The sequence below is a fragment of the Erythrolamprus reginae genome, chromosome 2 (assembly GCF_031021105.1).
Source record: "Erythrolamprus reginae isolate rEryReg1 chromosome 2, rEryReg1.hap1, whole genome shotgun sequence".
Classification (NCBI taxonomy): Eukaryota; Metazoa; Chordata; class Lepidosauria; order Squamata; family Dipsadidae; genus Erythrolamprus; species Erythrolamprus reginae.
In genome coordinates, this window is record NC_091951.1 from 136,127,043 (window position 1) to 136,415,400 (window position 288,358).

General features: G+C 39.6%; 12 protein-coding genes, 2 long non-coding RNA genes and 1 other non-coding gene across 42 annotated transcripts in view; 8 read left to right on the forward strand and 7 right to left on the reverse strand.

Moving 5' to 3' along the window:
• The first annotated feature begins 13,782 nt into the window (after positions 1 to 13,782).
• Positions 13,783 to 52,045, forward strand: HOOK2 (hook microtubule tethering protein 2). Of its 4 annotated transcripts, none has more exons than XM_070739498.1 (23): positions 13,911 to 14,043; positions 21,823 to 21,908; positions 24,540 to 24,612; positions 27,943 to 27,993; positions 29,695 to 29,827; positions 30,767 to 30,834; positions 31,112 to 31,174; positions 31,356 to 31,436; positions 34,192 to 34,349; positions 34,458 to 34,598; positions 35,995 to 36,196; positions 37,256 to 37,366; positions 37,860 to 37,947; positions 39,118 to 39,187; positions 40,310 to 40,447; positions 41,993 to 42,080; positions 43,646 to 43,680; positions 43,897 to 43,979; positions 44,357 to 44,469; positions 45,715 to 45,822; positions 49,615 to 49,674; positions 49,901 to 49,972; positions 50,787 to 52,045. In XM_070739498.1, exons 1-23 carry the CDS (start codon positions 13,996 to 13,998, stop codon positions 50,922 to 50,924), a joined length of 2,208 nt encoding a protein of 735 aa, XP_070595599.1. In that variant the 5' UTR covers positions 13,911 to 13,995; the 3' UTR covers positions 50,925 to 52,045. The 4 variants fall into 4 exon arrangements, with proteins under 4 accessions (XP_070595601.1, XP_070595603.1, XP_070595599.1 ...); XM_070739499.1 differs by having other exon boundaries at positions 44,357 to 44,460; XM_070739500.1 differs by lacking the exon at positions 49,615 to 49,674 and having other exon boundaries at positions 13,783 to 14,043.
• A 1,930-nt stretch (positions 52,046 to 53,975) lies between these two features.
• Positions 53,976 to 77,301, reverse strand: BEST2 (bestrophin 2). Of its 11 annotated transcripts, XM_070739505.1 has the most exons (11): positions 73,652 to 73,848; positions 73,261 to 73,310; positions 71,081 to 71,258; positions 68,803 to 68,897; positions 67,727 to 67,960; positions 66,241 to 66,395; positions 64,376 to 64,453; positions 59,115 to 59,267; positions 56,532 to 56,612; positions 56,161 to 56,315; positions 53,976 to 55,023 (listed from the first exon to the last, which is right to left on the reverse strand). In XM_070739505.1, exons 3-11 carry the CDS (start codon positions 71,230 to 71,232, stop codon positions 54,432 to 54,434), a joined length of 1,695 nt encoding a protein of 564 aa, XP_070595606.1. In that variant the 5' UTR covers positions 71,233 to 71,258; positions 73,261 to 73,310; positions 73,652 to 73,848; the 3' UTR covers positions 53,976 to 54,431. The 11 variants fall into 11 exon arrangements, with proteins under 11 accessions (XP_070595606.1, XP_070595610.1, XP_070595608.1 ...); XM_070739509.1 differs by lacking the exons at positions 73,261 to 73,310; positions 73,652 to 73,848 and adding an exon at positions 77,134 to 77,301; XM_070739507.1 differs by lacking the exons at positions 73,261 to 73,310; positions 73,652 to 73,848 and adding an exon at positions 76,020 to 76,207.
• LOC139160985 (uncharacterized) lies at positions 73,630 to 76,793 on the forward strand. Of its 3 annotated transcripts, XR_011558051.1 has the most exons (4): positions 73,630 to 73,800; positions 73,993 to 74,067; positions 76,053 to 76,154; positions 76,257 to 76,793. It is a non-coding gene; the product is annotated as an uncharacterized lncRNA (long non-coding RNA). The 3 variants fall into 3 exon arrangements; XR_011558050.1 differs by having other exon boundaries at positions 76,053 to 76,793; XR_011558052.1 differs by lacking the exon at positions 76,053 to 76,154.
• Positions 77,302 to 99,954: 22,653 nt separating the features above from the next.
• On the reverse strand, positions 99,955 to 111,483 carry GET3 (guided entry of tail-anchored proteins factor 3, ATPase). 4 transcript variants are annotated; one of them, XM_070739517.1, is made up of 8 exons: positions 110,927 to 111,351; positions 110,676 to 110,836; positions 109,409 to 109,556; positions 107,617 to 107,765; positions 106,514 to 106,664; positions 106,072 to 106,179; positions 103,484 to 103,681; positions 99,955 to 102,143 (listed from the first exon to the last, which is right to left on the reverse strand). In XM_070739517.1, exons 2-8 carry the CDS (start codon positions 110,834 to 110,836, stop codon positions 102,012 to 102,014), a joined length of 1,047 nt encoding a protein of 348 aa, XP_070595618.1. In that variant the 5' UTR covers positions 110,927 to 111,351; the 3' UTR covers positions 99,955 to 102,011. The 4 variants fall into 4 exon arrangements, with proteins under 4 accessions (XP_070595618.1, XP_070595616.1, XP_070595617.1 ...); XM_070739515.1 differs by having other exon boundaries at positions 110,676 to 110,926; positions 111,113 to 111,317; XM_070739516.1 differs by having other exon boundaries at positions 110,676 to 110,926; positions 111,054 to 111,317.
• TRIR (telomerase RNA component interacting RNase) lies at positions 111,255 to 116,828 on the forward strand. The gene is made up of 3 exons (XM_070739519.1): positions 111,255 to 111,712; positions 114,504 to 114,581; positions 115,050 to 116,828. Exons 1-3 carry the CDS (start codon positions 111,455 to 111,457, stop codon positions 115,155 to 115,157), a joined length of 444 nt encoding a protein of 147 aa, XP_070595620.1. The 5' UTR covers positions 111,255 to 111,454; the 3' UTR covers positions 115,158 to 116,828.
• Positions 116,829 to 119,291: 2,463 nt separating this feature from the next.
• On the reverse strand, positions 119,292 to 131,520 carry LOC139160987 (RING finger protein 11-like). The gene is made up of 3 exons (XM_070739518.1): positions 131,312 to 131,520; positions 123,193 to 123,362; positions 119,292 to 121,000 (listed from the first exon to the last, which is right to left on the reverse strand). Exons 1-3 carry the CDS (start codon positions 131,435 to 131,437, stop codon positions 120,829 to 120,831), a joined length of 468 nt encoding a protein of 155 aa, XP_070595619.1. The 5' UTR covers positions 131,438 to 131,520; the 3' UTR covers positions 119,292 to 120,828.
• A 3,766-nt stretch (positions 131,521 to 135,286) lies between these two features.
• TNPO2 (transportin 2) lies at positions 135,287 to 169,153 on the forward strand. 2 transcript variants are annotated; one of them, XM_070739540.1, is made up of 25 exons: positions 135,287 to 135,498; positions 138,263 to 138,378; positions 139,271 to 139,346; positions 140,926 to 141,075; positions 141,935 to 142,041; positions 143,681 to 143,814; positions 145,509 to 145,590; positions 147,071 to 147,193; positions 148,960 to 149,078; positions 150,494 to 150,554; positions 151,547 to 151,715; positions 152,184 to 152,336; positions 152,487 to 152,712; positions 153,614 to 153,785; positions 156,335 to 156,421; positions 156,719 to 156,826; positions 157,377 to 157,535; positions 158,245 to 158,332; positions 159,377 to 159,475; positions 160,737 to 160,832; positions 163,690 to 163,765; positions 164,934 to 165,033; positions 165,657 to 165,731; positions 166,025 to 166,155; positions 166,589 to 169,153. In XM_070739540.1, the coding sequence occupies exons 2-24, from the start codon at positions 138,280 to 138,282 to the stop codon at positions 166,130 to 166,132; spliced, it is 2,667 nt and encodes an 888-aa protein (XP_070595641.1). In that variant the 5' UTR covers positions 135,287 to 135,498; positions 138,263 to 138,279; the 3' UTR covers positions 166,133 to 166,155; positions 166,589 to 169,153. The 2 variants fall into 2 exon arrangements, with proteins under 2 accessions (XP_070595641.1, XP_070595642.1); XM_070739541.1 differs by lacking the exon at positions 135,287 to 135,498 and adding an exon at positions 136,266 to 136,354.
• LOC139163283 (small nucleolar RNA SNORD41) lies at positions 153,372 to 153,444 on the forward strand. Its single transcript, XR_011558448.1, has one exon. It is a non-coding gene; the product is annotated as a small nucleolar RNA SNORD41 (small nucleolar RNA).
• Positions 166,688 to 172,055, reverse strand: LOC139161007 (uncharacterized). The gene is made up of 2 exons (XR_011558055.1): positions 171,431 to 172,055; positions 166,688 to 170,826 (listed from the first exon to the last, which is right to left on the reverse strand). It is a non-coding gene; the product is annotated as an uncharacterized lncRNA (long non-coding RNA).
• On the forward strand, positions 170,219 to 182,400 carry FBXW9 (F-box and WD repeat domain containing 9). Of its 3 annotated transcripts, none has more exons than XM_070739545.1 (11): positions 170,219 to 170,713; positions 171,462 to 171,890; positions 172,159 to 172,298; positions 173,733 to 173,861; positions 174,617 to 174,729; positions 176,566 to 176,657; positions 178,563 to 178,711; positions 179,780 to 179,893; positions 180,010 to 180,192; positions 181,379 to 181,444; positions 181,623 to 182,400. In XM_070739545.1, exons 2-11 carry the CDS (start codon positions 171,464 to 171,466, stop codon positions 181,695 to 181,697), a joined length of 1,488 nt encoding a protein of 495 aa, XP_070595646.1. In that variant the 5' UTR covers positions 170,219 to 170,713; positions 171,462 to 171,463; the 3' UTR covers positions 181,698 to 182,400. The 3 variants fall into 3 exon arrangements, with proteins under 3 accessions (XP_070595646.1, XP_070595647.1, XP_070595648.1); XM_070739546.1 differs by having other exon boundaries at positions 170,228 to 170,713; positions 180,010 to 180,099; XM_070739547.1 differs by having other exon boundaries at positions 170,375 to 170,958; positions 180,010 to 180,099.
• Positions 182,401 to 189,971: 7,571 nt separating this feature from the next.
• On the reverse strand, positions 189,972 to 200,441 carry WDR83 (WD repeat domain 83). Its single transcript, XM_070739548.1, has 10 exons — positions 199,928 to 200,441; positions 196,930 to 197,184; positions 196,482 to 196,602; positions 195,801 to 195,906; positions 194,043 to 194,091; positions 193,833 to 193,959; positions 193,382 to 193,449; positions 192,834 to 192,942; positions 192,197 to 192,311; positions 189,972 to 191,511 (listed from the first exon to the last, which is right to left on the reverse strand). Exons 2-10 carry the CDS (start codon positions 197,030 to 197,032, stop codon positions 191,359 to 191,361), a joined length of 951 nt encoding a protein of 316 aa, XP_070595649.1. The 5' UTR covers positions 197,033 to 197,184; positions 199,928 to 200,441; the 3' UTR covers positions 189,972 to 191,358.
• Positions 200,084 to 210,690, forward strand: WDR83OS (WD repeat domain 83 opposite strand). The gene is made up of 4 exons (XM_070739560.1): positions 200,084 to 200,318; positions 204,532 to 204,637; positions 206,735 to 206,832; positions 210,290 to 210,690. The coding sequence occupies exons 1-4, from the start codon at positions 200,269 to 200,271 to the stop codon at positions 210,354 to 210,356; spliced, it is 321 nt and encodes a 106-aa protein (XP_070595661.1). The 5' UTR covers positions 200,084 to 200,268; the 3' UTR covers positions 210,357 to 210,690.
• Positions 210,691 to 230,123: 19,433 nt separating this feature from the next.
• Positions 230,124 to 232,997, reverse strand: IER2 (immediate early response 2). Its single transcript, XM_070739520.1, has one exon. It carries the CDS (start codon positions 232,632 to 232,634, stop codon positions 231,894 to 231,896), a length of 741 nt encoding a protein of 246 aa, XP_070595621.1. The 5' UTR covers positions 232,635 to 232,997; the 3' UTR covers positions 230,124 to 231,893.
• A 3,640-nt stretch (positions 232,998 to 236,637) lies between these two features.
• On the forward strand, positions 236,638 to 255,972 carry STX10 (syntaxin 10). Of its 2 annotated transcripts, XM_070739521.1 has the most exons (8): positions 236,638 to 237,505; positions 242,654 to 242,823; positions 245,365 to 245,459; positions 246,835 to 246,897; positions 249,030 to 249,125; positions 250,090 to 250,196; positions 251,345 to 251,439; positions 254,217 to 255,972. In XM_070739521.1, the coding sequence occupies exons 1-8, from the start codon at positions 237,471 to 237,473 to the stop codon at positions 254,306 to 254,308; spliced, it is 753 nt and encodes a 250-aa protein (XP_070595622.1). In that variant the 5' UTR covers positions 236,638 to 237,470; the 3' UTR covers positions 254,309 to 255,972. The 2 variants fall into 2 exon arrangements, with proteins under 2 accessions (XP_070595622.1, XP_070595624.1); XM_070739523.1 differs by lacking the exon at positions 254,217 to 255,972 and having other exon boundaries at positions 237,274 to 237,505; positions 251,093 to 251,439.
• Positions 255,973 to 257,346: 1,374 nt separating this feature from the next.
• NACC1 (nucleus accumbens associated 1) overlaps positions 257,347 to 288,358 on the reverse strand; it is a 63,882-nt gene continuing 32,870 nt past the window's right edge. For 3 of the 6 annotated variants that reach the window (XM_070739524.1, XM_070739527.1, XM_070739528.1), the window contains exons 2-7: positions 273,122 to 273,212; positions 271,832 to 272,837; positions 268,603 to 268,776; positions 267,102 to 267,207; positions 266,487 to 266,584; positions 257,347 to 265,325 (exon numbers count right to left, since the gene is read on the reverse strand). In XM_070739524.1, the coding sequence (XP_070595625.1) occupies positions 265,066 to 265,325; positions 266,487 to 266,584; positions 267,102 to 267,207; positions 268,603 to 268,776; positions 271,832 to 272,837; positions 273,122 to 273,212 (1,735 nt within the window). In that variant the 3' untranslated portion in view covers positions 257,347 to 265,065. The remainder of the gene's footprint in view (positions 265,326 to 266,486; positions 266,585 to 267,101; positions 267,208 to 268,602; positions 268,777 to 271,831; positions 272,838 to 273,121; positions 273,213 to 288,358) is intronic. The other 3 variants (XM_070739529.1, XM_070739526.1, XM_070739525.1) reach the window with 2 other exon arrangements.

Genomic DNA, 288,358 nt, shown 5'->3' on the forward strand with positions numbered 1-288,358 from the left:
GAAGAGGAGAAGATACAAGAAGCAGCTTCGCTTGAACCTACTCTTACTCAACATTACCTCCAAATTCACAGCACTTCCTAGCACTGGAATGGCAGGATGGAAGAAGTTATGATGTTAAACGGAGTACCCTTACAGCACCTTACCCTTTCCTTAGGGCTGTCACTTCCACATTTTCCCCTGATCTGACCTTGCTTAACTTGCAAAATCTACATGGCTTCAAGCTGGAGGCTACACAGCTGCAAAGGGTGGAGGAAGGGCCCCGGCAGGGAAGGACATGCTGAGCCAGATAGGGCGTATGAGGCTGGATCAACTCAGTGGGAATTCCTCCCCTCCTCCCCTCCATAATCCGTCTGGAAAATCTGCATTCATGCTCAGAAATACTTTCTACGAGGACCGTTTTGCATCTTACATGTGCCTACATGACGGTGTTTGAGATGAATAAGAAAAACAATATTTGCATGTAATAGCATTGGCTTAGGTTTTCCAATATGGTACGATGTAGTGGTTACCATGAATAGGCTAATATATAATAAACAAATACAGAAAAAAATGTTTAGAATTCAGCTAATGTTGTCAGCCTAATCACATTTTCTCCAAAATTGTGGCCTTTAATCCAGGGATCCTGATTCACTGTTTGAAAACCCCCGGCTTATAGAAATGAATATTTAATTGTTTTACCCCGGGAATATATCTGTACAAATCACCCAGTATACAGCAAAATATATACCTGTACTTCACATCACATACTCTCTGATCCATTTTTGTAGTCTGGTCACAGTTTGCAATGAAAGGAAAGGAAAGGAGGAAGGAGAGAGAAAAAGAAAGAGAGAGAGAAAGAAAGAAAGAAAGAAAGAAAGAAAGAAGGAAAGTTCCGCTGCCAGAATTCTGCTAAGGAATCAATATATTTTGTACCTTCCTCGCCTGGAACTGGTTTTCATCCCATTCTATTTTAACCGTTTCCCCCCCCCCCCCCAAATTCTTTCCTTTTTTTCACAACTGCAACATCTATTATTATTTTTATTTATTTGTTTGTTTATTTATTTATTTATTTGTTGTTGGTTTTTTTGTTTATTTATTTACTTACTTACTTACTTACTTACTTACTTACTTACTTACTTACTTACTTACTTACTTACTTACTTACTTACTTATTTATTTGTCCAATACACAATACATATAGTAGAGAATAGACATGGGGTAATATATATAAAGAAAAATATAAAAATAGAGGAAAAGATATATGAAAGGACGAAAATATATTAGTTTAGTTTAGTTTAGTTTTATTGGATTTATATGCCGCCCCTCTCTGAAAACTCGGGGCGGCTAACAACAATCATAAACAATGTACAATAAAATCCATGAGATAAAGGAGAGAGAATTGGACAGGGGACAAAAGGCACACTAGTGCACTTATGTACACCCCTTACTGACCTCCTAGGAACCTGGAGAGGTCAATCGTGGATAGTCTAAGGGAGAAATGTTGGGGGTTAGGGGTTGACACTATTGAGTCTGGTAATGAGTTCCATGCTTAGACAACTCGATTGTTATTACATCTATTCCTTATTACATGCTAAGTACAAGGTCATGAACTGAACCAGTAATAGTTCAGGAGCACTTTCACATAAATATTTTTTAAAAAGTGGTGTATCGTTTCTTGATACTCTGGAACCATGATGCCAACCCACAGGTGACACGTGGAGCCATATCCCAATTCCTGGGATTGATGACAAAGTTAGTACCTGGTTAGTGCGGATTACAGCCTCGAACTCTCTAGGTGGGTGGGTGGGAGAGGGTGTTTTTGCCCTCCTCAGAATGTAAGCAAGCCTCTGAAACCTGGGGAGGGCAAAAACCGGGCCTACCGGAAGTTCGGAAATGGGCCATTTCCAGCCTCCAGAGGTCCTCGGAAGTTGGAAAATGGGGGAGTGGGGGTGTCATGTTTGGGGGCAACGTGGGGGGGGGTCATGTATGCATGTGCAAGGGGGTGGGCCTCATAGGGGGCACTGAATGATGGGTGTAGGTACACATGTGCCTGCTTTCGCCACCTGAGGTAAAAAGGTTCACCATCACTGCTCTAGAAGTTTGGAAGATACAGACTAAATTGCTCATTGAGCAACTGCCACCTAATTTATACAACGCCTGATAAGGGAGAATATGGGATGTGTGAACTTTTCTCCACTTTGAGGGCACATGTGCCATAGGGTTCCAATAATAAATTCGGTTTCACTGTTGCAAATGGCTTGTCTTTGATCCAGTCTCCTCGTCTGTCTTGCCCCCCACCCCAAATTTTCCTGATTTATACAGTGAAGGCATTCAGCTGGGTCCCTGATAGGTAGGAGAGTGTCTCTATCCTGTATGAATCACTATAATTTCCCCACAGCGCTGGAAGGGTGCGCTGCCTCCTCCAAAGATTGGCACATCCTGTACAGTTGCCCAGGGAAGGGTTAATTTAATTTGGGCGGCACTCCAAAGCCTGGGAGCTGCTCCCCACACCCCATCCCTGCGTCAGCTTTACTCCACTCCTTTTCCCAGCAGCTGCACTAGACCAAGCCCAGAAAAAGGGAGGGAAGCTGGGGGTGTTCTCAGATATCAAGCCCGGAGCTGGCATCCAGCCTGCCTCCTGCAGTGAAATGATTTGTAAGGCAGAAGGGATCTGGCTGGATCTAAGGAGCTATCTGGACCAGTGGAGAATCCTAGGCTACATTTATTAGATTGGAAATCGGGTGAGGTTATGGTGTGTGTATGTTATAAAGAGAAGAGCATTAGCCCAATGGTTATGTTAGGTTGGGTGGATGTCGTGCTGCTTTGGTCTGACATGTGATCTAGATCAGTGTTTCCCAACCTTGGCCACTTGAAGATATTTGGACTTCAAATCCCAGAATTCCCCAGCCAGTGAATGCTGGCTGGGGACTTCTGGGAGTTGAAGTCTAGATATCTTTAAGTGGCCAAGGTTGGGAAACACTGATTTAGAGGACTGGTGAACCCAATGCCCTGCAAAGTAGGAAAGTCTCAGGTCCCATGCCCCAGCAGTGAGTTCTGCCTACTCTTTTTCCAACCCCAGCTAGGATGTGCTTTCCCTTCTCTGACAGGAAGTTCATTGTTGAGGCCTTGGGATCTGCCAGACGATACAGGAAGCAGCTGCTACCATGGTAATGACGTGGGACAGAGGCAAACCTTGCACCATAATGGGGTGTGGGGATATGTCCCAATTCACAAGTCTTCTTGCTGTCATGGGAACTGGGAATATGTGCTACCACTACCAGGCTGTTTTTCCTTGATCTCCTCCCACTGCAAGTCTTGACTGCTTCCCTTTGTACTCCCCACAGCCGAGGGTGAAGTAAACAAGGTCACCAAGTTCACCACTTGCCTTTACCCATAGTTAAGGTGCACACTCCTTGGGCTGCACGACAGCCACAGGCATACACGCACACAAACCACTTCCCAATGGACACAAGGCACAGACTATGTGTGACATAGTGCCCTACAATAAATATAATAAATATATAAAATAAGTTCCTCATGGGAAAAACAGATAGCCAAAGATGATGCAGCCAAAGCATGTATAGTATCTCTCTATCTATCTATCTATCTATCTATCTATCTATCTATCTCTCTATCTCTCTATCTATCTATCTATCTATCTATCTATCTATCTATCTCTATCTATCTCTTTCTATCTCTATCTAATAATAATAATAATAATAATAATAATAATTATTATTATTATTATTATTATTATTATTATTATTATTATTTAGATTTGTATGCCGCCCCTCTCCGTAGACTCTACCTCTCTCTCTCTATCTCTGTCTGTCTGTCTGTCTGTCTGTCTGTCTGTCTGTCTATCTCTATCTCTCTATCTCTCTTATTTATTAGATTTGTATGCCGCCCATCTCCATAGACTCTCTCTCTCTCTAATTATTATTATTATTATTATTATTATTATTATTATTATTATTATTAATTCAATTTGTATGCCGCTCCTCTCCGTAGATGCTATCTCTATCTCTCTATCTCTGTCTGTCTGTCTGTCTGTCTGTCTGTCTATCTCTATCTCTATCTCTCTTATTTATTACATTTGTATGACACCCATCTCCGTAGACTCTCTCTCTCTCTCTCTCTCTCTCTCTCTCTCTCTCTCTCTCTCTCTCTCTCTATCTATCTATCTATCTATCTATCTATCTATCTATCTATCTATCTATCTATCCTAACCAGGGAGAACTCAACTACTAGTAATCACACTACAGGGGAATTAATGTTGAAATAATACACAATATATTAGACTTTTGCCTTTCTAATCTTTCTGCCTGTGAGATTATGGAGGTTGTAGGCCAAAACCATCTGGACAGCATCATCCTGGGGAAGATTAGTTTTCATCATTCCCACATTCTGTAACAAGCATGCATTTATCACCACATTCCCTATACAAATAGCACAAACTTATAGACCTTGATTAAAAAATGTATCCATGTTGATGAAAAACTCACTTCTGGCACTCCATGTATATTCCATGACAAATTTTCCTAATATAAAGATAAATGTATTTACTTTTGCATGTGTGTGTGAGAGAGAGGGGGGGGGAAGGGGGAGAGAGCTCGCTCGCATTGCTGTGTTGCATTTCCCTCCTTACTGTTATCTGGGCTTGAGTCTTGTGGTGGCTGCGGTCACGAAAGGAGGGGGTTGCCTCGCCCAGTGTAATGAGTCATAGAGAGCAGACTTCCCTTCCCAGCAGGGCCAAGGGCTCAGCCACTTGCCTGCCGGGAAAAGCTCACTCTGCTCACTCGGGTCAAAGCCATGGCTGCTCTGAAGTGGCCACTGGCGAGGGTAGGGAAGAAGTCTCTAGAGAAAACTGCTGTTTGCATAGAAGGGAAGGAGACCATGTGCAAATCAATCTTCCAGTTTATTTTCCAGAGTCTGAAAGCATAATAGGCTTTCTTTCCCTATATCTATATTCACCAGTAAGCTCCTCCAGCTGATGGGGGCTAAATATCAGAATTTTTGGCTCAGAGGGAGTAGCAAATTAGCTAGCCATCATTGCCACCCAATACAATTCACCAGAGCTTACAATACTTTCACCAGATCCATCCTCGAATACAGCTCTGTTTGGAACCCATATCGCATCTCAGACATTAATACCCTTGAAAATGTCCAAAGATACTTCACCAGAAGAGCCCTTCACTCCTCCACTCGAAACAGAATACCCTACGAAAGTAGACTAACAATCCTGGGTCTAGAAAGCTTAGGACTACGATTCCTAAAACAGGATCATTAGTATTGCCCACAAGATCATATACTGCAACGTCCTACCTGTCAATGACTACTTCAGCTTCAACCGCAACAACACAAGAGCACGCAACAGATTCAAACTTAATATTAACCGCTCCAAACTTGACTGTAAAAAATATGATGTTAGTAATCGAGTTGTTGAAGCGTGGAACTCATTACCGGACTTAGTAGTGTCAACCCCTAACCACCAACATTTTCCCCTTAGACTATCCATGATTGACCTCTGCAGGTTCCTAAGAGGTCAGTAAGGGGCGTGCATAAGTGCACTAGTGTGCCTTTCGTCTCCTGTCCAATTGTCTCTCCTTTATCTCATATATCTTTTTTTCCCTTCATATATCTTCTCCTCTATTTTTATATCTTTTCTTCTATCCTTTTCTTTATATATATTACTACATGTCTATTCTCTTCAATGTGTATTGTGTATTGGACAAAATAAATAAATAAAATAAAATAAATAATAAAATAAAATAAAATAAAATAAAATAATAAAATAAAATAATAAAATAAAATAAAATAAAATAATAAAATAAAATAAAATAAAATAAAATAAAATAAAATAAAATAAAATAAAATAAAATAATAAAATAAAATAAAATAAAATAAATCCTGTCATGGGCTCCTCTCCTCACATGGAGGATGCCATACGGGTAATGGAAATGGCCCAGGAACAGCATGACTGACAAATTTCTTGCAAAAATCACTGGGTTTTTTGTTTCTGCGCATACGCGAAAGCAAAAATACGGGCAAAAATAGCCAAAATCTTGCTTGCGTTCATGAGATTTTGTCAATTTTTTGATGTTTTTTGTTTTTGCGCATGCACGGAAACAAAAAGATCAGCAAAAACAGCCGAAATCTCGTGATATTTGGCTTGCTGTGAATGAGCAGAAGCCAAATCTCACGTGGGGTGCTCACGTACACATGTCAGCCCACACCAGTAAGTGGCTGACCACCACTGCATGCATCCCACAAACATGGCCCTGGAAGTCATCCTAGATCAGGTGTGTCAAACTGGCGGCCCGCGGGCCAGATGCATTATGCGCAGGCCACGCCCATCTCAGTGCCGCAAGGGCAAAAAACATTGTGATACGTCACGTGACGTGATCGAGTTTGACACCTGTGTCCTAGATTATACATGATTGGTTGAAAGGATCTTAACTGTTCAAGGGAAAGACCCTTTTCAGGGTGTGCGTCATTCTTAACCTACCCCAGGGATATCAAATGGATCAGACATGCAAAATGCATATTAAAGGAGTATTTCTGTAATTATCCATCCTGATGTTTTGGGGCAGTCCCACAGACCTTGCCTGTCCCTTATTGTCAGTTGGGAAATTCCAATAAGGGACAGAAGCAGAAGTCTATATTCATTCAATTGGCCATATCAAAGCAGGTCTTTTTACTGTTCATGTCCATCCTTCTTAACTGCTACTTGCTGTGCTGCCCATAAATATAATTTGGAGTTGTGTGATCTTCTGGACACCAGCACCTGCCTGGTTCCTCCCTAGCCCAAGCTGTAATTACCAGTTATTAAAGGTCATTAACAAACTGGGAGTTAATGACTAGGTAGAAACAATTTGGCCACAGCATTTGGGGCGTTGGCTTCTTTACCTGCCTGTTTACATCTTTGACAAATAGTAGAATACCATCAAAAAGCCAAGATGGATGGCCAGTGCTTCCATTAAGGTGGATGCAAGCAGAACAGGCCCCCCTCCCTTTCCTTAGATTCTATTAGGATTATGTAGACCAGTGGTTCCCAACTTTTTCAGTCCACTGTCCCCTTGGTGCTGCAAACGCATCCTCACTGCCCCCAGCCTCAGGGGGGCGTGGCTTGATTGTCAGGTGACTGGGTGGGCGTGACCAACTAGTAAAATGTGGTGAAACTCACTTAACAATGCTCTTACTTAGCAACCAAAATGTTAGGCTCAACTGTGGTCATAAGTCTTTCTTTCCTTCTTTCTTTTTCTCTCCCTTCTTTCTCTTTCTTTTTGTCTTCCTTCCTTCCTACCATCTTTCTCTTTCTTTTTTTCTTTCTTTCTTTCTTTCCTTTCCTTTGCTTTGCTTTTCCTTTCCTTCTTCCTTCCTTTTTCTGTCTGTCTTCCCTCCTTTCTACCATCCATCCATCCACCCACCCACCTCTCTTTCTCTTTCCTTTTTTATTCCTTCTTTCTCCGTTCTTTTTCTGTCTGTCTTCTTCCTACCATCTTTCTGTCTGTCTTTCTTCTTTCCTAAGAACCCTCACCCTACTCTGCTCCACCTCACCCAATCTGTCACCTCCAAACTGTGTCCCACCACGAGATGGGCTTCTTAATGGAGTTTAACAGCTGTTTATGTCTGTCAGCTGGTCTTTTTAAGGGAAAAAAGTTTGCAAAATACAGAAACTCTTCTCACTGTGAGAAGTTGTTAATTGACCTGCTGAGAAGAGTTTTCTGTATTCTGTATAAGGAAAGAAAAAGAAAAGAAAGAGAAAGAAAGAAAGAAAGAAAGAAAGGAAAGAAAGAAAGAAAGAAAAAGATGGAAGGAAGGAAGACAGACAAAAAAGAAGGAAAGAAAAAGGAAAGAAAGAGAAAGGAAGAAAGAAAGATGGTAGAAAGGAAGGAAGACAGACAGCAAAAGAAAGGAGGGAGGGAAGAAGGAAAGAAAAAGGAAGGAAAGAGAAAGAAAGAAGTTAGGAATGAAGACAGACAGCAAAAGAAAGGAGGGAGGGAATAAGGAAAGAAAAAGGAAGGAAAGAGAAAGAAAGAAAGGAAAGAAAGAAAGAAAGAAAAAGATGGAAGGAAAGAAGACAGACAAAAAAGAAGGAAAGAAAAAGGAAAGAAAGAGAAAGGAAGAAAGAAAGATGGTAGGAAGGAAGGAAGGAAGACAGAAAAAGAAAGAAGGAAGGGAAGAAAGAGAGAGAGAAAGAAAGAAAGAAAGAAAGAAATAAAGAAGATGGTAGGAAGGAAGACAGACCGAAAAAGAAAGGAGGGAGGGAAGAAAGAAAGAAATATACATATCCTCAGATTACTAAAACAATGTTTGGCTGTTTCAGCAAATTCAGTAAAATCCTGGCAGACTAATGATGGTTTAGAAATTGATCAAAATTACTGAACTTTAGCATCATTTACCTCCATTGTGTGATTTACAGTAATGAAAGTTTGGGAACCCATGAGAACCAATTGTAATTCTGCAACACTGTGATCCAAGTATTAATACATACATTTGTTTAAACAAATGGTATCCCGTTCACTACAAACAATTCACTACATAATATCTTCGATCTTGTGTCCAGCTGTCTTGGACACAACCCTAGGGAACATGACGGAGCTACAAGTGTCAGGTAAGATGCCCATCTCGCGGCCCTTCCAACCCCCGCTCTGCTCCTCCCCAACCTGACCTATCACCCCCAATCTGCGCCCCACCATGAGACACGCATCCTACCTGACACTTGTAGCTCCATCACGTTCCTCGGGGTTGTGTCCAGGGCAGCCCATTCTAAAAGAAAATGTCTTGCAAGTTTAAGAAGTTTGACTGAACTCACGAGACGTTTTCTTTTATAATGGGCTTCTCTGGACACAACCCTGTGGAACGTGAGGGAGCTACAAGTGTTAGGTAGGATGCCCATTTCTCGGCCTGCCCAGCCCCCCACTACACTATGCTCCGCCCCACCCGACCGACCACCCCCAAACTGCATCCCAACGTGAGATGGGCATCTTACCAACCAATCTTTAAAAAGGCTGTGTATTTTGCAAGCCTAAAGAGACCAGCCGACAGAAACACGGAGTTATTAAATTCCAGTAAGATGCCCATCTTGCAGCCCACTAAGCCCCCAACAGGAAAAGATAATGGGAAAAGCAGCGAGCAGACGACTGGGTGGACATGGGTGGCGGCGTGGGGACAGGGTTGGTGAACTACCTGCCAAGCCCCTGGCCCATCTTAGTGCCCCCTTGCCACCACCTTTGCCTCTTAGCACCCCCCTAAGGCATCCCACCCTCACTCCCCCGGGAGAACCACTGATGCGGACCATGGGGAATGGTAGATATTTACTATGAATGAGAACCCATCTCAACTTCCTTGTTTAGTGTATACAAATATGGACTCATGTTTTTCCTAATCTTATAACCTTAGAATCACCTCCCATCTCCGGAGTATTAAATGTGTTTGATAGAAGCTCAAGAGCAAACCAGAGAATTCTGATCCAATGCCAACTTACTGTTTGCCTGGTCACTAAAATTCCCAGGTTGTTCTTCCTGGAATTAATCATGTCCTGCTTCAGACCTGGGTGTTATCCCCAAACTGTTTGACTGGGTAGTACACTTTATTCTAGACACTGCGGGTAATATATTGTGTAACTAAATATGCCTAGTTCCTAATTTCTAGTCTTACTGTCATCCTATTCTATATTTTTACCTCAAAACAGAGAAAATCAGCAACAAAATATTCCTTTCTTGACCTCTCCTTCCCATTCCTAAATATCCTTCCCTTGCCTCCTCTGTTTGCTTTTCTGTGAAATCATCTGTTTTTAACTGTGGGCGGCTTCTCCAACCAGGACGTGCCTAGAGCAGAACAGCTGCCCAACAACCGCACGCCAGAGACAGGGTGTGTACGTGTAACAAGAGGCTGGATATATGTGTGAGAGAGTTTGTGATAGGATACATTGTGCAGAGAGTAAATGGGTGTGGGCAGGGATATAGAGGATCATATAAGGCGGAGGATGAAGAGTCCAAATGAGGTATTTGTTGGGTTGAATCAAATGTTGTATGATTTGTTTACATTGTACTAATTTGTGGAGAACAGAAGCATAGATCAAACAAGTGATGTAGAAAGCATTTTAACTAGACAACATATATGGAAAAGTGTGTAAGGATACATTTTTCCATATATGCTGTCCAACTAAAATACGTTCATACTCTGTAAGAGTAGGATATAAAACCCAGCGTACTGGAAACTATTACAAAGCATAAGATGCTTTAGATAAAAAGTATAGATACAATTTTGTCTCAGCATATGCATGTTTGAGGAGCGAACAGTAACACAGTACTATTTCATGCCAATGTGTAAATTCCCATTCACCAAGTTGATTGCAATAAGAATAACGTATAAGAATCCAGTATGTAGTATTTATTGAAATTATTTTTTTATATGCCACACATCAAGTGACAAATGGGATCATAACACAAACCTGATAGAATAATATTATTCTAGTATCATTTGCAAGGCTGAATAGATTGCCTTACAATAGAAATGCCCTTCAGTTTCACTCCTCTGTATGTAGGAAGATATTGCCAGAAAATTCCATTTTAAACACTCTTCACTTTGTTTCAATCAAGACAACTTTCCTTATCAACAAAAAGTCCTAAAGCTAAAAGAGGGGTCTTAATAATAATATATTCAGCATGGTTAGACAAAAGAAATTAGGTCCCCACCTTTAAAAGATGCCATATTAGAATGGCCAGCTTTTAAAGGCTGATTCTTAAAAACCATATTGGTCAGATAACAATCCTACTGAGAATTAAGGTTATCATCAAAGCTGATGGGATATCCAGGAAGAGAAGTCAAAAACTGAATCAAAGCTACTATGAAAAGATACATATCCAATAATTTATGGTACTTTTCTTGATTATTAAACGTGCTTCATATATACATTATGTGTCACAGATGGAAGGCTAAAAGAACATTAACTAGTAAGGCTACCTAATGTTAACGGCTGAAGTGGAAATTCAATTAGGAAATCCTTTATGCTGTATTTCTAGGTTCCCTTCCAGATGAATTGGTGTTGCAATTCCCAGAATTCTCAATCTATCCAAAGACCACTCACTATGCTATTTAGGAATTATAGGATTTCTAATCCCAACATATCAGGTGGTTAATCAGATCAGTCACATTTGATCTGGAGTACCTGGAAAAATTAAAAAGTATAGTAACCGTTCAGCATAATCTGCAGAACAGAGATGGAATAATATTGGTGATAGTGATAGCAGTGACAGAAAATGACCCCCTAACCAGTAAAAGCACAAAAAGAACATACTTTTTAATGTACACATCATTTGGAACAAATTTGAAAAACTAATATATGGGTTAATACTAGACAGTCCTAGGAAGGGAAGCTGGGAGCAGACAGTGTCTGAGTTGCTCCTGAGTCACAGAGGCCAATAACATGTTTCCACCTAAGGTAGCCAAAATAACCCAGCTGGGAACTTTCCCACATGGAGTTTGTTTTCCATCTCAGTGGTTACAAGCAGCAGAGGACATGAGAAAATAAAACATATTGCTCTCTGGCGGGATATATATTTGCCAAAGGCTTCTAAGTAGTTAGTGTAGAATTGGTTGGACTTAAAGGCAAAAAATATAGATTCTAATAGCTATTCTGAAATATGATGGGCCATCATGGAAAAGTTACTACCATGAGTTTCATCTATGTAACAGAATCTTTGAGACTAAAGATATTTTTGCATATCTCGAAATCTTTTTCTAACTGGGTGTTAATAAAATGTTTTGGGACCACAACCCTCAGAATTCCCAGAGATACCAGAAATATCTGGTTGAAATCTTGTTAGGAATAAAAGGAAAAATTCTACCTACATGTCATAAATATATAACTCAAAACTATGGGCTTCTCTGGTCTAAGAATATTCTTTTAAAAGCATCAAATTTAACAGCAACCTAATAAGATTGAAGTTGATATCTGGCATGCTTGTTTTTACTTGCATTATAAGATTTTTAAGTGTCTAGACATGTCAGTTCTGTATGACTTTGAGAGCCAGTTCGGTGTAGTGGTTAAGGTACCGGCCTAGAAATCAGGAGATTCTGAATTGGTGCCTCCCTTAGGCATGAAAGCTGGTTGGGTTGGGTGAGGTTAGGCCAGTCATTTTCAACCCAACCCACCTTAGACGATTGTTGTCGTGAGGAAAAATAGAAGCAAAGAGTATTAGATACTGTATGTTCACCGCATTAAATTATACATAAAAAGATGGGATGAAAATATAATAACGATGTCAACATAGATTTAGTTATGTCCAAAAGATATTTTTCTAAGTAAATATCTACCATTGCAGCCCTAAATATTCCACTTCTGAAGTTTGGAGCTAAAAAGTACGAGAAAGAACTTCTACAACAGAGTGAAATTGTTGGAAAGGTGTGACTTTGGAAACCTAAAACAAACCTGACTAAAAATCACGGGACTGGATGGGGGCTAAGGAACAGAGTGAGATGAAGGTAGGGGTTCACATATTGTGCTAAGCCATAGTTTAGCTATTTCATGTGTGGTTGGGTTCACATGATTTACAAAAAGATGGTTTGCAAGCCACAATAACTGTGGTCACATAGCCTCTTTAAGGTACTTTGTTCTTCGTTGCTGCCCTGACTTCCCACTACTACAGTAATTTGTAACAGTTCCTAGTTGTTTACAGCTGTTGAGGCTGTCTTTAATGGTTTCAGCATAAGAGATAAAATATTAAGATAGTATCAGTGTAGCTAACTTCTCACTTAAGGCTCTTTTTTGTGAAGGGGGGTGGGTTGAAATATGTGAGCTATAGAGAAAATTGATATACACGGTACCTGATTGTGGCCTTAGGTAAAAATTCATCTAAAACCAAACAAATAACATAGCATAGCAACTGGTCTTTGGGGTTGTTTTTTTCCTTTAGCTTCTCATCCAAGAAGCTTCTTCAGTTCCCAAAAAGCACTTTTGGGACAACCATGACCTGGAGAGCTGATAATCTCCATAGACAACATAACATAGCATGCTCCATTAAGTGTGCAATAAAATGTGACAGGCCACATTTTGGTGTTATTTTTTTCTTTCTTCCAGGTTGTTAATAGTTGAAGTTCAGCAAGTATTTATTTAGACTGTAGAATAAGCAGATTTTATTTATTTGCCTGTATCAAATGAAACGCCAACTGGGACACTGAGATCATTCCTTAGACTCGCAGAGGCAACTTTTAAGACTTGTGGACTTCAATTCCCAGAATTCCTCACCCAGTTTTGCTGGCTGAGGGATTCTGGGAGTTGAAGTCCACAAGTCTTAAAAGTTGCCAAGGTTGGAGACCTCTCCCTTAAGAGACTCATCGCTCAGGTCAAAATCAAATTCTCTCTTAGAGTAACCCAAAAGCGAGGCATGCTGCTACCCCCTAGTGGGGACTCTCCTGCCTGAATCTATCCAACTCCCGCTTCTCCTTTCCACCAGACTTCATTCCTCGACATTTTAACGTATCCCGTAGCGAACCGATTTATTGCTAACCCGTTACTGGCGCAGAGCCCCTGGGGGAATCTATTGGAGGGTTTTGATTGAGAAGGCTGGGCAGCCAAGACATCCACAACAACCAAGCAGCCAAAACATCAACAACAACCAAGACATCCCCAGCAGCCAAGCATCCACAACAACCCTTCCCAATGGTTTTCCGTACTACGGGAACACACGTGACACAAAACATGCCTCTGAGCATGTACAGAGTGCATTTCTTAGTACACCGCCCACCCGCAGACCTGCTTCTCCCATATGACGTCTCCAGCGCCCGGCCCTCCTTACGATTAAAAAGGAGAGCGAGCCAAACCCCGCCTCCCTCCTTAGCCGAATGGAATAATAACTTCCTAGAGCGTCTCCAGAGGCATTTATTTCCCCCCCCCTTCAGTTCCCCCCTCCGCCTTAATTGCACGCCGGTGACGTCAGGACGGGGCGCGAGAGCCGCTCTAGGAGGCGTGGCTCTTGGAAGACTGCTCCCTGCGAGAGCGGCGGAGCCATGGGCGAGATGGGCCCCGGCGAGCGATGCGGGGCGCTTCTCACTTGGGTAAGCCGCCGATATGGGGGCACGGGAGGAGGTGGACTCCCAAGGCAGGGCGCTGCTTTGGCCGCGTCCCTCGCTCACGCGACCTTTCCCACCCAGCCCCAGAGCCGCCCGCCGCCTTTGCAAGTGGTTTCAACAGGTGCCGTTTCCCTGGGTCTGCCCCGCACTGAAACTGCCCCGGGAGGGGAGGAGGTAGCGGCGGCCCTTCCTAACTGTTCCATTCGGGGAGGCACCTGCTAGTAGCACCTTTGCAGTTTCCTGCGCCCACTTGGCCACCCCTGGCCTGCTTCGGTTGTAAATTCGGAGAGGGAAATAATAATCCGTGACGGGCAGGGCGGGGCTTCCTAAAATCCACCTGTTTTGGAGATGGCAAAACGAGCCTTGCGTAAGGAAGGAGCAATGCTGGCTCGGGCGTGCAGATGCTTGCATGGACCCCGTGTCGCAGAAGTCTCAACCTTCCTCTTGATTCCTCACCAGCAAAACACCTCTTGGAGGTCTCTCGTTGCCGCTAAGCATCGATCGCGCTTTTTTTTTTTTTTGGTAGCCTCTGTTTGGCTCAGCATGACATTTTATAGTCACTTTCCCTGGTTAGTTGGCTTTTCTCTTTGCCCGCCTTTTAAACTGAGTTTTTGGCCTTTTTGGGAATTCTTAGTTTTTCCTTTCACTCACTCACTCACTCACTCAGATAGACAGACAGACACACACACAAACACACACACAGACACCCCTCCCTATCTGTCCCATCTGCTTTTCTGTGAGGACAATGGATAGTAACCATCCCTTAAAAGTCAACAGTAATATATGTGCGGCTAAAACTGTGCATCGCTCTGTATAACGCAAAAGACATCTACTTATTACCTGCTTCAATATTCAGGGTCAGATCTATTGGAATTGAAATCCTGGTAAGACACACCTGTGTGTGTGTGTGTGGGGGGGTTTCCTTAGCTATATTGTAGGGAAGTGCTTTGCCATTGCTTCCTTTTCAGGATGTATTTTTAACTAGCCTGTAGCATTCCTTAGTGATGAGTCTAGAAAAGATTGGCCAGATACTGCCACCTACTGAGGTTTGCATAATAAAGGCTTAAATAACACGTCATGGGGTCGGGTTACCAGGTGAATCCATGTTCTGTTAAACAGCTGATATCTCGAGATTACTGGAGGAAGGCTTGTTGGCTGTACTGTGACCTGCAGACAGTCACCTGGTGACAAGCTTTCTGGACAGGCTTGGTTTGTAATGATTCCCAGGTGCTTCAGTGTCCCCATGTTTTCAGACAAGGTCCAACTATGATGTGTTTTGTATTCCTATTAAATTTGTATTAGTTAATCAGAATAATGGGAAAGGGAGGAGAGAAAGGAAAGAGGACAATGTCTAGGTCCAGTAAAACAAAAGCATTGACTTCCAACCCTTTTTTGGTACACTATACAACATACAACCTCAAATTTTTCTGTTATACAATATATAATAGAATACTGTATTATAGAATATATGATAATATATTCTAGCCATTTCTATAACAGCAAACCTATCTATCAGCAAAACCCAAACTGAAAGTTTCATTTCCCCCCACTTCAAGCACAAAGTCCAGAAGCGGTTTCCAAATAGAGTATTCCTATTCTGTCCTTTCCCCAGGCTTGCTTTGGTCTGATGTTATAGAGTATTCCAATTATTTTTGTTCTAAACAATCTCTTAAATTTTATAATTTGTTGCATTGGTTCTGATTTGCTATGTTATGTAATTTAATGCTTCATTTTGTTTTTAATTGTGCACTGGTTCAAACATTTTTGTTATAGCAAGTAGAATATGTTAATGAAATACATACAGAACTGCCATCTACCAAGAAAACAGACTGCATCATTGCTCAAAAGCAAATTAAGCTTTAAGAACACTTAAAAAAAAAAATCTTATAACACTTTGGCCAGCAGCTAAGAGGACAATTTTATATGATTAAAAATATTTTTATAACTTTAATAGTTTGTGAGGGGAAATTTTGTTTTTGATTCTTTAATTTTGTAGACTAGACAAGCAAAAGTTATAATGAATATAGAAATATGTAAGGACAAAACCTCAATGAGTACCAATCTGTTTCAAGATATCTGGTGGTGAGATAAATTACAAATCATTATACAGTGTATTTTAAATTGAAAGTTTATACTTCTTAAAAAACATTTTTATTTTGTATATTGTCTACCTCGTGTTCTCCAGATATGCATTTGATAGCAGGATTGTTCTCCACATTCTTCATTTTATTCTCTATCACTTCACCTATAGTTAATCAGTTTTTGTCACCCATTGAGGTAATTACTTCTCATTTGCTATGTTTTATGGCATCTGAATAACCAAAAACCAGGCATGTTGTGATTGCTGGAAATGTAGCCTTTGTCAATATAAAGGCTAACCAAGTCAGTATAAGATGCTAAACTCTTAGGGATTGAGGACACGCAAATAAATTATCCTAAGTGTCGAGATAACACACTAATAACCCTTCCTTAACTCCTGTAAAGGGCAGAGGAAATGCCTTTGAGGGACAGAAGGAACAGCCACTACTATGGCAATGGTCAAATAAAAGGGCCTGAGATCTGACCAAGAAATTAACATGAATAGCACTTAGACTTATATACTGCTTCATAGTTTTAGAGCCCTCTCTAAGCAGTTTACAGAGAGTCAGCATATTGCCCCCAACAATCTGGGTCCTCATTTTACCTACTTCAGAAGGATGGAAGACTGAGCCAACCTTGAGCCGGTGAGATTTGAACTACAGCTAGCAATTGGCTGAAGTATCCTGCAGTACTGCACTCTTAACCACTGCACCACCTTGGCTCTGTGTGAATAAAGATCTCCGACCAAGTACCTTCCTAGTTAACAAGAAAATAAAGGGAGGAATCCATTCAGATTGCAAGTTCTGTTACTACAATTTTATGATATAAATAGTACTGACCTACCTGGTTTTGGTTTTCTATCCTGATCTTTCTTGAAGTGCTGACATTCCTTAATTTTACTGGGTATAATATTGTACAGCCAAATTTTGTTTGAGCACTCTCACATGCTCATTGGAATCCTTTCAAGCAACTAATCAAGAAGCTTTTGGACTCGTCTGATTTCAAATTGGGTCACGTCATTCTTTCCGCATCCAAACCAGATTCCTTAGACTGCTTTGTTCTTTGTTTGGTTTGTGTACAGCACTGGGTTTTTTTCCTATCAGGTCTTGTCAAGCGTAGCTCTGTTGTAATATTATGTACTCTTTAACTCCAGTAATTGTCCAATGCATTATCTGTCTAGCAGTGCAGGACAATATTATTCTTATATGTGGAAGTGCTGTTGTTATTGGAGCTAATGAAACCAAAATCCCTTCTATAAATATATATACCTGGAGTTTTCAAAATATATATTTGGGGGAGGGGATTCTTTGGCATTCATGGCTACTGGAAGCCATGGTAAAGAGAATTTTGGCCCATCTTAAGACTGTTGTGCCAATTGTATTCCTTTCTAGTGACAGTGATTTGTGCCATTTATCACCACATGTTTGGTTTGCTGTAATCTAATGTATGTCTTGCCACCTTTGAAGGCAATCCAGAATTAAAATTGTACCTAATATATATCAGCCAGGTTATTAGGTAAACAAATGTTGCTTATTTTGGCTACTACTCTTCCTTCCGTCCCCTGTCCTATTGCTCTCCAATATCTCCTATACCTTTCTTCTATTCCTATATCTCGACTTCTATTCTTTCATTGATATGTTCTATTACTTTATCTTCTTTTCTATTATTACTTAGATATATTTTACTATGAGTATCTCCTCTATAACCTTCATCATGTATTTTACTATGTGTATATAGATATATACCCACTAAAACCTTCATTGTGTATTCGACAAAATAAACAAACAAACAAACAAACAAAATAAATAAATAAATAAATAAATAAATAACTCTTTCTGAGACCAATTAAATGTGCTTCTTTAGCCTATAAAATCCTACATGGTGCAGCACTAAAGTATCTTAGGAGCTGTCTTCTAAAATGTTCCCATCTCCAGGATATTGCAAAGGACAGGGGTCCTCAAACTTGGCAACTTTAAAACTTGTGGATTTCAACTCTCAGAATTCTCCACCCAGTTATGCATAGCTGGCTGGAGAATTCTGAGAGTTGAAATCTACAAGTCTTAAAATTGCCAAGTTTGAAGACCTCTCCTTAAGTGGAAAATCTATTCAATTAAATTAGAAACCAAAGCAATTAGAGATAGATGCAACAAATTATTTTTTTATTAGAATCCATTATGAGGATCCCTTGTCTTGCTGGCAGGCAGCAAACGAAAGATCCCCCTTGGTGAGGTGAGGCCATTATGATTCCAAAGGTGTTTCCTATTCGCCTCCTCCACATCACATGCCTTGAAGTTCATCCGGCCATCTTATTATCTGTCTTATGTAAAATGATCGTTTAGTTCAGGCAGGATTTAATCTGTGATTATTATTTGTGATTTTCCTCAGTATGGATTTTAATAATGACACTGAGCACATCATTTTCTGCTTCAATTGGTTTTTATCAATTTTTTTTTTTTTAAAAAAATCAATTTTAATTTTATGGTGTTCATCCTTATAAATCACCCAGAGACTTGAAAAGAATCTTGAAATGGAGCGATACATAAATGAGTGCATAAATTTAAAAAATACTCATTTAAGAAGTTGAGATGGATTTCTGGCCCTTAAGAATAATATGAAATAGTCATTTATTAAATTGGATTACTCAGTCTTCTACCCTGTGGTTTTACGAAGGTCGCCCAGAAAGTAATGCACCACATTTTTTTTCAACAATTATTTTTTGAACACAATGAAACTTACATACAAAAAAGAATGATGTTTCTTCTACACTCCCTCTTTTTCACATAATCTCTGTCCCACTCTATGGCCTTCCTCCAGCGAGACACAAGGGCGTACGTGCCCTGTTAGTACCACTCCTTGTTCTAATGGCCTCACCCTCTTGCACAGCAACTAACCGTACTTATGTTGACTGCAGCCACCCCGAGTTTTCGGAGAGGGGCGGCATACAAATCTAATAGATTATTATAAATTATTTTCCATAAACTGTACACAAACATTTGTGAACGTTCCCAACAGTTTCTTTCTCCGCAGTGAGAAATTCAATGACGACACGGTGCTTGTATCGTACATCACTTACAGACACCATTTCAAAACACTGCTACAGCTACGCTGTCTGTCTGAAGAAACATAAAATTTACACATGCACTCATGACAATTCAAATAATGTATATCTAAAGTTTCACATTTATACCATTACTGTAGGCTGAGAAAAAAAATGTGGTGCATCCTTGAAACCCCACCTCCAGACCTCTGTGTTTTTGCGATGCTGCGATTTCACTGAGGCTCCCCTCTCTGGGAAACCCCACCTCCAGACTTCCGTTGCCAGCAAAGTGCCCATTTTTGCACTGCTGGGATTCCCCTGCAGCATCACAAAAACACAGAAGTCCGGAGGTGGGGTTTCCCATTGAAGGGAGCCTCAGGGGAATCCCAGCAGCGCAAAAACGGGCACTTCGCTGGCAACGGAAGTCCGGAGGCGGGGCATCCCAGCAGTGGAAGTGGGTTTGTAAGGTGAAAACAGTTTGTAAGAAGAGGCAAAAAAAATCTTAAACCCCGGGTTTGTATCTCGAAAAGTTTGTATGACGAGGCGTTTGTAAGACGAGGTATCACTGTATATTGTGTGCATAAAATTTCAATATGCAATTTTGCTGGTTGAGCAATCCCTAAATTGGTGTTTTTAGAATGGCTGCCCAACATGATTGCCTTGTTATCTTTTTTATCTTTAATAAGCAGTACGTAGTTGCAAACCTTGGTCATCTTGTGAAGATACCAGTTCATTTAGCTTGTTATAGGCATCGTTTCTAAAATGCCAGCTGTTAGGTTTATCCCAGAAAAGAAAATATTACAGTTATTTGTTGCTAGATTTGGATTGAAATCTGTGTGATAAGGAAGGGGAGCTTTTTTTCCCCACTGCAACAATGAGAAACAAGAGGCTGCATTTGCCAAAGATCTTATTTTTGAGTCTGAGTTGAGGTTTGATGTTAATGCCTTATTTTACTGCAACAGAGGGAGTCTGAAGTCAACACTTTTTTTCCTCCTTCACCTCCTCACTGTTCTTTCCCCCTTCTCCTCCCCACTGTGTCCTGCTATTTGCTTTTGAATTTTTGTATTTTATTCTATAATGTAATAAAATGTTTTAAACACAAAGTAGTCTTGGAGCAAAGTAATCTTGGAGTAGTCCATAACTTTTAAAAGTAGGAAGGAACCCTGAAAGCAAAACATGTAAGAAACACCAATACAGTCTAAATAAGATAAAATATTTAGACAGTGAGGATATACATATAAAAATCGCATGCTGGGATGTAGGAATACAGTGGTACCTCCACTTAAGGACTTTTCTAGATAAGAACCGGGTTCAAGATTTTTTGCCTCTTCTTAAGAACCATTTTCTACTTAAGAGCCCGAGCCCGGAAAAACTTCCCAGGAAATTTGAGAGTGGCACCAAGGCCCGGCCAGTTTCCTGCCATTCCCCCTTTAATCCCGGCCGTCTCGGGCTTTTCTGGGCTGCCAGAGGAGCCTTTCGGTGGCTCTTAAGGAGGCTTTGATAGTCAAGAGTGAACAAAGCATTTTTCTTTCTCTGGACGCTTGGAGAGGGAATAAACCACTTCACTGTGGTGACTCCCTTGCACCGCCTCCCATACACCTGCCGTGAGGTTGCCACCCAGAGCGTCTGGACGCGGAAAGGCAAAATGGGGTGCTTCATCCTGGCCAGATCAACTCCAGCCAAACTGAGGAGTCACCACAGTGAAGGAAAGGCACCAGCGACAAAGAAATCGAGGGGAGAGGGGAGCCCTTCAGCATGGGAAGGAAGAGAAGCAGGTAGCAGTAGCAGCAGCAGCAGCAGCCTTTCAGTCAAAGGAGTGGGAGGTTCCCCTCTCTCACCCGCCTGGGTTTCTCTCTCTGGCGCAGTGCATGGGAGGCAGCCTCGCACCGGGTGTATGGGAGGCGCGTGCTCCTCCTCGCCATCTCAGAGTCCCTTTTTTTTTGTTAAAGCCTTAAAGTTTTGGATTTTTTTTATTCCCCTCCCTTCCCCTTCTTTCTTCGGCAGCGACTGTCCTCCTCCTCTTCTTCCTCCTCCTCCACCCACCCAAATTTCAAGCTTTTATTCCTTTCCTCATAGGTTTGCATGCATTATTTGTTTTACATTGATTCCTATGGGAAAAATTGCTTCTACTTACAAACTTTTCTACTTGAGAACCTGGTCACAGAATGAATTAAGTTCTTAAGTAGAGGTACCACTGTACTTGCATTTTCCTCATTGCATATGGGATGATGTTGTTTTACTACCCATTGATCTATAGGGATAGATTTTAAGATCTGTAAAGAGATTTGAGAAAATGTAAATATTTTATATTAGTCTCAAGCAGATCGTTGGTCTTAAGTACTGTACATTTATTTCTCCATAGGAGTTTTCTCTGACCAGAATATTTTTGTACCAGTATTTTTTATCAGTTCTCATAATTTTCATCAGCAGTCCTGGGCTGATGAAAATTATCTCCTTATAAAATGAAAATCATAAGAAGATGATGAAATATTTTCTACACTCACCTTATCTAATAGAAGCATGTTGGGTCACTTCATGATGATGCATAATCCAAGGGACCGGTTTTAGTTTCAGAATAGACTATGCCTTTTCTAATTAAAGGAAATTGCCTTTTGTCAGAACTTAACAAGTGATTTTATTTTTTCCAGATGCAAACTTTCCATGTTCCAGCACCATGTAGCAAGATGGAAGATTTGACCAGCGGGGTCGCAATTGCCCAGGTGCTAAACAAGATGTGAGTTTCATGAAGAACCTAGCGAAATAGGGAAGTGTCTTAAAAGTGATTCTCACAAAACCAGTAATGGGGAAGTCTAACAGAAAATCTTCAGCTAGCCCCTCAATCTCTATTCTCTGTTCCTACGTCTAGCAAGCTGCCAACCTGAAAGCCCTCAACGAGAGCTGTGAATGCCAATACCCAATTACTTTACAATATTTTGACTATAAACATCAATAGGCAAAGGTTTCCCAGTCTAGTCATGACTGACTCTAGGGGGCAGTGTTCATCTCCATTTTTTAACCAAGGGATCCAGCATTGTCTGAAAACACTGCTGTGATTATGTGACCAACATGACTACGCACTGAAGTACACGGTATATATAATATAGAAATAAAATATGATAAAAGATAAATCAAAATGAAATAAAAATATAAACTGAACATGGCTGTTAAGGTATAACTTTCTTAATAAAGAGAAATCACTTTAAACCCTGATATTAACTCATTTCAGTGAAAAAAAAACCCTTTGTAGATATAGCTAGAAATAGATAAATCAGATTAAGAAAGTATTTATTAAATGTGTAAACAATAACAAATTTGTTATTAAATGTAGAGCAGGTAAAACTGTTCATAGTCATATCTTGTTAAACTTTTATGATTTAAGAATACATCTCTGTGATTAAGTAAAAGATAATTGTGATTAATATGAGGCAGTATTACCTAGCTCCATGTGGCACGCAGAGCCCTCTCGGTGGGCACACCAGCTGATGCCCCAGCCTAGCTACACCACGCATACATGCACGCTTCCTGCTGGCCAACTGGTCTTAAGGTCTCTGCTGCACACGCGCAGCGTGCACATTGGGGGCACTCGCATTTTGCACTGTGCTCCATTTTGGCCTGGAGGGCCTCCTGCACCAATCTAGAACCAAAACAAGGTGTGGGGCACTGCAAGCACCCCCCTTGTGCCCCATTTTAAGTCTGGAACGCCTCTTGTGCCAGCCTGCAAGCCAGAACGTGGAGTGAGGGCACCACCACGCGCATGCCCCCGCACTCTGTTTGAGCTTGGAAAGCCTGTACCAACCTGGAAGCCAAAAATGGGTGAGAGGACATGCGTGGGGGACATGCACGCCAGCATAGAGGTGAGGCACATGCATTTTGGGGGTTTGTGCACATTTTAGGCATTAGCCATCACCGACCTGGGTATTGAGCTAATGATGGTGTGATAAATGATTTATCTGTCTTAGAATTGATAGTAAAAAAAAGCCTCTGGATTATTGTATTAAAGTGTAAAAGTTGTTTGTTATCTGTAATGTTTTGGAATCTCCCTTTGAGAACCAGAGTTTACCTTTATTATAGCACAAGAGTGTCATAGTTCTTTGGAATATTGCTACGATTATCAGATGCAAATATGGTAAATTATGATTTATAATCTTGTTGCTGGGGTGTATGGGGTGCTCAGGGATGGGTAGCATCTCTGGTATAGGAGCATGTTGTGTCCTTTTACGGCAGCTCATTTAGGGCAGCTCCTTCATCTTTGGTCCCCACTGGTCACTCGGCTCTCCACCTGTGGCTCCTAGTAGCTGTAACATGCACAGCGGCCATGCGCTGGGCAACAGCTTCAACAGCTGACCGAACCAGGGTGAGAGTAGCTGATGGGTCATTGACCTTTGGCGAGATAGGGACTTGTCTATCCCAAGCATGTGAAGGCAGATTCTAGCAGATTGAGCAGATGAAATCAATTAGAATAGGTCAACAGCCATGAAGGCGGTCTCTGCAAGTGATGTGGTACGCTAAGAGCACGGCAAGACACAAAAGATACCCTGGTCAGAAGAAGGGAAAATTCTCACTATCTTGTGGCTATATCCATCATTGGAAAAGGCTTCAGAAAAGGCTTGAGGTAAAATCCAGAGTCAAAGTCCTGGAAGCATTTTTTGACTCTTACAACCACATTCTGATAACTCCTGTGATGTAGCTGGAACCAATTGTATTGGCTTTGCCATTCCATTGGATTATTTCAGAGACGTGGAGATGGGGGATCTGCTGCTAGAGTAACAGTCTATCCTCCATACTAACCTACCCAGGCTTCTTGCTCTGGGGAGTCCAGAGCATGATACCATGGGTTTTCGAGACTGAAGGATGCCAATGAAAATCTGGTTGCTACATATCAAATTCAGTATTTGTTTTCTGAGGTTTTTCCCAGTGGGACATACCCAATTATTATTTTTACATGAGAAAATGTCATAATAATGCAGCTTGTGTTTCAACCCATTTTTCCATATTGAGATAAAGGAGTCAACTAAAATACTTGTGACTAAGTCTTCCAAAAAATTAAATCCTCTCAATACATATTTCCTTTTGCACAGTGTATATAGGTAGACCTTTTACTGCTATGTTAGATCAGATCAGACATAAAGCCAACAGCTTTGAAAACAAAAGTTCTAATGGTAATTATTTTCTTTGTCATGATGGGATACTGAGAAGAGTGTTCTGTTTTTTGGGTGAATGGCAGGCAGGCCATATGTCTAACTACTATAAAACCTGTCATCTGGATTTTCTGTTGCTTCTGGATTACTGAATACTTGCAATCTGCCGTAGGTTACTTTGTATCCCACATAAAGGCAAACAAAAACTTTGCATTTTTCTTTCCCAGAGATCCATCTTGGTTCAATGAAACATGGCTCCTACGGATTAAAGACGACACTGGTGACAACTGGAGACTGAAGGTATGTATTGTGATTCAGTGAATTGATGACCAAAAGCATCTTGTCCCAGATATTCTTTTTAAAAAAAAATTCTTTATTGAGTTTTCACATATAGTTCAAATCACACATTATTCTGTTTTACAGATTATAAACCATCTCTATTAAAATTCTTATAGTAGATTTTTACCTGTTACATTCCATTATATACATTATATTTCATACTTTTATATTCTAATATTTGTTATATTCAATAACTGGTAAATAAAACTTTTTACAAGGTAGCTGTAGATTGTTTCCATTGTACTGTTACTTCTTATTATATTGTTTCTATATTCTCTTTTGAACCCATTCATGCCATTTTTGCCATGTTCGTTTTCATTCCGTGATTTTGTTTCCCTTGATTGAGTTAGTGAGTTCGTCTATCTCCACGCATTTATATATCTTATCTATAATTAATTCTGTCCCAGATATTTTTACCTCTCTGCTTTGACTATTATGCAGTTATTTCTAACTGTTTGGAGAGACTATTTCTCAGTGTTCTGCAGTTCTTGAACGGGACCAATACAGAGGTTTAAATATATAACAGAAAAATTATCCATTACTTTACTCAATCCTGGGTTCATCTTGCTGTGGTATAGGTAAAGCAAATTTCAAGTCGGCATTGTTAAACCAAAAAGAGAGAGACAGGTGCATACAATTTGGATTGAAAATGCATGAAGTCCAATGTCCTTAAATGCTCATAGAGAAAAGTGAAAAGGGGTGGGGGAGTAGAAAATAAAACATTTATTTGAAGATCATCACGTGGCAATGAGGTTTTCATAAATGAGTTGATAGCATGTATGATTATGCAACACATCTTCATCCTTATAGAAAGTAGAGACAAGGAAGAAATGCACTGAGGTCAGAAGAGTGGAAAGTATTGTAGAAAGATCATAATCCAGTTTATTTTTTAGGCCTAGTCTGCATTTAAAAGAAAGGAACAGTGATTAACTAGTTGGGAGGCCTTAAACTCAGAAACAGAAATGAGCACTTAAGAAGAAAATTTAACAACAGGCAGCTATAAATTTAGAGGTTTCAGTGTTCTAAACCAAGTTATATATTGGCTTTGTAAAGCATTTGAGATATAAAAGAGGAGTTCAAGATACCAGGTTGCAAGTATATATTGGATTGTGTCATTTACTTTTCTATACTCAATACTGCCGGTTCAAGACATGTCCCTTGAATCTGATCCTAACAAAAAGAAGTTTGAGTTTATAATCTTTTAGTAAAGTCTACATCTGCTGAATAGCAAATATGACTGCCCCCTTATTTGTGTCAATAGAGATTGACATCTTAGCAAAAAAATGTCAGCTTGATCATCTTGACTCATCACTTTAGCTTGGCAAAGTTCTGAGGTGCTTTTTAAAGTGGACAGCTGAACTTGCTCTCAGTATCAGCTGTTTGGATTGAAAATGAAGGTGGCATTTAGTAGTGAACCATCTTCAGTAAGCAGTGGCCATTAACCTGCCTTGTATTGTGCTCTGTTGTCCACTAAATTGTCGCAATTCTTCTTCCTATCATGGTAGTGTTGAAGCTTGAAAAGTACCGTATTTTCCGGCATATAAGATGACTTTTTAACCCCTGAAAATCTTTCCCAAAGTGGGGGGTCGTCTTATACGCTGGATACTGATTCCACAGCACCGTTCCCCATAGGCTGCACCCGCGCAGACCAAAATACCGCCCCGCGCGCAGTCCCCATCCCCCTGCCAGCCCATGGGGGGGCGGGGGCGGGTAGGCGCCGACAGTAGAAGGCGCTGCCCCCGCCCGATCCGCTCCCTCGCCTCCTCTTCCACCAAAAGAAACACGCCGAAGCTGCCTGCTTAAGCCTCGCATTGCTCCACCCTGCTTCGTCCTGCCTGTAATCCTCCGTTGTGTTTTCGGGGGGAGGGGACGGCGGGAAAACCCTGTGCTGGCCAGGAAAGCCAGGTTTGCTTTCCGTGAAAGCAGCGTGCCTTTTAAACACGCTGCTTTCCTGGACCTCTTTCCTGGGGGGGGAGGGGAGTGGCCTCCTCCCCCACCCACTCAGGAAAATGTTGCAAGAAAGCAGCGTGTTTAAAAGGCGCGCTGCTTTCACGGAAAGCAAACCCGGCTTTCCTGGCCAGCACAGGGCTTTCCCGCCGCTTCCCCCCGAAAACACAACGGAGGTCCAGGATGACAGGCAAAGCGGGGTGGAGCAACGCGAGGCTCAAGCTGGTACCGGAAGACCTCCGTTGTGTTTTCTGCTGGGGGTGGGGGGCAGGAGGACCTTCATGGCTTTTCCGGACAGCTGGCTTGAGCCTTGTGCATGTCAGCAAAGCCGGAGACGTGGAGAGAAAGGAAAGAGAGGGAGGGATAGAGGAGAGGAAAGAAGGAGGGAGGGAGGGAAGGGAGAGAAAAATGAATGAGAGGGAGAGAGAAAGGGAGGAAGAGAGGAAGGAATGAAGAGATAAATATAAAGGGAGAGAGGGAGGGGAAGGAAGGAAAAGAGAAAGAGAAAAAAGTGGAAGGAAGAGAGAAGGAAAGAAAGGGAGAGAGAAAGAGAGAAGACAGGAAGGAAGAGAGAGTGAGAGAGGGAAAGAAAGAAAGAGAGAGAGGAGAGAGGAAGGAAGAGAGAGAGTGAGAGAGAGGAAGAAAGCAAGAGAGAGAAAGGAGTGGAAGGAAGAGAGAGGGAGAGAGAAATGATAGAAAAAAGGGGGAAGAGAAATGAGAAAATGATTGAGGCAGAGAATGACAGGAAAGAGAGAGAAATAGAGAGAGAAGTGACTCTTGATTTAAAGCATATGGTAAAAGCACTTAAATAATAACAGAGAAAAAAAACCCCAGCCCTCACCTGTTTTTATTAATACTTATGTTTTTGGATTTGCTGGTTGTTTTAGTTTTAATAGTAATAGAGTTTTGTTTTGTTTTATTATTAATTTATTTTAATAAAAAAGTAGAGATTTTATTTATTTATTTATTTATCTATTTATTTATTTATTTATTTATTTATTTATACTTCTATGCCGCCCAGTCCCAAGGGGACTGCCGCTCAGACACTATACTTTTCCGCCGCTTCTTTCTTCTCCGCCTCGCCTCCGCTACTCCCGCTGCCACCTTTGCTCTCCCTGCCGGGGGTAGTCTTATACGGCGAGTATATCTCAAATTCTATATTTTAACTGGAAAAGTTAGGGGGTCGTCTTATACACCCAGTCGTCTTATACGCCGGAAAATACGGTAGCATGATTACCTATCTTATTACTAGGAATATTAGTTTTCGATTTAGTGGCTTCTTGAAGATGAAAACAGGAATACCTGAGCAAATCTACACATATATCTTTGCCCATTTTTCCCCAGGTGAGCAACCTGAAGAAGGTCCTGCAAAGTGTGGTTGAGTACTCCCAGGATGTGAGTATATCCTGTAGGCTGGGTTTGCTGGTAGAGTGACAATATACAGTGATACCTCGTTTTACAAACGCCTCGTCATACAAACTTTTCGAGATACAAACCCAGGGTTTAAGATTTTTTTGCCTCTTCTTACAAACTATTTTCACCTTAAAAAACCACCGCCGCCGCTGGAATGCCCCGTCTCCAGACTTCCATTGCCAGCGAAGCAACTGTTTTTGCGCTGCTGGTATTCCCCTGAGGCTCCCCTCCATGGGAAACCCCACCTCCGGACTTCTGTGTTTTTGTGATGCTGCAGGGGAATCCCAGCAGCACAAAAATGGGCACTTCGCTGGCAACGGAAGTCTGGAGGTGGGGTTTCCCAGCGAGGGGAGCCTCAGTGAAATCGCAGCATCGCAAAAACACAGAGGTCCAGAGGTGGGGTTTCGAGGACTTTGGTGTTTTTGTGATGCTGCGATTTCACTGATGCTCCCTTCGCTGGGAAACCCCACCTCTGGACTTCGTTGCCAGCGAAGCGCTCGTTTTTGCGATGCTGGGATTCCCCTGCAGCATCGCAAAAACACAGAAGTCCGGAGGTGGGGTTTCCCATGGAGGGGAGCCTCAGGGGAATACCAGCAGCGCAAAAACGGGCGCTTCGGCTGGCAAAGGGGGTGAATTTTGGGCTTGCACGCATTAATCGCTTTTCCATTGATTCCTATGGGAAACATTGTTTCGTCTTACAAACTTTTCACATTAACAACCTCGTCCTGGAACCAATTAAGTTTGTAAGACAAGGTATCACTGTAATTGTTAATATTGCTGAGACATTAAATAAGCAAGCATATACTTTCAGGTTATCCGTTTCAGTCACATTAAAGTCAGTGTTAAAAAGTAATGGTTTCTAGCTTCAGTCTGCATCCCCTGTTTTGTATGTCTAGATATGATATTTCATTTTCTACAGATATACACGTTTGTTTGTTTTCCATTTCCTATTCTGTTGAGACTCAGGATGGGCTTAAGTAGAGACCTTGGTTCAGATTCTTCTTTAGCATGATGATTTAGGGTCATTTGATGTAGAGCAGGGGTATCAAATTTGTGGTCCATATGCCAGATACATCACGCACTGGCCACACACACCCCTTGGCTTAGTGAAGAGGTGAAAAGTCATGATACATCATATGATGACAATGTGACGTTAATATATTGTTATTAAGTATTTATTGTGATTAGAGGTTTTTTCCTTTATTTGTTGTTTTTTCTTTGTTTTTCTTTGTTATGCTTTAATTATATATGTATATTTGTGTATTATATTTGTGTATTGTATGGGTTTTTTTCTATTGTACGTTATATGTTTTTTAATGAAGAAATTTAATAAAAATTATTTTAAATCAAGAATGTGACGCCACAGGTTTGACACCCCTGATGTAGAGAGTTTATACAGGAATGAAAGCAGGAAGGGGGTAGGGAACAGATCACATATGTCAATCTGAGTTGTCGTTGCTGGCAATACTTATTGGGCAAGTGGCTTTTAAAAAAAAAAAACAATCTTCTTAAAATGTATTTTTCCAACTTCTGCATACAGTACATTGCCCTGCCTTCAGTTCTGTCTGATAGTAATTGCGCTTTCATCAGGTAAATTAACTTAAATACATAGTGATAGCTGGAATGCTAGAATGCCCATGGGTGGCTAGTAAGTATTTTTACTGCTATCTACATTTCCCTTAGGTGCTGGGCCACCAAGTCCCAGAGCAGCTGTTGCCTGATGTAGCCTTGGTTGGAGAGCTCTCTGATCCAGCCGAGCTTGGGAAATTACTACAACTGGTACTAGGCTGTGCCATTAGCTGTGAGAAGAAACAAGGTATGTGAGTGCAATTTGATAGTACCAGGGAGGGGATAATAAGGTTGCATAGACATTTATGCTAGGAAAGCAACTTAGCTGTTACTTTAAATGCTGGTATGGAGAGGCTAGCAAGCAGCTGTCCAAAATGTGGTGTTGCTTTCCTATTTACAGTAAATTCTTAACTTGCTTGGAATTTCATTAGCACTAAGTTTAGAAGTAAGAGAATCTGCTGATCCCTCTTCTCTCATCTTCTTTTAGCTTTCTTTTTCCCTTTCCCCTGTTTCCATAGGGAAGCTTAGAATTGAGGCAAACTCCTAATGCTAAGATCTAACCTTCTGCCCTCACCCACTAGCCTTTTTAGACCTGCTCTCTAATGTAGTGCTGTTCAACTATTGTAGCATCATGATTCAAATAAAATGGTGGTCTGGGGAGTTGAATAAAGGAACTAACAAAAAGAGTGCAGAGAAGAGCAGCAAAGATGATTAGGGGACTAGAGGCTAAAACATGAAGAACGGCTGCAGGAACTGGGTATGTCTGGTTTAATGAAAAGATGGACTAGGAGAGACATGATAGCAGTGTTTCAATATCTGAGGGGTTGCCACAAAGGAGAGGGAGCCAAACTATTCTCCAAAGCACCTGAGGGTAGGACAAGAAGCAATGGGTAGAAACTAATCAACCCAGACGCAACGTAAAACTAAGGAGACGCAACGTAAAACTAAGGAGAAATTTCCTGACAGTTAGAACAATCAGTGGAAAAGCTTGCCTCCAGAAGTTATGAATGCTCCAACACTGGAAGTTTTTAAGAAGATGTTGGATAACCATCTATCTGAAGTGGTGTAGGATTTCCTGCCTAAGCAGGGGGTTGGACTAGAAGACCTCCAAGGTCCCTTCAAACTCTGTTATCTATTCTATTCTAAATTAGATCTTATTTTGAGCCCTGACTTAATCTATTTGTAGATTACATCCAGCAAATCATGACCTTGGAAGAATCTGTTCAGCATGTTGTTATGGCAGCTATTCAAGAGGTAAGTATGGGTTAGGACACTGCCATCTGGCATGAAAATTACTCAGTCAAACTGGAAGCTTTCTTTTGACTGCCCTTCATTGTCAAATCACAATCACGCTACTTCCCAACCAGTGATTTCACTATAGTTTTAATTAAAATGACTAGTGCCCAGATGCCTGAATAGTTTTGGTCTATTCCAGGATGACCTTACAAAGTCTCTTAGTTTTAATGATGTCAGTTTAAAAATAATGTGTATGTGTAAGTAGATTCTACACTGATGCTCTTTTCTCTTGCAGCTATTGACCAAAGATTCATCGGACACATTAAGTTCGGAGACATACGGGAACTTCGACAGTCAGGTATCCCATTAAGTTGTATAACTGGGCAGATTAATGCATATTATTCAGACAGGAATGGAGAGCTCTGCCTTTTTCCGCATGGTGAGGAAGAGGAGGCAAAGCATGCATTGGACTGAGATACTTGAGTGTGTTTATGATCATGCAGTTCTTCCCTGATTCATTCCTCCGCCTTGATTTGCAGTCCCGAAAGTATTACTTCCTCAGTGATGACCTAGAGGAGACAGATGACATGCGCCAACATTGCCATGACTTGGAGCATCAGGTGGGTTCCTTTTGGAGGACTTATTAGATAAAACTTACGGTTCTATTTTTGCATTCCAGATATAATTCCAAAATGTGCATCAAGTGCTTAATAGTGAGGTGCCATTGATCTTCTGTAAGTTGAGTAGTTCTCAGTCTGACGGAAAATCTTGATACAGGGTATGCTAATTTAGCAGACTTGTCCATACTTGGTGCATTGTGGGAATGATTACTGATGGCTTGGGAGAATTTTGATTAATATAACCCTAAACATGAGTTTTGGCATCTCCCCTGCTCTGGGGATTGGTTTTGCCTTGGAGAAAGTAAAATGTCTCTTCCCTCCCAGACACACCAAGCCCCAGTTACGATCCTACACCTTGGGTTGAGATGCAAATGTTTTGTTAATCGTGTGGCTTGCTAAGCTGCATGGAACAACTTGGTGTGGCTGCAGTGCGGTGGTGTATCCCTCCTCCTTCCCTTCCCTCTTAGTGCTCAGCTGTTCTCTTTCTCCACTCTTTGTATAGAGAGCAAATCCAGAATGGAAGCTTTGAGGCAACCCTGAGTCTGGTAACTTTGTCAGGTGACCTGTAACCCAGGTTTGTTGCTATGTAACCGAATTCATACATCACCATTAAACCATAATTCGTTCAACAAGCGCTCGTGACCCGGTGCATTCAAAGTGTCAATCCATAGACAGTGGTAAGAGCCGTGGTAGCGCAGTGGTTAAAGCACAGCCCGACAGCCAGGAAGTTCAATCCTGATCGGCTCAAGGTTGACTCAGCCTTCCATCCTTCCAAGGTTGGTAAAATTAGGAAGCATCTTCTTGAGGGCAATATGCTGACTCTGTAAATCACCCGGAGGGTGCTGCAAAGCACTATGTGTATGCTAGAGGTAGGCAAAGTTGGCTCTTGTATGACATGTGGACTTCAACTCCCAGAATTCCTCAGCTAGCATGATGGCTCAGGAATTCTAGGAGTTGAAGTCCACAAGTCATAGAAGGGCCATCTTTGCCTACCCCTGGTCTACACAATCCAGAATGATTGAGTTTATAAAAACAAACTACGTTTTTTTTTAAATGTTTTTTTTTAAAAAATTAAATAAAAAACAAGCAAACTAACTACGTTATGGCCCAGCGCACTCTGTGACCAGAGACAGTACCTCTTGCACTACTCCAGTAGCAGAAATAAGTTCACCTTCCATAGAGTTATATTGTAACCCCTGCTGTAACTGAGAAGTTATTTGAATTATGCAGTCACGGAGTATAGTAATGGGTGGTGAGGGGTCTGAAAAAAGGGGTAGGTTGATCTCTCTCCCTTAAACCCCCTCCCACTTTACTCCTCCAAGGTGCTAAAGTGCCCCTGGGGATGCAGTCCCTTTCCAGAAGGTAAGTGCCCTCCCTTTCCCCAAGCTCTTGCTTATGGTAATTGAAATGCTTACCCAACAGCAAAGCCCCATGCCTGGTGGGCCTGCCTAACCTCCTTGCATGAGCATGTACAATGCTGACCAGTTAACAGCTGCTTGGGATTGGCTTGGGAGGCAGACAGAATCTTGGGTGTGTGACAGAGTAGATGTTTCTGACCTCATAACAATTTCATTTTGACCACATAATTATTTCTTTAAGCTTCAGACTTGCCTCCATAAAGATTCTTGACGTACTTCAGTTGAGGGGCAGTAACGATCGCAGCTTCTTCAGTCCGCAGTATTTCACCTTTGTAAAATCCAAAAAGAGTTGTCATAGGTGAATGGCTAGCTATTGTACCACTGTTGCTTAAGGCGAAGGAAACGGACCTTTTTAGCAAGGTTTCCCTAGATTTTCTGAAGGGGGAAATGGCCCTTCTTGCTCACCTTGTACTGTTGCTTACAATCTAGAACTGTGATGGTGAGCCTGTGGCACACCTGCCTGAAGTGGCATGCAGAGCCATGCTACTTGGTGTGCGCAGTGTCTCCCGTTCCTCTTCTGGGTTTCTGACAACGCATGCACACACGATGATCAGCTGGCCTTTGTGTGTGCGGCAGTGCCGGAAACCGGAAGAGCTGCTCTTCCATTTTCCAATGTGACCATGCGTGACGGCCAGCCAATCAGTGTGTGCGCCTGCGTGGCAGTAATTGGAAGACTTCCTGGCTGGTGAGCATGAGTGTGTCGGAAACCAGAAATTAATTGTCTGGTGTGCGCATGCTCCCTGGGTAGCTCCTCTTGCTGGTTGAAGCCCAGGCGAGTGTGTGCATGCGCTCGAAGTGCGCGAGTGTGCCTAAAGTGCTCCCTTTTTGGCACTTGAGGCCGCGTGGACACACACGAGCTCCCTTTTCGGCGCTTGATGCTGAAAAGGTTCTCCATCACTGCCCTAAAAGTTCTAGCGTGAATAATAGAAGTCTACCCAGAAAGTGGTGCAAGAGGAAATGTGTTCTTTTGGGGCATGGAGAGCTTGTGCATAGCACAGTTGTCTTTTGATCCTGTTTTATTACCAGCTGCGGACTTTCCCCAGTGCGCACAATCCAAGAATGCAGAAGCAAGTGGCTATCTATAGCTTCATGTATGGGTGTGACTAAGGAGAAGTTTGGCTTTTCCATTTTTGAGCCTGGGCAGAGAGGTAATAGCAAACCTCGCCTGCCTCTTTGTTGTCTGGTGCCCTTATAGGAAGAGCTTAAACGGCTCAGACTTTGAGGGCTTCAAGTCCCCCTTGGAGTTGAGCTGGAAACTTGGATGGCCACGCAGTATTAGACCTTTGAGGCCTCGTTGTTCCAAGTTGGTTGACCCTTGCTCTCTTCCCCACCTTTAGATCTCCATTTTAATGGAGGAGAAAAACCTACTGGCGCTGGAGAACAAGACCCTGCGGGAGCAGAAATGTTCCCTAGAGTCAGATGCTGCCGGACTCACTGGCAAGAAGTTGCTTTTGCTTCAGTCACAGATAGAACAGCTGCAAGAGGAGAACTTCCGGTAGGGCAGGTACTTGTGGGGAGGGATGAGAGGGGGGAGTTGGTACTCCCTGCTAAACCACTAGGGCCCAGGAAATTAGGTTGGTTTAACTAGGTGTCTTTGGGCCAGGCTGGAAAATGGTAGAGATGATTTTCGAGTTCGCTGCGAAGATCTGGAGAAGGAGGTGCAGGAGCTGCAACACCGTAACGAGGAGCTGACCAGCCTGGCTGAGGAAGCGCAATCCCTCAAAGATGAAATGGATGTACTTCGGTGAGTCTATTGATACCTCGGCTCTAAGGCAGCAAAGTAATTTCTGTATAGCTGTATTTGTGGTTCTGGGAAACTGGAGCAGGTTGTAAGTCAAGCCTGCACATGCATATCGGGTGCTATGTATTTCTAGAATTTTTCTGATTTTGAAAAATTTAAAAAAAAAAGCTTGCTGATTTAAAAGGCGTTTTGTCATTCTGTAAGAAATATATTGCAAACAAATATCCAGATGCTTTGTGACCTATATGTGCCCACAAAGTGACAGTGGCACTTGAAGCCTCTGGAATATACAGTAGCAGTTTGGATGGGCTGTAACTTGAATTTTAAGGAATTTCATATGTGAATGTGGAATAAGCTTCTTATATAGAATCCAGATTGGGCTGACCTGTTAATGTATTTCGGTCAGCATTTATTGTGGCTGTATACTTTTCTAGGCTCCCTTCTCCCATATTTCAATTTTATCTCGGCACAAAGTACACCATAAAATACTTGTTGCAAATCTTGTGTTCCAAATTCTAGAAGCCAAGTTTGTTTTTTAAGCTAGGTTTTCAGATGATCTCATGTAAAATAATAATAATGGGGCCTTCCTTTAATTTTTAAAATACAGCATAGAAATTGTTTTTTTCAGAGATTGTATATGAAATACATTTTTATTAAAAAATATGTATATGAAATACATTTTGATAGAAACATAGAAACATAGAAGACTGACGGCAGAAAAAGACCTCATGGTCCATCTAGTCTGCCCTTATAAATATTTCCTGTATTTTATCTTAGGATGGATATATGTTTATCCCAGGCATGTTTAAATTCAGTTACTGTGGATTTACCAACCACGTCTGGTGGAAGTTTGTTCCAAGGATCTACTACTCTTTCAGTAAAATAATATTTTCTCATGTTGCTTTTGATCTTTCCCCCAATTACCTTCAGACTGTGTCCCCTTGTTCTTGTGTTCACTTTCCTATTGAAAACGCTTCTCTCCTGAACCTTATTTAAACCTTTGACATATTTAAATGTTTTGATCATGTCCCCCCTTTTCCTTCTGTCCTCCAGACTGTACAGATTGAGTTCATTCAGACTTTGATTCCTAAGCCTTTAAATGCATTGTCTGGGTGCCTTTTCAACCTAAAAGCCAAATTGGGAGCCAGAACATAGAAACATTTATTAGGAATAATATGAATGAGACTATTGTTCCCTATTGTTATTGTTTCAGTCTGTGGTACCTACCGACCTTCTGCAACAATATCATTGCTTTACACTCATGCTGCCAATGGCCAAGAGAGTTACTTTTCTGGATGAGAAGCAGGCAGTTAGATGAGAACTGAAACTGGTTTGATATTGAAATACGTCAAAAGTTTTACACTGCCTTTCTCTCTCCCCCCCCCCCCCCCTCTTTCAGCCATTCATCAGACAGGGTGGGGCGGCTGGAGGCCATGGTAGATTCTTACAAAAAGAAACTGGAAGACCTGGGAGACTTGCGACGGCAGGTCCGCCTGCTAGAAGAGCGAAACACCGTTTATATGCAGCGCACCTGTGAGCTGGAGGAAGAGCTGCGCCGGGCCAATGCCGTGCGTGCCCAACTAGAAGCCCATAAAAGACAGGTATGCTAGAAGGAGTTTTAATCAGTGGGAAGCCTTGCCTTGGTAAGGCCAGCAAGCTGCTATGGTGGGACTGCTGAGCTTGGAGTTTTGTTTTGCAGAGAAGTCATTTAGAAACATAGAAACATAGAAGTCTGACGGCAGAAAAAGACCTCATGGTCCATCTAGTCTGCCCTTATACTATTTTCTGTATTTTATCTTAGGATGGATATATGTTTATCCCAGGCATGTTTATATTCAGTTACTGTGGATTTATCTACCACGTCTGCTGGAAGTTTGTTCCAAGGATCTATTACTCTTTCAGTAAAATAATATTTTCTCACGTTGCTTTTGATCTTTCCCCCAACTAACTTCAGATTGTGTCCCCTTGTTCTTGTGTTCACTTTCCTATTAAAAACACTTCCCTCCTGGACCTTATTTAATTCTTTAATATATTTAAATGTTTCGATCATGTCCCCCCTTTTTCTTCTGTCCTCCAGACTATACAGATTGATTTCATTAAGTCTTTCCTGATACGTTTTATGCTTAAGACCTTCCACCATTTTTGTAGCCCGTCTTTGGACCCGTTCAATTTTGTCAATATCTTTTTGTAGGTGAGGTCTCCAGAATTGAACACAGTATTCCAAATGTGGTCTCACCAGCATTCTATATAGCGGGATCGTAATCTCCCTCTTGCTGCTTGTTTGACTAGAACTAAACCAGGGATCACCAAACTTGGCAACTTTAAGACTTGTGGACTTCAACTCCCAGCTCTGCTGGCTGGAGAATTCTGGGCGTTGAAGTCCACAAGTCTTAAAGTTGCCAAGTTTGAAAGCCTCTGAACTAAACAATTATCTGTACTGGGCCTTTAACTGTATCTCTGCTACTGCTTTGGGGGCAGAACAGTTGTCACAATTGCAGCTTTTATGATCAGGATGGTTTTCAGCACATAAAAAGCATTTAAGGCAGACATAATCACGATTGGGGAAAACGGGCTGACCTCCTCTGCAAAACGGAAAAGAAAGAGGATAAAACGGAAGAGACCTCCCTCCACAAGCAGATCTCCCTTCTTCTCCTACTCAGGTGCAAGAGCTCCACAGCAAACATGGGGAGGAAGCCTTGAAGGCAGAGAAATGGCAATTTGAGTATAAAAATCTGAAGGAGAAATTCGAAGCGCTGGTAAAAGAAAAGGAGGTAATGCAGAATTGCTACTCAGGCTGGGTATTCCTCCCCTTGGCGGGGTGGCAAGGATAGAGAAATCTGGAGGGAAGGGGTGCCTTGTCAGGCTGGGTCTGTTGTATCTTCAGGAAGTAATTAAGGGGCTGATGTTTTAAATAATTTTTAAGGGAGTGTGACAGGATGGGTCCCTACCAGTGCGATCTGATTCACATGCTCCTGTAGTGGCCCATGGATGATGCAATTTTGGTGCGATGGATCTGGTGCAGTCTTTGCCAATCTGTGCACGCCACCATCTATTTTGGGGGGGGGGGGTGTTGCAATTTTTTGCCATTCTGAGCCTGTGTGGAAGTAAAATCGTCCCTCTAAGCATGCGCAGAAGTAAAATCGCGCAAGGGGACACGTGAGCATAGCAAGCAAACGTGCGTGAAACGTCGTGATGCGCCACCAGTAGGAAAAGTTGAGAGGAGCCCGCCCCTGGAGTGTGATGTTAAAAGAGTATTTCCCACAGAGGCTGATTGAAGAGCGGGAGGCCCTGCGGGAAGCCAATGAGGAGCTGCGATGTGCTCAGGTGCAGCAGAAATTCCTAAACCGAGCTGGTGAGTTGGGAGAAAAGCTTCCTCTCCGAGGTTCTCCATATTACTCCGGAAGGGAAGCAGACTCTTGAACAGTTCCAAATCACCGTGAAGGGAGGGAATCTGCCCTCATGTTGGCTTGATGTGCAGGATCAATAACTCATAAAATGGCTTGTTCAGTTTCAGCTTTGTTTTAGGGATCAGCAATTGTGGCCTATAAACTATATAATTAATGTTTTAGCATGCATGATTCAACCAGTAATGGTTTATTCAGTAAATTTAGTAAAGTGTAATCTATTTACTACATCACTCAAGTATTCGAAGAGAGAATCCTGTTGTATCTGCAGTGAACAAGGTGGGATATTTACATTAGGAGGTGTCTTGAGAGTGAGATTAGCATTTAGGGGCATTTAGGGAAGTGTGGACAAGTATTACTGAATTAAGCCATTTTTTTCTGGATACGTTTAACATTATAGCGTCAATTAAGAGCCGAGGTGGAGCAGTGATTAGAATGCAGTACTGCAGGCTAACTCACTGCTGACACCTGGAGTTCAATCCAGACTGGCTCAAAGTTGACTTAGCAGCCTTTCATCCTTCCGAGATTGGTAAAATGAGGAGCCAGATTGTTGGGGGCAATATGCTGACTCTGTAAACCGCTTAAGAGAGGCTGTAAAGCGCTGTGGAGTCTAAGCTTAATAGCTAATGTGATTGCTATAAATTAATCAAACCAAAGGATAAATTCACTAAACCAGTGTTTCCCAACCTTGGCACCTTGAAGATATTTGGACTTCAACTCCCAGAATTCCCCAGCCAGCATTTGCTGGCTGGGGAATTCTGGGAGTTGAAGTCCAAATATCTTCAAGGTGCCAAGGTTGGGAAACACTGCACTAAACAACAAGAACAAGGTAGCTAACCAAGTTTTGCTAACATGCGGATGTGGCAATTTAGTTCTTTGCATGTTGTATTAGATGACCAACTTAAATGAACTTTGTATTTCCTCCTCCTTGCCCATTCTGAGAAACCTACATTAAAGCAGTCTTGGCATTGCTACACTATGTAACCTCACAGATATCGATGTACTGTAGTGTATGTTGGTCAAGTGTATAAGGTTGAACTTTTAACGGTAATTGACAATACCCCTCCCCAATGCTTATTAAAAAGCAACATCTAATATTTCTTCCCTTTCTATTGCAGATGCTATATTGGAAGACATTTCTTCACCAATGGATAATTTAGCGGCTGAAATCATGCCAGCAGAATTAAAGTAAAATGCTGGGTTTTTTGTTATATAAAGTGTGTGTGTGTGTGTGTGTGTGTTTGTGTGTGTGTGAATGATTGTTTAATCCATCCTGGTATCTTTTGATGGTCATGGTTTTAATGATGATTATTAACAAGGATAATATTAAAATAAACTTTACCAAATTGGGGACTTTTTGTTTGAAATAAGAGCAAATGCCTCCAGATCGTAGTGAGGTTTAGAGGTTTAACATTATTAATTCATTAGAATTGGCTTTTCCCATCAGCCAAAGAAGTACATTAGCGGCACTAGAAGGATTCACAGTGGGATGTAGTTCAGATGAATTGAATGTATTCTTCCTGGTGCAGTGAATGAGGAGCAGATGTTTTCTGACTTGCTTTCCAACCTAGGGCAGGTGGTCCTTGTTTAGAGACCACAACTGAAACCAACAACTTTGTTGTTAAGTGAAGTAGTCACTAAATGATCCCACTTCGTCTTTACTTTACAGACCTGCCAAGGTTGTAAATGCAAGTATTGGTGGTAAAATTACTTTTTCACCACAGCTGTAAATGGCCCCTAAACAAAGCAGTCAGTAAGTGAAGATTATAGTACCTGTTGATCCCAAGGATGTCTGTCATTAATTCCTTGGTCATCGTGGCCCTCTGTCACAGTATGAATTTTTGCTAGTTAGAAACATAGAAACATAGAAGTCTGACGGCAGAAAAAGACCTCATGGTCCATCTAGTCTGCCCTTATACTATTTTCTGTATTTTATCTTAGGATGGATATATGTTTATCCCAGGCATGTTTAAATTCAGTTACTGTGGATTTATCTACCACGTCTGCTGGAAGTTTGTTCCAAGGATCTACTACTCTTTCAGTAAAATAATATTTTCTCATGTTGCTTTTGATGAGAATGCATTCAAATGCATTTTAGAAAGCAATATAATAATATACTGTATTTTGCTTTCTGCTGTCATCAGGTCATGAGGAATTGAAAGCAGGTGGATCCTTGAAAGCAATAACCTGGAATAAGAGGGTTCAATAAGGATTGTTCAATTTTTCTCCCTTGGGCCAGAATTCTAGATCAATCTGGTCTTGTTTCTTCAGTCATCCTGATATTGGGGTTTGTTTGTTTTTTATTCCCAGGGAGACCATTGTACGGCTGCAGCACGAGAATAAGATGTTATGTGCTCAGGAGGTATCCTACCGACAGCAACAGGCTGAATTGCAAGGACTCCTGGAAGAATCAAACCGCAGTAAAAACCAGTTAGAAGCACAGCAAAGGTATTATTATTATTATTATTATTATTATTATTATTATTATTATTATTATTATTTATTAGATTTGTATGCCGCCCCTCTCTGTATGAAGGAGAGGTGGAAAGTTTCTCATTCCCTGCAAGGAAATCTTAATTTTGCTTATTTAATCCTGGATAGAGATTGAAGAAATTTTCATTCTTTATTATTTGTAGGGAAGCCATCATACCATATAGGGCAAGGGTGTCAAACTTGTGGCATCATGTCAGTGTCACTTGACGTATTGTGACTTTTCTCCCCTTCGCTAAACCTGGCCTGGGTGTGGCATCCTGCCCGCGGGCCCCAAGTATGACAGCCCTGATATAGGGGGTTTCCATTACGTATGTTAAGCTTTCTCAAATTGGCAGTCGGTTTTAACATAGTGTTTGATGTTACTTTGTCCTGGTTAGTGAAGCTCATTGATGTTGGGCTATTATTTTAATCCTGCCGAACAACGTTTTAGTGTTTATATATAAATAAGGGTTGGGTGGTCTTGAGCTCAAGCATCCTGTGCCTGATGCAGTATGAACATACTGTTAGTGAATTACCTTATACTACTTACATTTTTTTAAATAGCAATTGACGATTTTCTCTGCATGGGAGTCATTAAGAAATGGTAAACAGCCTTGGCTATTTTGTTTCTTTCATTCACCCTGCTCTCATCCATACACCACAAACTCAAAAAAAAATGCAGCTGGGAATTACATAGAATTATAACAATAGAATAGAATAGAATGGAATAGAATAGAATAGAATTATTTATTGACCAACTGTGATTGGACACATAAGGAATTTGTCATTGGTGCATGTGCTCCATGAATTATAATGCCTTTGCATATAATGCCTTATAATTCAAGATCTCAAAAGATTTCTAAGCAATGCAGCAGTGCTTTTGTAACTTAAGAATATGAATGTTTATAATTGCAGACTAGATAGAGGAACTAAAGTCCTGAGTTGCACAGGGCTGCTTTGGTAGTTTTCTGCAGCTGGGAGAAGGCTTGATAAAAGATCTTAGCAGTTTCAGAAACCACCATGAATCATGGAAGTTTGAAAGCTCCACTATTTCATGATAGTAAATTCTTCTTGGATGAAAGAAGAATTTACTATCATAAAATAGTGGAGCATTCAAACTTTACTTGGGCAATCTTCTGGTTGCACAAAACTGAGGATTGGGAATTGAATTGAGTTTTTTTCAGGTCTGACATTTAACCAGTTATAGGATCATTTGAGGTTCAGTCATCTTCCCATGATTGGTTTAGTTTTGGCCTAAATATGATGTACAAAATTATTTGTTCAATATGGTATGGTTAAGTGAGCCATGCTTTTGCCATAATATGTGAAGATTTCGTCTGAATTTGATAAAAGTTACCTTGCTATTGGAAATGCAGTCAGAGAGGCTTAATATATGCAAGAAGGCTTCTTTCTGGAAAGTGGGCACAGAACCAAAAACTTAAAATGCAAAAGAAGAAGATGGTTTTGATGCTTTTACATTACTGGGCTTTCTCAGCATGATATCTTGATTTTTCTGTCTAGGCTGAGCCAGCAACAGATCTTTGATCTTAAGGCTCAAGTGGACGAGCTGCAGCGTACACTCCAAGAACAAGGAAGCAAAGCAGAAGATGTGAGTTTCTCTGAAAATTGGGCTTAGAACATCTTAAGTGGGCCTTGCAGAAGGCTGTTCAAGAAAAAATTCATAGACGTTGATATTCCATCCATTCCCTGCATCAGTGCTGAATTCCCTACAGAATTAGTAGTAATGAGATTGGCATCATCCATATACCATCTATTTTTTTAAAGTGTGTCCCATAATCCATCAACTGATTCTGGGTTGAATTTTGAAATATAGGTTTGGGGCAACTGTATATTTCCTGTTTATCTCTGCCAGGTGCCTCAGAACAAATGGAAATCTAAATCTTAAAATTGTGGATACTTTCCATGGTTTTTTTTAAAATAGATGACATAGGGGTTTTTTTTCTTCTCCTGATTACATATGGCCGCGATCCGTGACATATAGAAGGCTGGCTTATACAATTTTAAAGTTATTTAAACTGTAGTTTCAAGTGGCCCCATTGGACAAAGAGTGCTATTTAGCTAGGATTATACCTGCCTGGATATTGTGTTGATATCCTTGCTGTCCTTTTCCCCTATCTTGTCTTGGAATCCAGCATGATCCCTTTGGCAGATCTGTTTTTTGCCTGGGTCCCCAGATACCCAAACAACTTTACTAATAGCCCTCTCTTTCTCCCCTCTGACTTGCTGGCTGTCCTGCCTAGGCCATTGTAAGTACTTGCATATTCCATATTTGCTCCCATAATCTGTACTTTGTTCTTAAAATGAACTGTTGTTTTTGTTCTGCCAGAGGTTATTTGTGTGTGTGTGTGTGTCTTAACAAGGGGTAGTTATTTGGGTCCATACTAAGCACTTATATGGTCTGCTTAAAGTTATTAGGAACTTAATGTTTGAAATGGGATTAGAAAGATATTTGGCTTGTTTGCTCCTTACACATCTTTGAACTCAGCCTAGACTTATTATACAATCATGGCTTTATGAAGTTAAAAGGAGACTCCAATAAGTGTTAACTTGGGCTTCCAAGAGAGAGACAAAATCTGAATGTCCTGAACAATAAATGTAAATTAGTTGTTCCAGTTTACACACTGATAATCTAAAAGGTACCAATATATTACTATATGTATGATAAAATATCTTTGAGGAGTTGCAGCTTCCCTTACCCAGTTAGTAACTATTTCAGGTACTTACAGGAATTCTGTGTTGAACAACAGAATATATTCATTCACATTGCAAATTCTGTCTGTTGGCTTTTGTACTGCCGCTTAAAGGATCTGATGTCTGTGGAACTGAATGGAACTCTTCAGCTTTGTCTTCAATAACATAATTGAATTTTGGAGCATCCCATCCTTTTTTTTTTTTTTTTGTTTGGCTCATAAATCTGTACTTACACCTAGTCTTGCCAACATCCAATCAAGGTAAATCTTTCAAAGCCAGTGAATATATACAACACGTTTCCTGAACACTATGGAAGTACATAGATTTTAACCTCTGATGCCATATATGCTGAGGGTGGCACTACTCCTTCTAATGAGCAACGAGAAAATGGTAAATTGTTCCAGTCTGGCTTTCTCAGCATGAACACAAATCTGAGCACTCGTTCTCTTTTTTTCTCTTTAGTCTTCCCTATTGCAGAAGAAACTGGAAGAGCACCTGTAAGTGATTCTATTCTGTGTTTTAAAGTGGGGTTGGAAAAAGAATTCTCTATAAAGCTTAAGTACATAGTAGGATTGTAGTAAAGCCTCTAGCAGTACTGTTTGAGTCATTACTGATTGAAATACATTTCCAAAGCAGAGTCTCTTGACTTGCTGGCTGTCATTCTCAAAACCAAGTTGTGTAACAAATTCCCATTTGTTTCATCCTCTAACCAGAGAGAAATTGCACGAGGCCCATGCAGAGCTTCAGAAGAAGAAGGAATGCATTGATGAGCTGGAGCCCAAAGTAGACAGCAGCAGTAAGTGATTGAAAGTTGGTCCCACTGTTTTAAATGCAGAAAAGATTGGCTTAATCTTTCTGGACTGTAGCATGAAAAGAGGTGCTCTATAACTGGGATGAAATTCTCAGTTGAGATACCTGAAAGTCCTGACATCTGGAACACAAATGTCTCTCTTTCCTATCTCACCACAAACTTCCAAGCAGGAAACTATAGATAATCGCATCTCTTCTCCATAGAGGCTGGAGCTAGCATCTAGGCATGGGTTGTCGTTTTCCGTTCATCCAATAGGACAGAGTCTTTTTTTACTCATTATTCCCATGCCTAGATGCTATCTTGTCTTTCGTACGAGAAGAGGCGTATCAGGTAAAACCAACGCACCTTCTCTTTTTCAACAGCTGCCAGGAAAATTGATGAACTTCAGCAGACATTGAAGAAAAAGGATGAAGATATGAGAGTAATGGAGGAGCGGTATAAGCGCTACATGGATAAAGCCTGCACAGTAAGCAAGGTCTTTGTACATGCCCTGTTACATTTGAAGATAATAAACACTGTACAGTGACACCTCGTCTTACAAACGCCTCGTCATACAAACTTTTCGAGATACAAACCCGAGGTTTAAGATTTTTTTGCCTCTTCTTACAAACTATTTTCACCTTACAAACCCACTGCCGCCGCTGGGATGGCCCACCTCCGGACTTCCGTTGCCAGCGAAGCACCCGTTTTTGTGCTGCTGGGATTCCCCTGAGGCTCCCCTCCATGGGAAACACCACCTCCGGACTTCCATTGCCAGTGAAGTGCTCATTTTTGCGATACTGAGATTCCCCTGCTGGGATTCCCCTGCAGCATCGCAAAAACACAGAAGTCCAGAGGTGGGGTTTCCTATGGAGGGGAGCCTCAGGGGAATCCCAGCAGCACAAAAACGGGCGCTTCGGCTGGCAAAAGGGGTGAATTTTGGGCTTGCACGCATTAATCGCTTTTCCATTGATTCCTGTGGGAAACACTGTTTTGTCTTACAAACTTTTCACCTTACGAACCTCATCCCGGAACCAATTAAGTTTGTAAGACAAGGTATCACTGTATTTATTAAATCTCGGGGACTTGCTGGCTTCATCTCTATTACCAAAGCAAGATATATTTCAGTTAAGATTTGTTAACGTCATAAGAGGCTGTCTTTTAGTTAAGCAAAGTAGTTCTGAATTGCCTGACTAATTCTTGGTTTGTTTATCTCCTGTTTCTTTTGTCATTATCTTAGTGTGGTATCCCCAATGTCCTAAGAGCAGTAAAGGACCATTTACTCTGTAGGGTGTTTTTTTTAAGGCACTTGAGAGTTTTTATCTTTCTTACCTGTGTGCATTTTTCTGAGGGGGAAAGGAGATTTCTCAATTTGTCTTGTACTTATTAAAGAGTTAGGGAGAATTATATGATTGCTAGGGATGGGGAAAAAGAGTAAGAAAAGGCAGTAGGGTGCTCTATTTTCAGGTTGCTTTGATCTTGCAGGTCCATGAGTTTTTAAAAAAAAACTTAGACAAGTAATAGTATATGTGTGTCAGGATTCTAAGTCAAACAACAACAAAAAACCCCACCTACTAATCATGAGTTAGCACATATATGAACCAGGCCAATAACTTTGTGAATATGCTGTTTGGTAATGATGGCGATTCAGATCAGGAATATTGTTTCTGAGCTTTTCTAGTATCTCCTCCACGTTCTCAGAGATTTAATAATGATGGCAGAGGTTTCACTTCTTCCACAGGTCATCAAGAAGCTAGACCCCAAGCAACAGCCTCACGTAGTTCCTTTGGAGATTCAGGCATTGAAAAACCAGCTGCAAGAAAAAGATAAGAAAATAAGCCACCTAGAGGTGAGGCTCTCTTCCTTTGTTAAGGACAGGGTAAGCAACTTTTCCTTGGCTGGGATCCCATTTAAATATTTTTGGATGGGTGGTGTGATGGGTGATATATGATCAGTGGGACCAGGACTTATGGGATTGTTTCCTAGATTTGATAAAAAGTTAGCGAGAAACCTTTAATTGTTTCAAGATACATCATACTTACTGATATGTAATTCAGTGGTGTGAAATAGTTCACACTACTTTTTATTAATTTTTATTCAGGTTAGCTATATAACTAGTTTTCTGGAAGTGGGGTAAATGGTGTCCTCAGCTATCACAAAGGAAGGACTTGAGGGCTTGTGTCTTCTGGACTCGGATGGCCAACCCTGATTAAGGATCATAATTGCAGCCTTCCGTATACATTGACTACATTCATATTCTGCACTAAATGTTAATATTTTTTTCAGTCTTGGCTTAGTATGGGTGTCGGTAACCCATGACTCTCGAGCTGCCTGTGGCTCTTTGACCCCTCCCCTGTGGCTCCCTGCCGACCTGGTCAAGCAACCCCTCTGGCCCAAGACACTGACCAAACTGTCTGTGGCCAAAACCAACCTCACTGACACAGGGTCTAACAGGGTGGGAATGGGATCCGGGAGGAGGGTAAGATGGAAAGGGGACAGGTCTGCAGCTGACGAGTGAGAACAAGCTGCTGTGGCGGCTTCACCAAAGACAACCTTCCTCCTCCTCCTCACACAACCCCTGGCTTGCTGTTACAGGGCCAGGAAGACGCACACGAGCTGGAGATACCCTCAAGCGAGTGGCTGGGCTCGGCCAAAGTGCAGTGAAGCCCCGTGGAGTGGGTGGGTTGACTGGCTGACAGACGAGCCTCTTTGGTGAGCGTGCTCTGGCTTTCTCCAAGGCTGATCCCCGGGATTGGCATACGAGGTTTGGTGGGGCCAATCCCCTTTTCACACTGCCCTGAACTTCTTTATTTCTCCAGTGGAGTCGATTGATAAGCATCCTCTGGGTGGTGAAAGTCCCCTGTGCAAGATTTTAAAGTCATCTGGAGGACACTTTTCAATCAACACCGCCACCAGCTCTGGTCACTTGAGGTTATCCTTACTCATGCACACCCTCCTGGCCCCACCACAGCCAGCCAAGGCATCGTGCGAGCAGAAGGAGGAAGAGAAAGGTTGTCTTCAGCAAAGCCACCACTGCAGCTCATACTCGCTTCTCAGCCAGCCCAGATCCCTAAAAAGTTGCTAAGAAGAAGGAAAAGGAGTAGCAAAGAGCCCCAAGGAGAGCTCGCCAGGTCAGCCTAGCCTCAGCTTTCCGAGAGAGAGAGAGAAAGAGAAAGAAGAGACACAGAGAGAAGGGTGGGGGGGAGAGAGAGAAATGAATGATGGAGGGAGAGGAAAAAGAGTAATAATTGAGAGAGAAGGGGGAAAGGACTGGAGGGAGAGAATGAGGGAGGGAAAAGAGGGAAACTAAAGGGAGAGAAGGAAGAGAGAAAGGAATAAAGGAAACAGGAAGAGAAGGAGAGGAAAAACAAATGAGAGGGAGGGAGGGAGAGAGAGAGAGAGAGAGAGATCCATTTCCCACAGAAGACATGGGGAGCCACAAAATCTGTGTAGATATGGCTGGGGGCTCATGTGACTGGGTGGGAGTGACTTTGAGTTAGCCACGCCCACCCAGGTTTTGTGTCTTCTGTGGGAAACTGTTCCAAATGGCTCTTTTAATGTTTAAGGTTGCAGACTCCTGGCTTAGTATGACATGCGAATAAATAAACCATGATTTGCTGAGTACACCAATCTCATATTGCATAGAAAGAGTGTTTTGTTCAGAGAACTGCATCAGGTTGCATACTTAAATTACCTAAACATTTTAGAAATTGCATAGCTTTTTCTTCCTGGCCTCCTGTGGTAATTTACAGTAATAATTTTATATGGAAAGATCAAACATTATACTATCCACAACTACAACGTGGTAGTTATGGATAGTATTGAGAATGGATTTATTAAATAGAATAGAATAGAATTTTTATTGGCAAAGTGTGATTGGACACACAAGGAATTTGTCTTGGTGCATATGCTCTCAGCGTACATAAAATAAAATATACATTTGTCAAGAATCATGTGGTACGACACTTAATGATTGTCATAGGGGTCAAATAAGCAATGAAGAAGCAATATTAATAAAAATCTTAGGATATAAGCAACAAGTTATACAGTCAACATGGGAGGAAATGGGTGATAGGAATGATAAGAAAAACTAGTAGAATAGAAGTGCAGATTTAGTAGAAAGTCTGACAGTGTTGAGGGAATTATTTGTTTAGTAGAGTGATGGCGTTCAGAAAAAATCTGTTCTTTTGTCTAGTTGTCTTGGTGTGCAGTGCTCTGTAGCGACATTTTGAGGGTAGGAGTTGAAACAGTTTGTGTCCAGGATGTGAAGGGTCAGTAAATATTTTCCCCGCCCTCTTTTTGACTTGTGCAGTATACAGGTCCTCAATGGAAGGCAGGTTGGCAGCAATTGCTTTTTCTGCAGTTCTGGATTGTCCTCTGAAGTCTGTGTCGGTCCTGTTGGGTTGCAGCACCAATGTTTTAGTCATGGATAGTATAATGTTTGAACTTTCCATAGAGAAAGTTGTTTTGTCCATCTCACTTGACTCCCTCTGGGCATGTGTATAGCACACAGTGACTCCTTTCTGCCCTGTGAACTTCCCAGTCTCACTTCCCTGAAGCAATGAGCCTGATGTGACTATGAAAGTAACAGAGGTCTATTGCAGATGTCTTACCAGACTGTTAATTCTTTTAAATCTGTGTGACTTGTCTCGCTGTCTTCTTTATAGTTCATGAAACTGCTTTTTCTAGTAAGCTTCTTCTTTTTTAATTGGCAGAGTAGGAATCTGCTGCAAAATTGAAGAAATGTGCTTTCCATCACACCCATTTGTTTAAGCTGGTCTTAAAATGCCTTAGTATAGCAACAGATTAATATATGCACTGTATATGACTATGTACTAAGGACCTCTTCATTAGAAACTAGTTGAACCAAGCCAAATAGCACTGTCTGGAATGATGAAGACTTTTAAAAATGCAGACCAGGATCTGACGAAAACTCTGCTAACATTCTGTTGGTCAATCAGGGATTTGGTTTAGTTTGGCTTTTTTACTGTGACTATTCACTTTCTCAAATTTAATTGTGCTCAGGAATAAATTTAAGTTGATCAGAGTTTTTGATCGATGGGATCCTGAACAGCCCACATTCTTTGAGGCAATCACAAATGTTGGGACTGCCTCCCCCCACTCCACATACAAACACACACACACACACGTGATCAGGGCATGTGAAGCGTATAATCCCTTCTCAGTCTGCTTTGCTGGTTCTTTTGTTTTTTCTCTGTTTCTCATGGGTTGTTTTTTTCCCCCCTTCGCCCTATCCTGCTGTTTTCAGAGGCCCACTTTGTATTAGAGTCATTCTTCTGTTGCTTTGGATATAGTCTTTCCCAATCATCTTCAGCGTTTTTATGACATCGGGGGATCATTTTTTTCTTCCCTTTTCTCCCCTTCCTGAATTGAGCTTGGTAGAATATTGTGAGAGAAAGTACTGCAACTACTTAAATTGAAGGCCAAAGGGGTGCTTTAAAGCAGTATTTTTCAAAACTGTCTTCCTTTGGAACCCTGAGCTTCTGCATAAATCTGAGGATTCCTTGAGAGACTAAGGGCAAAAAGAAATTCGTTTGGGATGCATTCAATTTTCTGACATTTTTGTTTTGATCAGGCATTTTGGGGGAATTATTTTTTAACTGAAAAGCTTGCTTTGAAGGGAGCCGTCTTAAAAGATCTGATGGACTTGAATCCCCCTGCAGTTGCTGAAAGAAGAGAGGTATGTATAGGTGCCCTTCATCCTGTGAGTCTCACTTAGTTATACCAGGGAGTTAAAAAGAGTTTCCATCTGTTTAGGGCACACCATTTGGGAAAGTGTTTTATAACATTTGAAGGGTTTGTTTTATTTAAGCTTATCTATAATGTTCCCAGCTGCCCTGACATTCTTTGGTGTGGAAGGGATTGTATTCTATTCTATTCTCTTTCTGTTTCTCTCATTTGATTAGTCTGATTTTGAGAAGACAAAATCTCAGCAGGAGCAAGAAGAAAAACTCATCATCACTGCCTGGTATAATATGGTGAGTTTGACCTGGGTTTGAGAAACAGCAAGAGCCTGAATGATATCTAGTAGCAGCAGCAATAGACTCAAAACACTCACTGCATAGAAGCAGTTTATCCTCATGTTTTCATTGACACTCAGATTACTATCCCAGAATTTTTAGTGATCTCCTAGCTAGCCAATCCAGAGTTTGCTCGACGAAAAATGTAAAGGAAAGTTACATTATTTTGACGTTATGGGGGTATGTAGGATATTATTAACTTGAAAGAGAACATTACATTTAATAAGATCAAGAGTTCTCCTAACCTCTTGTCATTTCTAAAGTGTAAATTCTATCATACATGTATAGCAATTAGGGAGGGATTTAAAAAATAATGACTTAGTTTGCAAGCAACAGGCAATTCTGAGAGACAAATCTTAAAATCAAAGGGAACTTGTATGATTTTCCATTTTTGGGAGATTTGAGCTCATGTGAAAATAAATTTGTTTTTCTTGATGTAAAATGAGGACTCCGATTGTTGGAGGCAATCTGCTGACTCTGTAAACTGCTTAGAGAGAGCTATGAAGCACTGTGAAGCAGTATCTAAGTGCTATCACTATAACTATTTAACTTAGATGCCAGTTGAACAGTTAACATTTAATTGGCCCTTCCGCAGTGTAAGGAGCTTATACATTGTTACATGCTGATTCCGGTCTAGCTTTCAGCAGCACTGAATATTATTAAACACCTGGGCTGTGCGATGTATTTAACATTTTCTTCAATTCAAAAGAATGTTAGAGAATTGTTATCCAAGTGCATGACAGTGCAAGTCAATTCTTTTCCCCTGTTATAGGGCCTAACGCTGCACCAACGAGCTACAGAAAAGCGATCATCCAATCCTCCAACGGTCCAATCCTTCTTGGCGCAGCAACGATTGGCCACCAATACTCGTCGGGGTCACCTGAGCCGAACCCAGCCCTTGTTGCTTTGATACAGAAGAGTGGTCTTACAGATTGTGATCTGGAAAAACTGTTTAGTGCATGTGTGCTTTGAGTTTAGCCAAAAGGGAGGGTTCCGTTTGAGCTCTTATTCTCTGTGCAGTGGTGTCTGTTTGGGAATTCCAGCCTCCGTCCATATTTCTGAAAGTAATTTCCTGCTGCTCAAGAGTCCTCCTTCACTGAGCTTTTTGCCTCTAAAGCCAGATGAATGTGGCACGGGTCAGCCAAAGATGGACTTTTCTCAGTAAATCTAAACTTACCTGACTTTTCTTTCACTACACACTGCTGGGGGCTGTTGTAAAACAAGTCTCCTGGAGAAGTGCTCTTCACCACTACTTGGTCACCACTCCTCTTGCATTTTACACGACGCGTGGCATTTGTGTAGCCTTGTAAATGTGCCATGTTAAAAGCTTATTTCATGCTGCAGGGAGGATGTTTTAAATTTCTGGTAGATTGGATATCTTTTGCTTACAATGAGGATGCAGGCCCATCTTGAGAATTGAATGAGGTAATAGCTCTGAATGTGGACTTTTGGTTAAGGCTTGAGTCCTATGACAGCTAGTAACAGCTTCCCCTTCCATTGTGGCCGCACCTAAAGCTCATCAGATATAGCTTTGCTTAATGGTTACCTTCCAAGAAGGGATTAGTGCAGAAAAAACACAAGTTGAATCTCTATAAATACTACCTAGGTACAGACTTAAAGAAAGGGAAAGCTTGCAGTCCTGCCCATGAACCATTTCAGTGTATTCCTATAACTATACTGTTTAAATAGCAATATTTAGAGTCTGGTGCTTTTTCTTAACAAAAAAAATATCTTGTTTTATTCCGTTAGTATGCCTTGTCTAATTTTAGGTCATCCTTCCATCCTGGGAGTTGTAAGAAGCTGTTTCCTTTTAAAGTTTGTTCTTTAAACTTTGTTTTTATTTTATTAGTCAATATAGGTTTATTGCTGTAAATTATACATTTTGTAAAGCGATTGGTTCATCTAGGCAGACCTCTGCCTTTTTATTTTTCTATTGGACAGAAATCTGGCATGCAGTGATGCAGGGGTTCGGGTGGGGGAGAGTATATGTCTGTAGAATCTTTTCATTACAAATAAAAGCTCTAAAATGTTCTTTGTCGTATTATTGCTCTAGTAGTGCTGATGTTCCAAAGGCTAACTTCTTATATAGGTGGCACAGTGGTTAGAATACAGTACTGCAGGCTACTTCTGCTGACTACAATTTGGCAGATCAAATCTCACCAGGCTCAGGGTTGACTCAGTCTTCCATCCTTCCAAGTTGAATAAAATGGGGACTCAGATTGTTGGGGGCAATAGGCTAACTCTAAAACTGCTATAGCCGACTTGGATATAAATGACCTACTCCAGTATGAGGATATAGTTTTAAAACTCAAGGGTTCTTAAAATCAGGTTTTATTTTATTTGCTATTCCAGAGTTTAAACACAATCAAACTATATGTATTTAATTCATTAATTTCTCTCTTCAAGAAACAATGCTAAATATGTGAAAATAGGAAAAGCACCTAAGCCTGATGGGTATTCTTATAGAGTATGAGCACTCCTACTCTCGTAGTCTTGGGGCAATACAACTGTATTGCCCCAAGACTACAAGAGTAGGAGTCCTCAACCCCTGGATTATGGACTACATGAATGATGGCGAACCTTTTTTTCCCTCGGGTGCCGAAAGCGCATGCGTGCACACTATCGTGTCTGCATGAGTGTCCACACCAAGGGGTGGGCAGCAGGCAGGACAGGGTGGAATGCAGTTCTACCAGTGGAAATTTATTTATTTATTTATTGGATTTGTATGCCATCCCTTTCCGAGGACTCGGGCCAGCTCACAACATAAATGAAAGCTGTGTGCCCAGCTCCAGCTGACCATCCCATTCTCCCATCCTCCTCCTCCTTGGAAAGCGGCAGGGAGACCAGCACCGGCAGGAGTTGCAAGGGGCCCATTTCCTCCCCCGTCTTTTCCCAACAGCTGATTGGTACCCGTTCACCTAGCTACTCAGCCTGAGGCAGGGAGTGACCCAGGAAGGAGAGCGCAGGAAATGCGAGGCAAATTGTCACACCAGTGAGCAACACTGGTGAGGTTGTAAGTTGAGGACTAAACAGTTCACTTGAACGATGATGATCGTTCAAGCCACTCCCACCTGGTCACATGGCCGGCAAGCTACTCCTACCCAGTCACATGGCCATCAAGCCACACCCACAAAATAAGCCACACCCACAGTGTGGCAGTAAACATTTTGGCTGCCCATTACTGCCCACACCCAAAATGCCTGGGGAGTGCAAAAATTGCCTCCCCTGTCCCACCGGAGCTCCTCTGGAGGCCAGAAACAGTCCATTTCCCAACTTCTGGTAGGCCCAGGAGGCCTGTTTTTCACTCTCCTCAGGCCCAGAGGCTTCCCTGGAACCTGGGGAGGGCAAAAACGTCCTCCCTCATCCTCCTGGAGGCCCTCCGGAAGCAGAAAATGCCCTCCCAGAGCCTCCATGTGAGCCGAAAATCAGCTGACTGGTATGCACATGCATGGTGGAACTGAGCTAGGGCAATGGCTCACATGCCGGCAGATGTGGCTCTGCATGCCACCTGTGGCACCCGTGCCATAGGTTTGCCATCACTGGACTACATCATGCCAGAAACTGGGCCGCACAAACATACAAAACCACACACCCCTTCAGTCCACGGAAAAATTTCTCTACAGAACCATCACTAGTCCCTGAGCCACTGTACTAGAGGTTTATATTAAGACTCTTTAAAGTCTAGTTTTCCCTGCCTCCTTTGGTAAGTTTTGTGTAAACCTCTTAAAGGCTGATAAAGATCCTGCTATTGTAATTATGCAGGTTATTACCTGATGGCAATGTAATGAAAGTGCCTCTGGCGTGAACACCACCACATCCCCATCAATCTTCCTGTCCTTTCCAGAGGCCACAATAACATTTGAAAATGACAAAACTTTGGGCAGAATGAAGTTACTCGCTACTTAAAGGTTAAAGCTGCAAGGAAGATCCGTAAGATTTAAAGTATTTAAAAGTCTCAATGTTTTACAAACACACATTTAATAAAACATAAAAGCATAAACTTTAAATCAATTGACTCTATATAGGGTGGTGAAAGAAAAAGCTACCATGCAGTTCATTTACACGTCTTGGCTTTTTCCTTAGTTCATCTTGACAAAAATAAGAAACATTTCACCAACACTGCAAAGCAATATGAGTGTATCTACTCTATGTTCGTATGTAGCCTATTAAGTTAAAAGCAAGGTTTAAAACTAGCAATGTTCTTTGGTGGGAACAGAGTATTTGCTAATGAAATTAGAGTCTGCACAACATCTCGTAAAATCCCCCCCAAGTCCCTGTTTATAAAAGGTGGTTTTTATTTAAAAAATGTACTCAGTTCTTCTGGTCCCTCCTTTCAGGACCTCCTTTCCATAAAATCACCATAACAAGATGTCCCAGGGAGTAACTTCATCTCACCCATGGATACCCAATAACTGGCTCATGCTATATTTTCTTCCTCAATGGGGCTCTGCAGCCATGGGGGATAGCTGACCCCCTTGCTAGGCACCTCCTTTGGGTTGTGAAGGAAGGGAGTGTTTGAAGAGTCATGTTCCAGGAGAGGCCGGGACAAAATATGGACTGTTGTATCCACAAGGGGCTCTGGGTCATGGGGGTCAGCTGTACCGTTCTCCTGGCCCAAAGCGCTCTGAGGAAGTTCACCCAGCTCAACAATGTGAGACTCGGGAAGAAGGCCGTACGCTTCCTTTCCTGGGCTGCTGGTTTCATGGTCAGAGTCTCCTTCCCCTTCAGGGATGAAAGGAATGCTGTGGCTGCGCATCTGCTGATTGGCAGGTGGGGTACACGTGCAGTCAACGGCCTGCATGTCCTGACATAGGCAGCTGTAAGTGGTTGAGGGTTCTGAAACACAGCTGTTCTTGCGCTTCAGCAGAGAGAGGCGGCGCCCAAATCCACCTGAGGTAGGAGCTGTAGAGAGCAGTTTGTTCAAAAGGTGGGCAGGCACATGGCGGTTCTGTTCAAAGCCCTCCGCAATCTCCTCCAGACGCTGGAACTGCATATCCTCTTTGGCCAGTCTGGAAAAGGAGGACAGGCAGTTGGAGGAATTTGTGCCACCATTTTGCATTTACAGTAGTAAGAATGCCTCTACTTACAAACTTTTCTATATAAGAACGGTGTTCAAGATTTTTTTACCTCTTCTCAAGAACCATTTTCCACTTTCAAACCCGAGCCTCCGAAACTGTAACTGGAAAAGGCAGGGAGAAGCCTCCGTGGGGCCTCTCTAGGAATCTCCTAGGAGGAAACAGGGCCGGAAAAGGTGAGGAGGAGCCTCTATGGGGCCTCTCTAGGAATCTCCTGGGAAGGAAACAGGGCCTCTACCCTCCTGTGGCTTCCCCAATCGCATGCATTATTTGCTTTTACATTGATTCCTATGGGGAAAATTGCTGTCCCCTGGGAGGAAACAGGGCCGGAAAAGGGGAGGAGCCACTGCGGGGCCTCTCTAGGAATCTCCTGGGAGGAAACAGGGCCGGAAAAGGTGAGGAGGAGCCTCTATGGGGCCTCTCTAGGAATCTCCTGGGAAGGAAACAGGGCCTCTACTCTCCTGTGGTTTCCCCAATGGCATGCATTATTTGCTTTTACATTGATTCCTATGGGAAAAATTGCTGTCCCCTGGGAGGAAACAGGGCCGGAAAAGGCGGGGAGAAGCCACTGCAGGGCCTCTCTAGGAATCTCCTGGGAGGAAACAGGGCCGGAAAAGATGAGGAGGAGCCTCTATTTGGCCTCTCTAGGAATCTCCTGGGAAGGAAACAGGGCCTCTACTCTCCTGTGGTTTCCCCAATCGTATGCATTATTTGCTTTTACATTGATTCCTATAGGGAAAATTGCTTCTTACAAATATTTCTACTTAAGAATCCTGATCTCAGAATGAATTGAGTTTGTAAGTAGAAGTACCACTGTACTTCCATTACTAGAAAGGAATAGGGCTTCCCTCAAGTGAGAAATGCACAGTCATGATGCTTTTATAATTACAATCTCCCCAATAGGGAGCTTCACGCACACTGGGAAAAGATTGTTGATCTCTCCCAAATTAGGAAAAACCCATAGGTTCATTCCCTTGTGACCCCCCTTGTTCCTTTACCAGTTAATCTATTATTAATGTTAATATTATTACTAATTTTTGTGTGCTGCACAAAGAATAAAGAAATCCTTACGTGACATCAAAAGTGGAGCCTTGGAACGAGGGCTGTTGCAGCAGAAAGACTGTAGCTGCCGTATAGGGGGCTCGTGGGTTGGAGGCATCCCAATATCTATCCTTCTCCAGGAGAGGCAGATCCCCATACATTTCATCCACAGCCATCATGGAGACCTTCAGAAGAAAACCCAATGTTGAAGAATCCCTTTTGTAGTCAGTACTGGTGTTTGCCTGCCTGTTTGTCAATAAACAGGTAGAATATCTATATATTGGGGTGGGAAAGGATGAGAACCTCAGCTCTAGGGCAGGGGACATGTTTACAACTATTGGATCATGGACCTTTAGTGAACACTGCCAATCCTTAGCAGAAGAGGAGAAGTTGGGGGTTACCTGAAAATTCCTGTCGATCAATAAATTGGTTTCAAAGTCATCGTCGTCCTCTCCAAAAGGGTTAATGAGTTGCTCAGCCACCTGCCAAGATCCACAATGAGGAAATATTTATTTATTTTTATTTTATTTGTTTTGTTTTGTCAAGTGAAGATATTATAATATTAAGATACTAGTAAAAGTTTAAAAAAAATTAAAAAGAGTATTAGAAATAATAATACTGTATTTAAATACATGCAGCTAGTAAAAATAAAGAACATTAAGGACAGGGGACGGAAGGCACGCTGGTGCACTTATACACGCTCCTAACAGACCTCTTAGGAATTGGGAGAGGTCAACAGTGGATAGCATAAGGGTAAAGTTTTGCAGGAGATAATACTACAGAGTCTGGTAGTGAGTTCCATGCATCACTTATTCGGTTACTAAAGTCATATTTCCTGCAGTTGAGTTTGGAGTGGTTTACATTAAGTTTGTATCTGTTGTGTGCTCGTGCGTTGTTGTGATTGAAGCTGAAGTAGTTGTTGAAGCATATGATTTTATGGACTATGCTTAGATTGTGTTTGCCCTTCTGACTGTCTCTGTTTCTAACCTTTTACAGAGCCTCTCAGTCTTCTGCCAAATATACAAATAGATGGAGGAAGGAAGCTAAATCTTTTTTTCCTCTGCCCCAAATCAGATTCCCTGCCCTAGCCATGAGCAATTCTGAGCAATTGGAAAGCTAAGGGATGCCAGTCATAGGGTCGGGGCCACAACAGAGAAGGTTCTTCCCTGAGGTCCCGCCAACCCTATGATTACCATTACTCACATTGGCTCTCAATACAGTAATTAATAGGGAAAGGACTATTTGGGAACCCCCGTAGTTGGAGATAACTTTTGTCCCAGAGGAACTTTTTTCCAAAAGGTACCTGGACTTTCTTATTTTTTTCCCCTTTCACTTCTCACATCCAAGAAGCATCCAAGAATTGAAGAAGCTTCTTGGATGAGAAACAAAATGTTTTCCAAGGAAGTCCAATTGCCTTTTGGAAGAAAGCACCTTTGGGACAACCATGGCCTGGATGATTTAGAATCTCCTTAGACAAGAACTTCTGTTAGACACATCAGGGCAAGATCTGCTAGAGGAAAGTTTGTTTTGTTTGTTTGTTTAGGATAGTAGTAGTTTGTATAAACATAATATTAGTAAAAAAAAATAACTATAAAGGAGGCAATAGGACAGTAGGACAGGGATGGTATGCACAATTGTGTCCTTATGCACGTCCCTTACAAACCTCTTAGAAATGGGGACAGTTCCTTTTCTAAGGTCCCTGACTGCAAAGTCATGGAATCAATCATAAACCAATCCATTACACTCCACTTAGAAACTAAGAACCTACTCTCCAACAAACAATTTGGTTTCAGGAAAAAAATTATCTTGTAATCTTCAACTCTTACACTATAAAAACATATGGATCACTCAACTTGATCAGGATAAAACAACAGACACAATTTACATAGACTTTTGTAAAGCCTTGGATTCAGTAGTAAACGACAAATTACTTCTGAAACTAAAATCCTATGGCATCTCTGGACCTGTATATGATTGGATAATCACGTTCCTGTCTAACAGACAACAAGTAGTCAAAATATGATGTGTCATATCAAATCCTGCTCCTGTCAACTGTGGTGTCCCTCAAGGCAGTGTTCTAGGACCAACACTCTTCATACTCTACATAAATGATCTTTGTGATCATATTATAAGAAGCTGTGTTATTTTTGCTGATGATGTTAAACTATTTAACACTACAGACAATGCTTAAGGTCAAAAGGACCTTGATCATGTAGCAGAATGGTCAAACAACTGGCAACTTCAAATCTCAACCACAAATGCTCTGTCTTACACATTGACAAAAAAATCAGAATACAAAATACATACTTGGAGGAAATAAACTTGTAGATGACCCACACTCTGTCAAAGACCTTGGAGTATTCATATTCAATTATCTAAGTGCTAGGGCCCACTGTAACAATATTGCCAAAAAAGCACTAAGAGTTGTTAATCTAATCTTACGTAGCTTCTTCTCTGACAATATTACACTGCCAACCAGAGCATACAAAACATTTGTTAGACCAATTCTGGAATACAGCACACCTGTCTGGAACCTGCACCACATATCAGACATTAATACAATCGAGAGGCCAGAAATATTTTCCAAGAAGAGTCCTTCACTCCTCCGCTCGCAACAAAATACCTTATTCTACCAGACTTGAAATACTGGAATTAGACAATTTACAAGAACATTGCCTCTGATTTGATCTAAATGTAATTCATAAAACTATATACCAAAATGTCCTTCCTGTTAATGACTACTTCACCTTCAACTGCAGCAATACATGAGCATGTAATAGATTAAAACTAAATGTAAACCGCTCCCAACTTGACTGCAGGAAATACGACTTCAGCAATAGAGTGATCAATGCATGTAATGCACTACCTGACTCTGTGGTTTCTTCCCCAAACCCCAAAAACATTAATCTTAGACTGTCTACAATCTAAGTGATGTAGGAAATGCTCCAACAACCACTGCAAATTACCCAGTTCCTCTGCCCTACCTTGAGCCATCCAAAGTAGAAGAAAAACTGAAGCAGGGTGAAAACAGGAATCCACAAGTCTAGGTCGTGTCCTTCATAACCTTGGGCTGGATCAAGGAACTGCCTTCCAATTAGACAAGAAAAGAAGAAGCTGTATACAGCTATGGTAACCACCTATCAGAACAAAGAGAAAAGGAAATGGAAAAAGTGGATGGAATGATTTTTTTTGTTACAATAATTACTTATGATGCAATTTGGATCCTTGCTTAATCATCTTTCATTCAGAGAATTAGGACTGCTAAAAAATAGAACATGTTTTCAGTCTCTTTTTAGGTCAATGTTAATAGAAGAAATTGTGATGATTCTAATTTTCAGATTATACATTTAATTCCATGATACCGACCGCTTTGGTCGCGTTGATGGATGATCTCTGGCGGGCCCGGGACAGGGGTTTATCCTCTGTCCTGGTGCTCCTCGACCTCTCAGCGGCTTTCGATACCATCGACCATGGTATCCTTCTGCACCGGCTGGAGGGGTTGGGAGTGGGAGGCACTGTCCTTCAGTGGTTCTCTTCCTACCTCTCTGGCCGGTCGCAGTCGGTGTTAGTGGGGGGCCAGAGGTCGACTCCTAGGTTTCTCCCTTGTGGGGTACCTCAGGGGTCGGTCCTCTCCCCCCTGCTATTCAACATCTACATGAAACCGCTGGGCGAGATCATCCAAGGACATGGGGTGAGGTATCATCAATATGCGGATGATACCCAGCTTTACATCTCCACCCCATGCCCAGTCAACGAAGCGGTGGAAGTGATGTGCCGGTGCCTGGAGGCTGTTGGGGCCTGGATGGGTGTCAACAGACTCAAGCTCAACCCGGATAAGACGGAGTGGCTGTGGGTTCTGCCTCCCAAGGACAATCCCATCTGTCCGTCCATCACCCTGGGGGGGGAATTATTGACCCCCTCGGAGAGGGTCCGCAACTTGGGCGTCCTCCTCGATCCACAGCTCACATTAGAACAACATCTTTCAGCTGTGGCGAGGGGGGCGTTTGCCCAGGTTCGCCTGGTGCACCAGTTGCGGCCCTATCTGGACCGGGACTCATTGCTCACAGTCACTCATGCCCTCATCACCTCGAGGTTCGACTACTGTAATGCTCTCTACATGGGGCTACCTTTGAAAAGTGTTCGGAAACTTCAGATCGTGCAAAATGCAGCTGCGAGAGCAGTCATGGGCCTACCTAGGTATGCCCATGTTTCACCATCACTCCGCAGTCTGCATTGGTTGCCGATCAATTTCCGGTCACAATTCAAAGTGTTGGTTATGACCTTTAAAGCCCTTCATGGCATCGGACCAGAATATCTCCGAGACCGCCTCCTGCCGCACGAATCCCAGCGACCGATTAGGTCCCACAGAGTGGGCCTTCTCCGGGTCCCGTCAACTAAACAATGTCGGTTGGCGGGCCCCAGGGGAAGAGCCTTCTCTGTGGCGGCCCCGGCCCTCTGGAACCAACTCCCCCCGGAGATTAGGACTGCCCCTACTCTTCCTGCCTTCCGTAAACTCCTTAAAACCCACCTTTGCCGTCAGGCATGGGGGAACTGAAACATCTCCCCCTGGGCACGTTTAATTTATGCATGGTATGTCTGTGTGTGTGACTGTTAGCATATGGGGTTTTTTAAATATTTAAATATTTTAAATTTATCTGATTGCTTATGATTTGTTTTTTACATGTTGTGAGCCGCCCCGAGTCTTCGGAGAGGGGCGGCATACAAATCTAAGTAATAATAATAATAATAATAATAATTTAAAAACCCTAAAATAATTTACCATTCCCTATTAAGTTATCAGAGGAAATTAGGTCTGTATCTCACGTAACACTGAAAAATAGAACAGAAATAGTTTTTCCCTGCTTGTTATTCATCAATAATATATGCAGAAAAGTATTGATAACTAATTTAAGCATTATTAATTGCTTTCATATCATCCTGACAACATTTTGTAAGGCAGCGATTGCAAGTAAACAGTTAAAGTATGCCTATTCTAGAGTAAGATAAATATCCCAGATTACTACATTATAAAGGACATAATTGTAACTGTAGTTAAGATGTTAGGTTGCTGAGTATATTTAACCAGTAGGCAGACCACAATTAAGTCTCCTGATAAACATACCGGAAAGAGAATTATCAGCCCTAAGGGAATTTATGCTCTGGTATTGTGCACCCAAATACTCTGATAGAGAGTATATATTATCCATAGTATTCAGTGTGGAAGTTTTTAAGTATTCTAAATGTACCAACTCTGCTCCATGGCCAATTTTAGCTGTGGCTTTAGTGGATTGCTGGTTTTCGACTTTGTACACTTTCAAGGCAAAAGCTTAGTAAGGCAGTTACATCAAGTAAAATAAAATAAAAATATACTACATTTCATATGCAATCATTGTGTCAATAATCCACAATTCAAAATTGACTGAACTTAAAGTGTTCAATATTTAAAATAACAGCAACATACTAATTACGCTTGAAATAATGGTAATGATTTTGGCTACCCAAGAATAAGCTATTTAAAGTCAAGGCCAGAATTGAAAATTTGTCAAAATGATTCAAAGTGCAGATTGTACAAAGAAGAAAGAAACAGTGGATCACATATTCAGCTCATAGAAGATTATAAATACAAATTGATTATAAAGACAACCTAACATATTTATTAAAATTATTCATGGAGCTTCTATAAAAATTACTATGTACCAATAACAGAGTTGAAAATGTAGTAAAAATGGTCAGGTTAAAATGTTGTGAGATTTCCAAATTCAGATTCTTGGCTCATAACACATCAGATATATTTATGAATGAAAAGAAAAGAATGTGTGGACAACTCTTGAGGCAATACCCAGGGAAAGTAGAATAGAAAATAAAGAAACAAGATCTGAAGATTAAAATTGAAACCGACTTTGATGATCCCAGTGATTATCAGTACACAACCGTCCTATTGGTTATCAGCATACCAAAAAATCTTGGACAGCATTTAGAGAACAACATTTCCATTAGTCCACTGAAAAAGACATACTGCTTGGATCCACATATGTGTTGTGTAGTATGCTACAAGAGCCTATATTTTTATGGAAGCCAACACAACTAAAGAACCAGTAGCTGTGATTTGATATTGATGCGGACATAGAATAATAATATATTAAACAATATTATCAGCATAGGATGCATACATAAAAAGGCCCTTGCAGGTCATTCATTCATCCTTCTGTTGCAACCAAGAAATTTTCCCCCAGGCATTCTCCCTATTCATTAATTCCTCTATTTCAACAAGGATTCCCCCAATTCTCCTTTCTCAAGCTCCCATTGAGGTTCTCTTTTACAAGCTCTAGCTCCAATAACTGCTGTTCATGGGACTTGCTTTCTAGACACGTTATCATCCAGGTAACTTTCCTCTAAATAGCTCCAGCTTATCCATATCCCTTTTAAAATATCAGCTCTTAACACAGAACTCCAAATGCAATCTAAACAGCACAGGGTACCAGGGAACTGTTATTTCCTATGATTTGGGCATTGTTTTTTTTACTGCTAAATAAAAGTTACCTGGTCATGTTCAAACATTGGGGTACTCTTATAGCTAAATTCTTCTTTTGTGCACTGCTGTCAACTTGAGTTTCCCCAGTCTTATATCCATGCCATAGTTTTCATTAACCTAGTTAACACCACTTTACATCCCCCTGTTGAGATCAGATTTGTGATCAGATTTGAAACAGATGTCCAAGTGCCACCTATATACTGGTTGAGGCAGGTAGGATTCCCTTGGGTATCATTTGTTGGGGGTCAATGGAAAGGGAGGGTTTTGCCTTCTCTTTCTGCTCAAGATCCCCATGGACAATTGGTGTGCCACTGTGTGACACAGAATGCTGGACTCGATGGGTTTTGACCTGATTCAGCATGGCTCTTCTTATGTTCTTATGTGATTTTGTACTCGTAAAATATTAGTCAATTGTTTTGGCTTGGTGTCATTTGCAAAATTTACAAGCATCCTTTTCATCCTATTATTCAAATCACATTTTTAAATAGAATTGAGCTTATGATAGAGTTCTGGGGATGCCAATACTTCACTTCAGAATGATACAGAATCATTCACAAATGCTATTTGGTATAGCTGTCAGTCAGCTAAACCTCAATGCTATGTACAATATATATCTGTGTGGAACAGAATTCTATAGAGATTTCATGTCTGTTGTTCATTAATCTAATACAGTAGTAAACTTTGATAGTATACATTGACGAAGAGAATCTGGTGTTATTTTCCCAGATATAGACTACAATTCCCAGAATTCCAATCAATGACCATATTGGGATTTCTTAACATTCTGGTCCCAATATATGAGAGCACTAGAAAGAGGGAGTAGATTATAAGATTTTAATTTTTTTTTGCCATCTACTGATTTTCTCGTAAAAATGTAATCCCTTGCATTTATAAGAATGTTCTTTCCAATGTTTTCTAAAACCTGGAGAAATAACTGGCTGCATAGGGTACAGATGTGTGATTGTCTAGAGCAGGGGTAGGCAAAGTTGGCTCTTCTATGACTTGTGGACTTCAACTCCCAGAATTCCTTTAGCCAATCATGCTAGCTCAGAAATTCTGGGACTTGAAGTCCACATGTCACAGAAGAGCCAACTTTGCCTACACCTGGTCTAGAGAGCCGCAAAACAGAATTGTTAGATGTAAGACTTAATGAACTCAATCTGTATAGTCTGGAGGACAGAAGGAAAGGGGGGGACATGATCGAAACATTTAAATATATTAAAGGGTTAAATAAGGTCCAGGAGGGAAGTGTTTTTAATAGGAAAGTGAACACAAGAACAAGGGGACACAATCTGAAGTTAGTTGGGGGAAAGATCAAAAGCAACATGAGAAAATATTATTTTACTGAAAGAGTAGTAGATCCTTGGAACAAACTTCCAGCAGACGTGGTAGATAAATCCACAGTAACTGAATTTAAACATGCCTGGGATAAACATATATCCATTGTAAGATAAAATACAGAAAATAGTATAAGGGCAGACTAGATGGACCAGGAGGTCTTTTTCTGCCATCAGACTTCTATGTTTCTATGTTTCTAAGAGATTATGAAACTTCTCATCATCACTTTTCTCTTTAATCTGGTCATAATCCTTTTAATCTGTTCCAAGCAAGAGGAAAAAGAAACACAAAGCAGAATAGCCAACAATAGGATAGGATATGCTTAAACATTCACCAGCGAAATGACATTTGTATACTCAGAGACTGACAGCTTACCTGAGTGTATACTAATGGTACACTGATCCAGTCATAATGGTAAAGCATGCTGCAGTTGCCACGAAAATGATTCAGTTCCTGGAGGGAGAATTCAATCATCACTGCTTGTGTGAGGCGTGAGAACATTCTACAACTATGTATAGCTTTCTACAATGCCTTCAGGTATGTGAATAGATTTACTCAAATAAATAAGTGACTTTTTCTGGATTGAGGCAGAGAAATGTGATTCTGCTGATTCTCCTGGACTTCTTAGTGGCTTCTGATAAAAATTGGCCATACATAGTACCTTCCAACTTGGACATTTGATGCTTCAGTAGTTGCATCACCTAACTCTGGAAAGTACCTGACTCCGTGGTTCCTTCCCGAAACCCCAAAAACTTTAACTTTAGACTGTCTACTATCAACCTCACCCCATTCCTAAGAGGTCTGTAAGGGGCGTGCATAAGCGCACCAGCGTGTCTACCATCCCTGTCCTACTGCCCTCATTTATCTGTATTTACTTTTTTAATGTTTATGTTTATACTAACACCTGCTATCTTATATATGTTCTGACAAAATAAATAAAATAGAAATAAATTAGTGTTAAGGTACTTTTCAATAGTCTCATGGTAGTTACATTTATTTATTTATTTGATTTTTATGCCGCCCTTCTCCTTAGACTCAGGACGGCTTACAACATGTTAGCAATACATTGTAGATGTTGGGAAATTGCCAGCTAGGCTGGAAAGAGGGGTCAAGAGAGGGCGTAGCTTTGAGTCCTTAGTCAAATGCTTTTTTTAAAAAAAATGTTTATTGGATATATACATTAAAAACAGGGTACAGGAAAGTAAAGGGAATATATATAACGTACATTCTAGCAATTATAGTTTACGTATATAGCATGCGTGAGTGGGGAAGGAGAAAGGAAGAAAGGGAAAGGGATTTAGAAAGAAGGGAAAGAAATACAAGAGGAGGAAGGATCTATCTATCTATCTATCTACCTACCTACCTACCTATCTATCTATCTATCTATCTATCTATCTACCTACCTATCTATCTATCTATCTATCTATCTATTTATCTATCTATCTATCTATTTATCTATCTATCTATCTATCTATCTACCTACCTATTTATCTATCTATCTATCTATCTTTAGTCAAATACTTATTTAGATACTTATATAGATATAAATGAATTATATCCATAACACTATCACAATCCAATAGGGAAGATGTAATAAGATTAAATCTTACTGGAGTAATTTCAATACATCCATAATTTCTGCTGATTAGCACATTGCATTCAAGGTTCTTATATAGTTACCTTTTTATAATCTACTCTATAGTTGTCCCAAGTACTAAGATTATATAGCTTTGGAATTTACAGTATATAGCCTTCCCTGCTTTTGGTACATTTAAAAACCTAATTGGAACCTGGATACAAAATTGAATATTTGTTCCACATGTACCTTTATATTTTACTTTGGATATCACTCTTTCCATCTGAGACAAAACAAATGATGACTAGGATGAGAGGTGATGATGATGGCTCAATGATTGGTATTAATGCATCTCAAATAAAAGCTCTCCTCCTGTTTTGCAATACTAATTCTATAGAACAGAAGCAATCATCCTGGTGCTCTATAGATGTTTTTGGACTAAAATTCCAACAATTTCTTGCTGCTGGCTATTTTGAAGGCAACTGATGTGATCCTTCTAAAACGCCATGTCTCTACTGTTATAGAATAATTTTAAGCTGGGATGGATGGCTAAGAAAGTGTTCAGAAATGTTGGAACACCAGAAACTAGAATTTTCTGGGAAGTGAACATCACTATTAAACTAGTTTAAATTTATAATTCAAATGCTAGGATTTCCAACTTTACCTCCATGAGCAACTTGAGAGCACAGTTGTCACGTATGCGGCCTTCTTTATGGGCCTGTGCAGCCAAGTTGGTAAACCAAACGCAGGGGATCCAGTATCGATTGTAGGAGGTGTTGAGATTTTCAAATTTCTTGCGTTCCTCACGAGTCATGAATCCTTGAAGCAGATGCAAAGAAGCAGGTGTTTATATACAATGCCACTCATGCAATTGGTGGAATTCATTAGGAGATGCAATAACATATTCTCATGCAGACTTTCATAGCCTAAACTATTCAGGATGTGTTGGTCTATAATATTATTGTCTCCATTGGCTCTACCGATTATGGTTACTGGCCATGTAGCTCAATATATCTGGATTGTACCAGACTGGATAAAGCTGAAAACAGTGCATTACAGTGGCATTTACAAGCAGCACCTTCCAAATGACAGGATGTCCTAAACAGTGTTCACTTTGACTTTCTACATTTATTAGAATATACATTTGTTGTTTGTATCCTGTTCTGCCGGGCTCTCTGGTAGGAGCCTCCCAAAAATTCAAGGGCACAAATTTCAGACACACACACACACGTTTGAAAATTCAAAACAATGTTCTTTATCCCAAAAGTCAAAATAAACTAAGCACTCTTTTTGTATTGTAAAGAGCACTCATCCCAAAACAACCAGGTAGTCTGTACAATTAACCTTAAGCAGCCATTAAGTACTTAGCTAGCAGCTGTGAAGAAACTTCACACCCCTTCTTCTTCCAAGGAAGTGAGAAACACAACACACACACATTGCTATGCTTTTTTTTCAAAGGCGTGAAAAATCAACAAGCAAAGTCCAGAAACCAGCAACCCAGGATTCCTGATGAACTGCGAACGGCCAAACCCACACGCTGCTATTTATAGCAGCAGCCCTAATTATTGGAGCCCCAACCAAACACAGGTGGCCTCATTTTTTCTTGTAATAATCCTTTAGTTGTTGTCTCCTATGCATCACTGTATGTATGCGTGGATGTGTCATTAATTGTTGTTCAGAATCCAAAGATGTTACAGATGATTGATCTCCTCCTGGGCTGTCTGCCAAACTTCCCTCTTCCCTGTCACTCATGCTGCCTTGGTCAGAGAAGGCTTCATCGGCAGATTCCATCGGAAGCAAAACAGGCCTGCGGCATGTGGATGTCTCCCCCACATCCACCTGCACATTCCTTGGGGCAGGAGTTGGGCCAGAGCTAACCACAGCATATCCTAATATTTTTATTAATATTGATTGTTTCTTCATTGCTTATTTGACCCCTATGACAATCATTAAGTGTTGTACCACATGATTCTTGACAAATCTATATTTTCTTTTATGTACACTGAGAGCATATGCACCAAAGACAAATTCCTTGTGTATCCAATCACACTTGGCCAATAAAATTCTATTCTGTTCTATTCTATTCTAGAATGTTCCCGTGTAATCATTCAAAAGTCAACAAGAAGATAGGCCTCTAGTGCTACACTTACCTGCTTCTACCACATGGTCCATGGTGGGAAAGCGTTTGAACACAGCAATGCTAACTGAACGCAAGATCAAGACTGCTGACAGACTGCAATAGCGCATGAGTGTCCGTCGATAAAGCCGTCCCTTCTCATCTACACCATGGACATTTCCGGATATGGCACACATCAAGCGATCTGGCTTTGGCATGCAGGTGTACTGGTTCCACCAGCGGTTTACTACCAGCGTTACATAGAAGCCTGAGTGAATCCAAGAGAGAGAAAGCTATTAATGTATTATTCTAAATTCTGTATTAACTATATTCTGTCTTTCTTCCCAAATTACATTAGAAAATGACTTCCACAAACCAAATCTCATTGTGGGCAGGATTATTTTATTATAAAACCCAAAACAGGTCCTGAAAGCCAAAGCTCAAACATGCGAACAACAAATTATAACAAATTTGTTCTAACAAAATGTCTGAAGTGTCTTTTATTCAGTTTTTTTAATCTACTGCATTTTATTTGTATTCAACATTGCTTATTTCTCTTTTCAAATAGTCCGTTCAGCATTTCATATCCCCATACCATTCTCGGCTTTTACTTCTAGATTCCATTCATTTACAAGTTTTTATTTGTAATTTTTTTTACTCCTTTTTAGTCATTAGGAATGCAATTCTTATAATTGCAGAAGAATAACTCTTATGCAATAAAAGTCATTGCTAATGTACAATTCTCTAATGCTCTGTGTTTTTCTCTAAATATAGAGCAAAGACCAGGATTTTGGAATTAAGAATACTGTATTCCAATATCTTGGCTTTGAGGTTTTATGTTTTTGCTTTTAGAAACAATTGACAATTTGCAATTTGCTTAATAGCCACCATCCTTTATTGTGCCATTCCCTAGGCAGAATGGGGAAATGAAGGAGGGAGGTTCATATTAAAGCTGAAAACAAGAGAGTTGGGGAGATTCATATGTAAAACAAAAACAAAAACCACTGCATTTTCCCCATTATCCTTGAGGACAGATGAGGAGTAGGGAAAGAGTTGGAAACTTGGAATGGAAATAGCAAGAGAGGGAGGTTTGGAAATGAAGCATCTCACCCAAAACAAAGGAGATAGGGATGAGATCGGCATACTTGTTGCAATAAATGACCACCTTTTCAAAAATCCGTTTCTGATCTTCTTTTAAGACAAAGCTAGAAATAGAAAGAAGATTAAATAAATAAAATTATTATTTGGCAGTGGCTGGCTTCCATGGGCTTGGATGGAAGAAACCACACATCCACCATAAAACATCGTGAGAGATTGCTTTCTCACGTTTCTTAATTATCTACATTTGGCTTATTCACATTTCAACCTCAATACAGCCCAGCACGGAAGAGAAAGACAGACATATTCACCTAGTGCCCCAAAGAGGAGAAAGCGAAATCCCATTTGTTTAAATAGGCTAATACTGACACAAGTAATTTCATGAACCAGATTAATTACACTGTTGTTGAAAAGGGGCAACACCTTATTTACATTTGGCTCATCGCTTTTTTTACAACTGGGACAATGAACTGAGCCAAGGATATACTGTATAGCAAAGTTAGAATTATTTTTACAGTATAGGCCTGTGTGCCAAAATACACTTTCCACAATGAACAATGTCCTTGGAAATTTAGTATGGTATGATTTATAGGTGGTCCTCAACTTACAACATTTAGTGACTGCTCAAAGTTGCAACAGCACTTTGGACCATTTTTAATACAGTGGTACCTCTACCTAAGAACGCCTCTACTTAAGAACTTTTCTAGATAAGAACCGGGTGTTCAAGATTATTTTGCCTCTTCTTAAGAACCTTTTTCTACTTAAGAACCTGAGCCCAGAAAAATTTCCCAGGAAATTTGAGAGCAGCAGGAAGACCCAGCTAGTTTCCTGCCATTCCCCCTTTAATCCCAACCATCTCGGGCTTTTCTGGGCTGCCAGAGGAGCCTTTCGGTGGTGCTTAAGGAGGCTTTGGCAGTTCAGAGTGAACAAAGCATTTTCCTTTCTCTGGGCGCTTGGAGAGGGAATAATCTACTTCACTGTAGTGACTCCCTCGCACTGCTTCCCATACACCCAGCGCAAGATTGCCTCCCAGAGCATCTGGGCTCGAAAAGACAAAAGTGGGCACTTTGCCCCAGCTGAATCAACTCAGCTTCAGCCAAATCGAGGAGTCACCAGAGTGAAGGAACGGCACCGGCTACAAAGCAAGCGAGTGAGAGAAGAGGGGAACCCTTCAACATGGGAAGGAAGAGAAAGCAGGTAGCAGCAGCCGCCGCCTTTCAGCCAAAGGAGCAGGAGGTTCCCCCCTCTCGCCCACCTTGGTTTCTCTCTCTAGCATAATGTATGGGAGGCAGCCTTGCACCGGGTGTATGGGAGGTGCATGCTCCTCCTCGCCGCCTCAGAGTCCCTCTTTTTTTTTCAGCCTTAAAGTTTTAGACTTTTTTGATTCCCTTCACCTCACCTTCTTCCTTCGGTGGCAACTGTCCTCCTCCTCTTCTTCCTCCTCTTCCTCCCACCCAAATTTTGAGCTTTTATTTCTTTCCTAATGGTTTTGCATGCATTATTTGTTTGTACATTGATTTCTATGGGAAAAATTGCTTCTTTCCTAATTAAGAACCTGGTCACGGAATGAATTAAATTCTTAAGTAGAGGTACCACTGTATTTACAATCATTGCACCATCCCTATGATTCATGTGATCAATATTTGGATGCTTGGTAATTGTTGCAGTGTCCTGGGGTCCCATAATCCCCTTTTGTGATCTTCTAACAACCAAACTCAATGGGGAAGCCAGATTCACTTAACTACCGAATTATTAACTTAACAACTATGGCAAGAAAAGACATAAAATGGGACAAAGCTCACTTAACAAATATAAATTTTGACAACATAAATTTTGGACTCAATTATAATCGTAAGTTGAGGACCACCTGTAATAATTCCCCAAATTAAAAAAAGGAATTTCATAAAACCTGAGCATGCAGGTGGAATATTAATGACAGCCTAAAGTTCTTGGGATGTTCTGAGAAAACCCAAGGGAAATGATGCCAACCAGAAGTGGGTTCCTGCCACTTTGGACCTGTTCTATAGAACTGGTAGCGGGAATTTCCCCCTGCTTGCTGAGCCGGTAGCAATGGCCAGCTGGACATGCCATCGAACCTCTCTCGGTAGCACCATAGGCACCGCCATCTTGTTTTTCACTTCTGTGCATGCGCAGAAGCTGTTTTTGCTTCTCTGCATGTGCAGAAGTTGGGTGTTTAGCACTGCGCATGTGTGCGTGTGCCCACACAGTGCAAACCAGCAGAGAAATAAGTCAGAAGCCACCCCTGATGCCTACTGATCCCCTGATTTACCGATACGTAAGGCTTAGTCCCAAATAGGAAACCGAGAAGACCAGGAACTCCTTGTACAGCAGCTTATAGATGCTCCCACGCCATAGGCTCAGCAGCTTGTAGAAGCCCCCAAAGCGGGCATTGGCCACCCGAGCTGTGTATGTAACAGTCATGCTAGGCAGAAAGAGCCTCAGCACACCTGCAATTGAAAGAGACACAGAAGCAGATCATGGTTAGTAGATGCAAACTTCTCATGCAGATCACCTAGTCAGTCTCTCAGAACAGGACTTGAAGCTAAGAAGAAAATGTTAGGCTCTTTCGGAGCCTTTTATTCCTTTTGGACGGAGCAGCAGCCTCACCCTTCAGAACTTAAGTTGCCTTCCGGAGCCTGATGCCCTCCAGGTGGGTTGCTTTTGCCTCAGCACTTTCCCACAGCAAGGAGAAAACCCTGTGGGGAATTCCTTGCAAGTCCTACTGAAAAACTCTGAGGATAGTGAGACACCTCCCTTGGCTTTCAAGTGGATGTGTTTGTAAAAGAGCTTTTCTTGCCTCAGCCCCTGTCAAAAGTCTTTTTCCTTTGGAAGAAGTGATAGTTATGAACAGAGAGTAGCATCACCAAGGAGGAGTTATTACAACATCTAATTGTATTTGTAATTGTATTACAAACTGCTAATTGTCATGGAAGGAAAAAAATATGTTTTACAATGAGGAGATTTTTTTTTAAAAAATCTCCCTTTTAGAAAACTGCTGATTTTAACTGGGTCAGAGAGTCAGGCCCTCAAGCCATTTTTCCATGGCCATTCAGCTATCAGCTAAAAGGAATGGCCTTGATCTGCATCTTCCTTTCTTCTTTTATGTTCTCTACAATGGCCCAGAAAAATCAGTTTCCCCACCTTGCAACCAAGGGTATACAATACCTAGCAAATCAAAAGGCAAAGAAGCATTCTATTTTTTTGTTTGTTTGTTTTCTTTTAAAATAACATTAAAAATGGCAGGAAAAAACAAGATTGCAAGTGGAAGATAACATTATCTAAACACCAAAACAATAACATAAAGTTGTACCAGCATTTGCAGAAGATTGTACAATACCAGGTACATAGAACACCTTAGGCTAAGATGTAGTTGGCTACTTTATGCTTCAGGGTTAATTTAGCAAACTGCAGTTTAGAATAGCCCCTTATATGAGCACATGCTAGAAAATGTCCTCTGGAACCACTGCTATTTGTTATAACAGACAGACAAAACCAGGAAAGCCTTTTTAAATAATATATATTTAAAAATTTATATTCAAAAAGCTATTGCTGATCCAATTTTGCTGTGGGTAAAGTTGGAGTTAATGAGGTTAATAAGGTTATATGTTCAGGTGGGCATCACTTAACAAGTAAAATTGGGACAGGCAACTCCATATTCACATGAACATCTTCAGGGTAGGAAAAAGTTTTAAATAAAATTGAAGGTAGAATTTTGAGAGAAAGAAAGCAGTGCTTCCTTTGCCAACTTAAATTGCTTTAAAGTGATTACTTTCTGCACTGCCTTGTGTTAGAATAGGTTGTCTTATTTCATTTTAAACCTTCCTTTACCTACAGTGATTGCTGTTTTATCCTCTTTTCTTCCTAACCATCCTACAAAGAAGGCAAGTTAGGCTGATTAACATTTGATCTTAGCTAAAAGGCCGAGAAGCGAGAAACAATGACTGACCCAATCACATCTTCAATTTAGTTCCACATCTCGACAATGCTAAGCTTGCCCTCCACAACCAAACAGCATTATCTCTCTACAGGCATTGTCAGGCTAGCATTTCCTATTGACATCCTTCTTGTGTACAAGAGAAAGGAGGGCTGCCATCCCCCCCCCCCAAAAAAATAGGATAATGGACAAATGTGACAGTAAGTTACAGCATTGAAATACAGTCATTTTAATAAGTATTATAATCAAATCACAGTCTAATAAAGGTCCCATGATGGAAAAGAATTTGCAGTTTTCTCATGATTAATACATAAGTATTCAAAAGAATAAAAAGCAGTTCTTTGCAAGTTATAGGCTATATACAATAGCAAAGAGAGAAGTAAAACAAAACCTGCAAGAATTCCCACAACACTCCTTTGTTGGACTGGGATAACCTTGCCCCAATACTTCAGCTTTTTATGTTTAAGCGGTTTGACTTACAGATGCTAGATCAAAGTATCATCAAAGATACCTACTAGGCAACTTTGCACCAATCAGTCCTTCCAAGCCCAACCAAACACCAAAGCTGTTATAGGAGGAAAAACAGGATATAGAATTGCAGGATATGCCACTTTATGCTCAAGGAAATGCAGGCTACAAATCTAGAAAAAAATATCTTCAATCATAGTACAGCAATTCAGCTGGATCACTGAAATTGTTACTGGTAGTTCTGCATTTGGCAAAATACATAGCATTCATTAGAACTCTTAGAAAACTTTTGGGCACAGCTGTAGCCCTTTCCCTTTTTATCTTGAGTTAAATTAGTTACTCCTACAAACCAATAGAACAAACCCTTGACCTCTAAAAGAGACCTCTAACTATATTTTGAAGTAGGTCTGATTTAACCTCTCTCACACACACCCTTACCTTGTCCAGATCTAGCAATGATATTCTCCTCTAGTACATTCTTTTCAACTATTTCCCCTCCCCACTTGCTATTCCAAGAAGAATTGAGAAATCAGATGCTTTCCCCCTAGGGGGACAACAATCAAACCTTCTTGGATTAACAGTGGAAGGTAAAACCTTTGAAGGAGGGCGACTTCCCAGACTATCTAAATAAGTTCTTCCTTAATGAGTTAATGCTGAGCCAATTTTTTCCCCTTAGCTAAACTCTGGCTGTGGTACAACTGACCACTAACTGAGATTCAACCCATAAACAAATACCAAAGGACCCTGAATGTTCTTCCTTCCTTCTTTCCTTTCCCCAGAAGCAGTTGGGAGACGGAAGAAAAGAAAACATGAATGAGAGAAGACTAATCTTCAAACCAAAACATTGCTCTTCGGTAAGATGAGTCTTAATATCTTGCAAATGGAGATACTGTGATAAACATCATTGGTTACCACGTTTAGGATGCATGTAGCTATGCTGGAGCCTGTACTGTAATTGCAGGAAGTTCTTTCTCTGACTCAAAGTCTAGATCAGGGGATCCTGACCTTTTTTTTTTTGGCCATTCCCCATCTGAGCATCTCTAAAATCCTGATCCCCCCCCCCATATAATTCTTACTTTACTCAAAAACTGAACTCTATTCACCTGAAGGAAGCCTAAAAGCCCATTACAGTAGTCCCTCGCTGTACTGCGCTTCCCCTACTGCGGTTTCACTTCATCGCGGGTTTCTGAGGAAGTCGATCGGCAGATTTAAACAGCCCACCGAACTCGATCGGCAGGTTTTTCAACAAAAAAAATATATCTAAAATTGTAAATACTGTATTTAAAGACTGTACCTAAAATAAATACTGTGTGGGAAGGGTTTATAAACACTTAAAACAATGAAAACTTACCAAACAATTACAATATAAATACTTAAATAAGTACTATCAGTCGATAAATTCCCCATCGCGGATTTCACCTATCGCGGCCAGGTCTGGAACGTAACACCAGCGATCGGTGAGGGACTACTGTAACCTGGTTTAAGTAAGGTTCAAATTGCCCCCATTAAAAATCAAATTGCCCTATGTTGGGGAACCACTGATCTAGATGATCCTAATGTCTGGAATCAAACTGAGCACATCAAGTTTCCCACATGCTACATCAATTAATGGAGAACTCAGCAAACAGAAGCAATTCATTCCTTTAAGATTTATATTGTCTAAGTCCCAACATAAAATCACCAAGATTCTCATGGTAGCTGATAGACCAAAGGATTTATCATAATCTTTACTGAATTTGCTATAATGTTGTTCTCCCTTGGAAAATGGCCACAAGAGAAACATTCAACACAGTTTCTACCCATTCCTGTAAAGACTTCAGGGAATAAGTACTGTCACTAGCTTATCATTGCAAATGCAGCATCAGACTCTGAAGGTGACACTAAAAGACTGCAAAAATAATTTTAGAATGAGCTTAAGTATGTTGTCATGATATATATGTATAGATAAGGCTACAAATAGTCTGATTTCATTAATACCTATTGTTCACCAATTAAATACACAGCATATAATACAGTTCATTGCTTAAAGCATACATTATTTTTAGAATGGGAATCACTATTCAATACATTTCCTATAATAGTCAAACTTTTAGGATCTCAGATGGCTAAAGCAGTGTTTCTCTTTCTTGGCAAGCATGATGCCTGGGGGATAGTGGGAACTGATTTCTATATGACTATAACTTGTTGCTTGTATCCTTACGATTTATATTAGTATTGTTTCCTGATTGCTTATTTGTACCCTAAGAAAATTATTAAGCGTTTTACCTTATGATTCTTGACCAATGTATCTTTTCTTTTATGTACACTGAATTTGACCAATGGCAAATTCCTCATGTGTCCAATCACACTTGGCCAATAAAGAATTTTATTTCTATTCCTCTTCAAGTTGCTAAGGTTGAAAAACATTGAACTAGAGAAATGAAACACCTCCAAGCTAATTGACAATAAAGAAGAAACAGGATTTTCCTCCATATTTCAGTATACTGGAATACTGAATTCAATACTGGCATAAATATAAATGCCTCCAAAGAAAAGTCTTTCTAAGTTTATCACTCTGATCCTATACTAATGAAGGAGGAGAAAGCAAGCAATTAAACTTTACTGCCTACAATCCCAAACCCCATGCAGGCAAATTAGAAACACCTGTAAGTAAATTTTATTAATTATCTCAGCATCCAATTGCTTTTAAAGGAGCCCTAAGGTTGTAACAACATTCACAGGATTCAAAATTTTACAAAGCAAGGGAAAAAACCCAGCTCCTTGCAGGAACAGGAAAACAATTTAAACAAACCATTTTAACACTAACCTGTGCAAAATATTTTTTTTTGCTGTCTTGCAGTTGCTTTCAGCCAGGATACTTGTAGGAGAAGACTGGTTTCTGCAAAGTTCTTTGACAATGCTTTTCTGATTCAAACTTCCCTAAGGATGCCTTAGAGATAAGGTGCCAAAAAAGAGAACAGCTCCAGCAGCCCCTACAGGTTTTTAAATACTTACATATCTTAGCCTTTGAAATCTGAACTAACCTTTTATAACCCACCCACAGGTAAACTCTTTGATTGCTGGCCATTGAATCTGGATTGAGGGGGGAGCAATAAGCAATTGAACTGAAAACCTTCAAGAATTGTTGCAGGCACAAGACAGGTTATTTTTGAGTCAATTTTAACAGGAACTGCAAAATGACCGAAGCTTTTGGACAAGAGAAAAGAGATAGTTCTTAGGAAACTATATGGGTACTGTAATATGTAACATGAAATATATTTGATGCATTTAAAAATAAAGACCTTAACAGCAATAAAAAAATAATTCAGGGTGGTAGAGTATACCAAGCAGTATATAGCAAAATCAAGCAATTGATAAATAAAATTTATTTCAGTCAAAATCTCAATACGACACAAATAAAAATAACACATACAAACAATTCAAATGTGAAATCCAAGTCCCAAGAAAGGGAATTCCAGAACATGCACTGCTATTTAAGAAGTTATCAACTGCAACTTTAAAGGCAGCTACAGGATGAGTAAATTTATAAGATGAAAGACCAATTCTTAAATATCCTGAATCCATCCCCAGTATATGCAATTTCTCACACTCTGCTCAGAAATAAATGTTATGGTGGTCTGAAAATTAACCAGGAAAAAAAGTTTAGCTAAAGGAAGAAAAACTTGACATGACCTTGTATCCTTTCTAACCTCATAAATTACAATATTTTAAATAAATCAATTTTCTGCATTGATGATTTAATTTGGGAATGATCCGTATATGGAAGTTGGATCTTTATATTCAATCTCAGGCTGTTCTGAAACCAGCCAATAACAGGCTTGTGAAAGAATTTATAATCCTTTGTTTTCCCTGCTTGAAACCTGATGGAATAATTCTCCCCTTTGGGCCTTTTTCTCCTTCAATGTTTAACAAGTCAATACCTTCAGGCTTTGGTTTGTAGAACAAAGATGAAGCAAGCAAACAGCTATATTGCCCTGGAAACTATGACAGAAAAATAAAGAGGAGAGGCAAAAAAATTACTTTCTCACAAGCACATTTAAGTGCTTGCATTTACATGTAGAAAGATGTAACACTCCCATCTCTTTTGCATTTTTCCATCTTTAGGGATAGGACTTAAATATTGAGTAGATGGAAACTATCATTCCTCTGTTCTCTCAAAACATTTCTAGTTATATAGCTGTAAGCCAGTTGTAATTATTCTGCTGATGTGTTATCTCTCTTGATGATTGAAACTGCTATATGAATCATATTTTTTAATATCTGTGTGGCTGGCTTTGCACTTTCTACCTGATACTAGTAAATAACTCATTAGAGGTTGATGAGTATTTACTAGATTCATACCAAGCTTTCCTTCCAGGAAAAACACTGATAGTAGAATCTTCCTTAATTTCGTCATCACAACATATCTATGAAATGAGCTAGGCTGAAAGTCAATGATGAATCAAAGTCAGCAAGTCAATTTTCATGGGTCAGGGAAGACTTGAGACTGGTTCTTCCAAGTCCTAGTCTTACCATAATCACCAAAGCATACTGGTTCCTTTAGGTAATGCTTTGGAGAAGCAGATTGCCATAGACATACAGTTTATGACTCTGATACAAGAATGCAAACACCACAAAACCAATGTGACCTAACTTTGTTTCTTGGAAGGGCATGCCAATGAGAGATTCACTCTTGAAAAAAGCTCATTAGAGTTTAGAATGAGACTGTTCTCAGTATTTTATAGCAAAATAGATGGCATTTTAGTCAACCAAGAACCATTACTCATAGAATTTGCATAATATAGTAGGCTAAACTACAATGTAGTACGTCACTCAATATACTGTATTGTGCAAGCCCAACCAGTAAGGCTTAATGGTTCAGTATATTGTGAAAATCAGGCAGTTAGGTTAATTCGAAAAGACATGTTTCTCTTAAATTTAAGTTAGAAGCTATAAGATTGCTTATTTTTTAATTAGCTGAACTGCTAATCCAACTGCATTTTCTTTTTTTTTTAAATAATATTTATTGAGTATTTACAAGATATAAAACAATACACTGACATAACAGAATGTTCAAGAAGTGTGAGTACAATAATGGTTTTTAGTTACATCAAACATACACCCATCTGCATTTTCTTGGCTTGTTACAGATACTTTTTTTATCATCTCTAAATTCAGGGTTTTAATGTACTGTAAATTAGTAATGAACACAACGGTAGAAGTACTTTAAGCTCTATGTAGGGAGTAAAAAGGAAATTCATATACTCAAATACATAGCAGACGTGGTTGATAAATAAAGGAAATTCATATACTCAAATACATAGCAAACGTGGTTGATAAATCCACAGTAACTGAATTTAAACATGCCTGGGATAAACATATATCCATCCTAAGATAAAATATAGAAAATAGTATAAGGGCAGACTAGATGGATCATGAGGTCTTTTTCTGCCATCAGTCTTCTATGTTTCTATAGTTAAAATGTAAAGTAAAGGTTTCTCTTATCCAGTTGTGTCTGACTCTAGGGGCAAACAGGCAATTAAAATAGTAATCTCCCAACCCTTTGCCTTAAATCACAATTCATTCCATGTTATAAATGTAGAACTGAGTTTTCAAATAAATCATTTCTAAACTCTGTCACCGAGGTAGAAGTTGTGTTATATATCCCAAATAAAGCCTTTTTGGTCAAGTATCAATACCATGCTTCTCCCCACCCCCCTTAGAAATGACACAAAGCCTCTTCTAACAACTACCGGTACACCCTAGAAGGCTTTTCCCCCAGTGATGCTTCTAGGTACTTCAGACATATGGGTTATACTGCCTAAGGGTTAGAGAAGTCTCTAACCAACACAGCTAAATAAATCAATGGATAGGAAAAAAAATAGCATTCTCTACCCAGAAACAGCAAGGAGAAGCAAGCCCTGCTTTGTCAGCCATTCCCACTCTACCGTTTAATTCTTGCCCAACGCCCATTACCAACCTTACAGAAATTTCCAGAGACGCATCATCTGCATTCAACAGCTCCTGTATTCAATGTGGTATGGGAAACTTAGCTGGTTGTAAAATTAACTGGGCAGGTACCTGCTAAAGCCCAACCCTAGCAATTGAATGGATGCAATCTCCAGATAAATACTCTTAAGTGATCAAACGAATTCAGCAACCTCTTATTTCAAAGTGATACATTAGGATATGAGGCACATAAGGTAGGAATGTGCAATATGTTCTATGGCTATGATAGTCCATCACATCATTTATTGCAAAGAAAGAGTTCTTTCTTATAGCAAGACAGAATTTTGATCAAAGCCGCCTATTAAAAAAATAGTAGTTGAATATAGAAGTTGGGAAAGAATAAGATGAGTAACATCCAATTATGTAATCCAGACAACCTATTTTCCTTATCTAGTGTATCACTGATATTATCTAGAATATAAGTCATTTACCTTTTTAAAGGGAAATTAGACTGCACAGCTTAGCTTTTTACCTAGGGCATACAGGCCTTACCAGTAATACAACAGCACTTTTCATCAGGATTGTGCCAGGATTGGACCACAGGTGAAACCCAGCAGGTTTTAACAGGTTCTGGAGAACTGATAGCAGACAGTTTGAGTAGTTCGGAGAACCAGAAACCACCACCCTCTGGCTGGTCTCAGGGTATGTGGGGTGGGGGATGGAGATTTTGCAATAACCTTCCCCCAGGAGTGGGGAGGGAATAGGGATTTTGCAGTATGCTTCCCCTAGAGTGGGATGGGAATGTATCTTTCCCCTGCCATGCCCACCAAGCTATGCCCACAGAACCGGTAGTAAAAAAAAAATAGATTTCACCACTGCTTTGGACCGGAGCAATCTCTAAATGTCTGTTAGTAGGGCTGAATCAAATTATTTGATTCATTGGAATTTTAGCAAAGCTACTATTTTATTTGGACACACTGCGATTTTGCAGACCTGATCATAATCCGTTTTTACATTGGCAGGTCCATTTGCTTCATTCATCCTTCCACATACCAGACTCTTTCTCCAAACACAAATTTTGCCTGTGTGTATTGTTGTTAACTTCTCTTTTTCTTCCCAACCGCTGCAGTGATACGCAAACATGGCCACAGCGATTAAGAAAAGTACCAGATTACAAATTGCCAAATGTGTGAATTATTGCATTCAGAGACTTACAAATGCAACAGAGAAAATCTTTGGGAAACTCTGCATGTATTTTATACTCCACTTGGTCTCCTCTATAGTTGTAGATTGCTATCACAGCAACTTAAATGAATGCTTTTTGTGAAATATTTGACAAACATTAATGTAGAGATAGTCCTCAATTTACGACCAGAGTTGAGCTCAGAATTTTGTAAATGTCTCTAAGTGAGACATTTGTTAAGTGTCTTTTGCTCCATTTTACTATCTGTCTTACCACAGTTGTTAAGCGAATCACTGCCATTGCTAAGTTAGTAAGATGGTTGTTATGTGAATCTGGATTTCCCATTGTCTTTGCTTGTCAAAGGGTCGCAAAAGGGGATCGCATCACCCTGGGACATTGTGACAGTCATAAATGTGAGTTAGTTGCCAAGCGTCTGAATTTGGTTCACATGACCATGGAGAGGCTGCATCGGTCGTAAGTGTGAAAAATAAGTCACTTTTTTCAGTGTCGAACAGCCACTAAATGAACTTTGGAGGAGGATCTGGCTTAGAAGTGGAGCTATTATTATTATTAGTAGTAGTAGCAGTAGTAGCAGTAGTAGTAGTAGTAGTATTAATATTAGTATTTATTAGATATGTATTCTGCCCCTCTCCGGAGACTCTTACCTCATAATCAGGAATTTTTGAATTCTATCCTAGGTTGAGGTAGATGTAGGGGTTGCGCAGGGGGTTGGACTAGATGACCTGCAAGGTCCCTTCCAACACTGTTAATCTGTTAAAAAGTCAAAGACGACCTGTACTAAAAAATGTGGAAGAAACAGCATGGTATTTCAAGTGACAGGAAACAGATTGTGCAATATTTGTTGACAGTCTTGGCATATTCGGGTTTCTTCCCGTGTAGTATTTGAAAATTTCTGGCGACGTTTCGACGAGGTCCCACTCGTCATCTTCAGGCTGGTGCTTCTGTCCTTGTTCTATTATTATTATTATTATTATTATTATTATTATTATTATTAATAATATTTGTATGCCGCCCCTCTCTGTCCAGAACAAGGACAGAAACACCAGCCTGAAGATGACAAGTGGGAAATATCGCCCGAAATTTCCAAATCCTACACGGGAAGAAACCCGAATATACCAAGACCGTCATACTTGTACCCGTGAAAATCTACGAAAACATATATATAGATATAGATATAGATATAGATATATATGTACTGTATGTGTATGTGTGTGTGTATATATACACACACACACACACACACATACATACACAGGCGCACATGCATGCACACACAAATATATATATAAAGACATTGAGCTTTAAATGTGTGTTTGTGAAATCAGTGGTGAGGAAAATCCCTATGTTATGCAATTACGGATATGACTACACCTTCAGCAATTATTCAAAGTTACTGTGGTGTTGAACAAGTGAGACTTCTGACTAGTCCTTGAGGTTCGAGCTATCCCGGTACCCTCTTCCAGCCATGTCATCATGATCTGGATGCTTGGCAACTGGATTGCACTTACAACTGCTGCAGACTCCTATGGTCATTAGATTGCCATTTGCAACCTTCCTTGCCAGCTTCCCAAAAGCAAAGACAATGGGAAAGCCACAGGAGATTGCAAATTACTTCCAAGGTTGTTGGGCTTTTTTTTACACCTGCCACTCTGCAGATCGTGGCATCTGTCCGTGGTGCCTGCCTGCCCACCTGCTTGTCTGAGACTCTCGCCTCTTCCTATATCACTGTCACGTGAGGTCCTTGCTAAACCAGTCATGCAGTCCTGGGATTACAATGAAAACTGGGAGCGCTGGGACTGCCTGTTGGTAAGCAATGCAGGCATATGACATCACATTTTGCAGCAAGCCTTTGAAGAGTGTTCGGAAACTTCCGATCGTGCAGAATGCAGCTGCGAGAGCAATCATGGGTTTTCCCAAATATGCCCATGTTACTCCAACACTCCGCAGTCTGCATTGGTTGCCGATCAGTTTCCGGTCACAATTCAAAGTGTTGGTCATCACCTATAAAGCCCTTCATGGCACCGGACCAGGGTACCTACGAGACCGCCTTCTGCCGCATAAATCCCAGCAACCGGTTAGGTCCCACAGAGTTGGTCTCCTTTGGGTCCCGTCAATTAAACAATGTTGTTTGGCGGGACCTAGGGGAAGAGCCTTCTCTGTGGCGGCTCCGACCCTCTGGAATCAGTTCCCTCCAGAGATTAGAACTGCCCCCACCCTCCTTGCCTTTTGTAAACTCCTTAAAACCCACCTCTGTCGTCAAGCGGGGGGAACTGAAACATCTCCCCCTGCCTATATAGTTTTTTGTGTGTGATATGACTGTATGTATGTTTTTATATATTGGGGTTTCTTGTTTTTTAGACTTTTTAAATGTATTATTGTTATTTTAGATTCCAACTACAGTATTAGATTTGTCATTATATATTGTTTTTATCATTGCTGTAAGCCGCCCCGAGTCTATGGAGAGGGGCGGCATACAAATCTAATAAATAATAATAATAATAATAATAATAATAATAATAATTATTATTATTATTATTATTATTATTATTATTATTATTATTATTATTATTATTAGCCATAATGTGGCTTATTTGCTATTGGGTTAACGTCGGGTGAAAATAGTTTATACTCATCACATTAAATTATACTTACTGTTAACAAATTATTCTAAAACGTTAGATATTAAGACTGACACACTCTTCAAATTTTATAAAATTCTGGCTTATAAATTCTGGCTGTGCTATAGTAGTGGTTCGAGCTTTCTTCCTCCGGTAGGTGCTTTCTAGATATTTTGGACGGATAGGAATTCTGGAGCTCGTAGTCCTTTTGGATTGGGGAAGGTTGGTTACCAACTCTAATCCATCCTTAATATTGGTTTTCCTACAAGGTCTGCCTCTGAGCCCAACAGCCTTGGCCTCTGCTTATGTAAGCTTTTCTACCCACTGTTCTGCAGCAAACATTATTGGCTTCTGTGCCAGGACTTTCTGTTTCACAATATGATGCTATAATCTGTCATTATTAGCTCCACTGGAATCTTTTTGTGATTTGTACTTTGACTCAACACTAGGCAACGTCACAAAATATCAACAATGAATATTTGTTTCTAGTTATGACTGAGGATATGTGGAAATGTCCATGGGTGTGTATGTTTTTAAGGAGTGCTATTGTTGAATACAAAATATCCAGAACAGTAAAAAGCAGAGACAGATGATTGAATTAAAAGAACCTTTGATAAAATCAACTTCTCATGCCTAGTAATTTTCCCATGTCAGTAACTGTTTCAGAATCTTAGATAAAGCTAAAAGAAAAAATATTAAGATTTTATATTAATAGAACAATTATATTTACAGAATATTAATTTGATGCTATAATTTTTACTTATTTTTGGAATGAATGTTGCTAGTTTTTATACTTCTGTTAAAATCATGTTTACATGCATAAATGCAGTGCATATACTCTGACCTTTGTTGTAATTGCTTCTTGCTTTGTATGTTATACTGAAACTTCCATTCCATCCTGTACATGGGTTCTTATCTGTTATATTTTAGGTACCTGGACAGAATAATGGGAGAGAATAATGGGAGAATGAATGAATGCAAGAATGAATGGATAGGGTTTGGGTTTGTTTGTATTTGAGATTACTTGTCTCCAATGGATTCAGCTGTTGAATTTGTCTGAACCTGTGAGAGTCCAGAGGCTCAGACTACTTCAGCTTCAACCACAACAACACAAGAGCACATAACAGATTTAAACTTAATATTAAACGCTCCAAACTTGACTGTAAAAAATATGACTTCAGTAACCGAGTTGTCGAAGCATGGAACTCAATACCGGACTCCATAGTGTCATCCCCAAACCCCCAACACTTTACCCTTATATTATCTACCGTTGACCTATCCAGATTCCTAAGAGGTCAGTAAGGGGCGAGTACAAGTGCACTAGAGTGCCTTCCGTCCCCTGTCCTATTGCTCTCCTATATCTCCTATTCCTATATCTCTTCTTCTATTCTTTCATTGATATGTTCTATTACTATAACTTCTCTTCTATTCTTTCTTAGATATATTTTACTATGAGTATCTCTTCTATAACCATCACCATGTATTTTACTATGTGTATATAGATATATACCCACTAAAACCCTCATTGTGTATTGGACAAAATGAATGAATGAATGAATGATAAATAAATAAATAAATAAAATAAACTGCTTTCAGCCCTCATGTTGAAATGCTCAGGCATCCCACTCTCTACCAGCAAACATCAAAGTAGTATGTATAATGCACACTGCACATTGCTGTCAATCCAAATCTACCTAATCAAAACAAAAACTATGCCTCTAATATGTTCTAGGAATGTTACCAAGCATGTTTCAAGTTCTAAAGTTTTTTTAAGCTCATAAGCTGATGTGTGTTTTGTACAGCACAGGCACATTTTTAGTAGCAAACATATATGGAATTTATAAGCAATTGACTGTAAACCTTCAGGAAGAATGTTTCGAAGAAACAGGATTACAATGGTCATTCCTCAAGCAGTGACCTCAGATTGGTGGCAGAGGGGCATTCCAGAATTAACCCTAAATGCCTCTCTGGAATGCATGGAAATGGCAACTAAGATTTGTATCTTTTACCCCTTTTCACTTTCCTTCAGATGCAAATCTTCTGAATCTGTATTTTAAAAACAATATCTCTAAGCAATGTTAAACACTCAGTGGTGATTCTATAAGTCAACAGAGGACTTATAATTGAATGACTCAGGAAGCCCAGCACCATACAAGAGGCATTAGGTACAGTTGCATATTTACATATATCCCAAAGGTGCTTTTTCAAGAGGCAACTGGACTTTCTGCTTTTTCTTTGAAGACTTTTCGCTTCTCATCCAAGAAGCTTCTTCAGCTCTCAATATATCACTTACATATGACATATTCTTTTTTTTGTATTTTTTTAAAATTGTTTTCTCCACAATTTCCATTTTTATGTCAACACATATATCTTAAAATGGCAATAACATCATATGTATACATTTTTATTCAATCAAAAATCAATATGCTATTTCGCACCTATTTTTTTCCTGTTCATCAGTCTGTTTTTCTTCATTCTGTTAAACTCTCTCCTTCTATCTCCATCTCCTCCTACCTTCGTACTTCTTCTCCAACCCTCCACTCCTTCATCCCTCTCTTCATTTTTTACTTCCTCTTTTTCCCTCTTTACCTCTCCCTGAGTACTTATCTCAGTTCATCTCATATTTAACAGATTGATGACATATGCTGTACTTTTTAGACTAACAGTACCTCTCCTATAATCATTATGTTTATAACTTTTCTGTATATATACCATAATTCTTTACTCTACGTATATATTACTCATCTAATGCTGCCTCGCCCCAAACTTGTTTTGATTCCTTGGTAAACCACCAATTAATTTTAATTTTATTCCCAAATAAACCACTATATCTTACCTTCAAAAATATTTATTATCCCTCATGCCTCTTAATTCTAAGCCATATTGCTCCCTCCCCTCACTTAATATATTTATTCATCATTCACACACACCCCAGTTCTGACATTTCTAAATGCCCTAAATTTCTAATTTCTCTCTCTTATATCTCCCCTTTCTCTATATTTAACCAATAATATTTGCCTTTACTCTTCCATCTATTGGTTGAAAACCAAATTCTCCATAATAAAAAAATCCAACACATCAGCTGCTTAATGTCAAATAAAAAACTTACAGTAATACTAATTATTTGTTATTAAAATCTTTCATCATCCTAACAGTTTCCATAGTCATCTAAATCCTATCAGTCTTGTATGAACTTCATAAATTATCCAAATCTTATGTTTAAACAAGTCTTATAAGTAAAAATAATAATTATTCATATTATATATTTTTCTAACACTTAATCCACCCTCATTCTTTCTCTGTCAGTACAGAGATTTAATTACATTAAATTAAAAATTTAATCTAACCCCACCAACTCTTTATCAATATAATATAAAGTTATTGATCTATAAAAAAACCTTTTAACTCGATTATACTGATTATTTATACCAAATTTTAAACAATTGATATTCTTATCACAATTAGATATAATATAATAATTCTAAATAAAGAAATATTTCTATAACATTCCAATACCAATCATCCATTTTCCTTTAATTTTTCCACTCTCCCCTTATATTTTCTCCGCCCCCATTTTCCTAGTTTTTTTCTTTATTCTACTTTTCTACCAACATTTTATTTTTCCCCAAGTTCCTTCTCCCCCTTTTAAGTGTATTATTTGTGTAGGTGTACCTTCAATTCCTCTTACTCTTTTCTCCCTACTTCCACCTCTTGTTTCTTTTTTATCACTGTAAATCCCAGGGTAATCATACATCTCAACATAATAATCAACTTGTCCTTCATTTTCAATGTCTTTTTTCCTTTTGTCACTGCAATTTGCTCTAATCATCCCTTTGTTCTTCCTTTTCAGATCTGTTCTCCTCTTTACTCTTTTATTTTTCTTCATCCTCATTGTTTCCATTTCTTGATGACATAATTTGTAAATGTTCATTGTATTCCAACTGTTTTTCTATTTCCTTTCCTTCTCCAATCTGCATAAAATTCCATTTTAGATCTTCACCTGTCTTTTAGAAGTCCAATCAGTTCCACATGATCACACACTTCTATCTCATCAAAATCACACTTCACAAAATCATAAATTTGAAATCAAGCTCCAGCTGTTAGCATTGACCTGCTTCCACAGCTTTTTATAGTATATTTTAAGTAACAAATGATATTATCAGTTAGTCAGTTAGTAATATGTTTCTTTTCTTTTTAACAAATACAGTATGTCTCTGTTTAGGTCCAACTTTGAAAATTGTTTTCTTCAAGTTGTTGTTGTTGTTGTTGTTGTTGTTGTTGTTGTTGTTATTATTATTATTATTATTTAGATTTGTATGCCGCCCCGCTCCGTAGACTTTGTTATATTTCTTATATTTCTATCTCATCCTCTCATAAGGTTTGTAGTCTTTTATAGTTCTTCATTTATATTCTTTTAAAATAATCTAATCCAGTTCACCAAGTTTCACAAATACAGCCTAAGCCAGTCCAAATCATAATATTGTTTTTGAGTTTCTTTTCAGCTCCAAGATAACTTTTTCTGTCCAAGGAGAGTCTCAGCTGTCCACATGAATATATTCCCAGTCTGATGCAATTAATCTTCCAACCAGTAGGTGGCACCATCCACTCCAAGCAGCACAGCTCCATTTTTCCTTTACAGAATACAGTACAGTGTTCCCTCAATTTTCGCTGGGGATGCCTTCCGAGACCGCCCGCGAAAGTTGAATTTCCGCAAAGTAGAGATGCGGAAGTAAATACACTATTTTTGGCTATGAACAGTAACACAAGCCTTCCCTTAACACTTTAAACCCCTAAATTGCAATTTCCCATTCCCTTAGCAACCATTTAGATTATTACTCACCATGTTTCTTTATTAAAATTTATTTAAAAAAATATTTATTAAAGGTGGACGAAAGTTTGGTGATGATATATGACATCATCGGGCAGGAAAAACCGTGGTATAGGGGGGGAAACCAAAAAGTATTTTTTAATTAATATTTTTGAAAAACCGTGGTATAGACTTTTCGCGAAGTTCGAACCCGCAAAAATCGAGGGAACACTGTATATTAAAATTCCCTTAGTGTTAGAATATTCACTTCCAAATTTTATTTTTCAGTCACTTTCAGTCCTTTTAGTTTCATCCAGTCTTTTAAAATAAAATGTCCTCAAAATTGGGCTTTAAATCAAGTTCCTTTTGTTTTCTCTATGGTTTTTCAACTTGCTAGATAGCCATTCTCTCCATTTTAAAGCAGTTTCCTTTCCTGTTGATTTTTTACTCCTGTTCTAACACTTTAGATCAGCGAACTCTCACCAGATTTTCTCTTTTCTTTCCATCACATGCTTCAATCCTGTTCCCCAGATGACTCACAATCTCTTAAGCAATCCTTCCATTTGTAGCTGCCACAGCTGGGATGACAGCAGGTCACATTCTGCAGCTGCCAGCTGAGAGGCTGGTGTAGGTTTCCTGGGGGTGGGTTGCAATCACACCGAGTCCATTCACTAATGCCTCTCTTTCCCCCTCCCCTCCAGAGAGGCTCTGACTTGGTATCAAGCCATATTGGATCTCCAAGTGGCTAGAATTCAGGATTCCCTGCACAGCGTGGAGAACTCCATGCCACTCCGGTGTTGGCCATGCCCCTGTCTACATATGACATATTCTAACATGTGTTCTAAACTTTTTCCATTCATTTTGGGACAGTGATGGCGGACCTATGGCATGGATGGTATGCAGAGCCATATCTGCAGGCACGTGAACCATTGCTCCAGCTCAGCTCCATTGTGCACATGGGTATAAGCCAGCTGATTTTTGGCTTCCAGAGAGCCTCCAGGATGATGGGGGAGGGTGTTTTTATCCTCCCCTGGCTCCTGGGAAGCCTTTGGAGCCTGGGGAGGGCAAAATAGGAGCCTACTGAGACCACCAGAAGTTAGGAAACAGGCCATTTCCTGCCTCCAGAGGGACTCCAGGAGGCGAGGAAAGTTGTTTTTGCCCTCCCCAGGCATTGAATTATGGGTGTGGGCACTCAGACATGTGTAATAGCATGCTCTTCTGGCACCCGAGGAAAAAAAGGTTCGCCATCACTGGTTTAAGATGACTTCCATTTTAGAGTGAATGATTGTAGAAGGCTGACTTGAATTAGTTTTCCCATAGCAGTGCAACTGCCTTCATAGCTAAGGAATTATCTATGCTAACATTTCCACTATCTGAGTCTAATATAATTGAGCTCAGCACAAGCAGGGACTCTGAAGGTGTCTTTACTTTAAGGGCCAGAGAAACAGTTCTACCTTTTGGCAATTTTGAAAGTCCAGAAATCTACCCATATTATTCTACAAGGTTTTTCAACCTCTACTATATATAGGTAGTCCTTGACTTACGCCAGTTCGCTTAGTGACCGTTCAAAGTTACAATCGCACTGAAAAACAGTAACTTATGACCATTTTCACACTTATGACCATTGCAGCACCCCACGTTCATGCGAGATACATTCAGATGCTTGACCCTGATGGTTGCAGTGTCCATGTCCGTGTGTGGGTCATGTGATCACCTTTAGCAACCTTCTGACAAGCCAAGTCAATAGGGAAACCAGATTCACTTAACAGCCATGTTATTAACTTAACAACCGCGATAATTCACTGAACAAAGAAAAAGTTGTAAAATGGGGCAAAACTCACTTAACGAATTTCTCAGCAACACGTTGGGGCTCAATCGTGGTCATAAGTCGAGGACTAACTGTGTTTTAAAAAAATGTTCCTCTCAGCAAAGCAGTATTTATAGTTACGCTATTACCAGTTCAGTGGAAGCTTCCATATAATCAGCCCATTGCATGAGAACATTTTGGAAGAGACAGCTGCAGGATTAGGAGGACATGTTTGGACCGCAGAAGCAAAAAAACTTTCTCACACAAAAACACACCCACACCCAACTTTGTTCTTATTAAACCTCTGGAGATGCTGTAGCGTGCAGCTGCAGTCATGCCGGACTGGTTTCAGATGCTTGGCTGAGCGGCTGCTAATGAGTTCACCAGCCTCTGGTTGAGGCAGACTGTTCCAGACGTCGCCTGAGCCCACTTACATAACAGCGCAGCTGCTGCTGCTGTTGCTGCCGCCACCACCCCAGGCACCTGTCTGAGCCAAACAACAGACAAGCAGCCACAACACCCACAACAGGATGCTCTTTCATAACCGTGTGGCTTAGAAACATAGAAGATTGATGGCAGAAAAAGACCTCATGGTCCATCTAGTCTGCCCTTATACTGTACTATTTCCTGTATTTTATCTTAGGATGGATAGATGTTTGTCCCAGGCATGTTTAAATTCAGTTGCTGTGGATTTACCAACCACGTCTGCTGGAAGTTTGTTCCAAGCATCTACTACTCTTTCAGTAAAATAATATTTTCTCATCTTGCTTCTGATCTTTCCCCCAACTAACCTCAGATTGTGCCCCCTTGTTCTTGTGTTCACTTTCCTATTAAAAACACTTCCCTCCTGGACCTTATTTAACCCCTTAACATATTTAAATGTTTCGATCATGTCCCCCCTTTTCCTTCTGTCCTCCAGACTATACAGATTGAGTTCATTCAGTCTTTCCTGATACGTTTTATGCTTAAGACCTTCCACCATTTTTGTAGCCTGTCTTATTCAATTTTATCAATATCTTTTTGTAGGCGAGGTCTCCAGAACTGAACACAGTATTCCAAATGTGGTCTCACCAGCGCTCTATACAACGGGATCACAATCTCCCTCTTCCTGCTTGTTATACCTCTAGCTATGCAGCCAAGCATTCTACTTTATTTCCCTACCGCCTGACTGCACTCTTCACTCATTTGTAGACTGTCAGAAATCACTACCCCTAAATCCTTCTCTTCTGAAGATTTTTGGCTTCTATGCTGGTGATAGTTTTGGGAGGAAAAGGCCTAAGATGGCCTTCCGCACAGAAGGGTAACCAGAAATGGAGTGGTAGCCTGACACTTAAACTACCGGTGAGGGAAGGGAAGTTTCCCTCTTGACAGGAAGCCTGAAAAACAACCCTTAAAACCCATTCACCAAGCAAGAATAAAAAATAAGCAGGGTTGGTTTAACGAATGGGAGGGGATAGTAAATAAAAGCACTAGCCAAGGAATCCAATTTTCATTAGACACCTTTCTCTTCCTAATTATCTGCTTTTAAGATTCCCCTCTGTGACTAGCGACATTTATCAGCATTAAGGCGGGGTGGGGGTGGGGGGGGATCTCCCTCTGTAGACTTTCAAAATTTGCTGGATGCCATTTAGCAGATTGGAAAAGAATCCATCAGAATGGTACATAGGTCCAGTTTTAAGCTCTCATGGACCAAAGATACATACTGCTCAAAAACATAAAGGGAACACTCAAATAACATATCCTAGATCTGAATGAATGAAATATTCTCACTGAATATTTTGTTCTGTACAAACTGGAATTTGCACAACAGCATGTGAAATTGATTGTCAATCAGTGTTGCTTCTTAAGTGGACAGTTTGGTTTCACAGAAGTTTACTTGGAGTTATATTGTGTTGTTTAAGTGTTCCCTTTATTTTTTTGAGCAGTGTATTTCATGATCTTATATTAAGGCATTATGTGCTTGAGGTAGAAGAGGTTTTTTCCCCCCAGTCCAAAAATGTCCCCACGAAACATAAAGTGAAATTTTAGCACTGTTTGGAATTGTAATGCAAATACTGTATGTAGCACTTCTCTTACTATGGAAAACCAATGTCATTTTCTAGCATTTTGGTCTGTATTTTTAAGGATGTGTTTTGAAATTTACAAAATAAGTTGGAAGACCTGAGGCTTTTCAGCCATTTCTCTAATCAGATCCTAAAAGCAGAGCATTCAAGTAAAAGAAGAACAACACTGAACTTTCAAGCAAACTCCATCTGTAAAGTTCAAAAAGACCAACCCTATTTTAGAAGCAACTCACAGTCTGATGTTCTCAGTCAATATTCTTCACTCCCATTCAATATTTTAATCTCTCCTAAAAAGCTAGAAAGTTGTGGGTCAAACTTTTTGGATCATTTTGAACAAGTATTAGTTAATCAGGATTGTTAGTTCTCATTCACAATACTGTGATGAAAAAAGGAGGTGTCCATTCACAAAAAGGCTATAGTGCTAGTGTGGTCTTTCCAGAAAGCAAATGTCAAAACTAAGAAAAAGATGACTTAAAATGTCACAATAATACAAACAATATGGATCTAATCCCCCAATATCATGCTAAATCACATTTGGCCCTTGAACCATAATATTATGGTCATGGAAATTCAGTGGGTAATGATGCTCAGAACAATAAAGGATAAATAAATGACAGTACCAAAGCACATCCCACATGTTGGTTCGGAATTGGCGAAGCAAGACGTATCCCACAGAGGGGTTTAATTTAAAAATCAAGATGATGTTGGCAACCATATGAGACTCACACAATTTAGGAATGAGCTTCAGCTGCATGGAAGTACTGAAAGATCCACTATCAGATATCTGATATTAGCTTCTTCCTCCTGCTGCTATTTCAACAGGAAAATAGACTCAACTACTAATATTGTGTGGAGATATTATCTTGACAGGTGCTCTAAAATTCCCATAGATTCAAAAGCAGCAACAAAATACATAATAAAGAAGTTGTGTTACTTTAGATCAGCATCATTTTTCTGAGCCATTAATTACATTTGAGCTTTAAGTGGGAAGTTGGACTTTACATTTCAAGACACATTAAAGGAAATAACTGAAATGAGATTTTGGTGGTAGATTTCATGATTTCTGATTGCCATCACATTAAAAATTACAGGATTATTCATCCTGACACAAGATAGCTTTTGTTTAAAGCCCCAAACAGAAATTCAGCCAGGAATAACTAGTCACAGCAACAACAAAATTTATAAGCAGGTTATAGGCAAGGCATTCCAATTTTTTTACTTAATAGTATGTTGAAACTCAAACTAAGAATTTGGTTGTGGTTCTAAACAATCTAAACTGCAAATAAACAAGCTGGTTGGCCTTTTCTATATGTTTCAAATGTCTTCACTATAAATTAGATCCTATTTTTTTCTTTCTTGGTCTGAATGCAGAGAATGGGAACCAAACAATAACCATTTCATAGCATTCTTAATGATTACTTAGGGATAAGCAAATCAAAGTAATTCTGTCAGAATACTCCATAATGAAAATCAATTGAATTAGCTTCACATCCTAATATTTTTTGTTGCTAAAACATTAAAAAAAACACCTTGTTTTCTGATATTAGTGAATTTGTACTGTTTAAATACCCTGCTATAAGAAGTCCCAGCTGCAATAATGTATTTTGTCATTAAGATATATTACTTTGTTAAATAAGGAAAAATACCATAGAAGTTTACCATGGAGTCTTCAGAGAGGGGCGGCATACAAATCTAATAAATTCAATTCAAAATTCAATTCAATTACCTAAGTATCGGTGGTGAGAGAAAACTTACGAATCATTTAGATCCATTCATGATCCTACATACTAGGATTTACATTATGATCAGAGATTCATACAGAGATTTTTCTTAAACAATCATCATACAAAACCTTTTATTGTTTCATATCTTTATTAATTGAATTTAGATTGTGCAGTAATCTGCTGAGATAGCTAGTGGCTAACAAAATAACACACTCAATATCAAATTATTCACAGTAACCATAGTTTAAATTAGAAAAAAAGTAACAACAACCTTAAATAACAACCAACTGTTGTGGTTAGCTCTGGCCCAGCTCCTGCCCCAAGAAATATTTGAAAGAAGTAATGAAACCATTGAGCACTGCTTACAATCTCCAACCCTTGCATAGTCCAGAATATCACGAGCGTGTGCATGCCCACACCCATAATTCAATGTCCATCCTGTGTGCATGAACCCCCCGTGCTTCCCTGCCCCCTGGACCTTTGGGAGGTTGAAAACGGCCTCCCACATCCACTGGAAACCTCCAGAGACAAGAAACGCCCTCCCAAGTTTCTGCAAGAGATGAAAAACAGTTGGCCGGCACACACATGCATGCTGCAGCTGAGCTAGGGCAACAGCTCGTTTGATGGCAGATATGGTTCCTTGTACCATTTGTGGCACGCATGCCATAGGTTCGCCATCATGGCACAAGAGTAACCAGTTGTCACCTCTATCCCAAGCTCAGGTCTGAACTCTGATGAAAATGGGTTCAGATAATCTGCTTCTTCATAGAAATGATGCAGTTGTGTTCTGATAATTACGTCAGAATAACCTTGTTCCAGAAGGGAAACAATATTATTATCCAAAACAACTGGGTTCATGGTGGGCTTCTTTATCCACAGGGGAGGGCCACCAGAACTTCTTTCAAGGCTCATACTCTCTCAAAGTGTGGTGCTGATTAATTCCCAGAATGCACTCAGCATGCCCACTTAGTGATGGGCTCCTACGTGTACGGCGGGTACACAGAACAGGTAGAAAAAATTTGGTCAGATATGCAGAACCCATAGAAAAATTTTGATCCCCCCCCCCTTTTTTCCCCCCTTCTGGGTTCTGGGTATGTTTTTCCTATTGCAGTAAATTAGGTTGAATGTATATAATTTTAGAAGAGCTGTGCATGCGTGCACACACAGTTTATATAGCAGATAATGTATATTTTTGTGTACCTGTGTGTAATATGTATGTACACATGTGGCATATTTACATAGAATTAACTAGTATATTTTGGATGTTCAGTAATAGTAAATAGATAGGGAAATTGTATCTCTTTGAGGAGAGGAAATGCCAGGCACCCTAACCCAAACCCTTGACGTGAGTGACGTCAAGTTGGCCACCTTAAAGCCAGTCACATGATCTTTAAGCCACCTCCCCCAGTCACATGATCGTCAATCCACTCCCATCTAGTCATATGGCTGGCAAGCCTCACCCACAAAATAAGCCACGCCCACAGTGTGGTAGTAAATTTTTTTGCAGTCCTTCACTGCCCCCACTACCTCTGCTAAAAGTATTCGGAAAGGTATGGATGAAGCCTCTGAAGAACAGAGCTCATTCTAGAGAGAGCCCTATTCACTGAGATTCACTGATCAAAATACATCTCTGGATGATATATGCAGACATTACCATAATCACATCACTCTGCCCATAAAGTCATCTCTGGAAAATCTCAGTGATATGATCAACAAAATCCTGGGCAAAGTGGTCACCATGGCCAAGCAGATCTACATGTTATTCCTTTGCTAAAATGGAATTTCCCATTCTTATTGAGAAAACTGGAAAATATCCTGCTCATTCAATGAAAAAGAATCGAAGAAACTTTGACCCCTTTATTCCCACAGTGTAGGCCCATATTTGGCTTGTACTTCTGCCTAGTCAAATTCATTTCATACCAGTGCTCCAGGAATTTTTACTGCCACTTTCTCCTAGAGCCACTAACTAAAGGTGTCCTCTAAGATCAGCTAATAGAAAGACTGGTTGAGAGCAATTAAAGGAAACGTCTTACCGCTAGTGGCCAAACAGGCAAGATAAAATTGCTTAGCAGATGACTGTGCAAGCATCTGCTAAAAAACATTTGGATCAACTAGAGCAGAGGTCCCCAACCTTTTTTGCACCAGGGACCGGCTTTCAGCTAGACCAGTTTTCCATGGCCCGGTGGGGGGGGGGAGCTAGCTGTCAGCGGCGCCGTAAAAGGGGCGATCAAGAGAGGAATGGGTGAATGAATGGACGGAGGGTGGGAAGGAAGGAAGGAAAGAGGGAAGGGACAGGAACAGAAGAAGGGTGCAAAGAAGCAAAGAAAGGTGTGAAAGGGGAGAGTAAGAGAGGAAGGAGTGAAAGAAGGGAATGAGGGAGGAAAGAAGGGAGGAAGGAAAAGGAAAGCAAGAAATGGAGGGAGGAAAGGAAGGGAGGAAAGGAAGGAAGGAAGGAAGGAAGAAGGAAAGAGGGAAGGTACAGGAACAGAGGAAGGAAGCAAGGAAACTTATGAAAGGGGAGAGTAAGAGAGGAAGGACTGGAGGGAGGGAGGGAAGAAGGTAGGAAGGAGAAAGAAAAGAAATAGAGGAAGGAAAGGTAAAAGAGAGAAAGAAAAAGAGCAAGAAAGAAAGAAAGAGAAAGAAAGAAAGAAAGAAAGAAAGGCAACTTCAAAGAAAGGCTCACTGAGCATCTCTCACTCTCTCTCTCTTTCTATCCCTCTTTCTTTCTTTCTCTTCCTTTCTCTCTCTCCTCTTCCTTTATCTCCTCTTTCTCTCCCCCCTCTCTCCCCCTTTCCCTCTCTCTTTCTCTCTCCCTCTCTTGCTATCTCTCCCCCCTTTCCCTCTCTTTCTCCCTCTCTTTCTCTCTCTCCCCCCTCTCTCTTTCTCTCTCTCTCCCCCTCTTTCTCTCTCTTCTTCTCACTTTCTCTCTCTTGTTTTCTTTCTGTCTCTTTTGCTTTCTCTCTCTCTCACTCTTTCTCTCTTGTTTTGTTTCTCACGCTCTTTCTCTCTCTTGTTCTCTCTCTCTTGCTATCTCTTTCTCTCCCCCCCTTCTCTCACTATCTCTTTCTCACTTTCTCTCTATCTTGCTGTCTGTTGCTTTCACTCACTCTCGTTCTCTCTCCGTTCTTCTCAGCGGTGACGCGCGCACGCCCTGCCTGCCTCACATTTGCCGAGAGGACTTTCGCCCCGGGCTCTCAGCAAGGGGGTTTGCATGAGAGGCGGGGCCGGCGGAAGGTGATATTCAATGTCGGGGGCGCACGGGCGGTTTTGCGCGCGCTCCCTATCTCCCTGCTAGCCCACTCGGAATACGTATTCAAAATAAGAAAAGCCTTTGCCGGCGAAGGCTTTTCTTATTTTGAATACAGTATTCCGAGTGGGCTAGTAGGGAGATAGGGAGCGCGCGCAAAACCGCCCGTGCGCCCCCGACATTGAATATCACCTTCCGCCGGCCCCGCCTCTCATGCAGCCCCCTTGCTGAGAGCCCGGGGCGAAAGTCCTCTCAGCAAATGTGAGGCGGGCAGGGCGTGCGTTCCGGGTGCGGGAGGAGCTGCGGTGAAAGGCAGGAGGTGGCAGAGGAGCAGAGGGGGCAAATCGGGCGGGCGGTGGGCAGCGCGGAAAGGCCGAGGGGGCCCTGGCGCCGCGGACCGGCTGAAAACCCCCAACGGCCCGGTCCCGGTCCGCGGACCGGCGGTTGGAGACCCCTGAACTAGAGTATACAATTCAGAGAGTATCTGAATGGGATCTTTTAAAGAGTCAGGTTGCAATCAATTGGCCCCGGAAGTAATATTTATTGATTGATTGATTGGATTTCTATGCCACCCCTCTCCGACTATGGAACGGGCTGATACCCTCCATATGCCTTTCATGAAACTGTATTCCAAGGGAAATATGGAGTCTGACTTGTGCATTCCTGCGTGTGACAAACCTGAGACTGATCTTTATGGAAGTCATGAATTCCTGAGCTTTCTTAGCCAACAGTGCATGTAGACTGAAACTTCTCAGCACAACAGGTGAGCAAAACCCAACATCAACTCAAACCCCAAGCCCAGAAAGGCAGATAGAAACTTTTTGAGGCAGGATGGCTACAATAGTAAGTTTCCTGCCTTGTGCTTATGCTCCAAGCATTCATACTACAGCATTTTAGAAGCAATGTTCCTAGCCAAGCTGAGGTGCATCTTGATTTTTACTTTGAGCCTTTGAAACTAAAAAGGGTGAATCTGACAATATTTCTACCTCTGCCCATCCAGGATTTGCCATTGGGCATCATCTCTGCCTATTTGTCCATGAAACGCTCAGAAAATGACCAAAATCTACAGCAAATTGGATGTTTGCGACCAGCAATTTGAGACCGAGTTCACTAGATTGAAAATGAGATCCTCAATGAAATGGTTTCCTTTTTTTAAGGGGCATGCATAAGCACACCAGCATGCCTACCATTCGTGTCCTACTGTCTTCATTTATCTGTACTTGATTTATGTTTGTTTGTACTAATATCTGCTATCTTTTATATGTTCTGACAAAATAAATAAAATAAAATATTGTGAAATAGACTGTAGGACGCTCCTCTCAACTCAATCTCAAACAAACAAGAACTATAGCTATATTCCTATAGCTCCTTTCCATCATTAACCCATCATGACTTTCTCACCAACCAGCCAAAAGGTCAGCTAGCAGCACCACTCAAGATAACTAACAGCACCCTTTATTACAATTAACATCCCTCCTATACAACCTGTAAGACTTTCATAGCAATGGGCAATCTCCTTATTGCCCTAAAACCAGCCCTCATCCACAACTTTCTCACTGAAAATGGCCCTCCTACTTTGTCTGACCCTCAAAGTGGTTGATCACAAATAGCCCTACAGCTGGAATCTCTTTCGGACTTACCAACCCCATTGAGATGTAACATCACTGGGGCCTCTCAGTTTAATCTATGACAGGATAGGTTGCAATTGGCTGGCTTTATACCTCAGCTGCTGGGTATAAAAAGGAATAGGTTGCAAAAAGAAATGGGTTGAGCTATCGCCAAGCAGATATGCAGGACTGGTCAAGAGGAACCAGAAACATTATTTGAAGTTACTAATAGTAAATGAGATGCCATAGATTATTATATCTAATGCTTCACTTACCATCCCCAATAAAAAAGTGAATTGTCCAAAAAAGCATGACACATGACAGAGATTTATGTATCATTTTACCAGAACCTCTTTATCATCTACTAATAGAGATTAGATGAAGCTCAAATCACCTATAGGCCACAATACTGCAGGATTAGGGATACAGTACAGTGTTCCCTCGATTTTCGCGGGTTCAAACTTCGCGAATAGCCTATACCACGGTTTTTCAAAAAATATTGATTAAAAAATACTTTGCGGTTTTTTTCCTATACCACGGTTTTTCCCACCCGATGACGTCATATGTCATCGTCAAACTAATAATTTTTGCAAATAAATAACAAAAAAAATAATTATTGTTAATAAATAATTATGTTTATAAATATCAGGATCACTAAGTGTCTTATTCAATGGTGAGTATCAGTAATAATGGTGAGTAAATGGTTGCTAAGGGAATGGGAAATTGCAATTTAGGGGTTTAAAGTGTTAAGGGAAGGCTTGTGATACTGTCCAGAGCCAAAAATGGTGTATTTACTTCCGCATCTCTACTTCGCGGAAATTTGATTTTCGCGGGCGGTCTCGGAACGCATCCCCCGCGGAAATTGAGGGAACACTGTACTTCAAAGGTTTCACAAAACGTTTTGACAGATTCACAAACTTTCACCACTGTATTCTGCCATTAATTGGGGAAACATAGAACCTTGAAATATCAAAACCAAGTAGTACAAGTATGGCAGCTTAAATAGCTTCACTGGAATTCCTGGCAAGCTGCCATCTATGGCTCCCATCAATAAGATTCATGTAGCTATTTCAGACTATAGAACTGAGCAGAGTTTACTCCACATCCAGCAATGTGTGTAGCGTTTAACATTAGACTTATTTGAAGTTTAGATACAATTTCAAGAGGATCAGCCTCACTTTTTGATAAACTGTACTTGCACAATGTTTAGTATCTATATTGGCAAAATTATGAAAACTGATTTGAAAAAAAAAATTGTGGGAACTTATATCCATTAATTTCCAAATATCTGTATAATTTATAAATAACTTATATCCATTAATTTCTATCTAAATGTATGTAGATGAAAAAAAAGGACCTAATAATGAGCCTTAGCCCAAGCCAGACTTTCAGCTCATTGGAATGAAAACTATCTACTTCCATTTGACAAGGTCTCAAGAGGTCTTTCATTCACCATCTACTTAATTCTTCTAAGTAGGAATGCTGGGGAGAGAATTTTGGAACTTCAAAGCTTTGGTCCACCCCCAAAAGAAAATCTCTGAATTTTGGTCCATGAAAAAGCAATTATTTCCTCCCATCACAAAAATGTTTATACACAACAAATTGCAGTTGACACACTTCTGGCAATGCTTTTCACAGCTGCATAAACTCTAAAAAACCTTTCTGATGCAGATTTGAGCACACACATTGCTCAAGTGTCATTTTTTTTTCATAATAACATTATAAAACAGTTAAAGGAGAGAGAAAAGAAAGATTTATTAGGAAGGCTTTCAAAATTACAGTAGTTTGATCTGTCTCTTTCTATGAACTGAAGTTAGTAATGTTATTCTACAGATATCTTCGTCTGAAGTATTACTTATTTATCCATCTGTTGTACCATGTTTTATATACATTTAAAGTCTGCAACTTAAAAATAAAACTACCATCACATTTGTTTCTGCCACAGAAAAAGGGGATCCAGTCTTTTTCAGTAAGAAAATTCAGACTTTGCCACACAAATTTTCACATTAATTCTTTAAAAAGCCAGAAAGATTCCACAATTCCTTACTTTCAAAAGGTGAAGGCTATTAACAAAGAAAATACCACATACTTAAAAGATCTGATCCAAGTTTGTAAATTTCATCTCTTTTGAAAATCAGAGCAAACACATATGCTCCTTTGTCTACAAATGATCGAAATCTTCAAAAGAGCCTACTTCATTTTACAAGAGGAAATTTCCGAGGGATTCAGAGTTGCAAAGTTCCGGTAGTCCTCGACTCATGACTACAATTAAGCCCGGAATGTTGCTAATTCAGAGAGGCTTTTTGCCCGATTTTATTATTTTTCTTGCCATATTTGGTAGGTGAAGCACTGCAGTTGTTAAATTAGAAACACACGTTGGTTAAGTAAATCTTGCTTCCCCACTGACTTTGTCAGAGTCACACAACGTAATCACATGACCCTGGGACAATGCAATGGCCATAAACAGGAACCAATTGTCAAGTATCCACATGTAAATCAGGTGACCATGGGGATGCTACAACAGTCATAAGTGTGAGAAAACATGTCAACGTATCTGTGCCATTGTAACTTTGGTTACTAAACACACTGTTGTACGTTGAGGACTATGTATATTGGCAACTCATTGTCAACAGTCACCAAGACCACATCCCTAATGTCCAAGTGAAAGGATGAGTTTTCAAAGTATTAAAATAGCCGATAAAAGCCAGGAACTATTACTATCTAGCCCTCCCTCATCCCAGTTTTACACTGTACCCAGTGAAAGATTCAAAAGTGACATGGTAACTTCCCTTCTAATTTTCTTAGAATTAAATTACTCCATAAATACAATATTAGAACACTTCTGAACTCTGGAAGAGCTCAATTATAACTAATAGCAATAAACCCAGCTCTACCATGAACTGCTTTGTTCCAATTTATATTCTCTTTCCTTTTATATTCCAGCAAACAAACACATATAAATAGTGCATACATTGACATTTTAATACCAAGTTTTCTTTGAGTGAGGGAACTGGGGAGTAGAAAATGACCTGTACATATACCCAAATATTTTAAACACCTATAATTTGTTAAACATCTCTATTCCCTCCAAACCTCCCTATTCCCCATTTTTAAACCATTTTCCACACTTATGATTTCCAGTATCAGAAAACCAATAAAACCACCTCATCATTAATACTTTTGTTAACCTTAAGGAAACAAATAATTTAAGCTCAGTGGCTGTGTACTCCCCTAAAATAAACCCTCCTCAAATAACTTCCATGTTTTGCCTCTAGTTCTTCTGACACTACCCAATGAAAGTCACAGTTTGTGTGACCAAAACCACTGAAATTATTTCCCTTACAATTTATTTACAAACTTCCCATCAGCACTGGTGACCCTGATGTTGTAAATAAACTGACAGTTTCTGTATCATCATCATAGCACCTGATTGGCACCTCAATCTGAATATCATTAATCAAAGGAGACATGATCCAAAGAGAAACCAGGGGACAGAGAAATAAATAAAAAAACTGACACACATTTAACTTAAGTGGTTGGTCCAGGAAGGGAATGGATTCAATGTAGTTGGCATTGAGGTGTCCCAAGGAGTTACATAATCAGTGTATTAGAACAGAAATTATGTGAGAGTGCCAATTCTGCTTCTTCTAGCTTCACCACAATAACTGTCAGTTGTACAATTTCAACAAATGAGAAGTCAATGGAAAAGATGGAATTCCATCAGGAAAATAAGAGGGAAGAGCAGGCATGGAATGGTAGAGGGGGCAATTAGGAGGAGCCAGTCCATAGGGGATCACTGTGCACTGGGTGGTTTATAGGGCTCCAGTAGAAGACTTGAAAAGGTATTGACTTTATCAGCTCCTCGCACTTCATGGGGTAAAAGTGGCAACTTTATAATATGAAAGTCTTCATAAAGGTCTTCCATCTGGATAAAAGAAAAAAAAGGGAAGAGTCAAACAATCCTAAAATTATGGCATTTTCTATTTCAATTTATCCCGTTAAGATTAGAAAGTGTTACTGTGTTTATTCTTTATCATTCTTCTTGTGCCATCTTAATTCAATGATAGGTTTAAATTCTAAATATAATTTGCATTTCAATACATTAAGCATGCTAAATTTAAAGTCTGCTACGTTTTTATACCATGTCAAGAAAAATTTGTGCAAGTTATTCTAGGGAACTAAAGTTGTATATTAGTGCAATTTCACTTAAATGACAAATGATTCTTTGTATTATTACTACAGTATCTGTTCACAACAATGTGAAGTCAGTTGCTACTTGTTTCGTTGGTTAGGTCTTCATACACACCGAGTTCTTCCCAAGAACCTAGGATATCATAATTATCAGTGTAATGTATAAGTGGATCTAAATACTGTGGCTTTTTGGAATTGACTGATGGAAATTCTGCCATTGCACAACTTTCCTAAGTGCTGTTCAATATATTTTGGTATATCATCCACTGGCCATACCACAGGGGCTACTATAGCCATTTTATGCCATAATCTTTAAATTTTGATTGGCAGATGTTGAAACTTTGTGATTTTTTCCAATTCCTTGTGTTCTATTCTGCTAACCCCAGGCATTGTCAAATCAAGTATTAGGCCCGCCTGAAGTTTCAATGATTTTTATTATACCCTCCAGAGTAACAATTTGCTTTAAATGTTGGGTTCAAGGAAATTCTATCTGAGGTCAGTCATCCTCAGAGCAAGATTTAGTGAAATAAGAGTCATGTGACTCTTATTTCACTAAAAATGGGGAAGGTGGAAATTAAGAGAGAAAATATTACATTAGAGAAATGCTTGAAAAGAAAGTGGCGTAGGACTAAAATAGAGATACAAAACATTCCTTGAAAGCTATGAAGAAATTAAAGAATAAAAGGAGAAAATTACAAAATTCTGATGCTAAGTTTAGAAAGAAAGACAGAAAGGTCGAGAACTTTAAAAGAAAAAACAAAAGTGAAGGCAAGGAAAATATTTCCTGATATACAGATCAGGCCTGTGCAACTTGTAGTGGGAAAGGTCTACACTGACATAATAAAAATCACTACAGCCTGCACAGATATACTTTGAGTTTCACAGCTGGCCAAACAGCAGCAGCAACAGCACTAGAACTGGTGCTGGCCTAGGAAAACTGAGATGCTTGGCAGTGTCTTTTGGCACAGACAGTAAATTTATTATCACATAAGGCTGCTTGAAAGACTATGCAGGCCTAATATGGATCAATATGTTCCCAGTTTCTCAGGGAATTTGCAGTGCTTCTAATCATACCTGGTCAAGGTATTTAGACTGGATTTTATGCCGAGCCTCACACATCTTGCAAGGCTTGTCAGGATCAGGAAAGACCAATTGATTGACTATGATATTGTGGGTGTCAATTTTACATTTGGCCAACTCCTGGATAAGCCGTTCGGTTTCATACAGTGATAGGAACTCCGCAATGCAAACACAAATGAAAGTGGTTTGTTCCTGTAACACAAACAGGATATAATTAGTGCAATGATGTGAACAGAAGTGCATAGTATAGTTTTGTTTCATTCGCTCTCTCCAGAATCCATCATAAATGCAGCTACCTCTTTCTCCATTCCCTTATATCATGTTTTAGAAAAAAAGAGTTAGAGCCAGAAATCAAATCTGAACAACAGAAACAGAACAGAAATAACTTTCCCTAATCACCTTAAAGTTTTATTGAACTTTTAATAAACATAGGAAAAACTAATGCAAAATAAACGAAAAAAGAAAAGTTTAGAAGATACAGAAAAAACCAAAATTACAAATAAGATAAGAATTTTAAAAATGTCTCCATAACCTAATTGCCATCTTTTTAGTATTGTTTCAGCAAAAGGTCCATTAGGAGTTGTGAGAAATATTAAACAAGTAATTTATCTCTGATCAAATCGTACAACTTTATAGTTCTTTTTTTGCTCTTCACAATCTTAATGTTTTATGTCATTCCAGTGGCACTGTAGGATTTGACCTTTCATCAATCTCCTGATAGTCAAAGAAGAATCTTTAAATCTTTCATCAGCTTTATTCAACTTTATAAATCCTAAAAAGAGACATTATCCAGAATCTGTCACAACTATTCCATGTCTGGTTCCTTTTTTTGATTTATCGTCTGTATTCTCATGTTGGTTATCTTGATATTGTCTTTCATGCCTTCAAAGTCTACTCTAAACTCTTCAAGATTAGATTATACCTTGCTTAGCCACTTAACTCTTTTCTACCTGATCATTTACTTCCCTCTAGTGTCCACTTGCAACCTTCAAGCCTGTTCATATGAGTTCAGTTCTATTTTAGTCATTCTTCACCAGCGTGTTATTTAATTATATACATGTTTTAAATCTTATAGCAAAATCAACCAATATGTCAAATATCTTTAGTCTTCCCTTCCAGATAAACACTATTAGTACAGTAAGCATGAAGCCAAGCCACAAAATTTGTACAATGTACAATCTCAGAAAATGTCTGGAAAAGACAACTTGTGGAATAATTCTTTTGTTAGTCATCTATCTTTAATAATCCATTTTTTTTAAAAAAAAATTCTGCTTGAGGATTCGTTGGCAACACATCCAATTGATATTTTAATTGGAATATTCTGTTTTCAAGCTTGTTCATCTACAACTGGAAAGATCAAATAAATTATTCAAATAACGATACATATAAAAAACAGATTACTGTAACTGCATTTACTTGTAACTGGCTCATTAATGTTTCTTCCCATTATAGAAGGATGGGGAGTGAGCATCTATGACTTTTTTTTTTGAAAAGCGGAGTGGGACTGTAACTACATAAGCTAGGCTTGATGGCCAAACACCAATGTTTTTGCTCAGTTTACATGTTGTACAACCTGAATGCATTCTATGCATGACTTTTAACAACTTTTATAGTGTGTTTATACAAAGACAAATACAGAAATATAGAGAGAAATGGTGCAGAAAATTTAAAAAATATTAAAGAAGTCGTTTCTACTCTTCACAGAATTACAAACTCATTACAACAATCCCCTCAAATCCAGAGATCACTATTTCCTTTTTTCTATCTTCAGCAAAAAGTCTATAAGCTTTCCAATCTTTAAATTCTCTATATGAATAAACTTAAATCCAGTCCTATATACATTAATGACACCAGTTATAACTGTTGCCCTGTAATTTTACCTAATTATTTACATGGAACTGTGCCTGAAAACTACTCAAAAACCTCAAGTAGTAGGAGATTGTTCCCGGGAAGAGCATTTATTTTTAAATGTATTTTAGGATGCTGGCTATTACTCTTAAAGTCCTGAGTGGATTAAAACTTGGCATTTTTCCTTGCATGTCAGATGACATGTCCCTCCTGCATGAATTCAACAACATGGTAACAACATATGACAGTAGTGGCACTATCCATGTGTGGAATTAAAAAAAGATTGGACAGTCATTTGTCTGGAATGGTATAGAGCAGGGGTGTCAAACTTGCAGCCCATGGGCCAGATGCGTCACATGCTGGCCACCCCAACCCTCAGTTTAGCAAAGAGGGAAAAAGTCACAATATGTGACATAATGCTGCAAACTTTACATCCCTGGTACAAGTCTCCTGCTTGAGCAGGTGGGTTGTACTAGGCCTCCAAGGTCTCTTATGACTCTGATATTCTGCATTCTCTATTTAACCTAGTGAAACATTTGTGAATAAAATAGTTCTAGTTTAAATAACAGTTATTCTTTGAGAATCCAGATGCAGGAAGAATCATCCACCTTCCCTCACTACCACTAAAATGAATATGTTTCTCCAATTTCCAGGAAGAAGTGAATCTCTTTCAGATCTGCTTATGCCTAGAGATTATATCCTCACTAATTCCTCTACTTTTGCTATATACTTACTGGATCTTTGAACTGTTCACTGACAGAGCGGATGACAGGAAGTGTTTCTTCCAATTTGGAAGCCAGCTGGTCAGCATTCATGTCTCCTAGGCCAAGCATGTTACACATCTAATGAAAAACAAAAAGTTGCAATATCCAAGAGGGCAAATCATAATTGTAATGTAAGGAAAGTAAAAGAGAAACTGAAATAGGCTAACCAACTGAGGGCAGAATAATCACGCTCAGCAATATACTTTAGTGCTACTGCTAATAAACAATATTTTGACCTCTGCTCCATCTTAGAAGCCATAATTATACACTGTTCCCTAAGGCCGTATTGGAAGAATAATCCTAGAGTTCAGGCAGGAACAAAGAACAGGTAGAATTAAAGTTAGATTCTAAAATAATATTTTAAACAATAGAATCTTATACTTTTATGTTGCTGATGATTCTCCTCATTTACCTGGGATATGAAGGGACTGATTTGATTCTTTATTTGCATCAGTCTACCTAGCCCTCGCTCCACGATTGTGGGGAAATTGAGCAGCCGTAATGTGTGTCCTGTGGGTGCTGTGTCAAACACCACCACGGAAAAATTCATTCCTTTCACCAACCTGTTCAGGCCAGAGAGAGAATACTATTAGCAGAACAGTATTATTCCCAGATTGCTCATTTCTATTATTGTAGCATCAATTAAAATATACTACAAATCTTTTTCCCCACAAATCAAATGAAATCCATAAATATGAATTTAGGTTTTTCATCCCATCAATGGAAATGTAAAATGCAGCATCTCGGAAATTTGAGTTCTGGTCACTAGACGAACACAAGATACCTACAAGAATCTTATGAGATAATTGTATATTCACAGCAGGTCATGAGCCTACAAGAGTGATGGAGAACCTTTTTTTCCTCGGGTGCTGAAAGAGCATGGACGTGTGGTATCATGCATGCGCGAGTGCCCACACGCCTGAGGAAGGTGAAAACAGCTTCCCCCGCCTCCTGGAAGCCCTCTGGAGGTAGGAAACGGCCTATTTGCCAACTTCTGGTGGGCCTAGTAGGCTTGTGTTTCGCCCTCTCCAGGCTTCAAAGGCTTCCTTGGAGCCAGGGGAGAATAAAAACACCCTCCCTCATCCCCTGGAGGCTTTCTGGAACCCCAAAACAGAGCCTCTGTGTGAGCCAAAAATCAGCTGGCTGGCACACACATGCACATTGGAGTTGAGCTAGATCAATGGCTCGTATGACAGCAGATATGGCTCCACATGCCACCTGTGGCACCCGTGCCATAGGTTCATCATCACTGCTCTAGTGCCATGATGGCAAATATATGGCATGTATGCCACAGGCTGTGCCATAGGTTCACCATCACTGGTCTATAACATAAATGAAATCAGCATCACAAATAAGAAATCCATATCCAAATCACATTGGTCTTACTGCTAAAGAAAAGTGTATTCCCATAGATGTTACATTGATGAATGCAGACAAAAAAGTTCAGCCCTTGCTTCCAAAGTGAAGTTTTAAATGTATAGCAAGGTAAACAATACTTCAGTTCACAAATCTCACCTCATCACTTCAGCGTAACTCATTGCTTCATCGATTCCAGGAAAAGCACTCATTGCCTCTTGCATCATCTTCTTGCCCATGCTTAACATATTATCTTCCTCAAAAAATTCATCAGGAAGTTCAGCCACACCCAAGCTAGGATCAATCTCCTAATAATAAATTATGGACAGAATAATTCAACACCACCATAGAAGCTGCATCATTAAGCCACTCAATATGAATGCTTTGAGTGAAACAACAAAATTCATGACATGAAAATAACCTAAAGGTAGTCCTCAACTTTGTTAAATTTTGCCCCATTTATGACCTTACTTGCCACAGTTGTTTTAGTGAATCACTGAAATTGTTACATTATTAGCTTAGTTGTTAGGTAAATCTGGCTTCCTTGATGACTTTGCTTGTCAGAAGTTCAAAAATGTGATCACATGACCCAGGGACACTGCAATCATTATGAATATATGTGTCAATCACTCTCTGGTACAATGAAGACTTCACACTGGATTTGATGAGTCAAACTATGATGCAGCAAACCAATCTCAAACCCTAACATTTCCACCACCATGCGTTAAAGTTGATAGGTTACTCAGTTTGAAATGCTGTCTTTGTTTTTTGCCAAATATGTCCCTTGATATTATGGACAAATAACTATCTTTGCCCTTTTTGTTCAGAACACAATGTCACAGAAGACTTGGTGTTTGTCCATAGTATCTGAAGTAAAATTTAGCGTTGCCTCAATATTTTTTCTTAGAAAGCAAAGGTTTCCTATTGGCACACGTCATAAAGATCTAATTTCTGCAGTTTCTTCCTAATGATACTAACACACTTTCACATATGCTGTGGCAAAAATCTACCAGTAGATCATGTGACAAACTTTGGGGTATTTAAGAGACTTTTTTCAGCAACCTGCATTCTACTCTCAGGGAGAATTTGTAGGCCTGAAGAAGCTGGCAATTATTTGAAATCTTCGTCAAGGAAATTATCTTATTGAACAGATGATTGACAGTTTAACCATTTGCAGTGGATTCTCATTTTAGGTATTGAGGTGGCAATAAATTAAGATAAGCACTTACTTTTTCCACATGAAAAATTTGCATATTTATTTAAATCACATAATGGACAAAATGTAAACAGTCCATAACATGTGTTAGACTTCCTTTATCAATATTATTGAAAGATAAATATATGCTGAAATATATTGCAAAAGTCAAACAATTCAATGGAGTTCACTTACAGTTTCATATGACTGAATAGAAGTCATAACCCTATGACAATCATTTAAGTGTTCTACCTCATGATTCTTGATAAATGTGTCTTTTCTTTTGTGTACACTGAGAAAGACAAATTCCTTGTGTGTCCAATCACACTTGGCCAATAAAGAATCCAATCCTATCCTATCCTTTGCACTGCTAAGGTTGGAGGTACTTATTCTCTCACTGAGATTTGCATATATTTGTTTTAATATTTATTTTTAACATATTTATATTTTAAATGCATTTCACTTATTGTACACTGTCTAGAGTAATGTTTTGTGATTAATAAAATAATTGCAGTAAGGCAGTCAATTTTTAAAAATAATGCCCAAATATTTACAAAATCTTTAGGAGGAAAAACCTTTACTGATAAGGAGACAAATTAACTGGAATAGCATTTTCTTCAAATAATTTCTAGGCATTACTGTACCATTAAAGATAAAATTAAAATAAGTTTGGTTCATATTTTTTCTCTCTACACAACATACACACAATTTTAACCCCTGAAAATATGTTAGTTATCTTATCAGAAGTACACTCACCATGGCAAAAAGATTATCATAACCCTTCACTTTGGTGGGAACCTTGGAAAATTTCTGGTCAAACGCATCTGAGATGTTATGAGCAGGATCAGTAGAGATGATGAGGACACTCTCACGAACCTTGGAGAGCTGTACAGCTAAACTACAGCTGGGCCACAAAAGACAAGCAGGAAGCAGTTATTAATGCAAGCACATAAACTACAAATAGGACAAGCTCCTAAAATTCAGATCTGCCTGTACTGAACTATATGCAGAACTTTTAAGATTTATCCAAACTATTTAATAAATACAAATATAAACTAACAAATTGCAGGTGATTATTGCATGCTTTTTTTTAAAATGAAGAAACTAATCTGAAGGAAAAAGATAATACTGTGATAGATATTATGCTTGTGAATTATTGTAAATAGGACTAAAACAGTTGAGATTTTGAACGAGACACACTGTAAAAATAGGATTATATATTAGAAAAAAAAATCTGAGACATTTTACAATGCTTCATATAAGTTTGTATTTAAGCTTTTTTTTCCTGCTACAAAAAATAGCTGTGGGTCTTTCTATATACTATAATTCAGAACATAAATACTAAATGATAGTTTGAAAACTTTTATATACATGTCAGAAAATATTTCCAACCCTATCAGGAGCCGTGAAACATTCAAGGACATTGAGGAAGGAAACTCAGAGCTACAGAGACCTAAACAAGAACAGTTTAAATATTAAAGCTTGACTTTAAAAATAAATTTTCATCCCTAATTTTATTTCAGATTTCAAATGCAGCCTGTGATCCTTTGGGAGGAAATGGCACCAGTCCTGAGACCTGGCATACATTAGCACAGTGTTTCCCAACTTGGCAACTTGAAGATATCTGGACTTCAACTCCCAGAATTCCCCAGCCAGCATTCGCTGGCTGGGGAATTCTGGGAGTTGAAGTCCAAATATCTTCAAGTTGCCATGGTTGGGAAACACTGCATTAGCAAGCCCCTTGTTTCCTTATCCCTGCCGGTTTCTTTAACAATAATTTTCATTTATTGCCAAGGTCCCACCATTTACCGCCGTCCGTCTTCCTCCGATAGCCAAATACGATGCAGCAATTCCAGAGGCGGGGGGTGTCACCAACAAGGAGCGCAGCAGCACTCCCCCCCGTCCTCACGTTGACCCTTCAACAAACTCACGAAAGCAGAAAATAGCCGCCACCCTCCCGGTTAAAAAAAAGAGAAAAGCGGTGCCCGCCATCACACTCCTCCTTTGACGCCGTCCGACTCACCTGCAAGTGGTTTTGCCCACACCGCCCTTCCCGCCCACGAAAATCCACTTTAGGCTCCGTTGCTCGATAATGTTGCTCAGCGTCGGCTCCAGCGGCTCTACATCAGGCGCGTCCTCGAACTCCTCCGCTTCAGCCGACAGCCCAGACGCCACCGCTGCCATCTTGGAACGAAATCACGTGACAAGATGCTCGGCTAAACCATTTTAAGTGAGGGGGCTCTAATGTTAAACGACCAGCGCGTCCACATTTACCTGGAAGAGAAAACGGCACGTCGTCCTGCACTTGTGGCCTCCTCTTCGGCTTAAATCCTTAGAGTCATCATGTCAAATCACCGCGTCACAAACAGAGATGATGTCAGAACAAAGTGACACCCCTTACCTCTGACTGGCTGGTATATTCCTGTCTAAAAATTTTAACTGGATTGGTCACTTAGGTACCTTTTTTTCGCGATTGGTCTCGGCATTAGCGGAAAAAGACTCAAAGATCTGCCCCTCCTTTTCTCCGATTGGCAAAAAAAAAAAATCGGTTCAATCTTCAGCGGTGATTTCACGTCTTTTGATTGGCCGGGAGAACTGTCGATTCTCGGGCCAGCGGAACGCCGTGCGCCGCAAAGTCCCCCCTCCACACACACAATTTTTCACTTTCGACGTGCGCGTGGCCTTACGACCTTAACGACAGAGGCTTTCCCGGGATGCTTTGCGGCAGGCAGGCTTCGTAATCCCTTCCCGTCATCCTCCGGGCGCGCACAGAGACTGGGCCAGAGAAGGGCTCGGAGAGAGATGGCCGGAGCGCCAGGCGGCGAAGGCCCGGCTTCCGAGGCGGCGGCGGGGGGATCGGGCGGCGTCAACGTCTTCGCCAACGACGGTTCTTTTCTCGAACTGTTCAAGCGGCGCATGGAGGAAGCCTCGGCGTCGGGAGGGAAGAGTGGGCGAGAAACGGCCGGAGCCGAGAAGCGGAAAGAGACCGAACCGCGGCCAGAGCCGCCCGGGGACCAAGAGCCACCGGGGAAGAAGCGGAGCGGGAGCGCCCTCAGCTTCGTAAGGGATCTGGGCACTGACCTTTTCTTCTCTTCTTCCCCTTGTTCTCCCCACCCGCCATCTCTCTTTCTCCCCCACCCCTTGGCCTCCTTCCCCCAAAGGACCGAGGCGCAGAACCCTTTGGTCAATTTGCTTTCTCTCTCAAAAAAAGATGACTTTGATAAATACAGGCAGTAATTCACCGGGTGCCGCCTCTCTTTAGACTATTCGTTTCCCCCGACACCCCCCTCTAGTATTTGCACCCCTGGAAAAGAGGTGACTTTTTAAAATTAAAGCAATATGATGTTAGCAGGAGCAATGTTACATTTCCTTCTTCCTTCTCAACTCTTCCCCTCCCACCCCATCTGTTTTGGAAAGGCATATTGGACCCATCTTTTCAAGCATTTCTTGGGGTACTTGAGACTAGTACATTTCCCTTCACTTTCTCTTTTTCCCCTCCTAAAAAAAGTTTTTTTAATTTTTTTATCCAACTCCCCATACTTAAATCCGTATCAAATGTTAGCAGTATTACTGTAAATACATACATTTTGAGCAATCAGATTCTTGATATACTGCTCAAAAATAATAATAAAGGGAACACTCAAATAACACATCCTATACCTGAATGAATGAAATATTCTCATTGAATACTTTGTTCTGTACAAAGTTGAATGTGCACAACAGCATGTGAGATTGATTGTCAACCAGTGTTGCTTCCTAAGTGGACAGTTTGATTTCACAGAAGTTTGATTTACTTGGAGTTATATTGTATTCTTTAAGTGTTTTAAGTATTTATTTTTTGAGCAGTGTATATAAAACAATTTATTCCAGGTATTTTTTTTGCAGTACTTATACTGCTTCTAAAAAAAGGAAAAATATAAATCTAATTTTGTAGTCTGGGATATCCACCAATTAATTAAACCCCACCCCACCCCGCAAATTAACCAGTTACCTTAATTTACCAAAATAATTATTCTTTCTCTTGCCATTTAATAATTATGCCATATTTGCTTCCTCACATTTTTAAATCTTATTTATCATTCTTTTTTTCCCCCTCCTGTTTTATCATAACCAAATGCCCCACGGGGAAACCCTACACATAATTTTCTTAAACTATTGTTATGCTTCTACTTCTCTTCACTTTCTCTGTATTAGTCCCCCCCCTCAAAAAAAGTAGAAAATGAATTGATCCACAATTGTTCGCAGGACTGCGATGCTCCACGCTGACACCATTCATTTCCGGGCAGGTTTATATGGGCTTCATAATTGCTGGGCTTTTATAATATTGGCTGAATAATTTACTCTATGCCATAACCCTAACCTTGATTTGATAGAGTCTGTGATGATAGATGTCCCCAACTTCGGGTTTACCTTTTATGAATGTGAAGCTGCCATTCTTGACATACACATAATGTAGATTTTTTTTTTAAAGGAAGCAATAGAGATGGTAACACTTTTATCTGTTAGTATGTAATGCAAGGTGGTTTGCTTTTAGTTGTCTTTTGGAAAACATTTTAGGCTGATTCAGCCTTTATTAAGGCACAAGTAAATATAGTGGAATGCATTAAGTGTCTTATCAAAATGTTTTTGAAATGGAATTTCTTCCCTCTTCTTACACATTTGTTGCTAATGATTAGTAACAAAATGTTTCTTAGCACATTGGGTTTTTTGTATTCAGAGTTTTAAAGTCATCAGTATGTCTCTTGAGATCCAAATGAAATCTTTCGGTTCATGTTAATGTGATACACTAAGTCTGAAATATACTGAACCATTTTTATTTGCACTGGCTAGGGAAAATTGGAAGTATGACTTTATTCATCCCACATCAAGCATTAATTATAACTTTGAACAAGAGGAATAAAGTCTGTTCTACATTACAATGAAATATACTCCTGGCCATATTTATTGACTTATACTTCCAATTGGGTCCAGTGGAATTTACTCCTAGGTATCTGTAGGCATTGTAGCCTAAACATTACAAATAAAGATGTTTTATTTCCAGTCTTTAAAATGTTGGGTGGAAGTTTTTAATTATAAACTGTTTTCCAACATGTATGTTTCAATTACCATATATAAAACAATTTGTACTTGCAATCCATGTGGCATTGCTCCAGAAATGGATTGGGGAGGGAGTGCTGTACTATCTAAAAGTGATAATTGGAATCCCTGTTTTGTTTATTGCTAATTGAAATTGACATTTTCTATTTTAAACTATCTTCTTCAACTGAAGATTGAAAATTCTGTTTTTCAACATAAAAACTGAATCACATAACATGCTTACATGGTATTGTAAATACCATTTTAAAATGTATGCAGGCCTTTGCATTTGTATCTAAAATTATATTAGCATACACCAGACTTCCCAAGACCATCAAAAAAGACAATTATTTTGAATTAATGTTGTATTGATTCTGCTAACTTTATTGCTTTCATGATTTTGAGCAAATAAAAGTACTTCACATAATGTATTCCAGATTGTTATATTGTAGGGAAATAAAAGTAAAAATAGAATGGTGTTCCTATTTCCCACCAGGCAGCAAACCTGAACAGAAATTGGAATACTTCCATTTCTTGTTTCTTGTTAATGTCTTTTAATGTTTGGGCTTAACTGTACAGATGTATTGGTGAACACTGCTAAGGTACCCTTTTACCCTCCTAGCCCAGCGGTGTAGGTCTGTACAGACTGACAGGTGTGATGGCGAGCTAAGATGATCTAATTGAAGGACTCCCTATACCGTTATATAGTGGGCAACATTCCCCTTGCAGCTCCCTGGCTCGTATAACGGTTGCAGTCTTCTATCCCTTCACCCAGGTGGGCAAGCGGAGAGGGGGCAGCAAGATAGCCCTGAAGACAGGAGTGGTAGCCAAGAAACAAAAGACAGAGGAGGAGGTAAGCTGGGACACATCAGAAATAATAAATTGAAATGGGAGTTTAAAATTCTAGTTTAAAATTGACAGCTGGGTTTGTGCTTATGGGATTGTGACTTGTTTCTTGTTTATTTGTAATAAGAACATTTTTATTCATTTCCTAAATCTGTTTTAAGTGAGATTTTGTGTCCATTTTTGATGTATAAAATGAATTTAGCTCCAAAAAGATGAGAACAGCAATCTCTATCCTGTTGTCCTAACTGCACCTTATGCAGCAGATTAGAATGAGACAGGGTATTCATTAGTCAGAGCTGTAAGTATTGTGGCTTACTTCTCCAATAAAATTACAATATCTCAGTTTCTATTGAATGGCTTCCCTAGATTTATATGTAGGATGATGTTCATGAGAACTGGTACCCTAAGAATGTTTTTAAAGTTCAATTGTTTAAATGTGTATTCCTTAACTGGACCCCTTTTTTTCCTGTTGTAGGTTTTGACAAATAAAGGAGATGCATGGGCGAAATATATGGCTGAAGTGAAAAAGTACAAAGCCCACCAGTGCAGTGATGATGATAAAACCCGGCCTTTAGTGAAATAATTTATCTCCAGCCTGGACTGTCTGTGATGTACATACTTATTTAAAATATCAAAGGAGTAGTGCTACCCCACAAGACTGAATGCTGCCATGGCAGCAGAAGACTTGCCATACTTTTATATTTGAAAATTTAGAACCTCCTTCATTGATTCATTTATTGTTTTCCCCTACTTCTGAGAGCTAAGAACTTTGACTTAGTTGCCAGATTTTTAATTTGTAACCTCTCTCCAAATAGTGAAGTTGGTCTGACATTTCTTTCCCAAAATCATCAGGCAACATAACTTTGTTGATAAACCTTCAGCATTGATCCTTTGCTTAACATTTTCTGTACCCCTGAACTTTCTACTATAAGACATGCTAAGAATCTCTTACCGCTGAAGATAAATTTAAGATATACTGTAGTTGCAAATAGTCAGTACTGCAGACTATAATAATTCCAGAGCTTGAAGTAATCTTCACTATGAAAGGCAAATGAATCTGGATCTCTTGATAAGTTTAATGTCTGACTGTTCTGTAGTTGCATTTATTCCTGTGTTGTTCTTTCCCTACTCCAATCCAATCCACTGCATATTGCAGTGAATTATGGAGTCCTGTATTTTAATTCCAGCTGCTGCTTAAGCTTTTTCCTATGCATGCTCCAATCTAATACTGGGGGATATCCTGTGCCTGTCTACTAAGAAGCAAAACACTTGGTCTGTTTTTGTACCAAGTATTACATGTTTGAGAAAATCATTAAAATTACCTTAGGTGCTCTCTGCACTGAATTCTAGAGATTACAGTTTTAACCTTTGACAGCTCCTATGCCCACTCCTAGGTGTTATGAGCAGAGGTCCTTGGCCCTGAAAGCAGGAACTCAGGTCTATAGCCATTGTATTGATAATGGGTTTTTGCATGCATGGGACCTATGCTCTTTCATCACTTGTTTACATATACTGAGTTTGGTTTCTTATACTTTCCATAAAATACTGTTGAAATGGAGAGCACCTAACAGGCATTTGGACACCGAAACTGGGCATGACAGTTTCATATAAGGGCTTCTGGTACAATCCCAGCAATTGATTTCAAGTCACTAATGAGATCTTCTGTTTTCTGGCTGGAATAGAGAAGCTATTTTTTGTTGTGCTGGAATTGGGTTTCACTTCTAAATGTTATCCAGTTTGTGCCATTTTCACTTAATAGATCAGGATGATTTTTGAGCTGCACTATTAATGCGATATTCACAAAGATGGATTTGTACTCTGGAGAAAACTAAACTGAGGTTTGACGTCACTGTTTGGGTCTATTTCCCCCCCCCCCCCCTTCAATCATCACTGTTCATCACTGCACCAGAACTATTAAATAAATTTCTGCCATGAAAAGGCCATTGGTTTCCATATTCAGTATATTTTGGGCCTTTGTGTAATGCATTTGAAGAACAATGCTGGCTTTATATCGGGATTCTTTAAGCATTTTTTTCTGGAATTTCACCTAAAACATCTGAGTGTTCTTTAGTGTAACTAAGAACTCTCATTACATAACAGGTTTTACATGCACAATAAGCATGTAGGAACTATTTCTGAATATGGTAAGGGAGTGGTTATGACAAAACAAAATTTCAGTTTTTGCCTCTCATAATATCATGAGAGATTGCTGTTAAAACACCAGAAAAAATAAAAATAAAGGTTTGGTATTTTATTTCCAGCTTCCGGTAAAGTGATGCCAATTTTCTTCTTTGTTATACACTCGATCAGGCTTGCGACTTGCTTTTGACCTCCACAGCCTAGATAAGAGTACTAATCATCCTTAATACAGTAATATTTTTAAATAATAGAATTTTGTTGTGGATTTTTGTTGGTACAGTATATGTTATCCATATACTGTATATTTCTTCTAGATGGCATTATTTAAATATGCAAAGCCATTGAAACTGTTTACTGGATACCATAGGATCCAGATTTCCCATTGCTTATGTGGTAATAACTCTTTAAATACAAGTGATACTGATCATTAATTATCAGAAAGTTGAAAACTAAATGAAGAGTTGTTCTGAACTTAAAATTATTAGAATTGTTTTCCATAAATATGCATTGTAAAGTTAGAGAAAATGGACTGATTTTCTTATTGTAATAGTGCAGCTAAGAAGTTTATTTTAAACTCTCATGGTTTGCACATGCATAGACACTACTAGGTTTATGCATTGTGTTAAGCCCAAATGAGACAACTCATGTTAAAGCCTACCATATTGCATAAACATAGCTATAATTACATAATGGAAAAAAGGCACTCGTGTATAAATTAGTGAAATGTTGTATTTTGGTTTCAGTTATAAAGACAAAAACAAGATGCATTTGCCCTTTTCTGAGTTTCTATTTACCATTTTAAAAAAGCATTAATGGAATAGATAAAAACCATAGTAAGTGGAGCATGAAAATAGTTCCTTTCACATTACACAAGCTATTGCTCATATTTTCCAGAAGTTCTTTGACTATTGCATGTACTTTGTATTTTGAAATATATTTTTTACTATATGATGGTCACTGCTATTCATAAATAACTTCATTTCCACTGCCCAAGCTATTTTCACATCAAAGTTACAATTTTGGGTTATATTACTAGGCTTAATCAGTCATATTAGCCACATGGAATTGGTCATCTGTTCTGTGGATTTTATTTTTATTTTTTTATGAGTTAAATAGAGCAATAACCTTACCAAGTGATTCTTTGAGATAGAAAAAAGTTGTAATTGGTACCACTTCTTAAGTGTTAGTCCCTTTTAGTAGACCCCCCCCCATGTTCCTGTAAAGGGGGGGAAACTTTCTTCTATAAAGAAAAAACCCTTCTCTCCTCCCCCCCCCCATTTTATATTTTCCAAACTAATGAGGATAGGGGCTTTAAATATCCTTACATGCAACATTGGAGATAGCAATCTCATGTCTTGCAAGGAGCTATGCCACTTTTTAAGTTATTTATACATTGCCTGCTTCAATGTTCTGTTAAGAGAATTCATAGATGAAGTGGAATGTTTGGCAGAATATTGTATCCTCTTGGACGAGTCTCCAACCATGGCAACTTTAAGATTTGTGGACTTCCAACTCCAATAATTCTTAAAGTTACCAAGATTGGAGACCCCTGCTCTAGATGTAGATCATGCTTGGTCTGAAAGATATATGCTATTTTATTTTCCTCAGTATTATGATTTACTAAATACAGATTTTGAAGGTCTGTGAGAAGCAATCCTAATATTTCCCATATGTCTAAATAGCAATGAGATGCTAATACGCAACAGAGCATGCTGGCTAGAATATACTAGTAACTTAAATAGTGAGTTCCATCTTTACTTCTGCCACTTTTTTTGTGGTGAACTTCAAAATGAAGATACAAGCAATACCAAGGGAGGAGATAACATGGGACAAGAACTTTCAAGGAAATGGGTCACCAACCCTTAGTCAGCAGATCGCTACAAATTTGTGGCTTATTGTCAATTGGACTATGGAAGCAGCAAGCAAGTGCGTGCAAAACCATTGCCCCACCCACCGCTGGTTCACGGAACTGGAAAGGTTGGGGACCTTCACTGTTTGCTTGGGCAGATGTCATGGCTGTGTGAATGAGAAAACAGAATAAAAGGGAAGGATAAGATATTGACAAGAAGCTCCTTAGTACCGTCAGCCAAAGGAATTAATAATTTTTACATTAAAGTGATTTCTAGACTTGCTCTTATTTGTTTCTTAAATTTTTTGTATTGTTTTCTCATGGCCAAATCATTGTTTGACACATTGAGCTGCTTCTTCCCTGTCAGTTTTGGAATTGCAAGTAAAAGATTTGTAGTATGGCTTAGAAAACAGGTGTGATTTCATTCCCAAACCCAATGCGACTTTCTTGTTGCCAAATTGCAATTTCCAAGATTTCTTACAATACCGTAGGTCTGTATTCATCGTGAGTTCCATTCATAGGGCTGTACAATTGCAAGATCAGATCCTATTACTGTATAGAATCATGCTTGATTGCAACAATGGAAATTAAATTCTGAATTAAAGGTAAAAGAGAAAACAATCAATTATAAATTAATTCGGAGTATCTCATTCTCTGGTTCTACTCACTTTCACGAATAGAAAAGTTTTCTACAGTCACATTGGCCAATGTACGTACTTTAGAAGGCACTGCTGACAATCTATTTATTTTCCATTTCAACGCAATGTACATCCTTTTTAAAAAATCTTTCAAGTACTGATCTTTGTTATGGACAATACATAATCAGAAAAGCACTTTCACATTTCTGTACTTGCAAGGCAATAAACAATATGATTTAGGAAAGCCTTTTCACATGTTGGCTTTGCTGCATCATTGTAACAGCCTGCTTTAACAGGTTCTTATGGGACAAAATCTTTTAGTAAGATAAATAGTAGATTGCCTACAAATAAACATTTCTTCACTTTTCAGAATAAATGGATGCTTTAACTCACAACCAGCATCTAAAAGGATCTTACCAAACCGAATCGTAAACTTTCCATAAAAATATTTCTCACTTTAAACAAGCTATATATATATATATCTAAATGTCAACACTCTTCATATAGTAGAAAGGCAGAAATTTCACATTATGACAAATAATCTGCACTTAGCTGATCCCTGCTTCTTCCAGTGAACTTCACCCAAATGAAGATTGAGTGAAACAAACTATTGCTTTCAAAATCTGTTACATCCATGTGACTTTCTCCTAGTCTGGTGAATAGATATTAGGTGAAGAATCTGCTTACCCTATAGAGCAGTGTTTCCCAACCTTGGCAACTTGAAGATATTTGGACTTCAACTCCCAGTATTCCCCAGCCAGAATTTGCTGGCTGGGGAATTCTGGGAGTTGAAGTCCAAATGTCTTCAAGTTGCCAAGGTTGGGAATCACTGCTATAGAAGTTTGAGAAGAGGCACCATACACTTCTTCGAAATAGATAAAATCTTATTTGATGAAGGAAAAAGAGCAAGGAAATGGTACCCCTTTTCCTTAACTAAAACAAAAATATTTCAAAAGATGCACTTCCAAAAGCAACAAGAACAGGTTTAGTCTCTTCCCTAATATTACAGCTTCTAAGGCTTGTTTTTTGCATTGTGTATTTGTGCTGATATATGAATTTTCAATAGTGGTCCAAACATAACATGCCTGGAGTTTTTTCTACATTAAATTCTTTTCCCCCCATGAATTGATAATAGCTGGTATAATAGCCTTAGAACTTCTCATGAATTGACCAGAATTTCTCTCAATTTGTAAAATCTTAAGAGATCTTCAGGATCAGCTTTAAACAGCTTTCTCTTTCATTAACAAGCTACAATTCCACTAGGTTTCCCACAACTGTACTCAGTAACTTAACAGGGACTTACAAAGGTAGTTATTTGAGGGTAGATAATTGGGTCAAAGAAGAATCTTGATATACTTCAAAACTAAATTGTGGGTTGAGTGGAAGGAAAGGTTTAGTTGTGCCATTTTCTGTTTCCTTCCCACCACCACCCCTTCCCCGTACACTGAATGCATCACTCAAATATGGCACAAATCCTTTAGTACAGCCAGGATGGCTGCATGTGTCCGTAGGGGCTGGGACCAGTTTCTTTGGTGTACCCCAGAATTGTGCAAATAATGTCCCACATCCCAGGCCTCCAATATATCCACAGCCTGGAAGCATGAATGAGAGCAAGGCTCAAAGCCACCTCAGTTAGTCTCATAGGAGGAGAGCAGAGCAGCATCAACTGGCTCCATGCAAGAAGGACATGTGAACGATCGCATCAGCCAATCATCAATGCAGTTTACATGGTAGATGTGTAGACAAGGCAGGAATCGTATGGGATCTCCATATACAAAATCCAGCATACAGATTACACACCTGGAGAAGTAAAAAGAGAAACTGAATGATAATACAAAGGTTGCAAGATCGTTACCAAGCCAACTTGTTTCTATTTCCTGCCCAATTTCCGGCTTGGTAAATTTCAATTCAACTGCAAAAGACTAGTTGCTATATTGTTTTGCTATACACTCAACTTTTAAAAGTATAATATCAGCCTCCTCCACTGAACTTAATTTATTATATTTGAAAGTTTTCCCATGTTTTTCCCAAGCGCAAACTTGCAAGAATTGCTTTCTTCCCTGTTCTAAACTCAAAAAAAAAATTGCACACAAAGAATGAAGATTTCTAACATGTTTTTAGGGTTCCTGATCTCTAGTTTATTCTGTTAGTCAGGAGATCAGAATATCCCTGTTTTAAATCATTCCCATCCCTTTCTCAATATCAATATCACAAAGTATATTGTGTCAAAATAATCACGATCACAAATATCCTATTTGAAACAGCGATTAACACTTGATGCAGGTATCGCCCAACAGGTTGTGCTATGATGCCAGAATGGACTGATTTTTTGCTGGCTATAAATGCCAAAGCAATGTATTCTAGCTTACTGGATGATGGACTATTTAACTTGACTCTCCAGAATTCCTACTTTATAGGAAGCCAATTGGTTATTGATCTATATTATTAAAGTAAGTTTGAGTTATATTTTTAGTATCCTTCCCTGCACACAGCTACTTTATTGTCTGAATTTGGTTGTTTACTTGCAAATATTTCACTATCCAACTACTGGTAGATAACATCATCAGTGCTAGCGAGTGTAGGGTTTTCCTTATTTATATGCAATAACTTGTTCTGCTAGTGTTGCTGGGGGATATGGTTTTCTCCTTGGTAGTTCTTCAATTTGGATATTATTTTGTGCTTGTTTGTCTGGCATTATTCTCTGCTTATATAGGTACTGGTTGCTGGAGAGGATGTTTTCTAGTCTTTTTGTTTCCTTATCTTTTTAATGCATCTTTTGATTGCTATGTAAAAGTGGTTTATCTCTATATGTCTACTAATGGCTGATTTGTCTGAATATCAAGCTTCCAGGAATTCCTTAGTGTTTTTGATCTAGGATGCTCTATTTCTCAATTGAAGCTATGGTTGAGTTTGGTAATATGTTGTGAGATTAAGGCACTTTCATTGTGTCTTCTGACTGCTAGTTGGTGTTCAGGGATGTGCTCTGTTAGGGATGTGCTCTTTTCCTGTCTGTTCTACCTACCATTTAACCCTTCCCAATATTGGCAGGGCAAGCTGTGGTAAATGTATTTTCTTCTGTTGAAATTTTGTGATGGTTAGTTTGTTAGGAATGGAAAGATCTGGGCAAAAAAAATGGGGTAGGTTTTTTTTGTGCCTGGAAATTTGGAACTGACTTTAGGCATGAAACATGAACCCAGTCTTACAACAACTTGAATTAACAGCCACCTTTGTATGAATTTCAATAGTTCTGGGATTTGTTCTATTAATACAACCCTTTTCTGCCACTGGTTTAATGCATACCAAATAAGTTGACAAATTTAGTCATAAATTTCTTGAAACAAAATTGTAGCCAATCTGTGACTAGGTAATCAACTTCACATGCTCGTAGTGTTAATAGAAAATATGGAAGTAAAACTGAAGTTGTAGTCATGTGATGTCTTGCTTAACGACTGGGGTGATTTGTTTAATGACCAAATAAAAATAATGTTAAGTCCATCATAGTCACATGATGGAGTTGCCGCTCCTAATTGTAGATACGAAGCAGAACTACTTGTAATTATTTTATTTAAAAGTTTAGCATAAGAACCTATAATAAAGCCCTGCTGTATTGATGACTTTGGGAATAGATTTGAGAGTACAATTTCTGCAAAGATGCACATTTCATCATATCCTATGTTGTCTAGCTCTAGCAGAATCCCTATATCATGTGCAGTTTTTCTTTAGGGCAACAGTAATCTTTTTTTTTCTTTTTTTTTAAACTAAGCAAGTAAAGGTGTAAGCTTCCTGAAGTCACTTCTGGTGAGATGATCAGCTATACAAATATTATAAATAAATAAAACAAAGCATATTCCTGTTGCATTTTGGAGGGCCATTTCTGCATACCGCCAATAATTTCTAAAATATATTTTTGTAGTTATTAGCAATTAATCGCTATACCAGTACTTTCAATATTGGTTCTGACTTTACAAAATACATTTTGCACGGAAACATACTCTTTGCTTTTCTTTTCTGATGGCTCTGTGCCGGGATCAAATATTCCTTTAGGAAGGTGCTGAATTAGTCCAATCCTTTGAGCTATCCGGATTTGCTCTTCTTCTGTTAGTTGTGTGGCAAGACGTGCTTGGCTAGGCGTTGGGTGATACACCGGAATTGGAGTGTGATCCTAAAAAGTCAGACAACACTTTGACTGAACATTTACTAGTCTAACAAATAGCTTGTTGCACGTTCATAATTTCACATCATAAAACAAGCAACAATTCCCTTTTCTCTCAGACTGATAGAGAATTTAAAATACTCACCCTTTTAACATGCCACCATTGTAACAAATGAAAATAATCCAGAGAAATCCTACACCGACACATATAACTATTTATTATTTTGACACACAGTGGGTTGATCTGGAAGATAATATTGTGGTGTGGCAGATGGACTAAAATAAGTTTTCTAATGAATGTCTGAAGCTTTCTACAGGATCACATGTCAGAAAAGCCCCTTTTTTTCTATACATACATCTGTTATGAACCATGCAGGCCATTAATTCACCACTAATGAGTGGATTCTCCTACTTGTTTTCTAACTAATCGCACATTTAGAGCAAACAGTTTGATTTGAAATATGTTAGCATACAAAGATAATTTATTTTATTTATTTATTTATTTTATTTATTCAATTTTTATGCCGCCCTTCTCCTTAGACTCAGGGCGGCTTACAACATGTTAGCAATAGCACTTTTTTAACAGATTTCTCAATTTCTTTCACGTATTAATAAGTGCATTTCTCCTGAATCATTTTATTTAAAATTAAAGACGCAAATTAGGTAACAAATATGTAGAAAAGTTTCTATGTTGTACACATAAATGCTAACAAGCACTGCTCCATTCAGAATTTCAGGAGGACACAAGAATTACAATGCTGTTTGAGGTCAACGTTCAGCTTAATTTTGTAGTTTTCCCAATGATCATTAACTAAAATTTACACACTAAGAATATCAGAAACAATATACGAGGGTCACTCTGAAAGCAATGCACCACATTTTTTTTCTCAGCCTACAGTAATGGTACAAATGTGAAACTTCAGATATACATTATTTGAATTGTCAGAAGTGCATGTGTAAATTTTGTGTTTCTTCAGACATAGCGTAGCTGCAGCAGTGTTTCAAAATGTTGTCTGTAAGTGATGTACGTTACAAGCAGCGTGTCATCATTGAATTTCTCACTGCAGAGAAATTCACAAACTTTTATGTACAGTTTATAGAGACTCTTCAGTCGACAGAAGTATGGTTAGTCGCAGAAGAAATTTTGAGGATGACGAAGAGGTGATTCACACAGTGCAGAAATGGCTTTGTGACCAGAAGTGGTACTGAGGGCATGCACGCCCTTGTGTCTTGCTGGAGGAAGACCATAGAATGGAACGGAGATTACCGTACATGGAAAAATAGGGAGTGTAGAAGAAACATCATTCTTTCTTGTGTGTAAGTTTCATTGTGCTCAATAAATAATTGTTGAAGAAAAAAAATGTGGTACATTACTTTCTGAGTGACCCCCATACACTAGCAATCAACATCTGGTACAGACCCTTTTCCAATTTGATGCCTACTTGACATATTGGAACACAGCTTCCAGAAATATTATCCAGCATGACATGAAAAATAATGGGAGACACAACCTAATAATTATGGAAGGTAACCAACTGAAACAATTGACATACACAACCCCTGTATTTGACCGCTTGGGATTATAAAATGCTTCTTTTTAAAAAATAATAATGCTGCACAATTATGCAGTAATGAATTCCATAGAGCTGGCTTGGTTTTTGTCTTTTTAAACATCAGTCTTTATTCATCTCTTCCTATTCATTTCAGGTGAACGTTTACTTATACGTACAGTGTCTTTTCAAACATTCACCATGAACAATATAAAGGCAATTATTGCTTTATTCCATTCCCTGCTATTTACTGCACAAATTGTTCATGCCTAGTTTAAAGTAGATGGTTAGTTTCTGGCATTGGATGTTATATGACCATAGCCCATAATTAAATGCATGGTTCAGTGTACTGTATGAATCCAGGCAAACAGACAGACTCAGATAACCATGAATTCACGTATCCTGAAACTCAATGGTTCTCATGCTGTGCTCCACAGACCCCTGGGGGAGCCACAATGTCCTCACAGAGGAGGTCCACAAAATGTTCACCTCCTTGAAAAAAATGTTGATTTAAATCTTGAGTTACATCTTGGTGGTCTATGGCCACAAAAGGTATTTAACGTGGCATCTGTGGTGAAGAAAAGTTGAAGAACCATTGCTATAACCAATTTCTGTAAGGCCTGTAGTAACATATAAAACTATTATCTATTTCTCAGTCTTCGCTGTCTCTTCTTCCTCTATAGAACAGCAACTTCACTTTGGGAAAAAAGTAGCCTGCATGCCTGACAAGTTGTGAGAAATAAAAATATAATTCCTCTCAAATCTCTTGTGCTCTCAGATACATATAATAGAAATCAGAGGCAGCTGAGACAACTATTCAAAGAAAAACACCAAACTATGCATACTAAGTAATTTATCTCTGGAAAGAGATAGTGGCACGTGAAATCAAAAGGATTTGCTTCAGATCTTTATTTGCTTTAGCTAATGATTGATAGCATTTTTGTAGCATGAGTTAAATTCCAGTTTTCCTCTATCCAATTTCACTTGCAATTCAAACTTGATAGAGATCCTCATCAAAGCTCTTGGGTAAATTAAAGAGCCTTAAAGACCTGGCTCTGCCGGCAGTCCTGGGGCTGCTGACCAATGGCACATCTTCAAATCCTGCCCCCAAAAGATATGTATGATTGTTAGGGGGTCTTAACTGTTTTAAATTGCCCTTTACAATGTTTTTCTCTTGTTGGAAATCACCCAGAGTCCTTGATTTGGGTGGCATAGATAGATAGATAGATAGATAGATAGATAGATAGATAGATAGATAGATAGATAGATAGATAGACAGACAGACAGACAGACAGACAGACAGACAGACAGACAGACAGACAGACAGACAGACAGACAGACAGACAGACAGACAGACTAACAGTGAGGATAATTAATCAGTGGAACAGCTTGTTTTCAGAAATTGTAGGGGCTTCAACACCGGAGATTCTTAAGAAAAAACTAGACTGAAAAGCCTGGCAGAAATGGTGGGATCTCCTGCTTGAGCAGTGGTTTGGACTAGAAAACCCCCCAGGGTCCCTATTCTGACATTGAAAAAAACAGAAATAAAAAAGTAGGTCCATCAAGGGCCTGGTAGTTTTAAACTTATCCTAAATTATCATTTCTTAAGGGGATAGGAAATGATACGGTATTCAGTGCAGTAAAAACCAAAAGGGATTATGAAAAAATCCAGAAGATTCTTTTTAAACTGAGTGGATGGGGAGCAAAATGACCAATGTGCTGTATTTTTTGGACTATAAGACACACCGATGTATAAGACACACCAAGATTTCAAAGAGGTAACTAAGGAAAAAAAGTTTTGTCCTCCCCTGCCCACAGGCGTATTCTGAAAGCCTCCCAAACCCTCTGTGTTCCCCTGTTATTTGCAAAAATTGGTGGTTTACACCTGTTTTTGCAAAAAATGAGGCATGTAGAGGGTTTGGGATGCCTGCAGGGTGCTCCTGGGGCATGGGAGAAGGCAAAGACGCCCCATTTTTTGCCTTCACCTAGCCCTCAGGAGCACTCTGCAGGCCTCCCAAATCCTCTGCACACCCCATTTTTGCAAAAAAGTGCCCATTTTTTGCGGGAGCGGGGCTTTGAGAGGCCAAAAATGGCTGCATTTGGTGTATAAGGCGCACCAACATTTCCACCTTCTTTCTATACTCAGAAAAATACAGTATTTCAAAATTTATATAAGTGTAAATTAATGAAGATTAGGGCAAAAATATCTAGCTTTACATATGAGGGTCACCTAGAAAATAATGCATCATATTTTTTTCTCAGCCTACAGTAATGGTACAAATGCAAAACTTTAGATATACATTATTTGAATTGTCAGGAGTGCATGTGTAAATTTTGTGTTTCTTCAGACAGATAGCGTAACTGCAGCAGTGTTTCAAAATAGAGTCTGTGAGTGATATACATTACAAGCAGCATATCATCACTGAATTTCTCACTGTGGAGAAAGAAACTGTTGGGAACATTCACAAACATTTGTGTACAGTTTATGGAGAATCTAGTCGACAGAAGTACGATTAGTCGCTGGGCATAGAGGGTGAGGCCATTAGAAGACATTTCGGCAGAACTCCAGGTTTTGCAGCGTTCAGGGCGGCCAGCCATAGCTGTCACACCTGACAAGATGCAGCTTGCTATTGTGCTCATTTGTGAGGACTGACGCATAACAACTCGGCAGTTGGCGTTGAAGCTGTCAATCAGCAAAGGAAGTGTGGAAGAGGTGATTCGCACAGTGCAGAAATGGCTTCCTGAACAAGGAGTGGTACCACCAGGGCATACACACCCATGTGTCTTGCTGGAGGAAGGCTATAGGATGGGACGTAGATTATGTGGAAAAATAGGGAGTGTAGAAGAAACATAATTCTTTCTTGTGTGTAAGTTTCAGCGTGTTCAATAATTGTTGAAGAAAAAAAATGTGGTACATTACTTTCTGGGCAGGTTTCGTAACGTACATCACTAACAGACGCCATTTTGAAACACTGCTGCAGCTACGCTATCTGTCTGAAGAAACGCAAAATTTACACATCCACTCGACAATTCAAATAATATATATCTAAAGTTTCGCCTTCGTACCATTTCTGTAGGCTGAGAAAAAAAATGTGCATTACTTTCTGGGCGATCCTCGTATATGCTGATGAGGGTTGTGTTATCTGTAATTGATCAAAAAGAAGTACTGTAGATAATTGTTGACTAGTGTTGATTCAGGATTTGAATCTATGAAGAAGGTAGGGATCATTATGAAATGAACTGAAAATAAAACTGCCAACATTGTAATACCTTTATACAAATCTACTTCTGGTACCTCATGAACAGATCTTCTCTGATATTTTGAGGTGTGGACATAATAAAACTTAAAAGATATATACCCAGTAGAGGTAGTGTTCTACCTACAACTACAATAGAGACCAGGCACAATTCATTTATGTAGTAAGTTGAGGCATCCTCATAACCTAGATTTGATTTTACAATATTTTGTGTGGTGGCTGTTAAGTGAACATAGTGGCAGTATGTGCAAACCCATTCTTCCAAATGAGTGTGTTTTTCAATCAGAAATCTGCAAAAGCTGTGAGAAGCCAGGAATAATAATTGCAAATCAGACATATGACCATGGGATGCTGCAAGTGATTGTAATGGCAAGCCAACTGCCAAGCACCTGAAATGCGGTCATGTGACCATGGGATTCTGGTGGGATGGCACATTTTACAATAGGCAGAACTGCTTCATGGACTACAAGGCCCATCATAATTTCAAATGGCTGTTAAACAACCTGTTATAAGTTCAGTACTACCTGTAGTCAGAAACCTAAGTTTACTGGGTGACATTGGAAGAGTCATTCTCAACTCAACAATCAACTCACAGGATTATGTGGTTGTATAGAATAATAGATTGTATGCTGCCTATATGAAAAGCAATGTAGCAATGAAATTAATTTTTAAAAACGAGGATAGCCTCTGACATCTTCCTTGGGGGGGTGGGGAAGGCTAGAACTTTAGGGAATAGAAAAAGAAGCAACTGAAGACATGACTGAAGCAAATGAAAGCACAAGTGGTAAACAGAAAAACTGATAGAGATTTTTCTGTTTTTCAAGGTAGCACGGTTAGGAATCATTCAATGCTGTTGACGTGAAAGAGATTTAGACAAAAAAAAATCCCAAATATTTCATACAATATATAATTTTAGAAGGTGACACAACGACTAATTGGGTACTTTTTAAGGGGGATTGGCTAAATTCATGGAGGACGGTTTTTATGAAAACTCAACATTACATCTAAGTCAGGGGCATTATGTCTGCAAATACCACATATAAGGGAATAATGGTAAGAGAAAGCGGTATCTTAATTTGAATGAAATGCAGGACTAAAATGAACTTTGACCTAATCTAGCAGAGTTATTATATTCTCATTCTTTTTCATACCCTGGACGCCTACATTTCTATATATAATTTTAAGTGAAAAGCTGTCCCTCCATAGATGAAAACAATTAAATATGTTTACTCAACAAGACAGAATTAATGTAACTGCTCCTTTACTTCCCTACTTCGTCCCAAGCAGTTTTTATTGTGTTTTGTACTTCCAGACTATCCCTTTTAGCCCATAACCAGCTAGTATGTTGAGTATGTTATGCTGACTATAAGTTATTTCAGTGCAGACCATGTGATATGTTAACCTAGGTTGCTAGCAATGTAGGTTAATGCAGTTGCAGTCAAGCCTGATTTTTTGATAAGTGTATGTGCATTTAATTTTTGGTTTTCTCCTACAGAATGTTCCTAAAGGCACATTTGTTGTCTTTCTTCTTATCTCATTCATGGTGTTACAGGAAATCCTTTAAGGTGCTTTTTTAAAAGGCAACAAAATGGACTTTGTTTTTCGTTGAAGACACTTAGCTTCTCTCCAAAGCTCAAAAGAACTGAAGCAGCTTCTTGAATGAGAAGGGAAATATCTTCAAGGAAAAACGAAGTCCAGTTGTTGCCTTTTGAAAAAGCAACTTTGGATTTTCTGTTTTATACTACCTTTTTTCCTACTACATACAATATATTAAAAAATAAAAGTCAGAATGTTTGCACAATTTCTTTGCTTCTTAGTACTAGGTCTTTGTCTGGAAGCCCCCACTCCAAAAATCAATTGCATTCTCTAATAAATTACACCAACAGCCTTCCATTTCCCATGTCTAGTAATATACTAATGTTTTTCCATAGCTGAATGACAGTTCGTAGTTCTTTAACAGTGGTTCTCAATCTGGGAGTCGGGACCCCTTTGGGGATCAAATGACCGTTTCACAAGTGTCACCTAAGACCATGCGAAAATACAAATTTCCTATCATGTTAGCAACTACAGCTTCTATTCTGGCGCCTTGGAGCATATTTTTACAATCCAATAAATTAGGCGTTTACAGCCAATCAGCTTAAAGCTCTGTTGAGAGAATTGGCGCTAGACTTATGGTTGGGGTCACCACAATCTAATCAATCAGGCATTTACAGTGGGGGTGTCCCGCTGATCTTCCTGCCAATCATCTTAAAGCTCTGTTGGGAGAATTGGCGCTAGACTTTTGGTTGGGGTCACCATAACATGAGGAACTGTATTAAAAAATTGTGTCATTAGAAAGGTTAGAAACTCTATTAAAGGATCGTGTCATTAGAAAGGTTGAGACTGAACTGAACTGAACCATGACTTAGCTTAATTTCACTAATTTAGTCTCACAGGATTTCTTTTTCTGATTCAGAAGAGTAATTACAGTAGTCCAAATGTAGACTATGCCTACACTCACAGCAGCCCAAGTGGTCTTCTCTTCAGCCAACGGGAGTTTCCAGACTGATGGTTAATAGCACAAAAACAACATTGTGCAGCTGCTATTTCATTTTTTTTTCTCCTTAAAAGGTCTTCGGTAATAAGGAGGAAAAACAGGAAGTGATGAGAAAACACAGGAAGGTTACAACAAGCAAAATATGATTTTCTGGGAGTCCAAATTTTCACAAACGAGTTAGAACAACAACTGCAGTAATAAAAAGCCTCCTCTAAACCCACCCACCTCCCAAGTTCAAAAACATGGTCAATAACTGTGCAACTGAGCCGGTGGCCACTAAACGAATTCATCCTTATAGGAATCTGCGGAAGTATGTGTTGGGGGGTGTCGACACTGCAGCAGCATCTGCCCTGATCTCCTAGGGTTCACGTGTGCACCCAATCAAGTTCTCCATCATGGCTCCGGCCACCCCCACTCCCCAGTCCCTCTCGCGTTACTTGACCCCGAGTCGCGACATTCCCCCAATGCCACCCGAATTCCTCCCTCTTGTCTGCACGCTAGCCCCTTGCGGGCTACTCAGACCTGACCCCAACTGGCGAAAGCCTGGGAGTATCATCATCATCATCCTCATCACCCCCAGGGCTTCGGGGCTCCCTTTCCCACCGCACGCTGTACCTGGTAGAGGGGCGGCGGGGCAGGGAGGGGAAGTGGGTCTCCAGGCCCAAGACTCGCCCCATCACCGGTAGAATCGTTGAGTAGCGACAGGTCATCAGCTGCCTGCGAGGACAGGCAGCCCCCCATGCCCGCCCGCTCCGGGCCGCTGCCGGGACCGGCCCGGCCAACCTCCGTCTACCAGCTCTAGAGGGAGGGGGGAGTGGTGGCTGGGAAAGGGGGCCTCGCCTAGCATGACGGGAATTGTAGTTCTCAGCTCCGGGAGCCTTGCGCTTGCGCAATAAAGAATTCGTTCTCTTGAAGGATGGGTTTGGTAGACGGGTTTGGTAAAGCATTGTTTTGTATCTGGCTTTCAGCCTTCTTTCCTTTCAAGCTGATGCTGAATAAGAGACACTAGATGCCACCACCACCCAGAGTAAACAATCTGCTTTAAAACAATTGTGTAATTTTATGAGTAGTTGTGATAAGGCTACTAAAACAGCCCCCATGCCCTCCTGATATTTGAGATGTTTTACAATACCAAATCAACAGTGTTATGGCGATTACTTGCATTACAAATTTTTGCTAGAAGCATTTTCATTCCTGAAATTTAAATAATGCTTCTAATGGGTAACTTTTGATCCAGTGGCTAACTTTATACATTTTTTTCATGAAACCATCAACTCAGGCAAATGTCTTGCATGCATTATTTTCCTATAACTCTTCTCTCATCCAACAGACAACTACCTTGGGATCTTGGTATTGACTGAGTTTTGTTTTCTTGTTGTGAACGGTTATCTTGTAACATAGTCAATGCTTTGACACAAGGTATTTGTTGGTATTTTGTGAGGAGAAGCTTCTTCTACCTGTTTAAATAAATATATTTTGTAGGTTTTAATGTTAAGATTCTTTAAAAAGGAAGGATATATCCCACATTGTACTTTTTCCCCCTGTGAATTTTGAGTTTTTCTCTTAGATTGGGCAAGGCTTCTGCCTTCTTAAAGAATTGTTATGCATTTGATGTTATTTCATATATATATATATATACCACAGAAAGAGGGGGAACAGTATACATTTTACCTGGTTTGTTTAATATGACTTTGAAGAATTCTGCAGACATTTCCAATGATTTTTGGACCAAACCTTTCTGGCCCAATTTTGTTTCCTTATCTTAATGTTCTCATTTTATAGAGATTTGAAAATAAAAAATGATTTTAACTTTTATGAACAAGTTTATTTCCTAAGAAAGCAAGACCAAATAATCATAATCACTAGGCACAATTAAAATGTTAACTGCTAAGACATCCTATGTACTTTTGCTTTATAATTTTTAAAGTTCCATATGTTAATCACGGCAAAGGCAATACTCCTAATGTAATAGGATGTAATCTAGGACAGGTTATATATGACTATTCTCCAAATTTTAAAATTTCAGATATTTGTCTCCTAGTCCTTGAGGAAGACATTAATATCACTATTTGTGCATTTCCTGAATTTGGGCAACAGGTTAGATTAAAATTAGGTTGCTTTGAATGTGTTGTGTTAACCCATGCAACTAAATTAATTCACCATACTGTGATTACAGTGATAATTATTTATAAAGCTTTTTAACCCTGAGTCATTAACAGAATAAAAATATGTAAATATGAATCACTATCTGTTGACATAGTTTAAAACTGCAACATGAGAAAATATTATTTTACTGAAAGAGTAGTAGATCCTTGGAATAAACTTCCAGCAGACGTGGTTGGTAAATGCACAATAACTGAATTTAAACATGCCTGGGATAAACATACTGTATATTCATTCTAAGATAAAATACAGGAAATAGTATAAGGGCAGACTAGATGGACCATGAGGTCTTTTTCTGCTGTCAATCTTCTATGTTTCTATGTTTGCAATATTGTCACAATACAGTATTTGGTTAGAATAGAGTAGAATAGAACAGAATAGAATTCTCAGTGCTCTCAGTGTACATAAAAGAAAATATAGATTCGTCAAGAAACATGTGGTACAACACTTAATGATTGTCATAGGGGTCAAATAAGCAACGAAGAAACAGTCAATAATTAATAAAAATCTTAGGATACAAGCAACAAGTTACAGTCATACAGTCCTAAGTGGGAGGAAAAGGATGATAGGAATGATGAAAAAAACTAGTAGAAATAGAAGTGCAGACGTAGTAAAAAGTTTGACAGTGTTGAGGGAATTATTTGTTTAATAGAGCGATGGTGTTCGGGGGGGGGGACAAGAAGTCGTAGCAATTAAAATGCTGAACAAAATAATTTTCTTTGTAAAAGTTCTATTACATGCTCAGAAAATAGTTGTTGGATACTCACACCAAACTATTTCAAATGTGAAATCATTGTTGTCAATGCACATAGGTGACAGATAGAGATGAGGATAACATACTTGCAAATATAAAATGAGAGGTCAGCTAGATAATAATGTAGGCATTCTATCAACCAGAGACATTAATTATGTCTCTCCAGACTATTCCCATTTTGTTTGTTTTTTGTTCCCAATTTTTTAACCTTTTGATTATCAATATTGTCGATGTTCCATAATATACATTAAAAGCTTCCTCACCTCATAGAAATACATGCTGTTAAATCAATACAAAATCAAAAATATAAAAATAAGCTGCTTTACTTTATAGAAGACTGTCTCATTCATCTGGTTTTTCCTATGGGACTGCAGATGTAAACGCTACAATATATAATAGTATTAACAGGAAGTACTTGGGTACAATCTTCCACAGCTTTGCAACCTTTCTTATGATGAGATTCTGAAATTCTTGTTACAACTTGCTATCAAGCATACAGCATTTTGTGATGAAATGGCGCTCATGGCATGCTGAATCAAAAACTAAATACAGTACTAACAAACAGATTAAATCATTCTAGATCAGAGGTCTCCAACCTTTACAGCTTGGTGGCCCAGCGAGGGAAGAGAGGGGAAGTGGGCAGTGGCATTTGGAACCAAGCCGCATGAGTGTCAGGCTGTGAACACATAGCTCAACTAGCACAAGCAATGGGCCAGCGCACTTATTTGCAGCTCAAATAGCGCAAATTGTTGGTTGTTGAGCTGCTTGTGTGCACACCAGTTGATCTGTGCAAATGCGCCAGCCTGCCACTCACACGGATTGGTTCCAAACAGGCCATGGACCAGTAGGTGGCCGCAGCCTGGGGGTTGGGGACCCCCGGTTTTTTGCCATATATTTGTCAGGGAGAATTCCTTCTGCTATGAGGAGTCCTGACAAGCATAGCATTAGTGCTTGTCTGAAAGGGATTGAATAAACAGCACACAGATGGCACACTGAACCTAGTTTGCAACTCAGTGGTTGCATCTCCCAGACATTTCATAACCAATTCAATTGTTGCCTCGCTTTACCTTAACGATAAAATAACAAGCGCACGAATATGCGCTGCAAAGTATTTGAATCCATTTTTATTGGCTACTTGTGGATTAACATGCTGTGCAGATTTATTTATTGTTTGTCAAGTACATATTGGTGGTATATAAATATATTACAAATATATAACATTGTTTATATACATGATGCTAGTAAAATAGAAACATTAGGACGGGTACAGAAGGCACAGCAGTGCACATGCACCCACCCACCCTTTAATGGTGCAGAAAAGTGCAGGAAATTGGATAAATGAATCCTGGTTTAGCATTCCACGTGAAGACAGACCATCATCAACTGTACAAGGGAAACGGACTGCTTGCTCGTTTTTAAACTAAATATTTTAGGAAGCCATATCTATTTTCATGTCAAATCGTATTTTCTTTTATGTACACTTATAGTATATGCACCAAGACAAATTCCTTATGTGTCCAATCACACTTGGCCAATTACAAAAAAAAAATCAATTCAATTCGAAAGCATTCACCCCAGCTCGAGACCATTTCCCCGCAATGTAAGGCTGTACCGCGTGCCCGCCAGTACCCAGACTCTACAGGGGGGGCGTGGCTACCGCCCTTTCTTGAGCAGCTACATGATGCACTTTCTTCCCCCGACGTGCGTAAGCGGTTCGGCTTCCTCTCGCGTTTTGCGCCGGGACACGTGACAGGCAGAGACGGCGGCCGGCCCGGCTCAGAGTCCGCGTGTAGCGTTCGCTTCTGACTTGCCGCCCCCTTCCTTCCTTTCTCTCCTTTCGGAGCTGACGCCGCGGCCTCAGCCTGGGCACGCGGGGAGCGGACAGGTAACCTCTCTGGGGGGGGTCGGGGGGGGGTCGGCGGAGGGGTCAGGAGCGCCGGTTACGAGGGCGGATGGCGCGAGTTTAGGCCTAGGCCAGGAGGAGTTGGGCGAAGGGAGGAGAAGCCTCCAGGAGTTCGGCCAAAAGCTGGCCCGAAGAAGGTGCTGCGGTCGGATGGCGTGAGGAGGGGGCCGGCGGCGGAGCGGAGCCTCTTGATTGTCTGAGGAGAACGCCAGCCATGCTTGAACGGGGTGGGTCGATGGGCGCGACGCCGCCGCCGCCGGCTGAGCTCCTCGGCGTGGCTGGCCTGGGGAACGACCCCGAAGCTTCCGTTGCGGCTGGCTGGGCCCTCCGGTCTCAGGAGGAGACGAGTGGGCTTTTCGGGGAAGGGGGACGGGCTCAAGGTGCCCCGTAGTGGCGGCTGCTGCTGCTGACCGTGGTGCGCGCCTCTTGTGTAGGAGGTGATGCTGCGGAACCCGGGCGGGCGGGCGGAGACAGAAAAGCGAGCGCGTTGTGGGGACTGCGCGGAAATGTGCTCCCCCCCCCCCCCAAAAAAAAAGCAAGACAAAAGCCTCGGTTGGAACTGATCGAGAGCGCCCGCGGGTTCACTCAGCCCGGTCTCTTGCTTTTACCCCGAACAACTTAGCCCAGGTGCTTTCGGGGGGGGGGGGGGATGGCTCAGAAAGGGCAAAGAAAGTGCTGCTTTTCTTTTTCTTTTCCTTTCGACGCGATTGTCTGCTGGGCCCTCCCCTCCTTCCCGGTACTTGGAAATGATCATCTATAAAACATGGAGGCCACGTTTTGAATGGTGGCTTGGATGGTTGCCTGCTTGGCGGGATCGTGGAATCCTGGGATCTATCCGGTGGGCAATAGATTTTTCAGTGGATTTTTCCCGTCTCCCTCCCTCTCACTCCATCAAAATAGTTGCTACAGAATGGTAGAATTAGCTTTATTTTATTTTTTCTGTTTATGGTCTCCCTTCAAGCATTACAAGAAATTATTTTTATTATTTATTTATTTATTTTATTAGATTTATAAGCCACCCAACTCCAAACGGAGTCTGTTAACTATTTAAAAATCATTGGGATTTTTTTTTCAATTGACGAGTACAAATGTGTGCTATTGGCAACTCTTGATTCTTCTACATATTCTTTACAATTGAGGGTTCCATATACTGTTCCCCCCCTAGCAATACTTGCCTTGCATTTGCTGTTCGTAGGGCTTTATAAATAGCTTATCCTTGAGTGCCTGTTTCCAATAATACATTGGGTTTTATTGTAATTTTTAAGCCCTCTTTTGGAACAATATATGGTGTTATTCACTCCAAAAGTAATAAAAAGTTTCCTTGCATTAGGTCATGGTAATAGGATCTTTTTTAAAAAATTTGTGTTTTGGAACACATGACATAAAAGTTATAAAACAATAGAGGGGGGGATGGCTTTTAAAGGAGGAAGAACAGGTCCCATGGATTAATTTTTATAATAAAAGCATTCAGTCTTGATTGAAATTAAAGAGAAATACAAACAAATCTAGATGTTACAGTTTTGTGTGGTCCTTTATCATAGAATATTGGATATACATCTAGAAATCCCACAAATGCATGTAGCTAAACATCATGAAAGGTGGTTTTCTGATACAAAATATCACAGCTTGAAAATAATTGGATCACTTTATGAGAGATAACTGGATTGCCATCAACAAATGAGCATTTGACACGTATGGGTTCATGTGCTTAAACAGACTGAAAGATTTGAAAAATCTGTTGCATTTCATGACAAAGCTGGTCATATAAACTATACAAATTACATACAAGTCCAATAAATAAATAATAAATAAATATTGGGATGTGGAATCAGTTCTACCAAGAGTTTTAACTAAAGTTGTGAAAGTGAAACTGGAGGAGAGGGAGAAGTCAAATAAGTTGCTGAGTTTGAAGAATTTACAGCTTTTTAGTCTATAATTTACCATTTTTGATAGATAGTAAATTAAGGCATCTGGCTTCTTCTCTTTATCATCTGTATTAATTTCCTTTGCTAACTTTGTATAATTTATTTTTCAATTTATTTCAATATAAATCCTCCTTCCCTACCACCTCTCTCTATATGGAAAACCTGCAATCAAATACAGTAGTTACCTATCCCCTGTGCCCCACCAAGACTAAATGTGGTGGGCTGAGTCATAATTAGAGCTTGTCAGGGGTGGCTCATATTTTTCAAGTAGCCTCTAATTGTTTTTCCTTTTAAAAAAGTATTATGTTAGATATTGTAGATAAAGGTTCCTACTAGATTTCACTTATTCTGTCTTGTATATTCTTCTGTTTTCATAGAAAATCATAGTAGTTTTTTTTAATAAAGTTCACGTAGAGTATTATATTACATAAAAGTACTTTGTTGGTGAAATATGAAATCATTCCATCTAAGAAACTCTTTGGCTGATGTTAACATATCCTACACCACAGAAATATGGAATTAAATAATCACTTTCTTTATTAATACAATACTGTATACTTTTAAGCTCTCATAAGCAAAATCTTGGATTTACATTTCATCCTTTCTTTCCTGAATATAAGATAGGCTGGAATGAAGTAAAGTTTATGTGTGTGGATTTTTAAAGTCTGGTTTATAAAGCAATGATATCAAATGTGTGTAGCCATATAATTTTGCATGTAAATTAATTTCCAGGTTGCATTCTTAAAGAATTTTGCTGTTAGCTTTGCTTGTATTTGTATCACTACTGTTGATTTATGTTTTGATAATTTTTGTAACTACAGATAGGCAGCTTTCCATCATGGACTGGCAGCCAGATGAACAGGGCCTCCAACAAGTTCTTCAGTTGCTCAAAGATTCCCAGTCTCCAAACACAGCAACACAGCGTATTGTGCAAGATGTATCCTTGAAATAATTAGCATTGCATGAGATTTAAAAAGAGAACAAAATGCAGTTCTCATTTGCAGTAAACCTAAAGAATAGAGGGAGAAAAATGATATGTCACATTGGGGAATACAGGTAATCCTCTACTTATCACCATTTCTTTAGTGACTGTTCAAAGTTACAGTGGCAACTGAAAAAAGTGATCTATGACCGTTTTACACACAACTATTATAGTAACCCCATGATCATGTGATCAAAATTTGGGCATTTGACAACTGACATGTATTTATGCAGGATCATGTGATCACCATTTGCAATCTTCCCAGTTGGCTTCTGACAAGCAAACTTACCTGCATGATTCACTTAACTGCAGTGATTTGCTTAACAATTGTGGCAACAAATAATAATAAAATGGTGCAAAACTCACATAATAACTGTCTTGATTAGCAATGGAAATTTTGGGCTCAGTTGTGGTTGTAAGTTGAGGACTACCTATAATTACTAATTTTATTAGTAATTAACAACAGTTTATTAACAAATTTCCCAATATGCTATTTTTCCAGACACTTGGGGCTGCAATTCCCATAGTTCTGGACCAGCGTTAATATTGATTGGATTTATAATCTAGGTCACTGGAGGATATCACAAACTTCTACTTTATAACAGTGCTAGCCGAAAACAAACCTGAAAGCAATTCTTCTGGCAAAAATTGCTTTTTTATTCTTGTAGCGTTTTGAAATGGGCTGGCTGGGGGATTATGGATCTTGCATTCCAGCATATCTGGCAAACACCAGCTAGCAAAAAGCTGCTGTCATAGGGTAATATGGTCTTATTGTGGCTGGAAAGAAAGGCTTTTGGAGACTTTTAGTTAGAACATATTAAAAACGAATACTTAACTAATGCTACAGAAACTGAAACAGCTCAACCAGTTCCCTGATTTCAATAACTATTTGATATTTGTTCTGACACGACTGAAATCTGAGGGTATGTCTATTAAATCTATTACAACACAATTTTTTAAAAAGTTATATGTTATCTGTATAGTATTGGGACACAACATCTAATTTATATTGTCTGCTTAAATTAATTGGCCATTAGAATATTGGGAAAATTAGATTTTGATTTAAGTGACACAACATATTTAGCTTCTAAGTAATGTTGGAAAACTGCCTGATTTAACAGCTTAAAGGAGATTTCCCATTTGATATGTGACTGATAATTTGGTTTTCTATGTCGCTTAAAAAGCAAAGAAGATTTCAGGAATTAAAGACTAGCTTCCTTTGTTTTGTTTAATGCTGCTCCATTGGAGCTATGCTTCCCCTTCAAAATGGTAGAGCAAGGGTTAATAGGCTGAGCTTTTGGAAGAGCTCCAAAGAAAGAATCACAAATAAGGTAAGAAGACAAGCCCATTGTAAACACATAAATTAACTTGCAAGACATCCTATAGATAGAGGTGTTCTGTGACTGATGACCAAAGGTCTATAGTGTCCTGGTTTTTAAGTATCAAAAGGATTGAAGTTGTTTAAATATTCACAATAATTTATAATAAGGCAATGTTTGTACTAGAAACTAGTGAGATTCCTGAGTGAAATAACTGTAATAATTATCTTTACCTTTTTCTCTTCCTTAAAGCTTTTGGCAGTTTTGTTGGATGACTTAGGAACAAAAAATCATTTCTACACACAAAATTTATTGGTATATTAAAATGCTCTCATTTATTTTGTGAAAGTTAGGAATCATATAGCCCTTATGGTCACCCAACCTCATGACCCATTTTAACAAACTTTAAACTACTAAAAGGCTAATATTATTAACTCTTTTAAGTTTACATTTTTGGTATCAAGGTAATAGTGTTTACCCCATCTGTTATAATACTTTGGTTCATTGAAGCAAAGAAAAATACTGTTAAATAATCCATGTATTTTGATTTTTTAAAAGTTTTAATTGAAATACTATGATCTTTAGCACTGCTCTGAATTATAAGCTAGTAAATATAGCATGAAAAACATGAATAGAAATTGATATAATCTAGCTCAGTACTTTTACAATGATAACTGTCAAATTTTTTAAAATGTGGAAGTGTATATATCACATAAGACTAAAGGAAAAACATGAATGCTGAGTTGAGTTTTTGGGCCAAAATACAACTATGCTGCTAAATTTGTTGGCTGAGTGAGAGATCAGACTGTGGTCTTTTTCAACACAGCTTAGTTTATCAACTTTCTTCAGTTATAGCAAGATGAGATGTTAGAGTCCAAACATAGTTTTGCAGTCCAAAGTATATGAGAAAATTATAGGTGTGCAATCTTTTGGATGTCTTTAAGATATTCGCAAGGAAGGTAATAAAATGCTTATGCATACATAGGCTGCATTACTTTTTTTGGTATACATAACGTTGTTGCATGGCAATCAGCCAATTGTTGAATCCAGTTTTTTCAGTGTCCTTATTCACATCACTTTTATTTCTTTTTCTTTTTTTTGGTATGTTATATAAAATGTTTCCATAATTTTATGTAACATCTCATAAAACTTAGTTCTAATCCAACTGATCTCTTTAAAACAGATGAACCTACCCGTTCTCTGAGTGGCTTGATCCTGAAGAACAATGTGAAAGCTCACTACCAAAGTTTTCCCCAGCCTGTTGCGGAATTTATTAAGCAAGAGTGTCTTAATAACATAGGGGATGCTTCTTCTCTTATAAGAGCTACAATTGGTGAGTAGTGGTAAGACGTTGAGGATGAATTACTAACTACAATCAATCATTGTAGTGTTTTCGATCTGAAATGAGCTTTGAAGCATATTGGAATGTGAAAATAGTATATACAGCAGCAGTGGGGTTTTTTCCAGGATTGTATTGAAACTGCAAATAGCAGCTATGCATACCAATACTGTACTGGTTAGAGACATATAGGTACTTTGAAGATAGATGCTACTTTCTGTCTCCTTTTTTTAAAACATTATTTCTGAAGATCTGCTCTTTGTTATTAGGAAGGAAGGGTTATACTATGTCTTTTTCTAAATTTGTGCTGTGAAAGTGTTTCAATTAGAAGCAGAATTATTTAATAAGGTGCTGCTTTAACTTGTAATTGTCAGCTAACAGCAAATTGGAAATTGTTTACCTCCCTCTGTGTATAGAAAGACTTGTAAAAAGTAGGTGGCAGGGCTTATCAGACATGAAGCAAGTGGACTGTGTAAACTGGACTTGTTGGTGTAGACTTTAGTTATAGTATAGAGTATCTCTAAGGGCAAAAAAATAATAATTTACACTGTAAAGGTTTCATTTACTCCAATTGTGGCTCTTCAAAAATTAACATGGAACATAAAGGATTTGCACACTTTCTTTTTAGTTGCCTATAAATAATAGTTCCTCCTAGCATGTTAGTATGTCTTAGTATGTTTTCTGTTAGATTAGTTGGGAAACCAACTACTCTTGACTCCAGTGTACAATAGGTAACAAGCATGTTGAGTCTTAAGTAGCAAAAGATTTTATAGCAAAAATTATAAAATCAAAGTTATTATAATGAGAAATTGGCTTGTGAGGTGATCTTATAGTTTGTTGTTTCTTTTGGCAGGTATTCTTATAACAACAATTGCTTCCAAAGGAGAATTGCAGATGTGGCCAGAGCTTCTGCCCCAACTCTGCAATTTACTTAATTCTGAAGATTACAACACATGTGAAGTGAGTCTGGCAACTGCATAGAATTAATTGATGGCTTGAGCCAGCAAGATGGTCTTAACTGCGGCTATAGAGTGTATAGATTTGGCATTGAAATTTTCCTAAGAAAGCTAGTGTAAGTGATGCCAGAGGCCATATTTTATTTAGTGTATTAAGGATTTTTCATTATTTCTAGGTATAGTATATTAATATATTGAACTTCTCATTTATTAGTCACTTACTATTCATTGGAATCCTATGTGTTCTCAGTAATAAGCCATTGTGAGTTTACTCTTTCTGATCAGTAAACATCAGAGTTCCTCTGCAAGGAAGATGACAGTTTTAAAATTAGACAGACAGACAGAAAAAGTTTCCCCTCCCAGTAGTGTCCGACTCTAAGGAGCGGTACTCATCTGATTCACAGCCGAAGAGCCACTGGTGTCCAAAGACATTTCTATGGTCATGTGGCCAGCATAACCATATGCTCAAGGTGCATACATCCTTGTTACTTTCTCACTAAAATGGTAACTATTTATCTACTTGCATTTGCATGCTTCCAAACCGTTGGGTTAGTAGGAACTGGGGCCAGTAACAGAAACTCATTCTGTTACATAGTACTTGCGTCCACAAGTCCAGTGTCTTAACTGCTGCCCACCTTACTGCCCACAAGCCCAGTGTCTTAACTGCTTTGTGCTTGTGCCCCTTTAAGATAGGTATCATAGGATAAGATAAAATATTGGTGTTTTCAGGATGTATGAAATTAATTGAATATTTTAAAAAGCCAAGCTGGTATTATATGATGTTCACAATTTTTTGAAGATGTAATGTCATATTTCAGAAATGTGTTCTTGGTGTACATAATGTGATGCAGGTAGTACAAGTAGTCCTTGACTTATAACCAGTTGTTCAACAATCATCCAACCCAGCTACCTCACCTCCTCCCCCACATCATGTGATTGCATTTTGGGAGCTTGGCAACTGACCTGCATTTACATGTGGTTGCAGCAGCCTGTAGTCACACAACTGCACTTTTTTTGCTCTTTCTAGCATTCATTGTCATTGGTTTAATGACAAGACAATTCACTTTATGACCATCCTAAAAAGAATAGTAACCTTGGTTTACTGTCTGAATGATCTATGATTGAAATTCAGTACTCCACTGCGACTACCTGTACTCTTGTGTTACTGTGCAATTTTTCATCATTGTAAAACTTCATAGTTAAAATGGGAGGTGTATAAAAAAGAGTTGGGCAGTATCATGTCCAACTGGTACTCTAAAAAAAATTTAGGTTAAACATTTGCATCTTGCAATATGGGTATTCTAAGAATATATCCAAGTGCTCCCAATTTTTACTGCTAAAAAAAGGTTTTTTAAAAAACAACAATCTAATTGATACTCCTCCCTGCAATCTCTTTAGCTATTTAGCCACTAGAATGGCACATAACCAGGCTGTTGCGTAGGAGGTCTGGCTCTGGATAACAGGACAACACGTTCCTTCAAATTGGCAGCTTGTCTCTTTTCTCTGGCACAGAGTGAATACCACTCATGTTCGAAAAGCAATTTGAGAAGCAGAGCCAAGCTGCAGGCATTCAAATTTTAGATGCTGGTTTGCCTGTTTTTCATCTCCATATATTTGTTACTAAATGTTACAATGCTCTATAGGGGGCATTTGGTGCCTTACAGAAGATATGTGAAGATTCTGCTGAGCTCTTGGACAGCGATGCTCTCAACCGGCCTCTTAATGTCATGATCCCAAAGTTCCTTCAGTTCTTCAAGCATTGCAGCCCCAAAATTAGGCATGTATCTGTTCTAATATCAATGAAACATTTAGTAGAATTTGCTATTTTAGATTACAATTAAAGTAATTAAAGCTTTTTGTAATATATTTACTGTTTTTTTATTGAATAAACCAAAATCTTATTGCTATCTAATTTCAAATATTTTTTTTGTCACAAAATTAGTAGTAGGTCTGGCAAGTAGCTCAGGTATCTAAACTAGTGTTACTGTTCTTTGGAGTTTCTGATTGGGGTGATTTCCAATTCTCAGTTTTGTTAGCAATTTGGAGAGTGCTGACAGCTAAGGTCCACCCATTATAATAATTAACCACAGTACTCCTGGGTAATTTGACCACAATTGTCTTAAGTTCATCCATTAACAATGATTTTGCAAAGTACCAAGTCATATTAAAAAGAAAAGACAAAATATCTGATGATTTAGTGTAATATGTGAATCTAGATAGACGGTTCATAAACTTATAGAACTAAGACAAAAGTCCTGGTTGAAGTGATTAAATGAGTGGTATAAATGGAAGCAGTCCCCTCCTTTGTGACGAGATTTTTCTTTTTTTACAAGTAATGGAACTAACTTGAAACCACCGTTAACTGTATGTGTCTAGTTTACACATAACAGGCGATAGATTAAATTATTACTAAACAATAATAGATATGTGACTATATTACCATTGGGTTTTACATCCTGAATTGCTTGGAATACAGTATTCAATTTAAGAAAATGTTCGTAATGGCAGTTTTCAAATTAGGCCCCTTGATTACATGAACAGAAAAGCAAAGTTGGTAGAAAGTGTTGCTTGTCATATCCAGGCTTCCATAAGCAAAATTCTTTTCTGAATGTTCCATACACAGTGCCAAGTGTGGAGAACATTTATTGTTATGTAGTGACATATTTTAATCTTTGGAACTATCCTTGTAACATTATTGCCATTTTAGTAATGTAAAAACATATTTTCTATCGTGTTAGGCTTTAATAGAATAGATCAAATTACTGCTTTGCCAATCAGTTTTACTGTTAATTGTTTTAATAGTATATTAAATTTACTATTATTAAAATAGTACATTTGATGTATATTAAAATAGTGTATTAATAAAATAATAATGAAATTAAAATACAATTACAAACTGATAGTAATTGCATTACAAATGTGCATTGCATCTAAAATACTATAGTTCCCTTCCACCACCTTGTTTTTTGTTTTTGTTTTTTCACGGCGTTGACAAGCATGGTTCCTTCCTCTGAAGATGACTGCTGGGAAATAAGCATCCATTGTTGTAAAATTATATGATTATAGCAACTGACTCATTTATGATGGTTTCAGAGTCCCAAGTTAACATAATCACTTTCTGCAAACTTCCGACAAGCAAAGTCAATGGGGAAGCCATATTCACTTAACAACTGCTTTATCTAACTGCAGGGATTCACTTAAAATGATTCTCACAAGAAAGATTGTACAATTGGGCAAAAGTAACTTAGCAAATGTCTCATTTAGTGATGGAAAAGTTGGGCTCAATTTTGGCCATAAGTTGAGTCCTACCTGTATAAATAAAGAAAATTGTTTCGTTAAGTCTGATCAATTTTTAGAACAAATTATTGGTTGACCAGAATTTGAGATTATACCATGTTGTTAGTAAATTACTGAAGTCAATAGCAAAGGCTAAACTAAATATTTTTTAAGCTGTTGTTTTCTGTTCCTTAGGTCGCATGCTATTGCTTGTGTCAACCAGTTTATCATGGAGAGGGCCCAGGCCTTGATGGATAACATAGATACATTTATTGAGGTGAGATGAATTAGCCTAGGCCAACGGTTATTTTGAAGGTTGAGATTTTATAGTCCACTTATATATTAGGTGTTCTATGGACTCATTACCATTATAATTTTGAAGTATAGTTGTTTCATTCCCAAATCCATTTTTTCCAACATGCAGCACTTCCTGCTTTGGTGACTATAATAAAATGATAACTTTCTGATAGACTTTATAGACTTCTAAAAATTAAAAATTGATCCTTAAAATTAAGGCAAAGGTCTCCTTGTAATATCATTATAACATAACACTTTATAGATGAGAGAGGAAACTTGCAGCTCCTGACTTTGTGAGCTTTCTCACATCCAGGTAAATTTTCTTCTTTAATTAAGGAGAAATCATTTCATCTTAAATAAAAAGAAGTCTGTGAACATTTTCCAGAAGTTTTCTTTCTGATTATTATAGCTTTTGAATCAAGTATCTGATACTGGAAAATTACCAAATGTTTTCTATATCTGAACAATGGTGGGGAGAAGCTGTGAAATTATTTTTTGGAAATTTATTTACTGACTTATGTGTAAATGAGGAGGCCTCAGAATTTTAAGAAATGCTAAATTTCTTCAGAGCAAAGTTTGTCATTGAAGTAACAGTTCTTTAACCTCGCAAATATGATCAGATTTTCCTCTGTGATAGTTATATTTGCCTACTACTATAACTATAGGGAGTATCAGGTCTTTTTTTTTTTGTCTAGTGCTTAATGTGATTTTTTTTAATACATTTTTTTTATTTTTCACACATATACACAAATTTACAATCTCTTAACCATTAATAATTATTTACCTTATTTTTTTAACATTAATTTATTCCTCATCCTAAAATTAAGACATATAGTCGTGGTTGCTCTTCTGCTATTACATATCCCCTCCTTATTCCACAATGCTAAATATGATTTCTTAAAGGAAGATAAGGAATTCAACATTTGCATCCTTAGCTTTCTACGTTTTAGTAATTTTTTTACTGCAGTTAGATATCCATGGCCAGATTCAGAAAATACAGTATCCAGCACAGAGAGAAAGATATTTGGTTCTTAATACTAACATATTCCTTTCCCTAAATGTAGATAAATATAATATGGCCTCAGCTATGTGTATTGAGGTCACTGTTTTTCTGTATTGTGTTACCACTGTACTTAAAAATATGTAGACAGTGAAAAACTTGAATATTTATAAAGTGTACAACCAACAATAAGCTTGAAGTTTTTGTTTTTTCTCTGTATACACTTATTTTTGCTTTACTAACTTCATTGTCACCATGTGTTCATTTGTTAGAATGATTTAAGTTGCATGCAAAATAAATGCATTTCTGTATTATTGACAAAGAACACAGATTGTAATGTTTTTCTGGATAGGACGGAAGGTTTCTTTCTCTAGGCTCAACAGTTCTTGAAGATTTTGTCTAGTTTTTGGAGATGGCATTGGATTCATGACTTAAAATAATTTCCCCCCATTCTTGGCAGCACTTATTTGCCTTGGCAGTAGATGAAGATCCTGAGGTTCGAAAGAATGTTTGCAGAGCATTAGTAATGCTGCTAGAAGTGCGAATTGACCGACTGATACCTCACATGCATAGTATCATCCAAGTAAGTATCTTGCTTTGAAAAGTTGGTCCCTCTAAACCAGTGGTCCTCAACCTGGGGTTGGGACCCCTTTGGGGGTCAAATGACTGTTTCACAGGGGTCACCTAAGACCATGAGAAAAGACAAATTTCCCATTGTGTTAGAAACTAAAGCTTCTATTCTGACCCTTGGAACATATTTCTACAATCCAACCAATCAGGCGATTACAGTGGGGGTGTCCCTCTGACCTTCCTGCCAATCAGCTTAAAGCTCTGTTGGGAGAATTGGCGCTAAGCTTATGGCTGGGGGTCACCACAACATGAGGAACTGTATTAAGGGGTCGCGGCATTAGAAAGGTTGAGAACCACTGCTCTAAACCAATGACAGAAAATCTACCACATGCATGTCAGAGGTGACATGCTACAACAGTTTGAGTGTCATGCAGCATTTATTGCTACCTGACAACTATTCACTCTGTTGATGTTTATTATTTATAAAGTTTATGATGATTACCAAAGAAACTGGACAAACAAAAATACAAAAAACACGTGACCCTGAACCATCCAGTCTAAAATCTTGTCTACATTGTGCAACATTCTGGAAGTTTATATTTGTTCACTAGTTTTTTGGGGAACAAAGATGTAAAAGGGATAATGTGTAATAGCCACTTGTATAGCTCCACTGAAAGGTTCATTCTCACTTATGCTACTTATGTGACAATCACAAGCAAATACGTATCAGGTCACTACCAAATACAGATAGTTCTCAACTTACAACCATAATTGAGCCCAAAAGTTCTACTGCTAAGTAAGCCATTTGTTAAGTGAGTTTCCCCCCATTTTCGACCTTTCTTGCCACAGTTAAGTGAACCCCTGCAGCTGTTAAGTTAGTACATGGTTGTTAAGTGAATTTGGTTTCCCCATTGACTTTGCTTGTCGGAAAGTTGCAAAGGGGATCACGTGACCCCAGAACACGCATAAATATAAGTTAGCTGCCAAGCATCTGAATTTTGATCACATGACCATGGAGATGCTGCAACAGTTGTAAGTATGAAAAACAGTCATAAGGCACTTTTTTAAAATGCGGTTTTAACTTTAAACCGAGTCTGTGGAGAGGGGCGGCATAAAAATCCAATAAATAATAATAATAATAATAATAATAAACAGTCACTAAATGAAATTTATTCATTCATTCATTCATTCATTCATTCATTCATTCAATTTTTATGCCACCCTTCTCCTTAGACTTGGGGCGGCTTACAACAGGTTAGCAATAGCACTTCTTAACAGAATTAGCATATTTCCCCCAACAATCTAGGTCCTCATTTTACCCACCTCGGAAGGATGGAAGGCTGAGTCAACCTTGAGCCGGTGATGAAATTTGAACCGCTGACCTACAGATCTATAGTCAGCTTCAGTGGCCTGCAATACAGCACAGTACCTGCCACGCCACCCCGGCTCATATGCTGCAAATGAAAATTATTTACTTCCAACCTTTGTTTTCTTTCCCCCCTTAGAAAGCCTTCAAAATTAAAAGCCACAAACTAATATTCCTTCAAGTACAACTCTTAATTCTACAACAGGAGAAGTTAATTGATTTTACAAGTCTTTGCATAATACTAGTATAATCATAATGAATGTTGGATGGATTTTTTAAAAATATTAAAGAATGGTCACTAAATGAAGTGTTGTATTTCAAGGAGTATGTGTACTGCTTTTTGCAGCGGAAACAAAGCAAAAAATGGTTTCTTGAATCAAAACTTTTATGTCTTGTGGTTTTGTCTGTGACAGTATATGCTTGAGAGGACTCAGGACAGTGATGAAAATGTGGCATTGGAAGCATGTGAATTCTGGCTGACATTGGCTGAGCAACCCATTTGCAAAGAGGTCCTGTCTTCCCCTCTAGTACAGTGAGTAATTTAATAGCAGCAGTAGTGCCAGTCTACTTTTAATCCATGGACTTTTTTTTCATGTAGTAAGTGGTTAATATTTACATTGTGAAAGTTAGCAGATGATTCCGCTATTGTATCCTTTCTTAACAAAAGCTTTATGCAAGAAAGATGGCAAAAAAGGAAGTGGAATAAGACTTAGCTGCCACTAAACTAATTTTGTTTATCTTGAGATTCAACTACGGTAGGCTGAATAGTTTATATTAAAATTATATATTAAACATATATAGCTTTATGGATGTGTTTGTGAGCTTTCTTTTAGAGAAACTAATACAATAAAATAACAATATAGAAATGAAAATAGCTAATATATATTCTTTTGGTCATGACAAATAAATAGTCCACAACTATTTTATTCCAGATGGATAGTGTTCTGACTTAGGCTTCCTGATAAATCATGAAACATAACCATACCCCCCCTCAAAATAATCTTTTTTTAATTTCAAACGCAGTGAATTATGTTCATTCCCAGCCCTAATCAGTCCCAAACAATGTTAATTAGTGCAAAAGAAGCCTGCCACAGTTTTTCAGAAGAAGGCTGATAATCACCAACCTTTATCTCTTGACATGCTGCCAAAGATCTGTATTTTTCAGAGTATAAGATGCACCTCCCCCCCCCCCAAAAAAAGAGGCTTAAAATGTGGATGCATCTTATACTTAGTAGCTTTTACTAAGCTTTTTTTTCAGTCCTAATGAGATGCTAATGTGATCTCCCCTTTGCCTGCTTTTCTGATTGTTTCTCTCTCTAAAAAGAGAGATGTTTTAGAAACTTTTTTTTATCCACAACCAGGGAATAAAAAGCAAACATCTGTGCTCAAAACTAACAAACTAATGTGCTTAAGATGACCATACTAAGGACTAGCCGGATGAAAACTAGTAGGCAGATTATTTTTTCCCTATTTTCCTACCCCAAAACTAATGTGCGTTTTATATTCCCAAAACTGGTAATTGAAAAGGAGCTTTGCAAGGCCAAACAGAACAGAGTCAGAACGGAGCTACTGAGTTATAACTATCAGAATTGGACCAAGTTGCCCCCTGCAACGAGCACATCACTTTGCTCCACTTTTATATCCTATAGGAGGATATAAAAGAAATGGTTGAGAACCAGTGCCCCAGAATATCTAACACTTTTTAAAAATCAGAACCCAAGTCTGAATGAACTTTATAATTTACTATTACATACTGCAGTTGCTCGCCTAACAACAAAGGCCATGATATCTTGCCTTTAAAAATAGTTCAAATGTTTTTTAATTTTCAAATGCTATTGAAATGCAAGTCATAAATTTTCATTCCTTTATGTCAAAGCTGCTGTTATCCACATTGTCCTGGGTCAGATTTTCACCTGATAATATAATCTATCTTTTTTCTTTTAACAGATTGATTCCTATTTTGGTGAAGGGCATGAAGTATTCAGAAATTGACATCATATTGTTGAAGGTATTACTTTAACCATCCAAAGTGTTTAGGAATACTATATTGATTAGTTTTTTGATACTTTTTATTTTCTGACTTTTTACCACCTCTCATAGTTCTTTACTAAGCCAAGTTAATTAAAATGATATTATTCTGTGTTGTATAGTAGCTTCAATTCTGCTTCATTATTTTTTATGCCATTGTTACTGCTGAACATACATCCTGGCGTAGTGGAAAAGGTAGTAGACATTTCTGTGAAACTGAAAATGTACATTGACTGTTGCAAAAAAATGTAACACACATACACACACACACACACACTATACACATACTGGCCCCTTTGCGTCAGTTTTGACCCCTGGATTAGTCCTTGTAGCTTTCTTGGCAAGATTTTTCCAGAAGTGATTTGCCATTGCCTCCTTCCAAGGGCTGAAAAAGAGTACACCCTAGCTGGCTTTTTATCTAAGGAAAGATTATACCTGTTTTCTAGCCTTGTGCCTTAACTACTACATTAAACAGGTATTCATTGTTTATATTTCAAGTAACAAACAAAAAAGTTATCAGAAATAAGTCAGAAGGTATGGATTTTTGCCTTTTAAAGAAAGTTATAACATATTTGTAAATACAAGGAAAAGATTGAGCAAATGCATTTATGGAAATGATGCATGACCTTCAACCTGACAGCAGTGATGGGTTGTTATATTCGTACTGTCTGATCCATAGAAGCATTGTCTGAAGCCTCTTGAGAAACTTGTAGTTCACTTTATTCTATCAAATGTTTAAATCAGCATTTTAAAATATTTTCATAAATTGATTTTTCACTAGTCCAATATAGATGGCTCCATGGTCTTTATTGATTTCTTATCTGAATCTGTTCTATACAGAGAGTAACTTAGTTTCAGAGAATAATTCATTTAATTGAAGAACTAGTGGGATATTATACAATGTTTTGCTTTTCTAGCAAGAGGGGTTCCCTATCAAATTGGATTCCATAGGCTCTTTCCTTTCACTTACAGGGTGATGTGGAGGAGGATGAAGCTATCCCAGATAGTGAACAAGATATCAAACCTCGCTTTCATAAATCACGCACAGTTACTCTGCAGCACGAAGAGGAGCGGTTGCAGAATGTGGAAGATGGAGAGGATGAGGACGATGACGATGACACACTGTCTGACTGGAATCTGAGTGCGTAGGGGAATTAGTATTAAACATTGCTCTAGGGATTGCGAGGAGCAAAATGCCAGGGATGTGGATTCTGGGAAATGGTGTATGTGGATCAGATAGATAGAGTGCTATACTATGACCATTTTTGATCTTGAAACTGTAGCCTTGTGTAGGTGGAATTGTTAATGCATTTTCCACTTTGCTGTTATATGGAATTGGATGATTCTTAGATGTAGAAAACAAGTTTTGTAGGGAACCAGTGGTTACTCTTCTTTGTGATCGCCCCTTTTTAATGTTTTAAAAGATAATTTTACATCATCCTGAGAAAAGAGCATGTACTTAATTTTCCAATACATACTGTTGAACTTATAAATGAGTTTCTGATATAACAGGGTTTAGCGCAGAAGCTCTTTGTACTTATTGATGTGATGAGTTTTTTTCCTTTCAGAATTTATGTCATTTTTGTCACGTGGCCTATTTTTTTTGCAGGGAAGTGTTCGGCTGCTGCCCTAGATGTGTTGGCTAATGTCTTTCGAGATGAGCTCCTCCCGCATCTGCTCCCACTACTCAAGGGGCTGCTTTTCCATCCTGAATGGGTCATCAAGGAGTCTGGAATCCTTGTCCTAGGGGCGATTGCTGAAGGTGAATCTTAAAGTTATTAACTTAAACCAGAATTTATTTCTACTGAGGGACATCAGTTATCAATTTTTTAAAAGCATGGAATTGACAGTTTTAATAAGTTTACCTGAGTACGTCTCAATCCTGTACTAAAAACATCTTTTGCATTTCTAGGCTGCATGCAGGGCATGGTTCCTTATCTTCCTGAGCTGATTCCCCACTTGATCCAGTGTCTGTCTGACAAGAAGGCCCTGGTGCGTTCCATCGCCTGCTGGACCCTGAGCCGCTATGCACATTGGGTTGTAAGCCAACCCCCAGACATGTATCTCAAGCCTCTGATGACAGAGTTGCTCAAAAGGATTCTTGATAGTAATAAAAGAGTGCAGGAGGCTGCTTGCAGGTAATCTGCTCCTGGAATGTGTGAGTTATCTGTGAAGGAGGGCATTGGAGAACTAAGTTGTTTTTTTCTTTATCAGCACAAATATGCTTTCTTATTTATTTACTTATTCATCTATTTCCTGTATTTCTTCTAATCTGTAATCAAAGTGGCTAATAATTAAAATACCACTCATAATTCCCTCTGCTTAAATGTAGAAATGTCTTTGTATAGTCCCAGATGATTATTTTTATTATCTCATAGGATTGAATAGGGAGCTTAAAAATGCTTAAGAAAGGTATCTGGAAACCTTGAGCTTCCATCTGTAGCCTTGAATAAAACTAGGATCTGTAGCATGAATGGATTTTTGGGAAACAAAAATACTGCATAGGGTATTACATATTCTAATACCATTTATTTCTGGAAGTTTGGCTTGAGATCATGATTTCTGTTTGCCATTGTGCAAGTAAGCAGTTTGACACTGGGTTCTTGCAAGAGCATAGCCTAATTTTGCCTGCTTATTTCATTCCTGAGAGAGAAACACTGGGAGAACAATAATTATTACATTGCCAGCGTGAATCCAGAATATATGGTTTATGTGGGGTGGCCACCCATATTCTGACGCATGTCTTGGCTACATAACTCTCCTTTTAAGGCTTTCTAGTGTTAGCTTGAGACTTTCTTTGGATATGAAGAAGAATTTGATGATTGAGCTCTATCACATGATGAGTCATATATTCGTACTGTCTGATCCAGAGAAATTCCCTTAAATTTCAAATCAAAAATAGTAATTAGGCTAGCACAATAAAATTAACTATTTATTATCCAAACTGAAATAGGAGTTTGGTTGATTTTTCATTTCTATCTGTCGGTTTCCTGTGCTGTTATCCTATGGGTTTATATTCACTTCTTGTCATTTTTTTAGTGCTTTTGCCACCCTTGAGGAAGAAGCTTGCACAGAATTGGTCCCATATCTCAGTTTCATTCTGGATACTTTGGTTTTTGCTTTTGGAAAATACCAGCACAAGAATTTGCTGATCCTGTATGATGCAATTGGCACTCTGGCTGATTCTGTTGGACACCACCTCAACCAGCCAGTTAGTACATTTTTTTCTCTATTGGCAGCAGTGTCAGCAGAAATTGCTAGCATTCAATGACTGATTAGTTGAACTGTCTCACCATTTCTTCTCACTTGATTAAAATACTATTAGTGCCAATATTTTTGAATATAGGCAAATCCAGGTTGTGAATTTTTTGTTTTCTACTCAATAGGATAACATTAGGGGGACAGGAATCTGATACTTATTCTGTTTTCTTTAAAACAAAAATCCTTAAATTAAATGCTCTTCCGTAATAAGATGTGATGATACTATAGATGGGGATCTGACTCCAGCTAAAGAGTGTAAATCATAGTGGAGTGCCTCTTTTAATAGTTGTTGGGTTTCTACCAAACCTGTTTCCTTAATGCCAATGTCCTGCAGATGGGATTTCTGGAAAAGAAAAGCAGATAAATATTCAGCTCATGACCGTTGATGCTCTTGACACTAGATTTCCCAGTGACTGGAAGAACTTGATGAAAGGGTTAACTCAATGGAAGAACTCTTTCCCTGTGTGCAAAAAATCCCACATCCTGTCTTTAGCATCTTCAGATAAAGAATCTCAATGTAGTCCAGGTTCTGAGGTAGAATAGTCCAGGATTATGCAGATTCTGAGGTAACAGATAATTATTTAGAAGAAAAAATATCCCCCCCTTGAATTGAAGACTCTTGGGGCACCAGGATAGAATGAATTTCAGAGTTCTTCCACATCAAAACAAAAACAGAAAACAACAAAAGAGCCGGGGTGGCGTGGCAGGTAGAGTGTTGTACTGCAGGCCACTGAAGCTGACTGTAGATCTGTAGGTCAGCAGTTCAAATCTCATCACCGACTCAAGGTTGACTCAGCCTTCCATCCTTCCGAGGTGGGTAAAATGAGGACCCGGATTGTGGGGGCAATATGCTGGCTCTGTTAAAAAGTGCTATTGCTAACATGTTGTAAGCTGCCCTAAGGAGAAAGGCGGCATAGAAATTGAATAAATAAATAAACCTCTCCTAATAATTAATATTATATTCTTTATAGTTATGGTGAGTTTAGAGCAAGAAAAGAGCAAGCTTATTGTCACTACTAAAAAGTGGAAGTTACTGTCTATTGCAAATTATTCAGATATCAACATTTACCTTTAGCCCATCCTGAAAAACAAGTAACCCTCAGCTTGCAATTGGGACTGGAATTTCCATTGTTAAGCGGTGAGATTGTAATACATGACTGCATCATTTAGGGATAGCACCCTTGCAGTCTTGGTTGCTGTGGTTAACTGAAGCCCATAGTCATTAGGTGAGGCAATTTCCTGCCAACTTTCCAGTAAAGCACAACAGAGAAGTTAGCAGAAAATGGCAAGTCCCAGGCAGGCAGGTAAGTGGTTTCCAACGGATGAAGGAGGGACCCAGGATGTATGGAGGAGGGTCAGGGAGTGTACACAAGATCGCAATAAGGGTTGGGGAGACACCGGATGGAGAAATTATATAAGGGTGTGAGAAGAAGCATAAGGTGGAATGTGGGCTATGGTTATGGTGTGCAAGAAGTGTGGGTTGGATGCTGCAGAGGAGTGCAAGTATTACAAGACAAGTTAGAGAGAATGCACAAGGTGGTGCGTGAATGGTGCACGTCAGGGAGATTACAAAGGGTATGTACAAAAGTCAAGGTGCTAGTTGCTGAGGTTGTACAAGTGACCAGCATGGCACAAGTACAGAGGGCTGAGGAAGGGTTTGCAGGTCAGGGAGACTTACCCCAGAGATCTGTGACCTTCCCTCCCGGCTCCGCTATTGACTTTATGTAGAAGCATGCAGGGAAGGTTGCAAATGATGATCACATGATTGCAGTGTGCTACGACTGGTTGTAAGTGTGAACTGGTTGCCAAGTGCTCAGGTTGCAATCATGTTACCATGGTAATGCTGGGAATAGCCAGAAATCCGAAGACCAGTCATAGACATCATTCATTTTATGCCATTGCAACTTCATAAAATAGCTGAATGAATCATAGGTTAAGAACTACTTGTAGACTGTATTGAACAGCTGGTGGCCCTCTGTATCAAATACATCAGGAAATTGGCCACCCAGATGTTACTGAACCTGCAGTTCCAGACAGCCTTCAATAGTGATGGCTGTATGTGTGGTTTACTGTTATTATAAGCAACTATGGTGCTATAGGTTCCTACTTCAGGTATACATAATGAAAGGTTAACGGCAACATTCAGTTGCTTGGCTCCTTCCTCGTCAGCTGCTTAATCACTTCTCTTAATTTAGTTACTATGATCAAAATCTTGAAAGTCAGATGTTAAGAACTGAAATTTCTCCATATCTTATTTTCTCCATCTGCTACTTATGGTTTTATGAATAGATGTCATATCCAGGCAATTGGTAGCATTTGCAAATCTGGTAAATATTAATCAATTAATTACTCAATTAACAGAAATCCCAATGCAAGAAACATATATGATAAATTAAAATTGAGACTGTTTGAATCCATAATGATTTTTAGTTCTAAGGATTCTGGACTGATGCTGGCAATAGTTCCAACTGTGGTTCTAAGTTGCTTTATTTTCCCCAGGAATATATCCAAAAATTAATGCCTCCACTGATCCAGAAATGGAATGAGCTGAAGGATGAGGATAAGGATCTTTTCCCCCTCCTAGAAGTAAGTAGCCAATTAGCTACTAATCACTTGGATAGGTTTTAGTGCCTCAAATGATATAATTAATGTCTTTGTGCATGACAAATTGACCTCTCTGATGTTCTGTTTAAAGATAAATGTCTTACCTTTGTCTGTAGATCCTATTCTCTGTAGGGCTTCATCTTGGTGTGTCATTTTAGCCACTTGAGAGAAAACTGATATTTATTTTCATGTTTGATCTCAAATTCCTGTTCTCAGTATTTAAGCACATGAGTGTATATGCAACATGATCTTTCATGCACTGTCCATTCACTTCTACAGTGTTTGTCATCTGTAGCGACCGCTCTGCAAAGTGGCTTCCTACCATACTGTGAACCTGTCTATCAACGCTGTGTAACACTTGTGCAGAAAACCTTGGCTCAAGCAATGGTATGGCAGTATTTTCTCAGCAGTACCTGATAAATTTGTTCTAAGTTTGCAAAGCATGTTTCTGTTTTGTGTTCATGGCTTGCTAGTGGATAAGAAGTAACAGAGTAGATTAACTCATCATTAAAAAAAAACTTTGATCCATCAGTTGTCTAAATCTTAATTTGCCAGTCTATTCTTTTAATGTGTGGGTGTACAGTTTTTCAATCTGCAAGGGCTATATTTGGTTTAGAGCTTGACGGTGTGCGCTGCATTCTGTAGAACAATGTGGAACAATGTAAAAATTCAAATATGAGTTTGTTTCGATTTAATTGAAATACACTCAACTATTGTATTTTTAATTTTTTTATCTGCAATATAAAAAATTACAATTCACTGGAAATTTCTGGAAGGCTCCTGGGAGCTGCATGTGATTGTAAACTAGTAGCAGAGTTATTCTTTTCAATCTGCTCAAGAAAACATGAACCCGACTCACATTATTATTATTATTGTTGTTGTTGTTGTTGTCGTTGTCGTTGTTGTCGTCGTTGCAATGTTTTTCCCCCCAACACAGATGTACAGTCAACACCCTGATCAGTATGAAGCACCTGATAAAGACTTCATGATAGTTGCCCTTGATTTGCTAAGTGGTTTAGCCGAAGGTCTTGGATGTCATGTTGAGCAGCTTGTGGCCCGTAGCAATATAATGACACTACTATTCCAGTGCATGCAAGTGAGTGAACTATTTATATGTTTGGCCCAGAAAAGTTTCTCAGGACTCAAAAAAAACTCCACAAGGCTTGAATATTAGACAAATATTGGGATAAAAATAGTGAGCTGTTATATAACATATTTTATTATGATTGCAAGACTGGCATGTAGATAGTTCAGAGGAAGTATTTTGCATTACGTTTTAAATTATTTGCTTTATTAAAACTTTCTAAGAATGAAAACTGTAAATACTTGGGAATAGTTACCACTTCAAGATAATTTTGACAACATATTAAATCTATGATGGAGATGGGGGGAGAATTAGGGTAGATTAAATAACTAATTTAGAAATATACACACATTTTTATAATTAAGTGAATCCAAAAAAAGCTTAACAAAACTGGATGATAAAAAAGAATTCAAATACAGGTTATTTGTCCTAATCTTAATTGAGCTTAGTTCAGCTTTTAATATAAAAATTAATTTGAGAAAAATTAATCTGTTCTAGGGTAATATCAATAAGGCAAAGTTACTGGAGCAAGGGCTTAAACAAAGCTAGCATAGGTGGTCCTATTTCTGTGCCTGAAATAAAATTTAGCCATGCAGCTGATAAATTCTCACATTCGGTTATGCATTATCTTGATCTTGTACTAATGTTTTGTTCACCTTTTACACAATACTGCAATAAAAATAATAAATAGAACTTTCTTTTCTCATACTTCTCCTAATAGGATACTATGCCAGAGGTTCGGCAAAGCTCTTTTGCACTTCTGGGAGATCTCACCAAAGCCTGTTTTATGCACGTCAAGCCATGCATAGGTAAGCACCCCTTTCCCCTGAGGCCTGCAGGTATTTGTTATGATGGTAGCAGTCTCAGTATTGATGCTTTTTAAATAAAAGATAAGAAAAGTAAGAAATGTACATTGGTGAGAGAGGTCAGAAGGACATTATGTTAATTTCTATCTGATTTATGTTCCTATGCTCCTGATAAAAGATGATATTTGGCATTTTCTTTGCCCGTCCTAATTCATAATTGTTGGGACAGTACAGATTCCTGATATTTTCTTTTCTATTCCACTTAAAAAGAAGTTCCCGTTAGATAAAAGAAAGTTCCATTGAATGCAGTATGCTAACAACTAGTTCTGTTTCCGGCTTTGGTGAGAAAAAAGATATAACTGTACAAGCCAATTTTGTGTGGGCTGAAGACTCAAAGATGGAAGATATACAACTAATCTCTACTTTGGGTTTTGTGCCGCTAACTCACAGAAGTAAATTAACAGATTAAAGAAAGGGATTATTTGATCAGCTCAGTCATACTAGCTTTTAACAAGCACTGTAATACTGAAGGAAGGAGGAGGGGTAGGGGCTACCAAATCAGGGGCTAAAACTATCAACTTCAGATGATGCTGAAGTTATTGCATATTTGAAACTTTAAATGGAAATGTTAAATATAGTTGTTTAGGCTAAAATGGAACCTTAAATACAAACCCATTTATTGAAGTCTGACAAACTTATTTTAAAATTTACTGCTTCAGATGAGCACTAGAAAATTAGTGATCCAAATATTATAAATGCTACTTCTAATGTTGTAGTTTAATACAGTGGGAGTTCAAACTTAAGTGTTCTGTACTGATCTTTTACATCTAAGGCTAGGTTGTCTTAAAATAAAAGACAAATTAATGAGACATCTGAATTTTGCCAGTCCAGGTCTAGAGCTACCTTTCTAAATTAAGATTGAAAGACTTAAAACAATGATGAGATTGTCAGTTATTTCTATTCAAAATTTAAATAATGGTTTGTTGCAGTATGAGTGTTCTTTATTGTATTGATAATCAATGCTGAGTAAACATATTTTCTCTTTAGCTGAATTCATGCCTATCTTAGGGACCAACCTGAATCCAGAATTCATTTCTGTGTGCAACAATGCTACTTGGGCAATTGGAGAAATATGTATGCAAATGGGTGAGTGTAAAATAGTGCCCACACAAATATGGGTGGATAGACTACTATATCACTTTGGAGTTGTATTCTTTTCTGTTTTTTATATGAGAACAATGTCTCTAGCATTTTAAGGTGATTTTAAGGCTTCTTGTTGTTTAGGGGATGTATTTCTTCATGAAAGCTAGTTGTGCTTTTTGATGTTTAATTTTGTTAGTCCCCCAATGACATTTTCACTCTCACAGTTTTGAGCCATTGATGCAACTGTTGATGATAGCTATGATATATTTTGATAATTTGATAATATAATTTGTTGAAGTGATGTCCCCAATGCATGGAGGCTGTGTGAGCCTCAGTGGGAAGAAACTAACGCAAAGACAATGCCACAAAGACCAATTGGCTGTAGTTGGAACCATTTAGATATGGAGATCTTACATCTTCATTCATGGATGGATTGCATTGGTCTGTTCAAGAGTGATGAAGTTCTTCTTGGACTTAAGAAAAAAGGCCTTTGCAGAGCTCCATCTGGAATATCTGTTGCATCCTTTCTTGGTTGGGAAGGCCTGTCCGTGAAGACCACTTTGAATTTTTTCTTCTTTGTGAACTGTGATCTTTGCCAGTATACCTCAAGGTACAATTCAAGATGGTGGTGATGGCTTAAAAAGCCTAAATGGCATAGGGGTTGATTAATTGCAAAACCATCTTTCTCCCATGGTTTCTTCCCCTTTGGTAAAAGCTAACAAAATGGGTATTCTCTTGGTCCCCATAATAAACATTTGTCAGAAAGCATACCTTTCTTTGTCTTGGTGCCTGCCATCTGAAATGGCATTCCCCCTGAGATCTGAATGACTCCCACACTAATGGCATTCTGGAAGAATATCAAAGTGTTCTCCCATGCTTGGGTTAGGTTGGATTGAACCCCTTGCTGGATGTGCTTGCATGGCTTTTGATGGTGTACATGCAAATTCCCCATGTTCATTTGTTTGAATTTAACATTGTGAGTCAGCCTAGAGTTGGATGATGCCCAAATAAATATTAGCATCAATTTCTACTTTATCTATAGTTGTGGCCCATGCCTAATTGTAATAGGACCCTTTTCATGTATGTTATTTCTAGCCTTAAATTGTGTTCTTAAGATTGAAAAAAGCTTTTCTAATCAATGAATCAAAATCATTTTGTTTCATGCATGAAGAAGCAGCAATATGTTAAGTTGGAACACATTCAATTATGGAATCTAGATTTCTACAGTTAGGCATGACTCAATTCACTAATTTCTTCTTACCAGGGGCTGAAATGCAACCATATGTTCAGATGGTGCTGAATAATCTTGTGGAGATCATCAACAGACCAAATACTCCTAAAACACTCCTGGAAAACACAGGTGTGTGGGCATTTTCTGTCTTAGTGATAGCTATGATTTACTGATTCATAAATAAAAGAATAGAAGAATAGAATAGAATTTTATTGGCCAAGTGTGATTGGACACACAAGGAATTTGTCTTGGTGCATATGCTCTCAGCGTACATAAAAGAAAAAGATACATTTGTCAAGAATCATGTGGTACAACACTTGATGATTGTCATAGGGGTCAAATAAGCAACGAAGAAACAATCAATATTAATAAAAATCTTAGGATATAAGCAACAAGTTACAGTCATACAGTCCTATGTGGGAGGAAAAGGTTGATAGGAATGATGAGAAAAACTAGTAGAAATAGAAGTTCAGATTTAGTAAAAAGTCTGACAGTGTTGAGGGAATTATTTGTTTTAATAGAGTGATGGCGTTTGGGAAAAAACTGTTCTTGTATCTAGTTGTCTTGGTGTGCAATGCTCTGTAGCGACGTTTTGAGGGTAGGAGTTGAAACAGTTTGTGTCCAGGATGCGAGGGGTCAGTAAATGTATTAATATTGATTAGACTTCATGGGCAATCCTTTAATATGACTATCTTTCAAGATTATGTTTTAACAACCAATTGAGAAGAAAATGAAGTTGATAGTCTTTATGATCAAATCCAATTGGGAAAAAAACCAGAACGTAAAAGCAATATCTGTTGCTTTGTGATTAGAGACTGGATTGCCGATGTTGGAAACACAAAAGAAAATATTAAATACTATGGCTTGGGAAACTGAAATTAAGTATCTTTATCTGCTGTTCTAATTATTTCATGGCTATCTTCAAACAACGGAAAAAATGCTGCTACAGATGGATATTGGTGTGGAAGAAAACCCCTGAAAATACTATTCATAGCCAGTAAAACACTGATGGATCATTGAACAAATCAGTTCAAAAGTTATCACTCAATCAGGATCAAATTATCTTACTTCAGACACATAATGCGAACACCTAGCTCTCTAATGCCGGGAAAGGTGAAAGGAAGGAGAGGAAGAGGGTGACTCTCAGCAAGGGGGATGAAATCAGTTATGGTGGTGGTAATGAGTGCACCATTAGGAGATTGAAAGAATAGGTTAGGGATAGACCATCATGAAGCAAATCTGTAAGAATAACTTCAAAATGACTTGATGACACATGATCATCAAATACAAGCTTTGTGTTTTCATACAGGTGTTTTGAAAATAGGATTGATTTAATTATAAAGGGAGCACCAGATGGAAAGGTGTTTAAACCTTGGACTCCTATAGCCGTTTCTTCACTAAAATTTTACCAATTTAAAACGATTTATGACTTTCTAAGGGTTTAATGGAATTAAAGAGCTATATGCATTTATAAAGTACCATAGTTTCCAGACTATTAAGATCTCCCCCCCCCCCCAAAAAAAGTGTGTGTCTGTGTCTTATAGAGCAAATGTTGTTGAAGCCTCGCCCAGAAATTTGCCTCCTTACTGCAAACAGCCTGGTCAGCTTCAGCACAGCCTGATTTACCACAAGCAACTGATTGGTGGTTGGATCTGCCTCCTGGAATACCATCGATCAGCTGTTCCAGGCTGCAGGAATCATCACCACTGGCGCTGCCCATTGTCGCTGTTACCTATCGCTGGCCTCTGTGTTCCCTGTTTTCAGTCTCCACATGTCTAGTTTTCAACCTCCGCGCATCCCGCAATCCCTAACACCTGGAACAGGCCAAAAACAGGAAGTGTGGAAGCCTAAAATGGGACAGTGGCCGAAAGTGGGATGCGTGGTGAGGTGACAATACATGACAGCAGCAATGTGTTGAAGTTGACCAGACTAAGCAACGCGGCAACTGATCCCCGCAGCCTGGAATAGCTGATCAGTGGTTTTCTGAGAGGCAGATCCAACCTCCAATCAACTGCTTGTGGTTTATCAGGCTTTGCTGAAGCAGATCTGCTGTTTGCTGCAAGGAGGCAAAATGCTGGAAGGCAGAGGCAGGTCTTTTTTTCTTTTCTTGTTTGCCTCCCCAAAAGCTTGTAGTCTTAAAAATACTGTAATTGTTTTTTTCTGTGAATAACAGGTACTGTATTTTTCAGAGTATAAGACGCACCAGAGTATAAAATGCATCTTAGTTTTGGGGGAGAAAAGTAAGGGGGGGGGAATCTGCCTACCAGATATTCATCTGGCTAGCATACTTAGTCTGATCAGCTTCAGCACATTATTTTATCCCCTGGTTAGAGCTTTAAAAAGCTTATTTGCAGAGAGTTGCAGGCCTGTAGGAGCTAGGAACATCATTAGCACCTGGTTAGGGCTGGAAAGAAACTTATTTGGAGCAAGTAGAGCAATGGGGAAAAAAGCCTGCAAAAACTTTAGGGCTTGGAAAATCTTCGCAGAGAGCAAAAATGAAAGAGCCAGTAATGTAAAAGCTGGGGACATCATTAGCACCTCATTAGTGCTGTAAAGAAATTTATTTGGAGCAAGTAGAGCAATGAAAAATACCCTGCAAAGGCTTAGGGCTTGGAAAACATCCCTTGCAGGGGGTAACAATGAAAGAGCTTGCAAGGTAAGAGCTGGGAAGATTGTTAGCATCTAGTTAGGGCTGGAAAAAACTTCAGAAAAGCTATATTCATAATATTCAGATGCACACAAATTTTCAACTTCTTTTAGAGAGGAAAAAGGTGCATTTTATACTCCGAAAAATATGTAACTAATTTGATACCATGTACTAGTTAGTTTGATACCATGTACTAGTTAGAAACATCTTTATATTATGTGCTGTAGAATAGTAAAGCTAATCAATTACCATTGATTCTGTCCACCCATATCTTATTACTGCAAACTGATAAGACACTGCTTTGCTTTTCTGACAGATTTTTTTCTTTGTCTTTTCTAGCCATCACAATTGGTCGCTTGGGCTATGTCTGTCCTCAGGAAGTGGCACCGATGTTGCAGCAGTTTATCAGACCCTGGTTAGTATTTATGAAGCGGCATATAACTTTTCAGAGGTGAAATTAGACTGGAGACATCTCAAATTGTCAAGTATTTGATCCTCTAAAATTTCCATTCCATAAGATGCACCTTAGTTTTGGGAGAAGAAAATAAGAGAAAAAATTCTGCCTATGCCTACCAGCATCCTTAGCCTGGACAGCTTCAGCACATTAGTTCACTGGTTGTCAGCGCATTGGAACTGCTAAAAAGCTTCAACAGCACAGCTGATCGTTGGATGAGATTGCTTTGCTGGCATGTGCCTCATTGGGGCTGCTTAGCTTCAAAAGCATAGCTGATCATTGGAGGGAGTTCCAGTGAGTGAAGCAGGCAAAGTGTTGAAGTGATAAGACAAGGTAGCAGCTGTTCTTGGTTGCCTTTTGGGCTTTGAGCCTTGCGTTTTCAGCCTCCAAATGCTCCATTTCAGAGAAGTTCAAGACTGCAGGGATTGCCAAAGCACATCACCACCAATTGCTGCCCAAAAATGCGATACAATAGAGGTAAAAGCAGGCATGCAGAGGCCTAAAACGTGATGCACGGAGGTGGCAATTGGTGATGATGTGCTTTGGCGATCCCTGCAGCCTTGAACAGCTGTCAAACTGTTTGGAGGGTGAAACCGCATGGCATGGAGCCCAAAAATTCAAGTCATATCTGACAATCTGTAGCCAGGAAGAGGATGCACAGAGGCTAAAGGGTGGGGCGGGCGGGCAGTGCTACACTCAGAGTATAAGTCGCACCCAAATTTTCAGCCTCTTAGGGGGAAGCAAAAATACAGTATATTTAATGTCACATTTTTTCTTACAGGACATGTAAAGGAAAGATCCTAAAATTAGCACTATTTATAATTTATTTTTTTTGGCTTGTGGTCTCACTTTTAAATAATGATCAGAGTTTAAATTGAACCATAAGCTCTGTTTAAAGAAGAGCGCTAAGTAAATATTTATATGTAAACATATTAATGGAAGAATGTATACTTGACAGAAACTGTAAGAAATCTGTTACATGATACTAATAAATCTGATAATTATATCTGTCAAAAATATCAAGATTGATCTTCCATATGGGCTCAAATTTAAGTGCATGGTTTTTGGAAATGCATTGTGTTTTTGTCTTCCCTACTTTCTTAACATATGGAACATGTATTGTTCATAGGTGTACATCTTTGAGGAACATTCGTGATAATGAAGAGAAGGACTCTGCTTTCCGTGGCATCTGTATGATGATTGGAGTAAACCCTGGTGGAGTTGTACAAGTAAATAAGCTTTAAAGATTAAATTATTGTGCATTGTTATATACAGTATGTTATCCCAGGCTAAACAAGAAGGTAGATCTTGCTCTACTGGTAAATCTACTGTTAAAATAATTAAGGATGTTTAAATTTCAAATGCTTAGCCATAGTAGTAATCAATTATGAAATAGTTTGAGACAATTTTAAAATTTTACATGGGCCTCCTTTGCTAGACTCCAAATACAGATGTGTTTCTAGTTTTTCTGAAAAGATTGATCCTACTACCTTGAACTCTTCCAGCATAATTCATAATAATGAGACATTTCTCAGTCCTTTGTAAGTTTCCATTTGTTATGATTCTTCATTGTTCATTAATTGATGTTAGAGCTGGTTGTTCCATTTTCCATAGTATTTTCAGATGCTCGTCAACATGTAGAAAACTAGTCAAAAACACCAAGTATATTACAGATAGTAGTTCCACAAGATCTTTCTTAGTGTGAGGCAGACTTGCCAGGTTTTTTAGCTCCATACTGGTTAGATTGTTGATTTCATGCCCTATACTTTTGTAGAATGATAAATTTGATTTTGTTAGCTTGAACTATAATCTGTAGTGAATGTTTTCTTAAGAAATTCTCATGTTTTTGTAGGATTTTATTTTCTTTTGTGATGCTGTTGCTTCATGGGTGAGTCCAAAGGATGACCTGAGAGATATGTTTTATAAGGTAAGTCATCATCATAGGAAGAGGTTTGTTTCAGAGAATATTAAGAACAGTACTATTTTTAGAATTTGCTTTACTCTAGTAAGTTGTTATTTGTTTATGTACTCATATTGTTTCCTAACTTATATTTCTGAATTTTCTTTCCGAGTTTTGGAGGCTGTAGTTTTTAGTAGTTCCAGTAGTTCAGTGATTCTAGTAGTTTTATGTGAAAAATAGGGTTGTATTGATAATGGTGTGGCTGTCATGGTGTGCCATTTTTTTTTCTCCCCCAATGTGTGATAATGTATTTTTTTCAGATTCTCCATGGTTTCAAAGATCAAGTTGGGGAAGATAACTGGCAGCAGTTCTCAGAGCAGTTTCCTCCACTTCTGAAAGAGAGGCTTGCTGCATTCTATGGTGTTTAGGCAAAGCAGCAAAACCATACTTGGTGAGTCCCAAGAATGTTGAGTGAGATTATATCCCCAAAATTGAAAGGAGAATGGGTAATTAAAAGGGGGTGAAGCATTTTTTAAAGAAATGTTGTCTCAAGTATGAGAAATTAAGAAGAAAGGGATAGATATTTCAGCTTTAGTCTCTAATCCATCCTGATTTTGAAGAGGCAGCCTTTTCATTTTACTTTATGCATTAGGATTAAGAAATATATCAATAAGACTTTAATGCCTGCCATAACTAGTGGTACTGATTTTTATTGCTCCTGAATTGTGGCCAGTTTCCACTTCTAATTGTGGCTGAATTAATTTGACTAATTTTTCTGCATGATGAAAGCTTGCGAGTTGTGAATAGGGATCGGTCTTGTGAATTCAGTGTGTGTTATTGGCTACTTTTTTTTTAAATTCCGATACTCTTTTTTCTTTCCTCAGGTTCCTGTGTGCGCTGGGAGGGATACTGGGAACTCGTCCATAACCCAGTGTTGCAGATCCCTGTTAATGGGGGGTTAGGGAGGACGGGAAGAGCATTGTGGGACATAAAATGACCGCTCCCCATCTCCTGAAATTTACAAAGTTGGGGGGGAGGGTGGGCCTCCATAACCAATTGAAACAAAAACCAGGGTATGTCAGTGGCAGAAGGAAAGGCCTCTTTATTCAGAGGCCATCATAGATGGAATGGGGTGGGGTGGGACTCGGCCCTGCGCTGAGAAAAGGGAGCAAACTTAAACTGCAACACTCTTGAGAAGGGGATCTAACTAGGGGCCATCATAAAGAACTAGCTAATAATAATAAAGGGTAGGTTTAAGATGTTTAAATGGATTTAAAAGCTACAGTGGTTTAAAGCCAGCTGAAGAAGAGGGAAGGGTTAAAATGTAATCCAAGGGGGTTATACTACTGTATATTTCCAGTCACTGGGATTCAAGAGATCAGCTATTCTTCACCTTTTCAAGACTGCATGGTGACCAAGAAGTAGATTAGCAAATCTGTGAGTAGCCCATAATGACTAAGTGTAAGCATTTTCATCTAGGAACCTTAAAAGAAACCCACAAAATCTTTTTGCCATAATAATTGCCATGGCACTGTGTGCTAGAAGTGATGCTCAGTGCAAAGGCAGCTTACGACCTTGCAGGGACCTGCTAGCCATCTAGGGAGCAGTCTTTTTTCATAAGAAATACTGTTGGAGAAGCATGTCTTCATTTTTTTAAGATGCCACAGTGCAATGAGTCTTTTACCCTGTTGTTCAGCTGTTACTTTGTGACACTGCTATTACATTGCTTCAGTTGCAGGAGGCAGGAAGGAGCAAGGAGGGAAACTGAATTTCACCTGGGAATAATTACACAGGACAGACATGGGTAGAAAACAATTCATTTTAAAATGGCTCATGGCATACAACTGTCCTGTACTCTTCTGATCAGAGTGGTATTTTACATGATGGTAATTTACATGTTCTGTCTTAAGGACCTCTTTATCACATTCACCATTCTGGCGTATAAAATAAATAGTAAACATAACAAAGTACAGAAGAATAATTAAACAGGGAACCCTCCGTGAATGATCAGTGAAAGCTTGTAGCTTTCGCTGCATACTTAATGGAGTTGCTGTCTTAAGAAATTCTTATCAGATCCAATTACATTATTCTCTGACAATGGGGGATTACTGAATGCTTTTAACATAGTTAAAGCCATAGATTTTTAATAAGAAATGAACATGTTGAAGTAGAAGTCCATTTTCCCAAAGGCAGCTAGGATGTGGGGGAAAGGGAATACTGCTTCACTTAATGAAACACACTTTTTGAAAAATGAGGAATGCTTGAGGAGAGGTAATACTTAAAAGGAACATTCTGCAGGATAAACAAGGACAGCATTTGTGCAAAGCAGTGTTTGTCTACAGACAGCTTGGTAACAAGGAACAAGTGAGCTGAGCCACATCTCCAGCTTTCTTAGCAGATCCCAATGGAACTTCGGCAACATCAGGATTAATAGCCAGACAACTAGATTGAACTGTGCCTTGTGTCCTGCATTGCTTCTGAGGGTGGTAAACAAAACTGGTGAGATTACTTAGATGTTAAAGAAGATTTATGTGACAAAAAGGACATATCTTTCGGGGGTTAAAGTTATACTTTCTGACGGTAACTGATGGTGACACTCTTGGTACTGTGTATGAATTTTTAAAAGTGTATTTGTGAGATTGTCCAGTAACTTAAGCTTCACTGATACACCTATCTACATTTTTCTTTATATCTCTGGCCTCTGTTTCATATGTTTATAATGCTTGCAGTTCTTGAAATATGACATAGAACTTGCTGGGGCATTACCATTAAGGCCTTTGTGCCAGAAAATCATTTCATTTTGGAGATGGCACATACCTAGGTGAAAGCTGCTATTCTCATTTTTGGATCTGATTGTTAGGAGGTGGGTCAAACCCTTGCATCTCTGCATCTCCTCAAAAAGGTCAAAGAAATAATAGTAAAATTGCAGATCGCAAACTTCCTGAATTCATCTTTTTAATAGCATCAAACTTGAGCAGGTCTCTGAAAGCAATGGGCTAGTTCTTTGCATTTTAATTGTTTTATTACAAGTGTTCCTCCTTGTGCTGTATTCTCCTTGTCCTAGGGGGAGGGGGAGCAGAGATTCTATTGGTTTTTAAATGCATGGGAAAGAAATATGCATATGAGGAGGTGGAATCCTGGCTTGTGCTTTGAAACCAAGTTTCCAGGAATATGAAAAGAAGGCTGTGAACTCTATCATCCAGTGAAGTTTAAGCTACTTGGCCTGACTGCCTCTTGAAATGGAATTTGTCTTTTGTACAAGTGCTTCTAGTATTGCCTCCTGTTTGTTAATCCTGGATTTGTATATTTGTAAATGTGCCGTAATGTTTCCAATGGTGGAACTGCAGTGTACCTAGTGTTGAAGCAGCTGCTTGCACCTTGCTCAAATGAGATTTTTCTCATTTTTATGTATAATTTTTGTCAACTAAAAAAAATTCCTGTGACTCCAATTTCCTTGTTCTGACACTTTCTTTGTCTTAGCTTTAATGTTTTTCATTGTATTTTCCAATGTAACGATTTGGTGTCTCCTCCCCCCAAATCTAACCAGGCTGAGGAATCCTGAATTCTGTTTTTCCTAATTTCCTAATGCTCAACTTTTATTATTTTTTTCCGTGAACCACATTGTTGAAGATAGTACTTCTGTGGAGGATGGGAAACTATTTTTTTTCAAGTAACTAGAGTTCATTGGTAAAAAGATTTGTCTTTTCAATTTATCATAATGCAATTTGTTGGTAGAATGAAACACTTTGAAAAGATGTACTTGAGTAATGTGGAATTAGAATTCTAAACTATAAACAAACTCAAGATTATTTACTTTCTAATAGCTGTATGCGCTAGGGAACCTGCTGGAACCCTTTGACAACCATTATTTGGCTCAGAAGATAACTAGATTTGTGCAAATTCTCAAGCCTTCAGAAAAGAAGAAAATTAGAGGTTACAATAAATATCTTGTCCTGTATCCTTAAAACCAGACAGCTGTAGTAACTTTCCTGTTACTTGCACTTGAGGTATTAAATGTACCTAGTTTGACTAACACAACATACATCAGAACTTTAGCCACTAGCCAATTTTCTGTCAAGATTTTGTGTTTCATCATATATTACAAATTTGTTACTACACAAGTCAACTGCAAGAATTTACTATTTTATCTTTCTGGAGATGGTTGTCCTGGAGCACCTTTAAACTAGTTGGTAGTCATGCATGTGTAATGTTTAGTTGCCAAAACACACTTCAGTTATATAATTCATGAAAACAAAAGTAAAATAATTGTATATTATGCTTGCATTTGCAGAATAACTTTATACTACATACTTGAACATGCATATAACTTCATACATTTGTTCATACATACTTTGTAAAAACCTTACAAAGCAATCCTGTCCTCTTGAATTCCTCAATTGTCTTAATTCTAGTCGAGATGTTAAACAACAGTCCATTTTGTTAATAGAAAATGTAAAATAATTTTTTTTTAAACCCTGCCATAACCTAGATAACAAACGGCAAGATTTCTCTCTTAAGTGGTTGAGGCTGCCAAAATGTAGCTGCTACCTCTAGGACCATAAACGCTGCTACCTTTGACGCTCTTGTGCGCACGCTCCATACTTAGAATACAGGAAATCGGGAGGCTTGGGGAAGCGCATCCTAAAAGGTTGCTTGCGTCATCAACCAGCGCCGGAAGTGGTTGCTCCTTGGAGACGAGACGCGCGAAGGCGGGCGCGACCTGTCAAGACGAAGCTTTCTTAAATCAATGGTGCCGGTTCTTCCGACAAAGCGGCTGAGGCAGGTTACCGTGACGATTAGGATCCTGACTCACCGCTGAGGCCGGGAAACAAGACTTCGACGTCGAGATTAATTTTTTGTAACTCCGTGGAGCTCCGCATCAGCAGAACGGAGCTGCCATCGGCGCTAAGGCGGGCGTGACCGCTCTTCGTATGCCATGTCTGCCTGAGCGGAGGAGTTGTCTTCGGCAGCAAGAACTGGATTTTTCACTCGCTGCGCTTCCCGGATAGGTACTTGCTAAGCGTGCGTGGAGGAAGGAAGTGAGAGAAGGAAAAGAGCAGAGGAGCAGCGGCTGTGGGCGCGAAGAGCAAGATGAGGATGTTCGGGTCCAAAAATGTGTTTGCTGAAATAAAAGATAAAAACATGAGAGAGGAGCAGTTGCTTTTGTGAGATTTGTACTGCCTCTCTATGGTGTCAAACGATAAGCTATCTTGTTCCAGGAAGCTCTTAGCATATTTCTGGGTTTATTGATTAGGTAAAATGACAGCCATTTCAGAACACAATTTTCTCCTCCTGAACTATGTTTTGCCCATTAGGATGTGCATGAATTGAACATTTCCTGATGTAGCTGGGAACCAAGAGTTTCATTTGTGTGGACTCTGTTCTCATTTTCAGATGAAAGTTTGGAAGTCGGAATGAGAACAACTTTTCTAATCTTACCCTTTTCTCTACCCATGAACACAAGTTGAAAAGAGATAAAACCAAATAGGATTATTTCTCCCATTTATCATCTTGTTAAATTATCTAGGGATTTTTTTATGTCCAATAGATAATTTCTTTTTACATCTTGTACCTTGAACATCATTTAAAAATTGTCAGGCTTAAGTGTACCTCTAATTCATGCTCTCAAAACTTCCCCTTTGCTGCATAATAAATAACACTTTTGCATTATTAATTGAAATATTGTATCAATTAAAATATCAGGTGTGGTTTTTATCATTCCTTACCTGGATTGTTTACTTTTTTGCCTTCCTGCAGCAATGGAATCTGTCCCAGGTTCTTCTATTGAACAACAAGGCTCTGACAATGACTCTGACACAGAGAGCAAAATAGATCCAGATGCCCAAGCCCTGGAGTATGTGGAGCGTGTTCTTGGAACTTTAAATCAATCCAGGCAAGCAATCCAGTGTCTGCCTCCAGAGTCTCTCTCAATAGGTGGTAGAGTCCGAACATCAGACCTCAAATCACCTCTAGAACTGAAAAAATCTTCTGTCGAAGAAACTTCTTCAGGACTGTTATCTCTTCCTCTAGAGTTGATTTTAGAAATCTGTTCCTACTTGCAAGCCAGGTTTGTTTTGCATGTTCTTCCTTTAGTCTGCAAGACACTGAGGGACATTTTGCAAGATGAAGTCACTTGGAGAATTCGACTTTTAAAAAGAATTGGCAATTGCTATCCAGTTGTGGAAGGTAGGTGGGTTTTCTTTTTAGTTGTTAATGAACTCTATTTGAGCTTTTCACAAGCAGCCTCTCACATGATTAACTTTTGATTTTAGGGGGAGGTGGAACTGGTGTTTTAAATGTAGATGATGTTGGAAGGAAGAAAGGAGCTAAAAGGTGTTTTCTTTTTTGTCTGAAAAGTAAAACCATTATGTAAACATAAATAAGACACATTCGCTTCTCTATTGCTTAAAATTTATTTACATCAAAGGAAATCCATCTTTTTTTTTTTGGGCAGGCAATGATTTTAACTGGCCAACAGCTTGCATTGAACTAGAGGAACACCTCCAACAATGGGCAGAGGATGGCAAAAACACAGAGTATTTTTCCCTTACTGAAGGGCACTTTGCTTCTGTTGATGCTGTACTGCTCCTTCAGGTAAAAACCTGTCTCTCTTTTCTGCTTTTAATGATGCAACATTTTAATGTTCCAAAAAGTATATTCTTCAACATCAGAAGTTTAGTTAAAGGAGCATGTTGAATAATGTTCTACATTTTCATTTTTCTGTCAAAAAATAACTAACAAAATTCATCTAGCCAAACATCTTTCCTCGGTGTTATGCTCCATTATAAGTGTAACTATCTCATAGTAAGAGCTGGTTTGTATTTGTTAGCATTTTATTTGAAATTTTTCTTTAGATCTAAATGTTTAGTATAGGATTAACTATGGCCACTCACTCAACCCTCATTTGTCTATCACTTAATCTAAAAAGTATTCCTTTTTTTGCTACTCTTGCTAAAGTACTATATTTGTCAAATCATTCACATATTGTCTTTATAATGGGCTTTTAGTTTTGTTTATTTCCATTTATATGGCCACCTATCTTACTTGTGAGATTCTGGGTGGGTTACATATAAAGAACCAGAAAAATAAACTTGCATAAATTAAAAAAATAGATTACAAAAAATAAAAATAGAGGAGAATATCAACCAATGCTCATAAGCAATACAGACAACCCTGAGGCTCCTCACATCCACTAGGACTTGATTTCAGGGGCTTCCTAAAAGCCAAGATGGACCCAATCTGACCTCCAGGAACATAATCTTGCAGAGAATGGATGATGCAGCAGAAATGGCTCTCCTGCACTTGGATCCTGTTAGATAGAACTCCTTCATGCACAGGACCCACAATATGTCCTTTCTGCTGGATCTGATGGAATGGGTAAAGGTAATCAGGGGAAGGCAGTCCTTCAAACAACAAAGCATCATGCCTTATAGGGATTTGTAGGTCATTACCAGCAACTTGAATTGAACCTGGAAGCAAATGAGGACCTGGATTGTGGAGGCAATATGCTGGCTCTGTTAAAAAGTGCTATTGCTAACATGTTGTAAACCGTCCTGAGTCTAAGGAGAAGGGCGACATAAGGGTGAAAAAAATCAAATAAATAAATAAATAAATAAGCAAGCAAGCAACCTATGCATCGCAGAGGACAGAGGTATACTGCGCATCAAACTTGGAAGCACATAGCTTCCCACATTTTATTTTATTCATCAAATTTAGAAAACACCCATTTCCCTCACAGAGGGACTTTAGGCATACATCTTAAATAATGCCATGTTTTGCACCAGCTGTAGCTTCTGAATTTATTTATTTATTTATTAGATTTGTATGCTGCCCCTCTCCAAGGACTCTTTAAGAGCAGGTCTATGTAGAATATGTTACAGGAATCCATCCGGGAAATGACCAGGGTGTGAGTGACAGACTATACATAATATTTTTTGTATTAAAAAAAAGTTGGAAGTCTGCTCACTGTCTCTGTGATACACTAACTTGTATCATTTTATTAGCATTTATTTTTATTCTCTTATCCAGGGTGGGGATCTGTGTGTTTCTGGCTCTCGAGACCGAAATGTCAACTTGTGGGATCTACGGCAGCTGGGCAAAGCACCAGAAAAAGTTCTAGTGAAAGTGCTGGGGACAGAGCGCAACGGAACACACAAGGTAACTGGAGATTCTGAAGCAGATCAATGCATTAGACATAAATACTAAGTATTATTACAGAAATTCTGTATTCCATTGTTTAAATCAGAAAATAAAGTGAAACACAAGTGTGTGTGTGAGACTATTGTAACTGAGCCTTCAATTATAGTTATCAGTAATAATAGTGATATAGCAGGTCACCACATGACCAGAACTAGTTTTGTAACCTGTTTTGCAGCGGACATTAAGCAAATGCACCATCATAAAGTGAACACAGTGATCATTATGCAAACCGATTGTTTGCTATGAGGCAGTAAATGCTGGTTTCCTGCAAAATTGTGATTCATGATTATATGCTTGCAGGGTGTTGCAAATGACTCTAAATGTTGGCAAGTTGCTTAGAGTCTAAAATATGGTCACATTGGGGGAGCAGATATCAGAATCTCAGAACCAGATCATAATTATGTTCTGGGTGACCCATCGTAACTTCAAACAGTTGTTAAGTGACTGGTCATAAGGCAAGGACTACCTATTGATTGGTTGTCTTCAGAGAATGAAAGCTCAGAGTTTTTCTCAGTCATAAGTTTTGCTGTGTATAGCAGTATGAGCAAAAAACAAGATAGAAAATAAATATTTCTGTAGTTCACCTGGAAAAGTTAATTCACCTAACTGTAAGCATTTATTTTACTATTGTTATTGCGATGTGTAATCATTGAAAAGATTAGTTGATGTTGTCATATATATATTGTCACTACTCCCCATCGTTCTTCCCCTAGGGGTGGGTTTGGTCTCTGGCTTCACGGGATAACTGTGTATGTTCAGGCTCCTGGGACAGCACAGTCAAGTTATGGGATATAGTTGCTGATGGAAAACAGTTTGGAGAAATCAGGTATTGTTGCTGCTTATCCCCTTATACTATATTTATTTGGAAGAGTAAATGGCAAAAGGAAAATTAAATTCAAAGAAATAGTATTAATAATGATCAGAGAATAAAGATATTGGCTTCAATCCTTAATCAGGGCATCAGAGAGATTTAACATCCTACTTCCCAAAATCAATTCATTTCTTCTTGTAGTTTTTCCCAAGGATTTACTTAAAAAGATTAGATTAATGTACAATCACTATTGTAGCAACATAAAAAGGAAAAAGAAAGAAAGATTAGAGAAAAGGTTGTTGTGAAAGAGCATCGGAGGGCGAATAAGGACGAACTGATGCAGACCTACCCAGAACTAAAATATCAATTAAAAGGTTCTTTATTTCAGTTTATGTTTACTATAATGTAAATATTGTACAATAAGCCTTCTCATCTTTCATCTCAACCTTGCATACCTTATCTCCCTGATATGTATATGTAGCAGCTTGCAGGTCCTTCTAGAAAGTTTAGATTTTTTTTCTCCCTTTCTTTGGCTTCATCTCTTTGTATTTGGTTGTGAGATATTTCAGGAAAAAATATTTAACTTGTATAGGTACAAGCCTACAAAAAAAAAATCCAGCTCACTTACATAGTAGCTCACCCTATCAAAGGAAGGGAGGCTATTCTACATAAATGTATTATAGTTGTGAGAACAGTGTAACTTTTTCTAGTCTTTTTCATTGGCATCCTTCAGTCTCGAAAGACCATGGTATCATTCTCTGGATTCTAGTCTTATTTCTAATTTAAGACTATTTCTAGTCTTATATTTCTAACATTTCTACACTGACATGCTGGTTTTCGATCCAGAGAGCTGCAGGTTGCAAATTTAATGAAAACTAAGATGGTAGACTATTGGAATACACTTCCAGATTTATCAGAGTTTAGTGTATTTAATATTTTATATAATAAACTAATTTCTGTGATGACTTTACTTCATGAAGCAGATGGTGCAGATTACATCAACTGCATTAATTTATGGTGTTTTAGTGGAGTCATTATGTAAATGCCAAAATAATCAATATGATATTCTTATCTATTAAAAGTTCACATTTAATGATATATATACATAGACACACACATGCACACACACACACACATATCAGTATTTATGAATTGCTTTGCTCAATCCATTAAAATTAAAATTCTCTATAATTCAGCATGTAAATAAGTTCTCTGTTGACTCTTCTGATTTGCTGTCAAAGGAAATGAAGTTAGGCAGAGAGAATATTGTTAGCTGATGCTGCAGCAGAGTGGTTTTTTTCCTATTGCTTTTTCACCTATAAGTTGTAGTAGATGATGCTAAATAGACAGCCACTGCAAGCAGCAAAATGGGAACTGGCTTATTTATGTTGTGAGTCGGGTCACTTCCTTCCACACCGTGTGGCTGTTCCAAAAACTCAAATGGTGGTGTATGTGCAGTGCCGAAAACAGCTTTTGCGCATGTGCAGAAACAAAAATAAGCAAAAATTCCACAAAAAAACATTTTTAAAAATAATTCAGAAAAAAAGATGGTGCTCTCCATGGACAGGCACTGACAGAACCGCCTCCATGACATCACCACTGATTTACTACCAGTTCTATTGAACTGGTGCGAACTGGGAGGAGCCGCCCCAAGTCTACGGAGAGGGGCGGCATACAAACAAATGAATGAATGAATGAATGAATGAACAAACAAACCTACCTCTGTTGTAAAGTGTGTCAATCTAGGAATTATAGAAACTCCAAGGCTGAGCAAAGATTTACTGACTTGAATGTTTGACCATAAAATACGGTTCTTGACACACCGCCTGATCATTTCCTTTTGGATTCTAGTGAGAAAGCACCTGTATTGTGCCTTTCTTATTTGCCTGACATTCTGGTCACAGGAACATATGACAAGACAGTGTCAGTCTATGATCCACGAGGTTAGTACCAGTTGTTTCTTTACATTCCGGAGACTTAAAATGCCAATGCCTGCTTTCAAACAATCATTGTTAGCACAGTTAAGGCATATAGGTCACACGATTGAATTTCAGGTTCTTGATAACTGACTGGCATTTATGAGTGGTTGTAGCATCCTCTGGTCGAGTGATTAAGTTTTGTTTTGGGGGGTTTGCCATTTTTCAGCAAAAAATGCCCATAGCTTAATGACTATGTAATTCACTCGATGATTGCAGTGATATGCTTAACAACCATTGCAAAAACCATCATAAAATTGAGTCTGGTCACAGAATGACTCAACTTACAAGCTCAATGAGATAATCAAACTTCTGAACTTGATTATGGTCATAAGGAGTAGAATAGAATAGTAATAGAATAGAATAGAATCCTCGGAGAGGGCAGCATACAAATCCAATAAATAAATAAATAGGATAGGATAAGATAGGATAGGATAGGATAGGATATTGACCAAGTGTGATTGGACACACCACAAGGAATTTGTCTTGGTGCATATGCAATCAGTGTATATAAAATAAAAGATACGTTCTTCAAGAATCATAAGGTGCAACACTTAATGATAAGCAATCAAATCATATTAGGAACCAGTCAATATAAATCGTAAGGATAAACAACAAAGTTACAGTCATACAGTCATTAGCAGGAAGAGATGAGTGATGGGAACGATGAGAAGATTAATAGTGCAGAGTTAGTAAATAGTTTGACAGTGTTGAGGAAATTAGTTGTTTAGCAGAGTAATAGTGTTTGGGGGAAAACTAGTTGTTTAGTTGTTCTGGTGTTCAGTGCTATAGGTCAGGGTGTCCTTATCTCAGTGGACAAAGAGCAGTTAGAAAAGAAAGGATTATTCCATCAATTTGGACATTAGATGTCTTCTATGCCTGATCTATGCATATTGTGGATGCTCCCAAATAATTACTATCATGTAGGCAGCTTGCCCATTCACAAAATGTCTATGAACCAATCACAAAACACTCAGTTATCATAAAGCAAACTATTGAGGTGATTCCCATCATTCTCACTAGTCACCGAGGATGTTTTCTACCTCTTTAGTTTACAGTTATCTTTTTATACAAAAGAAAGTCCATTTCTGAATATGATTGGGGGAAAGATCAGAAGCAACGTGGGAAAATATTATTTTACTGAAAGAGTAGTAGATGCTTGGAAAAAACTTCCAGCAGACGTGGTTGGTAAATCCACAGTAACTGAATTTAAACATGCCTGGGTAAACATATATCCACTCTAAGATAAAATACAGGAAATAGTATAAGGGCAGACTAGATGGACCATGAGGTCTTTTTCTGCCATCAATCTTCTATGTTTCTATGGTTGCAGTCATCTACCATTTATATTTTCCCTGTGGCCAATGCAAAACCTGGAAGTACAATATTCTTGGAAAATAACTGATTTGCAGCATACTTGTTCCCCATTTATTTATGTATAAATCAATATAATTTTGTTTAAAAAATTAAATTAGGTGGGGGTAGAGAATTAACTGGCATCAAGAGGCATATTGGTAGCTTAGATTACGTTGTCTCCCTACTGCTGCAAGAAAATTAAAATTTCCCACTCTGATTGTTTGGGTATACATTCTTATTATGGGTAATGCATACTAATTTTCTGTATGTAATAGAAACCTACACACCCCTGCAAATTCATTAGGAGTGGTGAGACACGGAGGAGCTGGCAAGAGAATTCCTAAAGGAAACTCTGCTTTCTCTCCTGCTTGCAGTTATCTTGATAATTAAATGGCAAACCTCAATTAAAGAAAGAATTTGTATGTGATTATAGTTGAGCAAGCCACAAATTTTATAAGATTTATCTTGTACAGGTGACTGGGCTCTTGTGATGCATCTCTTGGCCCTCTCTCACAGCTGCTTATGTCCCAGTGATGAGCCGCAGGCTTCATTCCAAAGCAGTCCTATCCCTTGCAGCTGATGAACACTTCATTCTCTCTGGCAGTGAGGATCGAACACTGGTATGTTTTGACAGGCGAACCAATAGTGTGCTTCAAAGGCTTCAGGTGAGCTACTCAGCATCAATCTCTTTTTCATGATAAAACTAGCCAACTGTTATATACAGCAGGGGGGAGGGGAACCAAGAAAAATCTAATCCTTAACTATTTCATACAATTGTTCAATATTTTCCCTTACATTGTAAATTGAAAAGAGATCTGAGAGAAGTTAGATATATATTAAAGTACTGGAATATAGTAAGAATACAGGAAGTTAGATAAGAATAAGATAGTGTAAAGGGACAGAACCAGATTATATTACTAAGACAATAGCTAGTGCAAAGCTAATAATAATAATTTATTTATTAGATTTGTATGCCACCCCTCTCCGAAGTACAAGGAAGTAAAAGATAAGATTAAGTAGGAGATGAAATGTATTTCCAGTAAGCACCATGATAAAGTTAGACATCCTTGTTGAAGGCGAATAGTGTTTATGGTGATTGAATGTTAACTGCAAACAAGCAAATTCTCTTTGGCGAAAGAAAAGATCGTGTAATTGCTATTTACACTATGGACATAATTAGACGACAAGAATTAAAATTTTAAGATTGGTTTATAAATCGAGTGGCTAGGAGTTCAGTGATATCATCTAAGCTCACAGTTGTAACACAACCTGTTATGTACAAAACGCTCTACTGAGCCTTATTTCATAATCATCTTTGGAATTATTGTTTACTGCTTAGAAATATTAACAGCAAATGTTTGTGGTATTCACTGAGTGAGTCTCCTTCTCCTTGAAGAAAGAAGTTTTTAAAGTGATTTTTAGGGACTTGGAAAAATACTGGTATTTTTTTAATAAGAAGCACTTTTGGAATATATTTGGAATAAAAATTTGGAATAAATATTTAAAACCAATTATAAAAATCCTTAAATGTATCACATATGTTTTTCTAATAATAAGGAAAAAGAAAATAGTGGGGTTTAATATTTACCTGAGACAAAATGTATATAAGACCTTAATTTTGTACATACGTTTTATAATAAACCTGCTGACCATGGGAATTGTCTTATTTCATACTTACGTATGATGTCATGCAGAACTGAGCCTATGACAATGATATTTATCTTTTCCCACAGCTGGATACATACCTGTTTTCCATGTCATACCAGGGTTCTCAACTATGGGCTGGAGACACTCATGGAATGTTATATGTCTTTGAGAACAATGGAGGGCATTTCCAGCACATTCGGGTATGGTACTGATGATAATTCATGGAGGGACGGAGAAATATGTTTCTTTTCAAATTTCCACACATAAAACAGTTCTCTTTCATTTAACATCTCACTGGGTTTTTTTCTTTTGTCAGTATTTTGATGTAGGTCATCGCTCTCAGATCACTGGAGTCCAATACTCATTGGGTGCCCTGTATACAACTTCCACTGACAAGACGCTCCGTGTAAGAATTGTGGTGCTATCTAAGTACTCTGTTAGGAATGAACATTTAATTTACCAATGGCAAAAATCACTTAGACCCATAGTTCCCTCTAAGGTGAGCAGTGAGCAATCACTCACTTAAAAATCATCATCAACTCAGAGTTTTCCAAGCCTGCCCAGAAGCCGAGAGGGAAAGAGTGAGAGGGAAGGAGAGAGAGGGAGGAAGAGAGGAAGAGAGAGAAACAGATAGAAAAAAGAGAGGAAGGAAAAGAGAAAGAAAAAGAATGGGAGTAAGGAAGAGAGAAAGAAAATCAAAATCTAGTTTGAAACTAGCTCAACTATTTAAAGTGGCATTTTGATATTGATAGAGTTGCCCTTTTATGAGCTCACTGTTATAGACGCACAGTACAGTATTTTATTTTATTTTATTTATTTATTTATTTATTTATTATTTCTGTGCCGCCCAGTCCCAAAGGGACTGCCGCTCAGACACTATACTTTTCCGTCCACCCCCCAAAAAAATTAGAGGGAACACTGCTTAGACCTATATACCGCTTTACAGTACTTTACAGATGTCTGTGTGATTTAGAATGTCAGCATATTGCCCCCAACAATCTGCTTCCTCATTTTATCAACCCCAGAAAGATGGAAGGTTGAGTCAACCTGGAGTTGCTCAGGATTGTATTCCTGCCAATGGAATGCAGAATTAGCCTTCAATACTACATTCTAACCATTGCTCTACCACGACTCATAGATTTCCAATATATGTCTGTTTCATATGGGTTCATCAAAAAGTAAATTCTCTTGTGTTTCTGCATTGGTTTATTTTTTAATCTGCACAAGAAGATGCATGAATTATATTTTAAAATGTGTATTTTCTTACAAAATATGCATTTCCAAACGATTCCTTAACATGCTTTATGTATTTGGTGGATGCTCTCTTTGGACTAAAAAATCAAATCAAATTTATATAACTGAATTATTTGTGGAATATCTGGAAAAATAGTTCTGATAGTGTTGTGATGAGAAGCAAAACAAAACAGAACAAAAAATAATCACATTACTGTGGATTCGATCAGTGGAAGCAAAATTAATTCTGTCCACTATCTTTTTTAAAATATTTGACTGAAAAAATAAAGCAGAAATTAGACCCTGGTTGCCAGATGATTGCTTATACCAAATAGTTGCATTGGCACAAATGTTTTGGGACTCTAGACTTTACATATAGCAAAGTGAAACTAGGGTTTTTGTTATATTCTCGTATCATTTTTAGACTTAAACCTCTTGGATTTTTCTTACAGATCCATATTCCTACAGATCCACCAAAGGTCATCTGCTCACAGACCCACAGCTATGTGCTAAATGGGGTAAGGACAAAAGAGGATGGAGATGCTGGTAGATATTATTCTAGGGAAGGGGTGCTGCAGCTATGAAAGGGAAGTTTCCATTCATTATCGTCATCACTGTTTGGGGTCAAATGGAATTTTATTGTGGGCTTCTTGCAGTTAGCGCTGCTTATTATTAAATTTTTCTGGTTTTTTGCAGGTGTGCGCTGAAGGAAATATGGCAGTAGCTGCCTCAGGTGGTTTGTCCTTGGAGGTTTGGAAACTCAGTATTTGATAACAAGCCACATAGTGATCCATGCTCTCAAGTTCATGATCACCAAGTATAGTGTATTGGATTATTTCCTCATAGATTCCAGACTCCTGGTGTCTACTGAATTGTTGTTGTTGTGTTTTAATATGGTTTTGGGGCTGAATAATCAAATGTTGAAACCTCAGCCTTGTTTGTCCCAGTAGGGGTAACACAGAGCCTTGTATGGATTCACACTTGGACCTTAACCTAACCTTTCTTGCTGGCTGGGTCTCTCATGCCACCTTGTGCGGCTGAAACACCTATCTGTGTGTACTCTTTCCATTCTCTGGTCCCTTTGAGGTCTGCCCCACTCACCATATAGGAGCAGTATCTTCTCTATGGCTTGATGGCCAAGAACCTATTACTGTACTTACCAGATAAATAAGTCTTAGCATGAAAGGGTGAATTATGGGCAGAGGGGAGGGTGATGGTTACATACACTATTCAGCTAACCGGGCTTGGGGAATGTTTACATTTAATTAAAATATTCTGCCATAATGGTAGATCAAGAGTTACGTTGCCTTTTTCCTCCCTTGTGGTAAGCAAAGCATGTCTTAAAGCATGGTTTTTTAAGAGATTTGGTTTATAATTAAGAAATGGAACCCACTACAAAAATTATATGTAGCAAATTTGGATTGTATAACCATTTTTTCAATTTTGTCCTTATTAAATTACGGTATAACAAAAACAAGTTGAACTGTTTCTTCAATGACATATGGCAAGGTTCACATCTTGTGCTCAGCCATATGGTTTGATTGGTTTTGTTTTAAAATTATGTATAAACCATATCATAGTATTTTATAAACCATGGTTTGTAGTCTAGCATTATTGAATTAGCCTTGAGGCTTCTTCAGTAAATCATGAGTAAAATAAACTATGGGTTAGCATAATGTGAAAATCCAGAATGAAGACTGGAGTGCAACACAAAATGTCAATTGTATTATCATTTATGTTTTTTTATTTATTTTTCAGTCCTTTGTTATTTTACAAGCAAAAATCTAAGGACTGGTTAAATTAAATGCATTTTGATATATGTACATAAACTTGCTTTTGAATTATTTAACAAAAGCAAATTGATAAGCTAAAATCTTTCCATCATCTTCTTATTATCTCTGAGAATTATATATGTTATTGAACTGGATGGTGTCATTCTTTTTCTTCTGTGTAAAAGGGATATTATAAATACTCCAGAATGAATAGCAGGAATAATTGGAGTAACAAATATACAAAAACAACAATATATAATATCATAACAAAGCATTTTGTCTTCTTATCAGCTTCTTAGACACATCAGTTTCTACTTTTTTCATCAAAACCCAAAACTTAATTTCCAGTTTGTTGATTTTTTGAAGCAGGGGTGGATATTAGAATGTATAGCCGGAAAACAATTCAAAAGGCTTAGTCCTTCAGTAATATGTATAAGATATGATATGATCTACATTATTTATAAGTCCGAAGCTGAAGTTATTAATGAATAAACAGATTGAAAAGCAGACTATCTGAATCTCACCTTCCACAAGAACCACCTGGAATTGGTGTGGTAATAATAGGCACCTCCCTCCCCTCATATGCACAATATCAGATTGGAGTAAGGCAGCACAAAAACTGAAGCAAATAATAAAAAGATAAAGACCAGACTTCTCTCTAGAAAGCAACCAACAGACAACTTTAATAGTTTGTCTATGACATGTAACCAGTTCTTGATTTCTGAGTGAGGAATAGTAAATTATCACATCTCTGACAATGACTTCAGCATTAAATCTGATACAAAGTTGAATATCCAACAATTGAAAGAACCTAAACAGGATAGCATGGAAAGCAGTTGTTTATAAAGTTGCCAAGAGTTAGATACAACTAAATGGTGAAAGCAACAACAACAAATGGCAAAAAGGGAAAGAAACATTTTGAATTATAGGACTTTTGTTAAACGATTTTGGGGAAATTAAATAAGTAATTCCTTCATGGCGATACTATTTTATTTAGTCTATCCCAATAACAGAGATACATATACGTCTTTATGGTTTCAGAAAATACACACTAAAAGGCAAGAAAATAGAAAAGGCTGATTTTAAATTGGAGAGACGGGCTACAAAAATGTGAAAGGTCTTAAGCATAAAACTTATCAGGAAAGATTTAATGAACTCAATCTGTATAGTCTGGAGGTCAGAATAGAAAGGGGGAATATGATCAAAACATTTACCGGTAAATATATTAAAGGGTTAAATAAGGTTCAGGAGGGAAGTGTTTTTAATAGGAAGGTGAACACAAGAACAAGGGGGCACAATCTGAGGTTAGTTGGGGGAAAGATTAGAAGCAATGTGATAAAATATTATTTTACTGAAAGAGTAGTAGATGCTTGGAACAAACTTCCAGCAGATGTGGTTGGTAAATCCACAATAACCGAATTTAAACATGCCTGGGATAAACGTCTATCCATCCTAAGATAAAATACAGGAAATAGTATAAGGGCAGACTAGATGGACCATGAGGTCTTTTTCTGCCGTCAGACTTCTATGTTTCTATGCTCACCAGTGAAGAGATCAGCCGCAGAAAATGACAGATGATTCTATTGGTTTAGAGAAAATGAGAGATAATGCTGTGAAGTGTAAATCATTTCAAGATACATGAAGGGGCCTATTGTAGCTGCATTGTCAGAAATGTTTGCTTATGAGTATTTATAATTACAAAAGAAGAAAGGAAAGATGTAAAGAAAATGCTTTGAAGGACCTATATGATAAAGACCTGAAAAAGTGCAGGCCGATTTAGTCAAAAATGAAGAAATAGAAGATAGAGAAAACAGTTAATATGAAAATATAAATGACAAGCCAAGATAATGTTCTGGATAACAACTTCTTGATGAATTAACAAAAGAAGCTTGTTAAAGCCTTGAAGTAATTTTAGAGATGGAAAAAAGAGAAAAAAAGGATGATCAAAATCTAAAACAGCATTTGAACAAATCAAAATCTAGCATTGTTAGAATTTTAAACCAATTTGTTTTACCAAGGTTAAATCAAAATAATTTGGTAATTTTCTGTAGCTCTTTATGGACTTTTTGATGTCAACTGGATTGAAAATTTAATGATTTATAGATTTGCAAATGGATAAGTGATAAGCTGTGGAAAGAGATATGTGCATGCCAGGAGGAAGAAATATTAAGCTTGTAGTTGTGATAAATATTAGTGTCACTTTTTTAATTTTTTTAAAAAATCTTTATTTCTTTTTTCTATTTGTTCTCTTTTCATTTTCTCTCTCCCTTCTGAATTGGTTTGTATTTATTTTTAAAATGGCAAAAATGTTTAAAAAATTAATTATTCTATCAATAAGATTTGAGAGGGAAGGGCAAGTCTATGAAATATAGGTTAGATCCAAGGAGAATGTTAATTCATTTATTTGTGGTATTGTGGTATTTCTTCTTAAAATATAACCTTTAAAATAATATTTGCAGAAAAACCTTGGCTATGTGCACACAGAATTTGCACAAATGATTGAAAAACTACAAAATGGATAGATGGATATAGTAGAAATGGTAAGGTAGATTCTTGACAATAAACAACAAATATTCCCTAAATTGGTAGATTCTAATAATTTCTTATATGGGACCTTTCATATATTGAATGTTTAATATGTTTAATTGACAAGAAATAACCTTTGCTAAATTCATTTTCCATCTAAAATTTCTGCCCCGATAGAAGTGAATTTAAAAATTCCTGTTCCACGCCATCATTTCTTAGGTTTAAGATTTTATCATTGATTATATAGTTGTATGTTTTAGTCAAATGTAATCCACATTTTAAACATGCTGTGGTTTAGAAGTCAGATGAGGTTATATTTATGCACTAAATTTCATGTTCCTAATTTCTTTATTTAATGAGCAGTATGAAATAATGGAATGCCCAAGGGAAAAATAATGAATGGACAATATAGTTCAAATATATTGTTCCCCTGAATATAATGGAGATTCAATTATGGTCAACTATCTCTGACCTAGCGAGTTGTGGTGTTCTTCATCTTATAATGTGTATTGCTTTACATACATGAACAATGTTTTCTATTAAATGCAGAAAGCATAATATAAAATCCAGAAAGACAGATAGAACTAGATATAGATAAATAGAGTCCTGTTGGAGCCAGGCAACATATAAATATCACTAATAAATAAGCTCGAACTTGGAATGAAAATTTTCCATAAGGAAGCTTTTTTAAAAATCTAAAAGGAAAATTAGGGGCTAAATGCTACTAAGAAGTGCATCACATTTAGTTTAATCCAGACAATATTGTTGCAGCTAAGTTGCTAATTGGAGAACTGTAACAAGAAAAAGATAAGTACATTGTATTACTCCTGGGATTGGAGAAAGAAAACCCATTCTTGGTGGAGAAATGGATGCATGTTGAAATCTGTCAAGTAAATCAGATATGAAATAGATGAGCTAAGTCTACTTAGGCTACATTTACAGAATTTTGGAAGTCTGAAAGTACAAACTTCTTGCCACTACTTTTAACTGCTTGGTGCATTTGGGTTGGTCCTTCCTAAGTTTCTTTCTCTTACTGTTAAGCCATTCTTGTCTAATTGTTTCCTAGGCAGCCTAGAATGAGGGATCTTAAAAACCTCACCATCTTTCATTCTGAGCTTTTATTAAATAACTCAAAAGTTTGATTCTCTAGAACAGTTAGGACTAGAAGTTTATACTACATCTCAGGAACCTTTGGGTAACTTATTTGATGTGTTATTAGATCTACTGTGGTGTGTTAGATGATGCCTACTTTATATAATTATTCCAGTGAATAGCTTGTTCTTGTTACAAATAGGATTTATCTGAGAGAAGAAACACAATCTTTGTAAGCAGCAGAATATATTAAACAGAATTTGATAGAAAAATTAAGTAACTAATGATTCCTACTAATTTGGCTAGTTAACCATACCCTACTTTCTCTTGCATTCCCTCTTTCGCATTAATAGGTCTATCTGGAAGTGGGCAGAGAAAGTTTGGTATGTTTATCCTTGTTTCTTTGGTGATGCAAAATGTTTTTCCTGGTCATTGTTCTGCTTTCCCCCCCATAATTTTATTTTTAAAAAGAACAACAACAAGCTTTAGGAAAAAAGAAAATAAATAAATAAAAGTGCAAGAAAACTAAAAAAAAATATCTTAGAAAACAACTTTCCATTGTCACCATGACAAATATAAAGTTTCGTAATCTCTTCACCTTCTTTTAATTAAAAAGTATCAAACTCTACATCCCATAAAAACCCCATCAAAACAAATACGTTACATCTCTTTATTCAATTACCAGAAAAAAGTTCAGAGCTCTAAAATGTTAACATATATAAACTTTCCATCTCATCTCTTATATGTAAGCAAAATATCATATAAAGGCATATAAAGATCTCAATAACAGTGTCAGTAAATAATGTCTACAGTTTAATATTACAAAAAGAGGCCATTTGTTTTTAAGACAAACTCTAATATTTCTCCCATTCCAAATGCTAACAATTCCAGAGAACCAGCCCAAAATAACAATATATCCAAGAAACATTCCATATCTCATTTTTAAAGTCTTAATGAAATAAAGTATTCCCAGCATCCTAATATAAACAAACAACTAGAGTTTAACATAACAAAAATATATTTTCCTTAAAAAAATAAATCCACATAGATACAAAGTGTTTAAATGTTAAAAATTTAGGATACATAAAATGGCTATAAAGTTAATGGTTTAAACACTATAAGCTAATTCAGTATATCACATTTTTCCAGTCCTCAGTACATGCAAATTGGATTGCCCAAAATGACAGCATGTCCCATTTTAACCCTGGTCAATTGTTGTTGATCCTTACTACAAAGTTCTTAACTATTTTAAAGCAATCTCTTATAAATCCAGAAAAAAAAAGTATTACTGTATTCCAATAGCTCCCTAGGATTGTCATTTTTTTCCTTCATAATTTTTAAAGCTTCCCACAATTTTCTCTTTATGTCTAATAGCAAATTTTTATTTGAACCACTCCATTTTCAGCTACAGTACTTATTGTGAATCCACCCATCTGCATAGGTGGGTTCCTGCCGGTTCGGACTGGTCCTATAGAACCAGTAGTGGGAATTCCCCCTGCTCGCCAAACTTGCAGCAATGACCAGCTGGACACGCCTCCGACCTGGCTCTCAGTGGCACCATAGGCGCTGCCATCTTGTTTTTCTTTTGTGCGCAGATGCAGCTGTTTTTTGCTTCTGCACATGTGCAAAAGCTAGGTTTTCAGCACTGTCCATGCACCTTCAAAGAGAGTGTGCCCATACAGCATGGGAGGAAGTGAACCAGCAGCAAGATAAGTCCGAACTCACCCCTGCTCATCTGCCAATTCCCCCCCCCTTCAGAATCCAGTGTCTTGCAATCTCTTTGTAAGGAGCAACAATAAAGAGAAACAGCTTGGGTGATCTGACATCTCTCTCTTATCCAGAGAGGGATCATTGGAGCTGAACGACTAACTGACTCCTTATAAATGACTGCAAATATCAGTTCCATTTTTTTGCTGAATCTTCTTCAATGCACCATCTTCCCCTGAAATCCTGCACAGCATTTTTCTGTCAAAGATTTCAGGGAAAAATACCTTGGCAGTATTTTTCTCTCTCCCCAAAAGGAAAAAAACTATTTTGAGCCAATCAATCCAAACAAACATTAGGAAATATACTTGGTATTTTTATCCATAAAGTCTTTGCTTCCTTTTAAATCCATATCTTACAATAGCCAGTGTTTTCTTCATGTGGCTCTATGAATAAGAAATCTATTGCTTCTGTCAAATCTTTATTGCTAGAAGGCTTATGATCATATGTAACTACCTGCATCTTCTGTGATCCATCCTCAGCCACCAACTGTTCTAATGTGTGGCATCTTTAATTGCAATCAGCTGATTGCTGATATCAAAATCCTAAGTGGGGAAATGCTGGCACAGCAGCAGAAGATAAATAGCATTATGATGTTTCAAGCACCATCTTGGCTATCAGATGAAAGAGCGTATCTTGATTAGGAAAGTACGGTTTTAAACTGGCGTCTTCTGAAAAATGTATTGCTTTTCTCTCTCTTAATAATCTTACAGATCAAGCATTTAACTCATTTAAAAATTTATCTCTACAGCAAGACTTAGCACAGTGTGACAAAATTGTTACTGGAATCCTAATGCTCTTGTTTACCAACTATCTAAAATCATTGTTACCTGTGTAGAATGACAACTGTTATTCACCCTATTTCTTTGCTTAATCTGACTATTCCGAGACACCAAAACAAACAGCATAGAAGTTCTGCCACCATGATTATGCAATGGAGGGAATAATTTCAAATTAATTGAATGCATGGTGTCCTTGCCACACCTACCATTATCTGGTGTTCCAACTAATCCTTTTTGTATCATGCACTAACTCAGCAACAGACAGTTTTGGTTTCCAAACCTGTGAAGTCAGTTTGAACAATATGGGAGAACACATGATCCCACAGGATATGATGCAATGACTAAATTGCCCAGTTGAAAAAAATCTGATTTCATGCCCTCCCTTTGTTTAGCTGTCTACTAGGATTCATCAGAATCAATCTCTGGCACTAACTGTAGAAATTAAGTAGACTATGACCAACCCATAAAGGTTTCCTTACATAACTACAAAGCAAGTTATTTTTTAAAAAAGAGTTGGAAAAGATATTCTATATAAAAAGTCAAGAGAATGGCTTTAGAGAGCATTTAATATTTTCTACACAGTAATCTGATTTTATGAGAGCCACTTTGGTGTAGTGATTAAGATATCTGTGCAGAACGCAGGAGACTTATGAGTTCTATTCCTGTCTTAGACACAAAAGCAGCTGAGTGACTTTGGGCTAGTTACTTCCATTCAGGCCTAGAAAAGAAGCAGTGGCAAACCTTATCAAAGAAATGCAGAGACTTTTCCAGGCAGTCTCCAAGTCTTGGACATGATTGAACAGGTGAAAAAAAATCTTATTTATGAAAGAAGATAACCACAAAGTAGAAATTTCTTTGTCATCCAGAGTTGATTGCTGCCTTTTCTTCATCATTTTATCAGGAGTAAACTGTAAAAAAATTATTTAGCATTGAGATACAGTATCTATAATGTTGCAATGTTGATGCAATGCATACGTTTGCATTTTGTAGGTTTTTTCTATTGGATTTCCTGAACTGGTGCCTTTCAGATTAGTCATGCTATCTGGGGATGGTAAACAGCTGTAAGTCCAATGTATTTTAAAGGCATGGCATTAAGGAAGACTGAATGATACTTGGAAGTCTTTTTAATTACAGCAACCACAATAACTGAAACAGAAATATTTTACTGACTTTAAGTTGCTAGACTGATTTCTTTAAAATCAGTATTTTCTAATTACTTTTCGAACAGCAGAGAGTGGTATGAGTGTAAAATTTGAACACTTCCATAAGAAGACATTGATTTCTTATAATTTCATTTTTATTTCTATAGAAAAGCATCTTGGATCCAAACAACAAAAGCAGGGGGGGGGGGGGGAACCCAATTCAATCTATTTTAAAGCCTTAAAAAACTTAGGAAAAGAGACCTGTCTTCCCAAAGGCACATTGAGTATGTTACAATAGAATTAAGCATCTGTTTGGCTGCTAAAACATACTTTTGAATGCAAGTAGCCATAGGAGAAGATATCTCTGGATGCTGTTATACATTCCCACAATAAAAAATATGTTTCTATTGATTTATACATAACTGGTGCAAGTATTAAAATGTAGTAATTCTGGAAGGAGAATTTAATTTATTTAGCACCTATTCTGCTACAATTTGCCTTCAGTTGTTTGAATTCAAAGGCATTTTCTTCCATTTCTGGGGTTCAGTCTGAATTCCACACTGACGCACAGTATATAATCTTGTTCATTTTGAACTCATAAACATCCAATTTAAAAAAAATACTATATTTCTATCAAAGAAGGATGAGCTCCCTAGGAAAGTTCAAATTAATGTTTGAACTTTCCTGGACAACAGCCTTTTGAAAACATTTTCTTCAATATCATTAACAATCTTCAACATTAAGGCATTTGTTCTATTCAGATGCAAAATTAAAGACAAGCATGTATGTAGCAGTTGACTAAGCAGATGTAACCAATAAGAACTGAGCTCTTCTGAACATCAGCAATTAAAATATTTTCCTGTAATTTAAAACAGGTAAACAGCTAAGAGTAGGAAACTTGTATTTTCTTTTCAAGATATTTTTTTTACACTGACAATTTCAATTAATGTATTTGTCCAAGTGAAGAATCAGGACTTGTGTTTATGTAGTTTAAGCATGAGCCACAAAAACCTACAATAAAACAATGTCCACATGCCATTTAAACTATTTCCTTTTAATCTAGAAACACCCAATTAAAAAAAAATAAATGTTTTACTTAACTAATGTCTGTAATACATAGGCTGAATTTAAAAATACTTTCACTTAAAGTAAGGAAACTTTTGATCCCTGAAGGTTCAAGGGCAGCATTCAGTCAGGCTGGCTTTATAGAAGAAGCAGAGTCCAAATTATGCTCCATTCTTCCTCCTGAAAGTACATACAACTGTACTCATAGAGTTGTAGGAGAAATGCATCAGAGAGGTCCATCATCCTGTATCTGCAGTCTCGCTCAGTGCAGTCACAAAGGCAATGCTTGTCATGCAGGCACACCTTCCTCAGCTGTGTAAGATTCTTCCCTCCAACACTGAACAATACCGCCAGCAGCAGTGAGCAGGCAGGTTTCAACTGGGTGGAAAGACAATGACTGGACAGCAGTATTGCACACTGGCAAGGTCAGAACAAGGGAGCCCTGTGGGGAGGAAAAGGACAAAATGTAGCTACAGGAGTCACAAAACCTACAAAGGACAGAGATTACCTACAGACATATTATTTGCACAACTGTCATCACACAGATAGGTCTGAGGAAAATCTGACTTCCAGGACTGCTTGTGACATTTAACCAGCATGAGCTCAGAGAAGAAAATTAGGGCAAGGAATTGGGACAGATAAACCACTAGCAAGGACAGTTATTTTATATGAATAATATTAAGAAGAAATTGTTCACATTTGATCATCTGAACTGAAAGAAATGCTACCTAACTCAAGAAGATAAATAAGCAGTGTTCACCTTTTACAAATTTAAGCCAGGCACTTAGCTTCAAGCCAAATAAACTTGCATAGAAACCCTTAATTTATGAACCTCAAATGTAATACCTATATCACTTATGTCAACTGTCATTTATCCCTTAGATTAAAAAACTGCATAGATACTGCTACTGTCCTGATTATATTGTAAATTATATTGTATTGTATTTAAGTAAGACTAAATGAAACAGAACAATAATACAACTGCTATTTGTTTCCAGGGGAAAAAATCCTGACTTTTCCAACTACGGTAAGTAGAATTTTAATTACACCCCAATGATTGGCTGGCTAAAAAGTCAAATGACTACCTCAAAGGAAAGCCCTTGATTTTCCCAGCCAATCCTGTTTACCTCAACGAGATCCCAGAAATAGACTTTTCCATCTTCTGAGCAGCTCCCAATATGTGTGTCTCTTTCACTCAGGCAGCAGTCCATCTTGTAAGTTACATTCTTGTGGCCAGTGTAGCTGGAGATTCAATTGGGGGAAAAAGGAGATTATTCCAGACAATCTTGGCAGATGTTTCCCCATCAAGCTGCCTGAAGCTGCTACCGATCCTTGGGTGAATAGGAAGTTAATTTAAAAAGGACACATTACAAAATTTGACAGAAACTTAATCATAGATGCAGAAGACCTTTATATATGAAAATATATTAAATAAATACAGTTTTGCTTTAATTCAATAATTAAGGGAAATGTCTAAACATGTATAAAATATTTATGCATATTTAAAGCAATTGCATCTTGCCCTTCAGCATGCACTCATACTTCTATGCTGGGAATAGCTGGAGTCAACCTTAGTCTAACAGCTAAGGAAGGGGTGTCTCACTCGCAATCTTACTGCAGCGTCATGTGACATATCATGACTTCCCCCCCCCCTTCGCTAAACCAGATGTGGTCATAGTCAGCACATGACGCATCCAGACTGCAAATTTGGCAGCCCTGTGCTAAAGGAAGCATTTCAGTTAACAATGAAAAGTGTTTGCTTACTCTCCTAGTAGCTCGCCTGTATCCTTATCCAGCAACCGCAGTGTGGAGTCCAAGCTAGCAGCCAGTGTGCATTGCCCATCGTTGCTGAAACATACACAGGTGATGGGACCTATAATGAAAACATGGCAATGTTGGATGTTATTGCTTCACGTAGTGGATACAATGTGCATGAAGAGGAAAGAACCTGTTCAAAAACAAATAGGAAGGTATAGTGGCTTGTAGCTGCTATGCCAAGTATTACAAACCATTGTCTAACAATATATGGATACATCATGGAAGAAATCTATGAGTCAACAGTGACCATGATTATATGAATTGATGGTACATAATCATCAAATATGGATGCAAGCCTGAAAATACAATTGATGTCCTTGCAGACACTTTTCAGTTAAACTGATAGAAATCTTCCAAATGGAAGATGGAAAACTCATGAATTATTCGTCAAGCACAAGACAACTAAAGGCACCATATACCACAACAAAGTGATATCTTAAAAAATGTAGTTCTCATTTCAGCAGCTAATTGGATATTCCGCAAATGAAACTTACTTCCAATGTAGTCTGCGCAGAGTTCTCCAGCACGGAGATCATAACGTCGAACACGTCCATCCACACAACTGGAAAAGAACAGAGTAACATTGTTAAGAGGATACTCTGATCCTGAGGTTGCAAACTATCCAGCTCAAAAATATCTGTTCTCAAAACATGTATGTCCTTGTACCATATAAAACTTGCTATGAGTGAGCTTGGATTATGCAATTATGAAAATTTCCATGTTATACATGTTAGTTCATTTTCTTGTGTTTTAGCAAAAATTGACACGTTGTTTTAGATTCTGTTCCAAACCGGGGGGGGGGGGGGGGGGATTATTTTTTTAAAAGGAAAAGAGACATGGAAAAATTGAGAATATTTAACATGTTCTCTAAAATAATCTATGTTGGATTTAGAAAAGCAACAAATTTGCCTTTTCAAATTCAAACTTCATCCTATCCTTCTTTACCCTGTAAGAATTTCATAATTTGAGACTTTCAGACTGGAGATGCCATCTTTGGCTTCATCCAAGATTTGGATTGGATCTGGTCTGCGAGAACGGCAATCCCAGCAACGGACACTGGAGTCAATGGAACCTGCAGGAAAGTAAAAATCCATGCTATATAAAGGCTAGGATGAACAATCCAGAAGTAACATAGAAGGCAAGGAGATTTCTTACCTGAAAGAATTACAGTGGCCTCTTCATTGAACTGGACACAATTCACCTTCTGTTCAGTTGAAAAAAAAGAGAATACAAAAAATATTAGGGCTTGCTATTGTTCTCAGCTTATATTTAATTTTCCATTTTTGGGAGCTGAGCTTGGGATGTGCATACAAATCTGCATTATTTCCCCATTCCCTTGTCCTTCAACACTTGAACTATTGCAAAATTTGGCAGTAGCTGTGCAAAGTATTTGAGGACAAAATATGTTAGCGTGAGTGATGCATCCTTTCTCAAACTGCTGAGACAACCATATCCACTAGGAAGCTCACCATGACTGCTTAAGCATCTTTTCTTGGTTGTCACTGCGTGCATATCATACAGAGCTATTTTGCTTTGCCAACAGACCCAGTAGAATTTTATCTGTATGTGCTCCAAAACGATTTCAAGGAGAGATGCCTTGTACACATCTACTGGTATGTTCTTTGCAACACATCCTTCAAATGTTTGTATAGCCATAGTTCCATCCCTCACCGCAGCTAGTTTTCCTCAACTACTCTCTTCATCAGTACCACAGTCTCATTTTTATCACTCCTACTTACTGCCACTCACTATAATCCTCAGCCAGAGACCTTAGTATCAGGTTTGGATAGGTATATTTATTGGGTTTACAGTTTTCCAATGAGATACGAACACAAATATACTATGAACATTCTATAAGCTGTCATAATCTTTCCCAAACAGAATACTACGGTACAACAGGCTAAATACTTCTTGAAGGACATGACAAAGACAACATCTGTGTGTCTCATAGCAGATGTGTTGCTGAACTCACAATTCCTTACTTAGAACCTCAGTTAACTTAAACTCAACCTTCTCTCAAAAAAATGTAAGATAACTGAAGCTACTTGTGAAACAAGTTCATGTTGATACTGCCTACTATGGACCATGCTGAGGCTAATAGTTTACAGCACTGGCTCATTTCATGACAGCCCATCTAAGAACATACAGATGCAATTTATGCAGAGGTGAGTGCCTGCCGGTACGGACCAGTTCTACAGAACCGGTAGCGGGAATTTCCTCCCGCTTGCCCAACTGGCAGCAGTGGCCGGTTGGACAGTCCCCGAACCAGCTCTCTCATCTTGGTTGTCACTTCTGCACATGTGCAGCTGTTTGCAGAAGCTGAGTTTTTAGTACAGCACATGTGGTGTAGGAGGAAGCAAACCGGTAGAGAAGTAAGTCAGAACCCACCCCTGAGTTTATGGTATGCATAACTGCTGAACAAGCAAATGATTGCACTTTATTAAAGGTTCCTCTTTTTTGTAACGTTTCTTTGGAAAGATATGCTGAAATGAGGAAGCTATTGGGGCAAACTTACTATGAGACATAGAGTCTTTCTCCTACATTTCTTATGTACAAGGCCAATAATTCCTTAATCAGCAAATTAAACCGTCTTGCATTTTTTAATTTGAGAATTACAATTCCGTTTCTATAATCTTGTTTTCCTTATCTATGTCTCCAGTAATATTTCTGACTTATCTAAGACAATTCTGAGTTCCATCCAGCTTTTTATCTCCTATTATAAACACTTTATATTTCACAAGGGTTTCTGCCAACCAAATAATAATAATAATAATCATAATAATAATTCAAGGCTCTCAGAAGCAGAGCACATAACTGTTATCCTATAAGAAAGAAACTTGGAGGAATTCATATTTCAAAAAGACATAAATCTTCTCATTTTCCAAGCATCCCAAAAGACAAAATACATCTTACCCCGGCATGGCCACGGAACTTGCGAATCACTTGGCCTGTGGCAACATCCCACAGCACAACTGTTTTGTCTGATCCACATGAACAAAGTTGGCTGTTATCAAATGACCTAAGGAAAACACAGATAAAGAGGGGAATAGGCAGAGCAAGATAAATAATTTCCCTTAGCATCTAAATAAAGAGAACTTTTCTTTTTAAAAGCTCTATATGCAAATTTTCCACTGTAATGTTTAAGTATAGAACATATATTGAGCTTCTCAATTTTTAAATATACGTTTTCTGTCATTTTAACAGAAAAAAAAAGTTTAAATGAATGGGCAAGATTTTAAAATATGAACATGAGTAGAATTTCCTGGACAATTACTATATCATTTTTTCTTCCTTACTCAAACTTTCAGAAACACACTTTTACATAATAGTAATATTTTAATTTTTTTAATGTCATAGTATTTTTTTCAGATATATTAGTTTTGTTAAGTTCATTATAGCTATGTCAAAAATTTTATTTTTATTTCATTATACATTATTACATATTTGTATTTTTCAAAATAATATTTTTGTAAAGTTCCTTCCCCATTATCTAATCCAGTTATTTTAAATTTTCTTAAAGTACAGTATTTCAGTATTTTCAAAATAGTTGGATTTTTTAAAAAATAAAGTGAATCCATCTCCTCTAGTTCCTACCCGGCAGCATCTAGGACTTCATAGCCATGGCCACAATATGTCTTGAGGAGCGTTCCTTTGTGTGGGTTCCAAAGCTTGAGTGATTTGTCACTGCCACAGGTGAGACAGTAATTTCCATCCACTAAGAAAAAGAAAAGTCTCATTTAATGTTATCTAGTTGAGTAAATTCAGGGAATTCCTGGAAGATAGCCAGTTTCATTTCCCTTAGAATGATGCAAATTGCACTATTCATTTTGCAATTTCAAACTTTTTGACCCAACAAGCAAGACACATTTCTCACTAGCTATTTTTTTCATTAGTAACTTTTAAGTTACTAAAAGCTTAAAGTTATACATTATTAATTCTACATAAATTTGCTGCTGAGTTTTCTCTAGTTCTAATAATTGAAAGCTGCTATTTTATTTTATTTTAATTTTATTCTATTTTATGGAATCAGAAATACACTCACCATTGAATCTGACTGCTCTTATAGCTCCTTGTTTACATTCTAATGTAGCAAGCAATTTTTGGGGAAGCTCTGGTTTCTTGGGCTTGGGTTCTGGAAAGGCCATCACATAGATGTAGCTTGATTGTTAAAATAAATCCACATGCATAATACTGAATCTCCACAGCGAAATTTCTAGAATCAGGAGTATCCTAAGGCAGACTGATGCATTAGGACTATGTTGCTTTTGAGCATTTGTTGCCTCCCGAATTGCATCACCTTATCGCAAAATAGATTGAACACAGAAAATATTTGTCAGTTGCAATTTCTTTTTGAGCAATCACTTTGTTTCAAAATTAACATATCAAAATTAATTACTTCTGTCAATGGCTACTTACTAAACCAAGTCAAACATGTACTGTACATTTGCTCTGCTGAAGCAACATAAATATCTCCCTGTAATGTATGTAAAACATCTATTTGGGAAACTGCTGAATAATAACATCCCAGTCTTCTTAAGAAGGCTGTCAGCATCCTCCAATTTCACACCATTTGTTATCTTTACAAGTCTATCTTGCTTAAGCATACCTAGGGCACTTTAAACTTTCAGAAAGATCTGCTGAATATCCTCTTCTTTCAAAACCTTTCAGCTTTACTTCTTTAGGCATTGAGTTAACACTTAATTGTTCTTTATGGTACATTTCTTATGCAGCAGCTGAACAAGGAGTCTCCAATTTAAGACCATAATTGAGCTGAAAATTTATGTTGCGCAGTGAGGCATTTGTTAAGTACGTTTTGCCCAATTTTACAACTTTGCTTGCCACAGTTGTTAAGTGAAACATTGGTTTATAAATTAATAATCTGGTTGTTAAGTGACTCTGGCTTCCCCATTGAGTTTGCTAGTCAGAAGGTTGCAAAAGGTGTTGACATGATCTAGGGCAGTGGTGAAATCCAAATTTTTTTACTACTTGTTCTGTGGGTGTAACTTGGTGGATGTAGTGTGGCTTAGTGGGCGTGGCAGGGGAAGGACATTGTAAAATCTCCATTCCCACGCCCCTCTGGGGCCAGCCAGAGGTGATATTTGCTTGTTCTCTGAATTACTAAAAATTTCCGCTACTAGTTCTCCAGAACCTGTTGGATTTCACCTCTGATCTAGGTGACACTGCAACTGTCATAAATATGAAACAGTTGCCAAACATCCAAATCTTGATTGCATGACCATGTGAATGCTGCAATGATCATTAAACGTGAAAAATTGTCATGTCACTTTTTTCAGTGATATTGTATAACTCAAAGTGTTGGTAATGACCTATAAAGTCCTACATGGCATCGGATCAGAAGTACTGTACCTCCAAGACCGTCTTCTGTCGCATGAATCCCAGTGGCCAATAAGGTCCCACAGAGTTGGCCTTCTCTGGGTCCCGTCGACTAAACAATGTCATCTGCCGGGCCCCAGGGGAAGAGCCTTCTTTGTGGCAGCTCCGGCCCTCGAATCAACTCCACCCAGAGATCAGAACTGCCCCCACCTTCCTTGTCTTTCGTAAATTGCTTAAGACCCACCTATATCACCAGGCATGGGGGAACTGAGGCATCTCCCCCAGGCTTATATAGTTTTATGTATGGTATGCTTGTGTTGTATGTTTTTTAAATAATGGGTTTTTAGATATTTTCTTTTAAATATTAGATTTGTTCATTGTACACTGTTTTATTATTGTTGTGAGGCGCCCCGAGTCTGAGGAGAGGGGCAGCATACAAATCTAATAAGAAAAAAAAACTTTAAAAGGTCACTAAATGAACTGTTGTAAGTTGAGAACTACCTGTATTGGACTAGAGGAGGTAAGGACTGAAACCATTTTTATTATTTTATTTTATTATTAGAGTTGGAAGGAACCTTGCAGGTCATCTAGTCTAACCCCCTGCTGGTGCAGGAGATCTTACATCACACTAGTGCAATAGCAGTCCAGTCTTTTCTTAAAAGTCTCTAATGTTGGAGCATTCACCACCTCTGAAGGCAAGCCGTTCCACTGGTTGATCGCTCTCACCATCAGAAAGTTCCTCCTTATTTCCAGGTCGAATCTCTCCTTGGAGAGCTTCCAATTGTTACTCCTTGTCTGGCTCTTTGGTGTTTTGGAAAATATTGTAATCCCCTCCCTCCTGTGGCAGCCTCTCAAGTGTTTGAAGACTGCAACATGTCCTCCCTGGACATCCTCTTTGCTAGACTATCCATGCCCAGTTCCTGCAACCTTTCCTCGTATGCTTTAGTTTCTAGTCCCTTTATCATTCTGGTTGCTCTCTTCTGCACTTTGTCTAGAGCAGTGTTTCCCAACCTTGGCAACTTGAAGATATCTGGACTTCAACTCCCAGAATTCCCTAGCCAGCATTCGCTGACTGGGGAATTCTAGGAGTTGAAGTCCAAATATCTTCAAGTTGCCAAGGTTGGGAAACACTGATCTAGAGTATCAATTTCTATTTTGTAGTGTGGTGACCAAAACTGAATGCAGTACTCTAGGTGTGGCCTAACTAGGGTATTATAGAGTGGTATTAGCACCTCCCTTGTCTTGGACTTGGAGTGTATTCCTCTGTTTATGCAGCTCAAGATTGTGTTGGCTTTATTTAGCCGCTGCTGCACATTTTGGCTCATGTTTAGTTTGTTGCCCACTAAGATTCCAAAATCTCTCTCACATTCACTGCTGTTCAGAGTGTTTTCGCCTAGTTTGTAAGATTATTAGACCAATTGAAGATTCACAAAACCACAAGCTTTTAAACGTCCAAAAAGTATTAGGCAAAATGACCAGTCAGATGGGAGCTTTTATCACGCAGAGGAGAAAGCGTGGGGAGGAGGAGAGGCTGTACCAGGGATATTTTTCCAATGGTCAATGTTTTTATATATATAAGAAGCCAGTTACTGAAATTAAACCTCTCTCCTTCCTACCCGCCCGCCGCCGCCCTCTTCGAATCATGGAACTATGCATGTGGGAAAATAGTTCACATTTCTTAGTAACCTCTTGCAGCTTTTACTTACGAAATAACAAGAAGGAAGATTACAGGGAAATGCAGGCGTCGACTCGTCCACTTACTCCTCCAATCTAGTTTCATTGGTTCCACCCCCTCTCGGCATAATTTCTCCAAGCGAGAAGGAAGGGCTACAACATTCTTCTTCCTCCTCCTCCAGAAATTTCAGTTTCAAGGCCTTTCCAGTGCCAACACAAGCACGGACTCATAGGCAGGAACAAAAGCGTCTAAACTCGGGGGTGTTACACTCTTAGTCACCCCACCTGCGGCGCTGAAAGGAAGCGGAAGTTGCTGCAGCCTCGAAAGGAGGTCGTTCTCGGTGCGGTACTGTGTAGCCCGCGGCACAGTGGGATGTCTAGCAACAGTATGGCAGATCCGCGGCGTCCCAACCGCGTCCTCAGGTCAGGCTACAGTGTGGGATTGGGAGTTGGCATGGTAACGTCACGACTTGGGTCTGGAGTTGCGGCTTAAGCACGGAAGAACACGGAACGGACAAATCACGCACGGTCGCACGTGACTCGCCTGGGGTCACTATGGCAACACCTTAACGAATGGAAGGGGGGGGTCTGGCTACTGTAGTTTTAGGGACAGCGGAGGAAAAATCACATGGGGGTGGATGGGAGAAATGTCTCTTCATAGTAGAAAAGGGTGACTTGGAGACAAATATTGCGAAAGGACAGAGTTTCAAATGATCTAGGCCCTCATTCCAAGGCAATAATACCCATGAGTAATCTGGTGAAAGCAAGTGGTTACATATTTGTTTAATTTTGAAAGGTCAGAGAGACGTTGATCTTGCTACTTATGGGTGGGTCTCCAAAGAGGTGATTCTCTTTTCTCTCTCTCTCTCTCTTACAAAATGACACTAGCAGAGTCTCCTGAGGTAGTATCACGGTACTGTTCAAAAGTTAGTGATGCTATAATCTGCATAATCGTATTAAAGACAGTACTTAACATCCACAACTCTATGCCAAGGAAAGACTGGAACTTTTCCTGAAAAATTGAATCCTTTGAAGTGTAAAAATATTATTTACTTTATCTATATATAATTTATATATGTGTGTATCATTTTCAAATTCAACAAAAAATGCACACACACACACACACACTTAAAACTCTCAGTTCCAGATACAAAATACACAACTATGAAATGATAAAGAGAGCTAGGGTTTTTCTTCTTCTTTGTAGCCCAATTCCTTTAACTCTAGCCTAACCACTTTTTAGTGGTTGTACTAATTGGTAATTATGTAGAAAGGCCCAGGGATACTTAATATTACAACTTCAAAGAGGATAAATTGAATAAAAACCTCTGAAAGCATGACATAGTTTGATATGGCTATTTTCAGACTAAAGCTTCAGTTCAGAGAAAAATGTGCTGGTGTATTGAAATAAGATAGGCATGGCGCAAGTACTTTTATTTTAAGAGTACCTTGTTAAATATGAGTAACTTTATGTTTGGTTGAGGTCTGACTATATTACTTGAATTTACATGAGGGAAGAGGCAATATACTTTAGATAAAATTTGGGATTAATTTTTTTCTGCATTATAGAATACATGCAGTGAAATTTAGTAAAACCAAAAACTAGTAATTATGGCTTGAGTTTCAGGAAGTAAATTGGAAAACTGAATTTATTTATTACTGCGACTTGTATGTCACCCATCTCCTCACGGACTCTACTCGGCTAACAGCAATATAAAACAATAAAAAGCAATTATAAAACCCTTAGTTAAAACATACATCCATTCAACAATGTAAAACAGGAATAAAACCAAAAAACATTAATCCATACAGCCTGGATAAGATGGAGTCTTCTACCGGCTCCAAGCCTGCCAGAAACACATTTTTAAGGCCTTCCGGAAAGCCAGAGGGTGCAGATCTCAGGGGGAAGTTGAATGAAGAAATACAATAGAGTGGTTGCTTGTATATGAATCTTTAAAATAGAATTATTGAATTGTCAAATACATTTTCATGATTACATTTAAAATCCATTATAAATGCATATCAAGAAGGATATGAAAGAAAATGTGGGAGGGTCATTTAATCCCATTCTCTGCTCCTCACAGAGCTTGAGATTCCAATGAGAATGCATCAATTGCTGTTGTTATTACAAAAACACTCCTAATATTTAAGTAAATTTAGTTTCATGACTTCAACTATCAGATCTGATCCTGATAATGATTTTTGTCTTATTTGAATTTAAGATAATGTACCTGATTTGTTTTGGTTTTGCCAATTTAAAAAAAGTCTGATAATAGTCCATTTTCCCCCCGGTAATTTTTCTGGATATCATTTTTAATTTAATTTTATTATTTTATGGTGGTAACTAATACAGTAATGCCAAGTGGAGCAGTAGAAATACACCCACATTTAAATGTTAAACTATATAGTTAAATTAGGCAACTTCAAAACAAATTGTACAATCCTATGTGTGGTAACCTATGGATATACCAATTGAGTTTAGAAATATTTATATCCAAATAAGTATACAACAAATTACAAATCTGTACTTAATTTGCAATCGCTCTGCATTGAGATATTTTATGATTAAGGAATAATTTATACTACTGCTTTTACTCTTTTTGGTTGAGCAAATGTTTGAAACACCTATGGGATGTCCAGGGCATACAACAAACTAAATAGGGCAATATAGTAAGAAAAATAGAAAAGAGCCCTATATCTTTTACATGGTTTTTACTTAAAGAAGCCCCTTTGGTCAAAGGAATCCAATAAAAAGAGATAATTCATCTGAAAACTAAATGTTAGTTTTGCCTACATGGATAACCTTTGGTTTATGTCCATTCATTTGGTGACTATTCAAAGTTAGAGTAGTACTGAAAAACTACACCACAAACCTACAACCAGCTCTGGAAGTTCCAGCTGTTAGCTTTGCCTACAAACAGTGATGGGCTCCTACGGGAACAGCCAGGAACGCAGTTCTGGTAGCAAAATTTGGAGCTCCAACCCAGAGCCCCAATTTGCACTGAAAGATGTTGAAACAAAATGCATAAGCCACGCCCACAGTGTGGTAGTAAAAATTTTGGTAGCCCATCACTGCCTACGCAGATAGTTCAATAACCATTCAAAGATACAGTGGTGCTGAACCCGCTGAAACTACAGACTTACAATCACCCCGTGAAGTTCCAGCTGTTGCAGGACCCCTGTGGTTGTCTGATAACGATCTGGGAGCTTGGGTGCCCAGTTCATAATTTTGACATCACAGCAAGGCACATCATGTGATTGCCATTTGCAGGCTCTCATGCCGGTTTTGTACAGTCAATGAAAAACTAGCAGAGAAGGTTGCAAGTCACTCCAGTCAGTCATTTTTTTCTGATTTTTTTCCCAGAGCAGCTCATTATGAGATCCCAGAGATCTCATATTCTATAGTACGGTCCCCCCCCCCCCATACACCTGCACTCTGTAGGTCATGCCTGTTGCAGCACCTTTGCTGGCCTTCCTCAGCCTCTGATCTGCCTGTGCTTCCTAGTGCTTGCAGCACCCCTTGTGGGCCCTGTGCAATTCCTCATGGGACTCTTGCCTCTTCCCACTCCAGGGTTTTACAACAGAAACCGGGACTGCCAAGATTGCCATAATTAAACAATGCAATCTGGTGATATCATGTTTTACATCCACAACATTTAGTGAAGGCAGTCTTGGCCCTAATTATTACCTTAATATAAGTGCTACCTGAGTAAGCCTTACCTATTGAACAGTTACCCAGTAATTCATAATATCATTTTTATTATTCTATTTAATATGCTAGATTACACTGTAGCAACCAGAACTGGAACCACCAAGTCTATCATTAAGGGAAGTGGTCACTAAGTGAGACTGCAACTATGTTTATAGTTTTACCCCAATTTTCTTTTATTTACAGATCTGTGAGGGTCATAAATGTGAGGATTTGTAAAGTTACTTTTTCATCACTGTCATAACTAAGATGGTCACTAAACAAGGCAATCGCTAAATAAGAATTTCTATTTTTCTTTTTTTCCTTCCATTCAATCATATTTGATTCTCGGAGGTTGCCTGGAAAAGTCCCTACACTTTTCTTAGCAAGGATTTTACCATCGCCGCATCTTTAGCGTTAAGAAAAATATCTAGACCAAGGTCACCCAGCTGGCTTTATGCATAAGCAGAACTAGAATTCATGGTCTCCTAGTTTCTAGCCTGATGCCTTAATTACTGCACACCAAACTGGCTCTCAAACAAAGAATATCTGCACACAAATTTTATAGAGTTTAATTTACAGAGTTTAACTCATAATCTTACTTTTCTTTTTTGTCCATATTAAAACAAGATTCTTCTATGGTTTTGTGTTTATTATTTGAAATGATTGAAACAGAATAGCGTTCCTTAAAATTTAGAGAGAGATTCTGCAGTGGGTTGAAGTGGATTCTGCAGTGTATTACTTAGGGAAAAGTACTAAATATTTATACCATTTCCTTTTTCGAGCTGTTGACTTTGAACTTGTATGAAAGTTTTATTTTTTGCAGGAAAAGTAGAGTTTATGTTTTCCTCATCAGTTCAGAACTGTTGCTAGAAATATTTGTTTGGGGTTTGAATACAATGTAATACTTTTGTTTTTCCTTATACTGTATTGATTTTTCATTTGCAGATACAAGCCTCCGGCTACAGAAAACAACCCTACTTTAGAAGATCCTACACCAGATTATATGAATTTGCTAGGAATGATTTTTAGCATGTGTGGCTTAATGCTAAAAGTGAGTATTAGAATACTCAGGTTTTGATTAAAAGACATCAAGAGCACTAACTGAACAAATCATGTAAATGTTTTACTACTTACATATTATGATACAATTACTGAATTGCTATTGGATAGAATAATTCTAGCATTTTGCAATAAAAACTGGATTATTCTTCGTAACTCCAGTTTTCTTTCTTTCCAGGGTTGAATTGGATTAATTACACACTATTTCTCAGAAATTTTTCTGCCAACTTACAGAGGCTGACTAATTACTTTTTAACCTTCAGCAATACATTAATAACTTAATGTTTTAATTCATATTAATGTGGAGTTTATTTTTAACAGTTTTAGCTAAATTTACATAGATGTATTATGTTTACATTAGCTAAATTTACATAGATGTTTTAGATGTATTATTCCAGAAGAAATCAAAACTGACTTTAAAATCTGTATAAGCATAGTGGAGCAGTATAGATGATAGAATGGTTAAAATGAAATTATTTTCATTAGTGGAATGCTTTGCTATATATCATGCTACAGGAAATACATAAAGATATACCCTGTTCAAGGGCTCTTTTCATTAATTTCAGTTGGATTCTCCCTAAGGGATCTGAATTGTGCCTAGAAGATAATGTGTCTTCAGGGTAAAAATGATAATACCGTTTAGTAGCACCATCATATATAAATGTTTTTGAAACATTGAGATATCAATTTTAGATTAAAATACCTAAGAGTTTAATTATATCAGATCACTTCTTAGCATTAAGAGACAGATACATTAATAGTAATTCAACTGTATGTTCTGAATGGATGGCTTGTATGAAACAGCAATTACAGTTATGTAATTGAGAAATAATCATCAGGTTAATATATATATATAGATAGATAGATAGATAGATAGATAGATAGATAGATAGATAGATAGATAGTTAGAAATTCAGTTTAATTTCTATATATATGAAACCGAAATACCACTCATGCATCATCATGAAATCCCCAGAACCATAAAGCCTACAAACTTGAAACTTGGCACGTGTGTTCCTCTTGGCTTCTAGGTGCTTGCTAAGAAAGGATTTTTTGAAATGACCATCACATCAGTAGTTATTTATTATATTATTAACATGCTCTAATGCTAAGGAGTTGGACGTTCTACTCTCCCTCCCCACCTGAAAAGAAATCTGTTCCAACTGCCAGTGGGCGTAGCCAGCACGTGACTCATCTGGCCTGCGGGCTGGGAGGTTAGACATTCTACTCCATGCTAGGGAGTTCAGTTTCGTAGTGAAGCACAGGGATTCAGCTACTAGATATGGAGATAAATTTAAGTTTTACTCAGTGTCCTTTATTTGATCCTCAATCATCAACATCTTTCTTTTTACAGATGGTCAAAGCATTATTCACATATCCAATTGTCCATAACTGTAATATGAAATCTTTTGACTACTACTAAAATAATATTAAGAGAGGGAGGGAGGGAGGGAGAGAGAGAGAAAGAGAGCACTTTGCATGAGTTACCATTTGAGATGACACTAAAGTTTAGGAAAAATCCATAAAGACCTACATTGTAATAACAATATATTGAAATCTATATTGTGGTTTTCCCAAATAATAAAATCTTTATCTGAACGTCTGTAGGTCAGGGTTGTTCCAAAGTTCTTTGGGGTCTCTTTCTGAATGTGTTAATAAAATGTTGAATAACCATTATCTTTTTCTTGTTTTTCTTAGAAGTTCTGCAGTATTCAACATGTATTCTCAACATATATAATTTTCTTGTTAAGATTATTAAACCACACAACTTCATATGTCAAATACTGTATATTTCTTTTGAAATTAGAATTTTCAGTTTATATTTCTCATTGATAATGGCATTTAATTGAGGGCAACCAGCTGAAAAAGTCTAAGTTCATTCATTTGGCTTTATTTTCATCATATGTGTTTTATAAGTAACTTTGTCATTATGCTTTAGCAATATTTATTAATTTTTTTAAACTGAAGGTTGTTCCCGAACTCATAGGAAAAACAAAATGGAATATTTATAATATTGTTAAACTTTAATAACTATGATGCATCTGTGACCCCATGAGATTCTCATTGTATTTTCCCATGGTGTTTGCAGTTAAAATGGTGTGCTTGGATTGCTGTCTACTGCTCATTTATCAGTTTTGCCAACTCTAGGAGTTCAGAAGACACCAAACAGATGATGAGCAGTTTCATGTAAGCTGTATTTTTACTTCTTTCTGACTTGTATTATGTCTGATTTGCAGTGGTATTCATTTCTGAATCCATAGATCTTGCCCTGGAAATACTTTTATACTTTTTCAGGAATGATAACTACAAAGTTCTCAAAATTCCAAAAATGGCTACTAGCCCAAAAAACGTACTGATTTTTGTTTTTCTTTTGATTTGATTAGCTTTCCCTCTCATAGTGACTCATTTTATAATATCTCTCTCCAAAGTAAAAACTGTTTTGCTTCCCATCAGTGAAGTTTGATCTTCATGGTAGATTGATAATTGAAGCTGCCTTCTCTTCCTCCTTTCTTCTCAGTTTATACTCCTTTAACAACAATGGGGTTCATTATCCACCAATCAGAAAAATTGCCAAATAATGAAATCTAGAAGACTAGCTTTTGTGGTAAATTTTTATTAACTTCTGTTACCAGACATCTCCATTTTGCCTCTTTCCTCTAAAGTATGTGAAGGATTCAGACAAATCTGCCTCACTGTTCATCTTTTCAAATGATCCTTTCATTGGAATTAAGGTGGATGTTAAATTTATTTAATAGAGGTTACTTTAAAAACAGACACTATTGAAAAGGAGTAGCAAGTTTTATCTGACTGTAAAAAATGTCTCTAGAAAAATGGATCTGGAGTTCATCCATGGAACGAAAGTAATAATAGTACATTCTTGTGCCTCATTAGACATTCACATTCTACATGTGAAGAACAATAACCTAAGATTAAAAATCACCGTAAGCTCCGGGTCCCCTCAGTTATCTGATTTCCAGACATTTTCACGTTTATTTCTACAGGGGCAAAATGCCTGAAAATATCAATGCCTTTAAAAATTACGGTAGATCGCGTGGGAAACTCAACTTGCTTATCAAATTTAAACTTTTTGTGAAGCCCTAACAGAGTGGTTTTTTATTTCCCCCCTGCTTAATAAGTTCTTATTTCATCCTTGTTCAGTTTACTTCAATCTTTTTTTCTTCAACTACCACCTACTTATACAGTGGTACCTCATCTTATGAACTTAATTGGTTCTGTGACGAGGTTCTTAAGTAGAAAAGTTCGTAAGATGAAACAATGTTTCCCATAGGAATCAAAGTAAAAGCGAATAATGCGTGCAATCCCAAAACTCACCCCTTTTGCCTTTCACCGCTGGGAATCCCTGCCTCCAGACTTCCATTGCCAGCCAAAATGCCCATTCTTGCACTGCTGGGATTCCCCTGAGGCTCCCCTCACTGGGAAACCCCATCTCCGGACTTCCGTTGCCAGACGAAGCGCCCATTCTTGCACTGCTGGGATTCCCCTGAGGCTTAACCTCACTGGGATTCAAAGAAGCGCTGGCAAAAATGAAGGAAATCCCAGCAACGGGAGGCTCAGGGAAATCCCAGCAGCACAAGAACAGGCGCTTCGGCTGGCAACGGAAATCCGGAGCCGGGGCATCCCAGCGGCGGTGGCTTGGGTTCGTAAGGTAAAAATAGTTTGGGAGAAGAGGCAAAAAAATCTTAAACACCAGGTTCATATCTCGAAAAGTTTGTTAGAAGAGGCGTTCGTAAGACGAGGTACCACTGTATTTCCCTTCTTCTTCTTCTTCTTCTTCTTCTTCTTCTTCTTCTTCTTCTTCTTCTTCTTCTTCTTCTTCTTCTTCTTCTTCTTCTTGCTATTTTATTGAAAAATATCTGTATCTCTATTTTTGTATCAGGAGGTTTTCTGTGTATGTATGTATGGTATTTTTATGTATGTGCAGATAAGAATCAATTATTATAAAGTGTGACTGGCAATTTTAATACAGTAGTTACTGTATTTTTTTTTCTCCACCAAAAACACAAATTCATGTATGTACACACACACACGCACACACACCATCCAATACTACAGAAATCATATATAAAAACACATTTCTTATCATTTAATCAAAATTTCCCTTCTTTTACTGCCACCAGTTTATTTTTTTCATCATTTTCTCTCAAACTCCCCTCTATCTTTCACCAATTCCTCCATCTACCTACTTACACATTCACTCCTCCTCTCCCTCTCTCTTTCTCTTCCTCCCTTTCTACTTCCTCTTTCACCCTCTTAAATCTTTCCAGAGTATCTCCCCTCTCAAATTTACAGACTAGTATTATATAATTCCCTTAACTATTCCCCCAAAAGAATATTATTATTATTATTATTATTATTATTATTATTATTATTAACGACTTTCTAAATCTTCAGTTACTGTATTTTTGTTGTTTTGTTCTTTTATGGAATTTATATGTATTTTTATATAATATACAAGCTAACTCTTGCACAAATTTATTGAGACAAATAAATCTCCAGGACTGGTTAGCAGTCTTGGGTTTACAAGATTATGAAGTTGGGCAGTATGTGGGATTTTTTTATTTATGGAGTTTTCCCTCTCTTTACTCTTTCTTTTTTGAGGAGGAATGGGATTGCCTTGAATTGAAGATCATTCATATGAGTTCCTGGAGAAAAGTGACTGTAGATACACATCCATCCATCAATCCATCAAGCATACATACATACATACATACATACATACGTACGTACATACATACATACATACATACGCCAGGATATTACAATGCAACACTATGGCTTAAATACATCTATCTGATGTCAGAATTATAAGGGGCAGGCATTGGCTCATGTCACTGCAGTCATATTATTTTCATTGTTGGAGTGATCAACAGATGCCTATGTGATCATCTTCATTTCTAATAAATATGGTGTTTACCTCAGATTTTTATAATGTGGAAGCAACTCTGTTACAGTTTTCAAACTCTGATGGGTTCCAATGAATGTGGAAATGCTAGATTTTTGCAATTTTTAAAGATGTTATCCTAGATTTCCTTTTTTCCTATTTGGGTCAACGGATTAAGTAATAAACTAGTGTTCTCCTTTTCTAGTTAGTCTTCTTCCTCATCTTCTAGTTAGTTCTTCCTCATCTTCTAGTTAGTCTCCTTTTCAGACTCTTCTGTTCCTTTTAGGATTATAATGCTTACATCTAACAAAAAATATTTGTAGATTCATGTTATTCTTTTCTCACAAAAGCTCTTATTTTCTTAATTAAATTCTAAAGTTTCAGTTCTTTCTGCCAAAAAAATAATCTAGTAACTTTCAGTAACAGCTAATGATTCTAAATTTAACCACTTCTTGTTAATTTGGGAAAGTATTTGTTTTGTGAGCCACTATTATTAGGCAAATAACTCATGCTTCAAGGGCAAATGTTCACTTAGTTTCTCAGTTGCTAATTATTGCTGAGGAAAACACATGCAAGAAATAAATTTATACTGATGTCAAATACATATTCCTGGACAAGTATCTTTTTTTATTTGATTGCCTATTTTGGAAAGTTGGGATAACTGTAATTAATTTTGATATTACTGTGGATAAAATGTCAAGGATTCTACATTAATTCTTTCACTATTATCTTTTTTCTTAGGTTGTCTATTTCTGCTGTAGTGATGTCCTATCTTCAAAATCCTCAGCCCATGTCTCCTCCTTGGTGAAAAAACACACTTGTTTAAAACTCATCTTCCCAAGTAGATAGATTATCCTGCTCAGAGTAGAAGGTTTTCTTATACAACATTAACTTAATTGCACAGGTATACCATTGCAACATATTGGGAATGATTACTTTGCTATATCAATAAAGTAATTATTGTTAAATATGCATTGGCTACCTTGCCAAATTTTGTTGACATGTTAAGAATGCATCTTACTTGATTGCCAGTATAACTCTGAGCCAAGCCAATATAAACAATTAGGAGGGTCTGCTCCATAGAAAAAAGAATCAGTGTGTCCAGGAATAAGTTTATCATCAATAAATATATTTTAAACATTGTTACTTGTAGCTAATTATCATACAACGGAAATAATGTCTTGGGAAATATAAAGCTTTTTGTATCTATAGAAGTAGGCAACTTTCCTCATAGCTTTTAATCAAAATAGTGTATTGTAGAGGCATGTACAGTACAATTTTTTTCTATTTCTAGCACTATTATCTTTGAAGTATATGAGACAAGGATCTTTCCAAGTACTGTACAATTTTTTAAAAATACCCTCAGTTGTATCAAGAATTGGAGGAATTCAGAGAGAATTGTACTGATTCGCCAATGCAATACTATTACATTTTTGTAGGGACATTTATTTATTTATTTATTGGATTTTTATGCCGCCCCTCTCCAAGGACTCGGGGTGGCTTACAACATATAAAAAGAAACAATAGCATACAATAGGTTAAATCCAATTAATTAAAACTAAGTAAACGAATCTAAAATCCCCAATCCTAATAAAAATCAGTCATATCCATTCAGACAGCAACCATACATAACATTCATCAGCTAGGAGGCTAATGTCTAATTGCCACAACCCTGGTGGCATAGATGAGTTTTAAGACTCTTGCGGAAGGCGGTGCGAATCTCTGTACTACAGTTTAATAGCATTGATCTGTGTATTACAGTTTAACAGCATTGTCCTCACTGATAAGCTTTGAATAAGAGGGTTCAAATTTGTATTAGAGAACAGACATAGAATGGTGAGGCCACAACACTCTTAATTTCTGAAAAATTAATTGGAAGCACCTTTAGTCATGGACTGAAAAATATCTTTATCTTTTTTTTACTCAAACAAGAATGAACAATTAATAAGTGAAAGAGTGAAGGCTTTAGGCCTTTTGGTTGCTTCAAAGCAGAGTTCTTTGGCTAACTTCCAAAGGCTGGATTGCATCTGGTGACTCATGAGTACTCCCATCTCTCTCTTTCCCCTTCCCACTCCCTGCCTGCAGCTTTCCTAATTTCAGACAAAGCTAAATGGCCTGAGGAAATGGCACAGCTGGGATATTGAGGAAAGGGATACATATCAGGTTGGAGATTACATGGTCTGGCAGCCAGGAGGAAGAAAGACTGGCCTGAATAACTGTCTGTTATTGATTGATGCATTCTATAAATTGATAACAGATCATAAGGAATAAAATTAGATTATATGGAGCACATCTGCAAAAAAATTTCTGAGAATTTAAATTCAGCTAGATACACTGTGCTTTCTTCTTTCTTGAGGGTTTCTATTCAGATCAATTTTAATATGGATTCATTCTGGAATGCTAACTGATTGCAGCCAATCACTGCATTGTCACAAATGCTCATTGCCTCTGTCGCTTGGGAAATCAGCATTTCCTCTTTTCAGACTTCCAAAAGTGTCTCAGCAAGAAGAAAAGGAGGTAAATTCTTTAGAGCTCTATTATGCTCACAGTTCTCAAGGACAACAGAGCATGTTGGGTTTTTTCCAACTTTGTGAGGCCTGTATACGGGTGGGGTGGTGATAATTCTCACAGCATGCATTGTGTTGACAGAGCTAGGAATTGGCATTTCGTTCGAAAGGAAAGCTGTGTGATGCATTGTTTTTCTTTCTGTGCCGCCAGAGGCCACCTACAGTCTTGTCCTAAATTGCTCCCATGCAGTGCAATGTTTTGAATGGGCTAATGAAGGGGGAAAAAGAAAAAAAACCTCTATGTTATAGGGCAAGACTGTTTGCAATGGCTATGTGGATGGTGGGTGGGGAGGGGAGCAAACAGAAACTATGTCCCTGCCTAAACACTCACCCATCTGTTTTCAATAAATTTATTTCCTTTCTGGCCTATGGATAATCCTGCGACTTTAAGAGACAAGTGCCTGCCCACCCACCCACCCCTTCTTCCCATCCCCAATCTATTTTGACTCGCTGCTGTTTTCATTTCCGCTTTCCTGTTCCGCATCTGGTGCCAGGAAATTCCCCACTTCCGTACTTGCTAAGGCCAGGAGACGGGGGTGGATCGGAGGCTGCCGCGTAGTCAGTGCGGAATGCAGCCGGAGGGGGTATCAGCATCTCCTTTTAATCACTCACCACCCAGACGGCTTAATGATGCCGAGTTGGAGAGCATTCATCCACCCTGACAAAGATTCCCTCAGCTTCTTAGCTAGTTTGTGAAGCAGGTGCCTGGACAGCTAGTTTTAGGCATCGTTTAATTGTGTTGATGCGGAAGGAGCCAGGAAAAAGCTCTTCAGTCTTTGCACACATATATCTGTGTTTGCTTAAATCCCAGCTCCTGTTCATACATCACACTGGGAGGCTAATCTGTAGCACAGCAACAAAGGCGCTGCTATGGCACACAAACATTGCGCCATAGCAGCTGAGGGCTAAGTTTAAATGACATGGCAAATTGTTGTCGTATTCAAGAACTTAAATCAAGCCAAAGTGTTGGGAGTTTTAATTCTGCTTGGTAACTTTCCCTTTTCTGCTTTAATCTCACAGGTTTGATTGGTAAAGAAAGAATGCACACTTGATGTCATTTTGAGTCTTGGGTTAAAGTCTTGATGTCAAATCTACAGATAGTGGTCTTTCTTAAGGGACTGAATGAGCTAGGAGGCTCTTCTGCCCACTCCTTGTTGAAAGAAAGCCTGAAGAATGGCCCTGAAATCAAGTGGGGGCAGGTAGTTTAATATACTCTATAGCATTACCAAGGCTTTTTCTGTTTGATTTTAGGGCCTCCACTATAGATGAATCCCTTCCCTTCCGCTTCCCTTCCCCCTTCCGCTTCCCCTCCCTCAAATAGAATAGTGCATCCTGTTTGATAACTGCGGTCTGAACTTTAGTGCAGATGGTAGATCTTTGCCCAGCCGGATTTGCTGAACAAAATACCTTTGTTCTCATCTAAAGCACCATGATTTGGAGGTGGATTACTAACCTGTCAATTAAGGCAGCCCAGTGTGATTAGCTAGCTAGTTAGTTAGCTAATTAATTAATCAATTATATCTAGCCTTTCATCCAGGAATTTAATAACTGTATACAAAGTCTCTCTCTTGCTCCCCCCACCCCATAATTTCAACAATAATCCTAAAAGATAGGTTGGGCTCTGAGAAAACATTTGTTCCAAATCACCCTGTAATTTTAGCATGACTGATATTTTGACCCTGCCACTGCTGCCTCCATGTAGTATTTTAACTGGTGCTATTAACATACTACTTAATGTGAAATGCTACTCTTGAATTTAGGAAAGTATGCCAGATAAAGAGAATACTGTTACAATAATGAAAGCCAACTTGAAGTAGCAGTTAAGGCAACACGCTATAAACCGGAAGATTGTGAGTTCTAATTCTGCCATAGACATGGAGCCAGCTGGGGGACTTTGGGCAAGTCCCTCTTTCTCAGTCCTAAGAAGCAGGCAATGGCAAACTTCTGAAATCTTGCCAAGAAAACAGCAGGAATTTATCTGGTCAGTCACCATGATTCAAAAGCTGACTTGAAGGCACACACATTAAAACACCTGTGTATTATAATTCAAGGGGCATGGAAAAATATTTTAGGAGAGAGCAACTATTATCAAGAGCTGCCATAGTATTCTTCATTTCCCAGTTACCTAACAGTAGAAAGTAGCCATAGGTCCATGCAACCCAGGCCCGCACAGGGGAAGAAAATAAACAGCTTTTGAGATGGTGAAGGTTTCTCTTTCTTCCTCATGAATTAAAAACCCACAATTGTGGATTCGAAGAAGGGGAGGGGCAGGGGGGCAGGCCAACAGTTCTCCCTGCTTTTGCACATGTTAGACCTGCGCAGGAGAAGGAAAAGGAGGGCTTGCTGCACAAATACCCAAAGGCCGTGTATCTTGGCCGAGCTTGCAAAAGAGTCACCCAAAATCTTGGGCGAGTCTTCGTAGAGGGGCGGCATACAAATCTAATAAATAAACAAACAAACTCAACCCCGCAAAGAGGAGGAGGAGGAGAAAGTTGCAGTCACCTTTCCTTCCATCTTGCCACCCCGAGCCCTTCCCAGCCTCGAAGCTCCACACTTCACACTGACTCGTGCTGAAACAAAGCCGCTCCAGGCGGCTCTGCCCCACTGTGGCAATGCAGTAAAATTCCCTGGCATGGTGCAGTTCCATGATGGCGGAGAGCCCAGGCAAGAGCATACCATGCCCTTCGGGACCTGAGGTTCTGCAGACCTTCCTGCCCCCCGCCCGCCAGCAACATCCTTTCCTTCTGCTGCTGCTAGGGGGGCTGAATCTGAGAGCGACTATCTTTGGCAGTTGGCCAAAGGCCCCATGGAAGCAGAGCGCACCAGACCCAAAGGTTGGGAAACAGCAAGCAAGATACCCCAGGACTGCTGCCCATACTTATCGCATCTCCCACAGCCCTCTTCCAATGTGGACTCTCATCCTACACGTGCAGTCCTGGTACATCCACTTGCAGGGTGAGCGAAAGGCAACATGGGGACTGGTTCAGGGACATGGCCAATCAGCCATCGCTGCCGGTTCGGCAAACCACTGGCGGCCCTTGCTACCGGTCTTAACCAGGGTCATTTCACCCCTGAGGCAGTTGTTTTAAATAGTGGCAACTGGCAAGCAGTACTACATTTGTATTGTACTGTACCTGAAGCATCTTTTTGAAATCAAATCTGAGACATTGCGCACCCCTACTTTTGTACACGCATAATCTCACATTCTATACAACAGACTGCTCTACATACACACAGTACGTCAGCTTCTCTCCTTCATATACATTCCATATATTTGAATTAAGTATTTTTTTTTTTTTTGCTTCTTGGAATACTAGTACGATATGTTTGGTGAGCAACTATTGTAGTTTATTATTTATTTATTTATTTTATTTATTTATTTATTTTGTCCAATGCACAATACATATTGAAGAGGATAGACATGAGTTATTATATATAAAGAAAGGATATAAAAGTCCAATACACAATGAGGGTTTTAGTGGGTATATATCAATATACACATAGTAAAATACATGATGAAGGTTATAGAGGAGATACTCATAGTAAAATATATCTAAGAAATAATAGAAAAGAAGATATAGGAATAGAATATATCAATGAAAGAATAGAAGAAGAGATATAGGAATAGAGGAAAGGATCCACTTTGAGAAGGAATGGGTGTGAGACCAGGGTTTTGTTGCTTGATGGTGGTGATATATTTTGCTATCAAGTTTTTTATCTCTTGCTTTGAATTGAAGATTTTCGGTAAGTTTCTCCTAGTTAAAAAAAAGTGTTGATCTTTGAAATAAACCTAGAAATATGCCACACAAAAATGGCATGTTGGGGGCTTACGTTCTATGAACGTGGAGAAGAAGGTAAACTATTTTTGTATGATTCCTTTGGATAGGAAAACATCTAGTGACCAGGGGTATGACAGAGCTTTGCAGATTCTGTTGCTTTCCAAGAAATCAACAGCTCAAGAATAATGATTGAATAAGGAAAAATATTGCTTGGCTGTTCACAGCAGGCAAACTTACTAAAGTTTCTAGAACAGGATAGAGTTTGTAAGGAGATGGAACACTAAATATGCTCTAAGGGGAGATCAGACAAAGACAACACACTGATGATCACATTTATCAGTGGGTTTGACCCAAATGTTCCTTTTTCTTCAAAACGTGCACTGCCTTTCATAACTCACTAAATTTCCACAATAGTAATCAAGGATAAGTTTTTGCCAGCCGTCCTATTGTTATTTCAACCTGACCAGCATGCCATGGGAAAATTTGCAAAGGCCACCCTGCTGGAATGAGGTCTAAGGAGTTGCCAAAGGGTTCAAAAGACTCCTCCCTAAGACTGCACCCATGAGATCCAGCATGTGCAGTCAGACAGTGGGAGGAACAAAAGATGAATCGGTAGGAGGATAAATGGTCTCAGAAGTCTTGAGGCAACAAGAGCATTGCCTAAGGTAGAAAAGAAAGCCCAGTCTAATCAAAGTACTTTATACCATTCTTACACTCCATGCCTCTAGAGAAATCATAGAGTTCCCATGGAATCAGGAACAATATTTGGGCAAGGAGGAATTAAGAACCTTTTCACCTCACCTAGTTTTTAGTGCATAACTTTTTCCCATGTTATTCTAAATCTGATAGTGTCAGCAGGCATCACATTTTGACAAAAAGGCCCTTGAAATACTATTAATTCAAGATTTTGAATTAATCTTGAATTAATTCAAGCTTTTGAAGGTAGTCCAATTCAAGATTGGACTACCTTCAAAAGCAGAGGCAACCTGCTCATCCCTGTTTCTTTTTCTTTGGCTTTCAAGGTTTTTTTTCAACCCTTTCTACCCCAACATCTCAGCCCACTTATAATATTTTATCCTAGCACAGTATGACAAGGGCCCCAAGGCTAGAATGCTATACATCTCTTTAAAATATGAGAAATAACGTGTTGATCTTATCTGTTTTCTGAAAAGAAGATCCAGAAAGAAAAACTTCAAATTCCTTTCCTATTTTTAAACCAAAGTAAGGTTAACTAATGGCACAAATCTTGTCTATCCCCAAAGGTTAGTTCCCTCAAGGACTGGTTCGTTCATTAATTTGGAATCAGTTCCAAAAGAGTCTGGTTCCAAATCAAATATTGAAAACTTGTAAACAAGCTTTGGGTGCAGAATATCAACCATTTCAGCCTGTGATTTAAAATAAAAGGGCAATTTTATATTTTTTAAAAAAGTTGCTTAGGTTGTTATAAACTAATTGGTTGTAGTAACATTAAATATCAAAACTGCATAAATTACAAACTCTGATATTACTGAATAAGGAAGCAAGAAACATGCAAGAATATATGAACTTTCTCCCATTCTGCTGGCTGCTTCATGATTTGATAACTTTGCTAGATACAAAAAAATGTTTAAAAGTCATAGAAAAGAATACGATGTGGCAATGCTAAAGAGGGACTGCTTTGCTTTTTGTTTTGCTTCAACTTGAAAACATTATGAGTTACTTGGTAAATTTAACTCTGCATGTCTACCAGTTATTACCATAAAGGTTGAATTAAAACGAATAGACTGGATATCACCTGTATCTGTGATGGTGAACCTATGGCACATCTGCCAGAAGAGCCCATTTCTCTTGGCACGTGGACTCTGGGCTCTTCTGGGTTCTGGCCAGCTGGTTTTCATGTGCATGCTAGAAATCGGAAGAACAGCTTCCCATTGTGCATGCACGCTCCAGAAAGATGGTCTTTTTGTTTACAGAGTGTGCATGCGCGTTGGCTAGCTGGTCTGGTTTCTGGTGCTCATGTGAGCGCAAAGACCAGCAACAGGAGCGCATGCCAAAAGATGCGGAGAGGGGATCCCGGCGGTCACTTCCTAAGGGAGCAGAGCAAGGTAAGTCAGGCTTCACTCACTCTGCCTGCACAGACCTCTTGCGTGGCCCCAGGAGCCTGGGCTCCTCCCTGCTGGGAGCTGCAGTTCCCTAGCAGCTAGTAGCACTCTCTGTCCCCCCACCTCGACAGATGGAAATGCATGGCCTTGCCCGAGATCTTTCTTGCTGGGAACCACCATTCCCCAGCTGGAGGCAGCACTTCCTGACCCCCAACCTCAGCAGCAACCAGCCGGGAAATGGTGGTTCCCAGTGGAGAGGATCCCAGGCATGGCCATGCATTTGGAGCTTCTCTAGCTGCCGAGGTGTGGGGGCAAATGGAGAGCACTGCCACCAGCCAGGAACAGTGGTTCCCAGAGGGGAGGATCCCAGGCATGGCTATGCGTTCAAACCTCTGGCTGGCACATCGCACTGCCAAGGTGGGAGGAGAATGGAGAGAGCTGTTCCCATCCATTCCAGGGCCAGCAGCAGCTCTCTCCATTTCTCCCCCCCCCCCATCAGCAGCTGGAGAAGCTCCAAACACGCGGCCATGGCCTTGCCCCACCCAGGTCCCTCCAAACAAGTTTCCCTACATAGCCTTCCCACTGAACTACCCCAGTGTTCGCCCACCCAAAAAGAGCCAAAACTCCAATCTCTTCCAAGCGCCCACTCATTCCTGCATGAACGATTTGGGGGCACAAAAAGCATTACTTACTTACTTACTTACTTACTTACTTACTTACTTACTTACTTACTTACTTACTTATCGGATTTGTATGCGGCCTCTCTCTGTGGACTCGGGGCGGCTAACAACAGTGATAAAAAACAGCATATAACAATCCAATAATAAAACAACTAAAAACCCTTATTATAAAACCAAACATACATACAAACATACTATGCATAAATTGTAAAGGCCTAACCCTAGGGGAAAAGAATATCTCAGTTCCCCCATGCCTGATGGCAAAGGTGGGTTTTAAGAAGCCTACGAAAGGCGAGGAGGGTTGGGGCAGTTCTAATCTCTGGGGGGAGTTGGTTCCAGAGGGCCGGGGCCGCCACAGAGAAGGCTCTTCCCCTGGGTCCCTCCAAACAACATTGTTTAGTCGACGGGACCCAGAAAAGGCCAACTCTGTGGGACCTTATCGGTCTCTGGGATTCGTGCGGTAAAAGGCGGTTCCGGAGATAATCTGGTCTGGTGCCATGACTGTTACCGACTGTCCAACCTTTCCCCAAGACCACAATGCTCCACTATTCGGGGCCTTGGGCCTCTACCTGGGTTCAGAGGGAGGGTGAAGAGTCAGTAATAAACAGCATGCAAGTAGAGGGGGAGAGCTTTTTGTGCCTCCGCCAGCTCAGTCACTGCAGAAAGCGGGCACTTGGAAGAGGCTCAGAGGGCAGGCTCCTTTTGAGTGTGTGATCAATGTCGGTTGTCGGGTCGCATAATTCACCGTGGAGGCTACGTAGGGAGACGTGTTCGGGTGGGGCAAGTCCTGCCTAATTCAGCTGCGTTTTTTTCTTTTCCAGACCAGCTCCAAGCAAGTGGTACAAGCGGCAGCCTAAAAGCTGCTGACGTTTGTGCACAACTTGCTTGGAGCTGGTTTTGAAAGGAAAAAAGGCTCTGGTTGGGGGGTGGGGGGCAGGGAAACCCCACTTTTGTTCTTGCTGCCCCCACCCCTTTGCACCTGGTGGCGGCAGTTTTCACACTGCTGCTTCTCTGGGGGCTGCGGTAAGTGTTAATAGGCGAGCTGGCCCGGAATGCTCCCTTTGAAGAAGTCTAAGGCAGTGTTTCCCAACCGTGGCAACTTGAAGATATCTGGACTTCAACTCCCAGAATTCCCCAGCCAGCATTCGCTGGCTGTGGAATTCTGGGAGTTGAAGTCCAAATATTTTCAAGTTGCCAAGGTTAGGAAACACTGGTCTAAGACACCAACATTTGCCGGTGCAAACAGCCATGCTGGATAATAATAATAATAATAATAATAATAATAATAATAATAATAATAATTATTATTATTATTATTATTATTAATTAGATTTGTATGCCGCCCCTCTCCGAAGACTCAGGGCGGCTCACAACGATAATAAAAGGCAATATAACAGTAGAACAAATCTAATATTAAAAGAAAAAGATATATAAAACCCCAACAATTAAAACCATAAAGCCTGGGGGAGATGTCTTAGTTCTCCCATGCCTGGCAATATAGGTGGGTCTTGAATAATTTGTGAAAGACAAAGAGAGTGGGGGCCGTTCTAATCTCCAGGGGGAGTTGATTCCAGAGGGCTGGAGCCGCCACAGAGAAGGCTCTTCCCCTGGGGCCTGCCAAGCGACATTGTTTGGCCGACGGGACCCGGAGAAGGCCAACTCTGTGGGACCTTATCGGCCGCTGGGATTCGTGCGGTAGAAGGCGGTTCCAGAGGTAATCTGGTCCAATGCCATGTAGGGCTTTAATGGTCATTACCAACATTTTGAATTGTGACCAGAAACTGATCGGCAGCAAGTGCAGGCCACGGAGTGTTGTAGAAACGTGGGCGAACGTGGATGCTGCTCACAGCACGAGACTGGCAGGAGGATGAGGAGCAGCGGCAGCAGACCATTCGCACTGGCAAAGTTTGGTGCAGGAGGCTTTCCAGATCCAAAATGGGCTGTGGGGGGAATGCACAGGTGGCGCATGTGTGAGAAAGCGTGCGTGCATGGGGGAATCATGCACGCACGTGCAGGGGGAAGTCTTGCATGCATGCACAGGTGGGGAGCGCATTACATTGTGGGTGCCGGCATGCACATGTGTCATGACCACACACACACACAGAGTTTTGGCACGCAAACAGAAAAAGGTTTTCCAACACTGACCTATATCCTTACAAACAGTCCGAAACCAAACTCCTTCTCTACTCTCACCATCTAGTTTTTGTTGCTTTATTTTTGGAAGGCGGATGGGAAGATGACAACATCGGGAACCCTAGCTTCTAGCATAACCTGCTCTAGCTGTTAGCTTATGCAGCCTGTCTACCAAGCAGTTTCCCATGGGTACTAATTATTCTGAGGTGGGGCCCATAATTGCCTTGGTTGGAGCAATTTAATGAGGCTGTCTGGCTGCTCCCTGCCCATGATCAGATTCAATAGAAATTCCACATGCTAAGGAGTGTTGTAATTGTAGGATCCCTGTCTTCTCCAACAGTAAGGCAGTGCACAAGCAGAATGGTAAAGGCGTACCTGTTCTGCTCAAGGGAGGCTGGCTAAACAAAAGCAATTCCAATGAGTGACATGTTTTTTATGCAACTTTCCAACTCTACTGGTGTAGGTGTCATGAGAAGTAAGGATTGAAGGATAAAGAGAGATACATAGCCTATGCTCCGAAGAAAGGATTCTAAAGATAAGGGGAGAGGGGAACTACAATTTATTTAGGCTGAGCATTTGTTGGTTAAAATGGATGGAAAGAAGGAAATTAATGAAGGATTTCAGCCTCCAGCCAAAGTGTGGGCTGACTAGTTAGGGCTAGAAGTTGTGTCCATTTACCAGCAGAACACACCTCTTTCTTTACATCCATTAAAGTAACCCAAGAATTTTAAAACAGCTGGTACTAATATAAACCTACTGTCTGTGTGTGACTCTGGGTGTGTATGTGTGCGCGCATGCAGCGAGACATGTGCCCCAATTTGTAGGTCCAGTTAATGCATATGAAGTCTTTCCTTTATGCCTCACTAAAAAATTGCTGCCACTTGTTTCTTTCCTTCTATTTTGATGGAAAAGTGTTTGTACATTTTACATTTCTAAACTAGAGAATATTGGGCATTCGTTCTCTTGCCACTGTTTAATAACATCTCAGGACATTCTGTGAAAAGAGAAAAGTAAAATTCCACATCAGTTAATGTGCAGTGTTTAAGCCAGAGTTTCTCAAATAGTGGGGTGGGGCCCCCCGGGGGGGGCATGGAGCGATGCTGGGGGGGGGGGCATGATCCTGGGGAACATGCTTTTTTCCCCCCACAGGGAGTAGGGTTTTTTTTTTGCACCAAACAATAGCAGATAACACAGAGTAAGAGAGATGAAGTGCATATAACATACCCTTAAGAGACACCGTGGAAAAATATTTAACAGGGATAAAAAAGGAAGGAGGAGAGATGGAGTTAATGTGAGAAACATAAGTCTCTCGAAAACTAAGATGAGGAAATATGACGAAGCGGATGTAGCACTTGGCTTCACTGTGACTACGGTGGGAGACAAAGAAAGACCGGTATACTTACTGTGTCTAAAAATGTTGGCAGCGGACAGCATGAAGCCAAATAAATTAAGGCATCATTTAAATACATTACACCCCAATCACACTGATAAACCGCTTGAGTTTTTTCAGCAAAAACATGCTGAATATTGCAAACAATCATCCCGGTGGAGACTTGGGGGGGGGGGCGTGAAATGTTCACTTCTTCGTAGAGGGGTGGCGCAACAGAATATAATTGAGAAATACTGGTTTGACCAGAATACTGGTCCAAGAAGAGAACGGTTAACCAGACTCCAAATATCTTCCAATAGAAGGTACAGTGGTGCCTCTACCTACAAACGCCTCTACTTACAAACTTTTCTAGATAAGAACCGGGTGTTCAAGATTTTTTTTGCCTCTTCTCAAGAACCATTTGTATGTCTGTTTAATAATGGGTTTTTTTAATATTTTATATTGTAAATTATTAGATTTGTTATAAACTGTTTTTATTGTATTGTGAGCCACCCCGAGTCTACGGAAAGGGGCGGCATACAAATCTAATAAATAATAATAAAAATATAATAATAATTTTCCATTTACAAACCCAAGCCTCCAAAACTGTAACTGGAAAAGGCAGGGAGAAGCCACCGTGGGACCTCTCTAGGAATCTCCTGGGAGGAAACAGGGCTGGAAAAGGTGGGGAGAAGCCTCCGTGGGGCCTCTCTAGGAATCTCCTGGGAGGAAACAGGGCTGGAAAAGGTGGGGAGAAGCCTCCGTGGGGCCTCTCTAGGAATCTCCTGGGAGGAAACAGGGCTGGAAAAGGTGGGGAGAAGCCACCGTGGGACCTCTCTAGGAATCTCCTGGGAGGAAACAGGGCTGGAAAAGGTGGGGAGAAGCCTCCGTGGGGCCTCTCTAGGAATCTCCTGGGAGGAAACAGGGCTGGAAAAGGTGGGGAGAAGCCTCCGTGGGGCCTCTCTAGGAATCTCCTGGGAGGAAACAGGGCTTCCATCCTCCCTGTGGTTTCCCCAACCGCACACATTATTTGCTTTTACATTGATTCCTATGGGAAAAATTGCTTCTTACAAACTTTTCTACTTAAGGAGCTGGTCACGGAACGAATTAAGTTTGTAAGTAGAGGTACCATTGTATATGTGTTTATGGGGCTTCCTCCTTCCCACACTCCATGAGAACATAGGAACTTCAGCAGGTGCCGGATGCAGCCTGGCTGGTGGCAAGGCAGAACAAGCCATCCGCTCTGGTATCCTGTCTCCAGTAGTGGCTGGTGCACAGGAAACCACCCTGATTGCGTTTAGCTTGCCAAACTTTCCTCACCTTACAGCAGCCCCACATCCTCACTTAAGAGTGTGTATTATGGGGAGGGGGGGGAGGGAGCGATAGAGATGGAGGGGGTTCCTCTCCTTCGGCCTGTGCCTTAAGAGGGGGTGGAGGGAATTCAGATTCCTGGCAGACAGTCATTCTGTGTGGGAGGGAGTCTTTAGTTCTGCTGCCTTTGTTCTGCTGGAGATATGCTCCGGGCATTATGAAAGACCCCTCTATTTATTCATCGAGGGAGTGTCTTGCACAGGCAATGGCATGACATGGCTCCTAGGTGCAATGCAAGAATTGTCTTAGGCTGTCAGGATTTCCCTCAAACATAAAGGAGCTAGGAATGCAAAAATGCCCACATTCACAGTAATCTTAAGAATAAACGCAAACTGCTATTATATTGCATGCTAGGGGGGGGAGGGAGAAATGTGTAGTTTCTAAAGCTCCAGTTCTTTGCGTTCCAACAAAAGCAAGACTAGGCAAAGGTTCTACTCAGATTACATGACAGATAATGACAGTGACATGGGCAAAGGGCCCACCGCTGGGGAGCAGGATATTTGGGTCTTTGAGCTTGGGGGGAACAACTTTCTGCTGAAAACCCCCCACAAAACTATGGACAGACTGGTATTTACTCTTCAAGATCCAAGGCATCATATTTTTAGGACTCATACATATGAAATAATGCTCTGTGTTGAATATATATTTGAGGACCCCTGTGACTGTGCCATATAATTTTCAGAAGAACATAATTAAAATAATAATAAACTATTTACGGGACCGCCTCCTCCCTCATACCTCGCTGCGGCCAATAAGGGCCCACAGAGTTGGCCTTCTTCAGGTCCCGTCCACCAAACAATGCCGGTTGGCGGGACCTCTGGGAAGAGCCTTCTCTGTGGCAGCTCCGACCCTATGGAATCAACTGCCCCCAGAGAGTCGCATTATCTCCTCCTACCGGTCTTCCAGAAAGCCGTCAAAACCTTGATTGTTAGTAAGTATGGTGGTTTTTTTGTAATGATATATGTGATTTTATTGACTTTTTTAACTGCTTTTTTACTTGTATTTATAACCATTGTTAGCCACTTGGAGTCCGTTTTAGAGTGAACGGCATATAAATGCAATAAATAAATAAGTCAGAAATGCTTCAGTCACTCTAATAAAATATATAAAGATGAAAGTGTGTATTTCAATCACTTTAAAAAATGCTCCCTACCATAAAAGAACATTCAAGGCATTACTGGAAGACGAGCATAGAAAAATATTTTATTATCTACACTCAAAATGGAAGTCTTACAGCTTTTTAACCAAACAACCAAAACGACATATCAGAAAGTATGCCTGATCTTGACTGTGAGAAAGAATTTCATGCACCCTTTCCCTCTTACTCACTGAAGCTGTTAACAATGAGTCCTGTACCTGGCACTGTGTTACAACAAGAGCTGAAAAGACTAGTGTGGTAAATATCTATGCAGTTTCTCAGTCATCCAGGTCATGGTTGTTCCAATGGTGTTTTTTCAAATGGCAACTGATTTTTCTTGAAGGCCTTTCACTTGTTATCCAAGAAGCTTCTTCAGTTCAATTGGATGAGAAGCAAAATGCCTTCAAGGAAAAGCAAAGTTTAGTTGCATTTTGAAAAAGCAACTTTGGGATTAATGTGATAGATAATATCGGGGGGGGGGAGCCAAGGAATCATTGATCCATAGGAATATGTGAAATTACTGTGATTTTTTTTTTTTAAGTATTGAGACCACGGGTGAAATCCTACTGGTGCAGCCTGCCGGTGGTTCACCTATCTGGATGTCGCCAATTTCTTGTTTTTAACCCTGTGTGGATGCGCAGAAACTTCCGTGCATGCGCAGAAGAGGAAACTGCACAACGGTGGCATGCACATGAAATGCAAAGTGCGCATGCGAAACGCAAAGCACGTGCTTCTCAACCGGTAGGGAAGTTAAGTAGATTTCACGGCTGATTGAGATTCCAGAAAGAGACCAGAGAAAAGCAACAAAGATGATTTTGTCTGGAGGACGAAACACATGGTGAACAGTCACAGGAACTGGGTAAGTCTAGTCCCGTGATGGCAAACGGATGACACGTGTGCCACAGGTGGCACGTGGAGACATGTCAAAGGGTGCACAAGTCTTTGCCCTATGTCAGCTCCAATGTGTATGGGCACTCTGGCCAGCTGATTTTCAGCCTTCCGGAGGGCAAGGGGTGGCTGTTTTCGCCCTCCCTAGGCTTCAGAAAAGATTCTGGAACCTGAGGAGGGTGAAAAACGCCCCAATGGGCCTATTGGAAGTTCATTTCCGAGCTTCCAGTGAGCCCTTTGGGCCCATTTTTCACCATCCACAGGTTCCTGAGGTTTTCCTGAAGCCTAGGGAGGGCGAAAAACAGCCCAACGGGTCTATCGGAAGTCTGAAGGTTTCAGTGCGGCCTGCAGACATGTGAGGGGGACATTGGTTACCGATCAGTTTCCGGTCACAATTCAAAGTGTTGGTTATGACCTATAAAGTCCTTCATGGCACAGGACCAGATTACCTCAGGGACCGCCTTCTGCTGCACGAATCCAAGCGACCAGTCAGGTCCCACAGAGTGGGTCTTCTCCGGGTCCCGTCAACCAAACAATGTTGCTTGGCGGGACGCAGAGGAAGAGCCCCGGCCCTCTGGAACCAACTCCCCCCAGAGATTAGAATTGCCCCCACCCTCCTTGCCTTTCGAAAGTTGCTTAAAACCCACCTCTGCCGCCAGGCATGGGGGAACTGAGATATACTTTCCCCCTAGGCCTTTACAATTTTATGCATGGTATGTCTGTATGTATGATTGGTTTTTATATACAGTGATCCCTCGAGTTTCGCGATCTCGATCTTCGCGAAACGCTATATCGCGATTTTAAAAAAAATATTAATTTTTTAAAAAACCACTTCCGGGTTTGGCTTCGGGAGTCAGCTGGGAAGCGGCGCGGCTGTTTTAAAAGGTCGCAGCCGGCCTGGGGGGCTTCCCAGCACCCCCCCGAACCCCCAACCTGGGTCTTCCCGGCCGCCCACGCATATGGGAAACCCCGGCTCCTCGCTGATGCCCGCCGCTCGCCCGCCCGCCAGCAAGAGGGGGAAGACCCAGGGAAGGTTCCTTCGGCCGCCCAGCAGCTGATCTGCTCGGTAGCGCAGCAGCAGCGAGGAGCCGAATCGGGGTTTCCCCTTTGCGTGGGTGGCGGGGAACGCAAACTCCACCATCTACGCATGCGTGGCCATAGAAAAAAGGGCGCGCATGTGTAGATGGTGTTTTTACTTCCGCAACCCTACATCGCGAAAAATCGATTATCGCAAGGGGTCTTGGAACGGAACCCTCGCAATAATAGAGGGATCACTGTAATGGGCTTTTAACTGTTTTTAGTATTGGATTTTGTTATATACTGTGTTATTGTTGTTGTTAGCCGCCCCGAGTCTGCGGAGAGGGGCGGCATACAAATCCAATAAATTAAAAAAAAAAAGGACATGTGTGTGTGCATGCATACGTGGGGAGGGTATTGTATTATAGGTGTGCACACTATAACACACACACACATCCTTTTGGTATCCAAGCAAAAAAAGATTTGCCATCACTGGTCTAGTGAAGTTGGCTCTTCTATGACATCACCAACTCTAGTGAAGTTGGCTCTTCTATGATATCACCAACTCTAATGAAGTTGGCTTTTCTATGACATGTGGACTTCAACTCTCAGAATTCCTGAGCCAATCATGCTAGTCTACGTTTTGAAGGTGTTTTGTCCCTCTCTTCTCTGTGACTACCTCTAGAGTCTAAGGAACAGGACTGGGGATGACATGGTGGTGGTATTTTAATATTTCAGAGGTAGTCACAGAGAAGAGGGGGACAAAACATCTTCAAAACACCTGAAGGCAAAACAAGAAGTAACAGAAGGAAAACTCAGAGATGCAACCTAGAACTAAGAAGAAATTTCTTGACAGTGAGAATAATTATTCAGTGGAATGACTTGCCTTCAGAAGCTGTGGGTGCTCCATTATTGCAGATTTTTAAGAGGAGGTTGAACAGCCATTTGTCTGGAGTGGTATAGGATTTCCTGCTTGAGCAGGGATGGTTGAAATAGAAGACCTCCAAGATCCCTTCCAGCTCTATTGTTCTATTGTAAATTAAACTTCAAGTTTGAGACTTATAGTCAAGTACATCTGCTCATTCTTGCAGTCAAGCAGGTTACTGAGTGGTATCAATATGCTTATATTACAGCAGATCAGCATATTTTGAAATACTTAATTCCTTTTAAAGGTACAAAACTATGAAAAAGCTCTCACAAAATCATATGTTTAGCATTTTGCTATATCTGAATGTCTATAAAATAGCAATAAGATGCAATCTTTAAACCAGATGCTGTCCTTTGCTTCTCAATTATTTTTCAATTACTTTTCTTGTTGTGTTGTTCAAGAGAAAGACTTGTATGAATTCAAATCCTTAATGATACGACAATGTTCTTCATGGAGTCTTCTACTAGGACAAATTTCCATGCTATTAAAAGTTTAATAAGAACTACAGTCCAGCAGCTGAAGGCATCTAGCTGAAGAAAGTTGCTTGTTTTCCTGTTTTAACTTATCCCCTACTTGAATGAGTAGCTCCGAGTAACAAGGGGAAAATGTAAGGTATTTCATAACCAAGTCTGACTAAGAGTAACCGAAATAGCAGAGATGTATGTGATCATGGTTTTTGATCCTAGTCAAACTTCTTAGATTATGTTGGGCACCTTGAGTGTATGTGAGAGACAAAGAGGCAAGGAGAGGGAGGGAGGGGGAGAGAGAGAGTGAGAGGATCAATGGTATACTTCAAACTAAATAAAGGTGTGGAAATTGTTTTCATTGCAACATCCAGGAATCTCAGGTAGCATGACCAATGGTAAAAAGATGCCAAGAGCTGTATTTCAACATCTGAAAGGCCATAGGTTTGCTGCTTGCTTTTATGTATGCATTCAATGCTTAGCAGTGTTACAAAAGTAGGTCATAGTCCATCATCTTACTAATGCCAAACCACTTCTTTGTTTTTGCGCCCACAGTTAGAGCAGCAAAGCTGTGACAGAGTGACTGACTCACCAATAGGCGTGGCAGTTTTTGTGGGAAGATGTAGGCTTGGTCTTAACTTGAAATCTCTCCTTCTTACTAACCTATAGAAGAAATGATACATTGTACTAAACCACAATTTTGTTAACCCCTTCGGTTATCCCAGCCAATTCGTAGCTTATTTATTCTGGTTTAGTAGAATGTTTGAGCCCAATCATAGTTTTCTGTGTACTGGGAATTGTGCGCAGTGGGAGAAATTTGGTCATATAGGATTTCTGAAGTAGAAGTGATGGTGTTTAAGCATCCTTAAAAAAATGACTTGAAATTCTTGTGTTCAGCCTCTGGCAATCTCAATTCACAAAAAACAAACAAACAAAGGAACTACTTGCATCACTCATTTGCATTTCAGAAACACCTGAGGAATTAATTCTATAGGCTAAGGACAATCACCAGATTGTTATGGAGGAAAATTACCAGGTTGTGGTCTCTCAACTGGAAGCAGCTCAGATTACAGGGAGTAAATTCCTGAGCACTGAATCATAGCAGAGTTCCTTTAGTCCTTGGGGCCCCATCATCATTAATCTCACCTCACCTGCTTGCTCAGCTATTTAATGACATATCCATTCAAACCAGAGAATCCAGAGGAAAATGCTTTAAAATCTAAAGGGGAATTTAGATATTAGCATTTATTAAATACTAAGCACTTGATTTGTGGCTTGCAAATATAGCATGCTCACTAGTAGTAGGCTACTTAGTATTAATACCAGCTAAATTCAGTATCTAAATTGTCATTAATTCTTTCTTATTCCAAATCTTCTTACTGAACTATCAGATGATCAAAGCACTTTGCTGATAAAAACCTAGCATTTACCTGGCTGGGCCACACAAACTATGTTGTTTAAAGGTTTTCATTGAAGGAAAAGATTTTCCTAGTTATTTGCAGTATGTTCAAGGCCCACTGGAGCCCATTGGCAGCCTGTGTTGGACCACTAAATCATTCTGGAAAGGGTTCAGATATATGATCCAGGTACCACAGATGCTATGGACATTACATCAAGATATTGCAACTTGGAAATATTTTGTAAAGCTCATCCAAGGTCTTGTCTGCCAATCTTGTCCAGCTGGCTACTGGCCCATATTTATGGAAGTTATTTTTGTTCATCATAAACAAGTTTACAAGCTTGAGTTCCTGGAGCTCCAAATATAATCTTCCCATGCAGTCAGTCATCCTGAAACTATGGTAGGTACTGTTATGCAACCTGGGCTACCAGAGATGGGGAGACACAAAATGCAATCCCGTCTGTTTTAAAGGCCTGTGCAGAAATTTTCACTTCTTGGAAACAAACATAGGTTGATTTCTAGACTGACCTTTTTAGAAAATTTTGATTCAATGTTCTATCTTAAGCATTAAACGAAACAACTTGCGCATATGAGCCTGAAATATTTTTTATGTGCTTCTGAGAGATTGAAATATTTTTCTATTACTTTCAATTTATTACCTTATATTTTTGTGAATTTTAATAGCATGACATATTGTCTATTTCATGGTAAAGCTCACATCTTGCTCTGCATGGTGTTGTTTTTTAAAGCAAAAATACAGATTTTTTTTGAAAAAAAAAACTTTTATTTTACTAATCAAAATATTAATTACCATAAATGGTAAGAAACAAAAACTTGAGGTTTTTTGCCCTCTTCAAGGCAAAAGAAAAATGTAGGATACATACATGTAACATAAAAGTACCATAACAGTGAACAATCTACAGTTAGTTTCATGAAACCAGCACTTCAGGAACACATAACATTTTATGTCCCAAACTGTACAGCTAGATTGCGCGCACACACACACATAGGTCATAAGACATTAACTCTGGTACAATGGGAACTGCTTCAAAATTTGTGCAAACAAAGCAGCAGTTCTTGAACAAAAGAAAACATGGTATGGAATTCCACAGAATGACTTGATTTTTGTTTTTGTTTGTTTTTTTAAAAAGACCTTACAAAACACTTCAACATAAGAATGATAGTACAGCACAGGTTTCACTGCTCCTTTTTAAAGTATGAAATAATCCAAGCTGGATAACAAGGAAAACATGTTTTATGAATATCACAACAGTATTCCTCATCGCTGTCCCAAACAAGTCAACAGTGCCAGTCATCTAGGAAAACCACCAGGCAAGTTTGAGATGACATCTCACAAAAAATGTCAATCCTCTTCCTCTCCCCTCTGATGAGCTCCACCCACACCTTAAAAAAAAACATACAGCAGCCACAAACACACACACATATACTGCTAAGGCAACATGAACAGGAAATCCCCTGCACTTCTGGACCCAGAGCAATGCAAATGCTCATCATATGAGAGATGTGTCATACTAGTATGACTGGTCCGTTTCCCCCCCTCTCTCTCCTTCCTTCCTGCTGGCTCTGGCCATGGATGTTTTGGCAAGACTAATCAGGTTTAGAGAGCATTTCTGGCACAAAGAAACAGGCCACCCATCACCCTTCATTACTAGATAAGGGAGGGGGGAGGGATGGCCCTGAGCGAAAGAATGCTGGGTAGTTCCCCCCCTCCCCCCAATATCTAAGGAGTGGAGCTGACAAAAGCTGCTTTTCTTCAAAAGCTCTCAGCAGGGCCTTTTTTTTTAACCCCTGAGGGAACCAGTCTGCCAAAGAAAGCCTCTTTCAGGAAAAAAAATAAGAGAGGGGAGAGAGACTCCTCAACCTAGAACTGGCAATTTTAAAGTCAAAAAACGCAAAGCGTTGTGGAAAATTAAACGCGGCGTTTTCGAACTAGCACCAAAAGTTTGAAAAAAAAAGAAAAGGGGGGGAAAAGTGCACGCAGCAAGATAGTAGTTGCTTTCCCACCCAGGTCAGGATATGAAAAGGCCTGACGAGGTTTTTATGTGAGTCTTTCTCCCTTTTTCTTGGGAACGACTTCATTTCCCCCCCCCCCCCAATACACCCCCGAGTTCTCAGCCTCTTCTTTTCCAGGAACAGCGACGTTCGCGCTGGCGTGACCAGTTCCTCTTTCGGCGCGCAGCCACCGCGTCCCAGTCCCAGGGAGCGCCCTCCTCCGCGGCCGGCCATCATCGCTCGGCCTTTTGTCTCGCCGCCTTCCCGAGTCACCAGAGCGTCTCTCGCCTAAACCCGCAGGGGGGGGGAGGCCGACGACGTGGGGGGGAGGGAAGGCCTCCCTCGGTCTCCCCCGCCGCGCCACCCTCAGCCTTCCAGCCGTCCTAACCGCCAAAGTCCCGCCACCTGAGGAGACAGGCGGTATACTGAGCTCCTCTTGCCCAGAGAGGGGCTTCCGCAGGCTCCGCTTCTCCGCCGGGAGAAGTTTTTCAGCTACGAGTCCCTGGCCGGGGGGCGCTTTAAAAGGCTACCACGGCTCTCACCATTATGCTCAGCACGCCGTCGCCTTGCCTGCAGTTCGCTTTGGGCTCCTCGGCGCCTTTGGCCGGCGAAGACTGGAGGATCAAGCTCGAGAACCGGTCTTGCAGGATTCGGGCTAAGCTGGGAAAGGGCCCTTCTTGCCTCTGGGGCTGCCGCTCGCCCTCCTCCTCCGTCAGCTTGGCCTTCTTGCTAGGCACCAGGCCGGCTTCGGTGGCGCCAATCTTGCCCAGGCTGCTACTGCGGCGCTTGCGGCTCGGCTTCCTGCTGACCGGCAGAGGCCCCGAGGCGCCCTGGCTCCAAGCCGTCTGGGTCAAGGAATGCGCGGGCAAGCCGCTCCCGGCCTCCTCCTCCTCCTGGGTCTCCATAGGCTCCGGATCCAGGCTGCCGCAGGGCTGTGGCGTGGGTGGAGGCGCCTCTTCCTGCTGGCCTGCTGCTGGGGGGAAGAGGATCGCCGGAGGACCCTCCAGACGCTGCGGGCTGGGCGCCGTCGCTTGTAGGTCGAGGTCCGGCTGCCGCTCGGGGAAATTCTCCACGCTTCCCCCGCCCATCTCGTCCTCTTCTTCCAGCTTGGCCGAGAGGTAGAGGTCGCGGGCGTTCCTCATCACGAGGGAGAGCTGCAGGCTGCGGTGGAGTCGGAGGCCTCCGCGCTGCATGCGCGAGTGATACATCTTCCACACCGACATCGTCATAATGCGCTGCGCTTCTTTCTGCACCTCCATGTTGACGGGCGTTCTTCCCTTTGGACCCTTTAGGAAGCTGTTGAATCGGAAGGCAAACGCCCGGGATGCCACCACCCCCTCCTCTAAAAAGCGAAAGTGGCGCGCCTCCGGCTATTTCTTTCCCAGCAGACACCTCCCCCCCAACAGTCTGCCGCGGAGACGTCCGTTCCGACTAAGCAGGGCCGCGCCCAGCGCGCTGCGTTTTATACTCCCGGTGATCTCAGCGGCAGGGCCGCCTCCGCCCACTCTGCGAAGCCGCATCCGGCCTTGTAAACTGCGCGCCACCGGCCGCCCTTCCCGAAAGGTGGGGGAAGGGTAGGCGGAAACATCAGGGCGGGAGAAGAGAAGGAGCCAAATGGTGGCGTCGCCGGGAGACGAGGCTCGACGACGGCCGCCTTCTCCTGTTAAGCCAAGAACTGGAAGTCAGGTTCCGCGCTGAAATGGCGTAGCGTGGTTCAGAGGGAAAAAAAGCAGCTGGTTGTGTAAACCAGTGTTTCCCAACCTTGGCAACTTGCAGATATCTGAACTTCAACTCCCAGAATTCCCCAGCCAGCTGGCTGGGGAATTCTGGGAATTGAAGTCCAAATATCTCCAAGTTGCCAAGGTTGGGAAACACCGGTGTAAACAGTGTGGACAAGCAGTTGCCTAACTGCCGATTCCTGAACTAATTCACTTCAGAATAAATGTGTTCGTTTTCTTGGGAATGGGGCGCCCTTTGGGAATTCTGAATGAGTCGCGGTGGAGTGCAAGATTTTCTCTGGGAAACTACGGAGGTGGTTGAACTCTTACCCACCTCAAGACAAGTGAAGAATTGGGGAAGTTGTAGTTCACTGCCTGAAGGCCACGTGCTCCCGCTGGTTGGGAAATAAGTTAAACCAGACTCATTCCGTGCACGTTTTAAGGCTGGTGGAAGGCTTCTGCATATTATTCTTGGGTTAGATTCAGTGATTGGCAACTGATAAGATTGCCAATCTGCAGCTGAGGCAGAGCAGCAAATAATACTACTCAACAGAACCCAAATACAGCCAGTTATTGTGGCATAAAAGACAATCCATGTTATAACTTAGTGGTTTTTTTTTACTTAGATTGTTGTGAAAATGCAACGATGGCATTTTCAATGAAGCACGGATTAGGAAGATTTGGAATCAGATGTTTTTACTAATTAAATCAGGCTTGATTCCAACCTACTTGAAATGAGAGTGAGGACACAAAACATAACTACAGAAGCTTATTATGCAAACATTTTATCACTATGGCAACATTCTAAGTTCTGAGTTTAAAACTATTGAGACCAGATCTCACCTACAAAAATCCAATTGTCCTGTAGATGTCACAGATGATATCAAAACAATTTGTTCTCTGAGCAGGTTGTGCCAGTATAGCTAGTGCGGTTGGTTAGTATAATTCTGGCTATATCCTTTATAATATTATGTTGGTACCTCAACAATCTACAGGATACAGCAAAAGGCAAATGGTTAACTTATTGAGTTTTAAGTTAGAGATGTTACATCAAATACACAGGGTTTGCACTCTGGTAGCGTGTTGGTACTTGCTGCAAATCTTCATATTCCACATACTGATTAAGCCTCCAGGCTGTAGCCCTGACAAAGATGTTGAGTAGGAAGGATATTTAGGTTTTGTACTACCAGCAAAATTAAAGGAAACTAAAATAAAAAATATTCTGTAATTTCAGGACCAAAACAATGCAAAACTTAAATAAAAATACACTGTGGGCAAATTGTGAGAAATCTCAAGTTTGAACCCCCATGTAAAATTATATACAGAAAAATTATGCAGGAAATGCATTAGTGCATTATGCAGCCATTCTGAGTCTTCGGAGAGGGGTGGCATACAAATCTAATAAATTATTATTATTAGATGTTAGGCTTGCCCTTAAGATACAGTATTTTGAACTCCAGATCTTGTTCTAATTTAACCGTAACAATTGTTTTGCTAATTACAGTATAAGGAAATATTAGCTCTGCTCTTTTTTCTCTATAAATATTAAGATATACATTCAAGATTATTTTGCTCATTTGGGCACAAACATTTAAACATTGAGAGTTTGCAGTCTTAACAGCTTGCAGGTTTCAAAACAAGATTTGAAGTAAGTTAAGATGTTGCCCTTGAGATCATTGATATGGCCTTTTTTGCTCGATGCCCCGTCAAGAAAAAACAAAACACTTTCCCCAAAGCAGCCCTTGAGAGAAAGGGGTTCTTTTTTCCCCTTGCATGATAGTTTCAATTGTTTCTCCCTACAGCTTCTCCTGTCATCCAAAGTTTTGAAACCCAGAAACCTATACAACAAACCTGATGGGAGTGAATCCCCTTGCAGCTATACAGCTATTCAGTCTGGCAGTTTTGGCCAAAGTGGCGCAGCATTCCTTAATTTCCAATGCAACCATATGCCAGTTCAGGCAAAGCCTTCAATGGAGCTTGGCCTCAATTTGCATACTTATATTCTCTCCCATTCACTTGGATTTGTGGCCGCTTGCTTCTTAATTATCCTGTTTTACTACAGATGGGCGGGGGGAGAGAATACTGTATTGTACAGTATTTCCATTTTCATGCAAACCTTTGACTTGTTGGGAAAACACATTGACTTTTAACCAGCCTTCTCAACCAAACACGGCGGACGGCACGCTGATCCCTAACTCCCTATTCATATTCCCAGAGCTGGGCTCCTCCCTCTATTTAGGTCACCCCTCCCTCTCGCCTCCGTGGTTACTGCATGTATTATTGGAGCCTGACGACAAGGCAGGGGGAGGAGCCGAGGCTACGTTCCCAAAGAGGTTACGTTTGTAGTAGCAGCCCTGCTTCCTGTGTCCATAAATGGATAACGCGACGAAAGGCTCAACGGAGCTTCCGGGCCTTCACCGAGGGAGCCATCTGCCTTGTCAGCCAATCCGTTTACGTAGAACAGGCTGCGGAGTAACATAATACTCCATGCTTAGGTGGCGTGTGTCCTACTGAAACCTGCCGCTTTTAGAGACTATTTACAGCTCACGTCGTATACTGGCCGTTTGTAAGCAATTTATGTAAATTCCAAGTATGGATATCGTACCTTCCAAAGCAAACATAAACCATTTTTTTTCTTTTAGTCTTCCGAAACCCTGCCGCCTTTCCAATGCTCTAATTTCTTCTTATCGGGTGTGACTATAAATCCTTATCACAGAACTCCCACGCGGTCTAAATTTATTTCCTGTTTCACCGAGGCTCAAAGTACAACGAGGAAGTTATTTTACACCGAAATACAGACGCTACACTTCGCACGAGGGTCACATTTTTGTCTTGATCCAAAAACGGGGGTAAAATTAAAAATCCAGCTGACGTAACACCGTGCAAGCTTTTAAGTTTATTAAACTTTACGCCCCCCCCCTGGCTACTAGAGCGACTGCGGGCGGTTTCCAAAATGATAATATAACCCGCGAAAAATGGAGGAGGAAAATGTGCTCGTGGACGCAAACACCGCTGTACGAAAGTACTGTATCATGATCGGATGGAGTTTTCAGGCGTGTAAAGTTGATTTTATTGGCTCCGCAGCAATGTTTATCTTGGGATCAGGGCTTGCCCAAAATGGTGGGGGGAAACGAATAAAAAAATGTTTCTATTTTCAGACGTTGAAAATTTGTAAACATTAATGAACGTCACAGAAAACAAACCTGGAACAAATCATTAGACCAGTGTTTCCCAACCTTGGCAACTTGAAGGTATTTGGACTTCAACTCCAAGAATTCCCCAGCCAGCATTCGCTGGCTGGGGAATTCTTGGAGTTGAAGTCCAAATACCTTCAAGTTGCCAAGGTTAGAAAACACTGCATTAGATTAGACAACCCAACAGACTTGGGCTTAACGTGCCTTTGGCAACCTATGTACGAAATACTGTACAGTACATAGCGATTTCTGGTTTTAGCCAGACTTCGTTTCCCGTCCGGCAAGGATCTGCCTGGCCCGCCTCATTGCGTCATCTCCAAACTCGGCCCACGAGGTCTTTCTACTCTCTTGTCCCTCCTGGGCCTCTTCCAAGACACGAACTTTCGCAATGCCAACTATTTTATTTAGACGGTGGTCAAATTTAAAAATAGAAAGCCCCGACTCCTCTACGCTCCTTTTATCCTGTAGTTAAGACAGTCTTGGGGTGCTTTCCCCCCCCTCCCTTCAAATGGTAATTTCAAAAAATACTTTACAGATGCAATCCGCTCTGAAGCCATTTTCGATTATTTTATTTATTCGGATTTGTATGTCGCCCAATTCCCAAGGGACTCTTGCCGGGCGACTAAGGGCTATTCGAGAAGCGGGCGGGGGGGGGGTACGTGTGTGGAAAAGTTAAAACACGAAGCTCTCAAACGAGAGGCGGCTAAAATAAATCCATTTTTTACAAGCAAACCCGCCAAGACTCAGGCCCGCTCTTCCTTCTTTAGCAAATTGAAGGCTGGAAAGAAAGTAGAACCGCCCTTCCCTTCCCCCTCAGAAGAAAAAAAGACTGCACGGAAGCCAGGAAATTCCAGGGGAGATTTTTTTTCTTCCCCCCAACCCGCCTACTAAACTTCTCTTCCCTATTTTGGCTCCACCCTAAGAAAAGGCGGGTCCCCTTTCCGTATTAAAAAAGAAAGGGCAAAGCAAAAGAAAAAAAAAGCCCCAGGGAGATACAGTACAGGGTTGTGAAAGAGGGACCCATAACAAACATGGCCGCCTTGAAGGCTTCAGCTCAGTGAAAGGGGGAGTTTAAAAAAATTGAAGATTTTCCTCCATAGATGTCCATGCCTTTGGTATCAAAGCCCACACGCGTTTCTATTGGTCGGCCGGGACTCCTCGAAGGCGACTTGAACGGGCAAGGATGTCTCTGGAGGACCCGTTCTTCGTGGTGAAAGGGTGAGTGGCGGTATCCCCGCTGTGGGGATTCTTCGTAACAAAGAGGCGGAGGAAGAGGGGAGGGGGAAAAAAAACCCCTCTGGAAAAAGCCACGAAAAGAGCGCATTGAAACCACGCGGGGTGTGTGGAGAGTGTGAAGACATCCGGGGAATCCGAGGACCTTAAAAGGCAGAGAAGAGAGAGAGAGCCAGTTTGAGAAATTTCCCCACCTCTGATGGGAAAGCCCGTTCTAATAGTAAAACCACCATCGGAACTTAACTACTTAGAAAGAACCTTCCCCCGTAGATCAAAGGAGTTGCTGCCTGGCTGTGGGCTTGGGGTGGGGGAATGCTGTTCCGAAAATGCTCCGATTTGGGAAGTTAGAAGGAAACGAAAATGTTGGGGGACGAAAAGCTAACCCCCCCCCCCCCCGGTTTATCTTAATGCAGAAATGCGGCCCGCGGCAAAAAATAAATCGGTCGAGTATGATTTTTTTTTTTTGCACGGTCCGAAAATAGGCGACATCGAGAGTTACTTTGTAGAAATCGGAAATGTCGTTAATTTTTCTTCCTCGCCGTTTCAGATCGTAGCAGCTCCTTTGGGATTTTAGTGATGCTAAAGATATGCTTAGATCTGTATTTTCTTTTATTTATTGACGGGAGACGCCTAAACGCACGTGGTGGGAATAAAGCTGTGAATACTCTGTTCCTTCTGTGTCAAGGGATCTGTCAAAGGCTAAAATTCGCTGTAGAAGTGCCCTGATTTATTATTTATGTATGTATGTATGTATTTATTTACTTTGTCAAACAATTATAGAGTGGTAATTTGTACAAATAAAACATTAGATAAGTAATGATAAAAAGTAACAAAAGAAGACAATAGGACAGGGACAGTAAGCATAGTGGTGCGCTTATGTGGAAATGCTATTCAGTTCTGTTTTCTCTCACGCACAATTGCCTTCCCTTTAGATCTACATCATATCTCAGTATGTACACTGCTCAAAAAAAAATAAAGGGAACCCTTAAACAACACAAGTAAACAACACAAGTAAATCAAACTTCTGTGAAATCAAACTGTCCACTTAGGAAGCAAATGTAGGTACATACACACACATATATACAGTGGTACCTCTATTTAAGAACTTAATTCGTTCCGTGACCAAGTTCTTAAGTAGAAACGTTCTTAAGTAGAAGCAATTTTTCCCATAGGAATCAATGTAAAAGCAAAAAATGCGTGCAAACCCATTAGGAAAGAAATAAAAGCTCGGAATTTGGGTGGGAGGAAGAGGAAGAAGAAGAGGAGGAAGACAGTTGCTGCCGAAGGAAGAAGGTGAAGTGAGGGGAATCAAAAAAATCCAAAACTCTGAGGCTTAAAAAAAAAAAGAGGGACTCGCACACACCTCCCATACACCCTGCATGAAGCTGCCTCCCATACACTGGCTGCTGCTACCTGCTGCCTCTTCCTTCCCATACTGAAGGGCTCCCCTCTCCTCTTGCTTGCTCGCTTTGTAGCCGGCGCCTTTCCTTCGCTGTGGTGACTCCTTGGTTGCCCAGAGCAAAGGGAGCGTTTCTTTCCTCTGGGCTCTGGCAGCGATTTATTCCCTGTCCAAGCGCCCAGAGAAAGGAAAATGCTTTGTTCACTCTGGACTGCCAAGGCTCCTTATGCGCCACCAAAAGGCTCCTCTGGCAGCCCAGATGGCCGGGATTAAAGGGGGAATGGCAGGAAACTGGCCGGGCCTTCATGCCGCTCTCAAATTTCCTGGGAAATTTTTCTGGGCTCAGGTTCTTAAGTAGAAAATGGTTCTTAAGTAGAGGCAAAAAAATCTTGAACACCCGGTTCTTATCTAGAAAAGTTCTTAAGTAGAGGTATCACTGTATCTACACACATACACACACAAGCTGATACAGGAGGCGAGCCTGTAGCCTAGAGGCTAAGACCACTGCCTTACAAGCCCCAGGTTCAAATCCCAGTAAGGGGTGTGACTATCTGATGAAGGCAAATAAACCCGAAATGGATCTATCGTAGTCTCCCTTCCTTTTCATTATCAGCAAAAATATGTTACACACACTTTATATGTGTGTGTGTGTGTGTGTGTGTGTCTGTGTATGTCACATGTTTTTGCTGAATTTGAAAATTAAGGGAGACTAGGATAGATCTATTTCGGCCTTATTTTGGCCTCATCAGCTAGCCATACCCTCAATGGGATTTGAACTTGCAACCATTGCCGTGTAAGGCAGAGAATTAACCTCTAGGCTAGAGTGTCCAATCCCTTCAGCTCTGTACCAGGGAAGGGTTACATGTTTTTTTGTGTTGAATCACCCTGGTATATTGAAGGAACATCATAGCTCCTTTTTTTGCCTCGTAGCTGAAAAACTATATTCTGTATGTGTCACATGTTTTTGCTGAATTTGAAAATTAAGGGAGTCTAGGATAAATCTATTTCAGCCTTATTTTGACCTCATCAGCTAGCCATACCCTCACTGGGACTTGAACTTGCAACCATTCTTAAGTAACATCCTAGATCTGAATGAATGAAATATAGTGGTACCTCTTCTTACGAACGTAATTCGTTCCGTGACCAGATTCGTAAGTAGAAAAGTTCGTAAGAAGCAGCAATTTTCCCCATAGGAATCAATGTAAAAACAAATAATGCGTGCAACCCCATCCCAAATGTCACCCCTTTTGCCTTGCGCTGCTGGGAATCCCTGTCTCCGGACTTCCATTGCCAGCCGAAGCGCTGGTTCTTGCGTTGCTGGAATTGCCCTGAGGCTCCCCTTGCTGGGATTCAAAGCAGCGCCAGCAAAAATGAAGGGAATCCCAGCAAGGGGAGGCTCAGGGGAATCCCAGCAACGCAAGAACGGGTGTTTTGGTTGGCAACGGAAGTACGGAGGCGGGGATTCCCAGCGGCGGCGGCTCGGGTTCGTAAGGTGAAAATAGTTCGGAAGAAGGGGCAAAAAAATCATAAACACCGGGTTCGTATCTTGAAAAGTTCGTTAGTAGAGCCATTCGTAAGAAGAGGTACCACTGTATTCTCATTGAATACAGTGGTCCCTCGATCATCGCGAGGGTTCCGTTCCAGGACCCCAAGCGATGATCGATTTTTCGCGAAGTAGCGGTGCGGAAGTAAAAACACCATCTGCGCGTGCGCAGATGGTGTTTTTACTTCCACTGCCGCCCTTCGCCCGCCCACCCCGTTGCTCGCGCCTGGGGTGCGCGCGCGCTTGGGGACACCCTAGCTCCGCTTCCCAGCTGGGAAGCGGAGCTAGGGTGTCCCCAAGCGCGCGCGCTTTCCCCAGCAACGCGCGTGCGCGTGGGGACACCGTAGCTCCGCTTCCCAGCTGGGAAGCGGAGTTGGGGTGTCCCCAAGCTCGCGCGCGCCGCCCGCCCGCCCATGCTGTTGCCGGCTCCGCTTCCCAGCTGGGAAGCGGAGCTGGGGTTTCCGCGCGCGTGCCGCCCGCCAGCCCACGCCGTTGCTCGCGCCGCCGCTGGGGTCTTACCGGGGCAAGAGGGGGAAGACCCAGGGAAGCCTCTGCCCGGCGGGGAAACTCCACCATCTACGCATGCGTGGAAGGGCACGCATGCGCAGATGGTGGAGTTTACTTCCGGGTTGAAAACTAGCGATATAGCCCTTTCGCGATGCTCGAGGACGCGAAACTCGAGGGTTCACTGTACTTTGTTCTGTACAAAGTTGAATGTGAACAACAGCAGGTGAAATTGATTGTCAATCAGTGTTGCTTCCTAAGTGGACAGTTTGATTTCAGAAAAGTTTGATTTCCTTGGAGGTAAGTGTTCCCTTTTTTTTTTGTTTTTGAGCAGTTATATCTCCATTTATGTCCTTCAACTAGATCTTTTTCATTTATGGTCATGTTTTCTTAAGATAGAATTAGTTTCATGGAACCTCCAGGCAAGGAAACAGCACCTTCTTCTAGTGCAGGTGCTTTTACAGTCCTCTCTAAATGGTTTACAGAATCAGCATATTGCCACCAACAATCTGAGTCCTTGGAAGGATGGAAGGCTCAGTCAATCTTGAGCCGGTAGTGAGATTTGTACTACTGAACTACAGCTAACAGTTAGCTGAAGTAGCTTGCAGTGCTGCACTCTAACCACTGCGCCACCCCATCTGTGATCCAAATAAATGCTGACATATACTGCTGTTTCTTTGAAGAGCTTGTGAAATTTTTCTGTTATAAGAAAGTTTGCTGATGCTGAAATGGCTTGCCTTGCTTCAGAGAGCAATCAGACCAATAAGAACTGCATTAGTGATGCATTTTGCCTGCATATGACCTGTCAATCAAGTCCTCCTACCAAGAGTTCATTTCCTAGATTTGTCCCCAGCAGTGCAAATCCAAAGGCATTGTAACATACCCTACCAGGTCACCTTAGGAGGCTAGGGGTCTTGTGAACTTGAAGATGGGAAACCGCTAATCCCAGGTGCCTTGTGTTGCTTCATCTCTTACAGCTGCTATAGAAACAGAAACATAGAAGATTGACGGCAGAAAAAGACCTCATGGTCCATCTAGTCTGCCCTTATACTATTTTCTGTATTTTATCTAAGGATGGATAAATGTTTATCCCAGGCATGTTTAAATTCAGTTACCGTGGATTTACCAACCACGTCTGCTGGAAGTTTGTTCCAAGGATTTACTACTCTTTCAGTGAAATAATATTTCCTCACCTTGCTTTTGATCTTTCCCCCAACTAACTTCAGATTGTGCCCCCTTGTTCTTGTGTTCACTTTCCTATTAAAAACACTTCCCTCCTGAACCTTATTTAACCCCTTAACATATTTAAATGTTTCAATCATGTCCCCCCTTTCCCTTCTGTCCTCCAGACTATACAGGTTGAGTTCATTTGGTCTTTCCTGATACGTTTTATGCTTAAGACCTTCCACCATTCTTGTAGCCATTCAATTTTGTCAATATCTTTTTGTAGGTGAGGTCTCCAGAACTGAACACAGTATTCCAAATGTGGTCTCACCAGCTCTCTATACAGTGGGATCACAATCTCCCTCTTCCTGCTTGTTATACCTCTAGCTATGCAGCCAAGCATTCTACTTGCTTTCCCTACCGCCTGACTGCACTGTTCACCCATTTTGAGACTGTCAGAAATCACTACCCCTAAATTATTTGTTTTTGCTAACAATTTGCTATCTTTCCTTTGGTTCTGCAGAGAAGTTCAGAAAGCAGTGACTACAGCCCAGGGTCTTTATCAACGTTGGGGCCAGCTGCTCCAGGAGACCCAAATTGTGAACAAGGAGGAGCTGAACTGGACTACAAATGAATTACGCAACACCTTGCGCAGCATCGAGTGGGACTTGGAGGATTTGGAAGAAACCATTTATATCCTTTTGAGGCTGAGATTGAAATTAGGTTGGCATACCTCTCTCAGAGATGCTATTATATCCTTTTAAAAAAAGACTCCTGCCTAGCACCTTGATGGCAAACCTATGGCACGCGTGCCCAAAGTGGCATGCGGAGCCATTTCACCTGGCACGCGTGACCTCGGCCGTTCCGCTCTTGAGTTTCCGGCGCACACATGCGCACCAGCCAGCTGGTCTTCTAGTTACTGGTGCGCATGCATGCACAACAATCAACCCACCTTCACACATGCGGCAATGCGAGAAACTGGAAGATCAGCTGGCCAGAAGACTAGCTGGCTGATGTGCATGCATGCCCCGTGAGCCAAGAGCGCTTCTGCCCATCGCTTCCCTGCGCCCGCCTGCCTTGCCACCCCCACTGTCTTTAAAGGCCCTGAAGATGCGCTGTCCAGGATCCGCCTGGGTTGCTGCAGAGGGAGGCCAGGCATAGCTGGCTGGATGCTGCCTGGAGTGCGACGCTAGCAGGAGGGTGAGGAGCTGTCACTGCCTCTTGGACAGCATTAAGGGCTGGCTTCCGCAGCCTGCCTCCACGCTCTCTGCCCCCACCAGCTGCTCCTGCCACTCTGAGCGAAGCGCTGCGGCCATGGGTGAGGAGGGGGCGGCGGCAAGGACGGGCGGGCCGGAGCTTCCCAGTCTCCCGGCCTGAGCAGGCTTCTACTGTGTTGCCTGTGGGGAGGGAGGGAGAAGCCCCAGTCCGCTTTTCCTGCAAGTGCCATGGAAACAGCACTTTGAGAACAGCCACTAGCAAAGGATGGCGGGGCAGTGACAGCGGTCTGGGACTTCTCTCTCCCTCCCCACAAGAGGGTTGGGGACCCAGCAGAAGCCCCTCAGGTAGGGAGACAGGGAAGCGCCCAGATGGCTGGCAACTCTGCTCCTTTTTCTCTCATGACTTCTGGTCTCCCCTCCCCACTTCTGCCTGCCAGCTGAACCTCTTTCGGGGCGGCTGGGACTGGAGCTTTGTGCTCCCTCCTTTCTCTCGCCCCCACTGCCTCCCATGCACATACACAGAGCAAAGCTTGCAGGGTAATGCTCAGGGCCCTGAGGACTTCAGTCCACTCCTTCCCCTGGATTCCCATGCTCTGCTCACCTGTCAGAGAATCGCCTTGCTCACCCGGCAGGCACCACTTCACGTGCGCTCTACCTGCGCACCAGAGACCACGAGCTTTGCCCCTGTCTGTGTGCATGTGTGAGTGAGAGAGAGAGAGAGAGGAGGGAGGGAGCACAGATCTTCAGTCCCAGCCCTGCCGAAAGAGGCAGAAGCGGGAGGGGGCCGGGGGAACCAGGCTCCCGTAATTGAGAAGTCCTGCGTGGCCCGGCATCAGAAGGCTGCCTGGAAAGCTTTGCAGTGGGTTCCCCTTGGGCATGGAGGAGCAGTCCCAAAGTCCTTGGGACCCAGAGAATCGCCCTAGGCCTAGGTCATCGCGGTAGGCCTCCCCACTGGCTTGCTGCTTCCATTTCATCAAAGCTCCAGGGGTTCTGAGCAGCCTTGTATGCAGTGGCCCCAAATCTCTCCCCATGGTGCTTTGTAAAGTCTCCCCAGCAGATGCCCCATGCAAACTGCTGGAGGCTTTGAGGGAGTGTTAGAATTGCAGCCTTTTCTACCTCTTGGTTGATCTCTGCCCTCGGCTGCCCAGACCAGCCTTTCTCAAGGTCGGGAGATGTCTGGTGGGGGAATTCTGGAAGTTGGAGTCCCCCATCTTAAAGTTTCTGAGGTTGTGTTTGCCAGGTTTGTTTCCCTGTCTCTTCCCCCCACATTCCTGGGGAATGGCAGCTCCCAGGGAGCCCGGCTGGCTGCAGGCTCTCTGCCTCTCCCACCCTCCTTAGAAGAGTAGCGGCAGTGGCAGCTGAAGGGAGAAGGGCAAAAACAACCAGCCAGCTCAAGTGCACAGGGCAGCATTTTGCTGGCTGGGAAGCCAGTGGGGCTGTGTAGGAAGAAGGCTGGAGACAAGCAGTGATGCCCAGGGGAGCCATGTGGCTGGTGGAGTGAGCAGAGGGGCGTCTCAGAGGGGCTTTGACAGTGGCCACAGGGTTATCTGCACAGGAAACCCCCACCCCCCGCTTTCACCGGCTGCTCATTCGAGGAAGCTCCCCCTGGGACCCACCATTCCCTGGCTGGTGGCAGGCCCTCTGCCTCTCCCCTCCCTCCCCAGAAGAGCAGGGCAAGAGCGACTAGCAGTGTGAGGGTTACATGTGCAGGGCATGGGGCTCATGTGTGCATGCTCAAATGGGGGCGTGCATTGCATTATGGGTGCTGGCATGCGTGAGCACAACAGCGCTCTCTCGCTTGGACTTTCGGCATGCAACACCAAAAATGTTTGCCATCACAGTCCTACCAGCCTTTTGCTCCTGTAAATCCGTTTCCTCAACCTCGTCGGGGAACAAGCAAGAGAGATTGAATTTCTGGTGGCTGCACATCAGAGTAAGACTCAGCTATTGGAATCCAGCCCTGTCTAGTTTTTATATCTACAACCTCCCAAGCCCTTTGCCCTTAACCCGTAATCACGCATTGTGGAGTCAAACCCGCAAAAGTTTACCATTGCGCCATCTGAGGTTGCAGCACGGCGTTCTTTTGTCACAGAGATGCGGGAATCGGTCAAGGTGAGGCTTCCTGAAGCATATACCCGATTGTGTATCAGGGGAGGGCAGGACGTGATGAATACAAATCTTAATTGTTGCTTTTGAAAAGCTGCCATGGATGTAAATTCTTAGTTTTTGATTGGTTCTGAGCAGAATTAGATGTTATAAAATCCCCTTTCTATCAAAGAAATATGACAGAATTATGACAAATTGAAAAGTCCACAAATTCTGCATATTACCATGCCTCTAGGTGGCCTTATGCTTCTTTATAGATTTGGTAAGGTCAGAATTATGGTATATATCGTATATTGTGTTCATAATGCAAGTACGTGAAATACAACAATTGTGTTACACTATCAATGTAAATATGCAAGTTATATCATATATACAACAGTAATGTGATGTACCATTTATCATTGTTTGCCACCACCACCCCTTTCCCCCCTCTGTAGATAAACATGAATTTATAATAGATCACTTTGGTTTTTATTTCTGCACATTCAGATGATCTGTTGCATTGGGATCCCTCTCATTCCATTCATGTTCTCTGTACCCTACACCTTGACTTACAACGGGTTGGTTGCCGGCTGATTGGAGTTCTGACAGACCCACCTGGTGGATACTTATGCCCTGGATTTGAACTTTCAGTGGTTGGGACCCCCTCAGGGTCACATGACTGCACTTTTGGTGCTTGGCAACCAGGTCACATTTGCCGCCATTTGAAATTTCCTGTATTCATGTGATCACGTTTTTACAACTTTTTTTTTTTGTGTGCAGAAAACTGGCAATTATTTCTAGTGTTCAGTATAACCACACCTTTAGCAAAGATTTACTTAACAACTACAGTGATTTGCCTAACAACTATTGCAAAAAGGATTGTAAAATTGGGTCAGTCACGTGACTGACTCATTTTACAACCATTATGAATTACAATCGTGGGCAAGCTCCATTGCAGTAATAACTTGAGGACATAGAAACATAGAAGACTGACGGCAGAAAAAGACCTCATGGTCCATCTAGTCTGCCCTTATACTATTTTCTGTATTTTATCTTAGGATGGATATATGTTTATCCCAGGCATGTTTAAATTCAGTTACTGTGGATTTATCTACCACATCTGCTGGAAGTTTGTTCCAAGGATCTACTACTCTTTCAGTAAAATAATATTTTCTCATGTTGCTTTTGATCTTTCCCCCAACTAACTTCAGATTGTGTCCCCTTGTTCTTGTGTTCACTTTCCTATTAAAAACACTTCCCTCCTGGACCTTATTTAACCGACTACCTTCGGTTAAATAGGAATCCATTTACCTAACCTTATGGAAGAAAATAAACATTCTTTCTACTAATACACACTTAGTGGGCACCATTTTTATTGCTTCTTTTTTGTTTTCTGTAGGAAATGCAGGATCACATGTCGGACCCAGCGGCCCAGTCCTTTGTGGAGAGGAACAACCGAGAGGTAGGGTCTTCCCCTCCCTCGACTTTAACATATTGCGTGGAATTTTCTTAGAGATGGATGAGTCATAAAATGACAGTGGCTATTGTAGCCTCTTTGCCACAAAGGATTTCTAACCCAAAGATCTCCAGGCAGGCTTTTGCTTGTCTAAATTGTCTAGTTTCTTCTTATCTCTTTCCCTGCAACATAACGTATTAATTCTTTCTCTAGAAACATGGTACAATTGGGGCTCTTATTGCATTAGTTTCCCATATTTTGAAGCTATTGTAAAAACAATTTGTTTCTAAAAGAAATTAAAAAGTCAGAAGTGAAATATCCGACAATGGCTTTGGGTGTGTGAGGCCTCGGGACCTGAGTTTTTGTCATCTCTGGTTCTGGATGAGGGTGCACTTCCCTATAAAGACCAGTTTGTAACTAGGTGGTCCTCCTGGACTCATGTTTCCTGCTCAGAGAGCGGGTGATGGGTGTAACTAGGAGCTTTTCCACAACTCTAGTTTCTGCACCAGCTGCAACCCTTCCTGGATTTTGACTCCTTTTGTTCAATTGTTCAAGCCCTGGTCACCTCTCCTGTGCCTTACTGCAATGCGCTCCACGCAGGTTACCTTTGAAATCCATTTGGAAGCTTCAGCTGGTGCAAAACATGACGTCGAGATAAAATCTTTGGAGACCCTGGGATGGCTTATTATTGCATCTCTGCTCCACAAACTGCACTGGCTACTGGTTTGCTTCCAAGCCAAGGGGTTGATTATGACCTTTAAAGCCCTTAATGGCATAGGTCCAGGCTAGATGAATTGTCTCATCCCATTAAGATCAGCCTGTCCTACTTGGATTATCATTGAGGGCCTTCTGTAGCTTCTGTCATCAAAGAACTCCAGCTGTCAAGAATCCAGAAGAAGTCCAGAAGAAGACCCGCTATGTAACCTGGAGCATCCTGCCCTTCCAGGGAAGATCGGCTCTCAACATCATATCTTTTCCAACAGCCTAAAGCAGTGTTTCCCAATCTTGGTAACTTGAAGAAATCTGGACTTCAACTCCCAGAATTCACCAGCCAGCATTCGCTGGCTGGGGAGTTCTGGGAGTTGAAGTCCAAATATCTTCAAGTTGCCAAGGTTGGGAAACACTGGCCTAAAGAGCTGGCTGTGCAAATTGACCTGGAGATCCAATGTGGGAATTGTACTCTGGAAGTGGCTGCTAGATTTACTCAGCCATCTTTTTAAACTAATCCACGTATTTTCTTTGATCTCTATTTCTTTGTTTACTGTTCTGTTGTTTTACTTTGTTGAAACTTCCTTTTTACTTCGGTTTTTTTTGCGTGTGTAATTGTTGTGAGCCGGCTAGAGTAGCCATGGGGCAAGATAAGCAGCAAATAAACTTAAGAATAATAATGTAACAATTGAAAAGGAAGCCCTAATCCAGTGATGGCGAACCTATGGCACGGGTGCCACAGGTGGCACGCGGAGCCATATCTGCTGGCACGCGAGCCGTTGCCCTAGCTCAGCTCCAATGTGCAAATGTGTGTCGGCCAACTGATTTTTGGCTTGCACACTGGATCTGGTAGGGCATTTTTGGGTTCCAGAGAGCCTCCGGGGGGGGGGGGGGGGGGGGGAAATTCAGGGAACCCTTTGGAGCCTAGGGAAGGTGAAACACGAACCTACTGGACGTTGGAAAATGGGCCATTTCCAGCCTCCAGGGGCGGGTAAAGCTGTTTTCTTCCTCCCCAGGCTTTGAATTATGGGTGTGGGCAGTCACACATGTGCGATAGCACATGCCCACGCTTTTTCAGCACCCGAGGGAAAAAAAGGTTCGCCATCCCTACCCTAATCCATGCATGATTAATATTACATTGATTATAATATAACTGAAGGTTTATATTGTGAGACCAGCAAAGCAATCTTGAAAGGCTATTAATAACCACATTAAATTAGTGTTAAAAGTCAAGGATTTTATGACCTGTAACTGATTTTTCATTCAGGAAATGTTCTTTTCTACGGATGTATAACCTAGTAAGTTAATTCTCCCACTCCATTCTAATTCATCATTGCCGCTTAGAAGTTTCATGATATTCCTTGAAGCAGTTAGAATCTTGTCTTGCTCAGTGTTTTCTCCCCCCCCCCCCTCTTCTTTCTCTCTGGAAGCTGGTGGATGACGGGGACCGCTGTGGACTGTTGAGTGCAGAAAAGGTGTCAGCAGCTGCTTCACATATTTTGGAAGAGCAGCAGTTGCACCAGAAGGTGAGAAGATAAACACCATCCCAATCAAGCAAGTGATTTTCACAAATCAGCGCCGTTTCTACAGAGACTAAAGGGGACTTCTACTTTTTATATTTCTGCGTGTAAAATATAACACAGATGTGTAGAGGTATTCAGCTCTAACATAAACAATGCTTGTTGCCCTTAAACGTCCATGCCATTCTGCTTGATTGCATCTCCTGACATTATTTATCTCTTCCTATCCAACAACCTATAGCAAAGTTCCTTGAATGGAAGTAATGATAATTCACGCTCTTTTTAAAAATTCGAGTTCTGGGTTCCGTTCTTGGCTTACGAGCATGTTCAGAATATCAATTCTGAGTCTTCGGATAGGGGCGGCATACAAATCTAATAAATTATTATTATTAATTCCCGTTCAGCAGAACAGATTAAGATACCGATGCATACTTGAACTTTTGACATTTGCTCCATCAGTGTAAAAAAAGGAAATCATGTTTCAGTACCACAATCAGCTGCTTGCCTGCTTTATTTTTCTCCCAAACTGCTGCTTTAACTTGTTGAACAAATAGCAGAAGTCCCAGTCTTGTGATTAAACTGAGAAAGGCTTGTATTTGTACCTAGTTTGAAACAATTTGAAAAATAAATGTAATGGGTGTGAGAAACGCAATGGTTCAAACCATTGAGTGAAGTACTATTGCCAACTATTCCCTTTTTTCCTGGATTCTCTTTATAAAGTTTTTGCCCAAAAGGATGCAAACATTCTTACGTGCTTTACACAGTAATTACACATTACACATAGCCGCCCTGGATCCTCAGGGAGTGGGCGACATATAAATTAAATAAACAAATAAACAGTTGCATTTTTGACAGGAGGGCTCTGTTATTTGAGACTTCTCTAGATTTCTGGTTCCTTGTGCATGTTGTTGCTGTCATTTTTTTTCCCTGCAAAAAATGTTCTGATGCCTTTTTTCTTCCTCCATGATAGTTGATCATTGAAGAGCAAGATGAACAGTTGGAGCTGGTCTCTGGCAGCATTTCTGTGCTGAAGCACATGTCGGGGCGGGTTGGAGAGGAACTTGATGAACAAACTATGTGAGTCCCGATAGCAAAGGTGGGGTGGTGGAATTGATTGGATTTGCTTGGCTCTGCTTTTCACGTGACATTGTCTAGCAATGCTGGAACATTTGAAACAATTCATTCAGAACTACACAAAGCCCACGACTCGGTGAGTATAGATAGCAACAGACAATACATACCTTTAAACAGATCGGAGATCAGATCAATGAGGGCTAAACTAGAATTAAGAATTCTTTTCAGTTCAACAATAGATTAAGGTCCAACAGTATGCAATTCAAGACAACTAGACACAAGAACAGTTTTTTTCCTAACGCCATCACTCTACTAAACAAATAATTCCCTCAACACTGTCAGACTTTCTACTAAATCTGCACTTCTATTCTACTAGTTTTTCTCATCATTCCTTGTACCCATTTCCTCCCATTTTGACTGTATGACGGTAACTTGTTGCTTATATCCTAAGATTTTTATTAATATTGCTTCTTCATTGCTTATTTGACCCCTATGACAATCATTAAGTGTTGTACCACATGATTCTTGACAAATGTATATTTTATTTTATGTACGCTGAGAGCATATGCACCAAGACAAATTCCTTGTGTGTCCAATCACACTTGGCCAATAAAGAAGTATATTCTATTCTATTCTATTCTATTCTATTCTGACAAACCCCATAACGTAAGCAAGACTAAGGCCAAAACTGCTATCCTCTCTCCTACCAACTTCTACCAGAATGTTCTGCTGGTGTTCTTCAGCTTAAAGTGCTGTATCTTATCTCATACACAACAAATTATCAGATCAGCCGCTCCGAGTCTTCGGAGAGAGGCGGCATACAAATCTAATAAATAATAATAATGATTGATATTCATATAGGCAGTTAAAAATAATTCTCGTCTCTTATTCTATTGCAGATACTGGAGACAAATCAGTTTGGGCCCCTACTTCCCTAATGTAGAATATGCATTTTGGGGTACAGTTCCATCTCTTAGATCCCAAATTTGTAATAAAAAAAATATTTTGAAAATTCCCCAAAACGGAGCAAATTATTGTTAGCTGCTAATTTCATGCCTTGTGACCAAGTGACCAAGGTTCTCAAGCTTTAAATATGGAGTTGCTGCTTTAGAAACTATTGCCATGTGATGATGCATTTGCTGACTTTCTAGAATGCTAGAAGACTTTGCTCACGAGATGGACAGCACACAGAGCGGCATAGACGGGGTGTTCAAAAAGATGGGCAGAATCTCCCACGCGGCCCGTGGTAAGAGGCAGGGTTTTATGGTTTATCTTGACTTGTCCATTTGCATGGAATAAAATTGCTCCCACCTCATTCCAATCCACTGGGCTTTCTTTTCATTGTAGAACTGTTTAAGGAGCTACTGAATCCCATCCTGTCTGTCATTACTAGATATGCCCAGTTTTCCTTTTCTATTGGAAATAGACAGTTTGCTGCATTCCAGATGTTTTGGATAATTAATTCCAGGCAGTGTGAACAAGGGCCAGTGAATGTGTTACTCTCTGGACTGCAGATTGCCTAGACCTGGTTTGTTTAGTTTGAGCAGGTGTAGGGATTAAAAGTTTATAGATACTGGCCTTCATAAATTCACAGCTCTGTAAGTACACTGACAAACATTGATTGATTGATTTGGTTTATATCCAAATTTTGATAAGGAACTCAAGGTGATGCAGAAAGTGTTCTTCCAATAATTCCATTAATAAGTTGGGCGGTGACTGTTCCAAGGTCAGATCATCTCCCCCTTTTAATTGATATTCAGCAAATGAACCAGTGATCATAACCTGGAGTGAGCAGTCATTTCAGATCATATTTTTTTATAATCTTAGGCCTCTTGTCAAAGGAACAGCTGTAAGAAAAATGGATCACTTTGGATTCAGGAACTGAGAAAGATAAGGGACTGCGAGAGCATAATTGCATAAACTGCTCTTCTTAGGCCAGTATTGCATTTTGATTTGTGCTGAACATTCTCTCAATCTCAGCTCAAATCCAAAATCAGCCACAGATAGCTTTTATTCATTTTTATTTTGTACTTGGGATTGGGATTAAATTAATAATGGCAATTAGGGCATGCTGTAAAATATATACACACAGTTGTTGAGCTTGTATCCCTCTATATCTACAAAAATAACTGTCCCCCAATCCCGAAGGACTTTGAGCGGCTTACAATAAACAATATAAATACAAAGACAATAAAAAAGTAGTTGAATATAAAATCGAAAACAATAAAACACTCATTAAAAAACCCATTATAGTACAGTCGTGGCAACATGCATACATACCATTCATATGATTTGGCCATGATGGTTGTTAATTTATGGCTCCCAGGCCTCCTGGCAAAGTCAGGTCTTCGTGGCCTTACAGAAGGCCAGTAAGGTGGGAGCAGTATGGACATCATGGGGGGGGGGGAGTTGATTCCATAGAGCCGGGGCAGCAACAGAGAAGTGCTTCCCCTGCAGCCCTAACAACCTGCATTGGTTAGTCAATGGGACCTGGAGGAGGCCAACTCTGTGTGCTCTTATTGGTCTCTGGGAGGTATGCGGTAAGAGGCGGTCCTGTAAATAGTCTGGCCCTGAGCCATGTAGGGCTTTATAGGTAATAACCAATACCTTGAATTGTGCCCAGAGACTAATAGGAAGACAGTGCAGCTCATGGAGCGTAGGTGTTATATAGGTGTACACCCATGACAGCTCTCGTGGCTGCTTTCTGGACTATTTGCAGTCTCTGAACACTCTTCAAGGGTAGCCCCACGTAGGCTGCATTCCAATAATCAAGACGGGATGAGGGCCTGAGTGACTGTGTGTGGAGCCTCCTGGTCCAAATAGGGCCGCAACTGGTAAACCAGGTGAACCTGGGCAAAGGTTCCCCTGACCACAGCTGAGAGGTGGTGATCAAGGTTCAGTTGTGGATCCAGGACACCCAAGTTGTGAACCCTATCTTAGGGGGTCAATGTTGCTCCCCCCAGAAAAATGGACGGACAGATTGAATAGTCCTTAGGAGAAATGTCCACAGCCACTCCGTCTTGTCTGGATTGAGCTTGAGCCCGTTGGCCCCCATCCAGACCCTTACAGCTTCCAGAAACCGGCACATCACATCCACTGTTTCACTGAATTGGCATGGGTTGAAGATGTACAAGTAGGTATCATCAGCGTACTGATGATACCTCACCCCATGCCGTTGGATGATCTCATCCAGCGGCTTCATGTAAATGTTAAATAATAGGGGGGAGAGGACAGACCCCTGCAGCACCCTACAAAGGAGAGGCCAAAGGGTGGACCTCTGCCCTCCCAGTAACACCGACTGCGAATGACCGGAGAGATAAGAGGAGAACCACCGTAAACGGTGCCTCCCACTTCCAATCCCTCCAGCTGTCGCAGAATGTTACCATGGTTGATGGTATCGAAGGCTGCGGAGAGGTCAAGGAGCACCAGAATAGAGGAATGTCCCCTATCCCGGGCCCGCCAGAGATCATCTATTTTCTTTGCTACATGCCTAATAACTAAGGACCAGAATATTGAAAAACTGCTAATGCATCAAAATCCTTTCTTTCAATGGGATTGTGTTTAGTCCTTAGTTAGGGTCAAAGAATATGTACGCATTTGTATACATAACCCATTCACATTTGTTTGTAAGGTTCAACATGAATGCAGCTTCCCATATATTAATATTAATATTAATTTATTAATATTGATTGTTCCTTCACTGCTTATTTGACCCGTATGACAATCATTAAGTGTTGTACCACATGGTTCTTGACAAATGTATCTTTTTCTTTTATGTACGCTGAGAGCATATACACCAAGACAAATTCCTTGTGTGTCCAATCACACTTGGCCAATAAAGAATTCTATTGTATTCTATTCTAAATCCATTTTAAGAGTACAGTACTGTACTCCCATTCCACTATTTTTGTGGTTAGTTCCAAACATCAGTCCCTTGGGTCCCCCTGGTGGTGGATTGTAACTTGCCAGTTGAGTTGGCCTTCCTGCACTTAGACCAGTCTCTCTTTGTTCTTTCTCCATCAGAAAGACATCAGTGGTGCATCGTTTGCCTATTGATCATCACTGGTGTGGTGATACTGATCCTTGTTTTTGCTCTGTGGCCAAGTGAAAGATGAACATGTGAAAAATGGAAGAGATGCCACCAACCTCGTTCTTATCATGTGGATAAGCCTGAAGCCACCATGCCTTTATGTCCTATATGGAGCGAGGGCTAGTGAAGACACAGGACAATGACAAGGAAGTTGGATTCTCACTGGGCTTCCCTCCCTTGTATTCATGCTGTTGTCCCTTAACTATTAGGAGCTACAGGTTTGTGACAAGGGAGGATTCTGCTTGTGGGTACTTATCAACTGGTAGTCCAGACCAGGAAACCAAAATAATGAATGTTAATACTGTTTTTATTCTAAGGTTACATTAATAGATTCATGCAAGTCTGAAAGCACTTCTCCTTTCCCAGCCATTCCCTGCCTTCACTTTCCAAGGAACTAAGGAGGGACAATCCTGAAGCCTTCTCAAATTGCACTTCTGTTTTGGGCTCAGGTTTCATTAATCAGATCATTATGTAAACTGCAGCTCTTCCTTGTGCCTCACAAAGCTATTCTTACAGCCCATTCCTGTACATTAGAATGGGAATTTGTGTACTGACCCTTTTTGTCATACTTGGGAAATATTGGATTTGAATACCCGTGTTTCTTAAACGTGATCATGCTCTCTCTCACTTTGGGTCACCAGCTGAGAAAAAATAAGCATACGAGTGTATTTTCTGTTTTTAGTCTTAAATATGCAATTCTTTCATACCAACTCTCTGTGTAATCTATCTCTGCATTAAATGTAACTGATGAAGCACAATTGACTTTAAGGGGTACCTATTTTTCAGTCAAACCAATTAAACATAGTAGAAGAATTAGGATAACAATACGTTCTGCTTGTTGAGATGGTGAAATACCTGGGTGAAATTATAAGGGTTGAAGATTATCTAAAACTGTTATTTCTATTTAAATGCTTAGTGAAACCAAATACCACCTCTCGATCCCCCATCTCTCTGGTTAGTTTTTCTCTAAAAATTGGGAGATTAAAAAACATTTGTCATTATGTAAGTGTAGATTACAGCACTGTGCAACGAGATGCAACTGATGGCGAGACTTCTGGGCTAGGCAAAATAAAATCTGACTTGCCAATCGATGTACCTGCTCTTTTTTCAACTTAAGCCTAGAAAAACATGGTGTACAGACCATCTCCGCGTTGGCAAAGTGGATTCTGCCCTGAAAATAAAACACTGGCTATTTCCAGAGAAGTCCAAGTGACTCAGTTTACCATAAGTAATATCTCTATGGGATATTTTGTTGTTACAGACACTTGGCCATTCCTTATATATAACTTTGTAGAGCAGAGATTGGCAGACTTGTAAGATCTACTTTATTATCTAAAAACCTGAAGTTTACAAATCATCTTGATGCAAAGAATGCTGAACCTTGGAATTTAGAAAGATACTTACTAGGGGTATGGTAGGGAGAAAAACTGTTTCTAGTTAGATCAAGCTTTATATGGTTAAGGGAAGTTTTGGCTGCTGCTATTCTGAATTCTTGTGCTGCTGAAACTATCCAAATAATTGGAGTTATCTTCTGCCGAACCCTTTTAGAATGTTAATTTTTTTAAAAAAAAAAAAAAATATTTTATACTTGTATGTAAAGTACCTGTTCTGGACTGTTTTATTGATGCGGGAAGGAAGGATCCCTGAACCTTTAAGAGAATAAATGTTGAGTAGCTTTGTCTGATATAATCAGTTTCACCTTGTCTTCAACTTTCAGACGCCAGATACAAAAATGGTAATAAAATGTTGATGAAAACACAATTGACTATGGAGACCTCAATACATTTAGATCTCCTGATGCTTTATTGTTATAAACCAGTGATGGCAAATCTTTTTTCCCTTGGGTGCCAAAAGAATGTGTGCACGCACTATTGTGCATGCCTGAGTGCCCACACCTATAATTCAGTGCCTGGAAAGGGTGAAAACAGCTTCCCCCATCCCCCAGAAGCTCTCTGGAGGTTGGAAACAGCCTATTTCCCAACTTCTGGTGGGCCCAATAGGCTCGTGTTTCACCCTTCCCAAGCTGCAATGGCTTTCCTGGAGCTGGGGAAGGGTAAAAATGCCCCCCCCCGAGTCTTCGGAGAGGGGCGGCATACAAATATAATAAATTATTATTATTATTATTATTATTATTATTATTATTATTATTATTATTATTATTATTTTCTGGAAGCCAAAAATGCCCTCCCAGAGCCTCTGTGTGACCAAAAATCAGCTGGCCGGCGCACCCATGCATGTTGGAGCTGAGCTAGGACAATGGCTCACGTGCCAGCAGATATGGTTCTGAGTGCCACCTCTGGCACCCGTGCCATAGGTTCACCATCACTGTTATAGACCATTCTGTAAGTTCATGTTAATGTCATATTCCTTGATTGTCCACCATTTACTTTAAGCCACCTAGAAATATTCAGCTATTGGGTGCTTTATTTTTTTTTTAATACATTAGTAGCTACTCTGTTAGACGTCAACAGTGAACAGAAGATGGTATATTAAAGAATGATTCTATTTAATGCCTAGCACTTACAGAAAGGGTGAGTACCTGTGACACTTAAGGTGTTGCTTAACCTTAACCTGCAATGTCCCTTAGTGTTGGCTATACAACTGGAAGATGCAGTTGGGCAGTCATTGATGGGCCACATGTTGACACCCACAACTCATAGTGATACAAACTTTTCAGATATTTGCTTCTCATAGTCAAATGTAGAATATTTTTCTCACACAATTCTGAGCCAAAATATGTAAACATATGCCAATTTTTCAGTGTGGCTTTCTACCGACTACATACAAAACTATAGATTTAGCTCTATTTTCAGCAGAGTAAGGATACTAAAGCAATAAGAATAACCAGGAAGAACTAGTTTTGACCATAGAATTTGAAGAACATAAAACCGCTAATGATTGTGTTATCTTTGTTACATAGAGTTACGATGCTGAGAAATACGATACTCCAAGGCTTGAATTCATTATTAAATACCGTAAATCCAGTCCATAAGATTCAGCAAAGCTATCGCAGAACATCTCAGAGTAATAATGAAGTTAATGAAATAGCCAGGGACACAATAGTTACAAACTTTTTTTTTATTATTAACATTTCTGAATTCCTCTTTTTTTTTTAATCTTTACAGTAGTTAATGTGCAATTCTTGATACTCTCAGGTCACAGGGATGAGGAGTCACAAAATTTTTCTTGGCACTTATAACACAGAACAAATACTGGCATTATCTGAGGGTGGGGGAGGGCAAAGGGGAAAGTTCAGAGGTAAAAGCCTGGGGTGCCGAGGGACCTGGGATGGGCTTCTGGATGGGAAAAGGGAGGTTTTGCCATTGTTATTTTTTTATTTTAAAGGATCGATTCTCCTCTCTGAAAGGATTTTACAAGGGGCATGGAAGGGAGAGGTACTGATATATTGGAGTAGCTGCTTGCATTAACCCAAAGCGCCTGGAAGGGAAAGAAAAGAGTCCATGCTGCATCTGCACAGAGGTTACATTGTCAGGCTTTGTTAGAGCTTTCCGTATACATTTTTGTCCTTTTTAAAAAAGATTTGTTTGCTTTAGTGAAGGGGGTGGAAACGACAAATCAAATGTTTACTAGGGTCCTAGACCAGCGTATAAATGACAAAAGGAAAATAAAATATGACAAAAATGGATACAACAAAAGTCAGGCCTCCCATCCCCTCTGCAATCTGTTCTTTCCATTATTTAGAGAAAGCATATCCAAGATGCAAATATGCCCACTGGAAGAAATTTCTAAGAAGGTTGGAAAAAGACTCAACAAAGAGAAAAGGCCCATCTGAATCTTCCGAGATCCTCTGGGATTTAAATGTGGGCATCTAATTTTTTTCCTAAGTATGACAAGTGGGTGAAGATTATTTCCTGTTTCAGAAAGTAGATGTTGAATGTCCTCCTGGCTTCAACCTCAGCTACCATCCATGAGACTAGACAGCAAATATGAATTGCAACAAAGCAGATCTCTGCGGATTACAGACTACAGTCCCAAAGGCCTTCAGTCTGCCCAGACTTTAGAACTCTTCTCCCCTGTAACCCACCGTTTTAAAAATGGAGCTCTGGCAGCTCTGTCTTGGAAGACAGACCAGCTTACAACATTTGCAACAGCAAGTCTTCTAAGGTAGTCAAGCCTCCTGGTAAGAAAAGCAAGCAACGTACAACTTTTTTTCCCCCCAAGAGGTTCCAAGAGCGATCACATCTGCTGCCAATAAAATAAAAGTCCATCACATGTGAAACATGCATGGCAAGATGCTATTCAAATTGTCTTCCAGTGTAAATAGAATTACTAGCTTATGTTCCACCAGAATAACTTCACCAGTTTATATACACCCCCAGTGGCACTGATTCAAAGGCCCAAATGGACTCTGAAGTTCATAAACAGGAAAGGAGTAGGGGGTATGCACTTTTTTTTCATTTAAAATTGGTGCCTTTCTTTTATTTTCTTAGAATAAGTCAGGCGTCGCAAGAAATGGTTGCCTATCCTCAGTAGGTGCCACTAATATTGCACAATCCCTTCCACCTCGCTCTCCGCATCAAAAAAAGCCCCATGGTCTTCACTTCAAGATTTTTAAAAATGCCAAGGCTTATGTGCAATCTACACTTCTCTTGCTCTCTCAGTCTCTGAACTCAAAGCAGATTTCAGAGTTTTTCCAAAGTATAATGGTGACTGTCAGTGCAAAATCTGTTGGTCAAAAGGAGTGGGATAGAAGAGGTTGACCTACCATATATTTCATTTTGTCGTGACACTTCCTCAAAAGTGTCATCTTACTAAAGCAGATTCCATCATAACTCCCATCTTCTTTATCAGTCTCAAAGGCTGGGCCCACACCAATTTATTTCATTTACAAGGCCACCTAACTATATTAATGGAACTAAAGACAGACATAAATAGCTGCCTCCCAATTCACATCTTGAGCACACTTTGCCCAGAACTGTATTTTCCAATTCAAAATGGGAAGTACCCAGGACCGCAAAATGTTTAACCAGTGAGTGATGCGGTGATGCACGATACTACAAAATATAACAATAGTTCTATCTTGGGTAAAAGAATGAGAAGCAAGCATTATAGAAAAAGTAAATTCAGCTGAACATTAGGTTCTGGATGCCTCTGAATATGTATTAAAGTTACACTTGCCCTGCATTGACAGATGTATGCATGCAATTTTATTTCCAATTACGGACTGCTTTGACCTTGGAGGCTCCATACGTTTTTATGTCCTGTTGACAAGAGGCCAATGTAATTTTGGGGGGGGGGGGCACATAGACCTAGGTATCCTGCTTTCATCCCAAAGCAAGTTATTCTTAGTTTTCATAATCTGTTACTTTCTGCTTGGAGCCATTCCAGATGAGATCATTATGATCAACCAAACACTTTTCTTGTTCATACCTTATTAGATCTTTCTGTTTGGCCTTTCCCAGCATCGTAATTACTTTGGTGGCTGAGAAGTGGGAGGAAGCTACGGATATTAGAAACCTCTTTCAGAAGAAGTTATCCAATGAATATGGATAAAACTATATTCTTCATAAATTTCATTTCTTCGGTGTAAGATGGACAGCTATGATAAAAGCCCTGCCTCCTTTTCCTGCTTGTTAGTTGATTAATCTGACCAGTTAGCTGAAGGAAACAGCTGGTTTCTTATCACTATTAGTAGCAACAAATCCATTTGTACACACAAAAAGGGTTACTGAGAAAAGCCAATTGTTCCTCCCACAGTGTCCAAACTGAAGCCTAATAATGTTACTACTTACATCCAGGTAACTCTGCTCAAGATTACTGAGAAGGGGATGATGAATGCATGATACATCTTTTTGTTGTAAGATGCTTAGTTCACACTCATCTGAACAAGTAATGATAACCTAAGAAGGTTTTTCACATCTTAAGCTAGATAAGAGAAGACCAATCTAACATTTTTATAAGGAAAAACTCCTAATGATTAGGGAAAATAAATTCTGTTCTGAGTTACACAGTGAAATACTGTTGTCATTGCAATATGTTTTGCTCTAAAAACCAATGTAGGGGGAAGGAATCTGGATGTTATTTCGCTGTTTTATAGTACTTAATCCACTGAAGAAAATATGTTGCATTAAATCCCAACTCAAGAGTGGAATTTAAAGAATAAGTCTTCCAATTTTAGTTTGGAGGTCGAGATAGTAGTAGGACGTATGAACCTCTATGCATTTTTATGCAAAAAATGTCTATGCCATTACAATCTCTTAATTCCTCTGCCTTTTCAAATAAAAAATGTTACATTATGTGGTTAGGGAAGGGAAGAGAAATAATGTGCCGAGGAGAATAGAAGAAAAATAGGACAAAAGCATAGCATTTTAAAAGTCTACCACGCAGCTGGATTGGAGCACATAAACCAGAGTTCAGGAATTGGGAGTGGTACTAGCAGAAAACGGCAAGACTAGGATTAATGCAGATTGAGAAACAAGACGGCATGGTTTTTGTCTGGGGAAAAGTGTTTTAAGAGTTTACTACTGCCGGTACCCACAGCTGTTTATCTTAAGAGTCTGTTCATTAAAATCACATTCATGTTCATGAAAGAATAGCTGGTAAATATAATTGGTTAACCTCTATATTACATGCAACAATTTGGGTGGCAGCATGGGTGAGAGATAGACGCAAGCATTAAGATGATAATAGGAACTCATGTGCATGCAACTGTTCTATATTAGTTGTTCCTATAAAAACTGTGACCTGGATATGTGTCTCTATTCATACTGTAATATTCATCCCTATAATTCCATGTATGACTTAGAGAAGCACTGAAATGCAGGTGGGCATTCTCCTCAACAATGCACATGCATTGATTAGATACCTAGTTTTCTTTTTCTTGCAATCCAGCTAAATATGCAATGTTTGTTCAATGCTCTCATTTTTCCATTGTTTAAACAAGGCCAGTTTTCAAAAGTGACAGCGGATTAATTTTTCTCCTAAAACTATTTGAGAATTCAGGTGGAGACTATAATTCTCTCTCACACACATATACCAACCATACCAATAAAACTTTGTATTGTTTACATCCCTTTTAAACACCATCCATTAAACACTTTTTTTTCAACTAGAATATGATTAAAGATTATTGTAGTGTAAGAAAATAATGAGCTATACCCCTATTTGGTTTCTAGAAAATGTATATGATTTTTAAAAAATTAACTTCTCTTCCACCTTTTAAGGAAAAATACTAATCAGATGTGAAATGAGCGGGGTTTGTTATATAACTGACCATAGTTCCATAGAAGCACTGGGTGAATTGTATTTAGGTAATAAATAAACCTCTCCTGCATAAAATAAACTAGTAGAAAAAGAGAAAAGAGGACCTAGAAGAAAGTGGATGCAGTGAAGTGTGAATTGGAGTTAATGTTAATAATTAACTTTCGAGATCCTAGAAGAGCCATTTCTTTATAGTAAAGCAAATGCTCATAGTATCATTGGGCAGGGCATGCAGTGGGATGCCAAAAGGTTTGTGCACTTCATCATGGATTTCTAAAAATAGCAGCACCTGAATTATAATTCTGAGAAAAACAGACAAAACAGAATTATCTGCAAATTCACAAAAACGGTAATCTCTGGATTCCTTAGTGGAATTACAAGAAGGAAATAAGTAAAAGAAGGAATGAGTATAATACCTTAGATTTATAAGGCAAATTTACCTACATTTAAACGGGGACAATAACTTTTCGGAAAGTTTCTCTCCAATCAATTACAGTCTCCTGGACCAGCATTCAAGTAATTAGGTCCTCTGCATCTGGCCTGGCTGTTTCAGCTCAAAATCTAACAATGATACCCTTGCAATTCAAACATTATTTTATACCTCTTTAAATTCTGTACTCGTCTTTCCCTTTGCCTCTCCACCTCCCTCCGGGGTTAGAAAATGTCCTGGACTTACCAAAGTCAGTAATGAACAAGATTGCCTATTCTAACTAAAGAAAACCAGCAACATGCTTTGAAGTACCAAGCAGCTATTTTCTGAGCAAAGTAGGACATGCACATGAAGTATATTTAAAGGAGGTGAAATCCACCCACATGATTTTCTCAGGCAAGACTGATACATTCACATTCGCACAGTTGGTGGGCGAATGCTCCATCAAGGTATGCAAGAAAGCTCTCATTGTGCTCAGTCATCAGTACTATTCACACTTACTCCCAGTTTAGTGGGCTCAGTGAGGCATTCTTAGCATTCTACCTAGAGTGTAGAAATATATATTGATACAGTGAAATTTAGCTAGAGTTATCAATTCATGAAATGATTTATAAATGTGTTTTTCCCCACCCCCTGTTACAAATAGAAATGTACCAAGGGATTTTTTTGGGAACTAGATAGTGGCATGAAAATTGTCTCCCCTTATAAACCAGGACCTGAATGTGTGTATCTATGAAAGCACATCTGGGTTAATTTTGAGCTCTTTCCTGATAAAGAACATACACACCTACGTACAAATGTACATATGCAATGTACATCCCCTTAGCTAAGACTGGTTGAATCTAAACTTTGCAACCCCTGCTGAAATCTAACCAGTATAGTTAGGTGGTTTGTTTTAAAAAAAAAAGATTTACACCTTACTTATTTCTCTTTATAAACAGACAATGACTGACACTCAGCTATAACTGTTGAACTTTCTTTGGAAAAGGAAAACTTTTTTCAGGCCAGTTTTGGTTCAGTTTATAGATAAATTCCTATGAGAAACATTATTGACAACCGGTTAATGCCTTTCACGTGAAATCAGATACTAGTGAAATTGTCATCAGGTCCAACAGATTAGAACTATAGCTTTCAGAATGCTGGGCAGACTAGAGCCCAGGCTAATGTCATTCCAACGTATTTGGAAGAATTCTAAACTATGGGAATTATTTTTAATATGCTGCAGAGCTTTTGTAATCTTTTTTGGAGAAAGATGGAACATTATTCATGCTCTGAAATTTGTCTTCATGGAGACACAAATCCGTCATGATTTCCAGTTTTAGTTTATTAAATAGATTTCTCCCCCCCCCCCATGCCTTTCCCAGCTGTGGAGAATGGTCTACATTACTTCAAAGGATGGCTATGGAAAGTGTCTGGCAACAACTATCATGAATGCACAAAGGATTGTTTGGAACGTCTGTCTTACTAGGAAAAATAAGCCTAACTACATCAGTATGCCAGGATTTCCAAGGAAGAGAGAGATTATTTCAGTATGGTTGACCGCCTTCACAAATACAAAAAGGTAGGAGAGATGGTTTCCTAAAATTCCTGGTTTGCTCACTTACTTATATACTTTCCATCTTAAGATGGAATCCAACCAGCAGTCCCTTTTTCTGGGTCAAACATCACTCAGAAACCATATTAATATGAAATTGGCCTTTAGTGGGGAAAAACAAAAGGTAAGGTTTCACATTGTAATTAGTTACTTTTTGGAGTATTCCAACCATTCAGTAAAGATTCTTTCCAGCTGCCTGGGGGTTTGAAATATCCACACATGCTGGTATGAACATTTAACACTGGTTGGATTAAGGAAGTGATGCTTTCTTCCTTGGCTTTGTCTCATCCATAAAAAACTGTTTTATAAACTTCATGTTTGCCTTTGGCAAACTACCTGAAGTGGGAGAAAGGACTGAATAAGAATCTCTTATTCTGCTCTCTAATCCACATGTAGTGGAAGGGAATGATCTTTCAGTGAAAAATATTTTAAAAGCAAATTCTAAAAATGTTTCCAGTTATGGCAGCAGTAAGAGATAAATATACCTGTTACTACCAGCTCCTAGAGGAAAAGCCCTTTGTAGACTGCATGGATATATATTCGACATTGCAAACTGCCTGAAAACTGAGTAACCTGCAGACACATTCTGTGTTAAAAGAAGCCACTCCAGAGAAGAAGCTGGCTTAGAAGAAATGAAGACAATGTTAGACGATAGTAGTAATCTCAGCTCGAAATTCAGGGTTTTCTATGCTGGCTCTGAGCCAATAAAAAGGCAATAAGCATAATGTCCTACGTGATACATTAATTCAGGAAGTGGTCCGAAGGACAGGACAGATCGGTGCATGTCACAGTTGGAGAAAGTGCATAGGTTCAGAGGGGTGAAAGCAGACATTAGTGTGCGTGCATGCAGGTATACCTAAATTGTGAGGATACCAATGAAAAGAAAGGAAGTGGCTCCTTGCCTAAAGTGTACCTAAGCAAGGATGGAAGGGGAGGGACAGAGCTGGAACTGAGGGGAGCAAAGGTGACAGCCCAAGGATGTTAGGATCAGTCCCTTTCCTGCTCATGTTCCCCATTCTCTAGAAAGGATTTAGTCATGGTCAGCCCAAGTTACAGCCCTAAACTGCAGACAACAAACATACGATGGAGGAAACAGGTAGTGTTCTGGACATTACTTCCTTAGTGTATTTGCAAGTGGATTTGGTTGTTTTTCCTCCCACTAATATATATATAATATATATATATATATAATCAAAACAGTCACAAAAGAAGGGGCTGGGAGAGGAGAAATGCCAGTCGGAACTGCCAATGCAGTAGCAGAAGCAGCAGCAAGGTCTCCTCTGAGCTCAAACTACTACTTGTAGTGCCTGAGGAAGAAAGGTCAAAATTTAAGCATCTTCGTTTTGTTTTTTAAAAAAGGAGATAGCACAATGCTTTCCTTCCCCTCTGCCAAAACAAACAAAAAAACAAACAGAAAAACCCCCAACAATAATAAAAACAAAATGAGAAAATGTGGAAAACGATTCTACCAAAAAAAAAAAAAAATCAAATTAGGAAATTAAAAGCCATCGCCTGGAAAAAGAGGTGGGGGCCCACTTCACTGGAGGCCCTCGGCTGAGGTGCCTGCATCCCCATCATGGCTGCTGGTCTCAAAGTTGTGCTCCACACCCATGATGTCGGGCTCCATTTTGCCACTGTCATTGATGAAGGTTGTGTAGGCGTCGCCTTCAGCCATCAGTAGTTTCAGTTTAGGCATCCAGCTCTTACGGACAACACGCCGTGCATTTGTGCACATATCAGCAGCAATAGCATTCATCTCGCTCTCCTTGAAGTTTGGGGCAAAGTTCTGGCAATAAACTGAAGAAAGAAAACGAAGGCCACCTTAATCATGGTTGCCATAGCAACTATTTGGGAATGTTCCCGGTGGCTCTTTGCCTCTGTTTCTAGCCCCAAAATCCTACTCACGCTTGCAAAGGCTCAGGCCCAAGTTTAAAACCTCAGCAGCAATTGGGAGAAAGGACTGACTTCAAACTTTTAAAACTGGCACTACATTTATCTGTGTGGTATATAAGCCTCATAGATTTTGATAACTCAAAGAGATTACACGCTAGCTAGATTTCCTAGGTATCCCCTTTCTTTCAAGTGGGAAGTACTACAGTGATCCCTCGATTTTCGCGGGTTCAAACGGCTATACCACGGTTTTTCAAAAAATATTAATTAAAAAATACTCCACGGTTTTTTTTCTATACCACGGTTTTTCCCACCCAATGACGTCATACGTCATCACCAAGAGTCACTTCTCTCTCTCTTTCCTGTCATTCTCTGCTTCAATCATTTTCTCATTTCTCTTTTTTTCTCCCCTTTTTTCTATCATTTCTCTTTCTCTCTCTACCTTCCACTCTCCCCCCCTCTTGCTCTCTCCCTCTTTCTCCCTCTCTCTCTCCCTTTCTCCTTTCTATCTCGCTCTCTCTGTGAGAACGCCTGCCCCGCCTCTCCTGCAGCCCCCTCGCTGACAGCTGGGACGAATGCGCTGTCAGCTAAGGGACTGCAGGAGGGGCGGGGCAGGCATTCTCAAAGCGCTCAGAGCTGCTAGCGGCCGAATGAGGAGGACGAGAAGACGTAGCCGCCAGCGCTGCTGCAGGAGGACCCATGCCCCAAGAAAGCCGTTGAGAGGGGCGGATTGGGTGGGCGGGGGGTAGCGGCGAGGGGGCCGGAGGTGCTGGAGGGGCGGGGGCGGCCGACATTCAAAACAATCTTTGCCGGCCTCCGCACTTTCGTCGCTCCCCGCCCCCAACTTCAAGCCCGGCTCCTTGCACGGCCTTGGAAAAGGGTGTGCGGGGGTAGTTTTTGGCTGTCCATAGCCAAAAATGGTGTTTTTACTCCCGCATCTCTACTTCACGGAAATTCGACTTTCATGGGCAGTCTGGGAACGCAACCCCGCGAAAATCGAGGGATCGCTGTATTTTGCTCCTGTATTTTATTCACTCTCCTCTACAAATATTTTGAATAGACACTCACACTTCACAGCATGCAGCACTCGGCTGTCGAGAGGTTTCCGGCTGGGGTCATTGGTGGAGGAACGGATTCCAGTGCCACAACTGTTGGCAAGGGTGTTCCTAGCAACGGTAAGAAGGCAGTTAAAATGTTATTATACATTGTGTCTTACTGGAGCTCTTCCTCTAATTTTGTCTAATTTTCTCCACTTTTTTACTATTCAGATGAGCCACGGTGGCGCAGTGGTTAGAGTGCTGTACTGTAGGCTACTTTTGCTAACTGTAGGCTGCCTGTAGTTTGGCAGTTCAAATCTTACCAGGCTCAAGGTTGACTCAACCTTTCATCCTTCTGAGGTCAGTGAAATGAGGGTGCAGATTGTTGCCAGCGGGAGAGGGGGATATGCTGACTCTGTAAACTGCTTAGAGAGGATTGTAAGCACTATCAAGTGGTATATAAGTCTAAGTGCTGTTGCTATTGCTATCTGTCTTTAGCTGAGTTTCATTTCCTATCTTGTTCCTTGAGCCTAGGATTACATCTCCAGAGCAGAAAGGAGCACTGAGATGAGAAGGAGTAAACACAGGAAGTGACACCCACATCCACATACTTATTTCTCCATAGCACAGAAGATAATTTACTCACCGGTCAAAAAAAGATGCTAGTAGTCGCCTAAGGAGCACTTTGTGCCGTGTCCCAGCACTAACATGGCAATTCATCAACTGTGCCCGAGTGATGTACACATTAGTACCTGAACAGAAACAGAAACAAAGCCTGTTGTGTACATTCAGACTGTATAGAGGCCAATATAGCATCTTATCAAGCACCATATCAATATGCAGTGGACAATAGATAATGCAGTTAAGGTGAGACTCATCCCATTTCTTGCTGCTTCCAATATTGTGATGCCACCCAGGGGTTTGACAAACAGGCCACTTCACTTGATAGCGTTGATCCAACCAAGTCAGTTACACCAATGACGTCTGTAATAGGGCTCATGATCTGTTTGGGAGTCATCTCTGTGGCTAGGAATTTTAGTGGCTTGCAGATATCCAGAGGACAAAGTCAAAGCTAAGCAAGAGCTTTGAAGTTCTAAGCACAGAATTAGTTGCATAAATGATTATTTTGCTGGGCTGAAAGAAGCCTGTATTTTGGAAACCCATTCCTTAGATCAAGTTGAATAAAGCATTTGGAACGAACACAGAGGCAGGAGCTGCTAATATGACTAACTGAACTGGGGCATTTTTTTCCCTCTACTCAGTGCTGACCACTAATCAATAAATGGTGTCTCAGTCCTTTGTAGGACAATGGAAAGCCATAAAGACCGATTAACAATATGTCACATTCAGAAACCATACACATTAAAAAATAACAATGGAGTTCTTTAACAGATCATTTGTAGCTGATGCCATTGAGCATATCTACAAGGATGAAATATTGACATGCTTTGGACAAGCTATCCTCACAACTAATTGGATTCCAAGTCCATATTCAAATGTACAGCGACAGCCATTTCAGTGGAAAAAGACCTGCATAATTCTATCTTGTTATTCATTTTCCTTGGTTCCCTTTTCCATGACTCAGTATTCTGACATGTACAAGGTGCCATAATAGGTAATAGCACCTTGTACAGGTAATCTTAGATTCAAAACAGTTCATTTAGTGACCAAAGTTACAACGGCACTGGAAAAAAGCTTCTTATGACCGTTTTTACAGTTACGACTTTCCATCATCCCCACCATCATGTGATCAAAATTCAGAAGCTTGACAACTGGTTCATATTTATGACCGCTGCTGTGTCCCAAGGTCATGTGATCGCCTCTGGTGACCTTCTGGCAAGCAGAGTCCATGGGGCACTCACTTAACAAATGTCTCACTTAACAACATAAATTTTGGGCTCAATTGTGGTCGCAGGTCAAGGATTATCTATACTCTTTCCTTTCTTTAATTTTGGGGAATTTAAGGTACAGTATCTTTAAGTAACATTAACTCAAATTTTGACTCTGTTGTAGCACAGTTATCAGGATTCCATTTTGTTGAGGCAAAAAACTCAAATCCCCCAAAGTACGGAGTGTGAATCTTATGCAAGAGGTAAGCAAGATTTTTCTTATTCACTGAACCAGTTTGAACTCGAAGGAGGGGCTACCTATCACAAGTTCCAGTTTCTCAGCTGGGTCACCCTCGTCATACAGCTTCGGATGGCATCGGTTTCCAATCTGGTTGATGAGCTCTGCAGGCAGGGAAGCCAGGTCCTGCCGCACTCGTATCCGGTTGCGAGACTCAGACTGCACCTGATCTGGCAGTGCTTCTACTTTTTCTGCTGAAAAGGGGGTGGAGGGGGTGGGGAGGAAAAATAAAAGGACAGGAGGAAAATTGGAGAAAGCGGTGAGTAGTTATGATTGGAATAGAATATAATTTTAATGGCCAAGTGTGATTGGACACACAAGGAATTTCTCACACAAGGAAATGAAGGTACCAAGGCTATTCTTCCCTATGAAATGTTTAAACTCTGCAACTACGTTTGCAACAACTTGCTCTTAAAGAGCATTCAAAGGCAAGTCATTCAAAGGATTCACAAATTACTGCATACTATTTTTTTTTTCAAAAATGGAAGCACAACAACCACCCCCTCTTCTTCTTCTTCCAGGAACAGAAGGTCTTTTAAGAGCTTCTGTTTCAGTCTCCTTTCCATAAATTATTGCAGTCCTGGCTGTATTCCCCCATTATGACAAGGAAGGCAAAGATATGCAATGCAAGGTGGAGAAAATCCACTCTCATTGTTTATTCCTTGCAAGCAGAGATTGCTACTCATCCTTCTCATCCATATAAATATAGAGGATGTTCTGAAAATATTTCACCAACTTTTCAGTGCCAGGGAATGCACGCTGAAAAATCTGGAAGCAACCAGAGAGGCTGAAAAGTACAGCTTTTCTACGGTGATTAGACCATCAGGACATATTTTATTCTTTATTTAAAAAAAAAAAAAAACCAAGTCATAATGCTGTAGTTTTCAGCAGATACAATACAATGCAATACTTTACATTGCAATACTTTCCATTGCAGTACCTACAAAAACAAATAAATGAAAAATAAGGGACATATGGTGCAGCAGCTGTGAAGCAAAAACGACAAAGACTGAAAAAAAGAAAGAAATGGGTCCTCAGTTGCCTTTTACAAAGATCACGTGGGAGTGCTTAAAGCACCTCCAAATAAGATGCAAACATATTAAAATAGAGAAAGACTTAGCAGCCAATCCAGCTGGCCCAATCTCAATAAGGTCCCTTCAGTCAAGTCCCCCCGCCCCCCCACCAAGCCTTTTAGGTTAAAAAAGAGAGAAAGGCTTGGATTTAGGTAGAAAAAAGAATAAGCAACTTGTGGAGGGCCCAAATGTACAGTATGTACTACAAAAGACTGCTAGCTCAGGCCTGCCAATAGGTGTCAAGAATATTCTGTGCTATACTATTTCCGGTGTTGTGGTTAGCTCTGGCCCTGCTCCTGCCCCAAGGACTGTGGATGTGGGGGAGACATCCACATGCTGCAGGCCTGTTTTGCCCCCGGTGGAATCTGATGATGAAGGCTCCTCTGACCAAGAAGACATGAGTGACAGGGAAGAGGAGAGTTTGGCAGACAGCTCAGAAGGAGATCAATTATCTAGCTCCTCCTTGGATTCAGAACAAGAGTTAATGATACAGCCACGCATGCGGAGAGCGATGCATAGGCAACAACAACTGAGAGATTATTATCAAAGAAAATGAGGCCACCTGTGGTTGGGTGGGGCTGTGGTAATTAGTGAGGCTGCTATAAATAGCAGCCTGTGGGTTTGGCCATTGTGGAGGATTATCTGATCCTTGTGTTTCGTGACTGCTTTTGTGTGCTGATTTCCCCCCGCTTTGAAACTAAACCAGAGCAAAGTAGCCGCCCCGAGTCTTCGGAGAGGGGCGGCATACAAATCCAAATAATAAAATAAATAAATAAATAAATAAAGTGTGTTTCACTTTGTGAAAGAAGGACTGTGAATTACCTCACAGCTGCAAGCTAAGTATCACAGAACTGAAGGGACTTGTACAAATTACCAGTTTGTTTGGAGACCAGTGCTCTTTGCTATACCAAAAGAGGGCTTAGTTTGAGTGAATTTTCATTATAAAGAGCATTGTTTTGAATTTTCAAACGTGTGTGTGTCTGAAATTTGTACCTGTGAATTTTTGGGAGGATTCTACCAGAGAGCCCGACAGAACATCCTGTATTTCTGAATTTTCTGAGGACAGCACTGCCAGTTGCGTTTATAAGTCACCATGGCAAAAATGACAACTCTTGACCTTGCATAGCTTAAACATGTTTCTATGATTTCAACTTCCCAGTATACATTTTTATTACTTGTATTTCAGAAGATCTCCTAATCTCTGAGCAGAGGAGACACGCAAACGTCCAGAAGACACAACTTCCCATCATCCACCTCAATGACTTACCTTGTTCCCTCCTATTTTAATTCTATCAGCAAGGGAACAAAAGTCACCTGCAGAAAAAAAATATCTAGCAAAATGCAGGCCGTGTAACTTGGTCTGCAAGTTGGCCTCCGAGGATGGACTCAAAGCCTTGGTTAGTCTGCTCCTTTCAAATATACTACCACTTTATAAATATTATTCATACCAATTCCTCAAGGCTGACATTATTATTAATATTTGGAGATTCACTTCTAATTACTCCAAACTTAAATTCCTTCTCAGGATTGCTTCACACTTATTTCACTTCTCTCTTTCTCACATACATAAAAGCAAGCCCACACACAAACACATACAAAATGTATCAGAACACATTCACTTGTTTCATGTTGGTCAATATGCACAAACATCCCTCACCTCAGGAATCAAGAACAGCTGTGGATCCCACCCTCCTTTTGTTCTATTGTGTCCTATCCTTGGAGTCCTTGCAGTTTCCTTGACAAACTTTTTCAGAAGTGACTTGCCATTCCTTTCTTCCTAGGGCTAAGAGAAAGTGACTGGCCCCAAATCCACCCGGCTGGTTTTGTGCCCAAGGCCAGATTAGAACTCACATTCTCCCAATTTCTAGCCTGGCACCTTAAATGCTACACCAAATTGGTTCTCCAGCTGGATAGCTACTGAACATTTCTGCTGTCCATATGAATCAGAAGAGCATAGCCATGATGCCTCACTTTTTAAGCAACAGAAGCGAACATATGCAACATGCATTGGCTTTGGCAATAAATGTAAAGTTGAGCAGACAATATGCAAAGCTGAGATTTTGACCTACAAAATCTCCCTTTGCATCTCATCTTCTGAACATTCTGATCAAAACAGGGGCAATGCAGGCAGAACACAAGTCACCACACTTCTTAACAGTCCGCATGCGATACTCACCCGTCTGCCCTACATTCATCATGCTGTACATTGTGTACATGTTGCAGATTTGCCGGTACTGCTCATCGGAGCCTTCCTCGGGTGCATCTTCCTCTTCGTCTTCTTCATTATGGTAGGAACTGGGGCTGTCACTGGTGTAAGCACTAGAGGTGCCGGGGCTTGTCTGGTCTGAAGTGCTGGGGCCGCTGACCACGCCTGCCCCTCCACCTCCCCCCGTTAGCGCTGCCTGCTGTTGTTGCTGCTGCTGAGCCTGTTGCTGCTGCTGCTGTTGTTGCTGCTGCTGCTGGACCTGTTGCTGCTGCACTTGCTGCTGAGCCTGCCGGCTTCCCGCGCTCAACTCCTGCTGGGAGGAGATCTTGGCCATTTTCCGGCTGCCGTTACTGCCGCCACTATTCCCTTCCTTCTGGCTGTTTTCCCAGAGCCGCTTAACCACAAATGTGCATTGGACAGAGTCCGAGTCCTGTTGCTCCGTCTTAACACGAGAGACCAGGGGTAAGGGCGTGTTGCCGGAAGGCCAGGTGGAGGTCTGTGCCACAGGGCTCTGTGGCTCAGAGGAAGGCGCCTCCTCAGTGTGCAGGCCTTGCGAGTCACAGCTGGGTGAGCTGACCTTCAGGAAGAACTCAGTCCCCTTTTCCATGATCTCCTGGATCTGCAAGAACCCGGCTGTGTACATGAGCAGAAACTGATCCCCCACATTCATGCTTAGGCGGCCAGTGTAGCAGAAACTGAGGATCTGCTGAAAGGATTGAGGTTGCACCGCAGCAGGAAGCTCCACCACAGTGCTCTTGCTGTTATTGAAAAGGTCCCGGAAGTAGCAGCTGCTGGCAGCCAGCACAGCTCGGTGAGCCTTGAACGCATGGCCTTTCACCACCACGGAGACATCACAATACAGCCCCTGTAGCCGCTGCTCGTTCAGGCATTCCAGGATGCTATTACCAAAGTTGGGGATCTCCATCTGGAGAAATTGAGCCATCCTCCTCTTCTCCTCCTCACCCAGACGGGTACACTGGAAAAAAGAATAAGGAGCCAGAGAAGTTAAATGTGGGAATGGATACGGGAAAAGAGCGAAGGAAGGAGACTGGGCCAAACAGAGAGGGAGAGAGATCAGCCAGGAGTGGGCAATGGTTTGGCAGCCTCGGACCACCCTTTGTATTTAAAAACAACAACAACTGAGGGCTACAATAGTCAAGGCCTTGGAGTGGTGAGGTCATGCAAAAAGAAGAAGTAGGGTTTGACAGAGTGTTTTTAAAAAGTGCTTTTAAATGTTTAAATCAATCTGACAGCTTATACCTCTTTCTTTGGTTTTCTGTTCTTCTTTCTTTCCATCTCCACAATTTTGATACTTAGCTGCCAAATTTTGATAGTGTGATCTCCAGGGCCTCTGTAGACCACAAAAAAAGGGGTTCATAGGCCATATGAACCCTACACCTTCCATTAGGGAGGCAGCAGAAATGAAGTAGTCCACGCAATCAACCATCTTACATGCTTTCTCAAGAAATGGAAGCGTCAGCTTAAGGTCTTAGTTCTTCCTCCAGTTTTCAATAATCAAAAGCACTAAGTCATTCATTTAAAGACTTTGTGTATCATATAAACCAAAACCTTTGACAAAAGGCTTTAATTGAACTCATACCCAAGGTCAGGCATCCATTTACTTACCTTGTTCCTACCCATGGGAGAATTAATTTGAAATTAGCCTGCATTCCTTTGCCATCAGCAAAGGGATGGGAAGTCTAGAGCAACTGTAAAGTGAAGCTGTTATATCTGTATCATAGCTCCTCCACCTGGCCCTATGAATAAGCATGGCTGGGTGGTGATGAAACGGGGGAGAGAAGAGTAATGGGGGAAGTCTACAACACATTTTCCTTCTTACTGCAAGAAGCAAACAAACCAGAAGGTGATAGGATGTCAGCCAGTACAAAAATGGAGCAAGATGCTCTCAAAAGATAGCTGCAAATTATATAGTTAAGGAAACTATCCATTGGTCATTTGGGCCAAAGCATTGGGTAAACCATTTAGCTTAATGAGCACCAAACTGAGTGAGGTCTATTAAACAAACATGGCCAAAGTAATTTCACCTCCAATTATACACATACAGATACACACACAATCTCCTTTATAAACGGTTTTAATAGTAGCTTTTTTTGGGGGGGGGGGTCTTTTAACAACCCTGTAACCCTGGGGTTGAGGTGACTGAGTATTGCTGAGTGTTTACTGGCCGGTTGCCCTTCCTGATGCCTAAGTGGAATTCTCAGCAGATATTTTCTCTTTGCACCCTGATAGAGAAAGATCTGTCACTCCCTAGGATTGAACTCTCAACCTTCTGAGTAGAAGGTGAGCATCTTCACCTCTATGCCACTAGTAGCTTTTATTTTGACCTGAGCGGATTATTTAGCAAATATTATACTGAAATTAATAAATACATACATACATAAATAAATAAATAATAAAAGAGCTACACTAGATTTGTCTGCAAGCATGAAATTTAAATTGGTTGTAATATTTGCCATGTTCTGGCACATTTTAGACTCCTGTGGCAATTAAAGCGACCAGAAATAAATAGTATTTGCAGTCCCTTCATATTATGCGATTCCCTCCCTTTTTATAGTATTCTGGTCATTTAAACAGAGAACAGCATCTGAAATTTCACAGCTCAAGTTCCTTCTTTTGATATTAATGAACACTGCAGGAGTTATGGAAAAAGGAAAGATTTAAGTGTAGCTTCTTATTAATCTTGGTTAAAAACAACCCAATATGACAGCACTAGGACTGTGCTGAAATAAATATGGCAGCTTTGGCGCTGTAAAATGGCTGTAAAATGCATAATAAACAGGTTGTAATCCAGCAGCAATGGTGATCTGCAAACCCAGCGAAGCTTCCTACCCATTACATCCAGAAAGGGACAGGCTCTTATAAGCATATCGATCTTCCCCGATAATAGCTCAGAGAACTCTAAATCATGGCACTGTCTTTTTAGGACAAACAATATGTGTGTCAGAGATAAGATACATCATGAATGTAAATGAAAGCTTGGGCTAAAAACAGACAAAATGGTTTGTTTTTTATTCACACACACCATTTGCAATTGGAGGGCAGATTAATACTGGGTGGAATATTAAATATTTAAAAAAATTAATTGCAGTTGTTATCCATTATTCTTTTACTAGAGACCCAAAACTTTCCTGCTAAAAATCTCCCAGAAGAAATTACCCTGCAAGGAATGACAATGCAGCTGAGGACACAGAATAGGTACACAATGGGCTGTTGCTTTTAAAAATTCCCAATTCTACAAAAGGCTTGGGTGTGAAACAGTGCTTTAGGGTTATTTGGAGATGGTTGGAGCAGAACAATACAACAAGATAATCCTCCCTATGGAGAGTTTATTCAAAACGCTGGCACTGGAAGTGACTAAGATTTCTGCTCCATATTCAGATTGCATCAGGTAAATGCCACCCTCCTTCACCCAAAACTTTAAAATCGCCAGCAATTTTTGGAGGAAGATCTAAAGAGGGAGAAAATAAAAACCTTTTATGCAGCTTTTTACAAAGCAGTACTGAAACATCCTCAATATGAATTTGTAATGGAATAACTTTCAGTTGTTTTCAATGGATTATTTATCAGAATAAGACAAACATTCGCACATTTTGAATGCTGAGCATTCAATTTCTTAAAAATTCAGGTTTTTTAGTTTACACAGTAGAAGTTTCTGAGATGGCAATTTGCTGATGATTTCACCATTTCTTTTACAAAATGGAGGACACCCACCAGAAGCATAAGCCTATTCTGCAAAAAAGAAGATACAGTACTGGCAATCATTTTGTAAACTTCTGGTCTTTATCCTTTTTCTTTTTTAAACCTAACCAAGCACACATACAAATATCTAATAATAAACAAAGATATGTATAAAGACTGAGGACTACATATGGGATGAAAAGGCAAGACATTCATTCCAAAAGTATCTTTGTGCTGTTTCTAAGATAGAAGAAAAATCTCAATGGGAAGGGGGGAAACTGAGGAGGATTTGCAGTATTAATTCAATCTTTTCTTGGTGATAATTGTAAATGTGTCACTGGCTTAGAAGCCTTCCACTGTGAAAAGACAATCATCAATCCTGATTATTATTACGTTACAAATTATCCTTATTTGTACCCATTTTGATCATGACAGCATTTGTTGAAGTACTAATACTACTAATTGTGCATTGTTAACCCACATGATTTTTATATCGAGTTTTGAAAATGATTTCATCTTGAATGTTTGATTTTCAACTATCAAGACAGCACGGACATGTTCTTCTTTTAATATTACCATTAAAGAGGATATTAACAAGAGAACACAGAAACTATGGGCGTCTTTCATTAAGGAATCTCTTTTTAGCTTGAACATTGAATACTTCAATCAAAGTTGACAAACCAGATTGTTTATTCAGAACTCAACACAATGAATTGGGTGACCAAGATCTGATACTGTGTTATTTTTATATCACTTTCTATTGCACAAGTTCTGAGGAAAAATGTTTAGGGAGCCCAATGAAAGAAATGTATAGGTATACAGCAGTTTGTTACCTGATTATTGTACTGTATACTATTTTGGTTTTTAGAAAAAGTACAATAGAACATAACCTCTTAGATTACAATTTCAAATATATAGTGTGCATCCATTTTATCTTTTTAACCAATTGCCTCATACTTTCTATGTCAGTTTATTTAATGGCCTATAGACATATGAAAATTTAGAAAAAGACAGTATAGACTTTAGAGCGCTGTCTGAAAAAATCTTCTGGCTAAAGATGATTGTTCTGCAGAGACAAATATAATTACAATGGAAAAAGCTGAGTGATAAAACAGAGATTCTGGAGGTTTTTTTGGGGGGAGGGAGGTCGCTTCCAACCTGAACCATTGTTTTCTCATAATTGTAAAATGAAGCCAAGTAGTTAAACGTTCCCTCTTTCCTGCATTTGTTTTAATAGCATTTTCACTATGCCAGAAGATTAAGCATTTCAGCGATGCTACAATTCAGCTACTACTTGCATTCTTGCGGGAAAATAAACTGGGTGGAGGACAATTAGTGCCAAGTCAAAATATACACATGGAAAGTAGCAAAACAGATTATATGTTATAAATTATTTTCTTGATCCTGGTTCCCAAACCCTAATTTTGTAAATCCATTGCTCTCTCAGAGTCCAACTGAATCAGTAAATATTTTGCTGTCTAAGAAGATACACAGATAAAGCCTTTGGCTTAAAAACAATGCCTCAGTTTTACCCTAGACTGCTTGAAGTCTGAAGACAAATAACTCTGTTTCTCCATGAATTACATGCACACCCATGTAAATAATGACACCTGTGGGAACAGATGGAGTAAGAGTAAACAGCCATGAATTATATAACATTAGAAGATTTGGGATATTATTTAAAATTATGGGTATGCAAAATACCTCAAATGCAAAATGTCCCACCTTTTTACGGAATAGCAAATTATCATTAAGTCTTGATCTTCTTATGCAGAATGATTGAATGATCGCCTATATTTTTCTAAACTACATTATAGACTATATTAGTTAAAGTAAATGTTTGAAAGGCACCCAGAGTTGCCTCTGGACAAGATGAGTGGCACACAAATCCAATAAATAATAAATTAATAAATCAAAATCATGAATCATGCCATCATAGTAATGTGACCTGTTTTTGCTTGAAATGTTGTGTGAATAAACCAATATGGTTTCTTATTGTTTACATGTTATATGAACATTATACCATTTTATTTTAGTAAGATGGGAACCTGTTATTCTTATTAGACATAAATGCAGTCACTGTGACTTATTCAACAAACCAAGATTAAATCAATCTATGAGTTAATAATACAGTATTACATTCAGCCAGCATGACAAGTATTCCCAAAAATAATACTAGGACAAGTGCATATTTCATTGCTTCCACTTCAACTGAAGGGTAAGAATTCTCCTATCAGTGCTTGACCAACAGCTGTCAAGTAGTCCCAATTACAAGTAATCCAGAATAGCCATCAATAAAAGAAAACTCTTCCCTCCCTTCCTTTGTTTTACTGTTACTCAGAAAGCCTCTGCTCTTTTGTACCCTTCATGCCAGCCACCTGGCTCAGACATTTGATACTACCCTGTTTTCAGAAAGGAAGTTATAACAAAACCAGGGAACCAAAGACAATTTATTTGAACATTTGAGTAAAACCAACCCAAAATACAGTAGTTCATCCCAGAACAAAAATCATATCATTCTCTACGTTTGTTCTTATTTCAATATACGACCAGTCTAGCAGACTTACAATATTAAGCTGGTTTGCAAGAATGTTGCCACCAAACATTCATTAACCAAAAATAACAGTGAAATACTTCATAATGAAAGTTAAAACCTGCCTTGTAAGAAAAGCCGAGGCTCAAGATAACACAACAGAAATAACTAAGAATAGGGAACAACATGGAAATTGTATGTATTTATTTGATTCATGCACCAGCTTTCTACTCTGGAAAATATTTAAAACAGCTAACAAAATTTAAGGGTATACAAAGGAAGAATTACCTAGATTATGTCCTTACATAATCTATATGCAAAAAACCTCCATAAATTATAAATGTTAGATTGGTCTTTTCTGAATTTACAAAGAGAAGTATTATGTTTCCACATTTCTTTCCTCCCAGTTTTGTTAATGTGAGCCCACTTTCTTCTGTGTTCTTATCTGAACAATGTGCGGAGAGGTTAACTGATATCTAGTTAGTGATCAGGATCAAATCAGCTTTGTAGCACAAGGTGTCCAACATGAAACATCTTAGCTGCAGGTACATTGGTTCATTTGGTTCAATAAAATATATAATACCAATCCTGTTTAGGATAGGGCAGTGATGGCGAATTTATGGCATGGGTGCCACAGGTAGCACGTGGAGCCATATCTGCTGGCACGTGAGCTGTTGCCCTAGCTCAGTTCCAACATGCATGATTTTTGCCTTGCACAGAGGTTCTGGGAGGCCGTTTTTGGCTTCCAGAGAACCTACAGGGAGATGGGGGAGGGCGTTTTTACCCTTCCCTGGCTCCAGGGAAGCCTTTGGAGCCCGGGGAGGGTGAAATACGAACCTACTGAGCCTACCAGAAGAAGCAAAACAGGCCGTTTCTGGCCTCCGGAGGGCCTCCGGTGGGATGGGGAAAGCTGTTTCCCCCCCTGGCATTAAATTATGGTGTGGGCACTCACACATGGGCATTAGCACACGCGCACACTCTTCTGACACCCGAGGAAAAAAAGGTTCGCCATCGTTGGGATAGTCTAATTTCAAAAGTGACACAAACTGAAAAATGAGAGGAAAATATCTAATATACTCCTAATTATAGGAAATTGGGTTTAAAAATGTGGCAGACCTGAATTGGTTTCAGATTGAAGGAATTTTCATATCAATTTAATATTCCATCTTGTGTTTATATTAATATGCTGCATATGCCAACTATGGTTTTAAGGCAAGAGTATGTTGTACAAAGTAGACTTTAGATTAGAGATCCTACCTTGCAGTGAAATATATGTGTATGCCAGTGAGGAAGATGCCCCAAGATATGTATTTTTCTATATACCCTAAGAGAGTTCTAACAAGAATTCCATATATTCCTCCGAGTCTACGGTGAGGGGCGGCGTACAAATCAAATCAAATCAATAAACAAACAAACAAACAAACAAACAAATCTTAAGTGCCGTTATAATGTTAAAGTTTTACTAATGGTTCTAATTAGTGTTGGGTGAACTAAACTTGCATAGTTCAGGTCCGTGTTCAGAAGTCCGTGTTCAGGTTCAGCATTCGATCAAACACCGCGACACTATTGCAGCAGTGTGTGGGGGTGAGGCGCTCTGCACATGCTGGCTATTCAGCATCCCGGCTGGCAACTTCAAGCAGGCGGTGGGTGGGAGGGAGAGACGGGGAGGGCTCCGCCCCTGAAGGGCTTTAAAAGGGTAGAGGGAATCCGGACCTTTGGAGCACAAAGGGGGGGAAGGCATGGATTTCCCACAGATTGGGGGGTGCAAGCAAAAGGAAGCAAGGAATCCCATTTCCCATTTGCTTGGCTCCCCTGCCAGGGGGGTGTTAAGAGCCGCTCCTGACCCTGAAGCCCGCTTAGGAGCCTCTCACTTGTTCCACCGCAGCTTTCCTGCTGGCTACAAAGACAGGGAGGCACAGCGTCAGGACTTTCTCCCTGCTGAGCTCCTGGGGATTGGAGCCTGACCTCCTCCCCCAGCGCTTCGCCTCACGCTGTGCCAGAGGGGTGGAGAGGCAGGTTCTGCCGGCTAGCTATTCAGGATCCCGGCCGGCAGCTTCAAGCGGGCAGTGGGCGCGAGGGGGAGGCGGGGAGGGCTCTGAGGCTCAAGCCGCCGACTCGGCTTGCGGGGGCCAGGAGGGGCGACTCCAGACCCGGAGCCTGACCTCCCCCCAGCGCTTCACCTCCCTCTGGGCCAGAGGTGTTGGTGTTCGGGTTTGAGTTCGGCCCGAATTCGGGGGCCCGAACCCAAACTCCGACATCAAGTTCGGCCGAACCCACCGAACCCGAACTTCAACAGGTTTGCCCAACACTAGTTCTAATAAACAGTTCTACATTGCAAAAAGATCATAACTGAATAGTCTGTACTTTTGTGACTTCCTCTTTATCCCTATCCATTTGTTGAGCAACTGGCTTCTGGAAATACATGCATCGGGAATTGAGAAGTGAAACATCTAAAGGCTAAAATATCTATGTGTATCAATATATATATAACTATCATGAATCATGAAGCACATATATGTTGCATTTATCCTTACCTTGTTAATATTCCACAATGTAGTCATATTTTCTGACAATTTTACTTTTTATACTTCTCCCCTTGTATGCACGTGGACATGTAACCCAGATCATTGGTCCACGCAATAACGCGCTTGTTCTTCCTACTTTTCCGAAAAGGTATAAGAATGTAACCAAAAATGTTAATGGTTGCTCAGATTTTTTGAACCTTGCATGCAATAAACCTGAGTTACTCCACCTCCACGTGGCCTCTATTTCCTTGAATCTTTAAGCTTGTTTTCCTGCAACATCAGGAAACATTAGATTTTGGGTGTGTTTTGGGCACAATGGACCGAAACTGACTACTGTTGACTTTGTTGTTAGAAAATGTTGCATGTGGCATTGAGATGACTAAGGCTGGTAATCTAACATACATTTTCTACACTACCAAAGAACATTATGTGGAAGACTTAACTAGTCATTATGTTGGAAGACAATATGGATAGAACCATCTAGTAATGATTCCAAGTATGGAAGATTGATATATGCAATTTAAGAGCTAATGGTTAACAACAAGAATTAACAAATGGAATGGGTGGGAGTGGAAAGAGAGCCAGTTAGGTCTAGTGGTTAAGGCATTAGCCTAGAAACCAAGAGGTTGTGAAGTCTGATTCCATGTTAGATATGAAAGATGGCTGGGTAGCTTGAGGCCAGTCACTCTCTCTCAGACCATAATGTCAGCCTCTTTCAGGCTCAGACAATAAGCTGCTCAGTGAGTATCTGTTACAAATAAAGGATCAACACATGGCTGATTCTCCCTCCCACTTCTGCCAAAGAGGAACAGACCCTGAACTTGCAGGAAAATGCTATGTGGAAAAAAATGGAGTGGAAAAATGTGTTGTATATGCAATTAAGAGAAAGGGAAAGGAAATGTATCAAAATATGATTGATTTGATTTGGATGCTTATGTTAAGAAAGATTCTGAATATAAGAGACAACACTGTAATTTGAAAACAACAGACATAGAAATACTAACAGTGAATGTAAAATGGCAGAAGGAAGTCGAAGTACAAGACCTGGAAGAATGAATGAAATCAAATGTAAGAAAGGACATGGACCGAATGAATGAAATCAAATGTAAGAAAGGACATGGAAGTTGATTAGAAGAGAGTAAAATAAATATCTGTACGTTACTAAATGTATATGGAGCTACACTAATAGGAAATATGAAAAAGGAAGTCTAGTATATAAAATTAAATAGGATATGGATGAGGAAAATACATATAAAAGCATAGCTGCCACTAAAAACAAGACAACTGTTTAATAGATATACAGCAAAAATGGCATCTTTAAATATGTAAGTGAGAGCCAGTCTGGTATAGTGGTTAAGACACCAGACTAGAAATCTGAAGACCACGAGTTCAAATCCAGTCTTAAACATGAAGTTATCTGAATGACATTGAGCCAGTCATTCTCTCTCTTCTCTAAGAAGCAGGTCATGGCAATCACTTCTGAAATGTTGCCAAAAAAATTATAGGGACCTGTCCAGGATGTCTCCAAATGCCAACACTAACTTGAAAGCTTCCCTTCTATCTCACCAAAAGAGAAGTAATTAAATATAGGAAGAGTTGAGATTAAAAGAGGCAAAGAAATAAAAATGATTTTGATAGAAATAATTGTTCTGGAATTGGGTGACAAGGGCTAAATAATGAGTGTCCAACACAGTGAGTTCAATTAAAAGCAATGAAATAAATTTGCATGAAATGGAAGTATGAGAATGTTGGAAAGAGTATTTCAGAAGTCTGTATAAAAATTGCAGTGATATTATAGCTGTAAGAAATTGAAACGAATGCTATAAATACAGTATGTTTGAGAAAAAATGATGAAAGAAGTTGTATAATCCTGAGAAAATACTAAATAATAAAGCTGCAGTACAAGGTCACTTGAGAAATGTAAAAAAAAGTGTGATTTGCCAAGGTGTGGCTATGCAAAATATTTGACATATATTTGGAAGACGGTATTAAAGAGTACCATTACTGTTCCCTTATACATATGGAAAGATAGCAACAGTACATGCAAAAACTATAGAGGAATTAGTTCTTTATGATGGTTGAAGAGGTGTTTGGCAGAATTCTGAGTGAAAGGATTTGAGCAATGACAATGAGCAATATTTGGAAAGTGTGATATGGCATTATGGGTCATTGAGAAATACATAAAAGTGAAATGTGATGCATGATTGATTTATAGAAATCATATAAAACTAATATCTATTTGCACAAATATGTGCTGTTTATAGTAACAGAGGTATGGTAGTTGCAAAGAAGCATGAAAATAAAGAGAATGCTTAGGGCAAGGTTCAACATTAAGTATGAAGCAAGACAAAAGTATGTTTGGGTAATTTATGTATTTATGTATATGTAATGACATATGAAGTATTTTGGATGAGAACACGGATATGAACATATGTGTATTTTTATGGAGGTCATACAGCATTGCTGGGTGAGAAGTAAAAGATTTGTGGCAAATGTTAGATAGTCTGCAACAAAGAATACATACAGTATCTTAAAATTAATGTTTCAAAGACGAAGTAGTTATCTAAGTATTTCTTACCCACTTTGCAACAGTAAAAAACTCACTCTGGCTGTTGGTTGCATAGATTCTAACAATCAAAGAGGAGAATATAAGGTGACACAAATTCCCTATGCTTTGCATCCATAAATTAGGACCTTCAAGGATTATAGTTACAAGAGAAGTGCTATCTAATTTACTATAAATAAAAAGCCTGATTAGCCTGCAACCATACACCTAGATGGTTTGAATAACAAGTCTGGCCAGTTAGGTCTCAGAAAAGGACTGGCCCTAAACAGACTGTGAAGTTTGTCATTTTCAGGCAGAGTAATCCTTTCAATAATTGCAAGCCTGAACTAGGAATGTAAAATCAAAAATCACAATCCCGTGGAGTACTGTATCAAACCAAAAGTGAATGTAATCCCCACCTCTTATTTATTCTTAGCTCCGAATATAGGAAGATTATTTACCTCTTACAAATGTTGTAAGAAAATATCAGGGACCACCTTCTCAACCATGTTCTTGCTTGTACTTTTTGCATGGAAAACTTGGTTTCCTGTTGCTAAAGAAAGTTAACATTCATTTCTTGTCTAATCTATCAAAGAGAATATATTGTAATTCAGTGCAGCTTACTTTGAGTAAACAAAGAAATAACCAGAGCTAACTTTAATCACAAGGAGAACTTTACATATTGATTAGATTTTTGTTTGAAAAAATATACTGTATTTAGTTCTAAATTGTCAAAGTTTCTTCATATCCTTTCAGCATATATAGCTAAGGGTTATACAATTCATGAAATCTGAGTTTTCTCTCTTATGCAATCAGTCTCAATAGTATAAAGTTGGAAACTTGTGCTGTGATTCTATGATGACAACAACCTTAGCAAAGCCCAGGAGGAGGAGAGAATTTCTACTATTTCCAAGATTCAGAAGCTATTAAAGTATTCATTTCCTTGTAACCAGCATAGATGGTGTCTAGGAGAACAAGGAGGGTTAGTGGTTAATTTTGTAATATGAGAGCTCCAGCCTTCATCCTCATAATAGTGTCTCCACCCAAGACTGGGAAACTAATTTAGTCATTAATAAAGCCGAGCTTCCTGTTTCAAGTTTTGTAAGTACAACTCAGGTCTATCCCAGCAGCGAAATGATATCTCCCTTTTGTATGAAGACAATACAATGACCCCACTGTTTCACAAAGTAAAACATTTTCTGCTTCTTCTTTTTCCTTGCAGTCAATAGGAATAGAATTAATTAGTAGGCCTTTGTCATTTCCTTTTATATTTGGATGAAGAGAAGAATCAACAAATCAGTTGAACAAGCACAGAATCAGAAAAGATAATCAACCAGCAGATCTTGAGGCTACTATTTATTAATTTGGAGCACTTATATTGCAACTACTAGCAGATTCTTGAGAAAGCTTAAAATGAAGGAAAACAAAACCATATACTGTACAGGTCTTTCCCATACTTCAGATTTTCTTCTAAATTTCTGGATAATAAAAGAATGCCTGTTACATTCACCAGACATTAATCTTACATAAGGCATTTTTTTTCTAAAACACCACTATTGCTTTTCTTTTTAGTTTTTCTTTTGAGTCCAATGGTACACTTTCTATTCCACAAAAGTAGAGAGGGAGCATTTATAAGCCTCTTCCAGCCTTCAAAAATTTTAATTATCAACCATTTTCTCACCTTATTCATACACCTTATTATTTATCAACCATTTTCTCACCATACAGTATATACTACACTCCTGTCCAATGATTCACCTTGAATTCTTACTGAGACAATAAGAACTGATTGAACTGAGAGCTAATATGCAGTCTCTCGGCTCTGTGAAATATAAAAATATATAATAACTAATGCTAAAAAGTCTATCAAATATATTATTTCTCCAGCAGCTTGTGTTTTTTTGCTGTTCATGAAGGAAGTCTTCCTCCTGTCGCACACTCATTCATCCACACAGAAGTTATTAATTTATTTTCTTGAAAACTTTCTGTCTGATGGCTAAAAAAATAAAGTTTTTTCACATGCAATTTTGACATTCCTCCTGTCTCAGAATATGTATTTGCTGACCTAGCAGAATACAAATCTACTACAGAAAGCAAGCTCAGTTAATATATTAATAGGGAACTATTTCCTGTTTCCTTTTGCAGTTTTCACCAATTTTAGAACTAGAAGCATTTTTAGCAAAATACCTTAAACATTTATCTAGTAATTTTATCCAATATGTCGATATTTATGTTGTTTATAAAACTGCCTGAGTTCTCTTTTAACTTATACAGTGTTGGTCATCCCTTTCCTAGAATCAAGCAATATAGAAACATAGAAACATAGAAGTCTGACGGCAGAAAAAGACCCCATGGTCCATCTAGTCTGCCCTTATACTATTTTCTGTATTTTATCTTAGGATGGATACATGTTTATCCCAGGCATGTTTAAATTCAGTTACTGTGGATTTATCTACCACGTCTGCTGGAAGTTTGTTCCAAGGATCTACTACTCTTTCAGTAAAATAATATTTTCTCATGTTGCTTTTGATCTTTCCCCCAACTAACCTCAGATTGTGTCCCCTTGTTCTTGTGTTCACTTTCCTATTAAAAACACTTCCCTCCTGGACCTTATTTAACCCTTTAATATATTTAAATGTTTCGATCATGTCCCCCCTTTTCCTTCTGTCCTCCAGACTATACAGATTGAGTTCATTAAGTCTTTCCTGATACGTTTTATACTTAAGACCTTCCACCATTCTTGTAGCCCGTCTTTGGACCCGTTCAATTTTGTCAATATCTTTTTGTAGGTGAGGTCTCCAGAACTGAACACAGTATTCCAAATGTGGTCTCACCAGCATTCTATATAGCGGGATCATAATCTCCCTCTTCCTGCTTGTTATACCTCTAGCTATGCAGCCAAGCATCCTACTTGCTTTCCCTACTGCCTGACTGCACTGTTCACCCATTTTGAGACTGTCAGAAATCACTACGCCTAAATCCTTTTCTTTTGAAGTATTTGCTAACACAGAACTGCCAATACAGTAGTCAGATTGAGGATTCCTTTTCCCCAAGTGCATTATTTTACATTTGGAAACATTAAACTGCAGTTTCCATTGCTTTGACCATTTATCTAGTAAAGCTAAATCATTTACCATATTGCCGACGCCTCCAGGAATATCAACCCTATTGCACACTTTAGAGTCATCGGCAAATAGGCAAACCTTCCCTACCAGACCTTCCCCTATGTCACTCACAAACATATTAAAAAGAATAGGACCCAGAACAGACCCTTGTGGCACACCGCTTGTAACCTGACTCTGCTCAGAATACTCGCCATTCACAACAACCCTCTGGTGTCTATGCTTCAGCCAGCTGCAAATCCATTGAACTATCCAGGGATTAAGTCCAATCTTCACTAATTTATCTATCAGCTCTTTATGTGGAACCATATCAAAGGCTTTGCTGAAGTCCAGGTAGGCAATATCCACGGCACCACCTTCATCCAACACCTTTGTGACATAGTCAAAGAAATCAATGAGATTAGTCTGACATGATTTGCCTTCAGTAAAGCCATGCTGATTTGGGTCCAATAATTTATTGTTTTTTAGGTGCTGATTTATCCTCTTTTTCAGTAGAGTCTCCATCATTTTAACGACAACTGATGTCAAGCTAACTGGCCTGTAGTTACCAGCTTCTTCTCTACTGCCCTTCTTGTGGATAGGCACAACACTTGCCATTCTCCAATCCTCAGGAACATCTCCTGTTAACAAGGATTGGTTAAACAAATCAGTCATGGGGGTAGCAATGACAGATCTGAGTTCTTTAAGAACTCTGGGGTGGATGCCATCAACCACAAAATGTAAAAAAGGTGTTAATTTGAATCAGTAAAGCATTATTTGTAATGTAAAAGAATAAAGGGCGCCCTCCCCCATTTTCATGATGTCTATACAATACTTATATATTTAATTTGATTTTAATTATTCTTTCTAAATTACAATAGTTTTGCTTCCTTCTTATATGGAAGACCCAACCCTACTTCTCTTTCAGTTCTATATTCAGATGAGTTTACAGTGTTGAATACTATATTCAGCTACAATATGCTTCAGTAAATGTTTTTATTATACACATTTCCACACCCACATTCTCTATGTTAAAAACAATAAGCCAAAGCTTAAGTATCAGACCATTCAAATATCACTATAGATGCTAGTTAAAGTAGAAAACTGAAACTTTACTGACTTGGTGAATGAAATTAGGTATTAATCAAATTTTCATTTACTTCTTCCAAAGAATCCTAAGCGCAATCCTAAGTGGAAATAAATAGTGTGATAGAGGCAGCAACAAAGAGGGCAGCTTTCTAAACTATAGGATGCAAATGTTAACAGACCTAGGTTTATAAGTCAATGAAGAATTCTGCAGTCCCCCAATATTTTAATTCTGAAGTAGATGCCTCCACAGGAAAAGTTCTAGAGATATGCGACTTAGTGGAGCGAAAAGGAGCACAAGAACTGAACATTCTTAAGATGTTTCTCACTACATGTCTTACATTTTAAAAAATTAAATAATTATTCCATACTAATTCTACATTCTTTGAACTTTTCCTACCTTCTCATTGGACTACATATTAAAATGAATAAGTTATTATGTGATTTCAGTTTTACCAAAGATGAAATGGAATAATGCTTAGGCTTCCACACTTCACTTTTTTTAAATGGTGAAATACTTACTGTTTCTAGGCTTATAATTCAAAATACTAATTTGTCTGAGTGAACAATGTAAAGGGTTCAAATAAAAAAAGTATACTCTTGCAACATTGCAGAAAATTACTTGGACTGTCAAACTCCACAAAGTGACATTCTACAGAAATACTAGTATTTGAGTACATGGAATCAGCACTGCAATTCTGCACATGCTTGCTTCCAAATCCCACATCTCAATAGGATTTATTATTCAGGCATTCTATTATCCGATCAAGTTCAACAGAACTGGCTGCCGATTGGCTGCCGATTGGTTTCCAGACACAATTCAAAGTGTTGGTCATAACCTAAAAGCCCTACATGGCATCAGACCAGATTACTTACGGGACTGCCTTCTGCTTCACAAATCCCAGCGGCCGATAAGGTCCTACAGAGTTGGCCTTCTCAAGGTCCCGTCGACCAATGTTGTCTGGAGGGGCCTAGGGAAAGTCTTCTCTGTGGCGGCCCCAGCCCTCT

Excerpts from the sequence above, each read along its gene's own strand:
- WDR83 (XM_070739548.1), bottom strand. The coding sequence starts at position 197,032 with ATGGCCTTTCCAGAACCCAAGCCCAAGAAACCAGAGCTTCCCCAAAAA. Across the intron at positions 196,603-196,929 it reads AAGAGCAGTCAGATTCAATG|TGGATGGAAATTACTGTCTC; the intron begins GTGAGTGTATTT and ends TCTTTTTCTTAG. Across the intron at positions 195,907-196,481 it reads GAAGTCCTAGATGCTGCCGG|GTCATTTGATAACAGCCAAC; the intron begins GTAGGAACTAGA and ends TGTTTTCCTTAG.
- HOOK2 (XM_070739498.1), top strand. The coding sequence starts at position 13,996 with ATGGGCGAGATGGGCCCCGGCGAGCGATGCGGGGCGCTTCTCACTTGG. Across the intron at positions 34,350-34,457 it reads CTGCAAGAGGAGAACTTCCG|GCTGGAAAATGGTAGAGATG; the intron begins GTAGGGCAGGTA and ends TCTTTGGGCCAG. Across the intron at positions 40,448-41,992 it reads CAGTTAGAAGCACAGCAAAG|GCTGAGCCAGCAACAGATCT; the intron begins GTATTATTATTA and ends TTTTCTGTCTAG.
- LOC139160987 (XM_070739518.1), bottom strand. The coding sequence starts at position 131,437 with ATGGGGGGCTGCCTGTCCTCGCAGGCAGCTGATGACCTGTCGCTACTC. Across the intron at positions 123,363-131,311 it reads CCCCGCCGCCCCTCTACCAG|GATCACACTCCAATTCCGGT; the intron begins GTACAGCGTGCG and ends CTGACTTTTTAG. Across the intron at positions 121,001-123,192 it reads TCAGAAAAGAAAAGCAAAGA|GTGTGTAATCTGTATGCTGG; the intron begins GTATGTTTCCGT and ends TTACTTCTCCAG.
- TNPO2 (XM_070739540.1), top strand. The coding sequence starts at position 138,280 with ATGGACTGGCAGCCAGATGAACAGGGCCTCCAACAAGTTCTTCAGTTG. Across the intron at positions 153,786-156,334 it reads GACACCACCTCAACCAGCCA|GAATATATCCAAAAATTAAT; the intron begins GTTAGTACATTT and ends TATTTTCCCCAG. Across the intron at positions 159,476-160,736 it reads AGAAATATGTATGCAAATGG|GGGCTGAAATGCAACCATAT; the intron begins GTGAGTGTAAAA and ends TCTTCTTACCAG.
- BEST2 (XM_070739503.1), bottom strand. Across the intron at positions 64,454-66,240 it reads CTCTCAAGTTGCTCATGGAG|GAACTGAATCATTTTCGTGG; the intron begins GTAAAGTTGGAA and ends TTCTCCCTCCAG. Across the intron at positions 56,613-59,114 it reads TCTACTTTGGATGGCTCAAG|GTGGCTGAGCAACTCATTAA; the intron begins GTAGGGCAGAGG and ends GGATCTTGGCAG.
- WDR83OS (XM_070739560.1), top strand. The coding sequence starts at position 200,269 with ATGTCTAGCAACAGTATGGCAGATCCGCGGCGTCCCAACCGCGTCCTC. Across the intron at positions 204,638-206,734 it reads TGTGTGGCTTAATGCTAAAA|TTAAAATGGTGTGCTTGGAT; the intron begins GTGAGTATTAGA and ends TGGTGTTTGCAG. Across the intron at positions 206,833-210,289 it reads CAGATGATGAGCAGTTTCAT|GTTGTCTATTTCTGCTGTAG; the intron begins GTAAGCTGTATT and ends CTTTTTTCTTAG.
- GET3 (XM_070739514.1), bottom strand. The coding sequence starts at position 110,836 with ATGGCAGCGGTGGCGTCTGGGCTGTCGGCTGAAGCGGAGGAGTTCGAG. Across the intron at positions 106,665-107,616 it reads AGTTACGCTGAAGTGATGAG|GTTGGTGAAAGGAATGAATT; the intron begins GTGAGATTTGTG and ends TGGCCTGAACAG. Across the intron at positions 106,180-106,513 it reads TCAGTCCCTTCATATCCCAG|ATGTGTAACATGCTTGGCCT; the intron begins GTAAATGAGGAG and ends GTTTTTCATTAG.
- IER2 (XM_070739520.1), bottom strand. The coding sequence starts at position 232,634 with ATGGAGGTGCAGAAAGAAGCGCAGCGCATTATGACGATGTCGGTGTGG.
- FBXW9 (XM_070739545.1), top strand. The coding sequence starts at position 171,464 with ATGGAATCTGTCCCAGGTTCTTCTATTGAACAACAAGGCTCTGACAAT. Across the intron at positions 172,299-173,732 it reads ATGCTGTACTGCTCCTTCAG|GGTGGGGATCTGTGTGTTTC; the intron begins GTAAAAACCTGT and ends TCTCTTATCCAG. Across the intron at positions 174,730-176,565 it reads AAACAGTTTGGAGAAATCAG|TGAGAAAGCACCTGTATTGT; the intron begins GTATTGTTGCTG and ends TTTGGATTCTAG.
- TRIR (XM_070739519.1), top strand. The coding sequence starts at position 111,455 with ATGGCCGGAGCGCCAGGCGGCGAAGGCCCGGCTTCCGAGGCGGCGGCG. Across the intron at positions 111,713-114,503 it reads GCGGGAGCGCCCTCAGCTTC|GTGGGCAAGCGGAGAGGGGG; the intron begins GTAAGGGATCTG and ends CCCTTCACCCAG. Across the intron at positions 114,582-115,049 it reads AACAAAAGACAGAGGAGGAG|GTTTTGACAAATAAAGGAGA; the intron begins GTAAGCTGGGAC and ends TTCCTGTTGTAG.
- STX10 (XM_070739521.1), top strand. The coding sequence starts at position 237,471 with ATGTCTCTGGAGGACCCGTTCTTCGTGGTGAAAGG. Across the intron at positions 237,506-242,653 it reads CCGTTCTTCGTGGTGAAAGG|AGAAGTTCAGAAAGCAGTGA; the intron begins GTGAGTGGCGGT and ends TTGGTTCTGCAG. Across the intron at positions 245,460-246,834 it reads AGATGCGGGAATCGGTCAAG|GAAATGCAGGATCACATGTC; the intron begins GTGAGGCTTCCT and ends TGTTTTCTGTAG.